At 42.0% G+C, this 243,793-nt stretch overlaps 4 protein-coding genes across 6 annotated transcripts; 3 read left to right on the top strand and 1 right to left on the bottom strand.

Annotated features, from left to right (window-relative positions):
* The first annotated feature begins 523 nt into the window (after positions 1–523).
* Positions 524–126,893, top strand: LOC122556638 (uncharacterized). The gene is made up of 15 exons (XM_087995047.1): positions 524–545; positions 15,297–15,323; positions 18,346–18,372; positions 30,597–30,704; positions 57,098–57,151; positions 58,696–58,740; positions 60,232–60,300; positions 66,626–66,724; positions 81,326–81,406; positions 84,816–84,869; positions 85,729–85,755; positions 101,119–101,190; positions 116,248–116,334; positions 120,937–120,975; positions 126,614–126,893. The coding sequence occupies exons 5-15, from the start codon at positions 57,140–57,142 to the stop codon at positions 126,614–126,616; spliced, it is 588 nt and encodes a 195-aa protein (XP_087851173.1). The 5' UTR covers positions 524–545; positions 15,297–15,323; positions 18,346–18,372; positions 30,597–30,704; positions 57,098–57,139; the 3' UTR covers positions 126,617–126,893.
* Positions 126,894–145,381: 18,488 nt separating this feature from the next.
* LOC122556636 (5-phosphohydroxy-L-lysine phospho-lyase) lies at positions 145,382–192,680 on the top strand. Of its 2 annotated transcripts, XM_043703577.2 has the most exons (12): positions 145,382–145,517; positions 146,129–146,247; positions 157,178–157,337; positions 160,994–161,068; positions 161,324–161,411; positions 161,508–161,624; positions 171,773–171,855; positions 186,657–186,882; positions 189,360–189,514; positions 189,591–189,680; positions 190,918–191,048; positions 191,849–192,680. In XM_043703577.2, exons 1-12 carry the CDS (start codon positions 145,459–145,461, stop codon positions 191,926–191,928), a joined length of 1,383 nt encoding a protein of 460 aa, XP_043559512.1. In that variant the 5' UTR covers positions 145,382–145,458; the 3' UTR covers positions 191,929–192,680. The 2 variants fall into 2 exon arrangements, with proteins under 2 accessions (XP_043559512.1, XP_087851456.1); XM_087995330.1 differs by lacking the exon at positions 161,508–161,624.
* A 241-nt stretch (positions 192,681–192,921) lies between these two features.
* On the bottom strand, positions 192,922–201,874 carry hnrnpaba (heterogeneous nuclear ribonucleoprotein A/Ba). 2 transcript variants are annotated; one of them, XM_043703579.2, is made up of 8 exons: positions 201,531–201,871; positions 200,925–201,093; positions 197,624–197,782; positions 196,312–196,443; positions 196,119–196,224; positions 195,850–196,023; positions 195,495–195,586; positions 192,922–193,324 (listed from the first exon to the last, which is right to left on the bottom strand). In XM_043703579.2, exons 1-7 carry the CDS (start codon positions 201,710–201,712, stop codon positions 195,513–195,515), a joined length of 996 nt encoding a protein of 331 aa, XP_043559514.2. In that variant the 5' UTR covers positions 201,713–201,871; the 3' UTR covers positions 192,922–193,324; positions 195,495–195,512. The 2 variants fall into 2 exon arrangements, with proteins under 2 accessions (XP_043559514.2, XP_043559516.2); XM_043703581.2 differs by lacking the exon at positions 195,850–196,023 and having other exon boundaries at positions 201,531–201,874.
* Positions 201,875–240,427: 38,553 nt separating this feature from the next.
* LOC122556634 (protein Wnt-8-like) lies at positions 240,428–243,098 on the top strand. Its single transcript, XM_043703574.2, has 6 exons — positions 240,428–240,495; positions 240,610–240,643; positions 240,960–241,098; positions 241,189–241,314; positions 241,454–241,596; positions 242,538–243,098. Exons 1-6 carry the CDS (start codon positions 240,428–240,430, stop codon positions 243,096–243,098), a joined length of 1,071 nt encoding a protein of 356 aa, XP_043559509.1.
* The last annotated feature ends 695 nt before the right edge of the window (positions 243,099–243,793 follow it).

Below are 243,793 nucleotides of genomic sequence, written 5' to 3'. Positions count from 1 at the left end.
GTAGCTAACTAGGAGAAAGTGAGGACTGCAGATGCTGGAGATCAGAGCTGAAAAATGTGTTGCTGGGAAAGCGCAGCAGGTCAGGCAGCATCAAAGGAGCATAAGCCCGAATTGTAGATAACTGCAAATTAACCAACTGAGCATTGACTTAAATTTCAAATATGTCCCCTTAAGGGTCAGGGGCATACAATTACATAGTCTTACAGGCACCTCTGCCCTAAACAAGCTAAAGGAATTAAACTGTAAATCATTTTTTAAATAAATAGTAGTCAGCACATTTCATCAAACTTCAGCCAGTGCACAACAGTGGGATGAGAAGCAGTACACTGAAAGAGAGAGGGGTTTTCTGCTAGTTCTGTTTTTTGTGGTACCACTGTCTAGCAGTTTAAGTTATTTATTTTTTAAGAGTTTTAACATTTACTATTTCTCATGTAGCTAAATAAAATGATTATTAAGATACAGAAAAAAATGGCTTTGCAATAATATTTTCTGTTGTTTCATTCATTCCACACCCACAGGGGCCTCCAGGAAGAGATGGTTATCCGGTAAATGGCAATTAACTTTACAATTATTTGATTTCCCTTTTTATTTCTCTTGAATTTCCAATGTAATTAAAAGTATTCATTTTCAGGTGGTGAATCAAAGTTATAAAATAAAATTCCTACTAACAGTGTGCCACAATAAAAATCTATTTTACTTAGTTGAAGAAAAATCTTGTCTTTTTCCAGAAACATCATTTTTGTAAATAAATCAAAATTGACTCAGCATGATCATTTTGACTCTGTGTTGCTTTCACTTGTGTAAGAATTTTGGTTGAGGGATTTCCAATAGAAGACTTTAATTGCCAATAAAATCTTTTATATAAAAAAAATATGTATTGTAAATCCTCAATTTTGTGGTAGGTTTTCAATAGTTCAGTAATTACACAAATTTACAAAGCAAAATAAAACGCTGTGGGATTTCAAATTGTCTTTAGATTTCCTTTCATTTTGATCCTTTACATCCATTTTTGTAATGGAGGAATGTATTTCTTTAATACAACTGCAATTTAGCACCTGAAGGCTGCTGAATTTTGACCATGCCTTAAATCAAGATGCATAGCAACCACTTCCCACCAGTTTTGGGTGCAACACTAATTAACCACTGACTTGTGTATTCACAACATTTTGTTTTTGACTTTCAGATTGTGCATTTGTAGCTTTGGTAATTGTTAGTGTACTCAGTTGGATAAAATGCAATTTTGGATCCACATTGACAGCATTTCTAAAACCCTATGTTCTATCTACGCTGTACCTTTTGATAGGAAAATGGGTAAAAAGGAAAGCAGTCTGCATGAGAGAGGGATTCAGCAGCCGATGAGCTGAGCAAGAGATGAGGTCAGGCAATGTTATGGAGATGGAAGTAAGTAGGCTTAGTAGTGGTGCTATTTGTATTTAGCAGTTCATCTTGGAGACAAATATGATACCAAAATTGCAAATCTGACTTAGACTGAACTACTTGCCAAAGAGAGGATGACATCAATAGCTGATAGGAGTGGGGAATTCAGTGGCTTCAATCTTGCCAATATTTAGTTCAATGAATGTAAATGTTTAGTGGAAGAAATACATTTTTTTTTTAATAATTGTTTCATCTTAAGACTAACTTTAGTTACCTCCAAACCATATTGTTAAAAAGAATGGCCTAAAAAAAATGTAATTGTGAAGTTTAGATGTCTTAATAGTTAAATGCTGAATGTTCAAAAACATTAAAGGTGCTGGCCAAGAACACTTGTTTGAAGGTCGATCAGATATACTTCAGGTTGTCCATCAAGTCAACCAGAATTAGAAGGCTCAACCTGGACAGAGGGACAATCGGCTGCTAACTTCTTCATTTGGGGACTACAGAATAGTGCCACAAGAATTTCCACACTTTCAATAGAGCACACAATATTTTACCACTTTGTACAGCTTCCTTTTTCTTCCTTGCCCATCCCAGCAGCCAGTCCACTGGAGCTGTCATTAAAACAGCACTTCTACCATTAACCTGACTGGTTAGCTGGAGCTCCAACTTGTCAGCTTGTGAGAATGGAAAAGCCTCAAATCCCCAGGAACAGTGAACTGGTGTAAATGTACAGAAATCTTTGAACGTGCCAGCACAAGTTGAAAAGGCGGTTTAAAAAGGTTGAAGAATGTTCCTCTGTTTAAATAGAGGGATAGGGCAAATTAAAATACTGGTTGGGTTTCAATTGAAATATTGTCTTTAGTTCTGTGTGCCACACTTTCGGAAGGATGTTAAGTCCTTGTAGAGAGTGCAGAAGAGATTCACCAGAATGGAATGAAGGAGTTGAACCTGGGATTGCTTTCATTGGAGTAGAGAAAGTTCAGAAAAGTTACAATAGAAGTGTCCAAATCAGGAACCATTATGATTCATTAAATTAAAAGAAAGAATTTTCTAGTTACAAATGGTTGTCAACAAAGGACACAGATTTTAAATACCAGGCAGAAGAACCAAAGATGACTGAGACAATGTTTTTTTTTTAAAAGACACCATCTCAAGAGGATGGTGGAATTAGATTCAATAGTAACTTTCGGGATCAAATTGAAATATTTGAAGAGGAAAGTTTGTAGGGCTAGGGGAAAAAGCAGACTACTAAGATACCTTTACTAAAGAGTCTGTACAGACCCAGTCAGGTGGCTTCCTCCTTTGCAATATTGTTTTATGGTTCTATGTTATATTGTGATCAATGACTATCAATAAACCCTTAGTTGCCAAATAAATGAAAAGCATTTATTTGTGTTTTATTAGAAAGAAATGGTTCAATGAAATGTTGGCTGAAATTAGTTTCTGCCATTACCTGAAACAAGAACATGTCTTTTGGTTCCATTAGCAATGCCAGTTGTTTTGGAAGTACAGGAAAAGTTACACTCTTATGAACTTTGTTGTTCAACATGAAGGCATTGTGGTAGAATGTCCGAAGAAAATAATGAGTAGGATTACATATCCAGACTGTAGTCAATGTTTTCCAAGAACTTAAATAGTTGCAAAATAAGACTGATCTGATCTTGTTTTGTATGTGATCCCTCCCCAATTTATTGCTCTACTGTCTATCCCACCTGGGTAAAATTAATGCCAAGACAGTACAGACAAAGAATTATTTGACTATCCCTTGAGTTTCCAGCAGCTGCTATAAGCTTGGCGAATTACTCAGCAATACCTCATGATCTTGTTGAACATGTTTGAAATTGACATACATTCTATCTTGAACAATCCTGCCACCTTACCTTCTGGCATTTCCAAATCCCTCCTGGTTTTCCTTCTTTCTTTTGTGATATCAAGGAACAACCTAACCATGTTCAAACCAGTTTGTACTTACCTGAAATATGCACTCACGTTCCTCTATAATTCACTGCATAGCAAGGAAGAGGAAGAATCCTGGGCGATACCTCTGATTTTTTTGTTCAGGAGGAAAGGAGGTTAAGAAGATTGGTTAACATGGGCTTCCCAGAATCCAATTCTGCTCAAGAGCTGCTGTTTAAGGAGTAATTGTATTAATTCAGAATGAATGCAAATGATGTTCTCTCTTGTGTTGAGAGTTTCAAGGACTGAAGAATGCTAAAAGTAGTTTGCAGCTAGCTCATCTACAGGCTTATGTCAGGTGACCTCTAGCTACTTTTGGATTCTAGGCATGAAGGTAGAAGCCATTAAAACAGAACATGGATCCGACACAACAGGATAAACTTAGCCATCTGCAGGAGCATAGTCCTACTAATGATTGAGACATTAATATCCCTCTGATCAATTGCCTGCTGAAAACTGATGTCCACAGGCAGTCTATCAACACTGTGGTTCAGTTTAAATATGGTTACCTACTGGGTATCTATCAGGTCTTACTCAGAGGTGCATTGCTCAGTGAAACATTACAATATTGAAGCCCCATTGCTATCACAATTTGTGTGATATATGTGTATTATCAAGTCTTCTGTCTAATTTAGGCATTAAGTTATAGCCAAAGTAAACAGCAATGTTAAAAGGATTATGGACAATTAAGAATGGTAAGTGGACAGTTTGGATCTTAACAACAATGATTTATTTGTATAGCAATTTTAACATCATGAAATATCCCAAGGCTTTGCACAGGAACATTAGGAAATAAAGTATGACACTGAGCCATGCAAGGAAGTATGATGTCAGGTGACCAAAAGCTTTGTCAATATTGGAGCTGCCCTACAGTCAAAAAGTTCAGAGAATTAAGGTGGAAAGATGTAGGGAGGAAATACAGAGCTTGGGGTCTGGGCAATTCAAGGTATCACTAATAATGATGGAACAGTTAGAATTGGGAATGCAAAAGAGGCATAATTGAAGGAGCACAGATATCTCAGAGTTGTAAGGATGAGAGGTTACAGAGCTGGAGGTGGGAGGTGGAGACCATGGAAGGATTTAAAAAGTGAATTTTGGGATCAAAATATTGGTTGACTGAGAATCCATTTAAGTCAGTGAATACAGGATTGATAAGGAAATGGGACTTGCTGCAAGGTGAGACACTGGCAGTAGAGTTTAGGATGATTTCAGGTTTATGGATGGCAAAGTCCTCTATTAGCTAGATGAATTTGTGACATTAGCTTGAAATTTCTGATCTTTTTGAGAAAGCTGTGCAGATACATACATTTAGGGAGTTGCAGAGCGAGCTTCTAAAGAGCTCAGTGGCTATAAAATAAACTGTAGTAACCATTCTCAAATCTGTGATGCTCTCTAACTTCGAAAATTAATATTTAAATCTGCTTAGCGCACTAGTAATCTGCCACAGAAAGTGAATAAGAATGGCCACAAAATCCACATTCCAATTCCACCAAATTTATTTTGGTTTGTTCTCGCATTTAGGTCTGAGATGGTTTACAATTCTAGGCACTGTGCCCAAATTTGAACAGTGGCCAACAGGGAAGGAAGGGACATACCAGGCCTAAAAACACATCTAAAACAATATGCTTAGTTTCAAATCCATTCTAAATTTCTTGGAAGCTATGTATTACATCTTGTTTGTTGAAATATATTACCGCTGCCAAGTTTGGGAATCAAAACAAGGACTTAAACATTTTGGGAATACTACTCAACACTACTACTCCACTCGAAGAAGGAGTTTAATATTGTAAGCTCATTTACCACGGTAGCAAAGTAGTCAAAGTAGCTGGCAGAGAATTATTTTTCATTGAATGTTTAAGATTTGGATTGATTTGATTTCCTTCATTCCATCAACTTCGATTCTTATCTGTGGGAATTTATTTTGTAGCTTTCTATGACGTAGTGCATTAACAGCAAAGAAGCATATGCGATATGAATCAACTTCATTTGTAGAGACTTTGTCAATCCTTCTCCTTATGATATCCCTAATTTGAATCAATATTTCATGTCAGTACAAAAAACCACAGATATGAATAGGATAATCCCAAAATGAGAAATATTTTCTTGGCTGTTACAAAAGTATTATAATAGACACACAGTATTGTATGTCACCAACTTATGTAAGCTACTTCTTATGTTTTGGCCCATTTTTATATCGCATTTTGTTTTTCCCCTTCTCTTGATATGTCCTGGGGCTTTACATCATTCTTCAGCCAAGAAGGTAGACAGTCAATTTGCCAATTTCACTCTTAAGATAAGAATTCAGGGTGTACTTTTTCAATTTTCCTTCTCTTGGCTCGAGTTCCCTCTCAGCATTCTACCACCATAATATAACTCAGATGAGCAATGAATTACTTATTTTACAAATATTAAGTGGGCACAAATGCACTGCTCCAGCATGTCATGTCCAGAAATTTACTAGATGATGGGAGCAATGACTTTGTTCTATATCTATGTATGTCTCCCTTCGTGCTTGAAACACATTGAAATTATACCGTGCTTCACAAATAATCCTTGAATTGAACTGCCCAGCTTCTATGAGATACAAATTGTAAGTGAGAATTAATTATCCTAAGTTTTTTGCATTATCCTTAAAATAGCTGATCTATTGTGTTGTTGGGGTGAGGATCGTCCAGAGTATGGTTGTTATAGATTTGTTGATAGTGTTGAGGGAAGATTGTCTGTCTGGTGTTACTAAATTTCCAAGTCTCGGAAATCTCCCTCCTCGAATCGGTTAAATTGTAATTTTACTTAGAGTGAAATGATTTCCTTTCTTTCGCATTTCATTTGTCTCTTGTACATGAGAGTTATACGGCTAAATTGTCACTTATGTTGGCACTTCCCTTTGAGTAATTGTGATAGACTTGCTAAGTAAGTGTGGATTGAAAAAAGGGAACCAGAGGGGAGATGACGAAGTAAGTTTATGGACTAGAATATACTACCTGAGAAAGCTGGTGAAAGAAAGTTTAATAGTAGCCTTCAGAATAGAATTCAATATTGCTATGACCAGTGAGGAGGCAAGTTGGCTCCTTAATCACCACCTACCCTGGTCAGTCACAGTAAATATTATTTCATTGTTAAAACACAATTATCACATTTTAATTTAAATGTAATTGCTTAAACCAACTGAAGAAGCTAAATTGAGATTTTCTTTGTTTAAAGGATGAATTTTATTACTACTAACCTAAAAGGAAACAAAATGCAATTCCAAATACATGCCGTAGCACTGATCAGCTTAAAAGAAAGAGGAACAGTATGTCTCTTGCAGATAGGGGAAAATATAGACAATTATAGTTTAAAGTTCTTCGAATACTTCGATATCTGGTTACATTCATAACTTGATTGTTTAGCTGTCGCCTTATTTCTTCAGCAATAGTGAGATTTGCAGAAATCTGTGTGCTTGAATTCTTGGTAAATGACTTGTTTCTCCAAGTTGCTTTTTCATTGGGACCGGCTTTGAAGTTGAGAGAGAATTCCAGCTTCTTGTTCTTATTGATTCGTATTTTTTTCACTCAAAAGCTGTTTCCCGAGATTTGGTTCCTTTTGTGGATTCCAGTGTCTGGCATTGTTATGTCTACACGTTGAATATTCTTCAGGTGACTTTCATCTTAATGTGTGATTTCCAGAATGGTGTGACTCAACTAGGAAATGCTGATCTGAGTTTCAATGCCTTCTATTACAATGTTAATTTCAGCTCAAAATGATTATTGACAGTTTTGTGACTTAGTTCAACTTGGTAAAGTCATCACTACAGCTAGGAGGGGAAAGTGAGGTCTGCAGATGCTGGAGATCAGAGCTGAAAATGTGTTGCTGGAAAAGCGCAGCAGGTCAGGCAGCATCCAGGGAACAGGAGAATCCACGTTTCGGGCATAAGCCCTTCTTCAGGAATGAGGAAAGTTTGTCCAGCAGGCTAAGATAAAAGATAGGGAGGAGGGACTTCGGGGAGGGGCGTCGGAAATGTGATAGGTGGAAAGAGGTCAAGGTGAGAGTGATAGGTCAGACTGGGGTGGGGGCGGAGAGGTCAGGAAGAAGATTGCAGGTTAGGAAGGCGGTGCTGAATTCGATGGATTTGACTGAGACAAGGTGGGGGGAGGGGGAATGAGGAAACTGGTGAAATCCGAGTTCATCCCTTGTGGTTGGAGGGTTCCTAGACAGAAGATGAGGCGTTCTTCCTCCAGCCGTCGTTCTGTTGTGGTCTGGCGATGGAGTTGGACTCCTCCATCGCCAGACCACAACAGAACGACGGCTGGAGGAAGAACGCCTCATCTTCCGCCTAGGAACCCTCCAACCACAAGGGATGAACTCGGATTTCACCAGTTTCCTCATTCCCCCTCCCCCCACCTTGTCTCAGTCAAATCCATCGAATTCAGCACCGCCTTCCTAACCTGCAATCTTCTTCCTGACCTCTCCGCCCCCACCCCAGTCTGACCTATCACCCTCACCTTGACCTCTTTCCACCTATCACATTTCCGACGTCCCTCCTCCCTACCTTTTATCTTAGCCTGCTGGACAAACTTTCCTCATTCCTGAAGAAGGGCTTATGCCCGAAACGTGGATTCTCCTGTTCCCTGGATGCTGCCTGACCTGCTGCGCTTTTCCAGCAACACATCACTACAGCTATTTAATGTCAGCTTTTGTCCATTTTAAAAAGTTGCTTTAGTCCATGAAGTTCTCTGATTGTAAAATCGGTTGATGGAAGTTGAATATTGATAATCCATGTTTATTTATCTTATTATAACTTGAAAATGAAATCTTGCAGGACTACAGGAAAATATCAACAGCACAAAAATCATTAGATAATACTTTTAGAAAAACCAGCACAACATGATGAGCTGAATACCACCTTGTCAGCAATGGTATGATGCTAGTCTGTAATCTTGCCTGTGGATTCATACTTGATATGACAAGTCTCAATTTTGTGCGAACAAGACTTTAGTGTTTCTTCGTGAGGCAGTAGAGATTGTAGTGAGTCACAGTCAGATGTTCCCTGATTTCATCACCATAATATCTGTATCCTTTCAGTGTTTGCCAATTATGTGGCATGTTTCTAGTAGTCTGAGCTTGACATAGATGTAACAGATGCAGGCTATCTGCCTTCAAAAGCTACAGTATGGTCACAATTAATCTGTCTATCCAGCAATGAACTGAGAAACATTTATTCCCACCTCTGGCACTAATGCAACCAGCATCTAGGACAGCCAGGACAAGTCCCCATCAGCACTTCATCCAGGGCTTAGTGAATTAGGGTCAAGATTAAACCATCCTTCCCAGTAACAAAAAGATAAAACACTGAGTTAAAATCATATCTGCAGTTTTCTACATCCTACTTGCACTACTTTTCCTGCTGTTACCACCAGTTTAACACCAGTTTTTGGATTTGGTTCAGAAGCCCACCCCAGGCAAAGTAAAAATCCTATTGTTATTTATGGTCTTCACTGTACTTTAACTCAAAACATCAGCAGCCCAACCCAATCCTTGACCCATCAGCCAATTCTGGTAATATTGAAATTTGAAAGCACTAAGCAACATTAAGTTAGTGCTCAGCTGTACCAAATTGATCTCCCAATCCCTTGCTTGTTCAATCTTGTCCCACTTGCAGATTATGGCTCCTTCTTTTTATTTTCAAACTAATTGTGGACTTTGTTATTCTGAAGTACTAATGGTAATGCTAATCCTTTTGCTTCTCCCCCAAGTGTTGCTGCATTGTGGAGAAAGTAATGGTATCCATTGTAAATACAGAAACTTTACTACTGATTGTACATGTTGTTTGCCTTACAGTGACAATGACACTCTCTTAATGTTCCTCCAGTGCATTAAATGACTCTAGCCACAGAATTTGAGTAGATGAAATTGTGAAGTCTCATGCTTTAGCAAGTAAAATGTTCCTACAGATTTTTAAATAATGTAATGCTTTTACATTCTCTCAATCCAAACTTTAATTCTCTCTAAAATCTTACTTGCCTCTAACTCACTCTTGCCTTCTCTACTGTTCTTCTCTTCCTTCCTGTATCCTTGGATCTCACTGATTAAAGCTGTTGGTCCTGAAATTCACAAAAAACCCAGATCTATGGACTACAATCAGCTCATTCCAGCAAACGTTTCAGGCTAAAGGGGAAGAGAAAATCATTACAGGGCACAGCACACAAAGCCCCTTTCCAGAATATGTAATGGTAATGAGGCAATATTGAGTGCAGGAAAGCAGCAACCAGGAGAGGCTGATCGAAACAGCTTGTATTAGAATGGATAGCCTTGAGGGAAACAGAATCCATGAACATGATGAAGTTGAAGAGTACCACATATGGAAAGGATGAATCTGAAGAGTCTAAGTGGCTAGCAGTAGAGTAAACAGACTGGTAATCGGGGAACCAATCTGCATAACCCATCAACGCTGAAACAATTTAGAGGCAAAAAAGAGAAGGAGGCAGCCAGGATCAAAAATGCAAATCTGAAAGGTGAGAAGGAAAAATGGAAGTCAGGAAGGAGAGGGAAGCAGAAATGAAAGAGAGAGACAAAAGTAAGCAAAGAAAAGAAAGAGCTGTATTGTTCTATGTTCTGCAGAACAAAAAGTGAAAAGCAGAAATGGAGGAAGGAAAAGAAGCATGTGAAGGAAAAAAGGTTATTCAAAGTAGTTAGCTAGAGAAATGTGAAAAGGCAAGAGTGTTTCAATGCAGCAGATCCTGAGAAAGTTCCAGAATCACTGACTCTAACTTTTCCTTTAGTCAGCCATAAGGGAGGCCTCCAAGGTCTATTCAATCATTTTGAAGGAGGTTTTCACTTCTGACTTCAGGCAAATGTTGCCATGAATAAATTCCCAAGTTAGAAATCAAGAATCAGGGCAGTATGTTGGCTCAGTGGTTAGCACTGCTGCCTCACGGCACTAGGGACTTGGGTTCAATTCTAGCCTTAGGTCATTGTCTGAATGGCATCTTTCCACATTGGGATTCTGTAAATCCAAGGTTAATACTTAAAGGGTGGCATGTTGGCTCAGCGGTTAGCACTGCTGCCTCACAGCACCAGGGACCCGGGTTCAATTCCTGCCTCTGGCAACTGTCTATGTGGCGTTTGGACATTCTCCCCATGTCTGTGTGGATTTCCTCCGGGTGCTCCAGTTTCTCCCACAATCCAAAGATGTGCAGGTTAGGTGAACTGGCCATGCTAAATTGCCCACAATGTTAGGTGCATTAGTCAGGGGTAAACGTGGGGGAATGGGTCTGGGTGGGTTGCTCTTCGGAGGGTTGGTGTGGACTTGTTGGGCCAAAGGCCTGTTTCCACACTAAGGAATCTAATCTAATTTATGCAGTGCAAATCACCTTTTTTTTTGAAAGAAGATTTTACTAACATCTGATTATCTGACATCCAGAAAATCCATCGTGATTTTCAAAAAGGATAAGACCAGCTCCAGACACCAGAATTTATTTATAAATCATGATATAGATGTGAAGTTACATCTTGCTGTCAATAGAAGTGTAATTTTTAAGGATTAGTTCCAGATTACCTGCTGTGATATTGGTTAACATTGATTCATTAATTCATAAATGAACACATTTTAATGGATTTTAAGGAATTATCAATGTTTATACTTGGAGTTACAATGCTTAACCATAGCAAAATTGAAATTTAATACTAATCAATAATCTCCTTGGTTGGGTAGGCATCATTTAGAATCATAGAGATGTACAGCATGGAAACAGACCCTTCGGTCCAACTCATCCATGCCGACCAGATATCCTAACCTAATCTAGTCCCCTTTGCCAGCACTTGGCCCTTATCCCACCAAATCCTCCCTAATCATATATCCATCCAGTTGCCTTTTAAATGTTGTAATTGTACCAGCCTCCACCACTTTCTCTAGCAGCTCATTCCGTACACGTATCACCCTCTGTGTGAAAAAGTTGCCCCTTAGTTCCCTTTTATATCCTTCCCCTCTCACACTAAACCTATGCCCTCTAATTCTGGACTCCCCCACCCCAGGGAAAATATCTTGTCTATTTATGATTTGGAGATGCTGGTGTTGGACTGGGGTGTACAATGTTAAAAATCTCTCAACACCAGGTTATAGTCCAACAGGTTTAATTGGAAGCACTAGCTTTCAGAGCACTGCTCCTTCATCCAGTTAAACCTGTTGGACTATAACCTGGTGTTGTGTGACTTTTAACTTTGTCTATTTATCCTATCCATGCCCCTCATGATTTTATACATTGTGAAACTTGAAAGGGTTCAGAAAAGATTTACAAGGATGTTGTCAAGGTTGGAGGATTTGTGCTCGAGAGAGAGACTGAATAGACTGGGGCTGTTTAATTGTGTTTAAAGTGAGACTTTAAAATGCTGCTGGGAATTCCATTGGATACATTTGATAGATGTTAAAATATAGCAAATAATTTCACAATACACTGGCTGAATATCTATATTTCTATAGAACCATTTGCTAAAATCATACCAAAAACTTATGGTTTAAAACCTACATTTTTGCCTTCAAAATATGACAAAGTATGGTATTTTGTCCGCCAAGGAAGCTGAACTGAACCACAAACTATGTATGTCATGGTGGATAACAAATATTACATCTCAAATTTCTCAAAGAAAGTAGGTAATCCACATCAAATATAGTAGGTCCGATTTGTTTCACATGCTTTTAGTTCATTTTCAAAGTAAACTACGATGTTATCTAACAAATGCTCCTTGATCCCTCCAATTCCCTCTCAGTTCTGAGACTAACAGCAATGTGGATTTGATTCCCAAGGGACAATTTCCCCACTTCTGTGACAGAGCACACAATCCTAGAATATGATGGCATTTGAATGTGTTCTAAAAAAATGAAAACAAAGCTTTCCATGTGCCTTTCTTTGATCCCTCAGACATGGTTAGCCAGTAGAACCCATTTTGATTTTAATATCCAAGTCTCTTTGTGACTGTTAAACTTATAGATTCACTTGGCCTAGCAATTGTTGTTCCCGTTGTCTGATACTGTTGTTGAAAGAGGAACCAGGAAATGGTCCACTTGAAATTGGCTAATGCCACCTGGAAGAGAAACTAAATAGCCATCCAAAATGGCCCCTTCCTCTGAGGTAGGTGACGTTCCTTTTTCTCGCTGTTGTGCAATTAAAGCTGGGATGAGTAATGTGGTACAAAATTATCCCCCCTACCAACTTAACATCCTATCCACCCACAACTCACCCCAGATTATGAGGGTTCATATTTGCAATAGCTGTTTCGTTGCATTTGCTTGGTATGATTGAGAGTGTTGGCTATTCCTTAAATGATGCCTATGTTATTTTAATTATCTGCACCATGACTATGGATTTTGTAAAACGCAAGATCTTTGTATTAAATTAGTTACATTTACTGAAAATATACCTTCAGGGTGGAACATTCATATCCTAATTACTTACTATTAGGATACATATTTCAGTCATAAGCCAGTTTAATGTTTATTACTTATTATTTGTATTCATCTTCTCATTCAATAATGCACAATTTACAAAATTAACACCTAAGCATTGAAAGTCAGATGCATCTTCCCCAGCTAAAAGATTTTTACTGATTCTCATAGCTCACACATGTGTATATCCAATGTGAAGCTCAGCAGTACAGACCAGGAAGGTCCCAGGTTCAATTTCTGACTTGTGCTGAGTTAGACATTTTCATATAATTGCTGCAGGGACCTGCATTACAAAGAAACTGCCCATGTTTCCTGAAACCTGATTGTTATTCAATTATTCCTGCGGCAAGTGCAATTGTGGAAATCATATGGGAAGGCATTGTATTCAGCTGTAAGGCACCAAGGTCAAATACCATGCCACCACTCAGATCAAGAATAATAGCCACTTGAATGGGCTACCAGAGTACAGTCAGCAAATAGTTTTCCAAGTGTTGTTGCTCAAAAAAAATAAACAACTGCACATTAGTCACATGTGAAGAAATGTTTATTTGTGCAAATTTACAATTCTCAGTACCACAGAATCACAATCCATGTAGGGGTTAACAGGCTTTAGTGTTTATGTTCCAATGTCTAACAAGTATTGCAATTATTTTCGTATTTATTTGTCACACAAGCGATGGGTATTGTCATCTATACAAAGTATTCGTAAAGCAATTTTTCAGTCATATCGTCACTAGAGCAAGAATATGTCTTGTTGTTGGATGTCCAAAGGAAACTATCTATTTGATATGGAGAAATGAATGAAAGATAATTCAAGTTATATAGTTTTCAGAAAATTTAGCTAATGCAGGAATCCCAGAACATTCATACTCTACTGCACACCAGGCCAGCTAAAGGTCTGCTGTAGTGGGGGATGGTAAAAGCTAATTTGTCTCTTTTATTGTGTTTATGCTATATATTTTCAGTTATGTTTATGGATTTCCATATAGGTGCACTCAAAGAACACTTGAACAGACTATTCTGATTTTTGCCCTTTATCTCTTTGTATCGATCTCTGAATATTTGCAATTTAGTGTTTACTTGACAACCTCTGTGATTCTTGTGAGAATGGAAAGCTGAATATTTACAATTATTTCCTGGAAATGGGAAGGCCAGTTCTCCGCTGGCAAGGAAGGGTGAATCTGTTCTCCTCTTGTCGACCTTCTCCATTGACTCCAACAAAGGTTTTGTGATGATTAGAGTGGGAAGCTGATTCAACCAATTGATGTAATTAGCTAGTTCACCAGAACCAATGCAGAGCCAATTACAAGGTTTTCCTGAATAAAAGAAATAGCAATTTTATTATCTACTAATCTTGAGGAAAAATAACACATACATGTAACAAACATGGGCACAAAGTTGAAAAGGTAAAGCATCCTCAAAAGGAGGATGAAAGGAACATACAATTTTAAAGTACTTGCAGTATCATTGTGGTGTAAAGGTTTTAACTTGGTTATTTAATTGATGTCTTGTGTCCTTAGTAACATTCAAGTTAATTGTCCTTTTGAGTTCTTAGTGTTCTAATGTTATATTTTAATCAGCTCTGCCATTGAGAAGGTGAGGGAATATTGTTTCTAACTGCTTTTAGTCACACTGCTTTAGCTTTTCTGTTCTGCCAAAAGCAATACCGTGAAATGTAGGTCCTTGTTTCCAAGCTTGATAAATACAGGTGGTGTCTTTCATTTTCAACATGTGAAACTTATCATACAGGTATAAACTAAAATAGGGGCATGAGTTTTTTTTTTAAAGACTGACTAGTTTCACTGTCTTTTGGCAATTTCAATACAGATGATTCTGATTATTTCACACTTAGTTCCACAAAGCATGGTTGACATAGTCAGCAGATTGCTGTGGCCATTTTTGAGTGCATTTTCCTTTTTGAAAAACCATTTTAGTTCGTAAAGGTCACCGGTATTAAAATCAGATCGGTCACCAGATTTTATGACACCCTAAGTTGCTTTCTTCCTTGATTTGTTTTTTTTGTTTGCATTTGCTCATTCTAAAATTCTAAAGTTAATACTTTTAAAGGAAAATATAGTTAATGCCAGAAATAATGCTATTGCATTTTTTTCTCACAAATGCAGTAGTAACCTTCCATGCTGGTGTTGCTTTATACATAACATTGCTGTTAAATGCGTGTATAACCATTTTTTTTTTCTGGCTGCAAAACTGTGCATGAAGGTATTTTAAGTCTTTGTTGTACATAATTTTGCTATAATACATATCAAATTACACCATTGAAAGAATGCATTCATCATTCACAAATCTGTAACATGCATCAGATTCCCGGGGATAGGAATTTGTCTGAACTAGCATCATGGACTGAGTGTTATCAAATCCCATGTTCGTATATAGAGCACCTTTTATTCCACTCTGATGACACTGCCTGTACATGAAATGCATTTCCAAACCCTATTACTTTGGGTATGTAGCCATGTTTATATGTTCCTGCCAATTTAATAATTCTGCAATTCTAAAACCTTGTTTTGGATTTGGATTCTAGGGCCCACTTGGATTGGATGGAAAGCCAGTAAGTTTTTTTTCTGGGCATGTGCATATTCCAAAAAAGCCTGTATTACTTTCTTGTTATCTCTGTGTGAAAAATGGATTTTAATAGATAAACATAACTGTTTGAGAGGCTAAAGAATAATGTGAAAATTGAACATCTTGTTATTGAGCTTGTAAAGCAGCCACTTGATCAGAAATGTAATTGAGGTTAATATTAAGCTGTTTTTGTGATATGTTTCACTAATTTCCAGAGAATCTTGCTTTATGTAAAATTTAAAAAGTGCTTTTAAATCTACAACTTCCCAACTAAACTGTGAACATTTGATTATTTTTTTTTTGTTGTTGCTAAAACCTCTCCACAAATGATATTGTTACCATGGTGTTCATTGGCTCTGTACACCATGTATATTTGGTGATTGGGCATGGAGAGAATGAGGGGCCATGGTAGGGTGAATGGAGTGGCATTTGTGGCAATAGGGTTGGAATGTGGATGGTGTGAAGCATGAAGGCCTGAGAGTTGTTGTCAGTTTTATTGCTTTTATTAAACAGAGATGAGCTCCCAAGTAATGAGTCAAGTTCTTTCGACATTCTGCTGTATCCCCAGTAGGCGGGGGAGGGGGAGGTGTAAGCATTCACTACTAGTGAACAACAAAGTTTCTTCATTAATGTTTTCATTAAGGAGATGTGGGCATCATTGGCTGGGCCAGGATTCATTACCCATTAATGATTGCACTTGAAAAGGTAATGGTGAGGGTGCTTGCTCGAACCATTGCAGTCCGTCTGGTGTAGGGATACCCACAATACTGCTAGGGCGGGAGCTCCAGGACTTTGACCCAGCAATGGTGAAGGAACGGAGATATATTTCCAAATAATCAAGTTGCCAATATCATTAAGGTCAATGTCAAATTTATATAATTGTTCTGATTAACTTGTTCACTGTCAAGGGAGCCAACACAAGTTAGTATTGGATGGCCAGTCTTTTGAACAGATTAGAGTCAGTGTCCAGAACTTGTCTTGTGCTTAAATGAAACAGGCATGCATTGAAGAAATTCAGAAGGTCTGACAGCTTCTGTGAGGAGAGAAACAATATTAGCATTTCAGGTCCAATGACTCATCTTCAGACCTGATCCAAAAAAAGTCGTTGGATTCAAAATGTTAACTGTTCCTCTCTCCACAGATCCTTCTGGATCTGAGTTTCTCCAGGGCTTCTGGTTTTTAAATTCAGATTTCCAGCATTCTGCAGCATTTTACTTTTATTTGTCTTTTAGTGGTTGAGTTCATTGCTTGGCTTCCTTTGAATGATTGTGTTAACTTCCAACTAGTTTCAGAAGAAAACCTATCTTTCTATGTGCTTTCAAATGATCAAAGATGGTTCTAAATAAGGAATAATGCAACAAAAAGAAAATTTGTGGAACTCCCTGAACATGCCCAGCCCCACCTTCAGATCTTTCATGGTGAAGGTGGGTCAATAGCATTGCACCCTGTATTTTCTAAGCCACTCTCACGGGAAACAGAGCCTTGAAAAATTATTCAAAGTTACATGGCATTAGATGAGGTTCACAGCCCAGCTTCTTTGCAAATATTTTGCAGAACATTCCTGTGGTTTCCTAATAATTATTATAGGTAATAAGGAAAGTATCAAAAAAAACTAAACTGAAAATGCTGACAAATATAGTAAGCAAAATGGAATCTGAAAATCAGGAAGCAGAATTAAAATTTCAGTAATGATTTCATCAAAATGATGTGTAAATGAAAGTAATTAATTGCAGATACACCAGTGTTAACTGTGAAAACAACGATTCAGTTCTGTCCCCACTCACCAAACTATAAAACTGCCATGAATAGAAAATATTAACCTCTTATCTCCAGTTAAATCAGATTCATCATATTGACTTAAATAACCAAGAAGAAAAGAGGGGTAAGTAAAGTGAATAATTCAATCAAAAAATGGTTTCCATTATGAATGGTAATTTGAAGCATCCCACACCCCAATATATTTCCTGCCAAACTCTAAAGGAAATAACGTTGTGAGAGCCAATAGGAAAACTCCAGTGGTGAAATTATGTCACCAACCCAAGGAAACCTAAACATATCAATAAAAAGTGGGTCACTAACGCCAGTGCTTCACCAGAGGCTCACTGATGATGTTACCTAGTGTGGTGACAAAGTATCTGAAAATGAACCTTTCAGCTCAGCAAGCAAACTTTTATCCAGCATGTAAGGGTGTGGGTAATGAGTCTGAGCAAGGCACTTCCAACCTTACTCACTATGTTGCGCAGGGGTTGTTTCAGGTCTCCTCAATTTTGATGAAGCTGACTGACTTCTGCGGAGGACAGAGTCAACAGCTCCTCATGGAGTTGTGCATCAAAGGGAGTTCTACTCTGCAGTTGTGAACCAATCAATCAGGCATTTAATGTTACCGCTGGGGAAGGGGAGGGGTAGAAAAAGTTACTTTCTTCTAGAACAGACATTCAACCAAAGCCATTGCATTTTCCATTGGCCAAATCAACACTCATTTTAAAAGAAACACTTAAAAATAAAGATCAAGTTAAGGTTGTCAATCAAACAAAGCTAGTGATTATCTGTGTAACTGAGTAAGGGAACCTCTGCTGGGCTGAATCCATTAGTCAGTCTTGGAACTTGGCCATGCATTTCCAGCACTTTCTATTTTTATGCAATAAACTCTCCAGGACTGTGACAACAGTTTATTCATAATCCTTAAGGGCAAAGATAGAAAAGATTGGCAAGAATAAAGTTAGGACTACTCTAAGCTTAAGGTTCTGACAAAAGCTATTTGGGCGCAAAATAACAGAAACATTTGTTCTTTACCCAATAACAGTTTACCAGATGACACTTGATGTTGACATTGCGTGGCAAAAGTAGAAAGTACACTTTGTTTTCAGTATCGTTATGCATCATCTTGCTGAACACAAGTAATCACTATAAATTGTTCAAAAAGGAAAGTTAGAAAACAGTAAGTCAATGAAGAATTTCATAAGATCTGCTTCAGTTATAAAGCAATCTTTCATTGTTTTATTTTCTAGGGCCAACCTGGACCAAAAGGAGAAAAGGTAGATAACTGCTGCTGTTATTAGTGAAGTTGTAATTGTTCTAACCATCTTTATAGGACAATTTCTATTTGCTGTTTGTTCTTCTTTCTTTGTGTCTTTACTCAATTACCACCGCCTATCACCCTCCCCAAAGAAAACCCTAGAATATAGTATAGCCAGAATATAGGAGAAGGCTGCAGAACAAATTTTATTGCATGATGCTACAAAATGTGAAGAAGTGTTCTTTATTTAAATAAACTGCTGTTTGTCTTGAATACTCTAATCCTATGATTTGAAATGAAGATCCTCACTGAAATCCTTGTTTTTGTTTCATTACTGTCGTCTTCAATTTGCTTTTTAATCAATATATGTTTTGTATTAAAAATGCTTAATGATACAATGGGTGACCCTCAAGTTTGGACAGAGAATAATTTCTCCTTAGTTTGAAAGCACTTTAAGTCAAAAATTATTTCTCTTCCATATTTTAAAGATAACTGTCATCACATGTGACTTAAGCATTTTGAAAAAAATGAAAGTAGCCTTGTCCCAAAGATTTTCACCAATTTAAACATAAATGATTAGATTAGATTCCTGACAGTGTGGAAACAGGCTCTTCTACCCAACAAGTCCATACCAACCCTCCGAAGAGTAACCCATTTCCCTCTGGCTAATGCATCTAACGCTATGGGCAATTTAGCATGGCCAATTCACCTGACCTTGAAACTTTATTGCTGGAACAGCACAGCAGGTCAGGCAGCATCCAGGGAACAGGAGATTCGACGTTTCGGGCACAGGCCCTTCTTCATCCTGAAGAAGGGCCTGTGCCCGAAACGTCGAATCTCCTGTTCCCTGGATGCTGCCTGACCTGCTGTGCTGTTCCAGCAATAAAGTTTCAACTTTGATCTCCAGCATCTGCAGACCTCACTTTCTCCTCAATTCACCTGACCTGCACACCTTTAGACTATAAGCACCCGGAGAAAGCCCATGCAGACACAGCCCAAAGATGGAATCGAACCTGGCTCCCTGGCGCTGTGAGGCAGCAGTACTAACCACTGAGCCACTGTGCTGCCCCAATAAATAATAAACCAAACAACATAACGTCATTGGATGTAGTATTTATCTAACAATTGAAGAATTAATAGGAACACGGGAATAGCCATTCAGCTCTTTGAACTTGTTCCACCATTCAATAAGGTCACAGCTGATCTGTGGCCTAATTCCATATATTTGCCTTTTGGCCTATATCCCTTAATACCTTAGCTTAACAAAAAATTACCTATCTTTGATTTGAAATTAACAACTGACCCCGCATCTACTGCTGTTGATGGAAGCGAATTCCAAATATCGACCACCCTTTGTGTGTAGAGGTGCTTTCTAACATCTTTCCTGAATGGTCTGGCCCTAATTTTCAGACTATGGCCCCTAGTCTAGAATCTCCAACAAGAGGAAAGAATTTATTGTTATTACTTGGAAAAGGCTGGAGAAATACCTTGAAGACTTCGATCAGAAAACCGCTTCAGCTTCTAAGTTTAAGAAAGAAACCGGCTTAATTTGAATAACCTTTCCTCATAACCCCAGAATTTTAAATATAATTTTTATAAGCCTACATTGTGTGGTCAATATATCCTTCCTAAGGTGTGGTGCCCATATCTGTTCGCAAACCTCAAGTGGGGTCTATCCAGAGTTTGGTGTAACCGCAGCATAACATCTACATCCTTGTGGTCCAGTCCTCTAGATTTAAGGCCAGAATTCCATTAACTTCCTTGATTATTTTCTGCATCTGTTTGTGATGTTTTAAAGATTGATGCATCTGAAGCCCCAAGTCTCTTTGGACATTTACTGTATTTAACTTAATACTATCTAGAAAGTACCTTGATCTACCATTTTCAGTCCAAAATACATACCTTCTCATCTGCCACAGTTATTGCCCAATCATCGAGTCTATCAATATCCCTTTGTAATTTTATGCTTTCATTTATATGTCTACAGTGCCACTTAACACATTGTCATCAGCAGATTTGGGGCATGGGACTTTCTATGCCACTATCCAAGTGGGGTGAAATAATTTGTGTATGTAATGTAATAAATGAGGTCCTAACACAGATCCTTGCAGGACACCACTGGTCAACATCCTACCAATTTAAGTACCCACCCATTATCCTTACTTCTTGTAGCCTGCCACTCAACCAATTATGGAAGTCCACATAAACAACATCCCTAGACTTCCTGTGTTCACTACGTTAGTCACTGCTCCAAACGTTCAGTGAGGTTTGTAAGGCATGACCTATCTACCATGAATCCACGCTGGCTCTCCCTGATAAACTGAAAATTTTTGAGATGTTCAGTGGCCCTAATCGTGAAAGAGACTCCAACAATTTTCCCCACCGGAGATGTGAAGCCAACTGGGCTGTAATTCATTGGTTTTCCTTTTTCATTCTTCTTAAACTTGTAAAAGGAAAAATGGCAAGTGAGTTATCTCTTGTACAAGATACTATGCAACCTGCTACTAATTCTCATTTTAAGCAGTTCCCTGTTTCAGCTCCCTGTCAAGTAGCGATGAGTAACAGGAGTGAATAACTTCCTTGAGGCAATACCATTGCATGTCATTTCAGGACACATTAGCAGAGGTATAGAGATATGACATACCTGTGTGGATCTTGAAGCACTAAGCCTGGGAGAACCAATATATAAAGACATTTATTTATTAGGAGTAGGAAACCTTAGAAAAGTTATCGCTGAACAGACTAGCCACCCATTTTAATCCCACTTCCTAGCGCCCAGGCTGAAAGCTTGGAGCCTACAGTACTTCAGATGCAGATCCAGATTCCTTTTGAATGAGCTGAACGTTTCAACTTCAATCACCAAACTGGGTGGAAAATTCCAGACACCCGCCACCCTCTGGGAGAAAATGTTTTCCACACCTTCTGTAATCTTTCTACAATCACCATAAATGTGTGCCCTCTTTCACCTTTCCATCAGGAGAAACAGTTGTTCCCTGTCCACCCTATCCAAACCCCTCGTTGTTTAGTCACCTCAGTTCTATCAGCCCTCATTCTCCTTTGTTCCAAGGAAAGAGTCCTCAGCTTATCGAAACTTTCCTCTTATTTGCAGTTTTTGAGTCTTGGCAACATTCTTGTAAATATTCTAGCAAATCTGTAAATAATTAAGCAAGGCACTAACAAAGAGATTGTTTATTGTTGGTACTACTGTGAATTTTCCACTGATTTTCACATTGTTCTGGAAGTTTAAGAAAATTGCAAATAGCAACATTTAACAACAAATTCCATTTGTGTTAGCATGTTAAATGTAGTAAAATATCCCAAGGTCCTTAAAACCACATCAGCATTCCTGGTGTGAGTTAATACAGAACATACTCATTTCCTTTCATTTAAGAGTCATAGAGTCAGAGAGATGTACAGCAAGGAAATAGACACTTCGGTCCAACTTATCCATGCCGACCAGATATCCCAACCCAATCTAGTCCCACCTGCCAGCACCCGGCCCATATCCCTCCGAACCCTTCCTATTCATATATCCATCCAGATGCCTTTTAAATGTTGCAACCTCCACCACTTCCTTTGGCAACCCATTCCATACACGCACCACCCTCTGCATGAAAAATCTGCCCCTTAGGTCTCTTTTATATCTTTCTCCTCTCACCCTAAACCTACGCCCTCTAGTTCTGGACTCACCCACCCCAGGGAAAAGACTTTGTCTATTTACCCTATCCATGTCCCCCATGATTTTATAAACCTCTATAGGGTCACCCCTCAGCCTCTGGTGCTCCAGGGAAAACCGCCCCAGTCTATTCAACCTCCCACGATAGTTCAAATCCTTCAATGCTGGCAATCCTTGTAAATCTTTTCTGAACCCTTTCAAGTTTCACAACATCCTTCCAATAGGAAGGAGACCAGAGTTGCATGAAATATTCCAAAAGTGGCCTAACCAATGTCCTGTACAGCCGCAACATGACTTCACTCTGACCAATAAAGGAAAGCATACCATACACTGCCTTCACTATCCTATCGAACTGGGACTCTACTTTTAAGGAGCTATGAATCTGCACTCCAAGGCCTTTGTTCAGGAACACTCCCTCGAACATTACCATGAGGTGTATAAATCTTGCTAAGTTTTGCTTTCCCAAAATGCAGCACCTTGCGTTTATCTAAATTAAACTCCATGAGTTTCTGATCGCTTAGAATTGTCAAGTCATAGTCAAAAGCAGTTTATAAATGAATGATTTAGGAATATTTAATGAAGGGAGTCAGTTAGCTCAGTTGACTGGATGGCTGGTTTGTGATGCACAGTGATGCCAACAGCATGGATTCAATTCCTGCACTGGTTGAGGTTACTATGAAGGACTCTCCTTCTTAACATCTCATCTCGCGTGAGGCTTGGTGACCCTCAGGTTAAACCACCACCAGTCATCTCTCTCTACTGAGATAGCAGCCCTGCGGCATGGTAAGGCTGTAGCCACTTTATCTTTCTTTAGGGTAAATAAGTTAATGTGTGGGTGCACAGGCACAGGTATGGATTGATGCAAAGAAATACTATAAAACTGACAGCAAAGAATTGTAGGAATCTGAAGTTTAAAGGAGACAATCAGGAAGGGAATCCAAAAAGAGGACAGAACTCTGAATATTTGGAAAGATTCAGAACCTATCTGAAGCCATTCAACAACATTTATCAAGGCTGGAGGGAAGAAGGCTAGGACATGTTCTCAGCAAAAAAGGAAGAGAAAACAAGACATCTAGACAAATATCAGAATAACCTGGTGCCTTTATGATGGCATTTAATAGAGATAATGCTATATAATGTGCTTTATGCAATGTATGGTCCCTTTCATCACTTTACTATCCCCAAAATAAAATGAATTAATTTAAAGACCTAATCCAATTTCTGGATATTTATCTTCAGGATAATTGAAGTTTTTTAGACGAATGTGTAATGGCTGGTTTCAGACAGAGGAGTGCAACTTACTCAAATTTATCCCGTGTTGTTTAAGTGAAATTATTTGAGTAGAAGTTCATTTTATTTACACTAAATCATATCTATTAGAATATAAAGAAATTAATAATTATTACACTTAATACTTTAAGATGGGTCATACCAATTAATTTCTGAAATTACTCGGGGTAAAAATCAATTTTGGCAACTGTAAGGACTATTGGTGGCCAGTCCATTAGTTTGTACCTCAGTCAAAGCTGCATCCTATCTCTGCTAATAATGATACAGCACAGAAAGAAGTCTATCAATGTGCAGGCATTTTTAAAATTTATTTCTGAGTGTGGGAGACACTGGCTGGGCCAGGATTTATGTCCATTTCTAGTTGCCCTCTAAAGGCTGGTAGTGTGTTCTCCCACGTCCAAGCATTCAGGTCCTTGCAGTCTGGTGTTTGGGCTACAGTAGTGATTTATAATCTCAACCAGTTGAAATCCAAGAAGAAAGCATCAGTGACATTGCTTGTGCAAATTCAGTATACAGAAGGCAATGTAATCTCCACTCTCTCAGAAGAGAATTTTGAAGCCTTGTTTAACACCTTCGTAGAAACATATCATAGAATTGGTCTCCCCCTCAACCTCAAGAAGACTCAAGTCCTTTACGAACATGTCTCAGGGCAAGTTCTGATCTATCCCTCCATTAAGATCAATGGACAAATCCTCCCAAATGTGGGAGCTGGGGAGCTGCCTTTCATTTAAGGCTGATATTGATGTCGAGATTGACCATTGCTTTCAGATGCCTAAGAACGAGAATCTTTGACTGAAACATTTGTCCTGATACCAAGATCCTTGTGCATAAAGCAGCCATCCTTCTAGTTCTTCTACATAGCTCCAAAATCTGAGTTACGTAAGGACGCCAGCTCAAGGCCCTGGAGAAGTACCTGTACCAATACTGTTTGAAACAGATACCCTGCCTCAGCTGTGAGGACAGGTGTAGTAACATCAGTGACACTGAAGGACCAAATAGCACCAACATTGACACAACGGTCATCCAAAACTGACTCCACTGGGCTGGCCACATGCTTCAGTTGACAGAGTTCCAACTACCAAAGCAAATCGTCTTTGCCTCGATCAAGGAAAGTGCTCAAATGAGAGTAGGGCAAAGGAAGTATTTCAAAGTCTCCCTGCAGGCTTCCCTTGAGAATTGCAATGTAGGCCTTGATGCCTGGAATACCCTCACTCAGAAGAAACTGACTTGGAGGAAACTCTTGTGTGAAGGGACACAATTCTTTGAGAATACCCGTTAGTAAGAGGAAGTAGGGAAGAGGACCTGGAGAGAAGAATGCCAACGATCTCAAGGCCAATAACAAATCCCACCTCCCAAAAGCAAAGTGTGGTAGGAGTTGTAGCTGCAGATGCTGGCGATCTGCATCGAGAACAAAGTGCTGGAGAAACTTCATAGTCGGTCAGTATTTATGGAGAGAAAGCATAGTTAGTATTTTAAGTCTGGTTACACTTCTGCTTTCTCTCCACAGATGCTGTCAGTTCAGCTGAGTTTCTCAAGCAATTTCTGTTTTTATTTCAGATGTTCATTGACTCTCTTTCTGAGCTCCTCCCAGGACACAGCACTGACCCCAGACTGCTATTTGGGTCCATGTTAACTGTGTGTTTGCTGGTGTGGTGTGGCCTCTTGTGGCTGTAAGCAGGAAAGAGAGCGTTCCACCTCTTGTTCACTCCTTTGACCAGCACCTCTAGGACCCACTGTCAGTGAAGTGTGGGAAGAGGAAGTGAGCTTTCCATCTGGGCCATGTCCTCAGTGATGATGGGTACCATCATGTGAATGGTAGTCCCTGGCTTGCAGTATCTGAAGTGGTGGGCTTTAAAAGTGGTGGTACCAGTGATCTGAATGTGGAAGGTCTAGCAAATGGCCAGCATATTAGCCTCTCCTTCCATCTATTTCTAGAAGACCAGCGCCAAAGAGCCCACTTCCTTATTTGAAGAATCACAACCAGAGAGGTCTGCAGCACAGAAAAATGCCCTTTGACCCTGCACTGGTGAAAAGCAAGCACTTAACTGTCCTAACTGCATTGTCTAAACATTTGGCCCATAGTCCTATGTGCCTTGGCATTGCAAGTGATATATTTCCCAATCAGAATAGGGTTCAGCTTGAAAAGGAACTTGTAGATGGTGTTTTCATTCACCTGTTGTCCTTGTTCTTCCAAAATTGTAGAGGCTGTGGGTTTTGGGTGCTGTCAAACTACTGCAGTGCCTTTATTGAAATGTGTACAATGGAAGGAGTGAATGTTTATGGTGGTGGATCAATTGTGCTGCTTTGATAAGACCATAAGACCATAAGACATAGGAGTAGAAGTCAGGACATTCGGCCCATCATGTCCACTCCCCCATTTAATCATGGCTGATGGGCATTTCAACTCCACTTATTCGCACTCTCCCCTTGGCCCTTAATTCCTTGTGCAATCAAGAAGTTATCAATCTGTGCCTTGAAGACATTTAACATCCTGGCCTGCACTGGGCTCCATGGCAATAGATTCTACAGGGCCACCACTCTCTGGCTGAAGAAATGTTTCCTCATTTCCGTTCTAAATTGACCACCCTCTAATTATAAGGCTGTGCCCATGCGTCCTAGTTTCCCCACCCATCGGAAACAAGTGTCAACCCTTTCTAAGCCGTGCATTATCTTGTAAGTTTCTATTAGATCTCCCGGGAGAAAGTGAGGTCTGCAGATGCTGGAGATCAGAGCTGAAAATGTGTTGCTGGAAAAGCGCAGCAGGTCAGGCAGCATCCAGGGAACAGGAGAATCCACGTTTCGGGCATAAGCCCTTTTTCAGGAATGAGGAAAGTTTGTCCAGCAGGCTAAGGTAAAAGGTAGGGAGGAGGGACTTGGGGAAGGGGTGTCGGAAATGTGATAGGTGGAAAGAGGTCAAGGTGAGGGTGATAGGTCAGACTGGGTTGGGGGCGGAGAGGTCAGGAAGAAGATTGCAGGTGCTGGAGATCAGAGCTGAAAATGTGTTGCTGGAAAAGAGCAGCAGGTGAGGCAGCATCCAGGGAACAGGAGACACCTGCAATCTTCTTCCTGACCTCTCCGCCCCCACTCCAGTCTGACCTATCACTCTCATCTTGACCTCTTTCCACCTATCACATTTCCGACGCCCCTCCCCCAAGTCCCTCCTCCCTACCTTTTATCTTAGCCTGCTGGACAAACTTTCCTGAAGAAGGGCTTATGCCCGAAACGTCGATTCTCCTGTTCCCTGGATGCTGCCTGACCTGCTGCGCTTTTCCAGCAACACATTTTCAGCTCTATTAGATCTCCCCTCAATCTTCTCAACTCTAATGAATACAATCCCAGGATCCTCAGCTGTTCATATGTTAGGCCTCCCATTCCAATGATCATCCGTTTGAATCTCCACTGGACACACTCCAGTGCCAGTATGTCCTTCCTGAGGTGTGGGGCCCAAAATTAAATGCAGTATTCTAAATGGGGCCTAACTAGAGTTTTATAAAGTCTCAGAAGCACATCGCTGCTTTTATATTCCAACCCTCTTGAGATAAATGATAACATTACATTTGCTTTCTTAATCACTGACTCAACCTGCAAATTAACCTTTAGAGAATCCTGGACTTGCACTCCCAAATCCTTTTGTACTTTGGCTTTATGGATTTTCTCACCATTTAGAAAATAGTCCATGCCTGTATTCCTTTTTCCAAAGTCAAAGGCCTCACGTTTGCTCACGTTGAATTTCATAAGCCATTTCTTGGACCACTCTGTTAAACTGCCTAAATCTTTCTGCAGCCTCCCCACCCCTATTACCTGCCTGTCCACCTAACTTCGTATCATTGGCAAACTTCACCAGAATGCCCCCAATACCTTTGTCCAGATCGTTAATATAAAAAGTGAACAGCTGCAGCTAACACTGAACCCTCCGGGACACCACTTGTCACTAGATGCCATTTCTGAAAAAGAATCTATTATCCCAGCTCTCCATCTTCTGTCAATCATCAATCCATGCCAGTAGCTTTCCTCAAATACCATGGGCCCTCACCTTACTCAGCAACCTCCCATGAGGCACCTTATCCAAGGCTTTTGGAAGTCTAGATAGATAACATCTACTGGGTTTCCCTGGTCCAACCTATTTATTACTTCTTCAAAGAATTCCAACAGGTTTGTCAGGGACAAATTTCCCTTACTAAATCCTTGCTGACTTGTTCTAATCTGACCCTGCACTTCCAAGAATTTAGAAATCTCATCCTTAACGATGGATTCTAGAATTTTGCCAACAACGGAGGTTAGGCTAATTGGCATATAATTTTCCATTTTTTGTCTTGATCCTTTCTTGAACAAGGGGGTTACAACAGCGGTTTTCCAATCATCTGGAACTTTCCCTGACTCCAGTGATTTTTGAAAGATCACAACCAACACCTCCGCTATTTCCCCAGCCACCTCCCTCAGAACTCTAGGATGTAGTCCATCGGGGCCAGGAGATTGATCGATTTTTAGACCTTTTAGCTTTTCTAGCACTTCCTCTTTTGTATTGGCTACCATTCTCAACTCTGCCCTCTGACTCTCCTTAATTGTTGGGATATTACTCATGTGAAGACTGACACAAAGTACTTCAGCTATTTCCTTATCTCCCATCACTAGCCTTGCAGCATCAATTTGGAGTGGCCCAATGTCTACTTTTGCCCCCCGTTTCTTATGTGTTAAAAGAAAGTTTACTATCATTTCTAATATTACTGGCTAGCCGACCTTCATATTCGATCTTCTCCTTCCTTATTTCTCTCTTTGTTATCCTCTCTTTGTTATCCTCTCTTTGTTTTTGTAGCCTTCCCAATCTTCTGATTTCCCAGTGCTCTTGACCACTTTATAGGATCTCTTTTTTTTTTCCTTTGGTACATTTTCTGACTTTCTTTGTCAGCCATGGCTGTCTAATTTTCCCCCCCACTGGCAACATTACTCACCTGCATATAGAGGTCCTCCATGATCACAGTGACCTTGCCTTCCTGACATGCTCTATCTACTTCCTGGTACATCTTGCACCCTGGTCCTGACCACTATTAGGAGGTCTGTTCATAGCTCCCATTATGGTTTTTTTGCATTTGTGGTTCCTCAACTCCACCTGCGCAGACTCCACATTATCTGACCTGATGTCATTCATTGCCATAGATTTAATCTCATCCTTAAATAACGAGGCAACCCCGCCTCTGCCCACCTCTCTGTCTTTTTGATAAGCTATCAATCCTTGGATATTTAACTGCCAGTCCTGAACCCCCTGCAACCATGTCTCTGTGATGCCTACCACATCATAATCATTCATGATGATTTGTGCCGTTAATTCATCTACTTTGTTACGGATACTATGAGCATTCAGGTAAAGTGCCTTAGTGCTAGCTAACTTATCATTATTAGAGATATTGGAAATCATAAGACATCTTAAGTTATCCTTCCTTTTTGCTGCATTCCTAGTCTGACTTGACCGTAAACCCACCTGCACACATGCTATCCTGTTGGTCTTTCCATTTAACTCCATGCTCCCTGTCGCTTTCACTTTCCCTTCCCCACGACTCAGAAGTTTAAAGTCATACTGACCACTCTATTTATACTTTTTGGTAGAACACTGGCTCCATATCGATTCAGGTGGAGACAATCCCAACGGTACAGATTCCCTCCATCCACCGCTCACCATCACCACCACCCCCCCTTTCACCCGGTTCCAAAACTGATGTCAGTGCCCAATGAAATGGACTGCCTCTTTCCCACACCAATCCCTTAGCCATGTGTTTACTTCCCTAATTTTCTTATCCCTATGCCAGTTGGCATGTGGCTCAGGCAGTAATCCGGAGATTATGACCCTTGAGGACCAGTATTTCAATTTCCTTTCTAGTGCTTGATACTCCCCAAATATGTCCCCCACCCTAGCTTTGCCTATGTTGTTAATCCCAACATGGACCACAACTGGATCCTCTCCCTCCCACTCCAATATCGGTCAGAGGTGTCCTGCACTCTGGTACCGGGCAGGCAACACATCATGCGGGACTCCCAATCCGGCTTGCATAGGATACTATCTGTCTCCCTAATTATAGAATCCCCAATAACAACTACTTGTCTTTTTGCTCCCCCTCTTGAATAACCTTCTGCACCATGGTGCTGTGGTCAGCTGGCTCATCCTGTCCACAGCCCTTTCTCTCATCCGTACAGGGAGAAAGAATCTCATACCTTTTGGACAAGCTTAAGGGCTGAGGCTCCTGCACTCCGAATCCCCCTACCTGCCTCTGTTATAGTCACACTCTGTTCTCCCCGAACACTTACTGAATTTGAATTACTTAATCTACTGGGTGTGACTGCCGCCTGAAACAAAACGTCCAGGTAACTCTCCCCCTCCCGGATGTGCCGCAGAGTTTGAAGCTCAGATTCCAGATCATCAGCTCTGATCTGGAGTTCTTCCAGCAGCTAACACTTATTGCAGATGTGATCACTGCCGTTCACAATGGGATCAGCCAGCAACCACGTCAAGGGATATGGGCTAGGTGCAGGTGTGGACAAGTTGGACCGAAGGGTCTGTTTCCATGTTGTATATCTCTATGACTCTTTGATGAGCTTTTAGGAGTGTTGTTAGGACTGCACTGAAGAACTTACCTCACCTGTGCCTTATAGATAGAGATAGGGTTTGGGGAGTCAGGAGGTGAGTTACTTATTTTGTGTTGACAATATTTATATGGCTACAGGTTAAGCTTCTGATCAATGATGACTGCCAGGATGGTCAGGAGGAGGATTGCTCAGCCATAGTAATGCCATTGAATGTAAATCTTTCTATTACTCAAATCAGTTTCTGCTTATTGACTCTCTCAAAACCGTTCATGATTCTGAATGCATTTATCAGATATCATCTTGACCGTTGCTGCTTTAAAGTGAAGAACCCTAGTTTCTCTTCATGGTCCTCCTCCTCAATATCATTCTAGTAAGTCTCTCATGTATCTTCTCCAAGGCTTTAATGTTCTTCCTGACGTGTAATGTACGAAATTGAACACAACCTGAAACCTAACCATTGTTTTGTAATGGTCTAGTATAACTTCCTTGCTTTTGTATTTTATATCTGTCAATAAGTTAAGGATCCTAAAAGCATTTTTAAAACAGCCTTCTCATTTTATCCTGCTATGTTCAGAGATATGTGTATTTACTGGAACAGATACCTGGGAAAGTATCATGTAGTTTGTATTCCTTGATCTTATTCTCCTGCCAAAATGTATGACTTGTTCAACATTTACTCTGTTTTATGCTTCAATGCACAGGGTAGTCAAGGCAATCCTGGACCATTAGGTCTTGCTGGTCCTGTAGGTCCAATAGGATCCCGAGGAGACCCAGGAAAAGAAGGTGCCCAAGGACCTCCAGGTGCAACTGTAAGGAGACTTATTACCTGTTCAGTAACGTAGCATGTGTAAGCTATAAAATAAACTTTACGTAATTAATTTCCATACTCTCCAGTTTTTAATTCAGCTTACTTTGGCATAACTAAAGCAGGAATTAGCATTGACAGTAAAACAAAGCAGGTGATCAAACATTGGCAGACACTTTACACCCTCCCTAAAAAATACAACAAATTCACCCCCTTCTGAGAGAAGAAATTCACCATCTCCCTTTTAAAAGGGTGAAACTTTATTCTGAGATTATGCTCTCTAGTCCTGAACTCTCCCACAAGGAGAAATAATCTTTTTCTGATGTTGGCTAAGAATCTTCTATGCTTCAATAAGGTTGCCTATCATTTTTCTGAACTCCAATGACTACAGGTCCAACCTAACCAACCTCTTAATCTAAAACAGTACCTCCATCCCTGGGACAAGCCGAGCGAAACTCCCTTGGACTGCCTCCAGTGACAATATATCTTTGGTAAGAAAAGAGGACCAAGTCTCTTCACAGTATTCCAGTTGTGTTCTGACTATTGCCTTGTGTAATTTTAGCAAGACCTCCCTATTTTTATACTCCATTCTTTTTGAAATAAAGGCCAATGTTCTATTTACCTTCCTTATTACCTGAACTTCGATGCTAGCTTTCGGTGATATGTGCACACGGAGTTCCAAATCCCTCAGTACTATTGCTTTCTATGGTCTTTCCCCATTTAAATAACATTCAGCTTCTCCAAACTTGCTGCCAAAATTGCGTAACCTCACAATTTTCCACATTATATTTCCATCTGCCAAGTTTTTGCCCACTTGCCTAATCTGTTTATAACTCTCCGCAGACTTTTCATCCTGACTATCTGTCTTCCTATTTTTGTCATGTAAATTTGGCTTTTGTAATTTCACTTTCCTCATCCAAGTCATGGCCCCAGCATTGTTCTCTGTTCCATTAGTTACAGGTTGCCATCTTGAAAATGTCTCCTTTATCCTAACTCTCCTCCTATTAGTTAGCCAATTGTCTTTCCATACGAATATATTATCTTGTAACACCATGGGCTCTTACCTTATTAGCCTTCAGCAATTGAACTCCATCTCTTCCAAACTAGGTTTGTAAAGTAATTAAAATAAATCCAAATAAAATCCACCTTTCATATCTTGTAAAAGTTTGGCTTGCCGTCTCATCTGACATTTGAAAACAGTAGGTGAACCACCACACTCTAATGTGTGGATATTTCAGTCCCAAGATGTCATGTGGTAAGCCACCTTCAATCCAGAAATTGTCCAAAATTCTTTCATTTCTTCCAGCGTCCTTCACATTTATTTTTAAAGTTGAAAAGAGTAGTGCTGGAAAAGTCAGCTGGTCAGGCTGCATCCGAGGAGCAAGGGAGTCAATGTTTTGGGCATAGGCTTATGCCTGAAACGTCAATACTCCTCCTTGGATGCTGCCTGACCGGCCATGCTTTTCCAGCACCACACCCTTCGACTCTGAGGGCTGCAGATGATGGAGATCACTTTCTCCTCATTTGTTTTTAAAGACAAGGTGTTTGCAACTATGTTTAACCAACTTGTTGTGGATAACGGGAACCAGTGGATATAACACTTCTAATTTTCAGAGGATATTTGAAAAGATGCCACATCAAAGGTTATTGTGGAAAATAAAAGTGAATGTTACAGAAGGGGACATATTGCCGTGGCTAGATGATGGACTAGCTAACAGGAAACAGGATGCAACTTGTGGTGTGACACTGGGATCAGTGATAGGCCTCAATTTCTTACAATTTTACATGAATGACTTGGATGAAGGGATTTATGATTACTACATTTTACTGATGACACAGCTAGTTAGAAAAGTAACTTATAAAGGCTACATAAAGAGAATACATAGAAATGTAGGGGGTAACTGTTGGGTTAAAGGTCTGTCGAATGGGTATAGTGTGGGCAAATGAGAAGTTGTCAATTTTGGCAGGAAAAATAAAAATAAAGCATATAATCTAAAACATGAGAGATTGCAGAGCTTTGAGATGTAGAAGGATCAGAGTAACCTAATGTATAAATTACAAAAGGTTAGTATACAGTGCAGTAAATAATAAGGAAAGCTTTCATTATTATCAAAAAGTTACCATTTATCATGAGCAGATTTGAATACGAGCAGTTAGGGATCCTTCTGGAAGCAGTGATCACAGTATGGTTGAATGGAGATGGAGAATGTGAAGATAAAATCCAATACCAAGATCCTGTGCTTGAACAAGGGGGACTACAATAGAATGAGGGAGGACTTGGCTAAAGTAGACTGGAAACAAAGATTTTATGGTGGGACAGTTGATAAACATTGGAGGACTTTCAAAGCAATTTTTCAAATTACTCAGCAAAAGTATAATCCGTGAAACAGAAGGACTGTAAGAAAAGGGGTAATCTGCCATGGGTGTCTAAGGAAATAAGGGAGGCTATCAAATTGAAAGAGAAGGCATACGAAGTGGTCATGAACAGCAAGAAACTAGAAGATTGGGAAAGGTTTAAAGGTCAAAAGAGTCACAAAAAGCTATAAAGAAAAGTAAGATAGAACACGAGAAAAAATTATTCACAGAATATAAAGACAGATAGCAAAGGTTTCCATAAATATATAAAATGAAAGAGTGGCTAAAATAAACATTGGCCCTTTAGAGGATAAGAAGGGGAATTTAGTTATGGGATATGATGAAATGGCTGAGACATTGAATAGGTATTTTGTATCTGTCTTCACAGTGGAGAACACTAATAGCCTGCCAGTGATTGACAAAGAGACGAAGGTAGGTGAGGACCTGGAAACAATCATTATTACGGAAGAGGTAGTGTTGGGCAATCTAATGGAGCTAAGGATTGTCAAGTCTCCTAGCACTGATGGAATACATCCTAGGGTGCTAAAAGAGATGGGAGAATAGCAGGTGCACAAGCAGTAATTTTCAAAAACTAGCTGGACTCTGGGGCAGTCCCAGCAGATTGGAAAATAGCAAATATGATGCTGCTGTTTAAAAAAGGAGGTAGACCAAAATGGAGAATTATAGACCAGTTAGCTTAACCTCTGTAGTGGGGAAGATGCTTGAGTCTATTATCAAGGAAGAGATAGAAGGTATCTCGATAGAAATTGTCCTGTCAGGCAGACACAGAATAGGTTTACGAAGGGCAGGTCATGCTTGACAAATCTTTTGGAATTCTATGAAGACATTATGAGCAAGGTAGACAATGGGGACCCAGTGCGTGTGGTCTACCTAGATTTCCAAAAGGCCTTTGACAAGGTGCTGCACAAGAGGCTGCTGCATAAGATAACGATGATGTTGTCAGGGGGTGAAGTATTAGCATGGATAGAGGATTGGTTAACTAACAGGAAACACAGAGTGGGGATAAATGAGTGCTATTCTGGTTGGCAATCAATGACTAGTGGTGTGCCTCAAGGATCAGTGTTGGGACTGTAATTATTTACAATTTGTAAAGATGATTTGGAGTTGGGCACCACGTGTAGTGTGTCAAAGTTTGCAGATGACACTCAGATGAGTGGCAGAACAAAGTTTGCAGAGGAACATAAATGCATTGAGTGAGTGAGCAAAGGTCTGGGAGATGGAATACAATGTAAAAATGTGAAGTCATACATTTGGTACGAATAATAGTAAAAAGAATTATTACTTGAATGGTAAAAAGTTACAGCTTGCTGCTATGCAGAGGGACCTGGGTGTCCTTCTGCATGAATCACAAAGTTGGTATGCAGGTACAACAGATAATTAGGATGGCAAATGGAATTTTGTCCATCATTGCTAAAGGGATTGAGTTTAAAAGCAGGGAGGTTATGTTGCATCTGTACAAGGTGTTGGTGAGGCCACACCTGGAGTACTGTATGCAGTTTTGGTCTCCTTACTTAAGAAAGGATGTACTGGCACTGGAGGGGGTGCAGAGGAGGTTCACTAGGTTGATTCCAGAGTTGAGGGGGTTGGCTTATGAGGAGCGACTGAGTAGATTGAGTTTATATTTATTGGAATTCTGAAGAATGAGAGGCGATCTTATAAAATTATGAAGGGAATAGATAAGATAGAAGTAGAGAGGATGTTTCCATTGACAGGTGAAACTAGGACAAGAGGTCATAGCTTCAAGATTAGAGGAAGCAGATTTAAGACTGAATTGAGCAGGAACTCCTTCACCCAGAGGGTTGTGAATCTATGGAATTCCTTGCCCAGTGAAGTAATTGACACTACTTCAGTAAACTTTTTTAAAGCTAAGGTAGATATTGTTTTGAACAATAAAGGAATAAAGGGATAGGGTGAAAGCCGCAGGTAGGTGGGTCTGTGAGAAGACCAGCCATGATCTTATTGAATGGTGGAGCATGCTTGAAGGGCGGGACAGCCTACTCCTACTCCTAGTTCTTATGTTCACAATACAAAAGCTTAAAGCTTATGCCTTAATTATATGAGGTGCTAGTAAGACCACATCTGGAAAAAAACTTGATTCATTGTTTCTGTGATCAGCTGCTAGCTGGGCATTAATGGACTGTATAGTTTTCCAGTGACTGCTGCTGTTTGACATCATTTGGTGCAATTGCAACATTTGTGTAGTCAATATTGTCTGAAATGCAAAGGAAGCCAGTCACTGCTGTGAAAGCCACAGTGTTATGTTGCTTGTTGACATCAATTCAGCTGCTGAAACTTAGTCACATAGCCTTGGTGACCTGCTTAACATTGGTCTGTGTCATAGACTGGAAGATGTGGCTGATGCCTCCTGTAACAAACTGATCAAACCAGTGTCAAAGAAGTAGAGAAACCTGCCTACTCTGAAACCCTGCTCCAACAGGCAGCAGGTCCTCTTACAAGAGATACAGATGCCTGCAAAGGCAGATCATGATCGCCTAAGACTTAGCACTTCAAATAGATCTCAGAAATAACTCTGTCTGTAATAATAGGCAGCTGCAGCCAGATACTGATTCTATTGATGCTGCACTTCATCCTTCAAATGTTCCTTCATCCAAAATAACCAAGCAATGATAATCTCCATGATAAGTAATTAAAGCTTATTGAGTGCAATAATGCCAAAAATAGACTGAAAGAAGTAATCTGGAAACAGGAATCATCATTGGGAAATCAGACTGCAAACAAAACATGATTCATGAACCTACAGCTAAGTGCCCATTTTGTATAGAACTTTAGTGATTCCGAGACATTGATTTCACTGACATCATTGGTAGGTGAGGAACTGGGTGAGACATCTACAACTTTTATTTAAAATAGCTTTGAGGTTCTACTTACACCTCCACCCCACTGTCCAAGATCAAAGAAACTGAGAGATTAGGCTGGCAACGAGCAGGAACATAGATAAGCACATCATCACTATGTTAACCAGCTGTTCTACTGGGTGGCTAGAGTTAAGATCAGGCCCAATTTCAGTCACACAATTGTAAGTCTTGCGTGCCATTGCTGTACTTGTTTTCCTGAACTTGTTTCAGTAATTCCACACATCTGAATCATATTTTGAAGAGGCATCCTGCAGAAACTTCATAATATAATTATCAACATAAGTTTCTTAACTGAATAAACCAGTCTGTTCCAGAAGGACTTGTTGACTGGTCACAGTCACGGCTAAATTGAACACAGCCTTGTTTGTGTTGTGGGTAGTTATCATTCCCTGCCAACATTTGAGATTTCTTGCAAAGAACATGTAGTGATATTGCAATTTTTCTCCAAATTGTACAGATTAGATTAGATTACTTTACAGTGTGGAAACAGGCCCTTCGGCCCAACAAGTCCACACCGACCCGCCGAAGCATAAACCACCCTTACCTCTACATTTACCCCTTACCTAACACTACGGACAATTTAGCATGGCCAATTCACCTGACCTGCACATCTTTGGACTGTGGGAGGAAACCGGAGCACCCGGAGGAAACCCACGCAGACACGGGGAGAATGTGCAAACTCCACACAGTCGCCTGAGGCGGAATTGAACCCGGGTCTCTGGCGCTGTGAGGCAGCAGTGCTAACCACTGTGTATCTCATGTAAGGACCTTGAGATAACTGATTTTTTTAATATTCTTTACAAACTTTGCAAATATTAACTGCCTATTGCTTGCTTTAAACAACAGTTTTAGTTAGAAAAATGTCCCAAGGTGCTTCATCATGGTGTAAGAAAAGAAAATGGAAATTGCCAAGAATTTGGATGAAATCAGAACAGACATGATACCAGGTTATTATCCAACAAATTTATTTGAAATCGTAAGCTTTCAGAGATTCTGTGCCTGTGTCCTTCCCTTCGCTTCACCTGACGGATAAGTGCTCTGAAAGCTTATGATTTCAAATAAACCTGTTGGACTATAAGTTAGTGTCATGTAACTCCTGATGCTTTCCACCCCTGTCCAAGATTGTCACCACCTCATCAAGAATTTGGATATTCAGCCATGACCATAATGAATGGTGGCGTAGGCTAGAAGGGCCCAATGGCTTACTCCTCCTATCTTCTGTGTTTCTAAGACAGTATTTTGGCAGCAGAATATTTTTGGATGAGCTGAACAGGATGGATAGTCAGGTAGGACAGCACTGGAAACTTTCCGACAAACTCAGCAGGTCTGTCAGCATCTATGGTAGGAGAAACAGAGTTAATGTTCTGAGACTAGTATAAGTCATCTTCAGAACTGATTTCCGCATCTGCCAAGTTTTGGAGATAACATCAGAATTTGTCTCTCTACCTCTCAGCCCTGGATCTGCAGTCATCCAACATGTTCCCCGAGCTGGAAAGAAAGAATCTACTCAGGACCTGGTTCCACTCTCATCACTATTTTCATACAATAAGTGAGAACTATTGTAGCTGATTCGGGAAGGGGATTAAGGTTAAAGCAGATTTGATCATGGTTACTGGTGGACATCACCATCCAAATTCTCAATAATTATCTGTTGATAACTTTATTAATTTTAAGAAAGATCACAAAATAGAATTCCTCCTTTGGATCATCTGACTGTTACTACTCAAAGACAGAAAAAATATGATTTTGATTTATTATTGTCACATGTACCAAAGTACAATGAAAACATTTTGTTTTGCCTGCGGTACAGGCAGATCATAACATAGAAGAACATACAGATTATAGGGTGATTGAACAGAGCAATACATGCAAAGTTACACTGCACAAAAGATGAAGCCATGACGATTTCAGTGTCAGGTGCTATCAGCTGATGACACTGAAGTATGGTCCCATTAAGCAGCTACTGACTTGACTGCTAATAATAAAAATAATTACTGTGTGGCCAAACAAGTGCATTTTAAATAAACTGATTATCCTGCACATTATTTGGTCCCAGATGATGACTTTAAAAAACATTTTTTGGGTTTTTAGATACAAAAGCAAGATCAGCACTGGATTTGAAATTTGAGATGTTCAGCCAGCAGTCTGATTAGGGCAAGGAAGAAGCTATTCTTGAACCTGTTGTTGGTGTGTTTAAGTTTTTGTATCTTCTGCCTGATGGAAGTGATTATAAATTTGATGATGTTGGCCGCCTTCGCAGCAATGAGAAATGTAGATGAAGTCGATGGATGGGAAGTTGGCTTGTGTGATGGTCGGGGCTATGTTCACAACTTTCTGTACTTTATTACAGTCCTGGGCAGAGCAGTTGCTGTACCAAATCATGCATCAAGATAGAATACTTTTTTTAATGTGCGTCTATAAAAGTTGGTGAGGGTCCTGCTACATTTCCTTAGCCACCGGAGGAAGAAGAGGCGTTATTGTGCCGCCTTGACCATTGTATCTAATTGGGTAGTCCAGGACAGATTGTTGGTGATTGTCATGGTCAGGAACTTGAAGCTCTCTGCCATCTCCACCTCTGCTCCATTGATGTAGTTCGGGGTATATACTTCTCCTTGCTTCCTGAAGTCGATGACCAACTCTTTACATTTGCTGACGTTGAGGGAGAGATTGTTATCTTTGCATCACATCACCTGGCATTCTATCTCCTTCCTGTATTCAGTCTCGTCATTGTTTTATATCTGGCCAACATTGGTGTTGTCAGTGGACTTGTAGATGGAGTTCAGATGAAATTTGGCCACACAGTCATGAGTGTTCAGTAGGGGCCTGAATATGCATCTTTCCAGGGTACCAGTGTTAAGGATTATCATAGAGGAGCTGCTAATGTCTGTTTTTACTGGTTGCGGGCTGTAGGTCAGGAAGTTGAGGATCCAGTTGCAGAAGACTGAGCAGACACCTAGGTCTCGGAGTTTGGAGATTAGTTTGGTTGGAATTATGATATATGGAATCCCTATAATGTGGAAAAGGCCGTTAGGCCTAAACCGTTAGGCCTAAAAAGCCAACACCGACCCTCTGAAGAGTAACCAACCCAGACACATTCCCCTATCCTATTTCCTATATTCCCGACTAAGCACCTAACTTTCACATCCCTGAACACTATGGGCAATTTTGCATGGCCAATTCACCTAACCTGCACATCTTTGGATTGTGGGAGGAAACCCACACAGAAATGGGGAGAATGTACAAAGTCCACACAGACAGTCACCCAAGGCTGGAATCGAACCCTGGTCCCTGGCATTGTGAGGCAGCAGTGCTAACCACTGAGCCACCCTGCTGCCCCTATGGTGTTGAAGGCAGAGCTGCAGTCAATAAGTAGAAACCTGACATAGGTACCATTATTATCCACATGTTCCATTGATGAGTATAGGGCTAGAGAAATGTCAAGAATCACACAACACTGGTTATAGTCCAACAGGTTTATTTGGAAGCACTAACTTTCAGAGCACTGCTCCTTCATCAGGTGGTTGTGGAGTATAAGATCATAAGACACAGAATTTATAACAGAAAATTACAGTGTCATTCAGTGATATATTGAACAAACCTGGATTGTTAACTCTTTCATCTTTTAGAATGGGTTGCAAGTTTCAGTTCATTAATATATAAATTCCAGTTCATTAATATATAAATTATTTTAAGTCACTTTCTCAAGGTAATTTAAGCTTTTATAACAAAAGCTCAGACAATGAATTAAAAGTGTGAGGTCAGAGTCTGTCTGTATCCCAAACTTGAGTCAGACTGGATTTATTTGCAAAATGGAATTTACAAAATATTACATGCAATGACTGCTTGCAGATTGCACATTTTTTGAGCAAAATACAATCTATCTGCAAACACAAATTCACCCTATAGATCTGTGTGTGTGCATGAATGAGCGAGAGAGAGTGTGTATATGTGTGCACATGTAAGAGTGAATGCACGGGAGTGTGTGTGTTTGCATGTGTGAAAGCTTGGTAAATTGTGTGTGTGGGCGTGCTGGAGTATAAGCCTGTGAGAGGATGTGTGGGGGGGGTGGGCGGTGTATGTGTGTGTGTCTATGAGAGAGAGAGAGAGAGAGAGAGAGAGAGAGAGTCTGTGCGCATGTGTTGTGAGAGAGTGTATAGTGTAGTGGGTCACCCGTAATGTAACATGAACCCAAGATCCCAGCTGAGGCCATCCTCATGGGTACAGAACTTAGCTATCAGCCTCTGTTCGGCCACTTTGTATTGTTGCATGTCCTGAGGTCAGCCTTGTAGGACGGTCACCCAAAGATCCGAGGCCAAATGTCACTGACCACTGAAGTGTTCCTGACTGGGAGGGAACACTCCTACCTGTCGATTGTTGTGTGATGTCCATTCATCCGTTGTTGTAGCATCTGCTTGGTCTAACCTCTGAGCATCCTTGCCTGCAGCATATGTAATAGACTATGTTGGCTAAGTCACTTGAGTACCTGCCACGTACAATGGTGGGAGGTGTCCCCACGTATAATGGTGGTATCCATGTTGATATTGACACATCTTGCAGTGGTTGACATGACAGGTTTGTACAGTGTTGTGCTCGATGTTATCTTGAAGGCAGGGCAGTTTGCTGCAAACAATGGTCTGTTGATTTTTAACTTTGTCCACCCCAGTCCAACACTAGCCTTCTACACAAGGTAAATGCCATCTGTTGTGGTAGTAGGTAAACTGCAGGGGATTGAGGCAGGCTGGGAAGGCTAGAGCTGATGTGAACCGTGACTAATCTCTCGCAACACTTCATAAATATTTTCCCTATCTCTGATAGAAATTTGATTAGTGTTATGAGAGGGTAAGTTTTGATATTTCCAATTCCAAATTTACTTCTGTAACTGCTTCCAATAAGTTTCAAACTTGAGAATAGAATGTTTATATTCTCTATCAACAAGAATGAAGTCATAAGAAAATTCTTAGAAAAACAGGAAACAGTTTGTGTAAGTAGATGGGGAAGAACACATGGAGTGGAGTTCATTGTAGGCTTTGTCATTTTTCTTTGTTTGTTCATGAGATGTGGGCATTACTGACTCGGCCAGCGTTTATTGCCCATTCCTAATCGCCCAGAGGGCAGTTAAGAGTAAATCACATTGCAATGGATCTGAACTTGCGTGTAAGACAAACCAAGTAAGACAGGCAGATTTCCTTCCCTAAACCAGATGGGTTTTTAAAACAACTGACAGTCTAATGGTCACTGTTAGACAAGCTTTTTTTCTTGTCTCAGAGATTTTCTTCCCCCATTTAATTCCAATTTCATCATCTGTCATGGTGATATTTGAACCCTGGGGCCAGAACATTAGCCTTGAATTCTAGATTACTCATCCAGTGATATATTACCACTGTCACTGCTGCCCCAAGTTGATTTCAACTTGGGCATAGGGGCACAATTTCTTATGCTGATAATCAAGATGTGACAAAATTTTCAGGAAGACATATGTTGGAGAAAGTAATGGCCAAATAATTGGCAAAACAATATCATCTGGACAAATGTGAGCTAATATATTCTGGGATGAAAGACGAGGAGTGGAGTGTATACAAAATGAAAAGACACTGAAGGATATGGTTGAATGAATAATTGGACTCTCACCACTCCCTAATGAGAATCTCCTTTCCCTATTCAACACTCGACTCAAAACTGGGGCATTTAGCTCTCGTCATCCGGAAGCTCCTTGCTGGCCACCTCTCTCAATTCTCCCTCCTTTCTTACCACTGATTTTGTCATTCAGGGGCTGGAAAGATCAAATCCATTATTTTCTGATCGTGCAGGTAGGAACATCCAGAATAACATTTAGGGTTCATAAATTGTAGGATAAACCACAAGAATGGAGAAGTAATAATAAATTTGTACAAAGTATTTGTTCAATCCCAAATGAAAGATTGATAATGTTACATATGGTACAGATTCATCAGGGAAGTGCAAGAGATGGGAAGCTGTAGTCAGGAGAAATGGGGGCTACTGTACTATGGCTTTTTCCACTGAAATGCAGAAGGCTAAGAGAATATTTAATAAAAGGTTTTTGCATAGGGTAAGATTATTTCTTTTGACTGTCAAGCAAGTTGTAAGTGGTGATAAATTTAAGATCATATATTTAATTAGTAGATCAGCAAATTAATTATCAATCCTGTCAGGGGGTTCAACTTTGTCTACAGATGTCCTTTCAAACAAATGAGTGCAGTTTTCATGTAAAATGATAAGGAATCTGGAGAAGTTCTGCATTCTTGCCAGTTAAAGAAGGCAGAGAAATTATAGTCCACGGTACTAATGCATGTATCCTGCCAAAATAAAATCAGTACCAGTCAGTGATGTCTTGGAAAATGAATTAGAGCTATATAAAATAATAAGAATTGCACATTTATGGTTCTTCATATTTTTATATATTTTCACATTTTCTTCATTTATAACTGACTGGAGTAAAAGGTTTTGAGTCCATATGGTGGCAAGTGTGAGCTTATAGAATCCAGATGACACAGACTGCAAGGTCAATATATTATGTAAGTGACAAACAATGTTGATCCCAAGAAAATATCTAGTCCAAACCCACGTTACCTCCTCAATCCTGAAGCCACTTTTACAACAGCTCCTAAGTTATCGTGTAAACAGTATCCCTTGCAACGCCATGGCTAGATTTTGCTTTCAGAAATGTACTAATGGCACCAAAACATTCATTACACTTTTTCTCCGATCCTCTGTGGCATTTTGCACTGGAGCTTGCTGTATGAACCTCCCAAATGTTGCAGCCTTCCTTCGGAGGACTGATACCTTCTGTAAGCAAATGAGGCAATTGTATACTTTCCAATCCAGTCAAATTGAAGGATCATAAACATGCAGGGTAGAGTCTGGAATTGGAATAACAATCGTTAGAATATTGAGTTCAATGTTGAGTCAGGGTATAGAAAACAAAAAGAAAATAGGTTTAAAAGATGTAAATGAGCCAATAGCAATTTCCATAGACAGAAGTTAAAATAAATTTACATTTTTAATATTTTCAGTCTGTCTTTCTTATCCCTCTCTTAGTGTCAGTGTCTTTTGCAATTTTTATTTCACTTTTGTGCTTGTATATGAAATCTTAAACATTTCCTGCTTTGGTTCAGACTCTGTGAGAATTCAACTTGACAGTGGTGCAAAACGCGATATCAGATTGGTTGGCCACTATACACAGCATCTGACATTGCAGTCCATAAAATTAAATACCAGGGTAATGTACAGAAGGGACAATCATCCTAATACTACCCATATTGCGCCAGATTTCTGCCCCTCTGCCTTTGAGATTTGGTTGAGGGCCCTGCAGTTACTTGGCCTACTCATGACCACCAATGATCTTCTGTAGAAGGCACCACCTCTGATCAGACACCGGATTAATCCATGTCTACATTCAAGAGCTCTCAAAGTCTGTCGGCAGCTGTCGGCCATGCAAATGCTATGCAAAATCTTTATCGCTGACCACAAAATCCACAATAATATTTTAAGTGGTTCTGAATTTATTGAAACTGATGTGCACCTCAATGCCCTAGATACATTAAGCTAAGCTGTCTGAGATTCCTTAATTTGGAGCTCAAGAATATCACACCATAACTAATAAACAAAAGATATTTCATGCTTTCACCTACTTTTGACCATTTCTGAAATAGGTCACCTCTGTTTCTAGCTGCAAAATGTTTCTGAGATGGTGTTTTTCTTGATTTTAATGTAGACAAGTAACTGCTTGTAGTTTTTTCCACAATTTGTTGTTTTCCTTGGTCCACTGGACATACCAAGAGCTATGCTTTTTATGAGGGAAAATATCTTTTGGTGCTTATACTAATTTAATGTTTGGATTATTGACTATTTCCCCTTCTATTCTGTTTTTATAATCATTTGGATTACTTTGAGTCAGCTATAATACAGTCACAAGTAGGCTAGATCAGCTAAGAATGGTAGGTTAATTTCACTGAAAAATTATGATTGGCTAGAACAAATCAGCAGCTGTGAAAACATTTTTGGGTGGCATGTGTATTAGGAGAGTGTGATAGAATTCATTTTGTCAGGACAGAACCTTCTCAGGTTCTGAACAACATGGGCTTTGGCAAGAAATCTGGAAAACTTGCATGAGCAGTCAAACAAAGCCTTTCTCAACATCAGGAGCAACTGGGTCCATTTTCTAACAGTGTCAATACGCAGTTCTCGTTAGGAGAGATCAGAGGCCTAATGACAGGGATTATTGCTTACTATTACACTCATTAACACGGGATATCATCTCTTTAACATGCAGACTCACATCATACCATGAAATGGATAGAGACTTGAACTATGAATTCCCAGCATGAACGTTATCTGGGTGATTCCCAGCTCACCATTTTACTCCTCCCGATCATCATTGTGGAAACACAGGACAAACGATTCGGGCCACAGTCCATGGACATTAGCTGTACACCGCATGTGCACAGACATTGACATCCAACACATGCCAACTTCTCCTCACCACCACGTCTCCGATCCACTTCATGTACTTCATGTACTCTGATGCTTTATTTTGATGCATGCTGGCAGCTATCATTGGAAGGTAACTGTGTGGACATTTTGTGTGCTTGGACAGGCACCCAACATAAAGACTGAACCAGGCTGTTCATTCACTCTGAGTGCTAACTCGCATTATATCTAACTGGATGCTCTCATCACTCTGTCTTGATTTCCTTTATCCTCTTACCAGAGTTTATTCTACTAGTACTAGTCTACTGCCTTGCTGTTTAGTGCTGAATCCAATGTTCCGTCGAAAGGTCTCTTTCTTTCCCTTGTACAGTATTTCACTGTAGTCCTGGGTTCCATTTTTCATTATTTTATTTGCTCAAAAAAAACCTTAGTTTGGTTCTGTACAGTAGCATATACAAACATTGGAATTTGACTCTATCCAACAAAAGCAAAGACACCTCATACTTGAACTAGCCTATATTTACATAAATTTGAAGCACTATGAAGGTCCAATAACTGAATGTAGCCCCATTTAACTTCAGAAAGACATCAGATGGTGGTCTTTTCCTTAGTAATAGCTGCCCCAAACTTCTGTGCATCCCTCAGCACGTAGTTCTGGACTTTGGAATGTGCCAGACTGCAACACTTGGTTGAAGTCACCTCTTGTTCTGGAAGAAAAGGTTTTGGGCAGACCAAAACGAGTCTTTCATGGAGTTGATGGTCCTCCACGGACAATCAATATTTGTCTTGGTGTGTGTCTGTGGAAACAGGCCGCAGAGCACAGAGTCCTGTGTCATGGAGTTGCTCAGGATGAACCTCAACAAAAACCACTGCATCTTCCTTTTGCAAAGGCATGTTCCAGGAGGGGATGTCTGACAGTCTCAATTTTATGAAGTGTTTTTAATTTGAAAAGCATCAAGAAAGGAAAGCTGCCTCTAGACAGCCCATGTCGCTGTGTTTATATTTTCAGATCCAATACAGAAATTTTCAGATAAATATAAAACCGCTGCCTATAATTTGTCTGCCTCTAAAATGTTTTCTTGATAAACTTTTGGAATAAAATTCCAGGTTTTTTTTGGGGGGGAGCAAAAGCTCAGAGATCAATTGACAGTGTAGGGAGTGATACAGAAGCCAGTGTGCCACTGGAAGTCCATTTGAGTGAAATTTCCATCAGCCACCTTGCTACAGTCACTGACAATCATGCCATCAGCACACATTTATTCAAATGTGGAGCCATAAATTCAGTCCACGTTGGCAGCATTATGCTTGGATAGGAGTAGAAAACGTATGAGAGGCAGGAATGAAATTGAGGTATTTGGCCAATTTTTAGTTCCTTCATTGGTGAGGGTATATTTGATAAAGGAGGTGTTTGTTGCTCATCTCTAATTCCTTTGAAGTTATGACTTGGGAAATATGTAATTGGGGAAGTGGTAGTCAGTATCCATATTGAAAGAAACAAATATATTAGCTGCAGTCCTTCAAGGTTTAATGGTAATCATAAAAGAAAAAAGCAAGCTGAAGGACCACAGCGGCAGGAGAGCTGGAGGACTGTGACAGTAGGCAATGAGAAATATTTCCCTCCCCACCCATTTCCACTTTCCACAAAGACCATTCCACCTGGTCAGGTCCACGCCCCCCCAACAACCCATCCTCCCTTCCTGGCACCCTCCCCTGCCACCGCAGAAATTGCAAAACCTGCACCCACACCTCCTCCCTCACTTCCATCTAAGGCCCTAAAGGAGCTTTCCACATCCATCAAAGTTTCACCTGCACATCCACCAATATCATTTATTGTATCCATTGCTCCCGATGTGGTCTCCTCTAAATTGGGGAGACTGGAACCTCCGAGCTGAGCGCTTTAGGGAACATCTCTGGGACACCCGCACCAATCAACCCCACCGCCCTGTAGCCCAACATTTCAACTCCCCCTCCCACTTTGCCAGGGACATGCAGGGCCTGCGCCTCCGCCACCGCCGTTCCCTCACCACCCGACGCCTGGAGGAAGAACGCCTCATCTTCCGCCTCGGAACACTTCAACCCCAGGGCATCAATGTGGATTTCACCAGTTTCCTCATTTTCCCCTTCCCCCACCTCGCCCCAGCTCCAGCCTTCCAGCTCAGCACCGCCCTCATGACCTGTCCTGCCTGTCGATCTTCCTTTCCACCTATCCACTCCACTCTCCTCTCTGACCTATCACCTTCATCCCCACCCCCATTCACCTATTGTACCTTATGCTACTTTCTCCCCACCCCACCCCATCCCCCTCTCATTTATCTCTCCACCCTGCAGATTCCCTGCCTCTATTCCTGATGAAGGGCTTTTGCCCGAAACGTCAATTTTCTTGATCCTCGGATGCTGCTTTTCCAGCACCACTCTAATCTAGACTCTGGTTTCCAGCATCTGCAGTTTGTTTTTACCTAATGAGAAATAGGAACAGGAGTAGGCCATTCAGCCCCTCAAGCCTGCTCAGCCATTCAATAGGATCATGGCTGATCTTACATTTCTCACATCCACTTTCCTGCATTTTCTCCATAACCCCCAATTTCATGGCTTATCAAAAATCTATTTGTCTCGGCCTTATGTTATCGTGGACCGTGACGATGGGAAGACTAGGTCTGTGATGGTAAAGAAGACCAGGGAAGCTGAAGGGCCAGATGAGTTGTGGAAAATTGTGTACCTGCATGTTATAAATCTCTGGAGGAAACTTGTGTTACTGATCAGCACAACTATGGTCTTTACACATAAGAACAGAGCAGTGATGGAACCAAAACTGAATAAGAAACAGAATTTGTCTGCTCATTTTATTATAATGGGCCAGCATTGGTTTAAGCAGTGACAGCATCTGTTGGAAATAGATGAAAAACTATAAACACAAGTCTGAATCAGATGCTGTGGTCAGAACTCCCAGTGCTCGTTTTCTCTCTTTTGATGTTTAGTTCTTGATTTTGTCCACAAACAATGGGTGATGCCAGTTAGGAGGCAGAAATTGCCAATGTTATTTGAAGGAATCATCATCTGCCTTTGAGATAGAATGCAAAAAATTTTTGGAAGGCACCTTGCTTACATTAAGTGCTCATTACATGCAGTTCCAACTACTTTTTTAATTGCTGGCAGTAGCTATGGAATATTCATTGGGGAATTCCGAAGGCAGTTTTATCTTCATGGAAATGCTTCTTGTAATTTCACTGAGACACGAGGTGAAACAGTGTCAAGAAGTGCGGCTCTGGAAAAGCACAGCCAGTCAGGTAGCTTCTGAGGAGCAAGAGAGTTGACCTTTTGAGCATAAACTTAACATGAAGAACATTCCTGATGAAGAGCTTATTGCTTGAAATGTCGATTCTCCTGCTCCTTGGATGCTGCCTGACCTGCTGTGCTTTTCCAGTGCCACACATTTTGACTCTGATCTCCAGCATCTGCAGTCCTCACTTTCTCCTCCATGAGGTGAAACAGTAGCAAGCAGAGATCAAACAGGAGGAAGTGTTCCTTGAAAGATATTCCTCCTCCTAACACATTAAAAGACCTAAACAACAGGCCCTTTGTTCTCCGAGAAGGAGGCAAGTTTCTGCGGAGAAGCTATCAAGGATTTATTTCTTGCAAGAAGACCTGCAGCCAATTAGTAATAAAGTCGAGGCAGTTAGTTAAAGCAACTCTCCTATGTCTAACTCCACAAGATTATTGATAACATCAGTCAGTGAACATTCTGATTATGTATTAAACTGGGAACTGTTGTCATGTCTGTTTAGAGCAGACTGGTTCATCACCCTTTCCATAGACAATTCGAATTAATTCAATACAGCTCAGTTTGCAGGAGCAAAGTGTTCAATATGGTGGATTGTGCTAAAACCTCAATTCCCTATACAAATATGGAATGGCATAATGTGCAGTGGGTAAGTGCTTTGCTGCAGCACATTATGTAGATCTGCACCATCAGTCTAAGTATCTGCATCAACCCTTTTTGTATTGCAGCTTCTCCATCCTAATCTATTGTCTCTGTACAAGAGGCTTCTTAACTGGGGTAAGGGCTATATCCTGCTTTCTTGGTCTGAGACTCCACTTAGGCCAGACTGGACCACAAACAGATCCATGGCTTTAACAATAGGCCATCATCAAGAAATGGAGGCTTGTTCTGTAGGTTCAGAAGCTGGGGAAGGGGATTAGAGGAGGATGATGAGGGGAATCAGGCCTGGTTAAGAATGAAAACAGAAGCCAGCTAGAAGTGCAGGTGATTATGTGGGGAGCGTAAACCTTAGCTTTTAAACACAGGGATGGGAAGTGGACTTCTGCTCCTCCTGCTCCACCATCAGTTAAGAATGTCTCTGAAATCAACCTTTTTATTGTTGGGAAATGGAAGAGTTCTTGAGTGTTCAGAACAAACTGAACTTCAAGGGCAAAGTTAAACAGGCGATTGCTCTTTTACACATGCTATTAAAGATTCCAACTCAAGTTTCAGGTTGACATGGATTAATAATTTTTCCTGTGTAGAAGATGAATCACTATTGCCCAAAAATGTGCAGCTGCTTCCTGTCTCTCTATTGGAGATTTGGTGTGCCAGCTAGTGCCTGGTAAATATATGCTGGCTGTATGTCTACATCTATACGTCGGCAAAATTTGTCTAAATTTCCATATATGTGTTAATTATACATAAAACTACTTTAACATATTTCATGGTTGTGTCACCATTAAAATTGCCAGCAACCAAATATTTTAATTCACTTGGAGGGGGTGGGTGGCACTGGCTGACTCAATGTTTAATGTATGTCCCTAATTGCCCTTGAGAAGATGGGAGTAACGTGCAGTCCAAGTGCCATATGTAGACCCACAATACCATTAGAATTCCAGGATTTTGGTCCAATGACACTGATGGAACACTTATTTCCAAGACACGATGATGAGTGGCTCGGATGGAAACTTGAAGGTAGTGGTGTTCCCATGGATCTGCTGCTCTTGTCCTTCTAGATGAAATTGGCCATGGGTTTGGAAGGTGCTGTCTAAGGATCTTTGAATTTCTGTAGTGCATCTGGTAGATAGTTCACACTGCTGGTGATGGAGTGACTGAATGCTTGTGGATGTGGTGCCAGTCAAGCAGCCTGGATGATGTCAAGCTTCTTAATTGTTTTGGACTGCACACATCTAGGCAAGTCGTGAGTATTCCGTCACACTCCTGACATATGCCTTGTAGATGATAAACAGGTCTTGTGGAGATAGTAGGTAAGTTACTTGCTGAGTATTCCTAACTTTAGACCTGCTCTTGTAGCTACTGTATTGACATACCTACTCCAGGTCAGTTTCTGGTCAATGGTGATTCCTAGGACTTTGATTGTGGGATTTAGTGATGGTAACACCATTGTATGTCAAGGGACACTGGTTAGATTATCTCTTATTGGAAATGGTCATTGTGTAGCATAAATGTGACTTTCCATTTTTCAGCCCAAACCTGGATATTGTCCCGATCTTGTTGCATTTGATCATGGACTGCTTCAGTAACTGAGGAATCGTGAATGATGCTGAACATTGTGTAATCATTGGCGAACGTCCCCACTTCTGACTTTATGATGGAGGGAAGTTCATTAATGAAGTAGCTAAAAATGGTTGGGTCTAGGACACTACCCTGAGGAACTCCTGCAAAGATGTCCTGGAGCTGAAATGGCTGACCTCCAACAACCACGACCATCTTCATTTTGTATCAAGTATGAGTCCAAGCAGTGGAGAGTTTGCCCCCAATTCCTGCAGTTTTGCTAGGTCTCCTTGATGCCACACTTGATCAAATGTGGCCTTGATGTCAAGGGTTGTCTGTCTCGCCTTTTGAATTCAACTCTTTTGTCCATGTATGAACCAAGACTGTAATTAAGCCAGGAGCTGACTGGCCCTGGCAAAACCCAAACAGAGGCAAGAGTTTGGTGCTGGAAAAGCACAGCAGGTCAGGCAGCATCCAAGGAGCAGGAGAATCAACGTTTTGGACATAAGCCCTTCAACGGGATTCCTCATGAAGAGTTCCTGCCTGAAACATTGATTCTCCTGCTCCTTGGATGCTGCTTGACTCAGTGCTTTTCCAGCACCACACTCTCAACTCTGATCTCCAGCATCTGCAGTCCTCACTTTCTCCTAGAACTCAAACTGGGCATTACTGAGCGGGTTATTGCTGAGCAGGTGCTGTTTGATAGCACTGTTAATGACACCTTCCATCACTTTACTGATAATCAGTAGTCGACTGATGGAGCTTTGGTTGGTTGGTTTGGCTATGTCCTCCTTGAGTACAGTATATACCTGGACAATCTTCTACACTGACAGATGTTTGCTAGTGTTGTAACTGTACTGGAAGAGCTTGGCTAGAGGGGCAGCAAGTTCTGGAGCACAAGTCTTCAGTACAATTGCCAAAATGTTGTCAGGGCCCATAGCCTTTGCCGTATCCAATGCCTCCAACTGTTTCTTGATATCACATGGAATTAATTGAATTAGCTGAAACCTGGCATCTGTGATGTGGGAACCATCGGAGGAGGCCAAGATGGATCATCCAATCTGCACTTCTGCTGAAAATTGTTGCGAATGCTTCAGTTTATCTTTAGTACTGCTGTGCTGGTTTCTGCAATCATGGGGATATTTGTGGAGCCGCCTCCTCCTGTGAGCCGTTTAATTGTTCACCACCATTCAAACTGGATGTAAAAGAACTGCAGAGCTTAGATCTGATCTGTTGGTTGTGGGATCAATTAGCTCTATCTACTACTTGTTGATTATGCTGTCTGACATTCAAGTAATCAATCCTGTTGTGTAACCTCATTGAGTTGACACCTCATTTTCAGGTATGCCTGCTGCTGCTCCTCACATGCACTCTGCACTTTTGTCATGAACCCTCACATCTGCAGCAGGCATATGTGGTGAGTCTGGGGTCAAATGTGCTTTTTCCTCTTGTTGGTTCCCTCAACATCTGCTACAGAGTCTGTTTCGCTCAACTTCCTTTAGAACTTCACCAGTTTAGTCAGTAATGCTGCTTTCTGCTGAGCTCCTCTTGGTGGTGGATGTTAAATTCCCCTGCACTCTGTGCCCTTACCACCCTCAGTGCTTTCTTATTGTGGTTTTCTGTTTTACACTTCCAAAATTCACCAGTTTCACCAGTCAATTTGTTATGAAACTCATAATAACGTTTCATTTTCACATTTTGAGTTGCAAAAATTAAAACTTTTAAATCATTTAACCTGTTAATTTATTTATTGTTCTGTTCCCTTCTAATCAGAATTTCTAAAACATTATTTCAGTATATCAGCATAAGTGATCTTCTACATATGGTTAATATTTTAAATCACCATCTGAAAGGATAATTTGATTATTGACAACTGAGTCAAAATTGTCAAAATGTGCAAACATTTTTTGTTGATAGAATTATTCACTTGAGCCCCTTCAAATTGAGGATATATCCTAAAGGTTCAAATAATTTAAAGAAATTATAGCCATGTGTCTTCCCTGATTGTTTCAGGAGCAAACATGCGCCCAAATGTGAAGGGTAGAATTTCATGTAACCTAGACTGACATCATTGAAATTGGAGGATGTTTTTGGTGATTATGTTAATGGTATCCACTGTTACTTTAAGTAAGCAAACACAAATCTGCTTTTATTTTGCTGCTGGCTGTAGTTTCTACCCAGCATTTTTTTTATCAGCAACAGAAATTGATTCTATATGCTGCCACTGTGTGGTCAGCAGTAGAGTGGCACTTATTATTAGGGGAACTTCATGGTTTTCTAAAACATGTCTACAAAGGTTTGAATTAAAGAACAGATAGGGGAGAAAATTGAGAAATAATGGGGAACCTTCAATTACAACAGTAAGTGGGAAGTTAACAGTACTGAAGTCAATAGCATGTCAATTGCACAATTTAGTTAAGATTTAAGCTGTGCCAGTGCATCCATCTGGCAGCCACATGGAAGCCCATATCCCTGAACACAGTGTAATCCTGTAATCATCCAAACATCACTTTCACAGCCACCCAATGCTTGACAATATGTCTGGTCTTACCGTTCACAAGTGGAAAGGTCACTTGCCAGTCAGCAGGTGAGAATGCCACAGGCAGGAAATTGGTGCAGATTGATAACATTTATTTGTTGTAAGCAAAGCATGAATTTAACCATCTAATATTGTGTTACACACGTGTGTACCTTTACGCTATTACATTTTTTTCTTTTTCAGCTACTTTTACATGGTACAACCTCTGTAGTTCAACAGGCTGCTCATATCTCTGTCCGACTCTTCACTGAAGCCCTCCTGAGTTTTGAAACCTGTAAGGACCCTACTAAAACTTGCTCCTGCTGTGCAGGATTAGGATAGATCCAGTCATTAGCACACAAAGCAGTATTTCAGGGGTGGTCAAGCTATTTCAGAGGGCAGTTAAGAGTCAACCAGACTATTTTGGTCTATTTTGCTTAATCAAAAGTGTTATTATCTCAGATGTAAATTCCAGCATCCACTGCTGTTTCCTTCCTAATGTGCAGTGCCCAGATCTGCTTTCACTACTCAGAGTGTGTCAAACCAGAATTTTGTATGGGAGAAAGTGCAGATGCTGGAGATCTGTGTCAAGAGTGTGGTGTTGGAAAAGCACAGCCGGCCAGGCAGCATCCGAGGTGCAGGAGAATTGATGTTTTGAGCATAAGTTCTTCATCAGGGATTGTGTATGACTGCAGCCATAACGACTTCATCCTTGTACTCCAGTCCTCTAGATATAAACACCAACATTCCATTAATTTTCTTGATTATTTTTTGCACCTTTTTGTGACATTTTAAACATTGATGTTCCCGAACTCCCAAATCTCATTTGACATTCACTGTATTTAACTTCATACCATCTAGAAAGTATCATGAGCAATCCTTTTTTCAGTCTAAAATGGATTGCTTACATTGAAATCTATCTGCCACAGTTTTGTCCATTCACTTACTTTATCAATATCCCTTTGTAATTTTATGCTACACTGTCTATAATGCAGCCTAACTTTATGTCATTAGCAAATTTGGATCTTCTATGCTATTATCCAAGTCATTAATAAATTATGTAAATAATTGAGGGCCTAACACAGCTCCTTCTGGGACACCACTGGTCAATCCAGCCAAATTAAGTACCTACCCATTATTCTTGCTTTCGGTTACCTGTCACTCGACCAATTCCCCCACCTTTTCAATAATCTGTCCTCCGTTCCATGGGTCTCTACACTGTTAACAGTCTCTTATGTGGGATTTCATCAAATGCTTTCTGCGAGTCCACATAAACGTCTATAGACATTCTCCTATTGACTAACTTAGTCACCTCTTCAAAACAAAAGCAATGTGATTTCTCAGGCATAACTTACCTGTAATGAATCCATGCTGGTTGTCCCTGATTAACAGAAAATGTTCAAGATTTTCAGTTACCTCATCTTTGATTATAGACTCCAACAATTTTCCCAACTCAGACGATAGGCCAACTGGTCTATAATTCCTCTGCTTTCCTCTTTCACCCATCTTAAATTGAAGGGATGACTCCTGTATTTGGGGAACTCTGAAAAATTATAGTTACAGCATCATTGATGTGCTCCCCTACTTCCTTTGATAGAAACCATCGGGCCCTGGGGATTTGTCACTCTGATTCCATTAATTTCCTCATTACCAATGTCTGTCTTTAATTTTTTTTCAGTGCCTGTCCCTAATCCACTACTTAATTTCCTTGGGACTGTGGGCAAGCTATCCTCCTTTTCTACTGTAAAAACTGAGGGAAAGTAATTGTTCAACGTCCACCACTTTCCTATAGTCATTAACAATATTCCCATGTTTCACTCTTTTTCTGGGTCAATACTGCCCCAGACCACCCGTTTTCCCTTTATATAACTATAAAATTTCTTCTTATTGATCTTGATGATCCTTGCAAGTTTCCCATTCAGCATGACTTGTGCTGTGTTTTATAAGCCCGTTTAGTTTTGTGCAGTCCCATATCTCTTTAGTTGAGACCTGGTTTCGAAGAAGGGTATTAGGACTTGAAACATTAACTGTTGTTTCTTCGCAGAAGCTGTCAGACTTGCTGACTTTCTCCAACAATTTATGTTTTCATTTGCATAAGAATTTTTCATCTCTGCTCTCTAATCTGAGAAAAATTCCATCCAAGTGTATAAGACACTGGCCTAGATTCCACCAAGAACTACTAAAATGTGGCTTGACAACACACTGATGAGCCCAAGTGGTATGAGATGGTTTCTCTGAGAGGATCTTTCATTGCTATGTCTTGGAATCAGATATATACCTAACTCCAGCATTAAACATTATTTTTCTATCAATGTGAAGTGGAAGCTATAGCAATATTGTTACAAGTCTAATATATATTTGAATTTTAGGAAATACAGATATAAACCTGATTTTTATTAGTTCTGTTAGGATAGCCATGGGCTAAACTTTCTGCCTATTGACCATGAATTGATCAGTAATCTAGTCCATATGTCTCAAACTGACTTATTTTCAGTTGTCTGACATTTGTATTGTGATTTATCATTCTATTTTCTGATATGCATACAAGTTGATAATTTGATAGCAATGATATTAGTGCGTCTCTTCCACATCAGGTTGGTTGTACTCAGAAGGGTGCAGAAGTTCATGGTTGACTAATATCCCAAAAACCATGCAAGCATATACCTGAGAACGTTGACGACCATAAGCCTTCTATCACTCTTTTTCCAGTCTCCCTGTGATATTGCTAGTCCTTCAAAACCTCATGTCTTATCATCACACCGGTGTCATGTTGCAACTCCAAGCCCTTCACTTCTCTCACTTCAGTATGCAGTTATTGTTTGTTACTGCTCTGGGTTTCCAAAGAGTCAGCAGTCGAGTTGCAGTGCTTCAGTGTGCCACTATAGTCTGCTGCAGTTTTCTTCTGTTATTCACAATGTCTTTGTGACACACTTGCTTTAAGTTTCAATGAATTTTATACTGTATTTATTTGTGACTATCCTATATTTATGACTTCTAGTTTTGGATTGCCCCCCAATACTTTTCCTGTTTTTCCTCTCTGTCTCAATTGGCCGTGCTAAATTGCCCATAGTATCCAGGAATGTGCAGGCTAGGTGGTTTAGCCTTGGGAAGTGCAGAGTTAGAGGGATCAGGAAGAGATTAGATCTGGATCGGATGCTCTTAGGAGAGTTGGTGTGAACTCAATGAGAAAAATGACCTACTTTCATGCTGTAGGAATTCTGATTCATAATTACATGTTGTCCAACACAATACACCTAGCTTAACAAAATGGTGCATTGAAGCTACAATAGTTAATGCGATAACTGCTAGCATCTTCGAGTGCATATTGTTGGTGATTGTGGCTGATCACACAAAATGTTATGTAAGCTGCAAAAGTGAAACGTTTCCACCAGTTTACTCTGTGTTTGATAGTGTGTTTGGGAATCTGCACTATCTCAAGAGTGCTTCATGCACACCATACTTTGGACTACCTTATATCATTGTTAACATCACTGTTTTAATATTTTCTTTCTCCTCTTAAGTTCATCAGAATAGAATCATGTCAACACTAGTAATAAAGTTGAGTTTTGGGGTAAAGGAGGCATCCTCCTGAAAGGCTTCAACCGTTCATTGCACAATTGAGAATAGAATGTTATTTTGAAACCATTCATATTGAAACATTCCTGTCCCTCTTCTATCCACATTTCCGTGATGGCCACAACATTGTAATCCCAAGTACCAATCCACACCTTAAGTTCACCTACCTTATTTCTGGTACTCCTTGCATTGAAGTATACACACTTGAGCCCATCTCTGTGTCTGCAAGTATTCCCTGTCAGTGCTACCTTCTCCACAGCCTCCCTACATTCTTGGACATCCTGAAAAACAGCTAACCTACTTGCTGGACTACAAGTCCGGATCCCATCCCCCTGCCAAATTAGTTTAAACCCCCCCCCCCCCGAAGAGTGTTAGCAAACCTACCTCCCAGGATATTGGTGCCCTTCTGGTTCGGGTGCAACCCGTCCTGCTTGTACAGGTCCCACCTTCCCCAGAATGCAGTCCAATTGTCCAAATACCTGAAGCCCTCCCTCCTACACCATCCTTGCAGCCACGTGTTCAACTGCACTCTCTCCCTATTCCTTGCCTCACTGTCACGTGGCACCGGCAACAACCCAGAGATGACGACTCTGTCCGTCCTAGCTTCCAGCCTAACTCCCTGAGCTCCTGAACAACCTCTCCACCCCTCTTCCTACCTATGTCAGTTTTGTTTTCCAAAAGCACTTGTTGCTACCTTTTTTGTTGCAGTTTTAATACTGTGGTTTCTGAACAAAAAATGCAGTTTGTGCTGTGGTTCTAAGTTTCATAGACTAAGGTTATCAGGCTATTCACAAATTTGATCAATTCTGCTTTCTTGTGCGTGCAACCCCCCATATCAATACAAATGTAGGAGATATTGTTACTAAATGACTCCATCACAAAAATAGTTAATGAGACTGAAAAATGAACATGAAAACTATAAATCAGCCCTCAGAAATCAAAGTAGTCTTTGAGAAATCTCTGAGCACTTGAAAAATATTTTCAGCCTTGATACGAACATTCAATACAAACATCTTTCTGCTGTTGAGAAACTACGAAAGGGGTCAGTTTGATGGTATGTTTGTTTGCTGAATAGTTTGTGATTGGTACTTGCACGTTCTTTTATCCAGGGAGAAAAAGGCATTGCAGGTGCTCCGGGATTACAAGGGTCAATGGGATTAAAGGTAAATTATAAATTTAGTGTGTTCTGTGAACAGATCTGGGATAGAGCTGGATTGATCCTCCATCAGTGGGTTTCAGTGTAGGGGTGCTCTAAAATCCAGGAGCTGGTCTTCCCATTAGCCACCTGCTGACGATCTATCAGCAACTTTACAACAAGCAAAAGAGGCATCACATGACCCACCCACCCTTGGGGTCACTTTAGGCACAATGGCCACGAGGGACCTTGTCTTGCCCCTGCTACTCTTTTAACTGTGGCGTAGTGTGTGTGAGGGGAGGGAGGGGAAGGAGGACCCACGTCAGCCTGAAGCCCAGTAGCTTTAACTGTCCATTGTGAGGTCAGGCAAGAGGGAATCCAACTTTTTGTGGCTACTCCCAGCTCATCCACCCCCGTTCATCTCCCCCTTTAACCCTCTCCCAGACCTCAAACACCAAAACTCAGATGTCCCTGGGCTCTGAGTTACTGCGAACTGTCATATCATGGATATTACTCCCACCTGGCATTGTAAGGATTACAGAGCTGCTTGATATCTGATTGGCTAGCAGATCTCTAAAGTGGGACTACGCCTTAAGACCACGTGGGGGCAGGAGAGTACAAAAGTTTCTCCTTAAAGCAATAACAATTAATTATCCTTCGAATGTTTACAATAAAAAGTTAAAATACTGTCTATATTATCAGGAAGAATAAATCAGTGTGACATAATGATTAAATACAATCCAATTTAATTAGTTATCAGTAGATATGCTTAATTTATATATTTCATATCGGTCCACTTTCAATGAATTTAGTTCAATTATAGAGAAAAGCAGGGATAGACCACAATGTCAAATGGGATGAGCAGAATTTTTATGAGAAACTTTAACACGAAACTTTAATTATGTCGCTGATAATCAGAAGTGAAAACAAAAGATGAATCAACATTTTCTCAATTTCCTAAACTACAGCAAGACATTTCATCGCCATTATTCCTGGCCAGCACTGCCTCCTCTTTTCAAAATTTCTGTCCTTCTCTATTATTAAGGCCTTTCTCTATCCTGCCTCTGTAAATGCCTCCAGAACAAAGTCGCAGTTTGTATTCTCCACCTCTCCAAACACAACTTACCAAAAGTAAGTGAACCTTTAGTCACTGTACACCACCTTTCTGGAGACCACGGCTTCTCAATCACATTTGGTTGCCCGGATTTTTGCTCCATATCCTCGGCAATACACCCAGGAATGTTTCGTTATGTTAAAGTTGTTGTAGGAACGGATCTGAACATTGCTACGGGAAAACCCAGTAAAGATGTTCCCAAAGACCAAATTTGCCGAAGAAATTGATTTGGCGCCTTACTTGTATTTACTGACAAAATAATTTTGCCGCTCTGGTTTATATTTCTGCACCACTTACAAATCAAAGGAGGCTAGCATTTTGGGCCTAAGAGGGTTAAAAGCTGGCACATAATTTGATTGTCAGAAATTACATAATAAAACACATTGTATTTAATTATGGTTGCACTGAATTAATTCAGTGTTGACAGATTTTAACCAATATCATGGAATTCATTTTAGGGTGAACCTGGCGAGAAAGGTGAAAAGGGACGCTCGGGATTGGATGTAAGTACAGTACAGTAATAGTTTTGTCGAGTTTCTTTGGTGGCAGGAAGCTGCTGCCTGTCTAAAGAGCGCTGCAGCATGTAAAATAACGTCCCCTGTACGTCAAAATAAAGTGTAATTATTTTGTTTTGAAGTAAACCTGTCTGGCAACATCCCACCCTTCCCACCTCAAGGCAGACACGCGCGCACACTGTCGTTCTCTCCCTTGTTCGTTCTCGTACTCGTTCTCTTCCCCCTCTCCAGTTCTCTTCTCTCCCCACCCCACCTCACCCACACCAAGACTTTCCATCACTCCCAGGCGGAAAAGAGGCTGGATATCAATATATTTCCAAGCGAAAGCCCCACTGTCCTGAGGGAACAGACCTCCTCTGTTGTGTAGCATTACTTTGTTGCTGGTTTAAATTGCAAAAATAGTTTTTTGTGCTGAAGTCTCTGTTGTGGGAATAGGCCACACATGCTTCAGATTCAGTGACTGAGCAAAGACCAGCATTAGTCTTAAGTTGCAAATGTCATGAGTAAATCACATATTGTCTACATTTCAAAGCAAGCACATTAAAGAAGATGTCACTGACGTTTCAGGGAAGAAATTTTTGAGCAATTAGTTGTTTCCAAGAAACAGAGAATTTTACTGCGTTGAATCAGACCATTTGGCTTATCACGCAATGTGTAGTATGTGTATGGAATGAGCTGCCAGACGAAGTGGTGGAGGCTGGTACAATTAAAGCATTTAAAAGGCATGTGGATAGGAACATGAATAGAAAGAGTTTGGAGGGCTATGGGTCAAGTGCTGGCAAATGGGACTAGAGTAATTTAGGATATCAAGTCAGCATGGACGGATTGAACTGAAGGATCTGTTTTTGAGCTGTACATCTCTTTGACTCTATGTCTGTCCTGGTTCTTTGAAAAAACTTTTCCAATAGCCCTAATCTACTGATCTTTCTCATAGGTTAGTACTTTTTTTTCCTTTGAAGTATTTATCCAATATCCTTGCAGCTGTTATCATTGAATCTGCTAACGCTGTTATTTTTCAGACAATGTGCTCAAATATTTCTTTCTACAACAATATTCTTTTGAGGCGAATCCTGAAGGACAGTATAGTTGAGTTAATAAAGTTATAAACCAGCCTCCCTGCCAATAGCATGTCGAACACCGTGAGGTGCTTGGTACCTATGCCATGAAACTGCATGATTATCTATTGACTTTCCTGCACTTCATGGATAAATACATATAGTGCTTTTTACCACTTTAACTGGTGTCCACAGTCTTTGAAAAGTTTCAGATTTATTTTGTGTTCTGGATGTATTACTGGTATGAAGGAAGGTGAGGGGCCACAAAATGCATTGAGAGAAGCATGGGATGAACACTATCTCTTGGGTGTATCGGGAGTTTAGAAGCTACCTTGTCCATGTTTGTACTGAAAGTCTTTTGAACTGAATTTCTCATGCCGTTTAACTAATACTTTCTGTGTATTTATTATCAACTTGTATGAAGGGTCAAAAAGGTGAACCAGGAACAACAGAGATAATAGACTACGACGGAAAAATTCAACAGGCTCTACAGGTAGTGTTTTCACAGTAAATATGAATAAGAGTGTGTGAAAGGAAATACCAACATTGGAATTAGCAGCTGGAGTCAGCCATTTGCCACTCTTGCTTACTCCACCATTTAACATGATCATAGCTGGTCTAATTGTGACCCAACTCCACATTCTCATGTACCACTGAAAACTACTAACCCCTTGTTTGTCAAGAATCTATTTACTTCCACTTTAAACATAATTAATGACCCATCTTCCACCACTCTCTTGGTGAAAGCTGGGGGTGGGGGGTTAGTACCAAGGATTCACAATTTTCTGAGAGAAGAAAAATCCTCCTCATTCCAGTCTGAAATGGAAGACCCCTGATCACTAAAGTATGTGTCATCGATCTAGCCTCTCCCATAAGGAGAAATATCCTTGCTGCATCTATCCTATTAGGTCCCCTTGGGATCATTTATGTCTCAATAAGATCATCTTTCTTTCTTCTAAACTCTTATGGAAAGAGGCCCAGTCTGTTCAACCTTTCCTCATAAGATAATCCCCCCACCCCAGGTAGCAAGTGAGTGTACCTTCTCTGAACCACCTCTAAATTTACATCCTTGCTTAAATAAGCAGACCAATACTGTACACACTATCCCCAGTGTGGCCTCACCAATGCTCTTTGCTACTGAAGCAAAATATCCGTACTGTTATATTCTTTTCCACTTGGAATGAAGAACAACACTCCATTTGCCTTCCTAATCACTCTTTCTACCTACATGCTAACTTTTTAAGATTCATACTGTACTCAGGCACACAAGTCATTCTGTACCTCAGAATTCTGCAATCGCTCTCTATTTAGATAATACACTTGCACGTTTTCCCACATGTTCCACTTGCCAAAGGTTTGCCCACTGAATTGACTTCACTACATCCCTATGTAGCCTCCTTATGGACATCTTCATACTTACTTTCCTACCTACCCATGTATTCACTGCCTTCTTCCAAGTCACTGGTATAAATTGTTAATAATTGCGACACCTACCCAGGTCTGTGGTATGCCAGTCATCACATCTGACAATCCAAAAATGACACATTTTGCAATCACTCTACATTCTATTGACCAACCAATCTTACAATCATGCTAATATGTTAACCCAATGCCATGCATTCTTATTTTTTCTAGTAGGCCTTGATATTAGCTTCTCAAATGGCTTCTAAAAATCTAAGTGCATTCACCAGTTCCCCTTTGTCCATGTTGCTTGTTACTTCCTCTAAATAACTCAAAAGAAATGAGTAAAATAGGATTTCCCTTTCACAAAGCCATGTTGACTCTGCCTGATTGGAGTAAGAGTTTCTAGGTGCCCTGCTATAACCTTTCCAGTAATGGATTTTAGCATTTTCTCGATGAAAGATGTTAGCTTAACAGTGTTTTCTTTCTGTCCCCATCCTTTCCTGAATAGAAGAGTCACATTAACTACTTTTCACTCTGGGACCTTTCAGAGTTCGTGGAAGATTGGAATTAAAACCAATGCACCTATCATCTCAGCAGTCACTTCCTTTCACATCTTGGATGAAATCCATCAGGACCAGGGAACTTGTCAGAGTTTACTTCTGATGATTTTCTTGGAACCATTTCCCTGCTGTTTGTTTTTCTTTCCCCTTCTGATTAGAATAGATTAGATTCCCTCTAGTGTGAAAACAGGCCCTTCAGCCCAACCAGTCCACATCGACCCTCCGAAAAGTAACTCACCCTGACCCATTTCCCTCTGACTAATGTACCTCATTCTATGGGCAATTTAACATGGCCAATTCACCTGACCTGCACATCTTTGGACTGGTTCACAATTATTTCTGGAATGTTATTTGTATCCTCTGCAGTGAAGACAGACACAAAATATGTGTTCAATTTATTTGTCATTCCCCTACTTTCCATTATTAATTCCCATACTTTACGTGTTATTTTTAAATACCTGTAGAAGCACTTCATATGTTTTTATATTTTTAACTAGCTTTCTCTACCTACTCAAACTTTCCCTTTCTTGTTAATCTTTTAACCATCCTTTCTGTTCTTTGTCTTGTGACCTGCCATTCATCTTTGCAGAATTATACATCTTTTCTTTAAATTTGATGCTTACTTTAACTTCTTCATTTAGTCATGAACGGTGTGTCTTCCCTTTAAAATCTTTCTTTCACAATGGAATGTATCTTTGAGTGTTCTGAAATATTTCCAAAAATGTCTTCCATTGTATCTCCAATGACCTATCCCTTTAAAATAGTTTTTCCAATTCATTTTAGCTAGCTCTGAATTCATGTCAGATATCCTGAATCTTGACACTAGCCAGACAACATTATAGTTTGCACTCTATCTCTGTATCCATGCCCCTGACTACTATACTAGCCCCTACTACCACTACACTCCTATTAATTCTCCCACTTCAATGGCTTGCTGTACCATAGTGCCATTTTCAGTTTTCTCATCCATTTTGCAGCCATTGCTTTCATATAGGCAGACTGCAGGAACCTCAAAAATGTTCTGCAACTGCAAAGGCTGAGGCTCCTCCATCTCCTGGGTCTCCATAGCCATCTCATTCACAGTCAGACCCTCTAGCCCTGACAAAATCAGTAGATGCTTTCCTAAAGAATGTGCCCCTAAAGAATGGGGGGGAGAAAGTGTCCAGATAGTTTTCCTGTGCTCTGTTGCATTAGATGTCTGCAGCTTAGGCTATAGCTCATAAACTCTGAGCTGAGGCTCCTTGAGCCACATTCACTTACCAACAATGTTTGCCCCGGATCATACTGTTGTCCAGGGACTGTCACATTTTGTAGTTGCAACACATCACCTGCCCTGCCATCTTTTATTGTCTGTATTTATTATATTAATTTATTTACAATTAATAAGCACTACTAATCCCTAAGCTGATACAAAATAATAACAAAATCTCATTATGTGTTGAACTGAAACCAGGATTGAAATTTTTTTAAAATTTTTAACAGATATTAATGATTTTTGAGAAGATTTGTAGCTCAGGCTGATGATAAGTATATAAGTTAGCTCGATGAGCTTTTCACCAGAGACTCACTGATAATATTACCGAGTATGGTGACGAAACATCTGAAAACAAACCTTCAAGCTCGGCATGCTAACTTACATACTTATATTCAAAACATCTTATTGACTCCCAGGTCTTTTTTAACTTGCTTTTTAAGCAGCAGTAGTAACAGCTTTATTATTGTGATCTCTATTCAGCACTACCAAAGGTGTCTGCCATTATACTCCAGGGTGAGAGTGCTACTTAGAAAACTGAGGTCTTTTTAAAATAGATGCTTGTGGTATCTTTTTATTCAGCTTTTCCTTTTGATTTGATCCACTATGCAAACATCCCAACAAAAATCAAATTGTTTATTGCGATTCAGATCAGAATGCTTTCTTGTGTTATGTTCCTCTAATACTAGAACAGCCTTTTTTTTTAAGTAATTGTCTTAAAGAAACTGGTTCAATTTATAAAACTCTAAAATTTCAATCATTTACAAAGTTGCAGCTCAGCAGCAGTTATACATTGGAAATCTAGGTTTAATTTAAGCAAATTAGCACAAACTTTTGCTGTTATTGGCCAATCCTCAGATATCCACGGTAGGTAGGACTCAGCAAATGTACAGTATTTGATTTCTAAAAAAAAAATTATGCTGTTTGACAGAAAATATTCAATGAATTTGATTATATACTTTAATATTAAAGCTGTTAATGTTTCCTTTAAATAAACACCAATACATGAGTGTGCATGTCATATTCATCCAGTTATTTTAACCATTTATCATTGTCATTAACTATCCAGTCTGCAAACCTTTTATTTTCTATTGTGATTTTTGATTGTTTTTCCAGCAGCATTTCCAAAGAAGTAAGTCAAATAGATAATCAATATCTACCCTCATCCAACAACAATTGCTTTAATAATTGCAATGAATTTTGGAAATAAACTGATCTTTTAATTATCACTTATTACCTGTGTTGTTAGTTTAAAAATATGAAGTTATTAATTGTTGGTCCTAAGGAGACCAGAATTTAATATGAGTGAGGGGAGCCCCATCCACTAGCTGGAGAACTGGCAGGACTCCCGCATTGTGATTCTCTCGGAGGGTAATGATGCTATTCCAAGATGATTAAGTTTGGCCTGGGCAGCATTGGGTCTCCTGTCAGATTGAACCCCCAATAGAGATAGAGGTCTCACCTCTGGGAGTTGCCAGCTACTCCAACACCGGCATCAGGAGCACCACCACAATCTGTGGCCTTCAGTAGACATCACTGATAGAAATCTATCAGAATAGTGTGTGATTGGAATGGTGGTTGCAGAACAAAGCGTCAGGATCAGAAACAGGGAATGGTTTCCTATGGAGCACACATCTCCCCAGTACGGAGACCCTCAACCAGACTAAGTGCCTGTAAATCTGGGCCCCTACCCACAAAGCTGCTGGCAAAGCTGACAGGTTGAATATCAGCGATATGGTGGGTCACTGACAGTGAGTAGTCCTTCAGAGGTCACTGAGGGGCCATGCGGACAAGAAATCTGCCTACGAGCCTTCCCAGCCAAACTTTGATAAAAGGTATGAAAATGTAGAACGTGTTTGACTCATGGGCAAGGACCATCCAAATGGATAATGACAAGTCCATTTATGTTCCAAATTAGAACAAGAAAGTGTCATGCAACAAGGCTAGGAGGCAGGTAATAAATGTGAGAACAGGGCAGTTGAAGGAATAACTCTAACTGGAGTTGGCAACATTATCGCATAGACACACCATCAGCTAACCATTGTAGACATGCCAGTGTGATGATAATATAGGGTGTAGGTTTGCTCGCTGAGCTGTAGGTTTGATATCCAGATGTTTCATTACCTGGCTAGGTAACATCATTAGTGGCGACCTCCAAGTGAAGCGAAGCTGTTGTCTCCTGCTTTCTATTTATATGTTTGTCCTGGATGGGGTTCCTGGAGTTTGTGGTGATGTCATTTCCTGTTCGTTTTTTGAGGGATTGATAGATGGTATCTAGTCTTTGTGTTTGTTTATGGTGTTGTGGTTGGAGTGCCAGGCCTCTAGGAATTCTCTGGCATGTCTTTGCTTAGCCTGTCCCAGGATAGATGTGTTGTCCCAGTCGAAATGGTGTTTTTTTTCATCCGTGTGTAGGGCTACGAGGGAGAGAGGGTCGTGTCTTTTTGTGGCTAGCTGGTGTTCGTGTATCCTGGTGGCTAACTTTCTTCCAGCTTGTCCTACGTAGTGTTTGTGGCAGTCCTTGCATGGAATTTTGTAGACAACGTTGGTTTTGTCCATGGGTTGTACTGGGTCTTTTAAGTTTGTTAGTTTTTGTTTGAGTGTGTTGGTGGGTTTGTGTGCTACTAGGATTCCGAGGGGTCTTGGTAGTCTGGCTGTAATTTCTGAAACTTCTTTCATGTATGGTAAGGTGGTTAGGGTTTCTGGCTGTGTTTGGTCTGCTTGTTGTGGTTTGTTCTTGAGGAATCTGTGGACTGTATTTTTTGAGTATCCGTTTTTCTTGAATACTTTGTATAGGTGGTTCTCCTCTGTTTTCCGAAGTTCATCTGTGCTGCAGTGTGAGGTGGCTCGTTGGAATAGTGTTCTGATACAGCTTCATTTGTGTGTGTTGGGATGGTTGCTGGTGTAGTTAAGTATTTGGTCAGTGTTTTTCGGTTTTCTGTATATGATGATATGTGATTTAGGGTGTAGGTGATGTGTGATGATATGATATGTGATGATAATGTCTCAGACCATTTGGAATGAGATAACTACACTTGCTCCCTACATCTCAAAAGTTTTATGAAAATATCTTTGGTATGGGTGACCTGCTCCACTTACTGAAGGAATAGAGTAAAAAGTGGCCTGCTCTCTAACCTCTTTTACACATCCAACAGCCACCATGCACTGTAGCTGGTGTCTGGTGGATGGAAGGTGCCATGCCTTGGTAGAGGGGCAATGATAGGTAATAGGAAGTGTTTGGAGGTCATGAAGTGGACCGGATGGAGTAGTGAATGAGAGCTGCAGGGCTTTTTTTTTGTAAAGCTGGGACAAAGACTTGAGCACTGAGGTGGAACTTCACAACAAGCACCAATCCCATGGCTGCATATGACCTTTCTCTGGGTTAGCTGGCATCTGACCCACCCCACCCCATCATTTAAGATCCCCAGAGATGGTACTTCCAAAAAGAAGGCACAAAACTGGGATCTTTCCCGACTGCTGTATCCTCAAGGATGAAAATCCAATCAATCATCTTAACATGCATATGCGTTAAGGTGAGGCGGTTTATATATGAGCGTACAATTGTAGTATTGTGTTTTCTGAGATATGTGTTTCATATATTTTAGGGTATAATTGGGCCTAAAGGAGAATCAGGAATCCCAGGAGTCCCAGGAATTCCAGGACAGAAAGGTGAAAAAGGAGACATTGGGTCCTCTGGTCCACCTGTGAGTGTCTATCTGAAAGCTCTCATTTCTTAAAGATGACAGTATATCCTGATACATAAATAAGATGTCAGATATCAATAAATAAAAGCTATGAAGACATCCAGTGAAGCATACAAATTGACAGTAGCTCCAGCTCTAATTTTTTTTTTCACTTCTACAAGTCCACCTTTACTTCTCCTATCTCAAATCTACTGACCCTGAAACAGCATCACTCCTAACTGCTCGACTAATCAGATTATCTGGTTACCTACTTCATTGTTTTTATGTGGGGCCTTGTTTCATCCAAATTGTATACTGCATCTCCTCCAGTACGACAGCGACTGTACTTCAAAACTACATTCTGTATAAAAGTAGTTTGGAATATTCTGAAGTCAGGAAATGTACTATATAAGTTGCTATCCTTTTCTTCAGAGCCATACCTGGCTGAAGCCTTCACATCAGGCACATAATGTCAATTGCAATCACTGCAAGGCTAATCATCATCAATGTGACTCTCAATCTGGTGGGAAGTGGACTTTGCCAAACAAAGGTACAGCTATCTGTCTATTCCTAAATGGAACTACCCACTTTATGATAGCAAACACAGGCTGATAAATTAAACAAAAGAATTTTGTAACAGAAGCCGGACCCTGAATAACCATCTCTATGACAACGTGGCATGCTTTGAATGATTCAACCAGTGCTATGTTTACTTTTCATAAACCATGTGATTAATTCATCCTGTTCATGAAGTTTACAGTTTATTCTCCCAAGCTCACTGACTCCATTGCAGGCTTAGAGATCAACTTTGATGTTGCAAGACAAACACAGATTTACCTTTTTAAATGTAAAAAATTCCAAGCTTGTTTCAATTGCATTTACTAGAGAGTTACTTATTGATTTATCAATCTTTTATTTGTCTCAGTAAAGATGTAGCCAGTGAATGAGGTGAGCAATGGTGAGTCATTTGGGAAAAGATGGCAACATTGGAAAGACAAGATTCTTAACAGCGATAAATAAAAAAATCAAGTTTTCTACCTGCAGTTTGAACACTGACATGCAAATCTTTCCTAGTGAGCAGCAGAAACCTATTTGCATGCATGGCTTGCTTTTGCAAACCAGCATCTTTCATTGCAATGATGCTGCCAGGTCTCTGTACACCAGTAAAGACACCCATCTCATGCATTGGGATTAAAACCAGAAAGTGCTGGAGAAAGCAACAGATCTGGCAGCACCTGTGCGGTGGAAACAGAGTTAATATTTCAAGATTCTTCTTTGGAACTGAAAAGGGCTAGAAATTTTTTTTTAATACTGTTGCTAATGGAAGAGGAGGAGCAAGAGGAACTGATGGTGAGGATGCCTGGAGCAAAAGATAAAAGGAGGACTAATGGTAGTAAAGGAGAGATAGAGATGTAAAAGTATGTGTTCACGATAGCTGTGAACAGCAGCAAATAGGTTTACTCTCAATAGACAGGATCTATGTCATCAAGACATGGTCATGATGTGGAGTTGCCTGTGTGAGACTGGGATAGACAAGGTCAAAGGTCAGGTGACACCAGGTTATAGTCCAACAGGTTTATTTGAAATAACAAGCTTTTGGAGCATTGCCCCCTCGACAGGTGAAGTTTGATCACGACGTGGTGGTGGAGGGAAATCAAAGTCCAGAATTGTTCATGCTCTGAAGTTGTTGAACTCTGTTAAGTCCTGAAGGCTGTAAACTGAGGTGTTGTTGTCTAGCTTATGTTAGGCTTCTCTGGAGCACTGCAACAGGCCTAGGATGGAAATGCACGAGAGAAAGGTGGCTTATTGAAATGGCAAGCAACTGGTAAGGTTAGAGTTCATTCATGTGGACAGAATGGACGTGTTCTGCAAAACAGTCACCTAGTCCATATTTAGTCTCATCAATGCAAAGACCATCAATGCACCTTGTGAACAGTAGACTGTACAAGAAGTACAAGTTAATCACTGCTTCACCTATGTCTGAGGCCTTGGAAAATGAGGGAGGAGGTAAAAGGGCAAGTTTTAGCCTTTGATTGCATGGTAAGGGAGGATGTGTTTTGGGATGGCTCCTGCTAGAGGGAGTGGAAATGGCAAAGGATGAGGTGGGAAGTGAGGACTACAGGAAGCCCTATCATTGTTCTGGGAAGGAGGGGAAGGGCTGGGGACAAAAGTGCAAAATATGAGCCAGCCTTGGCTGAGTGGTCTGTCAGCTGTGGTGATGGGGAGAATCCTCAGTTCAGCAAAAAGGAGCACTTGTCCTGTGGAAGGTGGCATCATCACAACAGATGCAATGGAGATTGAAAAACAGAGAATTTAATGAAGTCTTTGCAGAAGCAGGGTGTCAGAAAGTATAGTTAAGATAATTCTGGCTTTGTTATGAGTATTGGTAGAGACCTTTATCTGCAGAGAAGACAAGAAAAACAAAAGAAAAGTCAGGGATGGAATCCTCACTCCCCACTAAAGAAGGTGAGGAAGGAATGATAATGAGAAGCAAAATTGATGAATCTGAGCAGGATGCATCTTTCAGCTCCTTACTAGCTCTCTTTTTGCACCTACTCAGATGCTCACTGCACATCTACCCCATCTTTTTGTACCTTGCCTCATTCAGAACTTCGAGGCTAACAGTACTTAGAGTCATAAAGGTGTACAGCATGGAAATAGACCCTTTGGTCCAATTCATCCATGCTGACCAGATATCCCAACCTAATCTAGACCCATTTGCCAGCACTTGACCCATATCACTCTAAACGCTTCCTATTCATATACCCATCCAATGCCTTTTAAATGCTGCAATTGTACCAGCCTCCTCCACTACCTCTGGCAGCTCATTCCATATATGCACAAGCCTCTGTGCGACAAAATATGACCCTTAGGTCCCTTTTATATCTTTCCCCTTTTGTCCTCCACCTATGCCCTCAAGTTGTGGACTCCCCCACCCCCAGGGAAAAACCTTTTGTCTGTTTACCCTATCTGTGCCCCTCATGATTTTATAAGCCTCTACAAGGTCACTCCACAGCCTCCAAAGCTCCAAGATAAAAAGCCCCAGCCTGTTCAGCTTCTCCCTAGAGTGCAAATTCTCCAACGCTGGCAACATCCTTGTAAATCTTTTCTGAACCCTTTCAAGTATCACAACATCCTTCCCATAAGAAGTAGAGCAGAATTGCATGCAATATTCCAAAAGTGGCCTAACCAATGTCCTGTACAGCCACAACATGACCTCCCAACTCCTGTACTCAATACTCTGACTAATAAAGGAAAACATACCAAATGCCGCCTTCACTATCCTATCTACCTGTGACCCTACTTTCAAGGAGCTATGTACCTGCACTCCAAGATCTCTTTGTTCAGCAACACTCCCAAGGACCTTACCATTAAGTGTATAAGTCCTGCTAAGATTTTCTTTCCCAAAATGCAGCACTTCGCATTTATCTAAATTAAATTCCATCTGCCACTTCTCAACTGATTGGCCCATCTGATCAAGATCCTGTTGTACTCTGAGATGACCTTCTTAACTGTCCACTACACCACCAATTTGGTGACATCAGCAAACTTACTAACTATATCTCTTATGCTTATATCCAAATCATTTATATAAATGATGAAATGTACTGGACCTAGCACTGATCCTTGTGGCACTCCACTGGTCACAGGCCTCCAGTCTGAAAAGCAACCCTCCACCACCACCCTCTGTCTTCTATCTTCGAGTCAGTTCTGAATCCAAATGGTTAGTTCTCTCTGTATTCCATGAGATCTCACCTTGCTAACTAGACCTCCATGGGGAACCGTGTCAAACGCCTTACTGAAGTCTCTGAAGTCCACGTAGATCATGGTCGAGCGTGTGGTGCTGGAAAAGTACAGCTGGTCAGGCAACATCCGAGGAGCAGGAAAATTGACATTTCAGGCAAAAGCCCTTCATCAGGAATGAGGCTGGGAGCCTCGGAGGTGGAGAGATAAATTGGAGGGGGGTGGTGTTGGGGGGACAATAGATGAGAGTGCAATAGATCATTGGAGGTGGGGGTAATGGTGACAGGTCAGAGGGGAGGGTGGAGCAGATAGGTGGGAAGGAAGATTGACAGGTGGGACAGGTCATGAGAGTGGTGCTGAGCTGGAAGGTTGGAACTGGGATAAGGTGAGGGGTGGGGAAATGAGAAAACTCGTGAAATCACCATTGATGCCATGGGGTTGGAGAGTCCTGAGGCGGAGGATGAGGCACTCTTTCTTCAGGCATCAGGTGGTAAGGGAGTGGCGATGGAGGAAGCCCAGGACCTGCATGTACTCGGCGGAGTGGGAGGAGGAGTTGAAGTGTTCGGTCATAGGATGATGGGGTTGATTGGTTCGTTCAGGTGTACCAAAGATGTTCTTTGAAATGATCTGCAAGTGTCTCCCCCATATAGAGGAGAACGTATCGGGAGCAATGGATACAGTAAGTGACATGTGTGGAAGTGCAGGTGAAACTTTGATGGATGTGCCTTGGACAGAGGTGGGGGTGGGGGTGGTGTGGGCATAGGTTTTGCAATTCCTGCAGTGGTAAGGGACGGTGCCGGTAGGGGAGTGCGGGTTGTTGGGGGGGGCGTGGACCTGACGAGGTAGTCGTGGAGGGAACAGTCTTTACAGAAGGTGGATAGGGTTGGGAGGGAAATATATCCCTGGTGATGGGGTCCGTTTGTAGGTGGTGGAAATGGCAGCGGATGATGCAATATATACGGAGATTGGTGGGATGGAAGGTGAGGACCAGGGGAGTTCTGTCCTTGCTGCAGTTGAAGGGATGGAGTTGGAAGGTAGGCGTGCGGGAAGTGGATGAGATATGCTGGAGGGAATTATCAACCATGTAGGATGGGAAATTGCAGTCTTCAAAGAAGGAGGTCATTTGGTGTGTCCTGTGGAACTGGTCCTCCTGGGAACAGATACGGCGGAGGCGGAGGAATTGGGAATAGTGGCTTGCATTTTTACAGGAGGCAGGGTGGGAGGAGGTGTAGTCGAGGTAGCTGTGGGAGTTGGTGGGTTTATAGAAAATGTCAGTGAGTCGGTCCTCTTGGATGGAGGTGGAGAGGTCCAGGAAGGGGAAGGAGGTGTAAGAGATGGTCCAGGTGAATTTAAAGTCTGGGTGGAATGTGTTGGTGAAGTTGATGAACTGTTCACCCTCCACATGGGAACTCGAGATGGCACCGATGCAGTCAGCAATGTAATGGAGGAAAAGTGGGGGAGTGGTGCCGTTGTAACTGCGGTAGGTAGACTGTTCCACGTAGCCGACAAAGAGACAGGCATAGTGAGGCCCATGTGGATGCCCATGACTACAAACGTTGATTTTTTCTGCTCCTTGAATGCTGCTTGACCTGCTGTGCTTTTCCAGCACCACAGTCTCGACTCTAATCTCCAGCATCTGCGGTCCTCATTTTCTCTATATAGATCATATCCACTGCTCTGCCATCATCAATCCTCTTTGTTACTACTTCAAAAAACTCAATCATGTTCATGAGACGTGATTTCCCATGCACAAAGCCATGTTGACTATCCCTAATCAGTCCTTGCCTTCCCAAATACATGTACATCCGGTCCTTCAGGATTCCCTCTAACAACTTGCCCACCACCGACGTCAGGCTCACTGGTATACAGTTCCCTGGCTTTTCCTTACCACCTTCCTTAAATAGTGGCACCACATTAGCCAACCTCAGTCTTCTGGCACCTCACCTGTGACTATTGTTGATACAAATACCTCAGCAAAGGGGGCTAGCAATCACTTCTCTAGCTTCCCACAGAGTTCTGGGGTACATCTGATCAGGTCCTGGGGATTTATCCTACTATATGCTTTTCAAGACATCCAGCACCACCTCTTCTCTAATATGGACATTTTTCAAAATGTCACCATCTATTTCCTCACATTCTATATCTTCCATGTCCTTCTCCACAGTAAATACTGATCAAAATAGTCATTTAGTATCTCTCCCATCTCCTGCGGCTCCACACATAGGCTGCCTTGCAAATCTTTGAGGGACCTTATTCCCTCCCTAGTTACCCTTTTGTCCTTAATATATTTATAAAAACCCTTTGAATTCTCCTTAACCTTATTTGCCACAGCTATCTCATGTCCCCTTTTTGCCTGCCTGATTTCCTTCTTAAGTATACTCCTACTGCTGTATACTCTTCGAAGGATTGATTCGATCTCTCCTGTCTATACTTGACGTTCTCCCCGTGTCTGCGTGGGTTTCCTCCGGGTGCTCCGGTTTCCTCCCACAGTCCAAAGATGTGCAGGTCAGGTGAATTGGCCATGCTAAATTGCCCGTAGCGTTAGGTAAGGGGTAAATGTAGGGGTATGGGTGGGTTGCGCTTCGGCGGGTCGGTGTGGACTTGTTGGGCCGAAGGGCCTATTTCCACACTGTAATGCAATGTAATGACATATGCTTCCTTTTTTTTTCTTCACCAAAACCTCAATTTCTTTAGTCATCCAGCCTTTCCTTTCATCCTAACAGGAATATACTGTCTCTGGACTCTTGTTGTCTCATTTCTGAAGGCTTCCCATTTTCCAGCCGTCCTTTCACCTGTGAACATCTGCCCCCAGTCAGCTTTTCAAAGTTCTTGCCTAATACTGTCAAAACTGGCCTTCCTCCAATTTAGATCTTCAGTTTTTAGATCTGGTCTATCCTTTTCCATCACTATTTTAAAACTAATACAATTATGGTCGCTGGCTTCAAAGTGCTCCCTTACTGACACCTCAGTCACCTGCCCTGCCTCATTTCCCAAGAGTAGGTCAAGTTTTGCACCTTCTCTAGTAGGTACATCCACATACTGAATAAAAAAAATTTCCTGTACACTCTGAAAAACTTCCTCTCCATCTAAACCCTTATCACTATGGCGGTCTCGGTCTATGTTTGGAAAGTTAAAATCCCCTACCATAACCACCCTATTATTCTTACAGGTAACTAAGGTCTCCTTACAAATTTGTTTCTCCATTTCCTGCTGACTAATTGGGGTCTATAATACAATCCCACGAAGGTGATCATCCCTTTCTTATTTCTCAGTTCCACCCAAATAACTTCCATTGATGTATTCCCAGGAATATCCTCACTAAGTACAGCAGTAATGCTATCCCTTATCAAAAACTCGACTCCCCCGCCTCTCTTGCCCCCTTTCTAATCTTTCTATCACATTTGTATCCTGGAACATTAAGCTGCTAGTGCTGTCCATCCCTGAGCCACATCGCTGTAATTGCTACGATATCCCGTCCCATGTTCCTAACCATGCTGTGAGTTCATCTGCCTTCCCTGTTAGGCATCTTGCATTGAAATAAATGCAGTTTAATTAATCAGTCCTACCTTGTTCTCTGCTTTGTTCCTGCCTGCCCTGACTGTTTGACTTGCTCCTTTTCCCAACAGTACTAGTCTCAGATTGATCACTTTCCTCACTGTTTCCCTGGCTCCCAAACTCCCATCTTGCTCATTTAAATCCTCCCAAGCAGCTCCAGCAGTTGTACTCTCCCTGACATTATATTAGTCCCCTTCCAATTCAGGTGCAATCCATCCTTCTTGTACAGGTCACTTTTACCCCAGAAGAGATTCCAATGATCCAAAAATGTGAATCCTTCTCCCATACGCCAGCTCCTCAGCCACACATTCATCTGCTCTATCCTACTCTTCCCACCCTCACTAGCTCATAGCACCAGGAGTATTCCAGATACTACTACCCTTGAGGACCTCCTTTTAAAATTCCTGCCTAACTTCCTATATTCTCCCTTCAGAATCTCATCCTTTTCCCTTCCTATGTCATTGGTTTCATTGTGTACAATGACCTTCTTTTGGCCCCTCTCCCCTTTTGAGAACATTCTGCTCCTTTCTTGTCATTTAGTGTAGACTGAAGCCTCTGATATTTCTCAACACCACGCAGTGAAGAGAATGACATCATACAATGTCAGTGTCTCACCTGTAGCAAATACCCTGCATGTTACACGTGAGCTTTGAGAGGGGAACAGTGCATCACTAAGCTGTATGTCTAGAGTTCAAGGGAAATGAGCAATGTTCTCTCTCTGAACCCAGAGCCACTGGGAAGCTACGTGCATTGTGGTGATGCATTTCCTCCATTTGGAATTCACTGCTGCATGTCTGAATCAGGGCGACGAGTGCAAAAAGTGCATATAGAGGCATCACTAAGGGGCTGCTCTCTTCAGGGCTGATTCCACTGGTGCCTGCAGGAGACAAGAGGGAGTAAGTTGCAAAATAGGGGTAGAGTTTGGGCATTTGAAAATGCAGTCATTGTGCTGGTAATGGGAGTGCAGTACAGGACTTGACAATAAAGCTTATTTTCTGGTTGGGCCATGTAGGTTGCATCACTGTATGATGGTCACAGTCCTCTCCTGGTAATGCAAGGGCTCTCCCCTCATAGTGAGAGAGGAGCTGGTTGTCAACCCCACCCATCTGGGCTCTCTTGAGTCAAATGTGGATTGTTTACTCCTGTCATGAGACAAAGAGAGTGATTGAGTGAAATGAATGTGGCTGGCACAGCTGTTAGTGCTGGAGTGAATTGGGAAAAAGTGGTGAGATGTCTTGAGTCAGTGAAGACGAAGTGCAGAGGACAAGCAGAATTAGAAGTCTGAGGGGGTCGAGTGAGACGCCAAGGTAATAGTGAGTGTGGTAGACCATGAGGTTTCAGTGACAGAGTTAGAAGTGTGAAGTAGCAGAGATTTAGCAAGTTCTATGACCATAACTGACTCAGCACTAAAATCTCTCCTGACCTCTCAATTCTTCTGACTACAATCTCTTTTGCTTCCCTTGCTTCTCCACCTTTGTGAATTCTCTGGATTTCTTTTCACATGCTACACTGACTCTGCGTCTGATTTTCTTCCATTAAGTCACCTCTTAATCAACTCTTTGAATTCAATGTTATAGAGTCATCGAGTGATACAGCACAGAAACATGCTGACCAAGTTTCCCAAACTGAACTAGTCCCCTGTGCCTGCGTTTGACTGATGTCCTTCTAAACCTTTCCTATTCATGAACCTGTCCAAATACTTTCAAATGTTGTAACTGTATCTGCATCTACCACTTCTTCTGGCAGTTTATTCCACATACAAACCACTTTCTATGTGAAAAAACTGCCTTTCAGATCCCTTTTAAGTCAGTCTTTGTGGCTTTCTTTGGCATCACACTTTGCCAAGAAATAAGCTTTCCTTGTCTAATAGATTTCCTCCAAGTTTTTAAGTAAAAGGAAATAGTATTCCATGTGCTGAGTACATAACCATCTTTTGTCTCACACATTGAAGGAAGTGCTCTATTTCTGCTCAGTGACAGAAAATAAAATCGCATTTCTTCCAAGAAGGAAAAAGAGACACTTAAAAATTCCACAAGATAGCATTAAGATCTCTTCCTCAGTTTTATTTTTGTCTCTGTGAAAAATAATGCTGAACTTTACATGTTGGAAAGTCTGTACACACCATAATGGCTGAGCTAAATGCTTACTTAAAGTTGCACTTTGGACATAACAATTGCCTTTGTTGAGATGGCAAACCTGGTAAGGTTTCTGTCCCTGATTCAATTCAACTACCATTACTACAAAATCCATTTGATTTTGTAGGGCTGGGAAATTGACTAAGGTTCCATGTTTAAATAACCTACAAGCCCACACACAGATGGGACCAACTGGATGACACACCAAAGTGCCCAAAGTATAAGACAGCAACTTCAGGAGAGAAAAGTAAGCATTTAAAGGAATATTATATTTCATAGCATTATTTCCAGGAGTACGCTGTATAACTGATGTTTTTCTAACTTACTGGGAATATGGTGTCTTTATATAAATGTGTTCTGAAACTATAGAACTAGGAAGGCTCAATAAGGATTCTTTCTTGATTATATGTTTTTGGAGATAAGTCTCTTGATTAAACTTAAAATATAAGCTGGGGCAGTGTTTGTAGAGGAATAAGACGGTGTTATTTTCTGGGTCTGTAGATTGTGAAGGAGCAAAAATGGCCTTTGCAGTGATATGTACTTGTCAGTTTAAAGACAGTTTAAGGGTTACTGTGGATTATATCTGCCCCAAATGCTGTTAGATGCGAATCTTATCAGATTGAGTGGATCAGTTGGAGAGACAGATAGAAGCGATGAGGAATTTGCAACAGCAACAGTATGTGATGGATGGCAGTTATAGGAAGGGGGGAAAAAGTCTCAGATACAGTCACATAGTTGGGTTAACTCCAGGAAGGGTAAGAGAGGTAGGCAGCTAGTGCAGGAGTCTTTTGTGGATATACCCATTTCAAACAGGTATGCTGTTTTGGAAAATGTACGGGGTGATGGATTCTCAGGGGAACGGAGCACGAACAGCCAAGTTTCTGGTATTGAGACTGTCTCTAATGCAACAAGGGGTACGTCGGCTGCCAAGAGATCAATTTTGTTAGGGGATTCTGTAGTCAGAGGTACAGACAGACGTTTCTGTGGCCAGCAGAAAAAAAGCAGAATGATGTGTTGTTTCCCTGGTGCCAGGATCAAGGATGTCTCAGAGCGGCAGCAGAATGGTCTCACGGGGGAAGAGGGGCCAGCAGGAGGTCATTGTCCACATTGGAACCAACGACATGGGAAGGGAAAAGGTTGAGACTCTGAAGGGAGATTACATAGAGTTAGGCAGAAATTTAAAAAGGAGGTCCTCAAGGGTAGTAATATCTGGATCACTCCCGGTGCTATGAGCTAGTGAGGGCAGGGATAGGAGGATAGAGCAGATGAATGCATGGCTGAGGAGCTGGTGTATGGGAGAAGGATTCACATTTTGGATTATTGGAATCTCTTTTGGGGTAGAAGGTGACCTGTACAAGAAGGACGGATTGCACCTAAATTGGATGGGGACTAATATATTGGCAGGGACATTTGCTAGAACTGCTTGGGAGGATTCAAAGTAGTAAGGTGGGGTGGGGGGGGGACCCAGGGAGATAGTGAGGAAAGAGATCGATCTGAGATGGGTACAGCGAGTCAAACAAGGCAGGCAGGGACAAGGTAGGACTAATAAATTAAACTGCATTTATTTCAATGCAAGGGGCCTAACAGGGAAGGCAGTTGAACTCAGGGCATGGTTAGGAACATGGGACTGGGATATCATAGCAATTAAGGAAACCTGGCTCAGGGATGGGCTGGACTGGCAGCAGAATGTTCTAGGATACAAATGCTACAGGAAGGATAGAAAGGGAGGCAAGAGAGGAGGGGGTATGATATTTTTGATAAGGGATAGTGTTACACCTGTGCTGAGGGAGGATATTCCTGGAAATACCTCCAGGGAAGGTATTTGGGTGGAACTGAGAAATAAGATCACCTTATTGGGATTGTATTATAGACCCCCCCAATAGTCAGAGGGAAATTGAGAAACAAACTTGTAAGGAGATCTCAGCTATCTGTAAGAATAATAGGGTAGTTATGGTAGGGGATTTTAACTTTCCAAATATTGACTGGGACTGCCATAGTGTTAAAGGTTTAGAGGGAGAGGAATTTCTTAAGTGTGTACAAGACAATTTTCTGATTCAGTATGTGGATGTACCTACTACAGAAGGTACAAAACTTGACCTACTCTTGGGACATAAGGCAGGGCAGGTGACTGAGGTGTCAGTGGGGGAGCACTTTGGGGCCAACGACCATAATTCTATTCATTTTAAAATAGTAATGGAAAAGGATAGACCAGATCTAAAAGTTGAAGTTCTAAATTGGAGAAAGGCCAATTTTGACGGTATTAGGCAAGAACTTTCGAAAGTTGATTGGAGGCAGATGTTCGCAGGTAAAGGGACGGCTGGAAAAATGGGAAGCTGGAAAAATGGTGGGCGGCACCGTGGCACAGTGGTTAGCACTGCTGCCTCACAGCGCCAGAGACCCGGGTTCAATTCCCGCCTCAGGCGACCGACTGTGTGGAGTTTGCACATTCTCCCCGTGTCTGCGTGGGTTTCCTCCGGGTGCTCCGGTTTCCTCCCACAGTCCAAAATTGTGCAGGTTAGGTGAATTGGCTGTAGTGTTAGGTGCAGGGGTAAATGTAGGGGAATGGGTCTGGGTGGGTGCGCTTCGGCGGGTCGGTGTGGACTTGTTGGGCCGAAGGGCCTGTTTTCGCACTGTAAGTAATCTAAAGAAATCTAAAAGAAATGAGATAACAAGAATCCAGAGAAAGTATATTCCTGTTAGGATGAAAGGGAAGGCTGGTAGGTATAGGGAATGCTAGATGACTAAAGAAATTGAGGGTTTGGTTAAGAAAAAGAAGGAAGCATGTGTCAGGTATAGACAGGATAGATCGAGTGAATCCTTAGAAGAGTATAAAGGAAGTAGGAGTATACTTAAGAGGGAAATCAGGAGGGCAAAAAAGGGGACATGAGATAGCTTGGTCAAATAGAATTAAGCAGAATCCAAAGGGGTTTTACAAATATATTAAGGACAAAAGGGTAACTAGGGAGAGAATAGGACCCCTCAAAGATCAGCAAGGCGGCCTTTGTGTGGAGCCACAGAAAATAGGGGAGATACTAAATGAATATTTTGCATCAGTATTTACTGTGGAAAAGAATATGGAAGATATAGACTGTAGGGAAATAGATGGTGACATCTTGCAAAATGTCCATATTACAGAGGAGGAAGTGCTGGATGTCTTGAAACAGTTAAAGGTGGATAAATCCCCAGGACCTGATCAGGTGTACCCGAGAACTCTGTGGGAAGCTAGAGAAGTGATTGCTGGACGTCTTGCTGAGATATTTGTATCATCGATAGTCACAGGTGAGGTGCCGGAAGACTGGAGGTTGGCAAACGTGGTGCCACTGTTTAAGAAGGGCGGTAATGACAAGCCAGGGAACTATAGACCAGTGAACCTGACCTCGGTGGTGGGCACGTTGTTGGAGGGAATCCTGAGGGACAGGATGTACATGTATTTGGAAAGACAAGGTCTGATTCTGGATAGTCAACATGGCTTTGTGAGTGGGAAATCATGTTTCACAAACTTGATTGAGTTTTTTGATGAAGTAACAAAGAAGATTGATGAGGGCACAGCAGTAGATGTGATCTATATGGACTTCAGTAAGGCGTTCAACAAGGTTCCCCATGGGAGACTGATTAGATCTCATGGAATACAGGGAGAACTAGCCATTTAGATACAGAACTGGCTCAAAGATAGAAGACAGAGGGTGGTGGTGGAGGGTTGTTTTTCAGACTGGAGGCCTGTGACCAGTGGAGTGCCACAAGGATCGGTGCTAGGTCCTCTACATTTTGTCATTTACATAAATGATTTGGATGCGAGCATAAGAGGTACAGTTAGTAAGTTTGCAGATGACACCAAGATTGGAGGTGTAGTGCACAGCGAAGAGGGTTACCTCAGATTACAACAGGATCTGGATCAGATGGGCCAATGGGCTGAGAAGTGGCAAATGAAGTTTAATTCCGTTAAATGCGAAGTGCTGCATTTTGGGAAAGCAAATCTTAGTAGGACTTATATACTTAATGGTAAGGTCCTAGGGAGTGTTGCTGAACAAAGAGACCTTGGAGTGCAGGTTCATAGCTCCTTGAAAGTGGAGTCGCAGGTAGATAGGTTAGTGAAGAAGGCGTTTGGTGTGCTTTCCTTTTTGATCAGAGTATTGAGTACAGGAGTTGGGAAGTCATGTTGCAGCTGTACAGGACATTGGTTAGGCCACTGTTGGAATATTGCATGTTCTGGTCTCCTTCCTATCGGAAAGATGTTGTGAAACTTGAAAGGGTTCAGAAAAGATTTACAAGGATGTTGCCAGGTTTGGAGGATCTGAGCTACAGGGAGAGGCTGAACAGGCTGGGGCTGTTTTCCCTGGAGCGTCGGAGGGTGAGGGGTGACCTTATAGAGGTTTACAAAATTATGAGGGGCATGGATAGAATAAATAGGCAAAGTCTTTTCCCTGGGGTCGGGGAGTCCAGAACTAGAGGGCATAGGTTTAAGGTGAGAGGGGAAAGTTATCAAAGAGACCTAAGGGGCAACTTTTTCAGCAGAAAAAGGTGGTACATGTATGGAATGAGCTGCCAGAGGAAGTGGTGGAGGCTGGTACAATTGCAACATTTCAAAGGCATTTGGATAGGTATATGAATAGGAAGGGTTTGGAGGGATATGGGCCGGGTGCTGGCAGGTGGGACTAGATTGGGTTGGGATATCTGGTCGGCATGGACGGGTTGGACCGAAGGGTCTGTTTCCATGCTGTACATCTCTATGACTCTATGACTGTAAGACAGTTGCTTGGAGGATGGGGTATGATTTGCACGAGAATCTCACGAGATTTATATCAATTTAATCTTTGTTTTAAATTCCTTTAGAATGGGAGGACATTTCTCTATCTCTTGTCCCAACACACTGTGACATCTGTTGGTATCCAGGGAATTGCCACGCTAATTGCACCCTCCGTAAGCCTGGAACACCACCTCCCATTGCCTAAAAATAGCAACAGCTCTGTAATGGGTCAGCCAAAGACTTATCAGAGCATTTATTTCATGGCTTTACCTTTCACCCTTTAAATGAGCTTTGGTTCTACTATTGGAGCAGCATTGCACCGTTTCAGTTTTTATATCTCTGAGGTGGACAAACCATATAACCATGCTATTAGTGAGGCTTCCAAAAGTCCAATGCCATGGCATCTGTGATAAATCGTTGGAACTAATTCTGCTTTCTCCTTAGGGTGAACCAGGATTGAATGGTAATAAAGGTGAAAAGGGTGATGGCAGTAGAAAAGGTGATAGAGGTTTTCCTGGCATACAGGTATGTGAACAGATGCCATGTCTTTAATCCAAAGTAAAACACAGAGCTTTATCTGAATGTAACTTCACCAATGATTACTTTATTAAAAATGCTGAAATGAAAATGACAAAGAGGCTAACTGTAGAAAATAATCCTCATTTACCTATCGAAGCATCAACAAACTAGATTCTCAAAGACGGGTGGGTTGGGGCAGTTAAAGATATGTGGGAAGTTAAAATTGTAACAGTTCCATAAACTGACTGCATTATGAGCAGCTCTGGAATTAATGGAGGTATATTTTGCTGCATGCAAGAAGCCTGCTCACTGGAGGAGATTCAAGAACTATCTCATGCTATTGAAGGAAGTGAGAGTGGCAATTGTAGGACCATTGGCTGTAACCGTAAGGTCTTCCTTCGACTCTTCAGAAGCTGCCAGAAGTCTGGAGAACTGCAAACAGCATATCCTTTCTCAAAGCCCAGCAATTATAGACCAGTCAGTTTAGGTTCCGTGCTGGGAAAGTTTCTAGAAATAATTCTTGTAGTCACATTGTAGTCACATGGGAAAGGTGCATTGATTCGGAAGATTCCTAAAGGGTCATTTGTGTTCAACTGATTTTTTTGTAGATTTACTTGTCTGAAGAAAAATGAGGTGATGTCAGAGGCAGCCCAGTGAAATGTGTCATCATCAGAATAGTTGCAACAGAGATGGAGAAACTGGGAGAATGGGAGGATTCCATTCCATTAACATCTTTTTTAAAAAGTTCATACTTCCTCAGTCTAACAAATGAAACAATTTTCACAATCTTTTAAACATTATTTGTCAAAAAATACTTATAATGGACGAGCCTTCATAACAAAATCCCCCCAGTAATCTGTAGTGTATTGACCGTTATTGTGATATATCTGAAAGGGCAAGTTAGCACGTGGGACACAATAATGGAAAGCTGCAGAAATTGTATATATCATTACACTTCGTGCCATTAGAAAGCAAGGAAACTTAACAACGTGGAATTTTGTCAAATGTCACATATATACCCTTTGTGAATTATATTAGCTTTCTCGTATGCTTTCTACTGCTTCTAGTTTGTGGCCTCAGCAGAGAATGAGATTGACTGCTAGGGTGATTTTGACCAATGACTTCTGGGTTTTCACCCAGCACTGCATCATTCCACTGGGGAGCAGTTTGTGAAAATCGCAAATTAAAAGGCCACTGATAGATCAGGTCTTATTCTGATCAAGACAGCAGACATCTCCTGCACAGCTGTGGTCATGTGTTGCCTAGGCTCATTTGAAGTTCATGCTTGAAGCTCTCAGGGGACATCCCATCTTTATAATTTCCACTACTGTTGTCATTGTCCTCCCCTGATCTTGTCAGTATTGAGGAGAGTGAGTGAGTGTGGCATTTCTGCTAATAGCTCTCAAGTTAATGCCGTAACGTTCGAGGCCATTGTTGAAGGAGAATTACAATGTACCGCATCTGTGTCTAACTGACCAGAGTTTGGAGAGGATTGCACCCCTCAGAGGTAGAATCTCCTGTAAACTATTTTAACCCAGGCTTAACTTATGAGCTGAAAATCAATAGACAATAGGTGCAGGAGTAGGCCATTCTGCCCTTCGAGCCTGCACCACCATTCAATATGATCATGGCTGATCATCCTTAATCAGTATCCTGCCTTATCTCCATAACCCTTGATTCCACTATCCTTGAAGCTCTATCCAACTCTTTCTTAAATGAATCCAGAGACTGGGCCTCCACTGCCCTCTGGGGCAGAGCATTCCACACAGCCACCACCCTCTGGGTGAAGAAGTTTCTCCTCATCTCTGTCCTAAATGGTCTACCCCGTATTTTTAAGCTGTGTCCTCTGGTTCTACCTTTTGTCTTAGAATGATACATTTCAGTCATATTGATCTGGTTCTTTCTGGTCACAGATCCACTAAATGGTCCTTGCTTTATTTCTAATCAAATCTCTTTGTTTGTGCCACATATTGGTGAAATCTACTAAACACATCACTGAATTATAAATAATTATGCTTAAACCTGATATATGGGCTTAATTTGTGCAAATTTCATACTGGTTTTAAATTCTTAGAAAGACCACCAACCCAGAAGAAATGTAATTGAGGGAGAAGACGTACTGTGTTGAGCTGCAGCATTACTGCACCTTCTGTGCCAGTATACATTAGAGTTGTTGTCAGGATAATAGAGCTATATTCTAAGACTCTCCAATTTATTTATCATCTGTTGACAGGAACATTAAAGAAGAGAATGGATATCACCTAGTACACCTACAATTGCACTCCTCACTTTTGAGCATTGATGATGCCTTCCATCTGCTTGCATTCCTTTACAATACCCAATCCTTCCTTTGTCCAACTTACAAATATGTGGATACAGATACACACACACACGTACACACACGCACGTACACACCAACACACACAGCTACAATCTCACATGTACACCACACACATGCTCCCACTTGCGTACCACACAACATGCACTGTCTCTCACGTACACTACATGTCCACCACAAGTGCACACTCACTCGCACCCATACGCATTCTCATGAACACACTTCACTCTTATACACACCACACACTATCTCGCACAATTATACTCACTCTCATATGCATGCACACATTTTCGCATATTCTCTCCTGTACGTGGTAACTCACTTACACATGCACAGACACACCATACATACCCCTCCCACACACTTTCAGTAGATGTTGTCTGATAGTGATGAGCTGGAAATGTGTTGCTGGAAAAGCGCAGCAGGTCAGGCAGCATCCAGGGAACAGGAGAATCGACGTTTCGGGCATAAGCCCTTCTTCAGGAAGGGCTTCCTGAAGAAGGGCTTATGCCTGAAACGTCGATTCTCCTGTTCCCTGGATGCTGCCTGACCTCCTGCGCTTTTCCAGCAACACATTTCCAGCTCTGATCTCCAGCATCTGCAGACCTCACTTTCTCCTTCTGATAGTGATGAGCCTGGGAATTGTATCTGAATTATTTTCCTTCCTAACCCTTGATAGTGAAGTATCTGTACTGCTACCATTCTGCTGAGTGAAAGCAGTACATTCAGTCAAAGCCAAGGGTTGAATACCTGAGCTTTCACATCTGCTATTGTTATTTTCCCCATTTGGACAGTGATTTGGTGGATCAGACCAATCCACTGAGGAGAACCTGCCCAGTTTTTTTTTTAGTCTACTGATTACAAATTGCTACACAAATTGTGAAAATGCATCTTATCCATTTGTGTCTTGGTTACTCACTACCTGAAGCACTTGAGGAGATTGGGAAGCTCCTCTTGGTCGTCGTGTGTCCAAGACTTAATGCAAGTATGAACACAAACCAACAAAGTAAGTAGAAACTAATTTCAAACCATAGAAATTGAAAGATGGTTAATATTATGCCATTTCTCCTTTTATAGGGAAATCCTGGTTCCATGGGTCCTGCAGGTCTACCTGGTCAAAAAGGAGAAAAGGTATGAATCTCAGATTTGTAATAATACAGAAGGCCATTTGATTAGATTAGATTAGATTCCCTACAGTGTGGAAACAGGCCTTTCATCCCAACAAGTCCACACTGAACCTCTGAAGAGCAACCCACCCAAACCCCTTTTCCCTCTGACTAATGCACCTAACACTATGGGCAATTTAGCATGGCCAATTCACCTAACCTGCACATCTTTGGACTGTGGGACGAAACTGGAGAACCCAGAAAAAACCTACGCAGACACGGGGAGAACGTGCAAACTCCACACAGACAGTTGCTCGACAATTGAACCTGGGACCCTGGTGCGGTGAGGCAGCAGTGCTAACCACTGAGTCACCGTGTCGCCCCATCTTTGGCTCCCTGAATGATAAATTCAGCAAGTGTCATACTTTTGCCTTATCCCGATAACTCTGCACATTCAGACAGTACTCCAGTTGCCTCTTTTAGACATCGATTGAGCCTCCTCTATAGTCCATTCTAGATCTTCACTGTTTCTCCTCATTGCCTTAAATCTATGCCTTCTCACCCGTGATCCTTTTGCAGTTGGAACAGTTTCTCCAGTCTCCCTATAGGGACTCTGTATAAGCTGCGATATGCATCCTTAAATATGCAGTTTTGCTGCCCTCTGCCCTGTACACCTACCCACTTCAACACTCACCTTCTTATTGAGATTACACATCAGCGGATCTCCTCTAACTTATGAATGCTTGATATTCTAGTTTTGGTATTAGTTGTGATGTATGTAGAAGCAATACAATATTTTAAAACCAATTACTGAGACAAAATTTCAAATTCAGATTTTGTACAGTGAAATTTAGTATCTGTTTTCTGCCCTGTTCCTTACACAGGGAAAACCTGGTGAATCGGGATTAGATGTAAGTACCTTTTGATTAAAGATTTAAAATGTGTTTTTAAATTAGAAAGTAAAATTATTAATTCAACCAATACTAGAGAAAGAAAGTGAATCAGCTCAAATTCATCATCGTTAGGGAATGTAGTGATGACTGAGGCTCTGCTAAAGAGCGAGCTTGAACTAATGCTGATAGTGGGCCATCTCTGGCATACACTCCAAGGTGGCCTCAGTGGAATACATGTGAATGTGAGAAAGTTGGAAGTGAGTTGACTTTCAGCCTGAGATTTCCTTCTCTTGCAGCCCACTATCCTCCACTCCACTTGATCCCTTATTACCCTTACCTTTTCTCACGCTCTCTTCTTTCTCTGTGCCACCTCAATCTTTTTCATCCTTTCACTGTCTTCTCTTCCTGTTGCCATTTGGCCCCTCACTACCTCCTTTCTCTTTTCTTCTCATCATACCTTTCCCTCTCTCATCCTTTCTGTCTGTCTTATTCTACCAACATTAACTTCATGAAAGAAATCCTAATGAGGCTGAAATAACTGCACAGAGGCTGACATCCTGTCACCAAGTCACCTTTTATTTTCTTGTACACAGTACACTGGCTGTCTCCACTGAGGTGATGCTAATCTGGGTATGCTTTTTCCCCTGTCTAGGTGACATCCTGAGTGCTTGGGAGCCTCCTGTGAAGCGCTTCTGTGATGTTTCCTCCGGCATTTATCGTGATTTGTATCTGCCGCTTCCGGTTGTCAGTTCAGCTGTCCGCTGCAGTGGCTGGTATATTGGGTCCAGGTCGATGTGCTTATCGATTGAATCTGTGGATGAGTGGCCACTGCAGCGGAAAGCTGGAACTGACAACCGGAAGCGGCAGATACATATCACGATAAATGCCGGAGGAAACATCACAGAAGCGCTTCACAGGAGGCTCCCAAGCACTGAGGATGTCACCTAAACAGGGGACGAAACGTCTGCAACACAAATTCCCAGCTCGGCGAACAGAACCACTACAACGAGCACCCGAGCTATAAATCTTCTCCCAAACTTTGAATGCTTTTTCCCCCACACTACCTCCTAACAACGGTAGTGCTTATATTTTCCCCAGCACCCATGTTGTGTGTGCGCAGGTGTGAGACCCAAAAGTGATCACTTCTCAGCTGCACACTTCACTTCCCACTTTCGGAATGTTGTCATCATGGCGAACGAACACAGCTGAACTCCCATTCTCTGATCGGGAATCGACCCTGGGCCGCAGCAGTGAAAGCACCGAATCCTAATTACTAGACCACCACAGAAGGGCTAATCTGGTATATCTTTTTCTTTTAAGTGCGGTAGTGCTTATAACACTCCTGTTTTTTTTTGTTTTTTTTATTTTTATTTATTTTTTATTTTTTTTTTATTTTTTTTTTATTTTTTTTTTATTTTTTTTTATATTTTAACCCCCACACTACCACCCAAGTGCGGTAGTGCTTATTTTATCCCCAGCACCCATGGTGTGTGTGTGTGCAGGTGTGAGACACAGTGGAAGACACAAAGTACACGAATCTTTATTCAAATTCCACCACCAGGAAGATAGGAAAACACCCGGGTGGCCAGTGACAAGCACTGCCCTTCACATCAAAGGGCAGTGCTGTGAGATCAAAACAGTGAAGGGGAGGGTAGGGACTAAATCAAAATAGAATTGGAGGGAGAAATGATGCACTCCACTCCCTGCGGCGCCCACCTCTCCCTGAACAACTCCAGGGTGTTGGTCGACACCGCGTGCTCCTTCTCCAAGGACACCCGGGCTCTAACATAACCGCGGAAGAGGGGCAGGCAGTCGGCCCTAACGACCCCCTCCACGGCCCGCTGCCTGGACCTGTTAATGGCCAGTTTGGCCAGGGCTAATCTGGTATATTGTTCAGTCAGGGCTTTTCTGATTGGACAAGTTAATAACCCCAATCAAGAACCTCATAGTTAATAAGGCCCACCTGGTTCCAGTCGCTACATCTCTCTTCCTGCTAGGTCTTTCAGGAGAATGTAGGCCTCCTCTTTTACTTGTAGCTTCTCTTGCATTGCTTCCAACCCAGTCCAATTACTCTGACTCAGGTATGGGCAGCGTGTATCAGACCATGGCTTATCTCTTGCGTCCTGAACATCTTGGGACAATTTCCTCCTTTTCTTCTGGCAGCAACAGCATCGAGGCTGCATCCATTTCAGACTCTGAGGTGGATGGAGGGGGAGCTTCTGCGGTTTCTGCTGGGCCTTCTGGATGTTCTAAGAGACCAGGTATGTTTTGCTCTTGCCCCATTTTGCAAGTAACAGCTTTCAGATGATCCATATATTTGTTCTGGATGGTATCACCTACCTGAACTTCGTAAATCATGGGACCCGACCTTGCATAAACCTCACCTTGCACCCAAACATCGCCATTCCATTGTTCCAACACCAAACTTTATCCCCTGAATTAAAATTGTATCTCTTGCTTAGAGGAGGCATTTGGCTGGCATTGGCATTCTAGCTGCCATTTTGGCTTCTCCCCACTCCACCCCCAGGTCTAGAAATATCAGGTTTAACCTGGTGCGGAGTCTTCTCCCCCTTCAGCAACTCTGCTGGAGCTATCACTATTGTTGCTTGTGGAGTGGTCATATAATCTAACAAGAACCAGGACAGTTTGGCCTCAAATGATGCTGTAGTCTGCTTCTTAAAGCCTGCCTTCAATATTTGGACCGCTTTTTCCACTAGACCATTGGATGAATGATGGTTTGGAGCTGCCTTATGCCAAATGCCATTGTACGTTCGGAAATATTCAAACTCCCCGCTGGTAAATGATGTCCCATTGTCCGTGACCAATACCTCCGGGAGTCTGTGTATCTCAAACGGTGCCCACAGCTTCTCAATCGTCATCCTTGAGTTCTCTGAACAAACCTTATGCACGTCCCACCACTCTGAATGGACATCCACAATGACCAATAACATTTGAACTCATAAAAGGGCCAGTATAGTCAATGTGTAACAGAGTCCAGGATTTACCTGGTCATTCCCATGAATGTTGGGGGGCTGCTGCTGGCAGTTTTTATCCTTGTGGGCACTCTTGGCACTGCCTCACCAATGCAGCTATGTCAGCATCCAACCCTGGCCACCAAGTATAGCTTCTTGCTAGCATCTTCATCTTGGAAACTTCTCGATGACCCTGGTGGAATTCAGCCAGTATCCAGCAGCAACCTTTACTCAGGACAATGCCCTTGCTCCCCATTGTAATGTGCCGTCCTCTGCAGTGATCTGGTCTTGCCGGGTCCAAAAAAGGTTTCAATCCTGGTTGCGATGGCCTGTTATCGCTATTAATACTTTCGCTAGGACAGGATCTTTGTATCCGCACTTGTATATTGTCCGTGGTGACTGGAAGGGCACCCAGGAAGTTTAAAACCAAGACCAACTCTTCCACAGGAGTCACCACCAGTGGAATATACCAGTGAGAGGCAGCTCAAGGCATCCACATTAGCCACTTGGCTTCCTGGACAATGTTCTAACATGTAATTGTGCTGAGAATAAGGGTCCTCCACTGTGTTCTACTGAAGCTATGGGTGGCACCTCCTTGCCTTTCTTCAGTAGCCCTTGCAAAGCTCTGTTATCTGTTACTATGGCAAACTTCCATCCACAAAGGTACTGCTTGATATTTCTCACATCAAAAATCACTGCCCAACCTTCCTCCTTTATCTGGCCATACTTGCATTCGGCATCAACCAAAGTCTGGGAAGTGTACGCTATCGGTGTTCCTCTCTGTTGGCCGCCAGTGAGCCAACATTTCCCCAATATCATACGGGGAGGCCTTGCATGTCAGCACTACCTCTCACTTTGATTGTAGGGGGCTGATGACAATAGCTGATTTTTCACTCCCGTTAAGGCTAATTCTGGGCCACGTGACCATTTCCAAGGTTGACCCTTGTCCATAGCAGGTATAAGGGTGCTAAGAATGGTAGCCAGGTTATGGATGAATTTTCTGTAATAATTTCGTTAATCCAAGGAAACAACTAAGCTCCAGTATGGATGTGGGAGCTGGGTCTCCTTTGATCACCCTCACTTTCTCTTCCAACAGGCATAGCTTGGTGTTGTTGACTCTGTAACCCAAGTAGGTCATTTAGGGCGCCTGGAGGACACGTTTTTTCTGTTTAGTGGCTGTCTGGAAGAAACGTTTAAACTCTATGTCCAAGTTCTCCAAGTGCTCTTTATTGGTCTTCCTTGTAATTAGTAAGTCATCCAGATAAATTGCAACCTGGGGTAGCCCTTGTAAAATGGTCCACTGGAAAAGGGAGCAGACTGATAATATCCTAAATGGCAATCTTGTACATTGATATAAGCCTTATGGGTATTAATTGTAGCATACTTCTGGGACTCCTCATCCAGTCGCAATTGCAAATAGGCGTAGCTCACGGTCAGCTTCGTAAAGGATAGGACTACCCCCCCCCCACCAACTTTGCATAAATTCCTCTATGCAAGGAATTGGGGGTATTTATCTGGCTGTAAGATGCAGTTTACCGTTTGCTTAAAATTCTCACAAAGGTGAACCAAACCATTAGGTTTCACAATCAGTACACCCGGTGCTGTCCATTTTGCAAAATGCACTAGTTTGAAGATTCCTTCGCTCTCCAATATCCTGATTTCCACCTCTACTTTTGCCCACCAGGCAAGTAGCACTGGGCAGGCCTTCCAAAGTCTCAGAATTGCTTCCTGATCAACATGGAAAGTGGCTTTGGCCTCTTGGATAGTCCCAAGCCAATCCTGAAAACACGTCTGGGTATTTCACTAAGACTTCATTGAGGCAGCCATTTTCTAGTGAAAAAGTTTAAGCCAATCAAGGTGAATATTTCTCAACCAATTCCATCCCAATAGGCTTGAACCTGAGCCTTTTGTTACCATCAGTGGTAACTGCACCAATTACTTCTCATAGGAAACCAGAACTGAAGTCCTACCCTTAATCTGCAATGGTTCCCCAGTGTATGTTCTCAGTCTGGCTGAGGTCCTGAACAAGTTTAAGGGTTGGGGTCCCAAGTAAATCTTTTTAAAGACAGATTTTGCAACCACAGATACAGCTGCACTGGTATCAACCTCCATGGGAACTGGGTGGCCATTTAACCAAACATTAATTAAATTGACTTCAATTTGGGTGTCATTAAGCAACTTAGTTGTTCCAACCCACATGTAAAGGACCTTTCCAGAGGTGTGCATTTTCCTAGGTACTGGTCTCCAAGTTTTCTTACTCAAGTCAACCTTGTAGGACTCCTTTGCTGTTTTGAGCCTGCATACCACTGGCCAAGATCCTAAGGAACTGTTTGGCCTTGTTGTGGGGTTCTACTGTGGGTTGGCCTAGACTCCCTCTGCTCAGGATATGTCCAGCATGAGGCTCTGTGACTGCCTGTATCCTAGTGGTGTTTCCCAAGCTCAGTCGGAAAGATGAGGGTGTCCACTTCCATTGGGATGCCCTGTAGCTCCCATGCTCTACTTGCTGTATTTACTAATGACAATGACAGTTGCAATGCCTGTTCGAAGTCCAGTTGGGCTTTGGCTCGTAGGTGCTTCTGCATAGTTACATCACTAATCCCACATACCAAACAGTCACACAGCATCTCATTCAGGGTTATCACAAAATCACATACCTCTGCCAGTCATCATAACCTTCAAAATGTCAAAAATTCCAATATGGATTCCCCCAGTTCTTTCACAGCCGAATAAAACCGATAGCATCTCAGAAGTAGAGAGGTTTGGAGTCATACTATTTCTTAACTCTTGGTAGGTTTTAGTTCCTGGTGCCTCTGGGAAATTTAAGCCCTTTGTAATCAAAAATGCTACAGGTCCATACGCACTCAGGAGAATTACTCATTCCAATGTCATTTGCCCAGAAAAATATCTCATTCTTTCAACATACTGAGCCCAGTCTTCAACAGCAGGGCTAAATGAGTCAGGCTTCTCAAATAGAGGCATATGCCAGGAATTACCCCAATTCCAAGATGACAGTTGCAAGCGAATGTTCTTCAGGTACATCCTGTTTTCTCCTGACACGACTGAAATACCTGTACAAGGGCTCGTGTCCCATCATCCTTTATTTACGAAGCATCAGTACACTGGCTGTAGCTGGCCAGCTCGGAGTCAGTCCTCCACTGAGGAGATTCTAAATCCCCTGTTGTTTTGTTTTGTTAAGTCTTTGCGTGTAGGTGCAGGACACAGTGAAGAAATATCAAGTGCAGAAAACTTCATTCATTTTCCACCACCAGGAAGAAAAAACATCTAAGTGGCCAGTGACAAGCAGTTCCCTACTCTTTAGAGGCAATATCAACATGATCGAAGAAGTGAAGTGGGGGGGTAGGGATTAAATCAAAACAGAATTGGAGAGGGAAATAAGACACTCTCCACCCTGCCAGGCCTTCCTCTCCCTGAAAACCTCTCAGGTATTTGTAGATATCACGTGGTCCTTCTCCAGGGGCACCCAGTCCTGAATGTAGCCACGGAAGAGAGGCAAGCAATCAGCCATAATAGCCCCCTCCACAGCCTGCTACCTGGACCTGTTAATGGACAGTCTGGTCAGGCCCAGGAGCAGACCCACAAGGGGATCCTCTGACCTGTCTCCTAGTTATAGAGTCATAGAGATGTATAGCACAGAAACAGACCCTTCGGTCCAACTGATCCATACCAACTAGATATCCCAACCCAATCTAGTCCCATTTGCCAGCACTTCGCCCATATCCCTCTAAATCCTTCCTATTCATATACCCATCCAGATGCCTTTTAAATGCTATAATTGTACCAGCCTCCTCCACTTCCTTTGGCAACTTATTCCATACACATACCACCCTCTGTGTGAAAATGTTGCCCCTTAGGTATCTTTTATATCTTTCCCCTCTCACCCTAAACCTATGCCCTCTAGTTCTGGACACGCCCACCCCAGGGAAAAGACTTTTTCTATCTATCCTAACGATGATTTTATAAACCTCTCAGCCCCTCAGCCTCCAACGCTCCAGGGAAAACAGCCCCAGCCTATTCAACCTCTCCCTATAGCTCAAATCCTCCAGCCCTGGCAGCATCCTTGTTAATCTTTTCTGAACCCTTTCAAGTTTCACAACATTTTTCCAATAGGAGGGAGACCAGAATTGCACGCAATATTCTAAAAGTGGCTTAACCAATGTATTGTACAGCTGCAACATGACCTCCTAATTCCTGTACTTAATACTCTGACCAATAAAGGAAAGCGTACCAAATGTCGCCTTCCCTATCCTATCTCTCTGTGACTCTACTTTCAAGGAACTTTGAACCTCCACTCCAAGGTCTCTTTGTTCCAGCAATACTCACCAGGACCTTACCATTAAGTATATAAGTCCTGCCCTGATTTACCTTTCCAAAATGCAGCACTTTGCATTTACCTAAATTAGACTCCATCTGCTACTCCTCAGCCCATTGTACTCTGAGGTAACCTCCTTCACTGTCCACTACACCTCCCATTTTGGTGTCATCTGTAAACTTATTTACTATACCTCCTATGATCACATCCAAATCACTTATATAAATGACAAAACGCAGTGGACCCAGCACCAACCCTTGTGGCACACCACTGGTCACAGTCCTTCACCACCACCCTCTGTCTTCTACCTTCAAGCCCCTTTGGTATCCAAATGGCTAGGTTCTCCCTGTATTCCATGAGATCTAACCTTGCTAACCAGTCTCCCATGGGGAACCTTGTTGAATGCCTTACTGAAGTCCATATAGATCATGTCTACCACTCTGCCTCATCAATCCTCTTTGTTACTTCTTCAAAAACCTCAATCAAGTTCGTAAGACAATATTTCCCACACACATAGCCATGTTGACTATCCACAATTAGTCCTTGCCTTTCCAAATACACATAAATCCTGTCCCTGGCTTTTCCTTACCATCTTTCTTAAATAGTGACACCACGTTAGCCAACCTTCAGTCTTTCGGCACCTCACCTGTGACTATCGATGATACAAATATCTCAGCAAGAGGCCCAGCAATCACCTCCCTGATTTCCCACAGAGTTCGAGGATTCACCTGATCAGGTCCCGGGGATTTATCCACTTTTATGCGTTTCAAGACATCCAGCACCACCACCTCTGTAATATGGACATTTTTCAAGATATCACCATCTATTTCCCCACATTCTAGATCTTCCATTTCTTTCTCCACATTAAATAATGATGCAAAATACTCGTTTAGTATCTCCACCATCTCCTGTGGTTCCACACATAGGCCGCCTTGCTGATCTTTGAGAAGCTCTATTCTCTCCCTAGTTACCCTTTGTCTTTAATGTATTTATAAAATCCCATTGGGTCACTTTTACCCCAGAAGAAATCTCAATGATCCAGAAATGTGAACCCTTCTCCCCGGCACCAGCTCCTCAGCCATGCATTCATCTGCTCCATTTGCCAAAGCTATCTCGTGTCCCCTTTTTGCCCTCCTAATTTCCTTCTTAATTATACTCCTACTGCCTTTATACTCTAAAGATTGACTCAATCTCTCATGTCCATACCTGACATATGCTTCCTTATTTGTCTTAACCAAAACTTCAATTTCTGTAGTCATCCAGCATTCCCTACACCTACCAGCCTTTCCTTTCACCCTTACAGGCATATAGTGTCTCTAGACCCTTATCTCCATTTTGAAGGTATCCCATTTTCCTGCCATCCCTTCAACAGCAGACATCTACCCCCAATCAACTTTTGAAAGTTCTTGCCTAATACAGTCAAAATGGGCTTTCCTCTGTTTTAGAACTTCCTTTTAGATCCAGTATATCCTTTTTCATCACTATTATAAAACTAATAAAACTATGGTCACTGACACCTCAGTCACCCACCCTGTCTTATTTCCCAAGAGTAGGTCAAAATTTGCACCTTCTCTTGTAGGTACATCCACATACTGAATCAGGAAATTTTCTTGTAACTCACTTAACAAATTCCTCTCCATCTAAACCCTTAACACTATGGTAGTCCCACTATATGTTTGGCAAGTTAAAATCCCCTAACATAACCACCCTATTATTCTTACAGATAACTGAAATCGCCTTAAAAATTTGTTTCTCAATTTCCTGCTGACTATTAGGGGGTCTATGATACAATCCCAATAAGATAATCATCTCTTTCTTATTCTCAGTTCCACCCAAATAACCTCCCTGGATGTATTTACAGGAATATCCTCCCTAAATACAGCAGTAATGCTATCTTTTATCAAAAACGCCACTCCCTCTCTCTTGCCCCCTTTTCTATCCTACCAATAGTTCTATCCTGGAACATTAAGCGACCAGTACTGCCCATCCCTGAGCTACATTTCAGTACTTGCTATGATATCCCAGTCCCATGTTCCTAACCATGCCCTGAGTTCATCTGCCTTCCTTGTTAGGCCTCTTGCATTGAAATAAATGCAGTTTAATTGATCAGTCCTACCTTGTTCTCTGTTTTGTTCCTACCTGCCCTGACTGTTCGACCTCGCTCCTTTTCCCAACTGTACCAGTCTCAGATTGATCTCTTTCCTCACTATTTCCCTGAGTCACACCCTCCTTCCACCTTATTAGTTTAAATCCTCCCAAGCAAATCTCCCTGACAGTATATTAGTCCCCTTCCAGTTCAGGTGCAATCCATCCTTCTTGTACAGGTCACTTTTACCCCAGAAGAAATCTCAATGATCCAAAAATGTGAATCCTTCTTGCCTGCACCAGCTCCTCAGCCATGCATTCATCTGCTCTATCCTCCTCTTCCGATCCTCACTAGCTCATAGCATCAGGAGAAATCCAGATATTACTACTCTTGAGGACCTCCTTTTTAAATTCCTGCCTAACTTTCTATATTCTCCCTTCAGAATCTCATCCTTTCCCTTCCTATGTCATTGGTACCAATGTGTACAATGACGACCTGGCTGGTTCATCTCTCCTTTAAGAACATTCTGCACCCTGTCTGAGACATCCTTGATCCTGGCACCACGGAGGCAACACACTATTCTGATTTTTCGTTGCTGGCTGCAGAAACATCTGTCTGTGCCCCTGATTAGACAGTCTCCTAACACAATCGATCAATCGCTTGGAACCCGATGTACTCCTCATTGCATTAGAGCCAGTCTCAATATCAGAAACCTGGCTGTTCGTGCAACATTCCCCTGAGAGTCCATCACCCCCTACATTTTCGAAAACAGCATATTTGTTTGAAATGGGGATAGCCACAACAGACTCCTGCACTTTCTGCCTAGCCCACCCCTTCCTTTCCCAGAGATAACCCATCTACCCAACTGTATGTGCCTTTTCTCCCTTCCTATAACTACCATCCACCACCATCACCACCACCACCACCCCACCTAGCAAACATTGCATGTTGAATTGAAAATGGCCCAAGTTTTTTTTTCCCCCCAGGTGACATCACCTTGGTAAAAGGTGATTTCAATTTTTAAAATGAATTCTGCCGTGGGGAAAGAAGCACAGGATCCAAGCTAAGCATGCCTAGAATTCCCAGTTAGCCAATTTGAGTGTTCCAAAAAGGGATGTTGGAAAGCTGACCAATCAGTCACAAAAAGCAGAACATTGCCTCTAATTTCTCTGTCTCAAAAACTCCTGGTAATGACCTGACACTCATTAACCCCCTTCCCCTTCACCTTCTCAATCCACCTCGCAGTTCCCCTCCGCCATCTGAAACTCATTACCTTCTCCCATGTTGAGACTATCACCTCCTTCCCCCTTCTCCCCAAACCAGAGACTCCCAGTAAGCCTCCTATTCCCAGACATGGAGATTCACTGGCACAGCTCCAGGCCTCAGCACCCTATGAATGAGCTGTTAATCCATCTACCAGGAAAGTAAATGTTGTAGCATGTGAAGTGCTGTGGCACAACATATGTGGCTGTAGACTGTAGGTTTGTCAAATATTGTAGGTTTGCTGAGTCTAATGGAAACAGAGAACCCAAATTGACTTGATTAGTTCAGCTCTGCTGAGTTGAATTTATGGGGAGGCAGTGGTGTCGTGAAAATGGCAGTGGATCAGTCATCCAGAGTCCTTGGCTAATATTCTGGGAATATAGATTTGAATCCCACCAGGGCAGATGGGGCGAATTTAGATTCATTAAAATCTGGAGATTTCTTTTTACAAAAACTAACCTAATGGTGACCATGTTGTAAATCCACATCTGATTCCAAGGGAATCTGCTTTCCTTACCTGGTCTAACCCACGTGTGATTCCAGACCCAAAACAATGTGACTTACTCCCGACTGCCTTGTGAAATGGCCTCAAGCCACCAGCTCAGTGGCACTTAAGGATAAAGTCATAGAGAAATACAGAAAGGAAACAGACACTTCAGTTCAACTCGTCCATGCTGAACAGTGATCCTATGTAAATCTAAGTTAAAAATCACACAACACCAGCTTATAGTCCAACAGGTTTAATTGGAAGCACACTAACTTTCGGAGCGACGCTCCTTCATTAGATTAGATTACTTAGTGTGGAAACAGGCCCTTCGGCCCAACAAGTCCACACCGACCCGCCAAAGCGCAAACCACCCATACCCCTACATTTACCACTTCTTACCTAACACTACAGGCAATTTAGCATGGCCAATTCACCTGACCTGCACATCTTTTGGACTGTGGCAGGAAACCGGAGCACCCGGAGGAAGCCCACGCAGACACGGGGAGAATGTGCAAACTCCACACAGTCAGTCGCCTGAGTCGGGAATTGAACCCGGGTCTCTGGCGCTGAGAGGCAGCAGTGCTAACCACTGTGCCACCGTGCTGCCCACCAGGTGATTGTGGAGGGCTCGATCGTAACACAGAATTTATAGCAAAAATTTGCAGTGTGATGTAACTGAAATTATACATTGAAGAATTGATTGTCTGTTAAGCCTTTCATCTGTTAGAATACAGTGATAGTTTCACTTCTTTCATGTGTAAATCACAAAACCCTTTTTTTTTAAAGTTGCATTCTCGGGTTAGCTGTTAACAATGGTGATAGCTAGACAATATGTTGAAGGTGTTAGCCCCCTGTGTTCTCTATCTATGACCTGATGTTTAGATTGATTCCAATCTAAAAAGTGAGATAACAGAGTTTTACATAAATTCATGCAGTTTTTGAGCTCAGAGTTCTATATGCACTCATCTCACACACACACACACACACACACACACACTTTCTCACACACACACACTTTCTCACACACACACACTTTCTCACACACACACACTTTCTCACACACACACACTTTCTCACACTCTCAACCCCAACCCCAGACAGACACACACACAGACAGACAAAGACCCACATGCACACATATATATTGTGTGGGGTGAATTTTTTTGGTACTTTCAGAGTTACATTGCACTTTGCTCAAAAACCACATACATTCATGTAGAACTCTGAGCTCAAAAACTGCATGAATTTATGTAAAACTCTGTTATCTCACTTTTTAGATTGGAATATATCTAAACATCAGGTCATAGACAGAGAACACACGGGGCTAACACCTTCAACATATTGTCTAGCTATCACCATTGTTAACAGCTAACCCGAGAATGCAACTTTTAAAAAAAGCGTTTTGTGATTTACACATGAAAGAAGTGAAACTATCACTGTATTCTAACAGATGAAAGGCTTAACAGACAATCAATTCTTCAATGTATAATTTCAGTTACATCACACTGCAAATTTTTGCTATAAATTCTGTTACGATCGAGCCCTCCACAATCACCTGATGAAGGAGCGTCGCTCCGAAAGCTAGTGTGCTTCCAATTAAACCTGTTGGATTATAACCTGGTGTTGTGTGATTTTTAACTTTGTACACCCCAGTCCAACACCAGCATCTCCGAATCGTATGTAAATCTAGTTCCATTTGGCAGTATTTGGCCCATCTCCCTCTAAACCCTTCCTAATCATATACCCATCCAGATGCCTTTTACATGTTATTATTGTACCAGCCTCCACCACTTCATCTGGTCCATAAATGCACCACCCTTTGCATGAAAAAGTTGCCCCACAGGTCCCTTTTAAATCATTCCCCTCTCACCTCAAACCTATGCCCTCTAGTTTTTTATTCCCCCACTCCAGAGAAATGACCTTGCCTATATATGCTATCAATGCCCCTCATGGTTTTGTGACCTCTATATGTTCACATCTCAGTCTCTGATGCTCCAGGGAAAATAACTCCAGACCTATTCAGCCTCTCCCTATAGCTCAAACCCATCCACCCTGGCAACATCCTCGGAAATCTTTTCTGAACTCTTTCATGTTTCACAACATCCTTCCTGTGGGAGGGAGACCAGAATTGCATGCAATCCTCCAGAAGTGGCCATACCAATGTCCTGTGTAGCTACAACATGTCCTGCTATATGCCTATCCAACTCCTATATTCAATGCACTTACCAATATTGGCAAGCATATCAAACGCCTTCTTCATAATCCTGTCTACCTATGACTCCATTTTCAAGGAACTATGAATCTATACTCCAAGGTCTCTTTGTTCAGCAACACGGTCCAGGGTCTTACCATTAAGAATGGGCCATAAATGGTGGCCACATAAAAGTTAGAACAAAGAAAATTACAGAACAGGAACAGGCCCTTAGGCCCTCCAAGCCTGTGCTGATCCAGATCCTCTGTCTAAACCTGTCGCCTATTTTCTAAGGATCTGTATCCCTCTGCTCCCTGCCCATTCATGTATCGGTCGAAATACATCTTAAATGACGCTATTGTGCCTGCCTCTACCCACCTCCACTGGCAAAGCGTTCCAGGCACCCACCACCCTCTGCATAAAGAAATTGCCAGGCATATCTCCCTTAAACTTTTCCCCGCTCATCTTGAACTTGAGACCCCTAGTAAGTGAGTCCCCCACTCTGGGGTCGGGGGGAGGGGGAAGCTTCTTGCTATCCATCCTGTCTATGTCTCTCATGATTTTGTAACCCTCAATCAGGTCTTCCATCTTTTTAATGAAAATAATCCTAATCTACTCAACCTCTCTTCATAGCTAGTGCCTTCCATACCAGGCAACATCCAGGTGAACCTCCTCTACACCCTCTCCAAAGCATCCACGTCCTTTTGGTAATGTGGCAACCAGAACTGTACACAGTATTCCAAATGTGGCTGAACCAAAGTCCTATACAACTATAACGTGACCTGCCAACACTTGTACTCAATACCCTGTCTGATGAAGGAAAGCATGCCAAATGCCTTCTTGACCACTGTATCAACCTGCGTTGCCACCTTCAGATGTCTATATTCAATGACTTTGACTTTAAACAAAATTCCTCAGTTCAAAATCAGGAGTGTCATTACCTTTTTGAAAGTAAAACTTACCCACCACTCCTACATATAGAGATTTTGAGTATAAAATAACATTTCCTGTACCTCTAAACATTGAAAAACATACTTCCTTCGTCCATGGCCCAGAAATTGTTTCATCAAATAAAAAAGTTCCCATTTTCCTGCACCTGATGTAAACTGTTTGACCAATTGGAACAAAGTCAGGAAACCAGAATGCTACAAGTTTTGGAAATCCAAATTTTAAAAAGCAAATGCTGGAAATACTAGCTGCATGCTTTAAATTAACTATTTGCATTACATTTGCGCTGGCGTGTATTTTTGGTTCCTCAAGCATTTCTAATGGGCCTGCACTCATATATATAAACATGTATGTTAGAACCTTGGTGATGCTCAATACGAAAAGATTGAAATTTATTTATTTATTGTCACATACATCTTGAAGATATGGTGATAAGTGTTTTGTCACCACAATCAAGCATTTTGAGTTACAAAAATAAATTATTTGATAAGAGTACATCTTCTGTTCAAATTGGGTCTCGCACATGGCTCCAGGGCTTCTGCAAGTTGTTCTGGGAATCCTACTTCGGGAGCAGCAATGATGACGCAGATGCCCCAGGAGACCCTGGCTCTGCTGCCATTGCCACCTCACCAAGTCTAGGCTCCGGACTTACCACTCCCAGGAGATCCCTCTCTGGGAGCCGCTGCCAACAGTCTGGGTTCCAGGCCTACCATTGCCAGGGATCCCAATTCATGCAGCCAAATGTGTAGAAGAAAAAGACAAAAAGTACATAGCGAAAAGGATGCTGTCCGTAAGTAGAGTATGAAAAGTATGAAAAAAAAGAACCGTGTTTGGAGCAGTCGGGCCCCAGCACAGGAGGCCTAGTCTGCTGCCATCTTGGACCCATGTGTATTGCATCGCATATTTGTTCTCACACTAGTTTATTATTGGACTCAGCATTTCTAAATTCTTGAATTTTAAAGTTTCTGGAATGAAAACTCCAACAGTCCAAATATTCAAGCCACTTTTAACAGCTCAGTACTAAAACTCTAAATGTGTTTATTAGATTAAGAATTATTTTCCATTTCTGAGAGTTATGCGCAGTTATTATCTCCGTACATTCAGAACAACGATTCTTTTCAGGGTTTCCCAGGACTGAGGGGGCTGAAGGGAGACAGAGGTGAAAAAGGAGTCAAGGTAAGAGACATAATACAACTATTAATTTAAAAGTGAAATTGAGAATAAATTCATCAATTGCACCATTTTTATTTATGATTATAATGGGTCAGAAGAAGACAAAAGTGATTTGTTAACTTTCTTTAATGCATTCATCTGATATAGACATTGCTGACTGGAACTTTATTGTCCATTCAAGTTATCCTTAATAAGGTGATATTGAGCAGCCTTCTTAAACTGCCAAAGTCCATTTGGTATAGATGGGCCCACATGTATTTAGAAGGGGTAGTTCTAGGGGTTTTGATCCAGTGACACTGAAGGAATAGCAATATATTTCTAAGTCTGGATGGTGAATGATTTGGAGGGAAACTTGCCATGTTTCCAAATATCTACTTCCTAGTCCTTCTATAGAGTAGTGGAATTGGGTTTAGAAGATGCTGTCAAAGAACCTTGGTAAATGTTTACAATTCATCTAGTAGCTACTGGACTGCTGCCAAGAATTGATGATAGAGGGGTGAATGTTTTGTGGATGTGGTGTCATTCAAGCAGGCTACTTTGTCCTGGATGGTGTTAAGCTGCTTGAGTGTTGTTGGAGCTGCAGTCATCCAGGCAAGTGGGGAGTGTTCTATCACACTCCTGGCCAGTGGTGGAAGGATTTGGGGAGTTGGAAGATGAATTACTTAGAGTCGTAGAGTCATAGAGGTGTACAGCATGGAAACAGACCCTTTGGTCCAACTCGTCCATGCCGATCAGATATCCCAACCCAATCTAGTCCCACCTGCCAGCACCTGGCCCATATTCCTCCAAACCCTTCCTATTCATATACCCATCCAGATGCCTTTTAAATGTTGCAATTGTACTAGCCTCCACCACTTCCTCTGGCAACCTTTGAGTGAAAAAGATGTCCCTCGGGTCTCTTCTATATCTTTTCCCTCTCACACAAAACCTATGCCCTCTACTTCTGGACTCTCTACCTCAGGAAAAAGACTTTGTCTATTTATCCTGTCCTTGCCCCTCATGTTTATATAAACCTCTATAAGGTCACCCCTCACCCTCCGACGCTCCAGGAAAAACATCCCTAGCCTATTCAACCTCTCCCTACAGCTCAAATCCTCCAACCCTGGCAACATCCTTGTAAATCTTTTCTGAACTTGCTGCAGGATCCCTAGCCTCTGCTTTTGTAGCCACAGTATTTCTATCTAGTTCAATTTCTGGTCAATGGTGTTCCAGGGTTTAGAACATTTTAGAAAGAACAGGGAGGGTGGAAAAAGATGAGGGGGTGTAGCATTGCTAATTAGATAGTCCATCACAGCTACAGAAATGAATGTCTACTGAGTCAGTAAGGGTGGAAGTTAGGACCAGCAAGGGAACAACCACCGCAATGGGGGTTTTCTACAGACCACCTAAGGGCTGTAGAGAGATTGAAGATCTCATAGGCGAGCAGATTCTGGAAAAATGCAAAAGTAGCAGGGTTGTTGTTATGGGTGATTCAACTTTCTCAATATCGGCTAGAACCTCCTAAGTGCACATGGTTTTGGATGGAGCCGTTTTTGTCAGGTGTGTTCAGGAGGGTTTCCTTACTCAGTATGTAGACAGACCGACGAGGGGAGAGGCCATTTTGGATTTGGTGTTCTGCAGTGAGCCAGGACAGGTGTCAGATCTCATGGTGGGAGACCACTTTGGTGAAAGTGATCACAAATGCCTCACATTTAACATAGCCTCGGAGAGTGAAAGGAGCAGTTACCGAGGGAAGATATGAAATTGGGGAAAAGGAAATTATAATGCTAGCAGACAGGAGTTGGGAAGTACAGACTGGGAGCAATTGTTCCACAGGAAGGGCACAGCTGACATGTTGAGACTATTTAAGGAGCTGTTGTTGCGAGTGATGCACAAATTTGTTCCTCTGAGACAGGTAAGAAGGTGTAAGATTAAGGAACCTTGGATGACGAGAACAGAGGAACTTCTCATCAAAAGGAAGAAGGCAGCTTATGTAAGGTGGAGGAAGCAAGGATCTAGAGTCATAGAGTCACAGAGATGTACAGCATGGAAACAGACCCTTCGGTCCAACCCGTCCATGCCGACCAGATATCCCAACCCAATCCAGTCCCACCTGCCAGCACCCGGCCCATATCCCTCCAAACCCTTCCTATTCATATACCCATCCAAATGCCTCTTAAATGTTGCAATTGTACCAGCCTCCACCACATCCTCTGGCAGCTCATTCCGTACATGTACCACCCTCTGCGTGAAAACGTTGCCCCTTCGGTCTCTTTTACATCTATCCCCTCTCACCCTAAACCTATGCCCTCTAGTTCTGGACTCCCCGACCCCAGGGAAAGGACTTTGCCTATTTATCCTATCCATGCCCCTCATAATTTTGTAAACCTTTATAAGGTCACCCTCAGCCTCCGACGCTCCAGGGAAAACAGCCCCAGCCTGTTCAGCCTCTCCCTGTAGCTCAGATCCTCCAAACCTTGCAACATCCTTGTAAATCTTTTCTGAACCCTTTCAAGTTTCACAACACCTTTCCGATAGGAAGGAGACCAGAATTGCACACAATATTCCAACAGTGGCCTAACCAATGTCTTGTACAACCGCAACATGACCTCCCAACTCCTATACTCAATACTCTGACCAATAAAGGAAAGCATACCAAATGCCTTCTTCACTATCCTATCTACCTGCGATTCCATTTTCAAGGAGCTATGAACCTGCACTCCAAGGTCTCATTGTTCAGCAACACTCCCTAGGACCTTACCATTAAGTGTATAAGTCCTGCTAAGATTTGCTTTCCCAAAATGCAGCACCTCGCATTTATCGGAATTAAACTCCATCTGCCACTTCTCAGCCCATTGGGCCATCTGGTCAAGATCCTGTTGTAATCTGAGGTAACCCTCTTCGCTGTCCACTACACCTCCAATCTTGGTGTCATCTGCAAACTTACTAACTGTACCTCCTATGCTCGCATCCAAATCATCTATATATATGACAAAACGTAGAGGACCCAGCATCGATCCTTGTGGCACTCCACTGGTCACAGGCCTCCAGTCTGAAAAACAACCCTCCACCACCACCCTCTGTCTTCTATCTTTGAGCCAGTTCTATATCCAAATGGTTAGTTCTTCCTGTATTCCATGAGATCTAACCTTGCTAATCAGTCTCCCATGGGGAACCTTGTCGAACGCCTTACTGAAGTCCATATAGATCACATCTACTGCTCTGTCCTCATCAATCCTCTTTGTTACTTCTTCAAAAAACTCAATCAAGTTTGTGAGACATGATTTCCCACACACACAGCCATGTTGACTATCCCGAATCAGTCCTTGCCTTTCCAAATACATGTACATCCTGTCCCTCAGGATTCCCTCCAACAACTTGCCCACCACCGAGGTCAGGTTCACTGGTCTATAGTTCCCTGGCTTGTCATTACCACCCTTCTTAAACAGTGGCACCACGTTTGCCAACCTCCAGTCTTCTGGCACCTCACCTGTGACTATCGATGATACAAATATCTCGGCAAGAGCCCCTGCAATCACTTCTCTAGCTTCCCACAGAGTTCTCGGGTACATCTGATCAGGTCCTGGGGATTTATCCACTTTTAACCGTTTCAAGACATCCAGCACTTCCTCCTCTGTAATATGGACATTTTGCAAGATGTCACCATCTATTTCCCTACAATCTATATCTTTCATATCCTTTTCAACAGTAAATACTGATGCAAAATATTCATTTAGTACCTCCCCTATTTTCTGTGGCTCTACACAAAGGCCGCCTTGCTGATCTTTGAGGGGTCCTATTCTCTCCCTAGTTACCCTTTTGTCCTTAATATATTTGTAAAACCCCTTTGGATTCTCCTTAATTCTATTTGCCAAAGCTATCTCATGTCCCTGTTTGGCCCTCCTGATTTCCCTATTAAGTATACTCCTACTTCCGTTATACTCTTCTATCCTGTCTCGACCTGACATATGCTTCCTTCTTTTTCTTAACCAAACCCTCAATTTCTTTAGTCATCCAGCATTCCCTACACCTACCAGCCTTCCGTTTCACCCTGACAGGAATATACTTTCTCTGGATTTTTGTTATCTCATTTCTGAAGGCTTCCCATTTTTCAGCCGTCCCTTTACCTGCAAACATCTGCCTCCAATCAGCTTTTGAAAGCTCTTGCCTAATACTGTCAAAATTGGCCTTTCTCCAATTTAGAACTTCAACTTTTAGATCTGGTCTATCCTTTTCCATCACTATTTTAAATCTAATAGAATTATGGTCACTGGCCCCAAGTGCTCCCCCACTGACACCTCAGTCACCTGCCCTGCCTTATTTCCCAAGAGTAGGTCAAGTTTTGCACCTTCTGAAGTAGGTACACCCACATACTGAATCAGAAAATTGTCTTGTACACACTTAAGAAATTCCTCTCCATCTAAACCTTTAACACTATTGCAGTCCCAGTAAATGTTTGGAAAGTTAAAATCCCCTACCATAACCACCCTATTATTCTTACAGATAGCTGAGATCTCCTTACAAGTTTGTTTCTCACTTTCCCTCTGACTATTGGGAGGTCTATAATACAATCCCAATAAGGTGATCATCCCTTTCTTATTTCTCAGTTCCATCCAAATAACTTCCCTGGATGTATTTCCGGGAATATCCTCCCTCAGCACAGCTGTCGTGCTATCCCTTATCAAAAATGCCACTCACCCTCCTCTCTTGCCTCTCTTTCTATCCTTCCTGTAGCATTTGTCTCCTGGAACATTCAGCTGCCAGTCCAGCCCATCCCTGAGCCAGGTTTCCTTAATTACTATGATATCCCAGTCCCATGTTCCGAACCATGCCCTGAGTTCATCTGCCTTCCCTGTTAGGCCCCTTGCATTGAAATAAATGCAGTTTAATTTATTAGTCCTACCTTGTCCCTGCCTGCTCTGACTGTTTGACTCATTTCTGTTCTCAGCTGTACCCGTCTCAGATCGATCTCCTTCCTCACTATCTCCCTGGGTCCCAACCCCCCACCTTACTAGTTTAAATCCTCCCAAGCAGTTCTAGCAAATTTCCCTGCCAGTATATTAGTTCCCTTCCAATTCAGGTGCAATCCATCCTTCTTGTACAGGTCACTTCTACCCCAAAAGAGATTCCAATGATCCAAAAATGTGAATCCTTCTCCCATACACCAGCTCCTCAGCCATGCATTCATCTGCTCTATCCTCCTATTCCTGCCCTCACTAGCTCATAGCACTGGGAGTAATCCAGATATTACTACCCTTGAGGACCTTCTTTTTAAATTTCTGCCTAACTCTCTGTAATCTCCCTTCAGAGTCTTAACCTTTTCCCTTCCAATGTCGTTGGTTCCAATGTGGACAATGACCTCCTGCTGGCCCCTCTCCCCCGTGAGACCATTCTGCACCCTCTCTGAGATATCCTTGATCCTGGCACCAGGGAAACAACACACCATTCTGCTTTTTCTCTGCTGGCCACAGAAACGTCTGTCTGTACCTCAGACTACAGACTCCCCTAACACAATTGATCTCTTGGAAGCCGACGTACCCCTCGTTGCATTAGAGCAAGTCTCAATACCAGAAGCTTGGCTGTTTGTGCTACGTTCCCCTGAAAATCCATCATCCCCTACATTTTCCAAAACAGCGTACCGGTTTGAAATGGGTATATCCACAAAAGACTCCTGCTCTAGCTGCCTACCGCTCTTACCCTTCCTGGAGTTAACCCAACTATGTGACTGTATCTGAGACTTTTCCCCCCTTTCTATAGCTGCCATCCATCATATACTGTTGCTGTTGCAAATTCCTCATCGCTTCTATTTGTCTCTACAACCGATCCACTCATTCTGATAAGATTAGCATCCAACAGCATTTATGGCAGATATAATCTGCAGTAACCCTTAAACTCTCTTTAAACTCCCACATCTGACAAAAAGTACATATCACTGCAAAGGCCATTTTTACTCCTTCACAATCTACAGACCCAGAAAATAACACCATCTTATTCCTCTACATAAGCTATGGCTTATGTTTTAAGTTTAATCAAGAGACTTATCTCCAAAAACATCTAATCAAGAAAGAATCCACTATACCCACTACTGCAGCCTTTCTATTGGACAGACTTAAAACAACAATTAACTTATTGGATTCTGTGCTGTGAACTTCGCCCAACAGTTCCTCCAAGATTAGTTGTGAATTTCACTTTTTGTTGATTTTCCCAGATGCACTCCGATGTGCAGCGATACACGAATTCAAACAGCAAAGGCAGTAACTGTGCAGGTTTTCTTTCTCTCTCTCTCTCTCTCTCTCTCTCTCTCCTTCACTGTTCTCGCCATGTGCTTCCCTTGTCTGCCCTTCTCCCTTTTAAACTGCTGTAGTTTTGACTTTTTTTTTCCAAAGTTCCAAAACAATGCAACAGCATATAAAACAGTAATTGCTGCTCCTGGAATTTGAGGAAATCACCTCCAACACCTAAAATACCTCAAAAAAAGGAGCAGCTCTTACAGCTAGAAATTTTTCCCGTCCTCCATCTTGGATTACCCAGAATCCTAGCACAGCTTTAGAGAATTACAGACTTGCTAGAAAGGAGCTCAGAATTGGACTGAGGAGAGCCAGGAGGGAGCATGAAAAAGGCTTGGCAAGAAGGATTAGGGAGAACCCAAAGGCATTTTACTCATACGTGAGGAATAAGAGAATGATCAGGGAGAAGGTAGGGCCAATCAGGGATAGCGTAGGGAACTTGTGCGTGGAGTCTGAACAGATAGGGGAAGCCCTAAATGAGTTTTTTGCTTCGGTTTTCACCAAGGAAAGGGAACTTGTTGTGAAAGGGAACTTGTTGTAAATGGAAACTTAGAGGAGCTGGGATACAGTCTTGACCAGATCAAGATTGATGAAGATGATGTGCTAGAAATTTTGGAAAACATTAAGATTGATAAGTCCCCAGGGCCAGACCAGATTTATCCTCGGCTGTTCCAGGAAGCGAGAAAGGAAGTTGCTGAGCCGCTGGCGAGGATATTTCCCTCCTCACTCTCCAAAGGAGTCCTACCGGAGGTTTGGAAGGAGGCAAATGTTGTTCCTCTTTTCAAGAAGGGTAATGGGGAAATCCCTGGCAATCACAGACCCAGTCAGTCTTACGTCTGTGGTCAGCAAAGTTTTGGAAAGAATTCTGAGGGATAGGATTTATGACTATTTGGCAAAGCATAGTGTGACTAAAGGCAGTCAGCATGGCTTTGTGAGAGGCAGGTCATGCCTCACAAATCTTATTGACTTCTTTGAGCAGGTGTCAAGACAGGTCGACGACGGTCGAGTAGTGGATGTGGTGTATATGGACTTCAGCAAGGCATTTGATAGGGTTCCCCATGGGAGGCTCATTCATAAAGTCTGGAAGTATGGGATACAGGGAGATTTGGCTATCTGGATTCAGAATTGGCTGGCTGACAGAAGGCAGAGAGTGGTTGTAGATGGGAAGTATACTGCCTGGAGGTCCATGTTGAGTGGGGTCTCACAGGGCTCTGTTCTTGGGCCTCTGCTCTTTGTAGTTTTTATAAATGACTTGGATGAGGAGGTTGAGGGGTGGGTTAATAAATTTGCAGATGACACAAAGGTTGGAAGTGCCGTCGATAGTATAGAGGGCTACTGCAGGCTGCAGCGCGACATATTCAGGATGCAGAGCTGGGCTGAGGAATGGCAGATGGAGTTCAACCTGGATAAATGTGAAGTGATGCATTTTGGAACGTTGAACTTGAAGCTGAATATAGGATTAAAGACCGGATTCTTGGCAGTGTGGAGGAACAGAGGATCTGGGTGTGCAAGTACATAGATCCCTCAAAATTGCCACCCAAATGGTTAGGGTTGTTCAGAAAGCATATGGTGTCTTGGCTTTCATTACTAGGGGGATCGAGTTTAAGAGCAGGGAGGTTTTGCTGCAGCTCTACAAGTCCATGATGAGACCACACTTGGAATATTGTGTCCAGTTCTGGTCGCCCTACCAAAGGAAAGATACAGAGGCTTTGGAGAGGGTGCAAAGAAGGTTTACCTGGATGCTGCCTGCACTGGATAGCTTGCCTTATGAAGAAAGGTTGAATAAGCTCGGACTTTCCTCTCTGGAGAAGAGGAGGAAGAGAGGAGACCTGATCGAGGTGTACAAAATAATGAGAGGAATAGATAGAGTTAATAGCCAGAGACTTTTCCCCAGGGCAGGATTGACTGGTACAAGAAGTCATAGTTTGAAGATATTGGGAGGAAGGTATAAAGGAGACGTCAGAGGTAGGTTCTTTATGCAGAGAGTTGTGAATGTGTTGCCAGCTGTGGTGGTGGAAGCAGAGTCATTGGGGACATTTAAGTGACTGCTGGACATGCACATGGATAGCAGTGAATTGAGGGGTGCGTAGGTTAAGTTACAATATTTTACATTAGGATTAAATCTCGGCACAACATCGTGGGCCAAAGGGCCTATTCTGTGCTGTACTTTTCGATGTTCTATGTTCTATGGTAACCTCCCAGGATATTGAATGTAGAGTCCCAGCAATGGTCGCAGACACTGTCACAAACACATCTTTTTGACAGGTTCCACCTTTGCCCTGCACAGGACAATGTTAAAGAGATTATCTGAGGAAGGGGGGTTTCAGTACACCCCTGTGTAGAACTACAGGGAAGGTGTGGGGGGGGGGGGGGGGGTGGTGGGGGGTGGGGGGTGGGTGGGGGGTGGGGGGGGGGGGTGGTGGGGGGTGGGGGGGGGTGGTGGTGGGGGGGGGGGGTGGGGGTGGTGGGGGTGGGGGGGTGGGGGGGGGGGGTGGTGGGGGGTGGGGGGTGGGTGGGGGGTGGTGGGGGGTGGGGGGGTGGGGGGGGGGGGTGGTGGGGGGTGGGGGGTGGGTGGGGGGTGGGGGGGGGGGGTGGTGGTGGGGGGGGGGGGTGGTGGTGGGGGGGGGGGTGGGTGGGGGGTGGGGGGGGGGGGTGGTGGTGGGGGGGGGGGTGGGGGTGGTGGGGGGTGGGGGGGTGGGGGGGGGGGGTGGTGGGGGGGTGGGGGGTGGGGGGGTGGGGGGGGGGGGTGGTGGGGGGTGGGGGGTGGGTGGGGGGTGGGGGGGGGGGGTGGTGGTGGGGGGGGGGGGTGGGTGGGGGGTGGGGGGGGGGGGTGGTGGTGGGGGGGGGGGTGGTGGTGGGGGGGGGGGTGGTGGTGGGGGGGGGGGTGGGGGTGGTGGGGGGTGGGGGGGGGGGGTGGTGGGGGGTGGGGGTGGGGGGGGGGGGGGGTGGGGGGGGGGGTGGGGGGGGGGGTGGTGGTGGGGGGGGGGGGTGGGGGGGGTGGGGGTGGTGGGGGGGGGGGGGGGGGGTGGGGGGGGGGGGTGGGGGGGGGGGTGGTGGTGGGGGGGGGGGGTGGGGGGGGTGGGGGTGGTGGGGGGTGGGGGGGGGGTGGGGGTGGGGGGGTGGGGGGTGGGGGGGGGGGTGGTGGGGGGTGGGGGGTGGGGGGGGGGGGGGGGGGTGGGGTGGGGGGGTGGGGGGGGGGGGGGTGGGGGGGGGGGGGGGGGGGGGGGGGGGGGGGGGGGGTGGGGGGGGGGGTGGGGGGGTGGGGGGGGGGGGGGTGGGGGGGGGGGGGGGGGTGGTGGGGGGTGGGGGGGTGGGGGGGTGGGGGGTGGGGGGGGGGTGGGGTGGGGGGTGGGGTGGGGGTGGGGGGGGGGTGGGGGGTGGGGTGGGGGTGGGGGGGGGGTGGGGGGGGGGGGGGTGGGTGGGGGGGGGGGTGGGGTGGGGGGTGGGGTGGGGGTGGGGGGGGGGGGTGGGGGGGGGGGGGGGGGTGGGGGGGGGGGGGTGGGGGGTGGGGGTGGGGGGGGGTGGGGGGGGGTGGGGGGTGGGGGGGGGGGTGGGGGGGGTGGGGTGGGGGGGGGTGGGGTGGGGGTGGGGGGGGGGGGTGTGGTGGGGGGGGGGGGTGTGGTGGGGGGGTGGGGGGGGGGGGTGGTGGGGGGGGTGGTGGGTGGTGGGGGGTGGGGGGTGTTGGGGGTGGGGGGTGGGGGTGGGGGGGGGTGGGGGTGGGGGGGGGGGGGGGGTGGGGGGGGGGGTGGGGTGGGGGGTGGGGGGGGGGGGGGGGGGGGGGTGTGGTGGGGGGGGGGGGGGGGGTGGGGGGGGGGTGGGGGGGGGGGGGGGGGGGGGGGGTGGGGGGGGGGGGGGGGGGGTGGGGGGGGGTGGGGGGTGGGGGGGGGTGGGGGGTGGGGGGGGGGGTGGGGTGGGGGGTGGGGGGGGGTGGGGGGTGGGGGTGTGGTGGGGGGGGGGGGTGTGGTGGGGGGTGGGGGGGGTGTGGTGGGGGGTGGGGGGGGGGGGGGTGGTGGGGGGTGGGTGGGGGGGGGGTGGTGGGGGGTGGGTGGGGGTGGGTGGGGGTGGGGGGTGGGGGGGGTGGTGGGTGGTGGGGGGTGGGGGTGGGGGGTGGGTGGGGGGGGGTGGGGGGGGAGAGCGAGGGCGGGAGGTCAGTCATTTGGAGATGGTGCCTGGGCTCCCATCGATGTCCAGGACAGTTCTCGGCAGCATCTCGGTGAGCCGAATTTACTTTAATCACCGTAAACAAAATGATGAGATCGGTGCTGGTAACAAGTCTTTGATGTAATGTTTCTATTGGAACCTCGAGATCTCCATCGGATAATCTGATATTCAGATAATTGATATTCGGGTAATCGAGGTTCCTCGGTACATGGAGAGACCCTAACACTGATCCAGCTCCCTCAGAGCCAGCTCTGAGTGAGCAGGATATCTGACACCCCTGTTCTTTTTTTTCCCCACTGAAATAACTGAAATATGAAGGCTGGCATTCTGTCACCAAGTCAACTTTTATTTACACATCCGTAGTACATGACACTGATGTAGTTGGCACAGATCAGCTACTGTAGTGAGCAGAACCCCGATACACCTGTTTTTTTTTTAGTGAACAGGACATCTGACACTCCTGTTCTTTTTTTTGAACAGAATGTCTGACTTTTTTTAACACTTTCTTTTCTAAAACCCCCACACTACCGCCTAACAGTGGTGGTGCTTATTTTTCCCCAGCACCCATGTTGTACAGGTGTGAGACACAGTGAAAGACACAAGGTGTGCAAATCTTTATTCAACTTCCACCACCATGAAGAAGAGACTCCTGCACATTTCTTTTTGCTTTTTTTTTCTTTTTACAAGGTGTTTGAATCTTTATTCAGTTTCCACCACCAGGAAGGAAAGAAACACCTGAGTGGCCAGTGACAAGCAGTGCCCTTCACATCAAAGGGCAATGCTGTGTGATCAGTGAAGGGGAGGGCAGGGATTAAATCAAAATAGAATTGGATGGGGAAATAATACACTCCACTCCCTGCGGCGCCCACCGCTCCCTGAACAACTCCAGGTGTTGGTGGACACTGTGTGCTCCTTTTCCAGAGACACCTGGGCTCTAATGTAACCGTGGAAGAGGGGCAGACAATTGACTCTAATGACCCCCTTCATAGCCCGCTGCCTGGACCAGTTTATGGTCAGTTTGGCCAGGCCCAGGAGCAGACTACTCCTGTACTTGTATGTCAAGCAGGACTTTCTGATTGGACCAGATTAACAGCCCCAATCAGGGAACTCATTCTCTGAAGTCCACCTCGCTGACATCATTACACTCACAACATTCCTTCCCCTTCTGAGTCTGGGGCACAGGCCTTTTGTTTCTAACTCCTCCTATGGTGTTTTAGCACCAGGTCAGTTTCCTCCAACTCCTCCTCTGATACAGGCGTTGTGTAATGCACCATAGTTTGCGTCTTGCACCTGGAGCATCTCGAAAGAAATTCATTCTCATCTTCGGGTGGCAAAGGAGCCAAGGTGACCTCCACTATGTCCATCTCCGATTCCGAGGTATCTTCAATGCTTGCTGGAGAGGGAGAACCCCTGGGTTCTGGAACGGTCGGCAAGTCTATCGAGAGTCTGGGCATGTTTGCGAGTTTGCAGCTTTCATATGGTCCACGTGCTTGTTCAGGGTCATCACACCAACCTGAACATTATTAGATTACTTAGTGTGGAAACAGGCCCTTCGGCCCAACAACTCCACACCGCCCCGCCGAAGCGCAACCCACCCATATATCTACCCCTTACCTAACACTACGGGCAATTTAGCATGGCCAATTCACCTGACCTGCACATCTTTGGACTGTGGGAGGAAACTGGAGAACCCGGAGGAAACCCACGCAGACACGGGGAGAATGTGCAAACTCCACACAGTCAGTCGCCTGAGGTAGGAATTGAATCCGGGTCTCTGGCACTGTGAGGCAGCAGTGCTAACCACTGTGCCACCGTGCCGCCCTTATATGTCACTGGACCTGTCCTCGCATCGACCATGCCCCTTACCCATGTAGGGGCATTCCTGTAGTTCTGATACCAAATTTTGTCCCACGAAGTAAACTGTCTCTATGACTTAGAGTTTTGTGTTCAGCACTGGCATTCCTGATACCATTTCTTCCTTCTTTATCTGGGTGTATGTACACTCTGCATTCGCCAAAATCCTGGATGCTTATGCTATTAGGTTTTCCTCTTCATTGGGCCAGCTGAGAGTTAATACTAACTCAATGCTGTACGGGAAGGCATCACATGTCAATTCCAGATCTCGTTTGGAATCATAGTGTACCAACACCGGAGAGGCTGATAGCTGTTTCTTCATTTCCCTGAAAGCTATGCCTTGGTTACGCAACCATTTCCAAGGCTTACCTGCCCTTTTCCTTTAAGATTTCATTCAAAGCTGCCAGAATGGAGGCCAGGTTATATATGAACGTTCCATAGTAATTCACCAGCCCAAGGAAAGACCTAAGCTCCCTTACAGATGTAGGAGCCAGGGCACCTTTGATCGCCCTCCCTTTACCTTCCAACAGGTGTAACCTGGTCTTGTTAACTCTGTAGCCTAAGGTCACTTGGGGTGCCTGGACCACACATTTTTCCCTCCTAAAACATATTCCCACCTGGGAGAATCATCTAAGGACTATGTCCAAGTTCTTGAAGTGCTCCTTTTTGATCTTCTGTTATTAGCACACCATCTAGATAAATGGCGACCTTGTAAAATGTTCTCCATTGTCCGGCTCAAATATTGCACAGGCTGACAATATGCCAAATAGCAGTCTTGTATATTGATACAAACCCTAATTTAGCATATGTCTGAGAATTCTCATCCAGTTGTAATTGCAAGTACACGCAGCTTCATGAAGGATAATCACCTCCCCCCCCCCCCCCCCCCCCCCCCCCCCCCCCCACCCATCCCACCCCCAACCACCACCACCAGCTTTACAGATAAATCCTCAATACAAAGGATTGGGTATTTATCCAGCTGAGAAAAGCAGTTTACCATTTGCTTAAAATGCCCACGAAGCTCTGTTGGGGCTTCACAATTGTAATGACCAGTGCTGCCTGTTCCACAGACTGGACTGACTTGATTCCTTCATTTTCCAGCCTTCTGATTTCAGCCTCTGCTTTTGTCCATAAGGCAAATGGCACAAGACAGGCCTTGCAGAATCATTGAATTGCTTCCTGGTCATTATGCATGGTGGCCTTGGCTCCTTTGATAATCTCCAGACCTTCCTGAAAAGCATCTGAGTATTTAATTCCGATTTCACTCAGGCAGCCATTTTATAATTGATCAAGCTTGGCCTGAACCTTTAACTACAATCAGTGGTAACTGAACTAGTTGCTTTTCATAATCAAAGTTGTACCCTTCATAGAATCATAGAATCCCTACAATGTGGAAACAGGCCCTTTAGCCCAACAAGTCCACACCGACCCTCCAAAGAGTATCCCACTCAGACGATTTCCCTTACCCTACATTTACCCCTAACTAATGCACCTAACCTACACATTCCTGAACATTATGGGCAATTTAGCATGGCCAATCCACCTGACCTGCACATCTTTGGATTGTGGGAGGAAACTGGAGTACCCGGAGGAAACCCACGCAGACATGGGGAGAATGTGCAAACTCCACACAGACAGTTGCCTGAGGCGGGAATCGAACCCGGATCCCTGCCACTGAGGCAGCAGTGCTAGCCACCCTGAACTTGTAAATGTTCTCAGTCTAGCCAAGGTCTTACACAAACTTACGGGTTAGAGTCCAGAGTGAATTTCATTAAAGACTAGTTCTGTGATCAATGAAATGGTCGCGCCAGTATGGACCTACATTATAACCTCATGACCATTTAAACAGACATGTACTTAGATTCTGATTTTGATGTTGTTAATCAATTTAACTGTTCCAAACCAGATGAAGGTGGACTCTCTCCAGGCTGTGCACTTTCTTGGATACTGGACTATGGGTTCTCTTACTCAATTTAGGCCCAGTGGAACTCTTTGCCTCAAGTCCGCATACAAGCAGCAACTACAATGGCTTGCCGGCCTGGATACTGAAGAAAATGTTACGTGTTTGGCCGAGGCTTGGCTTAGTTTGGTTTTGGGGTTTTGCTGTGGGCTGACCTAGAGTCCCTCAGTTCAGAGTATGCCCTGAGTGAGGCTATACAATTGCCTTCACTCAAGCGGTGTTTCCCAAGCTCAGTCAGAATGATAAGGGTGTCCACTTCCATCAGAATACCCTGCAACTCTTATGTTCCAGTTGCCTCATTTTCCAATGATAAAGCCAATAGTGGTGCCTGATTGAGGTCTAGTTGGGTTTCAGCTAGTAGATGCTTTTGCATGGTTACAACATTTATCCCACTCCTATTACCACTGAAGTAACTCCACAGAGGCTGATAGCCCATCACCAAGTCATCCTTTATTTACATTGACACTGATCCAGCTCCCTCAGAGTGAATGATGTCAGACACTCCTGTTCTTATCAGTCACTGTAACTACATGTGCAGCAGGAAGTGCACCCTCTATAGTTACAGAACCATCAAGCATAGCATTTTAAAAATACATCAAATGTTGCAGGCAACTGCAAAAGTAAAACTTGGTTAAATGCTTTATCAGATTGTGAATTTATTCCTGCATTATGTAACGTTCTGCACTGATAACTGAATTTCACTGCATTTTTATAAAAGGTAGAGAAAGAAGTGTGTATCTTGTACACAGATAATCATTGGCTGATTTTGAATCAACATTGGATTGGATTGAAACATTTACCTCGTCCTTATCTCCACAGGGCGAGAGAAGTTATCCAGGTAAAAAAGGAAGCAAGGGGCAAAAGGGAGAACAAGGACCCCCTGGGTTAGATCAGCCGTGTCCAGTGGTATGTGATTTCTGTTTAATTATCTTAGAAATATGTCCAGTAATTTTGCTGTTCGGGGAAAGAGCACATTTTGTTTTTTAAAGTTTTGTAAAATTTCTACTTATACGGAACATCCATGACACTTAAATTAGAGAATGAAATAAAGGAAACAATTTGACAGAAGACACTTGTATTTGCAAATAATATACAGTACAGAAGTGAGACATTCAGCACAATTAGTCTATGCTGGCATTTATACTCTACTTGCATGTTCCCTGATTTTATATTTCCACTCAGTAGAACTCCTAGGTATGTGTTTACGAGCAGCTTCTGGAAGTGGAAGTCAATGGGTTGGCGAAATAATGTTAAAATCATTAGAGAATAAAAACCAGAAATGCAGTAAGTAACTGATACAGCCTGACTCAGGCCATTTATAAGTTTAGCATAACTTCATGTTGTACGTATAGTTGCACCAGGTCTGCACCTCACCATCTGCCATCGTCCTCTTTAATAATCCGGACCTATAGGATCCGCTTGGTCCAATGTGGTAGAGAAAAAACATTTATTGATTTAACTAGAAGAAGCACATGTATTGAACAAGGATTAGTTTATTGTATATTAGCCACTAGTTGCATTGATATGATCAACATTGTTGTGGTTCTGTTCGCCGAGCTGGAAATTTTTTGTTGCAAACGTTTCGTCCCCTGTCTAGGTGACATCCTCAGTGCTTGGGAGCCTCCTGTGAAGCGCTTCTGTGGTGTTTCCTCCGGCATTTATAGTGGTCTGTCCCTGCCGCTTCCGGTTGTCAGTTTCAGCTGTCCGCTGTAGTGGCCGGTATATTGGGTCCAGGTCGATGTGTTTGTTGACCGACTGGACTGACTTGCTGACTTCACAGGAGGCTCCCAAGCACTGAGGATGTCACCTAGACAGGGGACAAAACGTTTGCAACAAAAATTTCCAGCTCGGCGAACAGAACCACAACAACGAGCACCCGAGCTACAAATCTTCACCCAAACTTTGAAAATGATCAACATTATTACAGAGTGTTTGAGGCAGACCTGGATATTAGGTCTAATTCCTTCAAGGTCCCAAGCTAAAAGTCCCACAGTTCCATATGATATTATCATAAATGAATGGTCTTTAAAGGACTCATAAGTCTTTACCCTTTCAGACTCTCAAACCTGACACAATGCCCCTTTCAAATTCCATGCCTCTAGAAAGTAATCCAAGTTTTTTGTTAACATTTTAAATTTTCATAAGGAAAAATAGATTTGGACTTTTAATACGTTCCAGTTGCTTTTGAAATATAACATTTTCTGCATAACACTCTTATTTCAGTTTAGCAAAATATAAGGCCCTACTCAGTTTCATACAATAATAATTACTATCTGAGCATACCAAAAGGTACAGTTTGTAGAAATTATAGATAATAACCTTACTTTGACTGAACTATTTGATTCCTCTAAAGAGAGTGCATTTTTTAATGTGTATAGCTATAAGAAGATTAGATCAGTACTGGGTCCCAAGGGTATTGTTTGTTATGTATATAAATGATTTAGATGAGAATTTAGGAGGCATGATTAGTAAGTTTGCAGATGACCCTAATATTAGTGGTGTAGTTGAATGTGAAGAGGTCTACCTAAGCTTACAAAGGGACCTTGATCAATTGGGCCATTGGACTGCGGAGTGTTAGATTTGGATAAATGAGAGGTATTGCATTTTAGTAAAACAAACAAGGGAAGGACTTGTACAGTTCATAGTAAGGCCTTGGGTAGTGTTATCGAACGGAGAGAGCCAGGAGTTCAGGTACACAGTTCTTTGAAAATTGCATTGCAGGTAGACAGGGTGGTTAAGAAGGCATTTGGCACGTTTGCCTTTGTTGTTCAGATCTTTGAGAATAGGAATTGAGATGTCATCATATTGGGGTTGTCCAGGATGTTGATGAGGCCACTTTAGGAATATTATGTACAGTTCTAGGTGCCCTGCTACTGAAGGATATTATCAAATTGGAGAGGATGCAGAAATGATTTACAAGATGTTGCCAGGACTGGAAGATTTGCATTTTTAGGATAGGCTGACACATTTTTCACTGGAGTATAGGAGGTTGAGAGGTAACCTTATGGAGGTTTATAAACTCATGAAGGGCATGGACAAGGTGAATAGCAAAAGTCTTTTCCCTAGGGTGGGGCAGATCAAAACTAGAGGGCATTGATTTAAGATACGAGGATAAAGATTTAAAAGGGGCAACATTTTCACACAGCGGATGGTTCAAATGTGGAATGAACTACCAGAGAAGTAGTGGATGCAGGTACAGTTAAAACATTTAAAATATATTTGGACAGGTGCTTGAATAGGAAAAGTTTAGAAGGATATGGGCCAAACAGAGGCAAGTGGGACTTGTTTAGTTTGGAAGACTGGTCAGCATGGATGAGTTGGACTGAATGATCTATTTCCATGCTGCATGACTCAAACTTGATTTGCATGGTACCTTTAACATATTGAAACATACTAGGTATTGATAATACATATAAAACATACTAAGTATGTTATCAAAGGAGTATTATCAAAGAAAATTAGATAAATAATTAGATATTAGATCATGGGCTTGATCATAGATTTTAGGAGCATCTAGATGGACGGAGCTGAAAATTTTCCTTCCCTAAAGTCTTAAGATGACATCTACAAGGGTATGGTCAACCACATTTGAGACTGCAGACACAGAAAAGAATAGGTAGTTTTTCACAATTACAGCCAAGTCGGATATCATTTGTCACTTTTTTTGAGGCTTTGGTAGAAGCAGAAATGTGTTTGGATAGATTTAAGCTTGGAATTGTGAGACTGATGGACACAGATTTAGTTGCTGTTGAAAGTTTAAAAGTTTTACAGAGGAAAAGTAGACTATTTGTAATGACAGAAGGTCAAAGTTCAATTTTTTGATGACTGATTTGAAGCAGAAAAGCCCATTAAATAATATGCTATCATTTGGTGGAAAAATAGGTTAGTTTTCCATTAAATGGCATTTACCATATTTAAACATCCAGTAAATGATTCTGATGGCACCCAGTAAATATATAAAATACACTTTATTTGGTATTGAGTTAGAAAAGACTGAAAATCTTTCTGCATCTTGAAATTAAATAATCCGGTAAAAAATAACCAAAGCTACCTGTAATTGGACAAAGGGGCAAGAGTAGGCCATTTTACCCTTTGAGCTTGCTGCCCATTCAGTAAGATCCTGTCTGATCGGTTATGGTCTTAACTCCACTATCTGCATGCTATAATCCTTGACTCTGTTATGAATAAACCTATTTAACTGCACATTTAAAGACCCAGCTTTCACCACCGTCTGGGGAAGAGAATTCCACACTTTTACGAACTCGCTGAAAAATAAGATTCTTCTCCTTTTCAGTCCTAAAAGAAATATATCATTTTTTAAACTGTCATTTAGTTTTTATCTGTCCTAAACAGGTACACTCAATGCATTGTGTAAAAGTGATTAGTCCTAGAAGGCCATGGGTTGTTTTCTCATTGTAGGGAAATTGGTGGTAAATTCAACCTGAGGGGCACCATACCTCAGGTGAGGGGGCAAGTTAACCTCAACCAGCACAGGAATGAACCCACATTCTTGGCATTACTGCACTCTACCCAGCCAACTGTGATAACTGACCCCCATGCATCATAGAATGTGTAATTTATGACATACAAGAAGAATGTTGTTGTTTTCTGCTAAACATAATTGTTTGATATCAATTTTGTGAAACTTAACAACGTAATGACATTTAAATCAATGTTTTGTATTCTAAATAACTAATCAATTAACCTTCAAGATTACATGACATTAAGCTATGCTGTTACAACAGGCATAAACATTTTAAAATAACGGAAATTCTACATTGTTGAAGGTGTTCTGCTTCTGTTGAGTTATTGATAAAGTTAAATGCAGTTAGATCTTCATTTAGGTTCATGCTATTAATCTCTGATAATATCATGGGAATGATATTGGATTGCTGTGTTTTCAAAGATGAACTTCAAAGTCAAATTAAATGAGATGCCCCTGCTCCGTGTGTGATTTAGTGATTTCTCAATTATTTGTTTAAGCTGCAAATGGAAAGTATTGATTTTATAACTCCTGCATAAGCAACATATATTCTGTTAAGCCCTTTATATCATAATAGTTGCACAACCTATTTTAATATTGAGAGTAAGAAATGGTTTAGTCACTTTTACTCATAATAGGTCTTCTATTAGTGTTCCCACAAAACAAAATCAAAATCGCAAAAAGCAAAATGGAGCAAATGCTGGAAATTTGAAATAAATACAAAAAAAATTCTAGAGAGTCAGCTGACCAGGCTGTACATGTGCAGAAAGCAGGCAAGCTAATGTTTTCAGGTGTGGACCTTCATTATTCTGATTTGAAACGACATTTACCGGTTCCTCCTCAGATTCTGGTGGTCCTGCTTAGTTTTTTCTAGGTTTTGTATATCCCGTCTGTGAGACAATCCTCACTGTATAGCATGACTCCAACACCCACCCTTCCCCCCCCCCACCCAAAAACAATCTGAATTGATCAAGGCGAAATAACGTCATTCATTTATTAAATTCTTGCATCTATGTCCATTACAGGGCCCAGATGGCCTTCCGATTCCAGGATGTTGGCATAAGGTAATTTACATATGCTTCCCTCATTCATCTGCGAACAGTCAATTTTAATGTTACATAATGTTAATTTGTTGAATGATTCCACTGGCTTAATAAACAAATGTTCAAGATTTGTTCAAACAATGCAATGGAGACTGAGCAAAAGCTAAATTAAGTAATTTCAACAAATAAATCATGATTGCAATGCTGAGAGTTTATCTGTAGATGCAAATAAGATACTATATTAAATAATGCCTATGTGAAAGTAGGTTTATAGAGTTATTATGGGAGTAACGAACAAGTGTTGTCTTATGAAGCTGGGTTAGAAGAATTAAATCACAGATTTAATATAGTTCCCAATTTAAGTACCCTCTATTCTGTAATCATTGTTACACTTCCACTATAATTTCCTCAACCAATACTTACCATGTAATCATGATACACATCAGCTATGATCTAATTCAATGGTTGAAAATACGCTTAATGGGCTTAATGATCCATTACTTTTAAATGTTACTACATAGAGATCACATTCTCCTGCCAGTGGTGAATATATTATCTTCACTGGAAAAACTGCAATAATTAGAGTCTGAACTTTTTATGTAGTCAGTTTCCAATGCAGCTGTGAACAGGAATGCATAGTAGAGAAAAATTTGGCTGGAAGCATATCAGACATAAGATGTTTAAAATAAGTTTTTTTTATAATATTAGCTGATGAGCAGAATTGCTGAGAGCACAGAGGTTACACTGCAGCATAAGCTGGGAGGTTGGGTAGATGCAAAACTGAGGCTTTACTGGTAGGATGTTGTAATTACAGCATGACTACTGTAAACAGCCATCAACGTAAATGTGAACAGAATTTATAATGGAAACGTTGACACAAAAGTGCAACAAAAATGTAACATTAGGAAATAAGCTTTCACAGACAAGAAATACAACGAATGATAGATTTTAGCGTTTAATGTGTATTTATGTATAACTTAATACACTTATGTGTATTAAGTTATACTTACCAGATTGATCAATGCTACACTTGCTTTCTCATTTGCTTTCCTACCCTTTTTTTGTCCAGAATGGAACTATTACTTCACTGGAAAGATCAGGATCAGTAGCAGTGTGTCTTCAACACAATAACTGTGAGATTAGTAAAGACAAATTAGATGTGGTTGGAAATCTGAAATAAAAAGTCCTTCAGACTCGAGTGTTAACTCTGTTCATCCCTCCATAGTTGCTGCCAGAACTGCTGAGTTTCTCCAACATTCTGTTTTGCTAATTGTTTTTGAAGTTGCCATAATTGGTGTGTTTTGGTGGATTTCATGGTGCATTGTAGAAATTCAACATTCTGCTGGAGCAGAAAATGTGTTGCTGGAGAAGCGCAGCAGGTCAGGCAGCATCCAGGGAACAGGAGAATCGACGTTTCGGGCATAAGCCCTTCTTCAGGAATGAGGAAAGTTTGTCCAGCAGGCTAAGATAAAAGGTAGGGAGGAGGGACTTGGGGGAGGGGCGTCGGAAATGTGATAGGTGGAAAGAGGTCAAGGTGAGGGTGATAGGTCAGACTGGGGTGGGGGCGGAGAGGTCAGGAAGAAGATTGCAGGTTTGGAAGGCGGTGCTGAATTCGATGGATTTGACTGAGACAAGGTGGGGGGAGGGGAAATGAGGAAACTGGTGAAATCCGAGTTCATCCCTCGTGGTTGGAGGGTTCCTAGGCGGAAGATGAGGCGCTCTTCCTCCAACCGTCGTGTTGTTGTGGTCTGGCGATGGAGGAGTCCAAAGACCTGCATATCCTTGGTGGAGTGGGAGGGGGAGTTGAAGTGTTGAGCCACAGGGTGGTTGGGTCGGTTGGTCCGAGTGTCCCAGAGGTGTTCTCTGAAAGGCTCCGCAAGTAGCCGGCCTGTCTCCCCAATATAGAGGCGGTCACATCGGGTGCAGAGGATGCAATAGATGATGTGTGTGGAGGTGCAGGTGAATCTGTGGCGGATATGGAAGTTTCCTTTGGGGCCTTGGAGGGAGGTGAGGGGGGAGGTGTGGGCGCAAGTCTTGCACGTTCTGCTGGAGCATACTAATGGAATATTCATGTATAGTCCTGTCTGAAGAAAACATGATTACCTATAACTTGGGAATGTCCACAAAGCTGGTTTTGTTGTATTATCATAAATGGGGCTTCCAATGCAAAACCCAGTTGTGCAGAAGAACCTGAACTGAGGCAATTTCTGCTTCTAGAATTCATTGGTAAAATGTCCCATCTATCAGAAATGCAAACATTCAAAAATCACATCTATATATGATTGTTGACAACTTTATCAATTTAAAAAATAGACGACAGGTAGTTCTACTATAACACGCATTTCGTCAATGTGAATTGGCTGCAACGCAATTGACAAATGTTTCTAGAGCGTGAACTTTCAAAACGTGTGTTGGCTATAATGTGATTGCATCGCTAACACTAAGTATTTAAGATTTTATTACGTGATTTTTATATAGTGTAGGGTTGCACAAGAACACCACTATTGGGTAATAGCAGAACTAACTGTACTTCCACTTTTATTGTGAAGAGTGTCTTTGTAAACAACTTATTCTTCAATTACACCTTCCTTTGGTTGATAGACACAAGCGTTTCCATTTAATCAGAGTGGTGAGCATTTAAAATATGTACCATATGGAATAGTTGATGCATTCAACTAGCAAGGTGAAAGTAGAGTATACAAGGTAGCATTGAATACAAGGATTATTTGATAGGGTGAAATGATGTAGCTGGGAAGAGGTTTGTGTGGACAATAAATGTTAGCTTTGTCCAAATTACAACCTCGTGAGTTGTAAATTCTCAGTAACCATAAAAAAAATTTAATGTAGAAATAAGAACATAAAGCAGAATGTTCTAGTGCATATTGAATTGCATATATGTTCTTGAGCCTAATTATTCCCCAGCTTTCAAGCCTCTTTCATCTGAAGTCTTCACCTAGTCTTGACTCCCTTTGCACAGGATCTCATTTAGTGTTAGGAAGCAACTTCAGTTATATTTTAATTATTTTTAAACATACCTGAGTGTATGATGAAGTCTATTAGTGAATGTATTGTCACCATTTATTGTTTAAAATCTTCCAAATGGTCCATGTCAGAAAAGTATAGAACTTAAGATCTTTAATAAACATATGCAATGAACAAAACATTTATTGTTTGAGCTGGCAACCATTCTACAGTAGACCTAAACACATTCCATTGTATCTTCTGGTGAACTAAACATGAGTTCTCACTGAAATTGAATTAATGTTTTAACCACTTATTTCTGCTTTTCTTCTAGTTGTCCCACAAATTCATGTAAGACAGTAAGACATAGGAGCAGAAATGGTCATTAAGCCCATCGAGTCTGCTCCGCTTAATCCTATCTGTCAAGTTTCTCAACCCCATTCTCCTGCTTTCTCCCTATAACCCTTCATCCTGTTAACAATTAAGAACCTATCTATCTCCATCTTAAATATACTCAACAACCTGGCCTCCACAGAATTCTGTGGCAATGAATTCCACAGATTCACCACGTTGGCCGAAGAAGTTTCTCCTTATCTCCATTCTAAAGCATCTTCCCTTTACTCTACTCTAAAGCTGTGTCTTCGGGTCTTAGTCTCTCCTACCAACGGAAACATCTTCCCAACATCTACTCTGTCCAGGCCACTCAGTATTCTGTAAGTTTCAATTAGATCCCCCTCATCCTTCTAAATTCCATCAAGTATAGTCCCAGGATCCTCAAACGTTCCTCACATGTTAAGCTTTTCATTCCTGGGACCATTCTCTTGAACCTCCTCTGAACCCGCTCCAGGGCCAGGACATCCTTCCTGAGATATGGGGCCCAAAACTGCACACAATACTTCGAATGAGGTCTGACCAGAGCCTAATGGACCCTCAGAAGTACATCCCTGCTTTTATATTCAAGTCCTCTCAAAATAAATGCCAATATTGCATTTGCCTTCCTAACTACTGACTCAACCTGCAAGTTTACCTTGAGAGAATCCTGGACTACAAATGCAAGTCACTTTGCACTTCACACTTCTGAATTTTATCCACATTTAGGAAATAGTCCATGTCTCTCCTCTTCTTACCAAAGTGCATGACTTCACACTTTCCCACATTGTACTCCATCAGCCATTTCTTTGCCCATTCTCCGAACCTGTCCAAATCTTTTTGCAGCCTCCCCACCTCCTCAATGCTACCTGTCCCTCTATCTATCTTTGTATCACCAGAATGCTCTCAGTTCCTTCACCTAGATCATGAGTGTATTAAGTGAAAATTTATGGTCCCAACAGTGAGCCTTATGGAACACCACTTGTCACTGACCATCATCCTGAGAAAGATCCTTTTATCCCCATTCTCTGCTTTCTGCTAGACAACCAGGCTTCTATCCATGCTATCACTTTGCCTCTAACACCTTGGCCCTTATTTTACTCAGCAGCCTTCTGTATTGCACCTTGTCAAAGGTCGTCTTGAAGTCCAGGTCAATAACATCCATTAGCTGTCCTTGCTTGTTATTTCCTTAAAGAATTCTAGCAGATTTGTCAGGCATGACCTCCCCTTGATGAAATCAGGCTGACTTTGCCCTATCTTACCATACACTTCCAAATATTCAGGAATCTCATCCGTCACAATGGACTCCAAATCTTAAACCGAAATTAGGCTAATCAGCCTGTAATTTTCTGTCTTTTGCTTTACTCCCTTCTTAAACAGGAATGTCATGTTAGTGATTTTTCCAGTCCTCTGGGACTCTCCCTGACTTTAGCAATTCCTGAAAGATCACCACTAATGCCTCCACTATCTCTTCAGCTATCTCCCTCAGAACTCTGCAGTGTAGTCCATCTGTCCAGGTGATTTATCCACCTTCAGGCCATTCAGCTTTTCTAGTACCTTCTCCTTGGTGATGGCCACCATACTTAGCTCTGCCCCCAACTATCTTGAATTTTTGGATGTTACTCATGTCTTCATGTTTGGATGTTACTCATGAAGACTAACACAAAGTAATTATTAAGTTCTTTAGTAATTTCCTTGTTCCCCATTACTGTTTTTCCAGCATCATTTTCCAGAGGTCTAATGTTTACTTTCACCATTTATATATCTAATGAAACTCTTAAAGTCTTTCTTTATATTACTGGTTAGCTTACTCTCCATTTTAATCTTCTCCCTCCTTATTTCTTCTTTTTGTTCCCCTCTGTTGGTCTTTGAAGCTTTCTAAACCTTTGGTTTCCCACTGCCCTTCACCACATTGTGTGCTTTCTCTTTTGCTTTTATGCTATTCCTTGTCTTATGTTATTAAATGATCTACAAGGGAATAATCATTGAATGTTTATTCTACCCTTTCCCAATTTATTAAATCAATGAGTTTAATTAAAATGGAAAGGGTATGTGAGCAGAGCCTACCTCATGAATATTGGGTAACTGCATTTGCCTCAACTCTGAACTATCTGAGATCCTTTCTGTCAGCACATCGAAGAATTACATGTGGTACCTCATTGTTCAGCTTCATAAAATAAGTATTTTTCTGGCTTTGTTAGTAATGTCACACAGAATCATTTTTTCATTTCAAATTCATAGTTTTAAAAATTTTGTGTGATTATCAATACAATTGAACGTGCCAGTTTGCTGAAATTTACATTTAAACTGTTGTGCTTTTTTTTTGCAGTGATTACTAATCAACAAGCAAGGAGAATGTAGATAATGATATATTTTGTGCTTCAACACATTGTAAAGAAACTCCACTGTTAATATATTAAGTCTTGCATATCTGACGAGAATGGAAGTGTGTGGAACAAAATATTATTCTTGAATTTAGACCAAAAATCTGGATTTAAAAATAGCTAAAGCATCAGCTATGGAACTGAATTATGCTGATAGCTACACTGCCATTGCATGTTACCTGAGATGTAACCTTGTCATTAACCTATAAATGATTTTATACATGGTCTGACTCATTTTCTTTTGAGTTGTATATTATTCCAATGAACCTCAAACATTTATCCATTTTAATCAAATGGGGAGGAAAGCAATGTAATTCACCTCCAAGCTGAGAAGAAAACTGCACAATCCCATTTGTGAAGCTGGCTGTTTTGTAGAAGAGCAAAGTAATAAACTGTTACTGGTCATTTCAAAAAGGATACGTGCGTTGGTTTTGTTGTGACCAAGCCTCAACATTAAACGTCATGATAACGTACAACAATGATACGAGTAATCATTAGAGGTTCCAGGATCTGCAGAGAAGCATTCCAAGACACACAAAATAACTGGGATGAATTCTAGCTTAAGGTAAAGAAAAGACAAGTGACGGGGTAGGGAGGATGCACATTGCAACTGTTCTTTATTGCATTCGGCCTGAGCATTTTGCATGTTATAATATGACATGAGCATATCACGTTAGTGTCCTGCTGCACATATCAGTCATCGAAGAATGAGTCACAGCTGACTCCCTTTGTCAGGCAGCTGCTAATTGGAGCCAGAATGGGAGAAAGCATGTTGTGAAAGGATAATTTTCTTGGGAGTATAAGAGGATCCACTTCACATGTCACTAATATATAAAAAAATACAAAAATACTGTGGTTGCTTAAAATTTGAAAACACTGAAAGCATTCAGCAGATCAGGCAGCATTTGTGAAGAATGAAATCAAGTCAGTTTTTCAGATCAATAATTATTCTAAGGAAAGATCATTGACATGAAGTGTCAATCCTCTGTTTCTCTCTCCACAATTGCTACTAGGTCTACTGAGTATTTCTGTTATTGTTTTGAAATAATATTTTTCCACAGATACTTTTGAGAGCAGCCTCCAGTAATCCCTTTAAAGATTCCTGATTAGACAGTGCACAGTTTGGCACTGTTGGGTGGAGGGTCTGCAGCATATGGTCTGCTAATATCTACACTGAAATTACAGTCAGGATCCTCTGCACTTTCTGGGACTCTGATTTGCATATTACAAGTGACTTCCAATCTGAAACAGGCATGCTGTCCAGCAGGCCATCACAGGACTGCATCCGAAACAATCGTTGCCAGGGCATCAGATGAAGATCAGGTCTCAAGTCAAGGTCATGACTGTTCTTAAAAAGTATGGGATTCCAAGTGTAAATGCTTTGATAAGTAAGGTCTGGGTCTACTGATCAGGTCAGGTAATGTGACTGTCTGATTAATTGATCCCATAGAAGATCTTTGGTGCAGTAACAATTTGGAAACTTTGTGTCTGCTAGCAGGCAAGAGGTAGAGCCTGCCTTAACGGATTTTGAAACATCACATTCAATAAAAATGTCTGTAAGTGGGAACAACTTGCTCAAGATAGGAAATCATGATGAAAAATAATCCACAGATACCACCTTCTATGAAGCCTGTTGTGTTATGTCTTATGGCCAGTATGTCCATATATATTTTAGAGATATGCGCATGATATCCTCACTGTATGAAAGATGTATCCTGCGAGTATAAAGATCTTGTATTTCATCATCTCAGATGACTTGAATTATGACACTTACTAAAAGCATGCTCCATGATTGTAACCTCATATCTTACTATCAGCCCAAACACTAAGAAATGTAATTTGTACATAAGTCTTTTCTGGACTGTAGGATATATTTATATGTTTTAATATTTATTGTAAATTTAGTTTTCTAGTTTTTGAGTTGGTAACCAATGGGTTTTTCCATGTTTGAAATGAACAATTAACTGTAGCCATTATAATTTTTCTTCAGAAATTGTTTTTTGATTAATAGGATTGGTATTTGGGGTACTGTATCAGAGGTGTGTTTTGTCCACTGTATAAAACTTTTTTATTTTCAATTCATAAAGGTCTGCTTTTAGATTAACAGAATTAAACTTTTATTGTGTGATAAGTTTTTTTTTGTAGTTATTTTATAAATAGATGGTTTAGTTTGTTCTATTTTATCTTCATTTCACTTGTAAATAACCTTCTGTTTTATGGTTAAAGCAAAATTTGCAACATTGGGCAATTACATTTCAGCAAGAGACCTCGGTGTTAAAACCAAAACAAATGAAAATATGATCTATTAGACCAGGTTCAAACATCAGTTGGGATCATAACAAGTGTGGGCTCTTGGCAGGAGTTTTGAATTCATTGGATTTAAGAGGGATCTGTGACTTTCATGTTAAAGTAATGGCTGCAGTGTGGTTCTCAGTATATAGCAGCTGTTATATGCACAGTACTTGAAGATGGTCTTTCAAGTTTCCAAGCATTTTCTGGGAGGGGAAGACTTGTCAGAGGATTACTTAAGATCTTTGACTGATTTTTAGCAGGTACATTATCAGCAGAAATAAAAGCAAGATCTTTATGAGAAGCTTCAAGTGCAACATTTAGAATTGGGATGTCATGGCTGAAATTGGCTAAAATACAGTAAGGAATGAAAAAATAACAAATTTAAAAACTTGAAAATTAGAAGAAAGAAAAACAGAATAATGGAAGAAGAGGACATTGAAAAGCAGAGAGACATGGAATAAAATTTGAACTCAAAAAGAAAAGGAAATTACAGAACATGAGATTGAAAAACAAAAGCTTAGATTGAAGAAAGAAAGAGGCAGTAACTCAAATGATTCTCATTCCAATGAGGGATTTGATTTAAACAAGATAGTAGGAGGAAGTGAGGACTGCAAATGCTGGAGATCAGAGTTGAGTGTGTGGTACCAGAAAAGCACAGCAGATCAGGTAGCATCAGAGGAGCAGGAGAATCAACATTTTGGGCATAAGCCTTTCATCAGGAATGAGGCCTGTGGGCCAAGGGAGTAAAGGGATAAATGGGAGGGGGGTGGGGCTGTGGGGGAAGGTAGCTGAGTACGCAATAGGTAGATGAAGATGGGGGTAATGGTGATAGGTTGGAGAGGAGGGTGGAGCAGATAGATGGGAAGGAAGATGGACAAGTCATGAGGATGGTGCCCAGTTGGAAGGTTGGATTTGGGATAAGGTGGGGGGAGGGGAAATTAGGAAACGTGTGAAATCCACATTAATCCCATATGGTTGGAGGGTCCCAAGGCGGAAGGTGAGGAATTCTTCCTCCAGGCATTTAGGGTTTGGCTGTGGAGGAGACAGGATAGTGTCTAAATTTAACGAGGGTGGAGTCAAAAGATATTTTATCTTAACTGAGATGGCAGCTAAACAGAGGGCTTTTGCCTGAAACGTCAATTTTCCTGCTCCTCGGATGCTGCCTGACCTGCTGTGCTTTTCCAGCACCACGCTAATCTTGACTCTGATCTCCAGCATCTGCAGTCCTCATTTTTGTCTATATGAAGTGACCACAATGTTTTTACATGTATAAGTATGACCTTGTCAGAAAAACAATCTGCAGTGTATGAAACTGTAGAAGAGGTAATACTCAATGCTTATGAATTTGTGCTTGAAGCTTATCAATTTAAATTTAGAACTCATAAGAAAGAACTGAGTCAGAGACTTTGTGGAATTTGCAAGGAATTATGGAATTTTGTAAGTAATACTGTGGGATCAGTGATTTTGGATCATTCAAACCAGAGGGAAATAAATGGAAAATGTAAGGGAAATTGTGATCATGGAAGAATTTACAGGTAAGACGCGTGCAATTTTTAAAAAGTATTTAGATAAGCATCACACATTCAAGTACAGTAAAGCAGTATACGTAATTGTCAGGTAGTGCGGGCATCCCAAGCTTCAATTGTAACTTTAATTCCAATACCAGCTTTTGAGGAATCATTTAGCAGGGTCTTAATGGATTATGTAGGACCTCTACCAAAAACCAGGAATGGGAATTCATTTGTTACTATTTGCTATTAGAGAATTTAGTCCATAGAATTTGGTCTTTTTGAAATAATATGAGGTAAGACAACCACTTAAATTAATTTCGGAAAGTTAATAAAAGAAAGCTCAAACAACATTTCCAATCAATGTCTCAAGTTTTAGAGAGAATCGGACTAACACGTGAGTTGACTAAAAAGCATCTGAAGAAAATTCAACAAATAAGGTAAGCTTAGTGCAGGCAAAAAAGGCCAGAGATTTTGTTGGAAGATTGTGGCCTGTCTGTAGGTAACCATTAAAAATACTGTTCACTGAACTTTATCAAATTAAGAGGAGACTTAATGGTATGAATTATGTAGTGAGTACTTTAGAGAGAAGAAAATGTTAGTGAGTATGTGATGTCAACGTATTGAAAAAATATTTTGATAAGGATGACAATTGAGAGAAATTGTCTTTACAATAGTGAAGAAAGTAGAGAGTGAAATAGAAACACTAGTGCAATGGAAGGATGAATCTGAAATAGAAAATTCAAAAGTTAATTTCCCAAAAATCAAATTGAAAAACTGAGAAAGTTAAAAGATTAGATAGCATCATGTCTTATCTTTCTGAACACTATGGAAGTGACTTACAAAGGCCAGGAAAGACAGTTTTGATTGTTCGTGATGTTGATGTGGGGAATGCAGTACCTATAAAACAGCACCTGTACAGATTCAATCCAGAGCATTTTGCTCAGTTGAAGAAATGTGATAATGGACAATGACTTCATGAAACTGAGTCAAAGCAGCTGGAGCCATCATAATGGTGCCAAAACTGGATGAATCACAAATATTCCATATTGATTATTGTAAAGTCAATGGTTATGAAAATTGACTTACATCCTATACTAAGACTGGAGGATTGTGTCAAATTATTTGGACACACCTGTTCCTAAAATCAAGTTACAAATGGCAAATTGGCAAGTTCTTTTAACCAAATGGCCCATGAAATCTTAATATTTGTTACACCAGATGGATTTAATTGATGCAAAGTTGTGTCAATTGCAACAAAAAATGCACCAGCAATGTTTCAATGGTTAACCAAAAAAGATATTGAAGGATTGGTCAATCTCCTGTTTATATTTGGTTGCTTTTAGCCCAACCTGGTGGCACAGTGGTTAGCACTGCTGCCTCACAGCGCCAGAGACCCGGGTTCAATTCCCGCCTCAGGCGACTGACTGTGTGGAGTTTGCACGTTCTCCCCGTGTCTGCGTGGGTTTCCTCCGGGTGCTCCGGTTTCCTCCCACAGTCCAAAGATGTGCAGGGTCAGGTGAATTGGCCATACTAAATTGCCCGTAGTGTTAGATAAGGGGTAAATGTAGGGGTATGGGTGGGTTTCGCTTCGGCGGGTCGGTGTGGACTTGTTGGGTCGAAGGGCCTGTTTCCACACTGTAATCTAATCTAATCTAATCTAAATATTTACACGTTTGATTGAATTGTTTGACTACAAAAAGCAAAATCGGTCATAAATTTGGCTAAGAGTGAATATGCCAGACCCAAGGTAACTTTTTGTACCATACTGTGGGACAAGGTCAAGTCACACCTAGAGAAGCAAAAGTACAGACTACTTTAATTTTCCCATGTAGAAGACAAAATTATGCATTATGTTGGCATGAGTGGATTCAATCAAACTCGAGCACTGTTGTTGCACTCCTAAAGGCAGGAAATTTGAATGAAAGAATGGGTGTTAAATTGCCTTTAAAAATATGAAAGCTGTACCAACATTGTGACAAATTATGCAAAGATGATCAAACTGGCTGTTGATGTTTGTAACATTGGTTTGAGGGCTGTTTTATTGCACAAAGATGACATGGGATTGAATGGTCTGCCAATTATTTTTGAAGAAATTACTACATCAACAAAAGATATTCAACTACAAAAAAAAGACTTTAATCTTGTGCCAGTTGATCAATATTTTGGCATATACATTACCAGTAATGAGGACAATATTGTTATTTACACCGACCATAATCATATGATTTTCTTGGGAACATTTTCAGGACAAGCATTTATGATTGTTTCAAAAAAGCCAGATCCATTAGCATATTGTTGTCCAGAACAGGGTGTCTCTAAGACCATGCGGACTACTCGACTAGTGTATGCAATATTAATTTATCCAGGCACCTGAGCACTTATCAGGAAAAGATGACACAGCATGTGTCTGCAGTCAGTGAAACAGGTTGCAACTTTATTTGAAGACAACAAAGGTAAGAATTAAATTTTGTAATTTTAACAACTCTATTTCTAACCATCAGATTTGTTAGAAACTTGAACTACTCCACAGATAGATGTAACCTTTGCTGGTTGTTCGCATTTTTCAAGTCTGTTCCTCTCTTCGTTGGTTGGTTCTCTCTCTGGTCAGAGAGTGAGCTGCTTGGTCATTGCAATATCCCAAAGTATCTCTAGGTAGCCTGGAGTGTGAGATCCAGCCAAGTCCTGCCAGGGTGGGTTCTTATACCCTCCTGGCTACCCTCTGAAACTTACCAAGGGCTTGACCAATCAGAGGTATCATATTAATCGCTTTTAGCACCTTGAAATACCGCTAATCGCCCTCAATTGCTTGCTTAACAGTGAACCATTTGATGTGTCTGCTCTTCGTCTGGATGACTGATTTTGTACCAGAACATACACCTGGTCTCTTTGTCTTAATGAAACATGTCTGCCCCATGCATCTTGTATTGTTTGTTTGTCAGGAAGGATTGAATTAGCCTTTCGCACTTCCAAATGTGTTCTGGTGCCTCTCTGATTTTCAATTGTCTGGAGTAAGATCTTGCAAGGACTTGTTCCTCGGCAGAATTGTGCCTTGTGAGTCAGTCTTGGCTCAGGCATTCTCAACATACTTTGCTTTTTGGGCCATTTTTATGCCTTGTTTATTTCATTGGCTGTGCCTGTATTTCTGGCCTCCCTGCTTAATGGTTTTTATTTCACTTGAGCAGTCGCTGGCTATTACAGGATGATTAGAAAATTATCCATGTGCCTGGAAAAGAAAGTGTCATTGCAGACACTTAATCCAAAGCAAGCATTCTATGGATTGTGTGATATGTAGAAATGTTTATTCTGTAACCCAGTATCTATTTAATGCTAGCAAGTAATTAATGATTGTCCATATTATCATTGTCCTAATGGGAAGAGGACTTTTAAATAATGAAAACGCCTCTTGAAAATACATCTTCATCCTTTGTTGAGGGGAGGTATGATTGCATACTGTTGGATTCATATGTTGATATTATTTAAAATGGGTTTCTATTTTTTGAGTTAAGAATTGATTCGTTTTTCCTGTGTGTCTGAATTTAGCAATGAACTTGTATTTTTGTAGCCCTAGAATTTCTCTAAAAAACAATTTGAGGCCTAGCTATAGAATTAATGCGCTTTTGAGCACATTGGTATAATTTTACAACTGAACAAGATAAATTCTAGTTTAAAGGGGTCAAAGATTATTTTAATGTTTAGGACAGAAGAACTAGGAGCAAGAGTAGGCAATTCAGCCCCTCAAGCTTGCTCTGTCATTTTATAGGATCTTGTCTGATCTATCTTGGTCTCAACTCCACTTGCATGCCACAGCCCATACCCTTTAACCTATTACTGACCTAAATCCATCTATCTCCTCCTCAAATTTGTTCTGTGTCCTGGAGTCTACCTCAATCTGAGATAGTGAAGTAATTGAGAGAAGTAATTCCACCTCATCTCTGTTTTAAAACTTCCACCCCTTAACATAAAACTATGACCTCTCATTCTAGCTTGCACCAGAAGAGAAACCGTTTGTTCCATGTTGACTTTGTCAATCCTTTTTAGCACTTTTTGTACCTCTATCAGATCACCCCTTATGCTTCTAAGTTCAAGTAAGTATAGTTTTAAAATGCTCAATCTCTCTCCATAAAATAAATCTTTCATCTCTGAAATGAATCTACTGAAGTTGAAGAGAAACACCATAATTTAGGAAGAGGTGATTAGTTTTACTTGAGGTTGGAGCAGATCTGTGAAATTCTTGGAATAAGATGGTTCTTAAGAAGGGAAGGATATACAGAGGAACCTTGATTATCCAAATGACACGGGACGGGAGTATTTTGTTCGGATAATCAAATGCCGGATAACACAGTTTAGCCAAGCATTGGGACCTTGCAATCTTGTTCAGATAATTCAGAATGCAGATAATTGAGGTTCTGCTGTAAGTAAACTTTGCTTACCTTAGTGTCAGTTCAACATCAGAAGTGATGGGATAAATCCCTGAAGAGGCAACTTGTACTGAGTACATTTAAGCAGATGTATGATGACTTCTTCCTGGAGCTATTTGCAGTTTCAGTATATAAAAGTTGAAGCAGTTAAGTGACTTAACACCCACAAAGGTGTTAGTTACAGTGAAACTGGTCTGAATATTATACTAGTGGGGCTTTGCATACAGTACAAATGTGTTTTGTATACAATACAAATCAATTTTGTTTCTTTTTAATTTATAAAGGAGTGTTTTGGGATTAATGAGATTATACTTTCACAGTGGTTAAAAATGCTTGAATTTGTATTATAGGTAGATAGTTTGGTTTAATCTGTTTTATCTTTCAAAAAAAACTTCTATTTTACTATTAAATCAAAAAATGCAGCATTGGGTGCTTAACTTTCAGACAAAGGCAACTTTATTAAAACTAAAACAAACCAAAATATGATCAATCAGGCAAATTTGTGTCTGGGATCTGACTAGGCCATTAATAACATCGTAAAGATAAAACTGGGATCATAACACTGGTTATTGTAACAAATGTTTGTTGGATTTTTCAATACCATGATATGTAAACGTTGTTTCTTATGTTACAGGAGTTAATCTATGGAGTGTCACATCTAGTAAAATACCTGTTGGAGGCAAACTCTCACCATAATGATTGTCTATAAAAGTCATGGTTGTCTATAAAAGATTCCAATAACTTGGTGGCCAATATTTGGAATGATTAATTGAAGACTAACAGAGAATTCAAGAATTCTCACCAAAGCCCATTGAATTGCTGATGCTAAATGGTAACAGTTAAGGAGGTCTCACTAAGGGCTGCCCATATTTGACAGGCACAGAATGGCCAACAAGGGATAAACAGAATTAAACAGCTGCTCCAGCATTAAGACACATGGTGGACAAGTAATTAAAACTGAATTAAATGCCTGCTCCAGCATTTAAGTGAAACACAATGGTACCTTTTGAACAGGGCTACTCCAAGGTGAATGGGAGGCCCGACACAAATAGCCATCAGAGTTCATTCAATAAGAGGACACCTAATCATAAACACAAGTTCATTAAACTATGACAAGTGATTGATTCCAGCCTCATTAATGAAAGGATATTGTCTCAATAGGTGAACAATGCCAGTATGATCAAGGGGGGTAAATCTCAGTCCATGAGACAGTCCGCCTAACTCATTGTGCAGTTGTGAAAACAACAGCTAAAGTTATTTTGTAGTGATCAGTTGTTTCTTTGAAGTTATTCACAATATTAGGAAACAGGGTCTAGTTAAAGATTCTTAGGATAATCACAGAGATTTCGATGTAATAATTGCGTTATGGACTAGGCCAGACAAGTCAAAACATTCTTAAGCAGGCAGCCCAGACCATAACTTTGCAATTTGTTTTGATAAGCCAACAGTGAAAAGTACCTGGAGTGAGTTAGTGAGGTTGACTGCCAGGTTTTAAAACAGACAAAAATTTATTCACAAGATTACACAATGAAACACACACAACATACAAGGTTTTATAGTTGGTTTTCTTTGTAGTTTTTTGGTAGTAATAGTTGTTTATAGTTATGATGGAGTAGTTTTTGTATATATAGATTTTCGATTCTATGAGTCTTTATTTACTTATGCTTAGCGCTTTGTAAGCAGGGTTCTCCTTCCAAGGGGTTCAAGGGTCTCTGAAAAGGGATATGGCTAAGTGTCTTATTAAATGGTGCACCTGGAACATTAAGGGAAGTCATTCGCCTGTTAAAAGGAAAAAGGTGCTTTCTAGCCTTAAGAGGGAAAGAGTTGATATCGCTTTGTTGCAGGAAACCCAACTTGATGATGGGGAACACCTGAAATTACAACAGGGGGTTATGACTGGGTATTCTTTTCATCTTTTACTACTAAAAGTAGGGGAGTGGCGGTACTTATCCAGAAAAATCTTCCGTTCACATTATTAGAGCAGGTGAAAGATGAGCAGGGACAGTTTGTGATACTGAAAGCCCTGATACATGGGGAGGAATATAGCATTTTAGATGTCTACTGTCCTCTCGTGCATCCCCTCAAATTTATGATTAGTGATTTCTGTAAGTTGAGTGCTTTTAGAACCCGGCACATTATTATAGGGGGAGATTTTAATTGTCTTTTGGATCCGACAGTGGACACGATGCCTTGTGGGCCCCCAACTATTTCTTTGCAGGCCAAGCAGATGGTTGACTTGCGCGAGGAGTTGGGGCTGGTGGATATTTGGAGATGTCTTCACCGTACCGGCAGGGACTTCACCTTTTCTTCAAACCCACATAAATGTCACACAAGGATTGACCTCTTTCTGGCTCCCTCGGCCCTTCTGGATTCAATTATGGGTTGTAAAATTGGGAATATAGCTATCTCTGATCATTCAGCAGTGTATTTGGAGTTTAAGGCCAAGAGTGAAGGGCTAGGCTTGCGGCACTGGTGTTTGGACCCTTTTCTTCTTAAGGATTCCAAATTTGTGGAATACGTTTTGAAGGAGTTTCAGGAATTCTTGACTATCAAGTCAGGCACGGCTAGTAGTCCATCTATGCTATGGGAGACTGCTAAGGCCTTTGCTGGGGGATTAGCTATTTCCTATTCAGCTAGCTGGAAACCACAGAAGGAGGAACAGCAGCGTCTACTTGAGATGTGGTTGGAGGCCGCAGAGGCAGCACATTTTGCACGGCCTTCGGTGACTAAGCTACAGCGGATCACGGCCCTCCGGGCTGCCTTGAATTCAATACTGACACAAAACGCAAAGAAAGAACTTGCTTTTGCTAGACAAAGGCTGTTTGAATATGGGGATAGGCCAAGGAAGTATTTAGCATACCTGACGAGGAAAAAGCATGCTCACCAATCCATTACTGCAATCAGAGGCAGTGCCGGGGTCCTTACATACGATGCTAAAATGATTAATGAGACTTTTCGGAGTATTTACTCTGAATTGTATCTGGCTGAAGGTTGCAAAGAGAGGAGGGCTAAAATTGAGACCTTTTTTAAGAACCTGGACCTCCCAGGGGTAACCTTGGAACAGGCCTCTCTCCTTGATGCCCCCTTGACAGTTCAGGAAATACAGGAGGCAGCTAGGCAACTTCAGAGTGGGAAAGCGCCTGGCCCTGATGGTCTCCTGGGTGAGTTTTATAAGGAGTTTATAGGGATTCTGTCAGGGCCGATGTTGGAGATGTACAATCACTCCTATATGCATGAATGCCTACAAAAATCTTTGAGAGAAGCTAATATTTCCTTAATTCTTAAGAAGGGGAAGGTTCCTGAGGATTGTGCCTCATACAGGCCCATCTCTCTATTAAATTCAGATTTCAAGATTCTGTCTAAGATCCTGCTGCTGAGATTGGAAAGGGTGTTGCCCCATATTGTTAAAGAGGACTAGACAGGCTTTATAAGGGGCCGTAGGTCCTCTAATAATATTAGAAGGTTGTTGAATATGGTCCAAGCTTGTCAGCAATGATCGATTCAAGGGTTGGTGACTTCCTTAGATGCAGAGAAAGCACTTGACTGGGTGGAATGGCCGTATCTTTTTTATGTCTTAGAACAGTTTGGGTTGGGTGGATTCTTTGCTGGTGGGTAGAGGTTTATATCGCCACCCTCTGGCCGCGGTCATCACCAACGGGGTGAAAGCTAGCAACTTTAGGATTGGTAGGGGTAGTCGGCAAGGCTGCCCCCTCTCACTGTTGTTGTTTACGTTGGTGATAGAGCCGCTGGCAGAAGCCATTCGTCAGAACGTCCACATAACCGCTCCAGAAGTGGGATTGAGGGCACACAAGATTACACTGTATGCGAATGATGTCCTTCTGTTATTATCGAATCCATGACCTTCGTACCCCATTTGATACAATGTATCAATTCATTTGGGGCTATTTCAGGATATAAGATCAACTTTGCAAAATCAGAAGCTATGCCTTTGGGGAACCTTGAGGATGTACCAGAAGTTGAAGGTGGCCCTAAGTTCCCTTTTAAGTGGTCACGGGCAGGTTCCGATACCTAGGCATTTTTATTACTCCCAAGTTTGATTTGTTATTTCGGACTAACTTTGCTCACTTGCTCGACAATATTAGGCGAGATCTCCAGAGATGGGAGGCTCTTACAATTTCATGGCTGGGCCAAATATCTCTCATTAAGATGAATGTTCTTCCTTGTTTGCTTTATCCCATGCGTATGCTCCCTATAATGTTTCCCAGGTCATCGTTGCGGATGCGTATGGGGTGGTTTGGTTCCTTTGTCTGGCATCATGGTCAACCCCTCACCAAACTTCCTAAATTGCAGTTGCCTCAAGGAGGGGAGGAGTTGATTTCCCAGACATCAGGAGGTATCAATTGAGTTCCCTTCTGTCCTTTGTCTCGCGATTGGGTAGGTAACGATCCAAACTCAATATGGCTGGATTTTGAGGCCTCCCAAGCAAAGTGACCTCTTATTAATCTGTTGTTCATGGATAAGAGGAGGACAGTTATGGACCACTGCTGGAACCCCATTGTCATTCGTACAGTCAAGACATGGAGGGCGATGCGTCGGAGTGAGGGTTGTTTATCCAAGACTTCACCACTTACACCTATAGTTGGCATGCCTGGGTTCCAACCAGGGATGATGGACTCAGGGTTCAAACTATGGGTAGCGAGAAGAGTTTCTAGTTTGGGAGACTTGTTTGAGGGGGAGGTTCTGATGTCTTTTGAGCAACCGAGCTGCAAATATGGGTTGTCCAGCAGAGATCTTTTCTGTTTTTTTCAGGTTAGGGATTTCATCCAGAAGAAGCCTACGCTTCTCACTAAGCCCTATAAGCCCGATACAGAGAGGTTGTTGCTACGTTCCACAAGCACCCTTTCGGCTAGTGCCCTCTATCGCCTGCTGGGTGGCAGGGCCTGGCAGGATATTAACCGATTATGAGAGCTCTGGGAGCAAGAGCTAGCAGTCGAGATCTCTTCTGAAACATGGGAAAACATATGGGAGAATGCTCAAAAGATCTCAATCTGTAATAGGACATGCGCTATGCAGTTAAACGTTCTGCACAGGGCTCATCTGGCACCAGACCATCTGGCGGAGTTTAAAAAAGGGGCATCTTCAGTGTGCCCCAAATGTAAAATAAGTGTTTGTACTCTTACCCGTTGCTTCTGAACATGCCACAGGCTCAGGTGTTTACTGGAGCGCTGTGGCAGGAGAGATAGGGAGGGTATTGAGGACTGATGTCAAAGTAGACTTGATATCTCTCCTCTTAGGTCTACCAAATTTGCCATCTTTAGACGGGCATGGGAAGAAACTATTTAATATTCTTGCATGGAAGAATATTCTGATGTATTGAGTGTCTGAGAACCGGCCGGGCTTGCTTGGATTGCAAAAATTGATTATGGAGCACATATCCTTGGACGTTTTTACAAACATGGTGCACCATACAACAGACCATTTTTATAAGAAATGGCAGTCCTACTTGAGTTATTTGGAAATAGATTTGTCAGTTATCTTAATTAGGGTGTTTGTTTAACCAGGATGGTTAGATCTGTCAAGCACTGGGCCCTGGAGGGGGTCTGTTGAGTTAATATGGGTGTATAGACAATGCTGCTGCTCCTTGGTTTGGGAGATTTCGCCGAGCATAGCTGTTCTGTATTTTGTGGGGTTTTAATTTATTTTTGCTTTTCTTTCTTTTTTTTGGTGTTGCTTTGCACAGTGTTAGGGTTTAGAGGGTAGGTTAATAGTTAGGAGACAGTAGTTGTATTGTAATTTATGTTTTTTTCTTTTTATTAAACTGATATTTGTTATTGATGGTATTTTTCAATAATTTTATGTGTTTGTAAAGTTAAAAAAAGTTTGCTAATAAATATATTTACAAAAAAAAGAAGGGCAGAAAGAGAAAGAGCCTGTTCACATAGTCCACAGCTGAACTCCCAACTAGTTCTGGACTGAACTGCTCAGCTAGAGAGCTGACAACTACCCTTCCATTATACAGGTCACTTCTAAAATATGACCACTTTGGCCTGAAGTCTCATCTGTTTACATGTAAACAAAAAGGTCTCTCAATACTCTTTAATCTCTGTATGAAACCAGTCTAATCAGATTCAGGGAGCTGGTTTATGACCCCTCTGAAAAAAAACCAAGGGGACAGTATCCTTGAACAGGAACAGCTTTTAGAAAAAAAGGGACTAGCTTTGTGACAATACACAATAACCAAAGTATAATAGAAGCATTGGGGAAAACATTCAACCACAAATGTGAATGTTAATCAGTATCCGGAAGTAGCTGTAAAACTTTGCATATGACTAACTTTATGATATGAATTAATACTATGACTCTTATAGCAGTTAGTTAGACCCAACAATCTTATTGGGATGGTGGAAAATATCAGAGGAATAACAGAATTTGATAGCGATAGCACATGGAATACAATGAATAACAGAATTTGAACAGACTTTAGAGATATGCAAGTCTGGAACATGTCTAAAGGAGTATAGCCAGTAACTTTACAATGTGAATTAATAGTGTATATAGAGAGATCCCAAGGCCTAGAGATTAAATGTCTGTTAAACACCATGAGATCATGGGAACTTGGGGCTGTCCATAGGAATGCCCATCATTGATTATGTATTTCACAGGATTGGATGGAGAGAATAGGGAAAGGACACAGTGACCACATTGCATGTGATTATTATAACATAATGGCACGGTGGCTCAGTGGTTAGCACTGCTGCCTCACAGCGCCAGATACCTGGGTTCGACTCCAGCCTCGGATGACTGTCTGTGTGGAGTTTGCACATTCTCCCCGTGTCTGCGTGGTTTCCTCTGGGTGCTCCGGTTTCCTCCACAGTCCAAAAGATGTGCAGATCAGGTGAATTGACCATGCTAAATTGGCCAAAGTGTTAGGTGCATTAGTCAGGGGTATAGGTGGGGAGATGGGTCTAGCTGGGTTGCTCTTCGGAGGGTCGGTGTGGACTTGTTGGGCCGAAGGGCCTTTTCCACACTGTAGGGAATCTAATCTAATCTAATCTAAAATGTATAAAAATGTTGTATCTCACTGTGAAAGTCAGAGTGTCATTGATATCTCTTTTCCGCTCTGAACTAAGATTAAGGGAATAACTATGTTGTCATGTCAAGGCCAGATTTGGGGAAGATCTTTGCCCCTCTCCGTACATGGACCAGTAATTGCTTGAATAAAGACTGCCACTTGCCTGAAACCTGCCTGTCTCCTGAGTCTTCATCCCCAGTCGGATGGGGTTAGGCTCTTACACTCTCTTCAGAAATGTGGATTACCAACTTGGTATATCATTGATCTACTACTCAACCGCATATTCAGATTGAGAGCAGATAGCAATCTCATTTGTTGGCAAAGAACTCACAATAAAAAACATGAAACTCTGGATGATGACTTGGATATCAAAGAATGAATATGAGTGATCATTTCTGGTAGAATTTATACCTCAAAGTAGAGATATATCCAGACTGTTCAGACCCTTTGGCACCATGGTGGCCCACAAACCTACCAACACACTTAAACAGTGACTAATGAACCTAAAAGATCCATTAGATACTACCAGCAAAACTGACATCATTTACAGTTCTTACATGGTATCTTGTAAAAAAACACTACATTGGACAAACTAGCAGGAAACTTGCCACCAGGATACATGAATACCAAACCTGCCACCAAAAGACATGACCCTCTATCTCTAGTTTCTATACATACAAAGGACACTACTTTGACAGGGACAACACACATCCTCGGACAGGCAAAACAAGGACACACATAAGAATTCTTAGAGGCATGGCATTCTAACCAAAACTCCATCAATAAACACATTGATTTAGATCGATGTACCTTCCCTTGAAAAAAGAACTGGAAATGACATCATCCACCTTAAGAAACCAAGACCTATAGAGAGGTGGGACATACCACCAGCACTTCACTGGAGATTCTCGCTGGTGATGTTACCTAGTATGGTGATGAAACATTTGAAAACAAACCTTTAAGCTCCGTGAGCGAACTGACATACTTATCAGCAACCTACCAACTTGAGCTAAAAATCTTTTCAAAAATCACTAGAGCAATTTTTTTTATGCCAATGACAGGAAACTTTTTTCACATTTGCTTTTTATCAAGGTATTTTTGGATGGTTTGTCACCATGATTTCTGCTGAATTCTCTCACCAAACCTGCCTTTTTAATGATCTCCCCTGCCCTAATGGAGTCTCTGATGTCTGATTTCCACCTTGTCATATGTTCCATTCACATAACTTGTCATTCACCAGATATCCCACAATTCACCAGTATTCCCTTGCATCTGTGCCATCTTTCAAAGATAATTGTGCACACAGACAAGCACCGTCAGTCCAGAGCTGCCCTTCATGGTTCCTGATATTTACCCCAGACATGATAGAGAGGGTCAAATTGACATCTCACTTGTGGGCAGGTCCCTGGAGGTCCTGCAGGATGGCACAGTGACAGGACCTCCTCCTCTTCCAGGACCAGCCGTGGAGGCCATGATATCTGAACATGACATCTTACTTCGAGGTTGCTACTCAGGTCAGTGCAGTCTTAATCCGCCTGAAGGAATGCCTGGCACCATAGGGGGAAAAAAACAATGTTCCTGAGCACAATGCATCTTTGCAGCAGGATTCTCATGACAGTTGAGAGTGCAGCTTTCCATACAGCATTAAGGTCAAAAAGGGTGGCGCTGGAAAAGCACAGCAGGTCAGACAGCATCCGAGGAGCAGGAGAGTCGACAGTTCAGGCATGAAGGGCTTATGCTGCCTTTCCCACTGTGCTTTTTCAGTGCCACCCTTTTCTGCTCCTCGGTCTCCAGTATCTGCAGTCCTCACTTTCTCCATACAGCATTAAAGTGCAGAGCATCCTGTGAGTGAATCGGAGATTTGTCATGAAGGTTCTTATAGGCCGGCAAGCCAGATGCCAATTTTTGTGGTTGTTGGATGTGTGTGACCGGGAGCCCTTGGATTGTCCCCTGATGTCAGTGCCTGGTGTCCAACATGTACATTATTCAGAGCAAGCAGCAAGTTGTACCTGCCAGATGCACACTTTGTTTTCCTTGTTAAGTTCTCCCAATTGCTAGTTTGTTTGGCATTTGGAGTTTGATAAGGTGGTAGTCTGAACATTACTGAAGTAAGTTTTGGTGTGAAGGTGCTTGATAAGCACTGTGGCTCTCATTGGTTAGCATTGCTACCTTACAGTGCCAGGGACCCAGTTTGATCCCACCCTTGGGTGACTGCATGGAGTTTGCATGTTCTCCCCATGTCTGCGTGGGTTTCCTCCTACAGTCCAAAGGTGTGCAGGATAAGTGGACTGGCCATGGTAAATTGCCCAGAGATGTGCAGGCCAGGTGGATTAGCTGTGGGAAATTCAGGGTTACAGGGATAGGGTTATGGGGTGGATGTGGATGGGATGCTCTTCGGAGGATCGGAGTGGACTTGATGGGCTCTTCAATGTTGTAAGGATTCAATAATGACCATCAATTAACAACTCATTACAATGCTTGTGAAAAGCATAAAAGATGGAGCGAGATGATCTCAATGTTGAGATGGGCTTCCCTGCATTTACTGCCTGATTCTGGTACACATCTTGCCATAGCACACGTCATCTGGACTGATATAAAGTACAGGAGAAAGTGAGGTCTGCAGATGCTGGAGATCAAAGTTGAAACTTTTTTGCTGGAACAGCACAGCAGGTCAGGCAGCATCCAGGGAACAGGAGATTCGACGTTTCGGGCACAGGCCTGAGGAAGGGCCTGTGCCCGAAACGTCGAATCTCCTGTTCCCTGGATGCTGCCTGACCTGCTGTGCTGATATAAAGTACACCCATTCTTCCAAATAATACAACTGTTATTTCAACGACTTGTTGCATCTTATAGGGCACTACAACAATGGCTTGAACCTTATCACATTTTGGCCATTTTGATGCATTTCAGAGTTTCTCTCTGTGCAACTTCAACACGTTTTCTGCGTGCTGAAATCCCAAACTAATCCCACTAACACCCTACAATGCCCTATCTCACTGGATTCTAGCCTGCTTTGCCCTCAATGTCAAAAATCACACGACGCTGGGATACAGCCCAACAGATTTATTTGAAGCCACAAGTTTTCGGAAGCCCTTAATGGACTTTTCATTTCAATTGATCGATTGGAAAACTCGGGAGTTTTGCTGCTGGTGGTTAATAGATGAAAAAATATAGGTGATTTGGTGATGGACAAGAAAGTTCGGTTGCGTGAAGAGCGCTTATGGATGTAGTAAAAATATAAAAACAAGTCAAGAGCATTTTTCTGGTCACCAGGTTATGTACCCCACCCCTGCATCAGTACTCCAGTACATATTTCCACGGGGCCAGAGGGAGCCCAGTATCCCCAGAGAGACCGCAGACCTGCTCTCGACACGGACACTCCTTTCCTGGTTCACGTCCAAGTTCTCCGGAACTAGCGGCTGCAAAGCGAAGTGCAAAACCAAACCAAGTGCTTACGTCCGCGGAGGAAGAGCGCAGCATTGACGTGACCCTCCGGCTTACCCATAGCACACTCAGAGAACGACTGGCAGCCGAGCATGGCTTCTGAACTCTACGACAAAAAAGAAACCTTAACTCTCCGAAAGAAGTACATCGCGTAAGTATTCAATCAAATGTGCTGTCGCTGCGATTTAAAATCGACCAGGGGGAAGAATGTCCGTTTTACTAAACTCGCGCCTTGTCAGCATTAAACAAATTACACAGCTCTGCTTGAATCCTACCTTCTGGGTTGAAGTATCTGAACCCCGGACGAATGCCCCATTCTCCTCAACAGCTTATGCCCGAAACGTCGATTCTCCTGTTCCCTGGATGCTGCCTGACCTGCTGCGCTTTTCCAGCAACACATTTTCAGCTCTGATCTCCAGCATCTGCAGACCTCACTTTCTCCTCCTCAATGTGAACCCATGGAAGGCCCTGCTGTAGAATTCATGGGAAATTAGTATCAAGTGCATGGAAACAACCACATAAATTAAAAATCCTGCACTTTGGACAGTTCATTTTATTTTCAGATCTTCTTGCACATAGGTTTATTCTTTTTGTTTGTATTTTTACTCATTAAGACAGCATTGTGTTACAAATGCTTCAAGTTTTGTTTTAATGGAAATGTATAATACAGTAAAATTACCATTAGGCAATATTGAAAGAATAAAAGTTTCAAAAATCCTTAAATGATTTAGTTACATTGTCATCTGTTCATTTTATTTTCAGATCTTCTTGCAGGCTCTTTTTTCCAGATGACCCTGTCAAGATTGTCAGAGCTCAGGGGCAATATATGTTTGACGAAAAGGACAGAAAATATTTGGACTGTATTAACAATGTTGCTCATGGTAAGATTATTTTAAACAGATGACAAAGCTTACATAATATTAGGGAAGCTCTTTGTAACTTTTAAACCTCTTACAATTCTTTTTTGATATAATCCTGGCTACTTTGCTTTTTTTTGCCTCTTGTATCAACTTTTTATCATCAGTTGCTGGAATGTCAAACATTCTTATTCTTCAAATTTGCCACTATTCCTTGCAACATTATAAACCTCCTCTTTTAATAAAATGTTATCCTTAAGTCCTGGATGAATCTACTTTGTTAAATTTTATTTTATTTTTAAGTAGAATTTATTATTGCTGAACATTTTGAATTAGATTAGATTCCCTACAGTATGGAACAGGCCCTTCGGCCCAACAAGTCTACACCGACCCTCTGAAGAGTAACCCACCCAGACCCATTGCCCAACCCTATATCTACCCTTGACTATTGCACCTATCACTATGGGCAATTTAGCATGGCCAATTCACCTGCCCTGCACATCTTTGGATTGTGGGAGGAAACCGGAGCACCCAGAGGAAACCCACGCAGAAACGGGGAGAACATGCAAACTCCACGCAGACAGTTGGCCGAGGTGGGACTCGAACCCGGGTCCCTGGCATTGTGAGGCAGCAGTGCTAACTGAGCCACCATGCCACCCTTCTTTAAACTGGCTTTATTTAAAGTCATGTCACTTTCAAACACTCAGTTGTATTATGACTGTATTTCCCAGCGCATCTTTTGCATGAGATTACTAATTAATAATGTCTCATTACACAATACTACATCTAAAATAGCTTTAGCCCTAGTAGGCTCTGAAACAACTCCACAAACGCCGGTGTCCTGTCACCAAGTCACCCTTTATTTAAACATGCATAGTACATGACATTGTCCTAGCTAGATGGGAGCTCCTAGACTGAACAGAATCCCTGACATGCCTGTTTATATCTATCAGCCAGAACTCCTTGATTTGACCAGATTTATTGCCCTAATCAGGCATCTCTAATCATGGCATCCCCCCACCCCCCAAGGTCCTGGGACATGGGCCCATTTTTTTTTCCCTTAGCTTCTCCTGAGACGTTTTCACACCAGATCTGATTCCTCTGACACTGCCACTCAGACACTGGCAGCTTGTACCAGATTATAGCTTGCCTCTTGTACCCAGAGCATCTTGGCCAAAACTCATCTTCCACAGGCAATTATGCCATTTATGTTGTGATATCTGCTGTGTCCATCTCATCCTCAGAGGTTTTTTAGACACTAGGTGGAGGGGGAGAATCCACGGGTTCTGACCGCCTTGCCAAATGTTCTGAGGGACTGAGTATGTTTTGCTCTCGCCCCGATTGCTCGGCTGCAACTTTCATGTGGTCCACATTCTTGTTCAGGAATGCCACATGTACCCAAACTTTGAATGTCATGAAACCTTATCTTGAGTCAACCATGCCTTTTAACCATGCAGAGCCATTCCCGTGGTTCCTACACCAGACTTCGTCCCCTGAAGTAAGCTGCCTCTCTTGCTTAGAAGAGTTTCGTGTCCAGTATTGGCATTCCTGATGCTGTTTCACACACCCCCCAACCCCCCAACACCACCACCACCACCAGCTCCAGGAAGGTCAGATTTAACCTGATGCAGAGTGCTCTCCCCATTAGCAACTCTGCTGGAGCTGTCTGTTTTGTAGTGTGAGATGTGGTCCTATAATCAATCAGGAACCAGAACACTTTGGAATTGAGTGAATCTGTAGACTGTTTCTTTAAGCCTGCCTTCAAAGTTTGGACAGCTCTTTCTGCTAGATCATTGGATAATGGTTTGAGTGGGGTTGTCCTTGTATGCCGAATGCCATTTGAGTATAGGAAATACTCAAACTCCAGGCTGGTAAATGATGCCCCATTGTCTGTGACCAACACCTCTGGGAATCCATGTGTTGTAAAAGATGCTCACAACTTTTCAATCGTCATCCCATGTTTGATGAATGAACTCTTTGTACGTTCAACCACTTTGAATGGACATCCACAGTGACTAAAAACATAGAGATCATGAAAGGACCAGCATAGTCAACTTGTAACCGAGTCCAGGGTTTACCTGACCATTCAGACAAGTGTGGGGGAGCTGCTCGCTGTAATGTTTGTCGTTGTTGGCACTTTGAGCACTACTCCACCAACATGGCTATGTTGGCATCCAATCCTGACTACCAGACATAATTTCTCGCCAACCTCTGCATTTTGGAAACTCCTAGATGACCTGGTAGCGAGCTTTGCTCGGGACAATCACTCTTGCTCCCCATAATAAAAACGTCCTCTGTGGTTGTCTGGTCTTGCTGGGTCCAGAAAGTTTTCAATCTGGTTGACTCTATGCATCCGTATTTGTCACATCACCTCCCGGACGGTGTTCCAATTTGGAATTGTATACACCAGTGAATTCGACCTGAAGTTACTGGTAACACGGCCCTGTCCTCTTTAAGTAACCCAAGCAGTGGTTTGTGTTCTGTTACTATTCCAATTTACATCTGTAAAAGATTTTGGTGGAGGTTTCTCACACAAAAGATACCGCCAAATCTTCATTCTCTATCAGGGCATATTTTCATTCAGCATACAGCATCAGACGTTCCTCTCCACAGTTCCACTTTGACCCAAAACTACTCAATATCGTGGAGGGAGGCATTGCATGTCAGTACCACATCTCACTTGGGATCATAGTGTGCCAACACCTTAGACAATGATAACTGCATTTTCATTTGCCTGAAGGCTATATCTTGTCTACAAAATCATTTCCAGAGGCTGACTCTTTTTCAATAGCAAATGTAAGGGTGCCAGAATGGAGGCCAGGTTACATATATAGGAAACCCCAAAAGGCAGTATCGTATAGTACAAAGCTTTATGTGTATTAATTGCAGCATACTACTGGGAATCCTCATCTAATCACAAGGCACGCACAGCTCATGTCCAGCTTCATGAAGGACAGCGGCCCCCCACCCCGCCCCGGCCAGTTTTGGGCGGCACGGTGGCACAGTGGTTAGCACTGCTGCCTCACAGTGCCTGAGACCCGGGTTCAATTCCCGCCTCAGGCGACTGACTGTGTGGAGTTTGCACGTTCTCCCCGTGTCTGTGTGGGTTTCCTCCGGGTGCTCCGGTTTCCTCCCACAGTCCAAAAGATGTGCAGGGTCAGGTGAATTGGCCATGCTAAATTGCCCGTAGTGTTAGGTAAGGGGTAAATGTAGGGGTATGGGTGGGTTTCGCTTCGGCGGGTCGGTGTGGACTTGTTGGGCTGAAGGGCCTGTTTCCACACTGTAATCTAATCTAATCTAATCTAATCCCTCCATGTGAGGGATTGGGTATTTATCCGGCTGTGAAAAGCAGTTTACTGTTTGCTTCAAATCCCCAAAAAGGCAAACTGAACCATTGGGCTTCACATTAGGTACAACCGGTGCAGCCTATACTGCAAACTGTCTGATGATTCCTTCACTTTCCAGCTTTCTGATTTCTGCCTCTATTTTTGCCCAAAATGCAAATGGCACTGGATGGGCCTTGCAGCATCATGGAACTGCTTCTTGGTCAATATGCTAGATGGCCTCGACCCCTTTTGATAGTAGACCTCCCCGAAAACCTTTGAGTATTTCATTCGGACTTCACTTAGACAGCCATTTTTGATCGAAATGTTGAGCTACTCAAGTTGAATCTTTCTCAACCAATTGTGCCCCATCAAGCCTGGGCTCAAGCCTTTTACTACAGTTAGTGGTAACTGAACCAGCTGCCTCTCATAAGAGACCAGAACCAAAGTTGTACCCTTAAGCTGTAAAGGTTCCCCTGTGTAAGTTCTCAGTCTGGCTGAGGTCTTATGCAGACTTTAGGATTCGAGGCCAGAGCAACTTTTGATAAAGACTGGTTCTGCAATCATTGATACAGCCGTGCTAGTATCGACCTCTATTAGGACTTGGTGACCATTTAACCAGACATTTATTTTGGTTCTGATTTGGATAATGCTAAGCAATTTAACTGTTCCAAACCAGCTGTCGGTTGACTTTTCAGGGTGTCCACTCTCCTGGATACTTGCCTCAGAATTCTCTTACTCAATTTAGGTCTGGTGAGACTCTTTCATTGTCTTGAGTCTGCAAAACAGTAACAACTACAATGGCCTGGCAGGCCAGATCCTCGAGAAATATTGTCTGTTTGGCTGAGCTTTGTCTTTGTTTTGGGGCTTTGCTGGGATCTAGGATCACTCTGTTCAGGATATGTGCTGAATGAGGCAATGCAATTGCCTTCACTCAAATGGTGCTCCCCACTCTCATTTAACAAGCTCATTCCATTTCCATCAGCATACCCTCTAACTCATAAGCTCTGCTTGCTGCATTTTCCAATGATAAAGCCAATCGTCGCACTTATTTTGAAGTCCAGTTGGGTTCAGCTAGTAGGCGTTTTTGTATGGTCACATCATTAATTCCACATACCAAATAGTGTCTCTGCATCTCACTTAGGATTAAACCAAAATCACACGCTTTTGCTAGTCGTATTAACTTGATTAAAAATCCCAGTACAAATTCCCCTCATTCTCAAACTGTTGAGTGAAACTGATGGCATCTCGGAATTGGAAGAGGTTTGGGTCTGTAATATTCCTTAGCTAAATCCGTCAACTCTTGAAAGGTTTTAGAATCTGGTGCCTTGGGGAAAGTTAGGCTCCTGATAACCAAAATAAGCTACAGGTTCACACGTCGTCAGGAGAATTACTTGTTGCTCTTCATTTGTCTCAGTGTCATTTGCCTGGAAAATATAGCACATTCTTGGCCAACTCTTCCAGTGGCAGAATCAAAGGAGCCAAATAACAGCACGATTTGAGTAATGCGTACTCCAATGTAAAGAGGATTGTTGTGAGTAAATCTGTGCAGGGGTGTGTTTTTCTCTCGTCGCCACCAAAATAATTTCATGAAAGCCGGTATCCCATCACCAAGTCACCCTTGATGTACAAATGCATAGTCCATGTCACTGACCTCAGCTAGCTCAGAGCCAGTTTCTTGGGTGAGCAGAACTTCTGATGCTACTGTTCATATTTGTCAGATAGGACTCCTGATTAGACCAAGTTTACAGCCCCTCATATTCTATGAGATCCATCTGGCTGACGTCATTCCAATCACTACAGATTCCACATTGTATTGCTCCAGAAACTGGAACAAAAGCATTCATTCATGCAGTCTATCAATTTGATTCGGCAGGTTTATATGAAAATTTAAAATCAGCTACAATTATTGCTCTGCTTTTGTTACAAGCTTCAGCAATTCACTGTTAAGGCGCTATGATCTACTTGCACCAGCATTTTCTAATTCAAGCTTTTTCTAATCTCACCCATACTGGTATGACTTCCAGATCTCCTGAGCCATGATCCTTACTGACTAATGCCCTCATGTCATCCCTTAACATAGGCTACATTCCTTTTGCAGTGTTGTGAACTATTTAGTATTCAACAATCATCCCAATTTCTAAGTATTGTTAATCATGTTCAGACATGTTATGATAGACATTTGGACTAGGTGGGCTTTGAACCAGGCTTCTGATCCAGAAGTAAGGACACTACCATTGCACCACAAGAACCCACATTCCTAATTCTAACCTAATGTAGAAGGGAAGATCATTGATCAAGCAGCTGAAGATGTTTAAAGCCAATCCTGAGAAACACCAACAGTAGTGTCCACATATTCAAATAATTATTCTTCAATAGCCATAACCCTGGTTTTGGATGGCTTCAACCAGTGAACAGTTGTCCCTAATTCCCAACTACTTCAGTTTTACTAGGACTTCCTGACACTACCTTGGTGTCAAGGGCAGCCAATCTTGTCGCACCTTATTCATGTTTGGAATATGGTCGCTAGAGTTCTGGAGCCAAATAGTCACAGTGATTCAAACTCAAACTGAGCATAAATCAGCACATTATTGCTGAATAAATGGCGCTAGATGGAGCTGTTGACAATACCTTCCATTAGAGTCATTGAGATGTATAGCACGGAAACAGACCCTTGTCCAACTTGTCCATGCTGACCAGATGTCCTAAATCAATTTAGTCCCACCTGCCAACATTTTAACCATATGCCTCTAAACCCTTCCTATTAATATATATCCTTCAAGATGCCTTTTAAATGTTGTAATTGTACTAGCCTCCATAATTTCCTCTGGCAGCTCATTCCATACACGCACCACCCTCTGCATGAAAATGTTGCCCTTTTTAAATCTTCCCCCTCTCACATTAAACCTATGCGCTCTAGTTTTGGACTCTCCTAGCCTGGGGAAAAGGTCCTGATTAATCACCCTATTCACGCCCCCCATGATTTTGTAAAGCTCTATAAGGTCGCCCCTCCAGGGAACATAGCCCCAGCCACTTCAGCCTCTATTACTTTGACCTCGGAGGCTGGACTGTTGGGGCAGTAATTGAACAGATTGAATTTATCCTGATTTCTTTACAGGCTATTCTCCACTTGAAAAGGGCTTAAAAATATACTTCCCGCTCATCGGAGCTTATTGACAAAATATCTAAATTGCTATAAGTGGCTGGAAGCAGAGCACCATCTACAGATATAAATATGCATGTACAGAACTTCCATCAACTGAAGTAGAAGCAAACTTTGAGAAGATTTGTAGTTCAGGTTGAGGTTTTGGATGTAGGTTTGCTCACTGAGCTGAAAGGTTCATTTCCAGACGTTTCATTACCTTACTCGGTAACATCTTCAGTGAACTTTATGCAAAGCAATGCTGAAACTTGCTGCTTTCTATTTATAATACTGAAGTAGAACTTTGGGGTGCAGAGTGTAAAGCCTGATTAAAGTAATCTTTATTAATGCACCATAGATTAACCATATCATTGGTCCCTCTGCCACAGCACAGGCTATTTGAGCATTTTTGAACTTTTTGGAAGAAGAAATCTCTTTCAAAACAATTAACATGATTCTGATGATTTTAGGCAAGTTTAACTTTAAACTTGCTGAAACAGTAACACTTTGCAATTATCTAGCACTATCAACATATTAGAATGTCCCAAGATGATTGACAGAAGCATCATCAAACAAAAGTTGACTGAGCCACATAGGAGAGTTCAGGGGCAATTATCAAAAGCTTGATCAAAGCAGTAGATTTTAAAAAGAAATTTAAAGGAGGAAAGGAGCAGTAAACTCCTGACATTTAACACAAGGATATGGCTTTCAATCGTGAAGTAAGTAAAATCAGGGTTATTCAGGAGGCCAGGGTTGGAGGAGTGCAGATCTCTTAGATAGTTGTGTAGAGTCAGAGGGATGTAGAGCACAGAAACAGACCCTTCAGTCCAACTCGTCCATGTTAACCAGATATCCTAAATTAATCTAGTCTCATTTGCCAGCATTTGGCCCATTATTGCTCTAAACCCTTCCTGTCATATACCCATCCAGATGCCTTTTAAATGTTGTGATTGTAACAGCTTACACTACTTCCTCTGGCAGGTTAATCCATGCATGCACCACCCTCTGCATAAGAAAGTTGCCCCTCAGATCCTTTAGAGCTACAGAGAGCCAAGGCCTGGGGGATATTTAAAAGCAAAGGGGAAAATTATTTAGGGCTGGGTGTCATTAGCATACATATGGAAAGTGACACTGGTTTTCAGATTATGTAAATGAGGTACAGGAGGCACCAAGGATAAATCCTTGTGAATCACCAGAAGTAATTGTCTGAGAGTGAGAAAGGATTATCTTGCTGCTGAATCCACAGTTCCAACACATTAATTAAAGGTGGAACCTTACTCAGGTGAGTACACCTTCCTTCTCCCGACCTCCAGTCAAGCTGTACTTTGGACAGATGGATGGTGTGATCAACTATGTGAAAAGTTGCAGATGGGTAACAAGTATGAATACAGAGACTTCACCTTTATAGCAGTCACACAGGATGCTATTTGGGATTTTGATGACAGCTGTTTTAGTACTGAGGAAAACCTGATCTGAGGGATGCACACAATGATTTGCAGGAAAAGAGATAAAAACGTGACCAAGGCTTTTAAAGAGGAAAGGCAGGTGAGAGATGAGGCAGTGTTTTACAACAAAGAAGGGGCAGGGTTTTTTGAAGATGGGTAATGATGGCAGATTTTAAGGAAAGATGAACAACACCTGAGGGGTCATTTTATAATCTCGATTAACATGGATGTTGGACTAGCATTGAGGAAGCTGGAGACAAATCTTAGAAGCAAGGTGAGCTCAGAGAGAGCATAAAATGAGATTGGAAGCACCTAGAGAAAGACGTAAATTCAGGCTGCAGCGGGGGGTATTTAGAGGTTTCTCAGCCCAGTAGGCTAATAGAAGGAAGGAATGTGGTAGAGGCAGCTAATTGGATAATTTCAATCTTCATGACAAAGAAGACATGAGCTCATCACACATGTTACTGATGGTGAGGATGGAGTAGATGGGAGAGGGATTTAAAAAGCTTGTTTTAAGAAGGCCAGCACATCAAGGAGTGTGGCTGAGCAGATGGATAGCTGCAGACATGTCATAGTGAATGATGGGTTAAGAGCTAGACAGTTGTAGTTTTGAAAGTGGAAAAGTGATACTCAGAACTCATAAAACCTGAATTCACATGATCTATCTTTTTAAAATAACATTTTATTCAATGTGATTAATTCTGAATATCTTGAAAATTAATTGTTTTTACTCAAAACATATTTGAAGAAGCATTCTGACATTTTTCGAAGGAAACTGCAACCATAGTTTATTTTCAGAGCAGATTAATTGATTTGAATTGAGTTGTTGTTTGCCTTATTGACATTTTCTTAAAGTTGTTCAGACACAGTGAACTTTAATACAGTAAAGGGACAAACAGTGTTGTGATTTCCATCAAATAGAAAAGTAATCTGCTAAAACATTTTTCTTTGCCCTAAGTTAGACCAAATTTAGAAATTTTGTTACAGAAATTTTCAATATTCTTAACATGTATTCAATGCATCACCATCCATTATAGAATATAAATTACTTGTGGAGTTTTGGGAGAGCTAAGTGGTTGAATTAATTCTCAAATTTTTTATGAAGCTTCAAACAGCCAGTGGGAACCCATTACTTATCTATCCACAAACCTATGGAATGATGTTTGACAAAGGACAAATGAAAAAACAAAGGAATAATTAAGATTGTCAAAGGAATCTAGTAATGCTTCTATTCAGAATGTTAAACTACTTGGTAAAGTCCTTTTAAAAGTCTTTCGAGAATAACGTGTTTCTAAGATTTGGTCACAGTCTCCCCAACAGATTAACTGTGGAAATGGGCCTCATACAAAATGGAATTGTTACAAAGTGACTGCCTGATTTTGTTATTCAAATTGGAGTCCTGTGCCAGTTGTAGGACAACATTGTGAAATTAGACATCAATGAAGTGGAGTGTAGTACAAGTTCTAATTAGTTCTTATGGGCATATAGTGGTTTCATGGGCTACTAAAGGTTCCTGAAAAATAGCTCAGAAGTATTTAAGGTTGCATTTCTGTTACATCTCCAGATTTTGCGAAACAACCATATGTCATATACCCCTCCTCTCACTTATCTCTCCACCCTTCAGGCTCTTTGCCTGTACTCCTGATGAAGGGCTTTTGCCTGAAACGTCGATTTTACTGCTCCTCGGTTGCTGCCTGAACTGCTGTGCTTTTCCAGCACCACTCTAATCCAGAATCTGGTTTCCAGCATCTGCAGTCATTGTTTTTACCATATGTCATCTGAACCAAAGAAACAGCAACAGAAATAAGTTTGCTCCCCTCCATTCAAGAAGATTGTGACTATCATCAGCTCCATTTTCCATCCAATCCCCACTTCCCTTGATGTTAAAAAAAATCTCCTCTGTCCTGAATAAACTCATCAAATGTGTTCAGTCATCTATGGTTTAGAGTTCCAAAGATTCAAAATTCCTGAGTGAAACTATCACTCCTCTTTTCAGTTCTAAATAGCTGACCTCTGTTCCTGAAAAATTACCTCCAGTTCTAGAGCTGCCACCTACGGGGTAATGCTATCAGCATCTACCCTGCTAAGCTTCTAAGAATTTCATAAATTTCAATAAAATAACTTCTCATTGTTTTAAATGCCAGAGTATAGAGTGTGACTACAAATAAATCCTCCTAGAACATCCATCTCATTTCAGCAATAAATCTAGTGAACCTTTCGTAGTAAGTGCATCTTTCCTTAGGTAGGGAGGCCACAATTAGACATAGTACTGCAGGTTGGGATCTCACCAAAGTGCTCTAAAGTTGCAATAAGACTTCCAGCTTTTTTACAATACAATCTAGCATATTGTTTTCTTTCTAATTTCTATCTCTATGTATCTCTTTATTTTTAATTCATATCAGAACATTTTGAATCCCTCTGAATACCATCCGTTATTAGTTCCTCACACTCGGGACACATCCACCCAGCCTTTATGAAGCATTCTGGGCAGCTCAGTGGTTAGCACTGGTGCCTCTCAGCACTAGGGACCCGGGTTCAGTTTGGATTGACTGTATATGTGTAGTTTGCATGTTCTCCCCGTGTCTGTGTGGGTTTCATCCGTGAGCTCCAGTTTCCTTCCACAGTCTAAAGAAATGCAGGTTAGGTGGATTGGCCATCCTAAATTGCCCATAGTGTCAGGGATGTGCTGGTTGGATTAGTCATGAGAAATGCAGGCTTACAGGGATAGGTTAAGGACGGTGGGTCTGGATGGGATGCCATTTGGAAGGTTGGTGTGGACTCAGTGGATGAAATGGCCTCCTTCCACACTGTAGGGATCCTATGATTCTACCCAACTGGGGATTACTGCCTGTGATTAATTGCAATGAGGCCCAGTGGTGAAATTGCATGAACACCAATTTGAATTTGAGAATTTGGTTTACTGGCTGAGCTGAATTGGATTTAAGGAATATAGATTCCATTAGATGGATGATTGTCATTGGTTTTCAAATATGAAGCTACATTAAATGAATTTCCTGCCTTTAAACATGTTTTTCCTTTCATAGTTGGACATTGTCACCCAGACGTCGTGAAAGCTGGATATATGCAAATGGAAAAATTGAACACAAATTCACGTTTTCTACATGACAATATAGTCCACTATGCAAAGAAACTGTCAGAGACACTACCACAGGAACTATCGGTTTTCTATTTTGTGAATTCTGGGTAAAATTTGATTCTTTTAATTTGCTAAATGTATATTTTCCTTAAATATTTTTATATATCAATTATTTCAAATTATAGTTGTATTAGTCTGGGTGGCTTAAAATTCAGTTTTTAGTAAATTTATTTTTGACACATAATTGAAATAAACTTTGAACTTCACTGTAATCTGATGGTTTTTTTCCTAAGCATTATATGTAAATGCATAGTGTTTTGAAATTAAACTTAAAATATTGGAAAGCATGATTCTAAATACATATTTGGTGCCATAATTATCAGATGTAGCTCTTTTGATTTACTCTCACCTCTGAGTCAGAAGATTCTGTGTTTAAGTCCCACTCAAATTGCATTTGGCACTTGGGCATTAATGAAGTTCTGCAGTTTTGGAGGTGCCAGTTTTTAGGTGAGACATTAAGTCGATAAAGTGATGAAGGGTTCTGCCCGAAACATCAACTTTCCTGCTCCTCAGATGCTACTTGTGCTTTCTCCAGTGCCATATGTTATTGACTCTGACTCTCCAGAATCTGCATTTCTCGCTATCTCCTCGGTGAAACTCCAAACTAAAGCTCGGTCTCACCTTCTCAGGTAGATGCAAAAAAATCCCATGGTGCAATTTCCAACTGAAGTGGGATTATTTGTTGTGAACAAATTGACTGCTAAGTTTCCTACATTTCAATAGTGTCTAAAACAAAAGTGATTAATTGACTCTAATGAATCTTGGGACAACCCTTGTCATGATTTTTTTTAAACTTTTGTCATAGAATTAACTTTAAAAATAGTTTGATAGCTTGATTTATTAATTTTCCTCCTCCTCTGATGGCAACAATTCTTTGTTATAGTGAGATATATTTTAACAGTTGTTTGCTATTTTGTACCAGAGCCAAGTGTCCATTATTCATTTTTATTCCTTGGCTGTGAATTTTAGGAGTCTTTTAGATTTGCATGGAACAATGTTAATAGTTGAGCCAAATCCTCATTCTGACACCATTTACTGCATAGAGACCAAAAGTATGTTTTTTTTTCTCTCCTGAAAGTAGGTGTTTCAGATTAGTTGCAGTATCAGAGCACTTACATGGGGATCAACTAACTGGTCATTGACCAAAAATCAAACAGTAGCCACCTTGGTTTGTAAGAATGAGCTACACAATAGGGAATCAATGGAATTGTTTTTAATTATTTCCAGGACATTTTCCAGTTCACCAAAATTCTCAAAAAGAAAATAGATATGCTTTTATAATTTTGGATCAAATTGTATTCTCTGCATTGACAACATTTAGCTGTGAATCCTTTCTAGGTAAAAACAATGACTGCAGATGCTGGAAACCAGAGTCTAGATTAGAGTGGGGCTGGAAAAGCACAGCAGTTCAGGCAGCATCCGAGGAGCAGTAAGATCGACATTTCGGGCAAAAGCCCTCCATCAGGAATACAGGCAGAGAGCCTGAAGGGTGGAGAGATAAATGAGAGGAGGGTGGGGGTGGGGAGAAAGTAGCATAGAGTACAATAGGTGAGTGGGGGAGGGGATGAAGGTGATAGGTCAGGGGGGAGGGGGGAGTGGATAGATGGAAAAGAAGATAGGCAGGTTGACCTTGTCCAACAGGTATGAGATTCTTGCTCCCTGTACGGATGAGGAAAAGAGCTCTGGACAGGATGAGCCAGCTGACCACGGAACCATGGTGCAGAAGGCCATTCAAGAGGGGGGAGCAAAAAGACAAGTAGTTGTTATAGGGGATTCTATAATTAGGGGGACAGATAGTATCCTTTGCAAGCCGGATCGGGAGTCTCGCATGGTGTGTTGCCTACCCGGTGCCAGGGTTCGGGATATCTCTGACCGGCTTGAAAGGATATTGGCGCGGGAGGGGGAGGATCCAGTTGTGGTCCACGTTGGGACTAACAACATAGGCAAAGCTAGGGTGGAGGACCTGTTTGGGGATTATTGAGCACTAGGAAGGAAATTGAAGATGAGGTGTTCTTCCTCCAGGCAACTGGTGGTGAGGAAGCAGCGGTGAAGGAGGCCCAGGATCTCGGGCTGGTCTAGCAACGAAGATGTAAATTCCAATGAAGCTGTTACTTTTTGTGTCAGAACTGGAAAATAACAGTGAACTCTTCCAGATTATTGTTTATACCTAAATGACTTGTCCTACCTGCCAATCTTCTCTTCCACCTATCCACTCCACCCTCCCCCTTGACCTATCACCTTCATCCCCTCCCCCACTCACCTATTGTACTCTATGCTACTTTCTCCCCACCTCCACCCTCATCTCATTTATCTCTCCACCCTTCAGGCACTCTGCCTGTATTCCTGATGAAGGGCTTTTGCCCGAAACGTCGATTTTACAGTTCCTCGAATGCTGCCTGAACTGCTGTGCTTTTCCAGCACCACTCTAATCTAGACTCTGTGAATCCTTTCTAACATATACATGTACACAATACAAATCACTGATATATATCAAGGTGAAATGCCTGAAATTCTTTAACTTTGGTGATCAGCCCTCCATTTTTAATATAATGTGAAAACATAGGCAGTCAACTCCAATTTTGGTTCACTTTAAATATTCTCTTGTATTCTGTTTTACTGTTTGTTTTTTCCTAAGCAGATCCTGCCTACCCTTTGAAGGAAGCAGTTATTTTTCCTGGCCAATATATAGTCTTAAGGACCCATCTCCTAAAACAATAAAATTCCCGTGTAACAAAAGCTGGACTCTTTAATCCATGTCTACTGCCATGGGCATTTTTCCAAACTTCCAAAGAGAATGTTTAACTACTAGTGAGAGAAAATACTGAAAAACAATCATGTATTTTTTCTTAATAATCAGTAAGTCTTATCCAAATGTTAATGTAATAATGCTCTTAATATGCCATGGTGTACATTTCTGTTGGCCAAATATAATCTTTATAACAAGTGTTTCCTGTGACCCTGGTGAACATTATCATGAAAGAAAGATCTGCTCACTCCCTGTCATTTCTTACTAAATTATACATATCCTGCCCCACTCTATATGATTATTTGCCATTTACCCTATAAGGAAATAGTAGCCGAGTGTTTCTGGTGCTGGTCTAGCAACGAAGATGTAAATTCCAATGAAGCTGTTACGTTTTGTGCCAGAACTGGAAAATAACAGTGAATTCTTCCAGATTATTGTTTAAACCTAAATGGGTTCAACAGCTCCTCAGCGGACAACAGTCTACTCCTAATCCGAGTTGATATTTTTAAAACAGGGTCTCATTATAAGTTGGCTGGCATACCACAGCAGACTGTCTACTCAACTAGATTGTCCTTGAATCCTGATTAAAAATGACACAATCAGGTTCTTATGTTAGAAAAATCTAAGAGAAATGTTGGTGCAGCTTCCATATCATTTTGCTAGCCAAAAAGAACCTCTTTTCTCTTTTCTCGGGAAAAATGGCAAAATCACACAGAAATTCAGAATGAAAGTATATAGTGAATGCAATATCAGATAACTGAGAATTTACATTTTAGAAGGATCCCACAATTAGCATTTTCTTTATACACATTCTGTGTAAAGAATGATAAAATATTGATTTTTTTTGTGGGGGGGGGATATTAAGTGTGTCTTATGTAGGTAATGAGGAGACAAATTTGATATTTTCAATTGTTCATGTACAGTTAAAAAATGATGAGATTCCTTACTTCATTACAGTTCAGAAGCAAATGATCTTGCTCTCAGGCTGGCTCAACAATATACCCAACATGAAGATATCGTTGTGTTAGACAAGTAAGTTAGTTTAAATAAGTTTGTGAATTGCTGAGTCAACATATATTTCAAAACCTATTTCTTTAGCAAATTTTCAACGTTATTCAGTTTTCTTAACAGTAGTATCCTGCATGAGTTCCGTAGCCAACACCTGTATTATGTTGAAGATAACAATCCCATAGTATTACAATATTTAGGGTTGTTTTGCATTAAACTATGGCTCTACCTTAATATAATGTAAATGCTACTGACCACATTCTGCTTTTGTATTCAAAGTGCTTACCATGGACACCTCAATTCATTGATAGATATCAGTCCTTATAAATTCCGAAGTCTAAGACCACAGAAGGATTGGGTTCATGTGGTATGTTGAATTCTCATAATTAAACTGTTAGTGTTTATCACAGGATTTGTTCTGTGACCTTTCTCTCAATTAAAACAAATATTACTTTCTGGACAGGCACCTATTCCTGATACATACCGAGGCATGTTCAGGGAGGATCACCCTGATCCAGCCTTGGCTTATGCAAATGAAGTGAAAACTGTCATTGATGAAGTAAAGAAGAAAAATCGTAAGGTACAGTGCTATGTTATGCCATATCACTAAATGAAACAATCCAGAAAGAAATTCTAGAGGCAGGAATATGGAACTGATTTTGTCTCACTAACACAATGAAAATTGGGCAAGATGAAGTTCTACCAAATTATCACTGATTAACATAGGCACAAGAATAAAAGATTCAAAATAGGAATCAGAAGAGGTTTCTTTATACAAAGATTTGCAAAACTGGAATTGACATCTAAGTCTAGTGGTAAAGGCTGAAACTATGTGAGGGTTTGAGGTCAGAGTGGACAGGTGAACGAGGGGAAGATTGAAGGAATATGGTAAAAGAATGCTTACATTTAATCCTTACATGAAGGATGAATGCTATCAAGAATCCATTTGATTGAGTGGTCAATTTGTTCTGTAATTTCAATTGAGCTATATGTGTAGTTAGGGAAAATTAGTATTGACTCCGAAAATCATTGTTTTTTTCTGCCAACTGTTCTGTATTTTGAACCTCAAGTCTAATTTTTTTTAATTCCTTTTTGCTGCAGATGTTTTATAAATTTCCATGCTATTTCATTTGGAACAATAGACACTAGGAAAATATTTTGGTTAGACCTCATTTTCCAGTGACAGTCTAATGGCTTTTCTGGAAGTGGATGTATAAAATTAGCAGGTTTTGGTGTGACACCACCATAAATGCCCATTCACACTCACTGTCTAGAGATACTGTGGTGGAATTAGCCACAAATGTAATCTATGATATGCAAACAAACAACGATTAAGACATGGTTAAAAAAAAAACCTGATGTCATATTATCAGCTTACATCTACTTTATTTGTTCACAGATGTGAACTTTGCTGGCAAGACCAGCACTTATTGCCTATCCTTAATTACACTTGAACTGAGTTTCTTGCTAGATTAGTTTAGAGGGTATTTAAGATGATTTAGATTACTTACAGTGTGGAATCAGGCCCTTCGGCCCAACAAGTTCACACCAACCCGCTGAAGCGCAACCCACCCAGACCCATTCCCCTACACCTAACACTACGGGCAATTTAGCATGGCCAATTCACCTAACCTGCACATTTTTGGACTGTGGGAGGAAACCGGAGCACCCAGAGGAAACTCACGCAGACATGGGGAGAATGTGCAAACTCCACACAGTCAGTTGCCTGAGGCAGGAACTGAACCCGGGTCTCTGGCGCTGTGAGGCAGCAGTGCTAACCACTGTGCCACCGATGCATGTACATTACTTTTGGTCTGGAGTCACATGTAGACCAGACCAGGTAAAGATGATACAATTCCTTCCGGAAAGAAAATTAATGACCGAGATGGGTGTTTACAGCAAAAACAATGACTTTGTGCTGATAATTACACAATTAGTTTTTTCCCTTTATTCCAGATTTACGTATTGGATTTAACTTCCACTAGCTACCAGGGTGGGACTTGAATCCATACCTTCAAACCCTTAACCTGGAAGTCTGGGTTACAAGTCCAGTTACATGACTGTTATTTCACCCTGGAAAACATATGTATGCACATTCATCCAGAATTTAATATTGGAAATTGACATCTGAAAGGGATAAGCAAAAATCATAGTCAAAAATAAGGTTTGTGTTGTATATTGCTGTGGATCTAACCACCACCAATTAATGATTTTCTTAATTCATTCAGGAAAAAAGACTATCACTGGCTGGGCCAACATTAATTGCCCAACGCATGTTGCTCTAAAGGTGGTGCTACCTTCTTGAACTGCTACTGTCCATTTGGGAAGGCTAGATCAACAATACTGTTAGGGAGGGTTGAGTGAGGACGCTACCATCAATTCTCCATACTGTAGTGGGTCTAAGGGTTTGTATGTTCCAGTGATAGAGGATAAACTACCCATGACTATTAAAATATATTGTTCTTGTTTTAATGACAAAATGTTGTTCATTGCATGATAACGAAGGTACAAGTTACATTGGTGAGTCAGACATAAAACCTCAGCATATCAAGGACCAGGAGCACGTATAACCAGTTTGTTTCTCCATCCAAGACTGGATGACATTGTTAGATTAGGTGAGTTTAATACAGTCTCCAACATTAACCCTTTTAGAACTATTGCCTTATAAAACAGATTGATTGATTCATTGTTGTCACATGTACCAAAAGACCGTGAAAATGTTGTTTTGTGTGTTATACAGATAGATTGTATCATACGAAGTGCATCAGGGTAGCAAAACAGAATGAGAGTGTTACTGTAGAAGATGCAGAGAGAGAGAGAGAAAAAGATCAGAATTAACATTTGAGAAGTTCATTCAAAAGTCTGATAACAGCGAGGAAGAAGCTGTTCTTGAATCTATTCGTTCATACATTCAAACTTTTATATCTTCTGCCCAATGGAAGAAGGTAAAAGGCAAAATGTAATTTCAGTGGTGAGAAGGACAATGAGATGCCATGTTCACAAAGCTAAACAGCAGACTGTTGTTGTCTTGTGGTGTAGCCATAGTGTCCCTATCTGTAAGCCAGAAAGTCTGGTTTAAGTCCAACCCGGCATTGTGATGTATCATAACATGTCAGAACACACTGAATCGAACTGAATTGAAATGAATTAGCTTTATTGTCATGTCCTCATATTTGAGTATAGTGAAAAGTTTACAAGTTGCCACTGACAGTGCCACCTTAGGTGAAAGGGTACCTAGGTGCAGATTCTTCAGTCCAAGCTCTGAGGAAAAAAAGAATTAGAGCATAAAGAAAACAAAAAGCCAGTATTGCAGATTGTAGGAATAAATTTGAAACTAGGGTAATAAGAAGTTTAGATCAATGGTCCTTCCCACCTGTCCATGCTGGCACCTAGTCTACAGACCACTTCGAGCTTAGGCTGGGAGACCACTCTTAAATGACCTTGAATGCCATGTTCTGCTGACAGACTGTCATGTCAGGCCAGGAGAATATGGGTGAAAACACTTTTGAGTTTGTCTATTCTTTTTTAAAATAGTTTTAGGTAGGTACTTATTGAGTTTGACTTGATAAAATGGGACTCAGTAATCAGTATCTTCACTCCTCCAAACAGATGTAGTTTACGTTAAAGATCCTCCCCTCTCAGCAAGAATCTGTCTTACATTCGCTCCTTCATGAAAATCGACCTGAATAGCACTTATCGGACTGAGATTTAACAAGAGAACATAACAGAGTGGTACAGCTCTGAACAGCTTTGGATTTCTGTATTTAATTCTGCAATCCTAAAACAATACTACGTGGCCAACTTTCTATTCCTATAGATTAATGATTCCTGCTGTTAGTGGCTATTTAGCAATTCTCACTTTAGTCTAGGAACTTAACAGTTAAGCAAATGGTTAAATTTTGTTTTCATAGTGACTATATTTGAGTAACCAAACAGTAGGTATTTGCAATAAAAATATAACCTGTGAAGATAATGGACCCAGTTTTACTTCTGTCAAAGTGAAAAGATTTTGAGTGAGTTAAGGTGGTTAAGGTCCATCACCTTGTATCAGCATTCAAACATGTTAGAGATGTAATGGTTTTTTATCCCAGTACAGAGGTGGGAGAAGGGAAGGGCCAAATATGTCTGTACAGAGAAGATGTATCTTTTAACTCCTCCCACTTCCTTCAAATCTAAGGATCAGTAAAGCGTCCTAGGCCCAAGCATTTTCAGCTGCTTTACCAAAGATCGTAAGATCAGAAGTGGGGTTTTTTGCTGATGATTGCACAATGTGCACCAGCATTTGTAAGTCATAGAGTCAGAGAGATGTACAGCACGGAAATAGACCCTTCAGTCCAACTCGTCCATGCCGATCAGATATCCCAGCCTAATCTAGTCCTACCTGCCAGCACCCAGCCCATATCTCTCCAACCCCTTCCTATTCATATAACTATCCAGATACCTTTTAAACGTTGCAATCATACTAGCCCCCAACAATTCTTCTGGCAGCTAATTCCATACACATACCACCCTCTGCATAAAAAAGTTACCCCTGAGGTCTCTTTTATATCTTTCCACTCTCACCCTAAACCTATGCCCTCTAGTTCTGGACTCCCCCACACCAGGGAAGAGACTTTGTCTATTTACCCGATCCATGCCCGTCATGATTTTATAAACCTCTATAAGGTCACCCCTCAGCCTCCAACACTCCAGGGAAAATGACCAGCCTATTCAACCTCTCCCTATAGCTCAAATCCTCCAACCCTGGCAACATCCTTGTAAATCTTTTCTGAATCCTTTCAGGTTTCACAACATTCTTCTGATAGGATGGAGATCAGAATTGCACACAATATTCCAAAGGAGGTCTAAGCAATGTACTGTACAGCCTCAACATGACCTCCCAACTCCTGTACTCAATACTCTGACCAATAAAGGAAAGCATACCAGATACCTTCTTCACTATCTTATCTACCTGTGACTCCACTTTCAAGGTGCTATGAACCTGCACTCCAAGGTCTCTTTGTTCAGCAACACTCCCTGACCTTACCATTAAGTGAATAAGTCCTGCTAAGATCTACTTTCCCAAAATGCAGCACCTCGCATTTATCTAAATTAAATTTGATCTGCCATTTCTCAGTTGATTGGCCCATTTGATCAAGGTCCTATTGTAATCTGAGGTAACCTTCTTAACTATCCACTACACCTCCAATTTGGTGTCATCTGCAAACTTACTAACTATACCTCTTATGCTTACATCCAAATCATTTATATAAATGATGAAAAGTAGTGGACCCAGCACCGATCCTTATGGCACTCCACTGGTCACAGGCCTCCAGTCTGAAAAACAACCCTCCACCACCAACCTCTGTCTTCTACCTTTAAGCAAGTTCTGTATCCAAATGGCTAGTTCTCCCTGTATTCCATGAGATCTAACCTTGCTAACCTTTTCGAATGCCTTACTGAAGTTCATATAGATCGTGTCCACCACTCTGACCTCATCAATACTCTTTGTTACTTCTTCAAAAAACTCAATCAAGTTTGTCAGACATGATTTCCTACGCACACAGCCATGTTGACTATCCCTAATCAATCCTGGCCTTTCCAAATACATGGCTGAAAATGTGTTGCTGGAAAAGCGCAGCAGGTCAGGCAGCATCCAGGGAACAGGAGAATCGACGTTTCGGGAATAAGCCCTTCTTCACTTTCTCCTCAAAGATTTCATTCCTTTCCAAATACATGTACATCCTGTCCCTCAGGATTCCCTCCAACAACTTGCCCACCACTGACATCAGGCTCACTGGTCTATAGTTCCCTGGCTTGTCCTTACCACCCTTCTTAAACAGTGGCACCACGTTAGCCAACCTCCAGTCTTCCAGCATCTCACCTGTGACTATCGATGATATAAATATCTCAACAATGAGCCCAGCAATCACTCCCCTATCTTCCCACAGACTTCTAGGGTACCTCTGATCTCGTTCTGGGGATTTATCCACTTTTATCTGATTTAAGACATCCAGCACTTCCTCCTCTGTAATAGGGACATTTTTCAAGATTTCACCATCTATTTCCCTACATTCTCTATCTTCCATGTCCTTTTCCACAGTAATCACTGATGCAAAATACTCATTTAGTATCTTCCCCAACTCCAGCGGTCCCACACAAAGGAGGCCTTGCTGATCTTTGAGGGGTCGTATTCTCTCCCTAGTTACCCACTTGTCCTTAATGTGTTTGTAAAAACCCTTTGGATTCTTCTTAACTCTATTTGTCAAAGCTATCTCATGTCCCTTCTTTCCACCCTGATTTCCCTCTTAAGTAGACTTCTAGTGCCTTTATACTCTACTCAACATATGCTTCCTCCTTTTCCTTAACCAAACCCTCAATTTCTTTATTCATCCAGCGTTCCCTAAACCTACCAGCCGTTCCTTTCATCCGAACAGGAATATACTGTCTCTGGACTCTCGTTATCTCATTTCTGAAGGTTTCCCATTTTCCAGCCATCTCTTTACCTGCGAACGTCTGCCCCCCAATCAGCTTTTGAACGTTCTTGCCTAATACCATCAAAATTAGCCTTCCTCCAATTTAGACTTCAACTTTTCGATCCAGTCTATCCTTTTCCATTACTATTTTAAAACTAATAGAATTATAGTCGCCTGCCCCAAAATGCTCTCCCACTGACACCTCAGTCACCTGCCCTGCTTTATTTCCGAAGAGTAGGTCAAGTTTTGCACCTTCTCTAGTAGGTACATCCACATAGTGAATCAGAAAATGTTCTTGTGCACACTTAAAGTCCTCTCCATGTAAACCCTTAACACTATGGCAGTCCCAGTCTATGTTTGGAAAGTTAAAATCCCTGACCATAACCACCCTGTTATCCTTACAGATAACTGAGATCTGCTGACAAGTTTGTTTCTCAATTATCCACTGACTATTAGGGGTCTATATTATAATCCCAATAAGGTGATCATCCCTTTCTTATTTCTCAGTTCCACCCAAATAACTTCCCTGGATGTATTTCCGGAAATATCCTCCCTCAGTACAACTATAATGCTATCCTTATCAAAAACGCCACTCCCTCTCCTCTCTTGCCTCCCTTTCTGTCCTTCCCGTAACATTTGTATCCTTGAACATTATGCTGCCAGTCCTGCCCATCCCTGAGCTACGTTTCTGTAATTGCTAGGATATCTCAGTCCCATGTTCCTAATCATGCCCTGAGTTCATCTGCTTTTATTGTTAGGGCCCTTGCATTGAAACAAATGCAGTTTAATTTATCAGTCCTACTTTGTTCTCTGCTTTGTCTCTACCTGCCCTGACTGTTTGACTCACATCTTTTCTCAATTGTACCAGTCTCAGATTGATCTCTTTCCTCACTATCTCCCTGGGTCCCACACTCTACCTTAATAGTTTAAATCCTCCTGAGCAGCTCTAGCCAACCTCCCTGCCTGTATATTAGTCCCCTTCCGATTCAGGTGCAATACATCCTTCTTGCACAGATCCCATCTACCCCAGAAGAGATTCCAATGACCCAAAAATGTGAATCCTTCTCCTGTACACCAGCTCCTCAGCCATGCATTAGTCTGCTCTATCCTCCTATTCCCACCCTGACTAGCTCACAGCACTGGGAGTAATCTAGATATTACTACTCTCGTGGATCTCCTTTTTAAATTCCTGTCTAACTCTCTATATTCTCCCTTCAGAATCTCATTGTTTTCCCTTCCTATGTCATTGATTCCAATGTGTACAGTGACCTCCTGCTGGTCCCTCTGCCCCTTGAGAACATTGTGCCACCTCTCTGAGACATCCTTGAACCTGGCACCAGAGAGGCAACACTCCATTCTGATTTTTAGCTGCTGGCAACAGAAACGTCTGTCTTTGCCTCAGACTAGAGAGTCTCCTAACACAGTTGATCTCTTGGAACCTGAGATCAACTGTGTTAGGAGACTCGCTAGCCCGAGGCACAGACAGACATTTCTGTTGCCAGCAGCTAAAAATCAGAATGGTGATGTACCCCTCATTGCATTAGAGGCAGTCTCGATACCAGAAACTTGGCAGTTCTTGCTACATTCGCCTGAGAATCCATCACCCCTACATTTTCCAAAACAGCATACTTGTTTGAAATGGGGATAGCCACTGAAGACTCCTGCACTACCTGCCTACCTCTCTTACCTTTCCTGGAGTTAACCCATCTATGTGACTGTATCTACAACTTTTTCCCTTCCTATAACTGCCATCCATCACATCCCCTTGCTCTTATAAATTACTCATTGTCTCTAACTGTCTCTCTAACTGATCCATTCGATCTGATAGGATTCGCAACCAGCAGCATTTATTGCAAATATAATCCTCAGTAACACGTAAACTCTCCCTAAACTTCCACATCCAATAAGAAGAGCATATCACTCTACTAAAGATTGCTTCTTCCCATCTACAGACCCAGAAAATAACACTGTCTTATTCCTCGACAAAACACTCCTCCAGGCTAACCTAATATTTATGGTTTATATTTTTAAGTTTAATCAAGAGACATATCTCAATAAAATATATAACCAAGTAAGAAACCACTCTACTCACTACTGCAGACTTACTGTCAGGCTACACTTAAAAATATTCACTTATCTGTTTCTGTGCCATGACCTCTCCCAAACAGGTTTCTCCAAGATCAGTTGTGAATTTCACTGTTTGTTAATTTTCCTAAACGCACTCCGATGTCCATCGATACATGAATTCAAAAAGCAAAGGCAGTAACTGAGCAGGTTCACTGCTGTGTCAGTTAGCAGTGTGGGTTTCTTTCTCTCTCCTGCATTGACCTTACCATGTGCTGCCTTTGTCTGTCCCTCTCCCTTTTAAAAGTGCTGTTGTTTTGACTTTTTTTTGTCTCCAAAGTTCCAAAACAAGGGAACAGCAATTGCTGCTCCTGGAAATGGAGAAAATCACCCCCAACACCTAACATACCTCAAAAAACGGGCAGCCCGTTACAGCCAGAAATGTTTCCTGTCCTCCATCTTGGATTACCCAGAATTCTTTCCTCAGATACTAAATGCAGAGTAAGCTGGACAATATCAAGGCTTGGCCTGACAAGTGTCAAGTAACGTTCAGGCCACACAAATGCCAGGAAATGACCATCTCCAACAAGGGAGAATCTAACCATCTGCTTTAAAAATCAATGGCATTACCATCACTGAATCTTCCACTGTCAACAACCTGGAACTTACCACTGACCAGAAACTGAACTGGATTCATCATATAAATATGTGACAACAGAACAGTTCAGAGGCTAGGAATCCTGCAATGACATCGTGAGTACCCAAAACCTATCCAGAATCTACAAGGCACAAGTCAGGATACGATGGGATACTATCCACTTACCTGGATGAATGCAGCTCCAACCACACTGGAAGCTCACACCATCCAAAGCAAAGCAGCCCACTCGATTGGCAGCATGTCTATCAAATAAGTAGAGTTACGGGACAAAAATCTTAAAATGCCGTCCAATAATCATGAACAAAGTCATGTTTTGTTTGCAAAGAAATATCACAGTTTCCTAATACAATCTGCAATAGCTGTCCATCGTGGGGAGTTTATCTTTGTATCGAGTGAAGCATGACTGGTAGTAATAAATAGCTCAGTTTCATCAGCCCAAAAAAATTCCGTGCCTCCAATGCTTAGTAACATCAGTGTGTACTATCTACAAGATGCACTGCAGAGTTTCACCAAGTCTCTGTAGGCAAAACTGCATGACCACTTCCATCTAAAAGGACAAGGACAGCAAATACATGGGAACACCACTGCCTGCAAGTTCAACTCCAGGTCATTTATCATCCTGACTTGGAAATACATTGCCATTCCTTCACTGTTGCTGAGTCAAAATTTTGAAACTGACAGCATTGTGGGCCCACCTATAGTGCAGGGATTGCAACAGTTCAAGAAGGAAGGTCACCACTTTCTCCAGGGCAGCTATAGCTGGGCAATATATTTCAGTTCAGTTGTGCAACAATGTGGTTGCCTCTTAAAAGTCTGTTTGGGTGATTAAGGATAGGCAGAAAATGCTTTTGTAACCAGTGATGCACACATTCAACGACTGGAATATCAACCCATCTTTTATTTCTTTCTTTGTCTTATTAACAACCTGGACCACTAGCTCTAATATAATTTAATCTTCCTTAACCGTCCACCTTGTCACAGACCTTCGCATTTCTTCTTTCCAGCCCACGTTCCCCCTTTTCCCTGTCTTTGTAATTGAAGAAATCTCTTAAATATCTCTATTGTGATAACTTGATAGATCTGATACTTCGAACTCTACTGGCCCCCCATAGACCCTGCCCGATGATCTCAAGTACCTCCTTTTGTTTTTACTCCTGTGGTCCAACATCTCTAGTATTATTTTCTTTTATATTAGTGAGAATTCAAAAGCTGTTCTATCTTGTGGTAACACAGCTGAGGATGTTTGTGCCCTGTAAGGCAGTATCTAGACTAGTATTCCAGCAGAGGTCAGTGTAAAGGGTTCCACCTTGGAAGCTCTCACCATTCTTTCTCCAGTTACTTGGCAGTGAGATCACGGGTACTGCCCAATATACACTAGCGCTGCAATCAGCTAACTCAGCAAATATTAGACTGAGAACTTGGCACCTTTGCTGTCCGATTAGCTCAGTCCACACCAGACACTGGGGAAATTAGAAAGTTGTGGACTTTAGTTCCAGCATGTTAATATTCACTACTAATTTCAATTTTTTTTCAATCTTCCTATGTCCCCAGATTGCTGCATTTTTTGCTGAATCTTTACCAAGTGTGGCTGGTCAAATAATTCCACCTGCAGGATATTTCCAGAAGGTTGCAGAGTACGTATCAAATATTACTTTGTCTAAATTTGTGAATCATACAATTCTTTCTTTAGCTGTTTTAAGTGTGTATTGCCAAATCTTTTCATCTGACACTTATCAAACCAATTCACAAGAAACACAAAAGCAAAGAAAATTCATGTTTATACTGAAAGAGGAGAAAACTGAATGGTCAGCAAGTGAACTCTGATTGGTAGAGGTATTACTGTGAAGGATGGACTAGTTATGATGACTGAATGCAAATCTTTGTTCACATTTTAAACAGGTTGAATCTGATTGACCAAGGCATTGCCCTGAAAAACAGAGGCTGACACTTATTTACATTGAAACAAGCTCAGTATGTATATGTGTTCTTTGAATCTGTAAAGAATAGGGTCCTGTATGTTAATATATGTTGTTTCCAGGATACACAAGTGCACTAGCGGAGCCCAAATGACTGCGTGGGCCCCCTGTTTTGGCTCGGAATATGTGTAGTTCCTGAGGACCAGAGGAAGAGATTCTGCTCGAGTGTTGTAGGTTCGACGCAGCGGATGTGTGCTGGCTGGGGAGAAACCACGGGGATTGTGTTGCGAGTCGTCGGAGCTGCTGGAGACCATTGCTGGATTGTGATTGAACGTTGGAGGATCGTTTGGTTGTGCTGACCTGCTCTTGGTAGATCTTTATGCTGGCTTCGGCCTAACGCCAATTCAGATATCAGCCAACCTCAGAGCTATGGCCTCAGCAGCCACTTGCAGCCCTGGCCAGGGCATTCGCAACACAGTCAGGGTGACTCTGACGAAGGTGGAGGAGCACACAACGGTCGATTGGACGGTGTTCATGAAGAAGATTTTGCTGGAGTGCTGCGGGTTCGAAGCAATGGACGTGTACTGCCTGCAGGATTTCCCTGCGGCAGGCTATTTCGACGTGACCTTCAGGAGCGTGAGGAATTGTGAGCAGCTCCTGAAGGTCTTCAAGGAGAAGGAAGGGGAACCTCTGTTCTCCATCTTGTCGGCGGTCCCGTTGTGTGTGCTTCCTGCGCAGAGGAGTCGGGTTGTAACAATCCAGATTAAAAACCCTCACGTCCCAGCAGCAGATGTCCTGACCTTCTTGAGAAGATACGTCCAGGTTGAGGGAGAGAGTACCGATGTGGTCGATCCTTTTGGGATCTGGACCAGCAAACGACAGGTCAGGGTAACCCTGAGGGTCGATGCCAGTGGGAACATCCTCCACCCACCCTCCAGCTTTGCCATCGGAGGAAGCCGAGGTTACCTGACATACGCAGGGCAGCCAAAAGTGTGCCGAACCTGCGGGAGGTCAGGCCACATGGCGGCGGATTGTAAGGTGACCGTCTGCCGAAACTGCAAGCAGGAAGGCCACCCGACCAAGGAATGTAAGGAGGCCAAGAACTGTAATCTGTGCGGAGAGGCGGGCCACATGTACAAGGCCTGCCCAAGACGAGGGGCCGCCACCTACGCACAGATGGCCAGAGGTGGCAACACGAGCCGTGGACCACCTAAGACCAGCAAGGTACCACAAAACAGCACGGGAACGGTGTCTGGTGGCACCCAGAAGGAAGGGCAGGCTGTAGCGGAGCAGACGGCAGACAGCAGGGAGATGCAGCAGCCGATCAAAGCACCTTCAAGACAGATGGAGGAAATGGAAGAGGAGGGATCAAACGAGGCAGAGGATTGGATTACTGTCAAAAGCAGGAAGAGGAAACCTCCCAAAGCCACCCAGCGAAGGGGGAAGTGACACCTACACGACGAGGATACAGGCAGCTCTTCCGACGGTGAGGATGGGCGCAAGGAGGGTTGTCACCAGAGGAAGAGACAGAGCGCCATGGGGAGAAAGGAGGACAGCACCGCCCAAGCAGGAAAAGACGATCCCTCTGAGGGGACGGGTAAAGGCCTCCCCCCACCCGGTGAGAACCAAGAGGTACCCACCGGCCCACAGCTCCAGGTAACTGGGAGCAGCGGTCCTGTGACAGCCCCGCTGTCTGATGGAGAACAGGACCATGCGGACCCTGGGCCTGACCCGAAGACACCAGAGCGGGGAAATGGCTCCAGCCTGGAGCCGGACAGCTACCTCAGCCCTGGGAGGGTCCAGGAGTTTGCCGTCACCACGGGGATGCACACAGCTACCCCCGAGGGGCAAGACCAGCAGCAAATGGACAGTGTTAACCTTGTAAACTGTTAAAATGGGGTCAAAGATTGCCAGCATCAATGTGCGTAGCATCAAATCGGCTACGCGATGTGTTTCTATGATGGCCTTCCTGGCCAACGTTAAAGCCGATGTCCTGTTTCTGCAGGAGTGTGGGATACCGCACCTCAGCAGCTACAGGAGATGGTCGAGCTTGTGGGCCCATGGGCCGTCAGTTTGGTCGGGGGGCAACGATAGCCATGCCTCCGGTCTGGGTATCCTGTTGCAAGGAGGCAACTTCACCATCTCCGAGGTTAAGGAGGTGGTGGGCGGGCGCCTCCTCGTCACCGACGTCATGTACAGGAACGCTCCCCTGAGACTGATCAATGTGTACGCCCCAACGGGTAAGAGTGAACGGTTGGCCGTCCTGCAGCAGCTTCCACTGTTGCTGGCTACGTCCAGGCCGGTCATTCTGGCTGGAGACTTCAACTGTATCATTGATGCAGATGGACGATCCGGCGGGGGAGACAGTAAACTGGACGCCACGTCCAGAGCCCTGATGGACACGGTAAAAGATGCCAAGCTGCACAACGTCTTCAGCACCCCTGCAGACGGAGCGCAGCGTAGATACACCTGGTCATGGGCAGACGGGTCTATCCGCTCAAGGATAGATTATCTGTTTGTGTCCTGAACGCTCTCGGTCAGATCCACCGACGTCAAGTCGGTGTTCTTCTCTGACCACTGCCTCCTGCTGGCCGATTGTCACCTACAGGATGAGCAGCAGGCTGGTAAGGGAACGTGGAAGCTGAACACAAAGCTGTTGACCCCAGGAAACATTGAGGAGCTCAAGGCGGACTAAGCAGGTTGGAGAACCGTGAAGCCCCTCTTTGAGTCCCCAGCGGACTGATGGGAAACAGTAAAAGGGAACATCAAGAGGTTCTTCATCCTCCAAGGTGTTCAGGAGGCGAGAGAGAGGCGGGGAAAACTGTCCCAGCTCCAGGAAAGTATGCAGAACCTGCTCCTGCTACAGATGATGGGGATCGATGTCACGGAGGACCTCAAGGAGGTGAAGGGCCAGCAAGCCTCGCTCTTTGCCTCGGAGGCCTCCAAGATAATCTTCCGGTCCAGGGTCCGCTCGGTGGAGCAGGACGAGACGTGCTCACGTTTCTTCTTCCAGAAGGTGCACAAAGAGAGCTCCGTGCTCAGCAGCCTGAAGGAAGAAGATGGCTCGATAACGTCATCTCAGGCTGACGTCATGAGGATCAGTAAATCCTTCTATGCCAGTCTGTATGACGCGAAGCCGACCGACAGCGCGGCCTCCCAGTTGTTCCTGTCCTCTAACATGGAGGTCTTAGACGACAGAACACGCGAGAGGCTGGACCAGCTGCTATCTCTGGACGAGCTGACCCAAGACCCTCGAGTCCTTCGAAAAGAATAAAACTCCCGGAAGCGACAGCCTACCGGTCGAGCTCTATTCCGCTCTGTGGGACTTGATTGGCCAGGACCTGCTGGAGGTGTATGTCAGTATGCTTCGGGCAGGTACCATGACTGAATCCATGAGGAAAGGCATCATCACCCTCATCTACAAGCGGAAGGGGGAGAGGGAGGAACTCAAAAAGTGGAGACCAATCTCACTGTTGAATGCGGATTACAAACTTCTGTCAAAGGTAATCGCCAACCGGGTCAGGTCTGCTCTGGGGTCGGTGATTCACCCTGACCAAATCTGTGCTGTACTGGGCAGGAAGATCACTGAGAGTCTCGCACTCCTCAGGGATACGATCGCCTACGTGCAGGACAGAGGGTTGGACATCTGCCTGATCAGCCTGGACCAGGAGAAAGCCTTTGACAGGATATCACACAGGTATATGGGAGATGTTCTCTCCAAAATGGGCTTTGGGGAGGGAATCTACAATTGGATCAGACTGCTCTACACCAACATTGTCAGTGCAGTCTCAATCAATGGGTGGGAATCAGATAGATTCCCAGTCAGATCTGGAGTCAGGCAGGGCTGCCCTCTCTCTCCTGCGTTGTTTGTGTGCTGCATAGAGCCATTTGCCGAGTCCATCAGGAAGGATGCGAGCCTGAGAGGGGTGACTAGACCTGGCAGCAGGGGCCTGCAGGTTAAGGCCTCCCTGTACATGGATGACGTCACCGTTTTCTGCTCGGATCCGCTGTCCGTGCGCAGACCCGTGCATATGTGACCAGTTCGAACGGGCCTCGGGGACCAAGGTAAATCGAGGCAAGAGCGAGGCCATGCTCTTCGGGAACTGGGCTGACCAATCCTCGATCCCCTTCACCGTCAGGACCGACCACCTGAAGGTGTTGGGTATTTGGTTTGGGGGGGCTGGGACGTGTGCCAAGTCTTGGGAGGAGCGTATCAGCAAAGTGAGGCAGAAACTGGGCAAATGGAAGCTACGGTCGCTCTCCATCGCGGGGAAAAAACCTGGTCATCAGGTGTGAGGCACTGTCATTGCTATTACACGTGGCACAGGTCTGGCCTATTCCCAGAACCTGTGCCGCTGCAGTCACCTGGGCCATCTTCCAGTTTATATGGAGGTCAAAGATGGACCAGGTCCGAAGGGACTCGCTGTATAAAGATCTGGGCAACGGGGGAAAAAATACACCCAATCCCACCCTCACCCTGATGGCCACCTTTGTGTGTGGCTGCATCAAGCTGTGCGTGGATCCCCGGTACGCAAACACCAAGTGTCACTACGTACTGAAGTTCTACCTGTCCCCGGTGTTGCGAAGGATGGGCCTGGCCTCGCTGCCGCGGAACGCTCCAAGTAGTTGGACCGTTCCATATCACCTGTCCTTTGTGGAGAAGTTTATGAAGAAAAACACCTTTGACCACAAGTCCATCAGGAAGTGGTCAACACGTAGTGTCCTCGAGACACTTCGAGAAAAGGAGAGGGCGGATCCTATCGAGCGGTTCCCTGAGCAGACTGTCAAAGCCATTTGGCAGAATGCCTCATTGCCAGAACTTTCCAACAAGCACCAAGACATGGCTTGGCTGGTGGTGAGAAGGGTTCTGCCTGTGAGATCCTTTATGCAAGCGCGGACTCTCAGCCGCACCGCACGCTGCCCTCGAAGCGGCTGCGGGGGGGGAACGAGACTGTCACCTCCTTCTGGAATGTGCCTATGCAGAAGAAGTCTGGAGAGGAATGCAGTGGTGTTTGTCGAGGTTCGTCCCGAGCAGCGCCGTGACGCGGGACTCCGTGCTCTACGGCCTGTTCCCCGGGACGCACACTGAGACGAACATCAACTGTGCCTGGAGAATCATCAATTCGGTGAAGGACGCTCTCTGGGCGGTCCGAAACCTGTTGATCTTCCAGCTGAAGGATTTGACCCCGACTGAGTGTTGCAGACTGGCGCATTCCAAGGTCCAGGACTACGTGTTGAGGGACGCGCTGAAGCTGGGGGCAGCTGCCACCAAGGCGCGGTGGGGAAGGACTACCGTATAACATCTGCCTGCCTAACGAAGAACAAGGGGCCCATGCAGTCATTTGGGCTCTGCTGACGCCTCAGCTAAAAATGTAATCGTACCGACCTGTAAATAGGAATGATTACTCTGTTTTCGGTATGCAAACAAATGGAATGTTTACATATGTATGGCATGTCCAACTGTACAGATCATCAAAGTATTTTATGAATAAAGTATATTTTTGAAATTTAAAAAAACATGTACTAATAGATGGGGCTTTGTCCTTTGCAGACAGAAGGAACATGTGCACACAATACACCTGTTTCAGAACAAAACAGGTGACAGCATTCTCTGGGTATTTGATCAGCATGAATCTGCCTGGTTTAAAATTTGAACCATGTTTAGCAAGTTAACTGTACGTCATCATTAATTGGTGCATTTTTCTTGGGAACATGTTGACAAATCAGACTCCATTTGCCAAACAATTAGCACTCTTTCCTCTTGCATTACACACATTGTTTTCCCTTTAGTTTTAGTTTTTCTTGCAAACTGTCCTGACCAGTTTTTAATCTTCAATAATTTCAACAGCACTCAAGTTCTGTGCTACCAAACATCTATTTAGATTTAAATCCAATGAATTTTATTCTAGTTACAGTCGCAGTTTTGTTTTCTAACCATCTTAGATTATTTTAGCCCTCAAATCTGAATGCGTTTCTACAGTATGGAAAGTATCTGCCCTTCCAGAAGTAGCTAAATTTCTTTTAGCCTTCCCAGCAAATGGCAACTCCCTCTATCTGGTCATTGCTTTTAACCCCTTGAAATTTCCTTCACTTCATAAGAGTTCAATACAGACTTTATAAGCAGGACTTCAGCAAAACAGACTAATATTAAATATATTTATTTAGAAAAAATTAAACCAAAATTAAGTAAATGTTTTTTCAAAATTTATTTTGAGGGAGTGAGCTTTGCAGGGTTGGGCCAGTATTTATTGCACTTAAGAAAGAGTTGGTGATCTGCCTTCTTCAACGAATGCAGTTCATTTGAACTAGACAGATCCACAAAGGGCAGGAATGAGGAACTTGCCAGTTGTGGAGTTCTCACATATCTGCTGCCCCTGTCCTTTTTAAATGGTCGTGGTCATGGATTTGGAAGGTGCAGCTGAAGGAGCCTTGGTGAATTTCTGCAGTGCACCTTGTCAGCAATACGCTGCGGCTACTGTGTGTCAATGGTAGATGGATTGAATTTTTAAGGATGTAACGGCTATCAAGTGGACTACCTTGTCGTGGATGGCGTTGTGTTTCCTGAGTGGTGTTGAAGCCGCACGCATCTAGGCAAGTGGACAGTATTATATCACTTCCCACCTTGTGCTTTGTACACATGGTGGACAAATTGTGGAACCACAGGTGACTGAGGAGCCAGTAGGATTTCAAGCATCTGATCTGCTGTTGTAGCCACAATATTGCAGTCTGGCTAGTCCAATCCAGTTTAGTTTTTAGTCAGTATTAATCCCCAGTATGCTGGTGGTGATAGAATCTGTGATAGTGATACGATTGAATATTAAGGTACAATTGTTAGATTCTTTCTTGGTGAAGATAATTGTTGGCTGGCAATTGTTGGCTGGCATTTGCCATTTATCAGCCCAAGACTTGATATTGTTCAAATCTTATTGTATTTGGCCATGGACAATTTCAGTGTCTGAACATTCGCAAATGGTGTTGAATATTTTGCATACATAGAATTAGAGAATCCCTCTGGTGCGTATAGAGGCCATTCAGCAAATCAGGTCTGCAGTGACCTTCCAAAGAGCATCCCATCAGACCCCATCCCCACCCTATCCCCATAACCCTGCATTACCAGTTAACCCGAAATGTTAATTCTGATTTCTCTCCACAGATGCTGCCAGACCTGAACTTTTCCAGAAATTTCTGTTTTTGTCTTTGATTTACAGCATCTGCAGTTCTTTTAGTTTTTATATAATTTCCTTATTTCTGTCTTCCTCCCTTTTTGAATACAGGAATTACATTATCTACACTCCAACCAAAAGGAATTTTCCTTGAATCTGTGTTTTGGAAAATTAAAACCAATCCATCAATTATCTCACTAGTTACCTCGTTTAGGATGAAATCCATCAGGATCTGGAGACTTGTCAACTCACAGTTCCAACAATTTACTCTGTATTTCTTCTCTGGTAATTATAATTTTCTTGAGTTCCTCCCTCCTTTCCAGGATACAACTTATATCCTGTCTAATGTAGACAATGCAAAGCTTTTATTCAATTTGTCTGCCACCTCTTTATCCTCCATTACTAATTCACCAGTCTCATTTTCTGTTGGATGAACACTTCCATTAACTGTTTTCTTTTTCAAAAATCAAAAGAAGCTTTTTGTATCTGTTTTTGTACTTTTGGCTAAATTTCTCATGATCTGAAAATATTCAATGAATCCCTCATCTAGACTACCTTTCCTCCCCATCGAATTTTTCCAGTCTATTTGTTGGTTAAAATCTCACATGTATGCTTTTAACAAGCTCCCATTACTTCTTCCTTGATACCCACTGCTATCATTTCTTTACTGTTAGGGGATCTGTACTCAACTCCCACATGTAAATTTTTGCCTTTATCATTTCTCATCCGTCAGATGACTTCTGACCTGCTTCTGAATTGCTCATTTCTGATGAAGGGCTTTTGCCCAAAACGTCGATTCTTCTGCTCCTTGGATGCTGCCGAACCAATTCAGTTTCTAGTCAATCTTAACCCCCAGAATGTTTATAAGTTTGGGATTTAGCAATGGTAATGCCAATGAACATCAAGGGATAATAGTTCCTCCTTGTTAGAGATGGTCATTGCCTAGTATTTTTGTGGCATGAATGTCACTTGTCAGCTCAAACCTGAATAATGTACAAGATTTGCTAAATTTGGACATAGACTGCTTCAATAGCTGAAGTGTCACAAAAAGTGCTGATCTCTATTCAATTGAGTAAATATCCCAACTGATGCAGGGAAGGTCATTAAGGAAATATATGATGGTTAGGCCTAGGACACTACTCAAGCACACCTGCACAGACATTGTGGAGTTGAGATAATTGAGCTCAACAACCACACCATCTTCCTTGTGCGAGATATGACTGTAGCCAGGGCATTGACTCTATTATGTAAAGTGTGTGATTTTTACATATTTTAATACCATTTCTTTTAGAGTTTGGACTTTGAATTACTGCCATGTAGGTTTTGGTCTGTGTACGGAGGGTTAATGATTAACTTGTTCTTTTTTAAACCAGTGAGAGAGGGGGAATCCCTGAGGTGATTATGGCCATTTGTTTACATAGAGTTTTACCAGTGGACAGAATAGACATTGAAAAGCATTAACTTGCTTTCTGTTTAGAAAGGTGAAGCTTTTTTTGTTTATGGGAAAACACACTGGAAAGCTTTTGTTTCAGTTCACAAAAGTCCTGGTAGAATAGAGAATCTACCCACTTCCCCATGACAATGCATTACTGAATCTACCAATAACAACATCCTGGGGTTACTACTGACCAAAAACTCAACTACATGAACCCATATAAATACAGTGGCTACAAGACGAGATCAGAGGCTAGGAATACTGCAAAAGGACTCAAAGCCTGTCCACTATCTACAAGCTACAGGTCAGGACAATGATGGAAAACTCCCCATTTGCCTGGATGAGTGCAAATCCATCAACGCTCCAGAAGCTTGACACCATCTAGGACAAAGCATATTGCAGCGCTGACAAAAGAACTCGAAGACCTTAGGCTCATTCGAGAGAACGAGATCTTTCTGGACAAGACCTTCAGTGATGTTATTACACCAATCATGCCAGAAGAGAGCAGAAGAGAGCAGACGATGAGGAAGGCGGAGAGGAGACAGGTGCAAGAGACCCCGGGAGAAATACCTGTCAGGAACAAGTTGAAGCTTTTGGAAACAGAGACTGATGACACTGCCAGTTCGCAAGGCGGCCACGTTTGTCAATCAAAAGTTGCCGCAGAGGCAGAGCGGAAGAGTCGGACATCGCACAGAGCCATGGTAATAGGGGACTCCATCGTGAGAGGAACTGACCGGGGTTTTTGTGGCAGCAGATGGGATTTAAGGATGGTGTGTTGCCTTCCTGGTGCTAGAGTGAAAGACATCGCGGACAGAGTGCAGGAAATCCTCAAGGATGAGGGTGAAGAGCCAGAGGTGGTGGTACATGTCGGCACAAATGATGTCGGGAAGAAGAGGAGGAACATACTACAGCAAGACTTTGGAGAACTAGGAAGAAGGCTGAAAAGCAAGACGTCCAAGGTGGTTATCTCCGGTTTGCTTCCAGTTCCTCGGGCTAGTGTGGCCAGAAACAGGGAGATAAAGGACTTGAACATGTAGTTGGGGAACTGGTGCAGGAAGCAAGGATTTAAGTTCTTGGATCACTGGGGTATATTTTGTGGTACGCATAAATTCTACAAGAGAGACGGCTTGCACCTTAATAGGTTAGGGACCAGCATTCTGGCAGGCAGGTTTTCTACTGCAACTCCGCTACATTTAAACTAAGTAGCGGGGGGGAGGGGACAAGCTGGATGTTTAAAAAGGAAATTGAAGGGAAAGTTAGAACAAGAGAAGTCAAGAAAGACAACTGTATCAATGAGGCAGAAAACTCGGAAAGGCATCATGTTTTATGGTTGAGTGAGAAGGGTGAGAGCAGTAACAAATTAAAAATACATGAATGCACGAAGCATTAGACATAAGATGGATGAGCTTGAGGCTCTTTTGGAAATTGGCAGATACGATATTGTGGGGATAACTGAGACGTGGCTTCAAGTGGACAGGGCCTGGGAAATGAATATTCAAGGATACACGTGCTATCGTAAGGACAGACTGACGGGCAGAGGGGGTGGGGTGGCCTTGTTGGTAAGGGAGTATATTCAGTCCCTTGCGCGGGGGGACCTAGAATCAGGGGATGTAGAGTCAGTGTGGATAGAGCTTCGAAATACTAAGGGTAAAAAGACCCTCTTGGGAGTCATCTACAGGCCCCCAAACAGTAGTCTGGATGTCGGATGTAAGTTAAATCAGGAGCTGAAATTGGCCTGTCGCAAAGATGTCACTACAGTTGTTATGGGGGATTTTAACATGCAGGTAGACTGGGAGAATCAGGATGGTATTGGGCCTCAAGAAAGAGACTTTGTGGAGTGCCTCAGAGATGGATTCTTAGAGCAGCTGGTGCTGGAGCCGACCAGGGAGAAGGCAATTCTGGATCTGATATTGTGTAACGAACCAGAATTGGTCAGAGACCTCGAAGTGAAGGAGCCATTGGGAAGTAGTGACCATAATACAATAAGCTTCAATCTGCAATTTGAGAGGGAGAGGGTACAGTCGGAAGTGACAGTACTTCTGTTAAATAAAGGGAACTATGGAGCTATGAGGGAGGAGCTGGCCAAAGTTCAATGGTGCAATACCTTAGCAGGGATGACCGTGGAGGAACAATGGCGGATATTTCTGTGTATAATGCAGAAGTTGCAGGATCAGTTCATTCCTAAAAGGAAGAAAGATCCCAGGAGGAGGCATGGGCGGCCGTGGCTGACGAGGGAAGTAAAGAAACATATAAAGTTAAAAGAGAAAAAGTATAACATAGCTAAGATAAGTGGGAAAACTGAGGACTGGGAAGCTTTTAAAGAGCAACAGAGGATTACTAAGAAGGAAATACGCAGAGGAAAAATGAGGTACGAAGGTAAACTGGCCAAGAATATTAAGGAGGATAGTAAAAGCTTTTTTAGGTATGTGCAAGGCAAAAAAATGGTTAGGACAAAAATTGGGCCCTTGAAGACAGAAACAGGGGAATATATTACTAGGAACAAAGAAATGGCAGAGGAATTAAATGGGTACTTCAGATCTGTGTTCACTGGGGAAGACACAAGCAATCTCCCTGAGGTAACAGTGGCTGAAGGACCTGAACTTAAGGGAATTTATATTTGCCAGGATTTGGTGTTGGAGAGACTGTTAGGTCTGAAGGTTGATAAGTCTCCGGGGCCTGATGGTCTGCATCCCAGGGTACTGAAGGAGGTGGCTCGGGAAATCGTGGATGCGTTGGTGATTATTTTCCAGAGTTCAATAGATTCGGGGTCGGTTCCTGAGGATTGGAGGGTGGCTAATGTTATACCACTTTTTAAGAAAGGTGGGCGAGAGAAAGCAGGAAATTATAGACTAGTTAGTCTGACCTCAGCGGTGGGAAAGATGCTGGAGTCTATTATAAAGGATGAAATTACTGCACATCTGGATAGTAGTAACAGGATAGGACAGAGTCAGCATGGATTTATGAAGGGGAAATCATGCTTGACTAATCTTCTTGAATTTTTTGAGGATGTAACTCTGAAGTTGGACGAGGGAAATCCAGTAGTGTACCTGGACTTTCAGAAAGCTTTTGATAAAGTCCCACACAGGAGGTTAGTGAGTAAAATTAGGGCGCATGGTATTGGGGGCAAAGTACTAGATTGGATTGAAAATTGGTTGGCTAATAGGAAACAAAGGGTAGTGATAAACGGCTACATTTCGGAATGGCAGGCAGTGACCAGTGGGGTACCGCAGGGATCCGTGCTGGGACCGCAGCTTTTTACAATATATGTTAATGATATAGAAGATGGTATCAGCAATAACATTAGCAAATTTGCTGATGATACAAAGCTGGGTGGCAGGGTGAAATGTGATGAGGATGTTAGGAGATTACAGGGTGACCTGGACAAGTTAGGTGAGTGGGCAGATGCATGGCAGATGCAGTTTAATGTGGATAAATGTATGGTTATCCACTTTGGTGGCAAAAACAGGAAGGCAGACTACTACCTCAATGGAATCAATTTATGTAAAGGGGCAGTACAGAGAGATCTGGGTGTTCTTGTACACCAGTCAATGAAGGCAAGCATGCAGGTACAGCAGGTAGTGAAGAAGGCTAATAGCATGCTGGCCTTCATAACAAGAGGAATTGATGATAGAAGCAAAGAGGTGCTTCTGCAGCTGTACAGGGCCCTGGTGAGACCACACCTGGAGTACTGTGTGCAGTTCTGGTCTCCAAATTTGAGAAAAGGCTATTGAGGGAGTGCAGCGTAGATTCACGAGGTCAATTCCTGGAATGGCAGGATTACCTTACACTGAAAGACTGAAGCGACTGGGCTTGTATACTCTTGAGTTTCGAAGACTGAGGGGGGATCTGATTGAGACATATAAGATTATGAAAGGATTGGACACTCTGGCAGTAGGAAACATATTTCCACTGATGGGTGAGTGCGAACCAGAGGACACAGCTTACAAATACGGGGTAGACCATTTAGGACAGAGCTCAGGAGAAACTTCTTCACCCAGAGAGTGGTGGCTGTGTGGAATGCTCTGCCCCAGAGGGCAGTGGAGGTCCACTCTCTGGATTCATTTAAGAAAGAGTTGGATAGAGCTCTCAAAGATAGTGGAATCCAGGGTTATGGAGATAAGGCAGGAACAGGATACTGATTAGGAATGATCAGCCATGATTATATTGAATGGCGGTGCAGGCTCCAAGGGCTGAATGGCCTACTCCTGCACCTATTGTCTATTGTCTAAAGCAGCCACCTCATTGATACCATATCTACAAACATACACTCCCTTCACCACTATCACTCAGGAACAGCAATGTACACTGTCTACAATATACACTGCAGAATTCAACAAGGATCCTTAGGCAGCAATCCCCAAACCCACGACCTCCATTTTGAAGGATAACAGCAGCTAAACAGCAGATCCATGAGAACAGCACCAGCTGCAAGTTCCCACTGAAACCACTCATCGTCCGGACTTGGAAATAAGGTATATCGTCATTCCGTCACTGTCACTGGGTCAAAATCCTGGAAATCCTTCCCTAACAGCGTTTTGAGTAAGGCAGATGAGTTGAGAGTGTTGATTAATACATAGGGATATAATGTCATTGCTAATATGAAAACATGTTTGAGGGAGCAATAAGGCTGACAGTTCAATATCTGAAATATAGAACCTTCAGGCTGTAAAAGAGATGGTGTCACAATATTGATAAAGGCATGAAATACTGCAATAAGGAGGGTTGAAATCATGGATGGTTCTTCAATTGAGATCATATAGGAGAATTTAAAAAGGGGCAATCACTTTGGGTTGTATTATAGACTCTGAAACAGTCAGGAAGAAATAGAAGGGCAGATATGTATGCCAGTTCAAGAGATTTGTTTTTGATTCTTGAGAAGCTGGTGGGCTGCCTTGTTGAACCACTGCAGTCCATGTGCTGTATGTCGGTAAACCCACAATGTTCTTAGTGAGGAAACATCAGGCATCTAAAGCCCTTCCTCCTGCACCAACTCTTCAGCCATACATTTATCTGCTCTGCGTATTCCTGTATTCAAGAGCATGTGGCACTATGAGTAATTCAGAGACGCTAATCCTCAAAGTCCTGCTACCCAGCTGCTAAAATATTACTGCAGGACTTCATCTCACTTTCGACCATCGCCTCCTCCTTCAGAATGACCAACAGCTGTTCAATGACATCCTTGGCCTGGCCCCAGGGAGGGAATGCATCTTGAAGTTACACTTCTCTACCATTCCATACTATTGAATCTCAAACCACTTTTACTCTTACTTTCCTTTTCCTCCTTCCTTCTGTAGCTAGGCTATGGCTGCACTCTTACCATTATCCAACACAGAAAACTGTTAGTGAGTTTTGAGAAGATTTGTAGATTAGGTTGAGGTTCTGGATGTAGGATAAATAGATAGAATATAAATAGACATACATTACTTATCTGTATATCTATTTATATTCTATTCCATATAAATAAAAAGCAGGCTACACCACAGTGCTTCATCCGGAGGCTCACTGAAGATGTTACCTAGTATGGTGACAAAACGTCTGAAAACAAACCTTCCAGCTCAGCGAGCAAACCTACATCCATAGAAAACTATTTTTCTCTGAGATGAACTTAAGGGCTTTCCTAAGTACCTGCTTATTTCCTCTCATCTGACCGATGATCAACTATTCCTCCCCTGATTAAACTTCGTTCAGCTATGAGATAATCACATCTAAAAACATGCCACCCATGTAATTCTTAAGACTTCACAAATGCTTTACATCCTAATCACCAACTGAAAATGGGAAATTTCCACCTTTTATTTGAGAATGTTTTATGGAAACCAGATTCCAAAAAGGTACACGATATTTTTTCACAGGTTGTGCAGGGGCAAAGAGGAAAGATATTATCAAATGCTATTAAGTTTACCTGCTTTTCTTTTTTGCAGACATATTCACAAAGCTGGAGGATTGTTTGTTGCTGATGAAATCCAAGTTGGATTTGGAAGAGTTGGAAAACATTTTTGGGCATTCCAACTACAAGGAGATGATTTTTTACCAGACATTGTAACTATGGGCAAACCTATTGGAAATGGACACCCATTAGCTTGTGTGGTGACAACTAAAGAAATCGCAGGTGCATTTGCTGCAACTGGAGTGGAGCATTTTAATACAGTAAGTCAGGAACAATGACTGTAGCTGCTTTGCAAAAACAAGAGATTGTCAATGAAAATCTTCAAATCAAACCAATACTTTTATGCAAAAGCAATGTCGATTGTGTTTTTTGTAACATACTTTAAAAAGTACCAATAACTCTGAATGAGAAGTTCTAAGATGTAACAGCAAAGTAAGCCAACTCAGCCCATTGAGTTTGTTCTGCATAACTGATCTGCTAACCCTCAACTTCACATTCCTACATTTTCTTAGCAACGCTCAATTCCCTGGCAGATTTAAAAATCTAAGTCTTAGATACTTAAATCAGCATTGATAATCCTCTGCAGTAAAGTCATCCATGGATTCACTACTCATTTCGGTTTTAAACTGTGCGACCCCTTATTCAGATGATTTTAGTCCTGGACTTTCCAAAAAAAGGGAAACAATATCTCTGCCTCTACCCTGTGAAATTTATGATGTTTCAATCTACATTACCAAATTCAAAATAGAAGGTTCTGCTTGGTCGTATTTAAAATTAAGGACCTGAGTTGCTATTTTGATATACTGAATCAATACAGTGGTTAGCCAAGCTGCAGTCATGGAAAGTCTTGTGCTAGTTGGTGTTGAATTAATCTCCTGCAGTTAGCCTCAGTAATCCAGATTTCTAACTAAGAACGTGCTTGGCCACACCCCCCACATTGCATCTGAGTGTCACACAGAGTGGGTGTCGACTTGGGAGTGTGCACAGAGAAACCCCAGGCCAGGCTTGGCCACACCCTCCCATGTCACACCTGAGTGACACACATCGAGTGGGTATTAGATTAGATTAGATTAGATTACAGTATGGAAACAGGCCCTTCGGGCCAACAAGTCCACACCGACCTGCCGAAGCGTAACCCACCCATACCCCTACATTTACCCCTTACCTAACACTACGGGCAATTTAACATGGCCAATTCACCTGACCTGCACATCTTTGGATTGTGGGAGGAAACCGGAGCACCCGGAGGAAACCCACGCAGACACGGGGAGAACGTGCAAACTCCACACAGTCAGTCGCCTGAGGCGGGAATTGAACCCGGGTCTCTGGCGCTGTGAGGCAGCAGTGCTAACCACTGTGCCACCGTGCCGCCCACAGGGTTGACTTGGGTTAACTATTTACTCATCAAACAACCTTGTTAATGAAAGAAAACTTCAAAAAAAACCTGAGTTTGGAGCATTTCGGTTTTTGAATGTTCGGATAAAGGATCTGTACCTGTGGTACGCAGTAAGTCAGCACCCACTCCTCATTAACATTTATTCCTAAGAATCTTTTCCTCATCCACCTCCTAAGGAAATGATTTTATGAAAAAAAAGCATAACCTCAGAAGTTGCTTTCCACTAATAATCATTTGCTTTTTAAAAACATAGTTCAAGACAGCACCTCTTGTGTGACCCTAGCTTTGCAAAGTACCAAAGTCACTGAAGGTAAATCAGGAATGACACTTTTTTTTAAAAATAAAAAATAAACAATAAATAGGTTTAATTCCTGTATTTTGCTACCATGGTTTTTTGTGGCACAAACAAAATTGTAATTAATGTATCCAAACTATGATCGTTGGGAACATCATTTCAGATGAGAACACAATTGACAAAATGTGTAGGGAGATACTTTACTCAAACTAGTGTAAACTGTGTATTACAATTGAGGTCTGCCTAATCATAGGCTTTCTCAATTTGTATTGCTGGTTAAATATAATTGTTCTTTCCAGACTTGTCACTTGGTAATCAATTGGTTTTATATGTTCAGTGCAGATTGTAGAAGATGGTGTTATAATTCTTTCTGATAATTTCTAATAAACTCTGTTACAAGGCATCGACATGTATTCAGTCCCATTTCTGCCCATTAGCCAGATTGCACAATTATACACAGTGACAGGGAGAGTGTGTACATTTTTATATATATCCCCAAGAGAACATTGAAGTGTGAATCTACACTCCAGCAATGTGGGGTAGGAGAAAAGAGGGAAGAGAAAATACATTTATAAATGGGGTTAAGCAAAAGCTCAGTTGTTAAAATTTGTAACCACTGCATTCTGTATTTTTAGCGATTATTTTACTTAGATTTCATGACAATTTAGATTACTTACTTAGTGTGAAAACAGGCCCTTCAGCCCAACAAGTCCACACTGACCCACCAAAGCGCAACCCACCCAGATCCATTCCCCTACATTTACCCCTTCACCCGACACTACGGGCAACTCAATATGGCCAATTCACCTAACCTGCACATTTTTGGATTTTAAAAGCTACTAGGTGAATTGGCTATGCTAGATTGCCCATAGCGTTAGGTGCATTAGTCAGAGGGAAAATGGGTCTGGGTGGGTTACTCTGAGGGTCAGTGTGGACTGGTTGGCCAGAAGGGTCTGTTTCCACACTATTGAGATGGAAGCAACAGACGCTAGAATGGAAAAGATTATTTGAAAATTCTTATTAGCTATGTCACTGATGTATTCCAGTTTGGAGGAAGTCCAGTATCCTGTGCAATTGGACTTGCAGTTTTGGAAGTCATTGAGAAGGAAGACCTGTGTGGGAGTGCTACACAAGTTGGTACCTACTTAATGAACCTACTAAATGAACTGAAGGTCAAACACCCAATCATTGGAGATGTCAGGTATTGAATCTGCCAATAAAACTATTTTGGAATGCTTTTGATTTTGAATTGACATATTTCACTTTTGTACCTAAAGGGGTATTGGTTTATTTATCGGAGCAGAGTTGGTGAGAGATCGACAGAAGAGGACGCCTGCTACAGCGGAAGCCGAATATTTAATTGCAAGGTATTAAGATTGTTGTAAAACTGAAAGTTTTCTTCCTCTGCCTACAACAATGTTGAAAATTTGATGTTGAATTTTGTTCTAACTTGTCCATAGAACTAAATATTCACTTGCACCCATGCTCTTCAACATTAACCTCCTCCAATGATTGCAATCCCCATTAGCTCACTAGAAGGCTCAAACCTAGAACTATTTAATATTGACCAGTTGCCAATCAAATAAAGACAGTAAATACTTAATGCCTAGGACCATCAGAACTCCAGCTAATACTGATCCTTAGACTGGACCAATTTCATGTATCATATTGAAATTAATCTCAACAATTACAGAAACACTTAGCATATCTATTACACAGATGTCTGCATTGAAATTAAATGCCAGAAGTTTTTTTTTGAAAACAGATAATGAATTATTTTTAGGTCTGTGGAATCTATAACCAATTGCAAGTTCTTGCATCAAGAGCACTTTTCATTTGGAAAAAAAGTTGTCAGAACTGTGAGTAATTCTCAACTTCTACGGAAGAGAATTGTGAGTTAATAGATTCAGATTAAAATACTTCAGAAAACAAATGAGTTTTCTTTATTATCACCTAGTGTAGGTCTCAAAGCAATGGGGTCATGTACCAACTGAGCTACCCCCTTTATATAGATGCTCTCCAAATAATGCCTTAATATATTGATTTAGCTCAAGGACAACATTAATCGGTTTCACTCTTTGTCAATTAGAAGGACTTACAGCAAGGACTTTAAAAAAAAAATCAAAAAAATAAAAATCGGGGACAGATGCAAAAACTAGATGTAGATTAAGACCACTGCAACATTATGAATATTTAAAACAAGATCCATACTTCAACTGAAGAGAATCAGGAGCAGTAGCCCCAAACAGGCTGATTACACACATCTCTTCCTGATGTCTCTCAGGAGGGGTGAGCAGACAACAAGTGTCAGTCCTAGCCAAGGTATAAATAGCAATAGCAGAATCATTACTAACATCTAACAGAAAGATAGAAGCTGCATTAAATTGAATTCAAAAGTTTAATCGGCGAAAGATTTAAAAGCATCCAAATAGAGATCCAAATAGCACATTCCTCCAGCTTCATTAGAACAATGTAGGAGGTAGAGAATAGTAAAATGTCAGAATGGAATGTTCAGGTTCATGCAGACAGAAGGAAAGAAATTATGGTATTCAAATAGTTTTGTTCATACACTTTAAACTTAATTTTACACTTTTTACCCATCAGGTTGAAAAAGGAATTTATCTTACTTAGCACTGATGGACCAGATAGAAATGTCCTGAAATTCAAACCCCCAATGTGCTTCACCATGGAAGATGCGCAATATCTAGTTGGAAAAATTGACACAATACTTACTGGTAAGTGTTTGCAAAAGCTGATTAAAACATTGCCTGACTAGTTGTGATCTCATAGGAATACTCATGGACATTGATAAATGCTTGCTAAAAACTTATCTGTCTGCCTCATCTAGATGGCCCCAGCAGCAGTGCGTGTCATCCATCAGTAAGGCCCTTTACAGAGCACGTTCCAAATTCATTACCACTACATGAACAAAAAAATTTAACAGGAAGATCACCATCTACATAGGCCCTACAATACCACTATTTTGACTTGCAATGACAACCACTAGAGTCCTCAAGACTCCCCCTAACATTAATGGGTGTATCTATATTCAAAAAGAATGCAGCTATTCATGGTGATGGCTCATCACCACCTCAAAAGGGCAAATTTGAGATAAGTAATAAATATGAGCCCTAACATCAAAAGCACACAAATGACAATCCAATTAACCTCATACTTTTTGCATGGTACTCTGCACCACTTACCAGTTATCAACCAAATTTCAAGTAATTAATTGACTATGGAGGACACTTCTAGATGGTATAACAAGTGTAAATAGATTCAGTATCCCAATGCATTCACTACTGTAAAGGGATTTGCAGTTTAACAGATGAATCACAGGCATTTCAGGACTTCTTTTGGCAATTAAAAAAAAGTACTGCTGAATAGCAGTACTGTTAAATACAGAGAGGAGACAACTGCAATGCTCCTCCCTAACATTTGTTGCCATTAGAATGTCATAATCAATACTTAAAAGTATATCTATTGCACAAAAGTGGGATTTTTAGTAACTGTTTTGTGAATATTTGTATCACAGATTTGAAAGTGGCCAATACGTGCAAATCTGAAGTGAATCAAAAGACTGAATTTATGGATGCAGCAACGAAGCCTACATAAATGCCATAGCATGAAGACAGGATATGGCCATACTGCTTTAGGATCATTTTTCCTTGTCAGCAAACCCTAATCAGTGTTATTTCAATTTCTTTTCTAACTGAATCTTGGAAACTTGGTTTCGTTAGTAAACCTGGAAATTAATATTTACATTCCCAATTCCTGCAATTCTTTTCCAGTACAAAATTGCACACTTTTGCCCCTACAATATTTTGAGACACCTTGTGCAGTCTATCTTTCATGTTTTCAACCATCACATCACCCTATAATCTGTAATATTCTAACAAAAAGACCCCATACAAAAATAAAAGTTGCTATTACTCTCCATTCCAAGCAACAACTCAATCAATCCAGTAATCATTTCAGTATCACTGGGTTCACCTATCTGTATCAGTGTCCTAGATTCCAATCCAGGTCCTGAAGTTAGACTAGATTAACATTCAATGCAAGGTTGAATACTGCACTAACAAACATTACTGCTGCTGGACTTCTGACAGTTGGGACATTAAAAGATCTGTGACTTAAAATGGAGAAAAGTCTCCTTTCCACCACTTCTCATATGGACCCCTTTCATATTTAAAAATAGTAAAATATACAAATAGGTGAAGAACACAAACCTTTTTAAAAAGTTTATGATTTTATGTAGAATACAGTTGTGCACATATCAAAAACCCATTTCACTAAAAATGATCTTTATCATCAGAAACTGTTTCTGTAGTAAAGAACAAAAATAAAATTTATTATTAAATAGCAAAGCAGTTGCATTGAAGTTATTGAATTAGCTTCTGCACTAGCTTTCAACTGCAGATCCATAGGATTGTTTGTAAGTCAGTAATAACACAAACAGTACCATATCAAAAAATGAAAGCTAATCCTATAAAATGTGCTAGTGATCCTAATTTTCCAAAAAACAGCTTGTACAAGCAGATACCAGTTAATGGTCCAGCAATACACCCCCCATCAAGTAGACATGTAAAATACTAACTCAAAACAGAATGCCTTCGATGTTCTTTAATTTACATAAAATCAGAAGTAAACTGAAATGAATACAAACAAAATTCATGCAACACAAATACACAAAGGAACTTTTATTTCTGAAACTCTGATTGCTCCAATAAGCAAGGTATTGATGCAAATCCAGTAATTTTATGTAAAATACAAACTTACATAATACATTATTAGCATCCATTAGGTACCAAAAAGTACAGTAAAAACCACTTCCATCACAGGAAATGTACGACACAAAAGACAGACTACAAAATAAAAAGTTGGAAAGTGACAAGCTTCCCTAAAACAATCTTCTGTACATTTGGGGTCATCCGGAGTGAAAACAGTCTAGTCCCCAAATGCAACACAGTTGCATTTAGAGGACCTGTGTATTTTTTGCCAGCTTGATGACCTGAAAAAAAGTACCAAAATAATCAATTATGGTTCTCATACAAATATCTTTTAATAGAAGTAAGGCAACAAATTTGGAGCGGTGTTGGGAAGATCACATTGGTAGTTCACTGAAATGAAGCAAGTGGTCAAAGTAAATGTGGCTATATCATTTTTCTTGTCAACCACCCATTAGAGAAAAAAAGGGCAAAGATTAAAACTATGACAGCACTGAACACTAAACCGGATATTCATTTAAATCACCCAAACTGAAGCTAACCAATTGCACACCATGTTGGATGGCCATTAAAAAAAAAATCCAACTTTAATATAGCTTGTCAATTCAAGTACAGCAAGAGACAATTATATTGTCCTATAAATATCCACAAGGTATGTAGCTAAGAGCAAGAAAAATTAGCTTTAAAAATATACATCTTTAGGGAATCCTGTCCACTCCTTCAGGTTATGTCTCACATGCTATGAACCACACTGGCATGACACATTAGAACATGTGTAAACATCGCAATTTCGAGTAGTAATTAAGTTGAAGTGGGAAAAGAAAATAAAAAGTGTGCCTATGAAAATCAGTCTCAGCAAACTTGCTCCAAAATTTGAAATTTTAAAAAGTACTCTTTGCACTTCTGTGCTTACAATCTGATCACAATTATCTGCAATTTCCTATGGATGGAAGTTTATGACCCACAGCATTATTTGTCCTTTAGAACTAAATTTCTATGGAATTTTGAATTGCCAAACAGCCAAAACATTTATTATTGTTCAAGGGATCACAAGTCCAATTAATTTTACATGAAGTTTACTTACTGTTAATCTTCATGTGACATTCTCCAGATTTGTGAGAGAAAGAGAGAGAGAGAGAGAGGGAGAGAGAAAAAAAAATGTGTGGGATCCTTCATCCAAAGAGTTAGCAAAAGTTTAAAAACCTAATTGTACAGAACTGATGGGAATGTTTATTTAAAAAAATGAAATGGTAGCAAACCCACGTTTCATCCAAAAATCAGCCACAAAGGGGGTGACATCATTTCTTCAGAAAATTGAATTCAAATTCATTTTGTTCAGTCTACATGCATTCAATTTAACACAGCAATCAAAATGTGTTTACTAGCTCATACCTAGGCCAGTCATGTTCTGGCCGTACATATTAGAATGTTAAGTTAGTACATGCAACTGGGTACTGGTTGGATCATAAAACTAGGAACTACAAAGACAGTCGTGGAGATCGGGTTTACCTTGCAATATCCTGAATTGAACCTTTAAATCAAATATTGAACGTAAAGTTCAAAACTGAACAGAGTTCTATCGTAAATGTAGAATCAACAAAATGGACTGGGATGCAATTTTTGGTAGGTGGCTTCCCAACCCCCTCCCCCCCTCCATACCATCCTCATAATAGTTCTCAGCTAGCTTACAACAACCATAATTGACACCTTGAGTAACTGATCGAAGAGCTTCAGGGCAGAGGAGATGACCTGGGGGTTGCAGTGAGAGAAAGGCTCACTGAGATTCTTGTTCTCCTCCTCTCTCCACTTCTACAAGTTAGGCATCCTTGCAAGAGGATTTGCAGTAAGGTTAAAATCAACTAGGCAAAAGTGAAGACTGCAGATGCTGGAAACCAGAGTTTAAATCAGAATGGTGCTGGAAAAGCACAGCAGGTCAGACAGCATCCAAGGAGCAGGAAGGAAAAGAAAAAGAAAAAAAATTGCAGTTTCGGGCAAAAGCCCTTCATCAGGAATAGAGGCAGGAAGCCTCCAGGGTAGGCCTTCAGGCTTTTGCCCAAAACATTGTTTTTCCTGCTCCTCGGATGCTGCCTGACCTGCTGTGCTTTTCCAGCACCACTCTGATCTAAACTCTGATTTCCAGCATCTGCAGTCTTCACTTTTGCCTACCTTGAGTAACTGCACACCTTCAATAAGGATCACAAGTTGTCTTCCTCCTATCTCCAGTTTTCTGTAAAAGGCTCTGAGTATAATACACTGCTGTTCTAATCATGCGCAGAACACCTGTGAAAGTCCTTCCTCATTTGTTTTACCACGTCAGATAGGAACCAGTAATTTTTTTTTTAAACATAAAATGCACCAGAAAATATTGACCTTGGTTAGATCTCACCACTCATTTTAGTTATTCGAAAGATACCAATGTTCAGAAGTAGACTCATTGCAGAACTGGCAACGTACCTGCATTCACATTCCATATCAATATGGTTTGTATCCACCTTGGTGAGCTGCCCCACGCCTTGGCGCTTTCCCATAGTTACCGTTACTCTGATCTGGAAGAAAAAAAAGCTAAGCTGATGCTCTAAAATTTGATATACAAAATGCAGTTTTCCACTGAAACAAGACAGCAAAAACAGGACATTTCATGAATGGCACTTATGGTCAAATCTGTTAGTTGGAGAGGAATTAGCAAATGGCATTTAATGTGGCCATTTTCTGCCACAATCTAAAACATTAAAAACTGAATTAGAATTTCCAACACATTAGGCCTCAATCCAAACTAGCCTTGCTTCAGTACAGCAATAAATGTACTTACTGTAGTCATATCCTTGACCATATCCACCATAGTAACCACTATTGTAGTTATAGCCAGTATAATCATAGCCTCCATATGCACCATAGCCACTTTGACCGCTGTAACCATAACTGCTGCCATAGCTTGGATTCCAGTAATTATTGCTGTATCCTTGACTCCAGTTCTGACTTTGACCTTTAAATTTAGCAAGACATACTGTTAAGTACTAAAAGATTGATTTCACACATTATTTTCCCCTTCACATTTAGTAGTGTAAACATGCAACTCACCAGCTCCACGGCCACCACCTCTACCCCGTCCTGTAACGCTACCTCTGCCTCCCCACTGCTGTTGCTGTTGATAAACTTCTTTAGGCTGAGCTACTTTTATTTCACACTATGTAACAAAAACAAAACTAATTAGTGTATAAAATTTGACTTTTCTTTCTGAAGCTTTGTAAAATAAGCTAATTGCATCCGATACCTTGCTATTTCCAACATCGTGGTACTTCTTCTCTAAAATCTTTTTTACTGGCTCTTCCTCTTTAAATGAAATGAAACAAAATCCTCTCCTTTTGTTGGTCTTGCTATCCATTGGAAGTTCAATTGATTCCACCTAAATTGAATTCAAAGTTTGTAAGCGCAAAGCTAATATTTTAAACTGAAGCAGGGAAAAAAAAAGTCTTGCATACAGGAGGTACATTACACATAATTCATCTAAATAAAGTAGCTTCTGAACATAGACAATACCTCAAAGAGTCATTATGTCATTGCAGTAACCTGTTTATCTTCAACAGGTTCAGAAAAGATTTACAATCATGTTGCCAGGGTTGGACGATTTCAGCTATCAGGAGAGATTGAATAGGCTATGGCTGTTTTCCCTGAGCATCGGAGGCTGAGGGGTGACCTTATAGTTATAAAATCATGAGTGGCATGGATAGGATAAATAGACAAAGTCTTTTCCCTGGGGCGGGGGAGTCCAGACTAGACGGCATAGGTTTACGGTGAAAGATATAAAACAGACCTAAGAGGCAACTTTTTCACTCTGAGCGTGGTACGTTAATGGAATGAGCTGGCAGAGGAAATGGTGGAGACTAGTACAATTGCAACATTTAAAAGGCATCTGGTTGGGTATTTGAATAGTAAGAGTTTGGAGGGATAAGGGCTAGGTGCTGGCAGGTGGGACTAGATTGGGTTGGGATATCTGTTCGGCATGGACGGGTTGGACTGAAGTGTCTGCTTTCGTGCTGTACACCTGTATGACTCTAGTACCGTGCCAACAGAAAATGTTCTCTGCTTTTAACCTAGTCAACTATACAAGAGCAACTCTAACTAGTTGTAACATTTATATGGTGTTTTCATTCCCAGCCATGTCAAACTAAAAAAAGCTCAAAGTTGCACGCTGTCAGGGTAATCAGGCTCAATACTAAAAGAAAAAAGTGAGGACTGCAGATGTCTGCCAGTCAGTCAAGTAGTATGTTGCTGGAAAAGCAAAGCAAGTCAGCCAGCATTTGAGGAGGAAAGTCAATGTTTCAGGCATAAGCCCTGCATCAGGATTTCACTTTTGACTCAATACTACAAATAGGTACAGTACAATGAAGGTTCACAATCTAGTTTTACACTTTTATGCGAAACATGTATCCAATCATTTCAATCCCAAGCGAGTCTGGCTGTAAAGAGTTACGCACACAATATCCTAACTCACCAAACACAAGATAGACGAGCTCAAGCATTATCCCATTTCTTCCTTTTAATGTAGTACTTTAAAATACATCACACTTTCTCAAAAAACGTACCTCACCAAAAGCTCCAAAATATTCTCGTATCTTATCTTCTGGGGTATCAGGGTGAAGACCCCCAACAAATATCTTCTTCACAGGTTCTTTCTTCATTGCCATTGCTCTTTTAGGATCCACTACTCTACCATCTAGTTTATGCTCCTTTTGTTCCAAAACCTAAGAAAAAACAAGCTACATGTATAAAAAGTAGAAATTTCAAAAACAACAGTATGGAATTGTGCATGTTTACTTTCATTGACGAAGGAGCAGCACTGTGATTTCAAATAAACCTGTTGGTCTATAACCTGGTGTCCTCTTACTTGTAAGGAAAACAAGCAGAGCAAAATCCATATATGCTCACTGTTAGTTATTGCTGAAAGTGCATAAGTATCTATTAATCATGCAAATTCTGCAAGTTTGATAGCAATTTAAAAAAATTTATGCAATCCTATGCTAGCCTGACCGGCTGTGCTTTTCTAGCACCACACCTTTCAATTCTAGGGATTAAAAGCTAGCTAACAAAATAAAGTTCATCCAGTGCATTATTTACTCAAGAAATGACTTTAATGGCAATAGATTAGCCCATTGTAGGAAAAAGAGTAGCCATCCAATATGAAGGACAGAACATCAAAAGTGGGGTTAAAAAAAAGGTAGAGATATCAACAGACCACAGACACAAGGATCCGGTACATAAAATGTGACAAACTGAAGTACAGATATAGAATGCTGCATTCATACCTATAGGACTTGAATAAGATATACAAAAGTTCTACATCTCCCACGAATTGCAGAAGTTGATTTTGACAACATACCACAGGAAGGAATGCTGTGCAAGTTTACAAGGATGCCTATACAAATTTACTTAGAGATTGCACAAACTTGCACTGCATCACCTAGAAATTATATGGTTAGGAGATGATCTAATCAGATTTCAAAATACTACACTTAAGAGAAATTACTTCCTCTGGTTGAGATTAATCCCTGGAATTGAAAGGTGTGGTGCTAGAAAAGCACAGCCGGTCAGGCAGCATGCAAGAAGCAGGAGAATCGACGTTTCAGGTATAAGCCCATCATTGGGAATCCTGATAAAAGGCTTTTACCTGAAATGTCGATTCCCCTATTCCTTAGATGCTGCCTGACTGTGCTTTTCCAGCACCACACTATTCGACTTGGATCTCCAGCACCTGCAACCCTCACTTCTAGTCTAATCCCTGGAAACATAATTCAAAATGTTACAAACTAAGCCTTTCACTTTATGAAAAGCATTTAAAGCTTAAACTCTTCCACCAGCCACAACTAAACTCCTGCTAATCAAAAGGGTTTTAGGGAAATAGGATAAAGTATTGCATCGGATGTCCATTGTACCAAATAGTTCACACAATGAATGGAAGCCAAACAGAGATTTATAGCATCCTGTATCATGACCAGTATGGTTTACTTTCATTATTGACTAATTCAGTACACCACTAACTGTCCTCGCTTTCTAAACAATCATCCAAAATAATGAAATACTACCACATTCACCTCCAAGATCTTTTCACCTATTATAGACATTGGACATTAAGAAGCAAAATATGGCTTTAAAAGATTATTTTCTAAACCTGCCGATACTACGCATTTGCAACTGTAATTTCCCTTGCACCACAGAAATGCTCATGTAAAGTTTCAATAAGGTTGGAGTACAAGGTGCTAGTAAGACCATATCTGGGGAACTTTTAGTCCCTTAATTTAAGAAAGAGAATTATTTCATTGGTACGTAGTTCAAGACCCCTAGTATGGAGGGATTGCCTTTGAGTAAAAGAAAATAAAAAGCAAACAGATTGGGATTCTACATATAGCAATTTGGAAAAATGAGAAATTTCATTGAAACATGCAGGATTTTTAAGGGGCTTGACAGGCAAACACGGAGAGAAAATGTTTCCTCTTCATGGGAGAGTTTAGTACCAAAGGATACAGCCGCAGAATGAAGGGACATCAATTTAAGAATTTAAAAAGAGGAATTTCCAATGGTTGAATCTTTGGAAAACCTTACCACAAACAGCTGTGGGTGCAAAGTCTCTACAAATATTTAAAAGCAGAGATAGATTATTGATCAGTGAGCAAAAAGGGAGGAGATGGGAAAATGGGCAGCCAAAGTACATGTGAAGAGTGTGGAACTAGTCATCAGATTGAATAATGAAGCAGATTCAAGGGGCTGAACATGCTACTCCTGTTCCTATTTCTTATGGACTTGCAGTCAGAAGTATCCTCCAAGTCTAACCTCCAATGTGGGCTCACTACACTTTGGTTGCATTGACCCCAGCTGCCATGATCCTAAGCTCAAGAACAACATACTTAAGAACTTCTTTTTTCCTTCTAGATGCTCCAACACCATTGACCCAGATCTCATTACTTTTGTGACTTGTTAAATTGTTGGAATATCATTGAGTTGCCTTGGAACATTTTATTATGTCAAAACCATAGGGCTGTGGACTTCCTACAGATATCAAAAAACACAGACTCCGCTATTAAATTGGATGGGGTAATTGAGAGTGTTGGGCAGACAGGTACAACATCAGATAAAGACCAAGTCTACCTATTGCTCTGTGAATAAACATAGGTGCAAACTTTGGGTTGTGTGCGATCCTAAGCTATTACACGAGAAAGGATTACTTAAAGCTTTTAATCTGCTACTTCACAGCTGTAAACCAAATGCATCGAAAACAGTGGGCACCTTGTGAAATATATCTGCACACCTGAGGTTCCACTCTAATTTCAAACAAATTTAGAGCATTTGTGTGCATCCTTTGTTTGATCTCATTGGTTTTCCCTCCATATTTCATACAACTAGTAATTAGCAATTTACAACTATCAGTAAACTGAACTGTAAAATTATAGCCAGACCATTCAGCAGGTAAGCAAGGGCATCAAGGAGTGCGGAGCAATGGTTAGATTTGCCAGAACGAACTGAATGACCTATTGTTCTTAAAAGTACAAGGTTAGTCGTGGAAACTATGCATTCTGACCACGCACAGTAACATCGCAGCGCCTAGATATTAAAATGACAGCATCCCACTTCCTCACTGCCACCTCATACGAGGGTCAAATGCTTATCAGTTTCTCTGTGGAAACTTCCATCCTGAAACACTTCTTCACCTCCGTATTCGCAACGAATACAAAATCTGAAAATACAGTATCTTCCACACCCCACACCACCCCCCCAAATTTGACTGCCTTTTTGCCACCCAATTTTAGATTAAAATTCTGAATTACATTCCAACAGCTGCGAGACGCCTGGGTCAAAGTATAGTCTACCGACAAAAACCCTTCTCAACCTTACTCTATCGGCGCATGAAGAGTCTTTGAAGAGGATAAATCCAAAACCCCTCGACCTTCCGGTTGCAGGATCCATCTTAATTGTACAATCCACAACTTCGCCGAATTTGGAAAAATAATCCTTCAGGTCCTTTTTGCTTGTATCCCAACTCAAGCCTCCTACGAACATTTTCCTGTGGGAGACAGAGCGGGAGAGAAAAGGAGACCTTTTGTTACCGATTCCTGTTTCTCCCCCTCCCCCCAGCCCAGGGAAGCACATGGCGCCAAGAGCAGCGTGAACAAAGAGACGGCGACACAGCCCGAACAGGAGCTGGTGCTGCTTCCTCACCCCCACCGCCAGCTTTCCCAAACTCTCACACAAAGAGGCAAATAAACGGAGTCTTCCACATCCTACTGAGGTACCGCCTCACGAAACGCGGGCGATGTGACCGAACACGGTACCACAACCGCCCTGGAGGGATAACCGGCCGCCGAGCACCTCCCGTTCACAAGGGCACTGCCAACTGAGCTCCCCGCTGTAGGACCGCATGCTGCCCTGAGCCTGAGCCTGGGCCTACCGGCGGCGGGAAAACCGCGGCTTGGCGCATCAGTAACAAAAAAAACTTCTTACCCGGCGTCTTCTTCGTTTTTACTAGCATTGATTTTCGAGCCCTCGCTGTCAACTCCGGAGGAAGGTTCCGCTCCGTCCACCGACGCCGCCATTCCCCGCCCGCCGCCGGCAGCCTGACCCTCTCCTTCCTCGTAGTGACCGTTCTCCGATCCCTCCACGTACTGCTGCCCGGCGTCGGCCATCTCACAGGCGTCCGATTTTAAAAAATTAAAGTGAGGGGGTGGCAAGGAAAGGAATAAAGCGGATGTACGTCTGATTTTTTTTTCCCCTGTTTGAGTGCCTGTCCCAAACCAGAAGAATCAAACCCAAATACACCTGGCTCCTGCCTCTGGAGTCCGCTCACTACCGACATGTGGCCTTTTATATAGGGGCCGGCGAGGCACCTCACACCAACAACTTCTCCCATTGGGCCTGCCCAATCGACCGCTCAATATTCGGCTTTCATTGGCTAACGGTCCTGGACCCGCCCCCACCTCGAACGGCCTGGGTTACGTGGTAAAGTTTGTCTCTGAGGCGGATTTTCCCATTGAGCAGTCACCGTGGAATGGAAGATGGACAGCAAGCAACCTCAGTTTTAATGGAGATGTTTGCGGTACATGGCATTGCCTTAGCCTCATCTGGAGATTAAGGCCAGTTTTGGGCATCACATAAGAGGCTACAGAAAAGGTCCACCGGAACATAAAGAGCTTCAGTTGCATAAAGTTAAAAATCACAGGTTTGTTTGGAAGCACTAGCTTTCGGAGCGCTGCTTCGTCAGGTGGTTGGCAGTTGCATAGGCAGATTAGAGAAGCTAGGAATTTGGAAAGCAGTCCGGACAGAAGAGAGAGACAAAAATCACTCGGAGGATCAACAGCCAGAAGACACCAAACTAACGTGATTGGGAAAAGAAACATCAGAATGAGGATTTTTTTTTAAAAAAAAAGCAAAATTGCATTTTGAATAAAAACCAAAATAACGTTTCATGTTCAGTAACCCTTCTCAGAACTGTTAGCTCGGAAAATGTCAGTTTATATGTAGAAGATTGTCAGGGTGGCTGGGAAGTAGAAGGGAGTAAGAAGTGAACCATATGTGGAGATAGAGCCCAAAGAGAGACAAGAATATTTGGACAAAGCATGGATAATGATCTGGCTAGGAGGGTAAATGCCTGTTAATGTAAGCTGTTAGTGGCTAACCATCGATAACAAGGCCAGGACTTGTTAGAGAACAGGACTAGGTCTCGGGAGCTTTCAGGCCCTAAAATTATTGAACTCTATATAGACTCTGGACTGCTTCAGGGTCCCCGAGCAGGAAATGAGGTGTTGTTCTTCCAGACTGTGCTGAGGTTCACTGAAACATTTGAACAAGCCTGAGACAGAGATGTTGGCCAAAGATGCTTCACCTGGAATATATGTTTGGGGCACTGGAATCTGAGGAGGTAAATGGGCAGATGTTACACCTTTGGCGGTTACAGGGGAATGTGGCACAGGTCTGTGTGGGGGTGTTGGGAGTGAAGGAAGAGTGGACCAGATTGTCCCAGAAGTAATGGTTCCTGCGGAAGATTAGCAAAGGAGCGGATAGGAATAAGTGTGTGGTGGTGGCAACATCTCTTTTTTTAAATTTCAAAATACACTTTATTCATAAAATATTTTGATGATCGGCCCAGTTGGTAGTGCCATACATACATATACATTCCCATTTCTTTACATACAGAGATCAGAATTAACCATTTGTATATACAGGTCTATACGTTTACCATCCATATATTTAGCTAAGGCGTCAGTGGAGCCCACTTACTGCATAGGCCCCCTGTTCTTCTTTGACAGGCAGACGTTACATTGTGGTCTTTCCCCACCGCACCTTGGCGGCAGCTGCCCCAAGCTTCAGCGAGTCCCTCAACGTGTAATCCTGGACCTTGGAATGTGACAGTCCGCAACACTCAGCCAGGGTCAGCTCCTTCAGCTGGAAGATCAACAGGTTTCAGACAGACCAAAGTGCCTTTGACCGCGTTGATGATCCTCCAGGCACAGTTGATGACCGTTTCGGTGTGCATCTGGGGGAAAGATTGTAGAGCACGGAGTCCCGAGTCACGGAGCTGCTCAGGACAAACCTCAACAAACACTATTGCATTCTATTCCTGATGAAGGGCTTTTGCCCGAAATGTCGATTTTGCTGAAGCTCCTCGGATGCTGCCTGAACTGCTGTGCTCTTCCAGCACCATTGATCCACCACTGCATTCTTCTCCAGACTTCCTTTGCGTAGGCACATTCCAGAAGGAGGTGTGTGACAGTCTTGTCCCCTCCACAGCCACTTAGAGGGCAGCATGCAGTGCGGGAGAGAGTCTGGGAATGCATAAAGAAACTCACACGCAGAGCCCTTCTCACCACCAGCCAAGCCATGTCTTGGTGCTTGTTGGAACGTTCTGGCGAGGAGGCATTCTGCCAAATGACTGACAGTCTGCCCAGGGAACCGCTCGACAGGATCCACTCTCGCCTTTTCCCGAAGGATCTCAAGGACACTACGTGCTGACCACTTCCTGATGGACTTGTGGTCAAAGGTGGTGTTTTTCTTCATAAATTTCTCCACGAAGGACAGGTGATACAGAACGGTCCAACTACTTGGAGCGTTACGCAGCAGCAAGGCCAGGCCCATCCTTTGTAACACCGGGGACAGTTAGAACCTCAGTCCGTAGTGACACTTGGTGTTTGCGTACCGGGGATCCACGCACAGCTTGATGCAGACACACACAAACATGGCCATCAGGGTGAGGGTGGCATTGGGTGTGTTTTTCCACCGTTGCCCAGATATTTATACATAGAGCCCTGTCAGACCTGGTCCATCTTTGATCTCCATATAAAAATGGAAGATAGCCCCGGTGACTGCAATGGCACAGGTTCTGAGAATAGGCCAGACCTGTGCCACATATAACAACACTGACAGTGCCTCACACCTGATGACCAGGTTTTTTTCCTGCGATGGAGAGCGACCGTAGCTTCCATCTGCCCAGTTTCTGCCTCACTTTGCTGATATGCTCCTCCCAAGACTTGGCACACACCCCAGCACCTCCGAACCAAATATTCGGCACCTTCAGGTGGTCAGTCCTGATGGCGAAGGGGATGAAAGATTGGTCGGCACAGTTCCCAAAGAGCACGGCCTCACTCTTGCCTTGATTTACCTTGGCCCGAGGCCAGTTTAAACTGGTCACATATGCACATAAGTCTGTGCACGGACAGCGGATCCGAGCTGAAAACGGCGACGTTCATCCATGTACAGGGAGGCCTTAGCCTGTAGGCCCCTGCTGCCAGGAATAGTCACCCCTCTCAGGCTCGCATCCTTCCTGACAGACTCAGCAAATGGCTCTATGCAGCACACAAACAAGGCAGGAGAGAGGGGCAGCCCTGCCTGACTCCAGATCTGACTGGGAAGCTCTCTGATTCCCACCCATTGATCGAGACTGCACTGACAATATTAGTATAGAGCAGTCTGATCCAATTGCAGATTCCCTCCCCAAAGCCCATTTTGGAGAGAACATCTCTCATATACGTACTTAATATCCTGACAAAGGCTTTTTCCTTATCCACTCTAATGAGGCAGGTGTCCAACCCCCTGTCCCACACGTAGGCGATCGTATCCCTGAGGAGTGCGAGACTCTCAGTGATCATCCTGCCCAGTACAGCACAGGTTTGATCAGGGTGGATCACCGATTCCAGAGCAGACCTGACCCTGTTGGCGATGACCTTTGACAAGATTTTGTACTCCGCATTCAACAGTGAGATTGGTCTCCAATTTCTGATTTCCTCCCTCTCCCCCTTCCGCTTGTAGATGAGGGTGATGATGCCTTTCCTCATGGATTCACTCATGGTACCTGCCAGAAGCATACTGACATACACCTCCAGCAGGTCCTGGCCAATCAAGTCCCACAGAGCAGAATAGAGTTCGACCAGTAAGCCGTCGCCTCTGGGAATTTTATTCTTTTTGAAGGACTCGAGGGCCTTGGTCAGCTCATCCAGAGAAAGCGGCTGGTACAGCCTCTCCAGTGTTCTAAGACCTCTGTGATAGAAGACAGGAATGACTGGGAGGCTGCGCTGTCGGTTGGCTTAGAGTCGTACAGACTGGCATAGAAGGATTTGCTGATCCTCATGGCGTCAGCCTGAGATGACATTATCGAGCCATCTTCTTCCTTCAGGCTGCTGAGCACGGAGCTCTCTTTGTGCACCTTCTGGAAGAAGAAACGTGAGCACGTCTCGTCCTGCTCCACAGAACGGACCCTGGACTGGAAGATTATCTTAGAGGCCTCCAAGGCACAAGAGTGAGGCTTGCTGGCCCTTCCCTCCTGGAGGTCCTCCATGACATCGATCCCCATCATCTGCAGGAGCAAGCTCTGCATACTTTCCAGGAGTTGGGACAGTTTTCCCTGCCTCTCTCTCGCCTCCTGAACACCTTGGAGGATGAAGAACCTCTTGATGTTCCCTTTTACTGTTTCCCACCAGTCCGCTGGAGACTCAAAGAGGTACTTCACGGTTCTCCAACCTGCGTAATCCCTCTTGAGCTCCTCAATGTTTCCCGGGGTCAACAGCTTGGGGTTCAGCTTCCACGTTCCCTTACCAGGGTTGTGGAGATAAGGCAGGAACAGGATACTGATTAAGGATGATCAGCCATGATCACATTGAATAGTGGTGCAGGTTCTAAGAGCAGAATGGCCTATTCCTGCACCTATTGTCCATTGTCAGCCCGCTGCTCGTCCTGTAGGTGACAGCCGGCCAGCAGGAGGCAGTGGTGAGGAGAGCATTGGCTTGACATCGGTGGATCTGACAGAACGTTCAGGACACAAACGGGTAATCTATCCTTGAGTGTATAGACCCGTCTGCAAGTGACCAGGTGCATCTACGCTGCGCTCCGTCTGCAGGGGTGCTGAAGACATCATGCAGCTTGGCATTTTTGACCGTTTCCATCAGGACTCTGGACATGGCCTCCAGTTTACTGTCCCCCCCGCCGGATCGTCCATCTGCATCAATGATACAGTTGAAGTCTTCGGCCAGAATGACCAGCCTGGACATAGCCAGCAACAGTGGAAGCTGCTGCAGGACTGCCAACCGTTCACTCTTACCCGTTGGGGCATGCACATTAAAATCAGTCTCAGGAGAGCGTTTTAGTACACGACGTCCGTGACAAGGAGGCGCCCGCCCACCACCTCCTTAACCTCGGAGATGGTGAAGTTGCCTCCTCGCAACAGGATACCCAGGCCGGAGGCGCGGCTTTCATTGCCCCCCGACCAAACTGACGGCCCATGGGCCCACAAGCTCGACCATTTCCTGTAGCTGCTGAGGTGCGGTATCCCACACTTCTGCAGGAACAGGACATCGGCTTTGATGTTGGCAAGGAAGGCCAATGTAGAGACATATGGCGTAGCAGATTTAATTCTACGCACATTAATAGTGACAATTTTTAAATCACCATTTTAACAGTTTATGAGGTTACCAGTGTCCATTTGCTGCTGGTTCTGCCTCTCTGGGGAAGCTGTCTGCATTCCTGTGGTATAAGGGAACTGCTGGACACTCACAGGGCTGAGGTAGCTGTCCAGCTCCACGCTGCGGACATTTCCCCGCTCTGGTGTCTTTGGGCCGGGACCAGGGTGTCAGAGAATCGTTGCTCCCAGTTACCTGGAGCTGTAGGGTGGTGGGTACCTCCTGGTTCTCACCGGGTGGGGTGTGGTCCTTACCAGTCCCCTCAGAGGGTTCGTCATTTCCTGTTTGGTGGGGGGGGGGGGGGGAGGTTGCTACCCTCCTTTCTCCCCGCAGTGCTGTGTCTCTTTCTCTGGTGACGACCCTTCTTATGCCCGTCCTCACCATCCAAAGAGCTGCCTGTATCCTCCTCGTGCAGGTGTTGTTTCCCTCATTGCTGGGTAGCTTTAGGGGCCTGGCAAGGTTTCCTCTTCCTGTTCTTTTTTTTTTTTACAGGAATCCACTCCTCTGCCTCCTTGGTTCACTCCTCTTCCATTTCCTCTGTCTGTCCTGTGGGAGCTTGGATTGGCTGCTGCACTTTCCTGCTGGTTGCAGTCTGCTTCGCTCCAGCAAGTCCTTCCTCTGGGTGCCCCCAGACACCATTTCCCTGCTGGTTTGTGGTACCTTGCTGGCCTTTTGTGGTCCACGGCTCGCATTGCCACCTCCGGTCATCTGTGCGCGGATGGCAGCCCCTCGTCTTGGGCAGGTCTTGTACACGTGTCCCGCCTCTGCACAGATCTGCTGGAGATGATGGAAGTGATGGCTAATGATCTTTTGGATGTGGATGCTGGTGTGATGGTAGGTAAGGACAAGGGGAACCCTATCATTGTTGCAAGAGAAAAGGGTGGGGGGGGGGGGATGGTGAAGACAGAAGTACAGAGGATGGGTAGCACCCAGTTGAGGGCCTTGTTGATAACGGAGGATTCCCCAGCACTGTTGAGGGAGAAGGTGGACATTTCAGAAGCTCCCTTGTCGAAGTTGGCCTCATCAGAATAGATGCAAAAGAGACAGAGGAACTGGGCAAATAGAATGGAGTCTTTACAGGATGCAAGGATGTGGAAGTTGTCGGGTTGATAGTGAATATTAGTGGCCACTGTATTCCCAGAAATGGAAACAGATGTTGAGGAATGAAAGGGAGAAATCAGAGACAGACCAGGTGAAAGCGAGATTCCTCCCACAACAGTGAAATCAGAAGCAAAATCGATTAACTTTTCCAATTCTGGGCAAGGGTGGGAATCAGCAATGATGATATCATCGATATATTGGAGACAGAGTTTTGGGTGGGTGCCAGAATAAGACTGGAACAAGGAATGTTGCAAGGAACCGCGCAAAGGCAAGCATAACCGGAGCCCATGCAGTACCCATGTCCCCACGAAACAATGCCAGGGCAGTCCGGTTTGTGGATTTTTGGAAGGAGGTAAAAGCGCTGTGCGGAGCTGGGAACGGGGACTAGGGGAAGGGGACGTGGGGGAAGAGATCACCAGATGAAATTATATTTAGAATCTGGAATGAAGCACCGAAGAATATGTTGCAGTGTATTCAAATCATTTTTTTCCAAAAGGGAATTGAATCATCATCTGGGGGAGCAGGAGTTACAAAGCTATGGGAAAAAGGGCAGTGAATGGCACAAGTTAAATTATCTTCCAGAGAACCAGCATAAAAATGACAGGCCAAATTGCAATGTGCTGTAAAAGGTTTTATAAAAAAATGTGTAGGAATTAATTACAGAAAGTGTAAAATTTTCATTCTTTCTTTAGAGTGCCATTCTATTAATAAGATCCTCTCCAATTACTTTTTTAAAATGCACCATCTGCATCTTTTATCCATATCACAACACAACTTTGTGTTTTTGTTCCTTGCAAAAGTCTATACCCCAGTTCACTGACTTGCAAAATTCCAACTCTCTAGCCTCATTTTTGCAGCTGATTTGTTCAATCACACCCTCATCTCCACCCAGTTTCCAAACAAACATTACTTTGACCGCTCTCCTGGTGCAGCCCTCATCTCAGCTCCTTTTAAAGAACAAAATGCTCCGACTTAAAAAATCAAAAGGTGAATAATTGGTTTAGATTCGAATTGGATTACAAAGATAATGCAGATTTTTGTTTTTAATTCTGTTCACATCTTGATTCTATTATTAGGAGATCACACACTCATGCTGGTTGGTCAACAGCCTTTCCAGTTACCCCAGTCGTGGTGCCCCTCATGTCCACAATGATCAAAAAAAGGTCAGAAATGGAAATATTAGCCTACATTTACCTTCTACAGGCCAAGAATAACTACATCAATACTTCGCAATGCAGGACACTTAATCACTAAGCCAGCAGAAGAAAATCCAAGCCACTACTACTCACTGTACTACTTAATTTTGGGAGAGTTGAGGGAGTGCAGTAGCAATTCACACATATATACATACACCTGACTTGTAGCACATCTTCAATAATCTCCTTTCCCTTTGCCCCAATACCACAAAAAGTTTTCTTCATTATCAAGTATGATGCCAAAATTTGAACTGCTGTGGGTTACACTGGAAACGTTGACTTCTCCAACTCCTGATGCTGTTGGCTCGCTGTGTTCTTCCAGCCTCCTGTCCGTCTACTTTGGATTCCAGCATCTGCAGCTTTTTTTTGTTTCCAACCAAGTATTAACTAGATAAGCAGCAGCCCAATTCATATGCACAGAATCACATCTTGCACTCACTGTCCCAGAATTCCAAATCTTAGATATGTCTGACCAGTGGGACAGATGTTTCAAAAGTGACAGAACAATGTTGCACAGGGGAGAAGAAACATGACTCTGGCAGGCCCCATGATATGTCTCAGCATCAGGTCAACTGGACAAGGAAATCTTCAGATTACCATCCACTCTGTTTACTTGGTAGTGCCATACTTCAGATTACCATCCACTCTGTTTTCTCCACATTGAACACATCAAGTCATCAAGAATAGTGTAAAATTCAGTATTCTTGAGTGAAGGACTGCAAAATCTATCATAAGTGGCATTAGGGGTCAGAGGGTGGTGGTGGAGAGTTGTTATTTGGATTAGAGACATGTGTTCAGAGTGTTCCACAGGGATGGGTGCTGGGTCCATTTTTGTTTGTCATTTATATAAACTTTTTGGATGGGAGTGTAGGAAGTTTGCAGATGACCCAAAAGTGGAGGTACAGTAGACATTAAGGAAGGTTACCTAAGATTTCAACGGGATCTTGATCAATTGGGCTAAGAAGTGGCAAATGGAGTTTAATTTAAATAAATGTGAGTCGACATTTAGGTCAGGTGAACAAGGGCAGGATTTACACAATAAATGATAGGGCCCTGGGAGAATTGCAGAACAGAGACCTAGAGGTTCAGGTACATAGTTCATTGAAAATTGCATCACAGGTAGTAGACAGGGTGGTTAAGGCAGCGTTTGGCAAACTTGCCTTCATTGCTAAAACAATTGAGTATAGGAGTTGGCATGTCAAATTGTGGTTGTACAAGATGTTGGTGAGGCCACTTTTGGAGTACTGTGTACAGTTCTGAGCAGAGAAAGTGAGGACTGCAGATGCTGGGGATCAGAGTTAAAAAGTGTGGTGCTGGAAAAGGACAGCCAGTCAGGGAGCATCTGAGGAGGAGGAGAGTTGACGTTTTAAGCATAAGCTCTTCATCAGGAGTGTGAGGGAGGCCCAAGGGGGCTGAGAGATAAAATGGGAGGGGGATGGGGCTGGAGGGAAGGTACCCTGGGAACGTAATAGGTAGATGGAGGTGGGGGTGGGGGGGGATGGTGATGGTGATAGATGGGAGCAGAGATTGGAGTGGATAGGTGGGAAAGAACATTGCCCTCTTAATCTGTCCTACCTGTCAATGTCAAGTTGGAGGGTTGGGTAGGGGATAAGGTGGGTGGAGAGGAGAGGAAGAAACTGGTAAAATCAATATTGATCCCTTGTGGTTGGAGGATCCCTAGGCAAAAGATAAGGCATTCTTCCTCTAGATGTTGGGTGGCTCGAACCTGGCAGTGGAGGCGGCCCAGGACTTGCATGTCCTTGGCCAAGTGGGAGGAGGAGTTGAAATGTTCAGCCACAGGGCAGTAGGGTTGTTTAGTGCTTGTGTTCCAGAGATGATCTCTGAAACATTCCACAAGCTGGTGTCCTGTCTCCCCAATGTACAGGAGACCACTTCAGGAGCAATGGACACAGTAGATGACGTGTGTGGAGGTGCACGGAAATTTCTGCCAGATATGAAGGATCCTTTGGGATCTTGGATGAGAGGGAAAGTGACCTATCCCTTAGCCTAATTGACCAGTTCACTTTTGGCAATTCTGCTTTCATGCCCTCATAATTGCACTCATTTAAACTTAAAATACTTTTCTTGAACTAACTCTTTCACTCAAGCTAAATATAAAATTCAATTATATTATGATCACTATGATGTCATTAATTAATCCCATCTTATTAGACCATACTATTATTTTGCAATGTTAGATGAATAGGAAGGGTTGAAGATGGATATGGGTCAAATGTATAATCACACTGTAAACTTTTGCTATAAATTCTGTGTCTTACAATTGTGTACTCCACAACCACCTGAAGGAGCAGCGCTCCGAAAGCTAGTGCTTCCAATTAAACCTATTGGACTATAATCTGGTGTTGTATGATTTTTAACTTTGTACATCCCAGTCCAACACCGGCATGGTCAAATCGGGATTAGATTAGTTTAGGATATCTGGTCGGCATTGATGAGTTGGTCCAAAGGGTCTGTTTCCATGTTGTACATCTCTATGAGGTAGTGTCCCTACTTCTAGGCCAAAGCCAGAGTTCAATTCCTGCCTGTTCCAGAAGTGTGTCATAACATATCTGAATAAGTTGCTTAAAAATATGGGCTAGTACAGCCTGCTCTCTGGTTTGCTGCAGAGACTGGACTGAGAAACATTCTGTGAACCGACACTTCAAGGCTATGTTATGGACTAGGCCAGACCACTCAAAACATTCTTACACAGGCAGCATTCAACCATAACTTTGCAATTTGTTTTGGTAAGTGTACAGTGAAAATTACCCAGAGTAAGATAGCTAAGTTGACTACTAGATTTTAAAACAGACAATAAATTTATTTACAAAATTACACAATGAAACACAAAGAACAGAAGAACTCCTACTGAACCCAACCTATCCAACCAGACTTAATTATGCTGTTCTGAATATACACAATAGTCCCAATAAGCAAACTCCCTTTAAAAATCAGTATAACATGCTTACAGGTTGAAGTTGAAGGGCAGAAAAGAGAGAGAGAGAGGGTTTCCACACAGCTCCCTGTTGACGTTCCAAACAGTTCAAGACTGAACTAAAACTGCTCAGCTCAGCTAAAGAGCTGGCCACTCTCCTTTCATTATACGGGTCACTTCTAAAATATGACCACTTTAGCCTGACATCTTATCTGTTCACATATACACAAAAGACCTCTCAAAATCCCTTTCATCTCTGTACCGAACCAGACTGATCAGAGTCTGGCTCAGTTTATTGCCCCCCTGAAAAAAAAAAATCAACGACAGAGTCTCCTTGAGCCAAGGAACAGCTTTTAGAAAACAAAAGGACTAGCTTTGTGACAGCTACCTTAGGCTATCTGATTTTTGTGTCAATTAATGTAGTTTAAAATCTTCCACAATTATCATTGTATGTTTTTGACAAGCTCCCATTATTTTTCCTTTATATTCCATCCTACCATGTGGTTGCTGTCAAAGAGGAATCCTATAATTAACAAGTCAGATTGAAGTTCTACAGTCTTGTCTTATCCAATTATAGACGGCAGTAACTATTTAAACAAGTAACCAGAGAAGGTGGTTCCACAAATATTTCCTCATTCACTGGTGAAGCTAGCATTTCAGTTACAAAAGTTTTGATGCAGTGTTTGAAACTCTCTTCACCCAAAAGTGCCAAGCAAGTTATTCATGTCTTAACATAGGCATATCAGAAGTCCTCAGGATCACAAATGGCAAATTACAGCCAATTTAAATCACTCAATTTATTGCTAAGAAACAGCTCAAGTCTACAGATTATGTCAAGTCTTCAGAACTACAAAATTGAGAGGTTATGTTCCAGAACTAGCCCTGTTCCTAGCCAAGTTATTCCCATACAGCAACAGTGATGTCTACCAGTCACTGTTATATTATTCAGGAATGTCTGGTCCATAGAAAGCAGGACAAATACAATGCAACCAATTATTGCCACATCGGTTTATACTGGGTTCATCAGCAATGTAATGGAAGATGGAGTCAACAAATAGTGCTATCAAGCAGCGCTGAGCAACCATAACATTTTGGATTCACATTCTGTCGGGTCTAGTCTGGTCCAAATCTTATTAAAGCCTTGGTCCAAACACAGACAAAACAAGGTTAAATAGAGGTGAGACAAGAATAATGACCCACAACTTTAAGGCAGCCTTTTACAGTATGGTCTGAAAAACATACATGGGATGTGGGTGTCGCTGGCAAGAGCAGCATTATTGCCTACCTGTAATTGCCCACAAGGTGGTGGCAGTGAGCTACCTTATCGAATTACTGCAGTCCTTTGGGGTCAGGAACATCCACGCAGTATTGCTAGGAAGTTCCAGGATTTTTACTCAGCAACAGTGAAAGGAACAACAGTTTCTCTCAAGTCAGGATGGTGGATAGCTTGAAATGGATCTTGCATGTGGTGTTCCCATGCATTTGCTGTCCTTGTCCTTCTAAGCAGTAGACATGACTGACTTGGAAAGTGCTGTCAAAGAAGCCTTGGTGAATTGCTGCAATGAATCTTGTAGATCATATATGTTACTGCCATTGCACATTGGTGGTGGGAGAGTGAATATTGAAGATGATTGGCACCCCATCTATCAAGTACGCTGTTTTGTCCCAGATGGTTCAAGTTTAAATTGTCATTGAAGCCAGATTCATCCAGGCAAGTGGAGGGTATTCCATCACATTCTTCACTTGCATCTTGTAAAAGGTGGACAGGCTTTGAGAAGAAAGGAGGCAAGTTAGTCACCACAGAATTATCCTCTGATCTGTTCTTGTAGCTTCAGTATTTATATGGCTGGTCTAGTTCAGTTTCTGGTCAACAGTAACTCCATGCATTTGATGGTAATACTATTGAATGTCAAGTGGAGATGGTTAAATTCTGTCTTGTTGAAAATGGTCATTGCCTGCCACTTGTAGGACACCAATATTATCCGCAAAATCATCCGCAAGCATCCTCACTTCTGACCCTGTAATGGAGGGAAGGTCATTGAAGACAGCTGGGCCTAGGGCAATACCCTGAAGAACATCTACAGTGATATTCTGGAACTGAGCTGATTGACGTGGTTTTGGAAGTCAATCTTCTTTTCTACTAGGTAAAACTCCAGCCAGTGGAGATTTTTCCTCAATTCCCATTGACTTGAGTTTTTCCTAGGGCTCCTTGATGCTATTGTCAAACAAATGCTATCTTTGTGCTAAGAACAGTCACTGTCTCATCAAGGAAATTAAATCACAAATGTTTGGAATCATGACGAGAACAAAAAAGGAAAATGGTTGTGGTTAGTGGAGGTCACAAGTTCTGCCAAAGAATATCACTAAAGGAATTCCTCAGGGTAGCATCCTAGGCCTGTTCATTTTCAGCTGCTTCAATTACCTTTCCTTTGTAATAAAGATCAGAAACAGTGATGTTTGCTGATTATTGCATTGTATTCAGTACCATCTCTACTTCCTCAGCTAATAAAGCAATCTATTCATACATAGACAAAAAAAAAGACAATAAATCAGTCTTGGGTCATAGATGGCAAGAAAAATTTATGCTACACAAATTTTAAGCAATGACCATTTCCAATAAGAGAGAATCTGTCCACATCCCCCTAATTACAGTTATTGAATCCCTCACCATCATGATCAGGGCTGGGGATCTCAATTGTGTAGGAACATAACTGATCCACTAATAAATATACCATAGCTGCAAGAGCGGGTCATTGACTGGCTATTCTGTAGCAAGTGGCTGATCTCCTGACTCTGCAAAACCTGTGCAAAATCCACAAGGCACAAAAAGGAGGAGTGTTTTCTGTTTGCCTGGATGAGTGCAACACTAATACCATCCAGGACCAATTGCCCACTTGATTGGTGGAAGAGGAGCTGGAATGTTAATTACCACTTAAGTCTCTGGCAATAACAAGCTTCAATAAGAGAGAGCATAAGAGGGACCAGCTTTCTTTAAATTTCAGTGGAATTACCATCAACAAGAAACCCATCAATAACTTCCCAGAATTGACCAGATCCTGAAATGAACCACTCAAGAAAAATGCTCAAGCAGGCCAGAAATTATATATTCCTCTTCCGAGTCCCCTGTGTTTTTCCATCACTTACAAAGTGTAAGTGAAGACAGTGATCGAACATACTTTATTTGCCTGGATAGATGTGGCTATTTGCAGATAAATGTAAAATGGCCTACGCAGTTAAATGAATTGACTACATACTACAAAAATAACCAGATGATGCAGTAGTAGCAAGTGCATTGGGAGACAACTTCATAGTTCAAGTCTCATACCAGTCGGACATGGATACATATTGCCATTTTTTCTAGTCATGAGAAAAAAATCTGGAATATGGTAAACACTTTACAGGAGAACCTTCACTATAATATAAACAGTATTATAGAAGGATTACAGTGCAGTAGGGCAATGGCTGCCTCTTGTGGCTGCACCGGTTAAATGATCATTATTTCATGCCAATCTCCTACTCTTGTACATTTTTATCCAAATAATCATCCAAAGGCCTCTTGAATGTCTCAATTTAACATGCCTGACCATACTTCCAGGCAGTGCATTCCACACACTAAGTACTTGCTGAGTGAAAATATTTCTCCCTTCACCCTTGCTTCTTTTGCAGATGGTTTTAAATATACACCCTTTTGTAAGTAAGAACAGTTTTTCCCTATCTATTCTAGGCAACCTGGTCACTATGTTGAAAACTTCAAATCAGATCTTCTTTGTTGCCTGTTCTCCAAGATCACAGTCTCCAGCATCTCCAATTGATCCTCATAACTAAAGTTCAAGAAAAATGAACCTCAGTTTTTCCAGCCATGGCCAAGTCAGGAAATTAATAAAAACAAAGTAAACATAAGTTGTTTCAAATGTATTCTTCACAAATTCAGTCATTTGCATTGCTCCCAAAAAGTCTTATTACAAAAAGTAACAAGATAGATCTTTAATGAAACACTACATCAACATTTTTTTCATTCTAAATTTTCATTGCCACACTTTTAATGAAAACTGCACCAGTAAATTTTACACACTACAATCATACCTTTTAGACAATAGGTGGTGATACAGTGCCTATGTCTTGCAGCTGGTCATTGTTTAACTAGTACTATGGAAAAATGTCAATACTTAAGTCCATTTTAATAAAGTTATTAGTTTTGTTATGTATACACAAATTATATACAAATAAAAATAATTTGTAAAGATAGTAACTTTTTTGTTTCTGCACTTTTTAAAATTGTGGATTGAAATGAGAACAGATTTTTTTTAAAAAAACGTGTTTTAAAGAATTGCTGCATATTTTGAAAAGCAAGCAAGCTGACATATGGCAAAAATTGAGCAAACATTTGTTTGAACAAGTAATAATTGGAGTGGTTAGAGATGAATTCGAACCAAGTAGTTCTATGTACTGATGAAGCTGCATGGCAACAAGTTGATTGGTCTATGGACTAGTGAGACATTTTCAATGACAAACGCCATTTGTCTGCCAACAACTGTGTGATTGGTTCTCAGATATGAGTAGCTTGGGGCTGGGAACAAGGTATAGTGGGAAGTGTTTTGATCTCCACCGGCACAGAAGCGGTCTCTGTTCTCTGCAGTCAAACCCATTTTAAACCTGAAGAAAACCAACTAAAAAGGAAAAATGAATTGGTTTAAGCTGTGACTTTTAACTGCTAAGATATCTGTTAAAAGAAAACTAACCACCTTATATTTCTTGCAAGCCAGTGGAAGCATCTGAAGACAAAACTGAAAAACAACATTCTGACCAGCATATGGATCATGGAATCATCTCAGTACCTCATGAAAGGGACCCACTGAATTTCCTTCCAGCTTTCATTTGCAGTGTATGTGTTTGTAAGGGGATTAAAAGGTTGATTTGTATTATGATATGCCAACAGTTTATAACTATTCACTTGTAGTGAAGAGTCGACTTTCTTATAATAAATAGTAATTCTTGTTAAGTACAAAATCCTGGTCCTTGGATCTGAAAATCAGGTAAATTGGGGAATTGTGTGTACTTGTTTCAACATCTTTACATCATCTGTGATGATTTTGAGAATAATAAGGTCCAATTTCCGGACTCTACCCCTGAGAGTTGACAATTTAAAATAATTATTGAATTACCTCTGTTTGTCTTTGACTAATTATTCTCTGCCTTCTTTATTAGTCTTTTGGAGAATTGTACTGTTAATTTGTCTTAATTGTATCCTCAGAATGAAAGAGAGCAAAAAAAAAAGAGCAGGAGTCAAACTAAGTGTAGGAAACATAAGCAGTTGCTATTTGGCTATAAATTGTTCAAACACTACCTCCAGATTACAGAAGGAGTGCATGTGCATAAAAGGAAGCCAACCTCATTAGGAAATGATGAAAATTTGAATAATGCTTGTAATAAGTGAAAGTTTCTTTTAAAATAAAATGAGAAACTGAATTTTTAATTGCCCTTAGGAATTTTTCAGTCAAATTATTTGTGTACAGTCTTGAAGATTAACTTGTGAAAAACAGCAGAAAAGCAACAAACCACACATGTGCAGTTTAGGTGGATTGGCCATGCTAAATTGCCCATAGTGTCCGGGGATGTGCAGGTCATGCGGATTAACCATAGGAAATGCAAAGTTCAGGGATAGAGTAGGAGAATTGTTCTGGCTGGGATTCTCTTTAGAGGGTCAGTGAGGATTCAATGGGCTGAAAGGCCTGCTTGCACACTGCAGGGATTCTATGATTTACATAGGTTCTGCAGTGACATAGATAACTCAAAATAACACAAGATATAAATATCTTGCTCCTGTACTTCAAAGCCAAATGATCCCATAACCAACTGATCAGATCTAAGTTCCATACTCCTCCCACATCCAGTCATGAAAAGTGGTGGACAATTACTGGTGGAGGAGCCTCCACAAATATCCTCACTGTCAAAGATGGGACAGACCAGTACATCAATGCAAAAACAAAGCTGAATGATTCACAATAGCATTCAGCCAGAAGTGCCAAGAATATGATCCATCTCGGCGTCCTCCAGAGGTCCCCAGCATCACAGACACCAGTCTTCAGCCATTTCAATTCACTCAGTGATATTAAGATATAATTGGAGGCATTGGATACTGCAAAGTCCATTGACCTTGACAACAGACCCCAGCATTATTACTAAAGACTTGTGCTCCAGAACTTGCCACACCTCTAGCCAAACTATTCCAGTATAAATACAATTCTGGCATCCAGCTGAATGTGGTATACACAAAACACAGATGATCCAACCCAGCAAGTTATCACCCTAGTCTATTCCCAATCATCAGTAAAGGTGATGGAGGGTGTCATCAACAGTGCTATGAAGCAGCACCTGCTCAGCAACAACCTGCCCACTGGCCTCCAGTTTGGGTTCTGCCAGGGCTACTCAGTACTTGCCATCAAGAGCTGAATTCCAGGGGTAAAGTGAGACAGACAGCCCTTGATATCAAGGTCACATTTGATAGAGTGTGTCATCAAGGAGTCCTAACAAAACATCAATGAAAATTGGGGAAATTCTCCTCTGGTTGGAGTGACGCCTGGCACATAGAAAGATAGTTGTGGTTGTCAAAGATCGGTTATTTCAGCTCCATGGCATCTCTGCAGGAGTTCCTCAGTATAGTCTCTTAGGTTCAACCACCTTAAGCTGCTTCATCAATGACTTTTCCTTAATTATTAAAAGGTTGGAGGTAGGGTTGTTGCTGATGCCAGTACAATGTTTAGCACAATTCATAGACCACTTCAGTATCCGAGGAGCCATGAACAAATGTAGCAAGACCTAGACATGGTCTGAAAAGTGGCAAGTAACATTCTTGTCCCACAATTACCAGGCTATGATCATCTCCAATAAAAGAGACCGTCTAATTACAGCCCCTTGATATTTGGAAATTCTACCATCACTGATTTTCTATATCAATATTCAGGGGGTCATCATTGACCATAAGCTGAACTGGAGTCACCATAGAGATACAGTGGCTATATGACCAAGACAGAGGCTAGGAATACTGCAGACAATAACTCACTTCCTGACTCCCCAAAGCCCGTCCTCAATCTACAAAAGGCACAAGTTAAAGGTGTAATAGAATATTTCCCACTTGCTTGGATGAGTGCAGGTCCAACATCACAAGTAGTTTGACATCATAAAGGAGAAAGTGAGGTCTGCAGATGCTGGAGATCAGAGCTGGAAATGTGTTGCTGGAAAAGCGCAGGTCAGGCAGCATCCAGGGAACAGGAGAATTGACGTTTCGGGCATAAGCCCTTCTTCAGGAATGAGGAAAGTTTATCCAGCAGGCTAAGATAAAAGGTAGGGAGGAGGGACTTGGGGGAGGGGCGTCAGAAATGTGATAGGTGGAAAGAGGTCAAGGTGAGGGTGATAGGTCAGACTGGGGTGGGGGCGGAGAGGTCGGGAAGATGATTGCAGGTTAGGAAGGCGGTGCTGAATTTGATGGATTTGACGGAGACAGGGTGGGGGGGGTGGGGGGGGGGGGGTGGGGGGGGGGGGGAAGGGAAATGAGGAAACTGGTGAAATCCGAGTTCATCCCTTGTGGTTGGAGGGTTCCTAGGCGGAAGATGAGGCGTTCTTCCTCCAACCGTCGTTTTGTTGTGGTCTGACGATGGACGAGTCCAAAGACCTGCATATCCTTGGTGGAGTGGGAGGGGGAATTGAAATGTTGAGCTACAGGGTGGTTGGGTTGGTTGGTCCGGGTGTCCCAGAGGTGTTCTCTGAAACGCTCCGCAAGTAGCCGGCCTGTCTCCCCAATATAGAGGAGGCCACATCGGGTGCAGAGGATGCAATAGATGATATGTGTGGAGGTGCAGGTGAATCTGTGGTGGATATGGAAGTTTCCTTTGGGGCCTTGGAGGGAGGTGAGGGGGGAGATGTGGGCGCAAGTCTTGCACCTCCTGCGGTTGCAGGGGAAGGTGCCGGGAGTGGAGGTTGGGTTGGTGGGGGGTGTGGATCTGACGAGGGAGTCACGGAGGGAGTGGTCTTTACGGAATGCTGATAGGGGAGGGGAGGGAAATATATCCTTGGTGGTGGGGTCCGTTTGGAGGTAGCGGAAATGACGGCGGATGATGCGCTGTACATGGAGATTGGTGGGGTGGTAGGTGAGGACCAGTGGGGTTCTGTCCTGGTGGCGGTTGGAGAGGCGGGGTTCAAGGGCAGAGGAGCGGGAAGTGGAAGAGATGCGGTGGACGTGGTCTCCCGACGTGGTCTCCAAAAACGCACAACCCAGATGGCCTCCTTCTTCAAGGACCGCAGTTTCCCCCCCCGACGTGGTCGACGATGCCCTCCACCGCATCTCTTCCACTTCCCGCTCCTCCGCCCTTTAACCCCGCCCCTCCAACCGCCACCAGGACAGAACCCCACTGGTCCTCACCTACCACCCCACCAATCTCCATGTACAGCGCATCATCCGCCATCTTTTCCGCTACCTCCAAACGGACCCCACCACCAAGGATATATTTCCCTCCCCTCCCTATCAGCATTCCGTAAAGCCCACTCCCTCCGTGACTCCCTCGTCAGATCCACACTCCCCACAAACCCAACCTCCACTCCCGGCACCTTCCCCTGCAACCGCAGGAGGTGCAAGACTTGCGCCCACACCTCCCCCCTCACCTCCCTCCAAGGCCCCAAAGGAAACTTCCATATCCGCCACAGATTCACCTGCACCTCCACACACATCATCTATTGCATCCTCTGCACCCGATGTGGCCTCCTCTATATTGGGGAGACAGGCCGGCTACTTGCGGAGCGTTTCAGAGAACACCTCTGGGACACCCGGACCAACCAACCCAACCACCCTGTAGCTCAACATTTCAATTCCCCCTCCCACTCCACCAAGGATATGCAGGTCTTTGGACTCGTCCATCGTCAGACCACAACAAAACGACGGTTGGAGGAAGAACGCCTCATCTTCCGCCTAGGAACCCTCCAACCACAAGGGATGAACTCGGATTTCACCAGTTTCCTCATTTCCCTTCCCCCCCCCACCCTGTCTCCGTCAAATCCATCAAATTCAGCACCGCCTTCCTAACCTGCAATCTTCTTCCCGACCTCTCCGCCCCCACCCCAATCTGACCTATCACCCTCACCTTGACCTCTTTCCACCTATCACATTTCCGACGCCCCTCCCCCAAGTCCCTCCTCCCTACCTTTTATCTTAGCCTGCTGGACAAACTTTCCTCATTCCTGAAGAAGGGCTTATGCCCGAAACGTCGATTCTCCTGTTCCCTGGATGCTGCCTGACCTGCTTTTCCAGCAACACATTTCCAGCGCTGACATCAAAGGACAAAGCGGCCCATTCTATTGGCATTACATTCACAAATATCCACTCACTCCACCATCGACACTCAGTAGTAGCAGTGTACAATCTACAAGTTGAACTGCAGAAATTCACCAAAAGGTACTGGGACAGCACCTTCCAAGCACACAACCATCTCGAAGGACAAGGGCAGCAGATACAATACCACCTGCAGGTTCCTTCCCAAGCCACTCCCCATCCAACCCTACCTCCATTCCTTCAGTGTCATCGGATCAAAATCCTGGAACTTCGCTCCCTCTTTCCCCCCCCACCTCCTTTTGTGGTTCTACCTATAGCAAATGGATCATAGAGTAGCAGGATGGCAGCTCATTATCACCTTCTCGAGGACAACTAAGACTGGCAATAAAATGCTGGCCCAGACAGTGGCATCTACGTCCCATTAGTGATTTTTTAAAAAAAAGCTTGAGAAGCTAACCTAATAGAAATCTAAGATGTTGGGGGCAAAAGAAAACAAGCATGCAAAGATACTGATGTATAATTTACCAGTTTGTCAGGGATGCTAACATGGTTGTTGAAGGTGATCAAAATCATACAAGTTACCTTTTCTAAAATGTCACTCAAAGAAAAGTCTGATTGGTCAATCTCCTTTATGTAGTAATAAGCTTTATTGCTGAAAAATGGTGCATTGGGTCAAAGATTGTTTTCATGCTCTCATCAGAACATCTCAACAATATCAATGAAAAGGAAAACACTTCATACCATATGAGAAAAGTACATAGTGCATGTCTCAACAGACCAGTCATCAATAGAAGCATTGCTAGGGAGAACACATCAATTAGATGACTGACAATTAACTGCCAAGGTCTGTTTAAATTTAAACCTGTCAGTTTGACACTAATTTATCAAGGCATTGTCCTTAGGGATGAACCAGAGAATCACTGTTGCCCATTTGTTAAATTGAAATGGGAGAATGTGCACACATATTCTATCTGTTCTGAACAGTTTATATGATAATGCACAGTTTCTTACATGAGCACCTTTCAGGATTGAAAGTTGTGGCCATAGCCTACTTATTATCTTGCATGGTATACAGCAAAACTTGTGGATGTAGGTTTGCTCACTGAGCTTGAAGGTTCATTTTCAGATGTTTCATCACCATACTAGGTAACATCTTCAGTGAGCCTCCAGACGAAGCACTGACGATTCCTGCTTTCTATTTATATATTTGGGTTGGTAATGTCATTTCCTGTTCTCTTTCTCAGGGGGTGGTAAATGGGGTCCAAGACAATGTGTTTGTTGATAGAGTTCTGGTTGGAATGCCATGCTTCTAGGAATTCTCCTGCATGTGTCTGTTTGGCTTGTCCGAGGTAACCCATGGTTTGTGGGTTACCATGATGCCAAGGGGTCCGAGGAGTCTGGCAGTCACTTCAGAGATGTCTTTGTTGTAGGGGAGAGTGTCAAGGGTTTCTGGATACATTTTGTCTGCTTGTTGGGGTTTTTTGCTGAGAAATCAGCAGACAGTGTTCACTGGGTACTCATTCTTTTTGAATACACTGTATAGGTGACTTTCCTCTGCTCTGCACAGTTCCTCTGTGCTACAGTGTGTGGTGGCTCATTGAAATAATGTTCTGATGCAGCTTCGTTTGTGGATGTTGGGACAATTGCTTCTGTAGTTCAATATTTGGTCCGTATGTGTTGTTTTCCACTGGCTGTTCGCTCTAATGTGACATCTAGGAATGACAGTTTGTTATTGTTTTCCTCCTCTTTAGTAAATGCTATGCCAATGAACCTTCCAGGTCAGCAAGCAAACTTACATCCAGAATCTCAACCTGAGCTACAAATGTTCCTCAAAACTCGCCAGCAAAACTGGTGGCACATTTGCACATAGTGGAAGCTACACATATTACCACACAGGGCACTGTTAAGAACATGTACACAAAATGTCAGTCACCTGTTTTGCCAAGTTGAAACAGGTGTTACAACACAAAGGCAAACCCCAGAACATTGTGCTCTTTGAGAGCACGATGTTAGATGGACCTTTAACTCTCTGGCAGTTTCTTTCTCTAAGGCAGTTGCTCTCTGGCCAATTTTCAAAATGCCTGCATTCACGTACCCGCAACATTGGATCGTATCATTAGCTCAATGTTGTCAAAACAATAAATTCAAATTTGAATGGGTTTAGTATCCTGGGGCATAATTTAAACTGATTAGTTAAATTCAATGCTGTCAAAATAGCAACCAAAACTCACGTATCCATTTCACAGCCAAATGTTACGCATTTTCAATTTTCCAGTACATTCTGGGACTTCCATCCAGTCGCATACACAGGTCAGTGTAATCTCTCAGTTCAGAACAGCATTCTCTCTCTCAAAGATATAGTACGCGCCTTCAACATCATAACAGGTACATCCTCTAGTCAAAGTGTTGTCATCAGGAGTGAACCAATCAATATTCCTGGTTTAATTATTTAAAAAAGGTTGGTTGTTAACTGTCAGTCATCATCTAACTGTTGCATTCTCAACATCAAATCTCTGCCAGAGTCCACTTGCCAACAATTATACTATTCCCATACAGTACAAGGGAAGGTTAAAGTTGCCATAATTGTGGGTAAAGTGTTGGAAAAGTTTATAAGAGATAGGATTTATAATCATCTGGAGAGGAATGAGTTGATTCAGGATAATCAACATGGTTTTGTGAAGGGTAGATTGTGCCTCACAAACCTTAGAGTTCTTTGAGAAGCTGACCAAACAGGTGGATGCGGTTAAAGCAGTTGATGTGGTGTATATGAATTTCAATAAGCAGTTTGATAAGGTTCCCCATGGTAGACTATTGCACAAAACACGGAGGCATGGGATTGAGGGTGATTTAGCAGTTTGGATCAGAAATTGACTAGCTGAAAGACAGAGGGTGGTGTTTGATGGGAAATATTCATCATGGAGTTCAGTTACTAGTGCAATACCACGAAGATCTGCTTTGAGTCCATTGTTGTTTGTCATTTATATAAATGACCTGGATGGCATAGAAGGGTGAGTTAGTAAATTTGTGGATGACATTAAGGTCGGCAGAGTTATGGACAGTGACGAAGGATGTTGTAGGTTACAGAGAGACATAGATAAGCTGCAGAGCTGGGCTGAGAAGCGACCAAAGGGGTTTAATGCAGAAAAATGTGAGTTGATTCACTTTGGAAACAGCAACAGGAATGCAGAGTACTGGGCTAATAGTAAGATTTGTGGTAGTGTAGATGAGACATCGCAGTGTCCAGGTACATAGATCCTTGAAAGTTGCCACCCAGGTTGACAGGGTTGTTAAGGCGGCATATGCAGTGTTAACTTTTATTGGTAGAGGGATTGAGTTTTGGAACCATGATATCATGCTGCAGCTGTACAAAACTCTGGTGTAGGCACATTTGGAGTATTGTATACTGTTTTGGTCACCACATTTTAGGAAGGATGTGGAAGCTTTGGAAAGGGTTCAAAGGAGATTTACGAGGATGTTGCCTGCTATGGAGGGAAGGTCTTACAAGGAAAGGCTGAGGAACTGGAGGGTGTTTTCGTGAGAGAGAAGGTTGAGAGGTGACTTAATTGAGACATACAAGATGATCAGAGGGTTAGACAAGTTGGACAGTGAGATCCTCAGATGGCTATGGCTAGCACAAGGGGTTCATAGCATTAAATTGAGGGGTGATAGATATAGGACAGTTGTCAGAGGTAGTTTCTTTACTCAGAGTAGTAGGGGTGTGGAACGCACTGCCTGTAACCAACTTAAAGGGCGTTTAAATGGTTATTGGATAGGCATATGGACATGAATGGAATAGCGTAGGTTAGATGGGTTTCATATTGGTTCAACAGGCCGCCGAAGGGCCTGTACTCTACTGTAATGTTCTATGTTCTAATTACAGAGGACTACAGGAGTGCTCTCTCACTAGAGAGACAATTGGTGATAAATTAAACTTTAGGGTCACCATGCCTAAGGCAAGGGGCAAAGCTGAGAAGGCAGGACCTTCATGGTAACTTCAGCTGGTGTAGAAATTGTACCCATGCTTTTGGCATCACCCTGCATAACAAACCAACTGCCCATCTGTCGGAGCTAACTGGCTCCACACAACATAAAATTTGTAAATTGTTCCTCTTTACATTGGGTATTTGCAAATTTCCTGATGTGTGCAAGATGAAAAACATTGACAAAAATGTTTCTATTTTCAACAACTATAAAAACAGTAATTTTATGTATCTGCTCAACAAAGGCCAAGAGTTTAAGTGTATAATTTAAATGTAGGTATCTGAATCTACTGGATATATATGCATCATTTTGATTCAAAAAGGTTCATGGAGATCAACAAAGCCTAAATTGAAGTCAGCTAGTCCAATCGCAATGGCTAATAATGGATTTAGCTAGAATCAGAAAATCCACAGGAGCTTCTTGCATAACTTGCATAGAGATTAAAAAAAAAGGGGTGGCTTACAACAATTTAATGTTCACAATACAGTAAAGAATCAAGTTGACTAAAGAATATAAAATAGAAATCCAAAAAAAAATTAATGAATTAGCATATAAGCTAGATATATCTAAAATGGAACTGCATATATAGTATGAAAGGTGTGATTTCATAAAACTTGTGACGTGTGAATAACAGTTCAGTTTTGTGAAGGGGTTTAAAAATGAGTTAGTCAGCTAGCCCTTCTGGAACAGTGACTTTAAACTAGTATATGTCAAACAGTAGGAGACTTCAAGCCTCCTAGGAGGTGTATGAAAATTTGTTGATAGTCTGGGAGTTTGTGATAGGAAAGAGTAAATATTTAAGTCATTAGATATAGCAGAATCTACAATGAGCAAGATTTTAAAACTTAGTTCAATAGCTTTTGGGTTCAGTCCAAACAAGACATAAATGAAATCAGATACAATAAAAATCTGTCTTTAAAAAAAGGATATTGTTCGGAGCAATTAAGGAAATAAGTTACCGAGGTGAAAGTGTATAGTTTTGAAACTTTCAGATCAGGAGTGTTTGCTTAAAACTCTACAGATTATTAAAAAACTGAGAAAGTCTAAGCTGTCAGTTTGTGAATAGTCAAGGGAAAAGACCTCAGCTCACAGGTCAAACAGAGAAACAGCAGTTAAATTAAGCCTACAGATTTAATAAGCAAAGAAATATTTCTTTGGATTTTGATTAACTGTAAAACGATTGTGTTAGAATTTTATTTTGCAGTGTTTTGAAATCTTCCAAGTAATGTATTACTTTTAGAGCTTATTTTAGGTTATTTTTATTTTGTTTGCCTAATAAATCTGTTTTATTGTTAAAACCAAGTCTGCAGTCATTCGCTCTGATATTACAGCAACAAAAAAACTGCCACAATAAATGTATAATTTATCAAGTCAAATATCGTTCTAGGATCTACATGGTCCAGTAGTATCATCTGGGGTCATAACAATAGTAATTTTATTTTGTTTCAAAGAAGTTTGAGGGCAATCGATGACCTAAACAGAGTTTATATTTTGGAGGCAAAGTCACGGCTGAAATAGTAAGTGGTTACTTTGCATCAGTATCCAAAGAAGATAATGCTCCCAATTTAGGAAGTAACGCAAGAGATAGTAGTGATATTGGACAGGGTGAAAATGGATAAGCAGAAGATGCCTAAGAGATCGGCAGTACTCAAAAGTAGACAGTTTAAATTTCACAACTGAATCAGTATAAAGGAAAAGAAATCTAAACTTCTTCCAGCCCTTGTGTTGGCTTTATGTTGGGGCGAAGGTGGTTAGGTCTCAGAAACTAACCTGAGAAACTCTGCAATGATAGCATAAAGCAAAGATGACTGACCAACAATCTCACCCATTTTCCTTTGTGCTCACTAAGACTAACAAGTAGAAGTTTTCTGAATTCATATAAAGTTCAACTGTGCTGCGGCTCCTTAATTCCACATTCAGTCAAGTGTTGCCTTGATTTCAATGACAGTGACACTCATCACCTTCAAAAATGTTCAAACTGCAAGTTATACCAACACAAAATGTTGAAAACAAGAATCTCCACCTTTATCCCAATCACCAGTGAATTTCCAAAGAAAAATGTGCTAAAACTGAGTTTATTTTAGAAAACACAGTATATTGTGATCTTGTATGCATTGCCCAGTAGGGTTACATACACATATTCAATTGTAACTTTTAATAAAAGAATTGAATAAATAGAATCCCTAGTGTGGAAGCAGCCATTTGGCCCATTGAGTCTACACTAACCCTCCAAAGGGCATCCCGCCCAGACCCATCCCACTAGCCTATCCCTGTAACCGTATATTTCCCATGGCTAATCCATCTAACCTATACGTCCTTGGACATTATATACAATTTAAGCACAGCCAATCTACCTAATCTGCATATTTTTGGACTGTGGAATGAAACTTATGCAGACACAGGGAGAATGTGTAAACTCCATATGGACAATCATCCAAGACTGGAACTGAATCTGGATCTCTGGCACTCTGAGGCAGTAGTGCGAACCTCTGGGCTGCCCAGATACTTAGAAAGGAAAATGTACAGGAGATTATAAAATCATGAGGGGCAAGGGTAGATGAGTAGTCAAGGGTAGGAGAGTCCAAACCTAGAGGGCATAGGTTTAACGTGAGAGGGGAAAGATTCAAAAGGGGCCTAAGGGGCAACTTTTTTTTTATTAAAACACAGAAGGTGGTGCATGTATGGAATGAGCTGCCAGAGGAAGTGGTGGAGTCTGGTACAAACACAATATTTAAAAGGCATCTGGATGGGTATATGATTAGTAAGAGTATAGAGGAATTACTGGCAAGTAGGATTCAACTAATTTAGAATATTTAGCAGCATGGAAGAGTTGGACCAAAGGGTCTGTTTCTGTGCCGTATAACTCTGTGACTCTGAGTATGGGGAAGAGAAGGGAGGTGGTACTAACTGGATGCCTCTACCAATTTAGTTTTTTTTAAATCAAAGTAAATAATTTAAAAAGGTAATCAATTTCACAGCCTTAATTCTGGTACTTGCAATATTTAGAACCTGAAGGCATCAGTTTTCATTTTAAAAGAATAGACTTCCATTTACATGCTTTTCACCATCTCAGAACATCGAAAGTTTTTTTTTTTTAAAAACAGCAAACAAAATTTTTTTTGAGAGAGGTGCCACCATTGTGTCATAGGAAATGTTGTAGCTAATTTGCAAATGGCAAGGTTCCATATAAGGGAATATTATTTTTTTAAAAAAACAAAAAAAAACTCTATTCTCTGGTTATTGTCATGTCTGATTGAGGACTTACCTTTGTAGGACACTGGGAGAAGTGTCCTGCAATACTTTGGAATTGTCCCATACGATTGCTAAATTATTTGCAAGATTGAATGTAATCAAAAAGTGGCACCTCCAGATTGACTTTCTCAGATACACTGAAATTCAGTCTGGATTATGAGCTCAAAGCTCTGGAGTAGAACTCAAACCAATAACTTTGTGTTTCAGAGGCAAAGACTGCTTAATGGGACATTGCAACCATTTCTTTAATTATTTGAAAAAGCTGCTTCTCAAACCTTTGCTTAAATTTCAGCTCCATACTTTCTTAGTCTAAACCAAAGAAGTGGCAAGTAGTTCAGTAAACAATAGCACAGTGATAGTATCATTGGACTAGGTGGTGAAACTTTAACTCAATAAAAATCTGGAATAGAATGCTAATTTAAACGGTCATCGTATAACCACTATTGATCATCACGAAAATCCATCTAGTTCATCAATGTCCTTCAGAGAAAGAGATTGCTATCATTGTCTAGACCCATGGCAATGTGGTTGACTGAGCTACCCGCCTAATAATTAGCCAATATAGTGGCAAATGTCGCTTGCATAGCCAGCAAATGTCCACATCTCATGAAAACAATTTAGGATAAAAAAAAAAGGACCCTGTAAGAGCTTCCTATGATTAAAACAGTTGGTCTTTTAAAGGTCAAGCATACTTTGGCTGCCTGTCTTACATGCACAGGCCTATTTGTTCTTTGCCACCTCTGAAGAGATATTATATCGCATCTACTTGTGCAAAAAAAGAGAATAGTATAATCCATGAAGACATCAGTGAAAGCATATTGAGGTTGACAAAGACAATATTATAACTGGAGTCATACATTTACTTTGTTTGTTAAGGAATTTATGTTAACTTAGATATGAAATACAAGTAATAATATAAGGATCACTCTTAAATGGTTGAATTAAAAAACTGTTCAATGCTAACATAAGATGACAGATCAGAATCTGTTCTGCGACTCTTGCCAAATAAGCCTGCCACCAGGAGGTCCATAGTAATCATTATTTTCCATAATTTCTGATTTCATTCTTTCCTGCAGCAATAGCAATTCTGTCAGGTAGGACTTCTGGTTGCTTTTGCTCCTGACCTTACTCTGGTTCTCCGTAGCAGCCTCACATAAGTAGAATGGGTGAAAGGACTGACACTACCAGTGGAGCATCCATCTCAGGACAGAGGAGGAGCAAATATGCTGTGTCATGCTACAGTAGAGTGGTTCATGACATCTGAAATTTGTTTTAAAACAAAAATGTGCATTTATACAGCATCGGTTATATCTATAAATAAGATTTGGAGGGATATGGGCCAGGAGCAGGCAGGTGGGACTAGTTTAGTTTGGGATTATGTTCGGCATGGACTGGTTGGATAAAAGGGTCCATTTCCGTGTTGTACAGTCCACTTACTCTGAAGTTCATTTACTAAACTCCAAATAAACAACATCTACTGCTCTGCCATCAATCTTTTTGGTAACTTGCACAAAACCATGCCGACTATCCCCCTATCTTTTATAATCACTTCCAACAATTTACCCACAACCAAAGTCAGACTCACAGGTCTATAGTTCCTTGGTTTCTCCTTAAAACCTTTCTTAAACAAAGGCATAACATTAGCCACCCTCCAGTCATCAGGCACTTCACCCACAGTTATAGATGATGCAAATATTTCTGCAAGGGGTCTTGCAGTTTCCTCCTTTACTTCCCACAATGTTCTGGGGTACACTAGATCAAGTCCAAAGATCTATCCACCTTTATATTTTCTAAGACCTCTCTGACTTCCTCTTCTGTGATGTGAACTGCTTTTAAAACATCAAAGTTTATTTATCTGCATGCTCTAGAGTCCATTTCTTCCTCCACTGTAAATGCTGATGCCAAATATTCATTTAGTATCTCTCTAATCTTCTGGGGTTCAATACAAAGATAACCTCCTTGATCTTTAAGAGGCCATATTACCCTTTTAATGTATTTGTAGAATCTTTTTGTATGATCTTTAACCTTATCTGGCAATGCACTCTCATATCCTCCTCTTTGCCTCTCTGATTTCTTTCTTATTATTAAAAATCACAACACCTGGTTATAATCCAAAAGGTTTATTTCAAGTACAAGTTTTAGGAGTGCTGCTCCTTTGTCAGTTAGCTAGTGGAGCAGAATCACAGGACTATTTTGTGTTCTATGATCTTGCCCCACTAGCTACCTGACAAAGGAGAGGCACTCTGAAAGCTTATAGTTTGAAATAAACCTGTTGGACAATAACCTGATGTGTGATTTTTAACTTTGTCCACCCCAGTCCAACACCAGCACCTCTACATCACTTTTTATATTGATTAAAGAGATTCAAATGAACCAAGTTATCTATATCCAAACTAAGATTCTCTTTTATTCTTGACTAGAACCTCAATATCTTTATTCATCTATTGTTCCTTAATCTTACCAGCCTTACCCTTCACTCTAACAGGAACACTATTCCCTCTGAACTCTCGTCATCACACTCTTGAAAGCCTCCCACTTGTTAGTTGTCCCTTTTTATGCGAGCAATCTACTCCAATCAACTATTGCAAGTCCTTTTCTGATACCATTAAAATTTGCCTTACTCCAGTTAAAACCTTTAACTTTTATAAAAGACTTATCCTTTTCCATAACCATTTTGAAACTAATGCAATTATGATCGCTAGACCCAAAATATGCCCCCACTTTTACTTCAGTCAGGAAATTGAGAAACAAACTTGTAAGGAGATCTCAGCTATCTGTAAAAATAATAGGGTAGTTATGGTAGGGGATTTTAACTTTATGGAATGAGCTGCCAGAGAATGTGGTGGAGGCTGGTACAATTGCAATATTTAAGAGGTATTTGGATGGGTATATGAATAGGAAGGGTTTGGAGGGATATGGGCCGGATGCTGGCAGGTGGGACTAGATTGGGTTGGGATATCTGGTCGGCATGGACAGGTTGGATCGAAGGGTCTGTTTCCATGCTGTACATCTCTATGACCTGCCCTGCCTTATTGCCCAAAAGGTCTAGTTTTGCTCCTTTTCTAGTAGAAGCATCCACATATTGATAAAGAAAACTTTTCTTAAAACATTTGACAAATTCTTCATCATCCAAACCTTTAGCACTATGGTAGCCCTAGTCAATGTTTGGAATATTAAAATTCCCATTGTAACTTTATTATGCTTACATATATCTGAGATCACCCTATACTTTTGTTTTGCAGCTTCCCTCTTATTATTTGTGGTGGGGTAGTTTGGTACAATCCCAAAGTGATTGTTCCTTTCTTATTTCTACCCCTATATTTTCACTGGAAAATGTATATACTTTAAAAACATGATTCCCTTTTATCCCTTTATTATGTCATCTTGCCAGTTTGTTTGGGAGCAATTGAACCCTCACATGAGAATTATTCTGTTTGCTATTTATCTCAAATTTGCCTAACGAGCTTTTCTGACAATTTCCCTTGTTATGTAGTGTTAATCTTTCCTCATCTTTCAATTCAATCTTATGGACTATGTACTTTAAAAGAAAACATTTGCTCTCAGAACATGGGTGTCCTGGATAGGACAACATTTATTACCCATCCCTAGTTGCTCTGGAGATGGTGATGGTAATAGTGAGCTCCCTCAGTAGATAAGAGTACGTATCATACACCAAACCCTTTTATCTTACTAATAGGTATGTGGTCTCATTAAAAACAGATGCAATCAAGATTATAATGTACAACGGCATATAGGTTTAATTGGATTTTGTTTACACAGTGGAGGATGACAAAACACTAGCAGGACAAGAGGATCCAAAAATTATTCCAGTGCAACTCTAGTACTTTTTAAAAAAATGTTTGGCCAAAACAATGTGACTTAAGATGAATTAAACAATCAAGTCCTCAATATGATGTTTAAATATGTCAGGGTTAAAACAAAAGAATAGAGATATTGAAGACAATCAATTGAAACAAGATCAGCCAGGTTCTTATTAAATGATGGAGCAGGCTTTAAGAGCTAAATGGCCTAATCCTATGTTTTTCATTTCCCTACATTAAAACAACAATTGATTTTCAAATAAGTAATTCATAGAAGGTGGAGTATTTTGGGGTTAGATACAATTTTAAAAGTGGCAATATTAATAGGATTTTTTCCTTCCTATTCTTAGACTACAATACTTGTTTTTGTAAGTGTTGAATTTTGACTGCATCTTCCTGTCATCAGGACTGAGATGTAGGAGCTTGCAGTTGGATGGTAAATTATTAGTGGCCCAATTGTTCAAACCAAGCATTCCCATACAGCAATGAGTGCACAGTGATGTTGGTTGGAGAGATAAATGCAAAGTTGAACATCAGTGTATCTTTCAAAACAATTACAGATGCTGTCAATCAGAAATAAAGCCAGAAATTGCTGGAAAATCTCAGCAGGTCTCCAGCTTCTGTAGAGAGAAATCAGAGTAAGGTTCAGAGGAAGGGTCACTCTATCTGAAGCATTAACTCCGATTTCCCTCCACAGATGCTACCAGACCTGCTGAGATTTTCCAGCAATTTCTGTTTTTGAATCAGTATATTTTCTCTGCTCTTCTTGAACTTATTGTACACTGCAGTCTTAACAGCCATTTGAGGGTGCAAACTGGGAGTCAACCATCCCATCTCCAACATTGCACTTAATTATCCATTCAGATCATGCAGCGAATGTGATGAACTAGTGTCCCTCTCCCACAGATGAGTGCCACTGAACAAAGACGAACGCTACATCAACCTGTCTTTATAAATAGTCCATGGGCTACAAAGCAAGATGGAGAAACATCAACAAATATGGCACCCTTCTCACTAGGTTGCAATAAATAGGCTAGATCCAGCACAAACAGAACCCATAATGCTGAAACCTCATCCTTCTCTCTCTTAGTCCCCTTGACCAAGGATGACCGTGATCCCATCACCAATCACCACTCTGTACAGATCACTGCATTTAGATACAGCGATTGTGAAACACGCGCTTTAGCATTATATGAATTTGTGTGCTGGGATCAAGTTGACTTAGTGCACAAAATTGAAACACAGAGCACGTAAACAACACACACCATTTTTATTTTCAGGTGTTCCAAGTCAGTGGCTAACACCAGCTTTTCACGTGAACGTGAAATTGAAAAGGTCGTTGTTACCAATTTAAAAATCACACAAGACCAGGTTATAGTCCAAAAGGTTCTGTCTGGTGTTATGATTTTTAACTTTGTTCACCCCAATCCAACATTGACATCTCCAAATCGTTGTTACCAATATCATTGATACACAAGGCTACGTAAACCGAAAAAACACAATTTTAATTCATATAATTCTGCACACTCACAACTACTGTTATGAATATAGTATATCTAATGATGTTAGTTTACCGGTGCATCTCGAATTTACTTAAAACATTTATTTAAATTTGATTTTTTTTAAAAAAAAAGGTAACAGCCCTGGGATAGTTCAGTGTATTGCGTCAATTTCGTGGTCCGTTTAATAGTTAAGGTTCACGTACTTGCATTTTAACAAATTTGCCTGAAAGTCTAGACCCACATAATTCAGCTGAAAAGACCTTGTGACTTTCAATTAACAGTCTACCCCTGCTCAAAACAGGCGCTGCAGATAGGGCAACCGTGTTAAAACCGTCAGCTTTGAAATGCGTTTCAACTGTATGAGACTAATCTTTTGCTGTAAGTTCTGTGTCTATGGTCCTGCTCCACAGCTACCTGAAGGAGCAACGCTCCGAAATTTAGTTCTTCGGAATAAGCCTGTTGGAATATTACCTAATGTAGTGGGATTTTTAGCTTTAAAATAAGCTACAGTCTACTTTTTTTTAATCTCTTAACACAAATTCTGCTTTGAATAATGCGTGTTAACATCGCCAGGATATAGACATTATTTTAACAGGATTAAATTAAGAGTTGACGCGTATTTTTCCCTTTATGAAAATAATGCGATTCAGGAGACATTCCTGCCTTTTAAGTTCTGCGACTCGTATCAAATCTTGAGTTAAAAAATCACAACACCAGGTTATAGTCGAACAGGTTTAATTGGAAGTACACTAGCTTTCAGAGGGCTGCTCCTTCATCAGCTAGTGTGCTTCCAATTAAACCTGTTGGACTATAACCAGGTGTTGTGCGATTTTTAAACTTTGTACACCTCAGTCCAACACCGGCATCTCCAAATCAAATCTTACAGGTTTAGAACCCTCGGAGTAACTTCAAACGGCAAGCTCCCTACTCAAACCCTCATTATCAAATCGCTTGTATGTTTTGTGCAGAAATACGCTGCCAATACACATTGTAGGAAAAATCACTTTTTAAGAAGTTGGCAATTCCAGAATGCACCTTGAAAGCCACGCAACCCTAATCAAAGGTTTCCTTTCACTGCTGCTGAAACTTCATTAACTTAGGTAAAAGCTAGAGTCCAACTTTTGAAATCAATCACCATCGCGTTTAATTGTCTTGTTAATCTAATATTTCCCTTACGTTCTGCAATAAAACTTAGATCACGTCTTTTATATAAAACGATTGAATGACGTGAATGGTGATAGTTTTCCACTAAAATTCATTCTATAAAACAACAAAAATAGTTACCTAAATTCAACGTTGTGCATCTGCAGTTGAAGCTTTGTTTATTCAACGAGCATACCACAATTTTACATCATTATCCACGATCCGTTCCGGGACAGCTTTACAAATGCCATTCGGCACAGGAAATAATCACGCTTCGTACTTTTCAACCCAGTCATTGTACCCCAGCATAACCGACTTTGTAGGAATGGGAGTGTCATGTTTTCACTCGACTCTTGGTTCATTTTTGACTTAAGAAATTTGAAAATACCAAACATTTAACATTTTTAAAAAGTCTTCTATTTCTGAGGTTATTTGGAGAAAAGTTCTAAACTCGACGGGATAGTTAAAGATTTTCCAGCCTCAATCAGCCTTCGCACGTGGAATGTGTTGTACCTGAATCCGGCCCAGGTGCTGCGTTACAAGCTGCTGTCAATTTCACAAACCCCCAGATTCAAGTGGAGCGTCGGGATATTTACTCATTCTTGAAAATGCAAAATTTTCTCTCCGCCTCAAGAGGAAGTTAACCGGCGTTTACATCAGTAGGCCTTGTAAGTACGAGTTAATTTAGGTTTGGTATGTTTTTAAGATTTACATTTTTCTGATATTTAACTAAGTTTCTTTTAATACGGGGTGAAGGTTTGGTCACTTTTTTCGGTATAACAAGCCTTTGTTGAACTATTCTATTGTCTTTGAAATGCGAAAATTTGTCTACAAACGTATCTGGACAATATCATACTAAAGCGATAAACTTAACCTGGTCAGCTATTAGGTAGAGAGGCAGCCGTACTTCTGATCGTCCATAACCAGCTCCATGAGATCCACTTGTTAAAGGAGCGAGTTGATGTGTAGAAGTATTTCTAACCAATATAAGTGATGTAGCCGGAGGTCCTACCGTGGAAGGATGAAAGGAGATAAAACTTAGGTTGGGAATGAGGGTCCTGTTAAAAGCTAACGTTCCGCATCCGTTGGCTGTCGAGCGGGACCTAGAGTAGGTTTAGGTTAGATTCCCTGTAGTGTGGAAACAGGCCCTTAGGCCCAACTAGTCCACACCGACTCTCTGAAGAGTAACCCACCCAGACCCCTTTCCCTCTGGCTAATACACCTAACACTATGGGCAATTTAGCGTAGGCAATTCACCTAACCTGCGCATCTTTGGACTGTGGGAGGAAACCCACACAGACCCAGGGAGGATGTGCAAACTCCACACAGTCGTCAGAGGCTGGAATTGAACCTGGGAACCCTGGTGCTGAGAGGCTGCAGTGCTAACCACAGCCACCGTGCCACTCCTTGTTGGACGGGGGGGGGGGGGGAGAAACGGGCAATGGATTGGGAGGTTAATATCTGTGGACACTGGAATTCAGAAGGATGGTGTTCGATTCTTGTTGGTATAGTTTGAGGCAAGTTCGGCATAAGTCTCAAACATCAACATGTAAATAGTCATGATGGCACCATCTATGCGGCGTTACTTAAGCATTGGGAGGAAGCTATCTCTAGTCTTTGACAGGCCGCATTTACTTGGATGAATCACCAAACGGCGGCATTGAGGAGACAGCAATGTTCCATTATTACAATCTTAAAAGAAATTTTCTTGTGACGCTCCAGTCCAGCCATGAACTAGTTGCCTCCAATGGGTTACTGCTGTTATACTTTAGAAACTTTTCCCGTGCATCTAAGCGGTGGAGTGGTTAACTGGGCCTTCAGCTCTGAAAGAGTCACGGTACCTGAAGCATCTGCTTTCTTTCCAGATGTTGCAGACTTGCCGAGTTTTTCCCAGTAACTTTGCCTTCCAGTATCTGCAATTTTCTTTTGGTTAATTGAATCACTAGTTTCGAAGGATAAAAATGACCGGCTCCTCCGAGTAAGGTGTAACTTCCAAATTGGCCGGATTTTTCACTAGGCTTGGTTGTCACTCGAGTTAAATAGTTGTAGAGTGAAGCACCGCTCCAGAATTTAGGCAGAAATAAAGATTACTACTCCAGTACGGTATTAAGGGAGTGTTATACAGTAAGGGTAACTCTACACGGAGATACTGCGGCCCAGAACTAGGGCAGTGGATGAAAAGGAACCCTTCACACGCTGAAGAACTGGGAACTTCAATCCCTGGTGTCCTGACATTCAGCTGATTGTAATTTGCTAAAACTATACTGACTTTTGTCCTTCGTTTAGCGCAACAGTGTATCACAGGTATCCAATTGACTATAAAGCGGTTTTAGAGGGTCTATTGTGGAAGGTACTATATCACTGAGAATAGCTTTTCCTAACTATGCTATTAAAAAGCTTTTGTTGCATTTCAGTTTTTACAAACTATCAAGGGTTTGAAAGTGCCATGTTTGAATTGATTCCCATGTCACGCGTCTATTACCTTAAATAGCTCTTTAGCTAACGTCACGTGTACCATTTGATTTTTAAACACATTTCCGTTGCTTATCTTTAATTGACCATGATTGTGTGAATTAGTTCTAACCGCAGGGACATAAGAGCGTGACAAGACATCAAAACCGACCTTTCACTTAGTCAGTAAGCAAAACAAACGTGAGCAAGAGGTTGAATTGTTTAAGATTTCGTTAGCTCTGGACAATTGCTAGTCGATTCTCTAGCACACTCTTTGCATTCCCTGTAATTGCTTATCTTTTTGGTAATGTGTATGGATATCTGGGTGACACGTGTCGGTTGGTAGAATCGTGAATTCGTAAACCCGAAACTACTGTACCGGGGCAAACTTAGCGCTTTTCTCCTGTTGGCAGAAAGTTCATTAGAAGGCGCTTCTCCACAGGACGACTGGAATCCCGTTGATAAGTTGCCAGACCAGCCTGAGGCTGTATTTAATAGCAATTGTTGAGAAGTTGGAAATTTGAAATAAAAGCGAAGTCCGAAAGTCTGAGCAGGTCTGAAAGTATTTGCATGTCACCGTCGCAAAACCTCGCATCGGGTCTGGTCTTTTCAAGCCGCACTCTCCAATCAAATTGTCGTCACAACTTTAATTTCATATTAAAAGAGTAATGACCATTATTTCGGCGGGAATTGTATAAGTCTCCGCCAACTTTATGCCGGTTAGATCGTGAATATTGTGAATTTATAATAAGATTATTTTTAACAGAAAAGTCGCTATTCTCGCTGCTCAAAACTCGTTTTAACTAAGTCTTGTTTTTGTAGTTTTCCACTAGCTACTTATTCTGTAACCAGCGTGAAGTCAGTGAGAGACTGTCTTGGATTAGTCTCTCGCCACTAGCGAACGTTTAGATCACACTGTATTTGACAGCCTTAGATGTTCCGCTACTGTTGATATAATGGGGAGAGAGAAAGCAAGATTGTATTCACACAAACTATTCTAATTGGCCCTGGTCGTTTAAGTATTGCGGTCAACCTAGTATTAATTTGACTTTAATATAGAGCATCAACCTCCATTCCCTGCAGCACCTGCTACACAATCATTCAACCCTTCATGCTTCATGGCTGATTTTAAAATTTCTCTCCACCCCTCTTCCCCCATGTCTACTTGCCTGCCTTTGCCCTGTAACCCTTGATTTTTTCCTTACTATTCCCGTCTTAGATATGCACAGACCCTAGCCGCACAGCTGTGTCAAGGCGTTCCGAAGACGCAGCTCTTTAAGGGACGAAATTCAGTCAAGCTTGTGTTTTCAAATAAACCTGGTGTCGTGATTTTTGACCTTGTCCAGCCCAGTCCAATAACCAGCACCTGCATGTCATTCTCTGACATTGAAGCCCCTTAATTGAGATTTTTTTTAAACGTTCGGATTGCTAAGTGCTCAACCTTGCCATGGAATGGCTCACGGTCCTATTGTTGACACATTGCCAAGCATTTCGAACTTTGTATTTTTATAGTTCCTCTTAGATTAAAAGTGAATACCAGTTATTCTGCTTTTTTTTGGTATTTAGTTTTTGAGAGCATTATTGACCAGGACATATCTAAGTAGTTTCACAGCCGAGGTTGTAAATATGTACTGGACAATGGGATTTGGTTCCCATCCAACTAGAACCTCCCTAACGTACAGGCGAGTTCACAGAAACACTACAATGTGGAAACCGGTCATTTAGCCCAACAAGTTCACACCAACCCTCTGCAAAGTATCCCATCCAGACCCACTCCCCTGTTACTCTACATTTCTCCTGTCTAATGTCTTACACATCCCTGAACACTGTATGGGCAATACAGCATAGCCAATTCCTCTAACGCCTTTGGATTGTAGGAGGAAACCCACGCAGACAGAGAATGTGCAAATTCGACACAGTCGCCCGAGGCCGGAATCGAACCCGGGTCCCTGGCTCTGTGCCGGCCCGCAATCCAGTATTATGAACGGATATACGACGTCTTTGAATTTTACATACCGCTTTCATTTTAAAGCGGTCAATGATATGAAAAGAGGAAGTGAGGACTGCAGATGCCGGAGATTCGAGTCGAAAAGTGTGGTGCTGGAAAGCACTGCAAGGAACGATGAAAATAAACTAAACTCTAGTATTAGTCCTTACCCGACACCACTACTTGAATCTGCTTGTTCATATCTCACTCGGTTAGGACATGAAACGCAATTGAAACTAGAGATACTGACTGCAATTCACAACTCTCTACTCTAATCACTTACTAGAAACAACTTGAAATAATCCGTCCATACAATACTAGATTATTCCCAATTAAGTGCTCCGAAAGGTAATTGGGACAAAGTAATGAACTACCAATTATTACAACCTCGATCGTAAACAATAGAAAACCTTTATCTAAAGTCCATCTTCCGTAGAATTATTTTCCGGGGTAAATATTAGCCACTCTGCTAAATGTTGTATTGGCTATGCATAAAGTTAACTTCATAATGATAAATGGCCAATGGCGATAAATGTTAACTATTCTTTGAAATTCACGAGCGCTTTCTAGTATAACATTGGTTCATGTCTGTTTACACCTTAGCCGGCTCCGAACTAGTTAATTCACAAGTCCTCGTTTCGCCCTCCTTTTTCCTCCCCTCCCCTCCCCTCCCGCGGGATGCTGTGCAGACCATATAAATAGTTAGAAGATCTTCCTCGCCCACATCATCGAGTCCTGAGCTGTTCCAGCGAACGCGGAACCGCTGCCATGCATCTTGCCCACGGAGTTGCTTGCCTTGTGCTTATCTACAGTACCATTACTCCAGCAGCATTGTGGTAAGTTGATTATTTTTAAAATATACATCTAAAACTTTTCTATTCCAACATGTATCTGTAAAGTGGCATATTCCTTCTTCGGTACTAACGTTCTTGTTACGTTTTCTGTTACAGGTCCGTGAACAACTTTCTGATGACCGGACCAAAGGTAAACTGAACTTGTGATTTTATACGTATGTTGAAACAAATGTGCTATTCTCACGTTCTTGATTTGTGGATTGCTTAATTATTTTTAACAATCGATATCCTAGTAAAAGTCGCTAGGAATGTTTTGCGAAGTTAATCCTCCCCAACGTACAATAAAATCGAAATGCTGTTACTTTTTTTTAAAAAGACGCGTTAACATTTTGGCACCGTTCTGAAAACTTTATTTTAATACAAATTTGGGGCTTCAATGGCAAGAAGTAATATGCAGGTGATGTTAATGCGTTTGAGCAGATTTTGGTGTCTCTTTAAATTGGTAGGCTTTCCTGACCTACTCCAGTAGTGTTGCTGCTGGGGCCGAGTCCGGCATTGATGAATGTAAGCACCAGTTCACCTGGGACCGCTGGAACTGTCCAGAGAGCGCACTACAACTCTCAACACACAATGGTCTTCGGAGTGGTAAGAATCCCCAGTACAAACCTCACTTAGCCGATAGTTGCCAGGGAGTGTTTTCATTCTGTTCACTAACTTGTACTTTTTTTTAATCAGCCACGAGAGAAACTTCCTTCGTGCATGCCATCAGTTCTGCAGGCGTCATGTACACGCTGACGAGAAACTGCAGTATGGGGAATTTCGATAACTGTGGCTGTGATGAGTCCAGGAGCGGACAGGCCGGTACGTTGGAAAACCTTTTATTCAGTTCTTCGCTTTGAAGGGAAAGCATTTGACCCATCTCATCCGTTGCAGTGAGACAAACTGCTTCAAATCGATTTTGTAATTTCCTGCGCTGATGTGTCTGAACATCTGCTTGCAGGTGGACGAGGCTGGGTTTGGGGAGGATGTAGTGACAATGTTGAATTTGGAGAACGAATTTCTAAACAGTTCGTCGATGCTTTGGAAACGGGGCAGGATTCCAGAGCTGCCATGAATCTCCATAATAACGAAGCAGGAAGAAGGGCAAGTATATCGAATTGTGTATTGTATGATGTAGTGGATGGAATAGCATTTATTTTAAATGTGCGCAATTGAATACCTGGTAATACTGAAACCTGGAAAGAGACTTTATTTTTGTTCTCCCTCTTTCAAGTTGAGACACAATTATTCAGTATCTTTTTAGTTCCAATTTGTTTATTTTATCACCATGTTTGAGATCTTTCATTGTTACGTTCCAAAGATTGACTGGGATGAGCAATACATTAAACCATATAAAAGTAGCTAAAGTAAGGCGTTTGAGAACTGGGCGGAATAGTACTGTCCTTTCAGCTTTTAATTTTAATCTTCCGGGAGAGAGTCCTTGTAAAATGCAATAGCACTCTAGTCTGGATCACGACAAAAAAACTGTCCGTTGCCTTTTTCAAATCCGCTTTTTTAAGAAAGGGAACAATCTCTTGCCGGAAATGGACGTGAAATAACACTGCCTAACATTTTTGGTAAAAGAAGCCCAGGCGAAATGGAGATTAAGGTGCAGCGAGCGTTTAGGATCCGATATGTACTGTTTAAAAATGTGGCGAAAGCCGTTTGAATGGAGGCCTTTAGGAGTTGGGTCAATTTATCCGAAACAATAAACTTGAAGGAAAGATATGAGGGAGTAGGGTTGGTGAACTGCTTTAGGAGCGATCTGGAAAGGAAACCAACAGCCTGCATCTGTGATCTTGCCTGGATGCGATCTGTACAACAAGCAAACGTTTCCAATCTCGATGACACCGATGAAGATTCATCAAGACTCGAAACATTAGCGCGCTCTCTATTAACTGGTCAAAATGACAAGGCAACTAACATTTAGAATTTCCCGTCAGAAACCCTTGTTAACAAAATTCTAAAGTCTTTCATCTAACGTGAGCATTGTTTACAGTCGCTGTTCGTAAATTGTTATGGGATTATACTTTTGATTTCCTCAGGCTGTCAAAGAGACCATGAAGCGAACCTGCAAGTGTCACGGAGTGTCAGGAAGCTGCAGTATCCAGACTTGCTGGCTCCAGTTGGTTGATTTTCGAGACGTTGGGAACTACTTGAAAGTGAAACACGAACACGCTGTAAAGATTGACTTGGAGAAGAGGCGTATGAAAGGAGGGAATAGCGCGGATAACCGTGCGGCGATCGCAGAAGCGTTCAGAGCAGTGCTGCGGACGGAACTGGTCTACCTGGAAGACTCTCCTGATTACTGCGTCCGGAACATGACACTGGGATTGCAAGGAACAGAAGGAAGGGAATGTCTCCAAAGTGGTAAGAACCTCTCCCAGTGGGAGAGAAGGAGCTGCCGAAGGCTGTGCGGAGAGTGCGGGCTCAGGCCAGAGGAGAGGGAGACTGAGATTATCACCAGTTGCAATTGCAAATTTCACTGGTGTTGTACTGTCAGATGTGAGCAGTGCAAGCAAATCGTAACCAAACATTATTGTTCTCGGCGAGACAAGAGTAGGTCTTCCAATAATAAGCGCAAAAATCGGGCTCAGAATTGGTAAGTCCAGAACTCCTCCATATTGAGAGATGTTTAAAAAAATCTGTCGAAGACTTGAGCAACTTTTGTTACTTCCTCAATTATATTGTTAACTAAAAGTTGCTATATTCCAGGCGTTCTTTAATCTGTGGCCTGCTTTCAGACTCTTTTACTGCTCCACCAGTCGCAACATTTTAGAAGCAAACGTTTTATTATTCGTTTTGAAAGTTTTAAAGCAGGGACTTTTTTTGAATTATATCTAGCCTAGGATTTAAAATAACAACAATTCGTTATCTTCATTTTAGTTAACATTTGAGCTGTAAATTTGAATCCAGCAGTTTCTTTCTATGAAAGTGGATGTGGGACTTCATTCGAATTTTTTTCTGCACAGTTTATATTTTTCTTGCGCACTTATGTTTCTATAACCTTGTTTTTGCACCGATCAAAGACGTTCGCACTGTAATGGAGAGAGCACATGGACACTTCCAAGAAATTAGATAAAATAATAGCATCAGAAATTGCTGTAACGAATCTTTTTCCACCTCTGGACCGATTTACTAGTTTTTGTTTTTAGAAGCACCTCTCTTCGGGTTTACGATATGACTAATAAGGTAATGACTGAATATTGGGAAACATTCCTTTTGTTTAGTTATCTACACCGGATATGTAACTGGGTGAAATATAGTCTAGAAACTAAATTGGCTTGTATTTCAATAAAGT

Source organism: Chiloscyllium plagiosum, unplaced genomic scaffold (assembly GCF_037043375.1).
Source record: "Chiloscyllium plagiosum isolate Xiang-an unplaced genomic scaffold, Cpla_swu_hap1 HiC_scaffold_16, whole genome shotgun sequence".
In the NCBI taxonomy this organism is placed as follows: domain Eukaryota; kingdom Metazoa; phylum Chordata; class Chondrichthyes; order Orectolobiformes; family Hemiscylliidae; genus Chiloscyllium; species Chiloscyllium plagiosum.
This window is presented reverse-complemented; position numbering and strand designations above follow the sequence as displayed.

Bases quoted from the DNA above. Each gene is read 5' to 3' on its own strand.
- LOC122556636 (XM_043703577.2), top strand. From the start codon at position 145,459: ATGGCTTCTGAACTCTACGACAAAAAAGAAACCTTAACTCTCCGAAAG. The intron at 171,856-186,656 runs GTACGTATCAAA...TCTTTTTTGCAG, and splicing joins TATTTCCAGAAGGTTGCAGA to ACATATTCACAAAGCTGGAG. The intron at 189,681-190,917 runs GTATTAAGATTG...TTTACCCATCAG, and splicing joins GCCGAATATTTAATTGCAAG to GTTGAAAAAGGAATTTATCT.
- hnrnpaba (XM_043703579.2), bottom strand. From the start codon at position 201,712: ATGGCCGACGCCGGGCAGCAGTACGTGGAGGGATCGGAGAACGGTCAC. The intron at 197,783-200,924 runs GTAAGGTTGAGA...GTTTTTTCTTAG, and splicing joins ACTCTTCATGCGCCGATAGA to GTTTTGGAACAAAAGGAGCA. The intron at 196,225-196,311 runs GTATCGGATGCA...TTTGTTACATAG, and splicing joins ACGATGTTGGAAATAGCAAG to TGTGAAATAAAAGTAGCTCA.
- LOC122556634 (XM_043703574.2), top strand. From the start codon at position 240,428: ATGCATCTTGCCCACGGAGTTGCTTGCCTTGTGCTTATCTACAGTACC. The intron at 241,099-241,188 runs GTAAGAATCCCC...TTTTTTAATCAG, and splicing joins ACACAATGGTCTTCGGAGTG to CCACGAGAGAAACTTCCTTC. The intron at 241,315-241,453 runs GTACGTTGGAAA...ATCTGCTTGCAG, and splicing joins GTCCAGGAGCGGACAGGCCG to GTGGACGAGGCTGGGTTTGG.
- LOC122556638 (XM_087995047.1), top strand. The intron at 60,301-66,625 runs GTAGTGTTTTCA...CATATATTTTAG, and splicing joins AAATTCAACAGGCTCTACAG to GGTATAATTGGGCCTAAAGG. The intron at 81,407-84,815 runs GTATGTGAACAG...CTCCTTTTATAG, and splicing joins GAGGTTTTCCTGGCATACAG to GGAAATCCTGGTTCCATGGG.